The sequence below is a fragment of the Mixophyes fleayi genome, chromosome 1, assembly GCF_038048845.1.
Source record: "Mixophyes fleayi isolate aMixFle1 chromosome 1, aMixFle1.hap1, whole genome shotgun sequence".
NCBI classification, from domain to species: domain Eukaryota; kingdom Metazoa; phylum Chordata; class Amphibia; order Anura; family Limnodynastidae; genus Mixophyes; species Mixophyes fleayi.
The window spans coordinates 87,712,345-88,000,702 of record NC_134402.1 but is presented as its reverse complement, the minus strand read 5'-3'; the positions used below and the strand labels follow the sequence as shown (position 1 = coordinate 88,000,702).

Below are 288,358 nucleotides of genomic sequence, written 5' to 3'. Positions count from 1 at the left end.
CCTCAACCAGCACTTCTGGTTGCTGAGAGGTGTGTTGTGGTGAGTCCTGGAAGAGCATAGGTGATGTGGACAATTCATACGACATCCGCGACTGAGCCACCACCGTTGCCTCCTCTTGTGGCTGTTGGATGCCACTTGGTTGCTCCGGTGGGACGACAGGTTGATTTGCCAGTTGGTTTTGGGAGATGCGTTGGCGTCCTGTTGGAGAGCATGATGTGTTATCTAAGGTGTATTTTTGTAATTTCTTCAACATACACAAGTAATACATACATGCAGCGAATGGTAGCATTGAATGGTAAAATGGTACTCGTGTCAATAACATGATAAGCTTGTGAAAAAATTACAATAAGATTTAGAACATATATATAATAGTAAATAATCAGAATAATAGTAAATAATAAACCTAACAATAATAATATGTTTAGTATGATACTGGTCAGAAAATAGGCCTTTTCTGTCCATATTTAATGTGAGCTGAAAATATTACATTGCCATATTATATAGTGTTTGAGGGCGACTTACTAGTGACAATTTCCGCCCTCAAATCTGCCAAAAGGTCAGGCTGTCTTCTCCTCAGATCACTCCATCGGCGTTGCAGTTGCACGATGGAGCGCCGGGTGCCAGCCTGCATACGCAGACGCCTGCGAACGGCTCTGTATGGCTGCATTATTTGCTCATTTCCCACATACCTCCCTGCGGGCTGAAAGCAACGGTCCATCGTTGCTGTAAGCACCCGCAGCTCGGTACGTGAGAGTGTTGTGGCCCTCATTTTGTATCACAAGAGCCAGTTTAATATCACGCTTACCTATTGGTTCGCAGTGCACGTCGGTGCGTCTGCAAGTGCATCGCAGAACCTTTACTAAGATGGCTGACTGACCTGTCAATCACTGCTCGGCCTAGCGTTCTGGCGCATACGCAACGCACGACCATAAAACCTCGTACTCCATGCGATAGTTCGCCCTGACAATTTCTGCATGGACCAAGTTTTTGCTGTCAGGAAACATATTACATTGTTTGATATTGAGGTAAGTAACATGGGCCTAGGTCTGCTACCTGACATAGCGTCGTAGGAAATGGAATAATTGCACTTTCTTTTTTCCTTTTTTAGTTTGTATTAACATTTGCTGCAAACCAGAACAGGAGAACCTTGCTTCATTTTGAGGTAAGTAACATGGGCCTAGGTCTGCAGGTTTTTGGTATAGTGATGGAATAAACTTATTTTATTTCCATTTGTAGACATGTCTGAACAAGACTCCAATCAGCCATCGGCCTCATCATCTGCTGCTGCTAAAAAAATCCGCCAGCCAAATTTCACCAAAAATGAAACAGACATTTTGGTAGAATTGGCTGTTGATAGGCTCCACTCCATTCCGCGTCCACTCTCTGCACCATCCAAAGCCAGAATATGGGAAGAGATAACAAATGAGGTCAATGCCGTGGCTCCAATCAGATGCAAGGTTAATGAGGTCCAGAAAAGGTAGATATTGAAGCGTACAAAAATTAGTTAAATGTGTCCAGATTTTGGGGATAATTTTATCCTGCTAATGTGTCTATTTTACACACAGGTGGCAAGACTTTAAACGCCGCCTAAAAGATAAAATTACGGAACACAGAAGACATGCCAGAATGACAGGTGGTGGACCTCCAGCAATGCTGGAATTGACTGCATTGGAGACCAGGGCATTGGCCTGTTTGGATGCGGAGATGGTTCAAGGTGTGGGCCGCATTGACACTGGACGTAGCCCACCTGCCAGCGAGCCTATCACAGTTACAGGTATATACACACACATATAATATAAATAAATTGTCTACTAAATTATATATATTACAGTTACCCAATAATTGCCCTATACTTTAACAGATTTGCACTTACATATAGTGAGAAGTAAAGAAGTTATATTTTAACCACCACACACAGTAAAAAAAAATATTGTATTGACAATGTATTTTTTAGAAACATGCCGACAATAAGAATTCACACAAATTTCCTAAGGACGGCATTAATTTATTTTTATTTTTTTTCTTGTAGGGGCCAATACAGCGGAAGAAATTGCAGAGGATGAGCTGGTGGAGGAGCCACGTGATGTGGAAGAGCATCAGATGAGTGAGGAGGCAGAAGTCAGTGAACGGGAATCACTGCACGCCTGCTATCACAGTATTAGAGACACAAATGCCACTATTCAGTCCAATACCACAGATATTGCCACAACCCTCACTCGTATGGAGCACACTTTACACAGTAGCCTCACCCGTATAGAGAACACTATGGACTTAAACCTTACCTCTATCAACACCACCCTTACCCGTCTCACTGACCTTATTGCAATGTATATCACCAATCCCCAATCACGCATATCACAGGGATCTTTTCCTACTTATTTCTCTCCATCTCTCAGTCCCATGTATCAATCATACTACACTTCACCCGATTATCGTTCCACAAGTAGGCTTTATCGCGCGCACCCGTCTTCACATATTGAACAACTGCACTCTCAAGGTTCTATTGGTTCTAGTCTAAGACCCCAAATGCATCACCATCATTTCCAAAGCAACCCATATGTTGACATTGACCCATATTCACATTCTAATCAGCAAAACAACTATTATTTACCTCCACCTGCCCCTTCTGCCATCTCTGCCCCTTCTGCCATCTCTGCCCCTTCTGCCCCTTCTGCGTCTCTGCCCCTTCTGCCATCTCTGCCCCTTCTGGCATCTCTGCCCCTTTTGCCATCTCTGCCCCTTCTGCCATCTCTGCCCCTTCTGCCATCTCTGCCCCTTCTGCTATCTCTGTCCCTTCTGCCATCTCTGCCCCTTCTGCCCCTTCTGCCATCTCTGCCCCTTCTGCCATCTCTGCCATTTCTGCCCCTTCTGCCATCTCTGCCCTTTCTGCCCCTTCTGCCATCTCTGCCCCTTCTGCCCCTTCTGGCCCTTCTGCCACCCGTGCCACCTGTGCCCCCCGTGCACCCCGTGCCCCCTGTGCACCCGTGCCACACAATCGTCGGCTGATGCACAGTCACTTACTGCTGCTCCACTGGCCTCTGCTTCCTCCCCACTGTTGCCTTCTATATCACGGGTTACCAGAAGCCAGACTCATCCTCGTACAGATGCAACCATTATCCCAGCAAAGAGGCCCCGTAAAAACAAATAATTGTATGTTTTATATGTTTTTCATATTGTGTAAATAAATGGTATAATTATATACTTAGTAGCTATGTATGTTGTATTTGGTCAAAACATAACAAAAACACTTACAAGAGCAGTAGGTGTCCAGGACATATTGCTAAAAGACACAGCATCAACTGATTCTGGAGGGCTGGGGTCAGCATCTAACACCTCCTGGACAGCAACATCAGCCTCCTCCACCCAAGGAACCCCACTCCTAATGGCGATGTTATGGAATACCACGCACAGAGCTATGATATCACACACAGTGGTTGGAGCAAACATTAGAGCACCACCAGACCGATCTAGGCACCGGAATCTGGCCTTTAAAAGACCAAATGCCCGCTCCACAACCGATCTAGTGGCTGTATGTGCAGAGTTGTATGCCATCTCCTGCTCCGTACGTGGGTTTAATAGAGGAGTGAGGAGCCAAGGGCGAAAAGGGTATGCGCTATCTCCTACAAGGGGTGACAAGAATTAAAAAGGTACAAATGTTACGGTTCTGATGCCTTAGTCAGTATTTGCACAGGCTTACCTAGGGCGTGGAGTCTAACGACCTTCCGGTCTTCACCAAGAACCACCGCAAGGTAGGGTGGACTTTGCTGCCGAAGAACCGCAGGTCGCGGCCCCCAAGTTAGCCTACTGACATAAGGGAGAAGGCTCTAAGTGATGGGTAGTCAAACAGGCAATATGACAAAGTGATGCAAATACAGGCACTAACCGTGAATTCCAGGGTTTGAAGGTCTGGAGCAGTAACCGGTTAGATGAACGGAGTAGGTTGAGTGCTTAGCAGGAGATGGGTCCAGAGGAGTAGAGACACAGCCGGGTCGGTACACAGGAGGTATCAGGTATACGGTGCCAGAGGGAAATCCAGAGAGTAGTCGATAACACAGCCGGGTCGGTACACGGGATGGTCAGTCCAATTCGTGGTGCCAGGGATTAAGCCAAAGAATAGTCAGGTCACAGCCAGGTTGGTACACAGGAGTAGAAGGAAAATGGGAGTACACAGGGAGCAGGGTCACAGGAGTCAGGTACACAGGAACAGGTAGCCAGGAAAAGGAAACACATTGCTCTGACACAGGCAGCGTGTCAGAGCAGAGTAGATATAGAGATTTGAATTCCCCGCCCAGGAGTCACATGACTAGATGCAGGGAGAACCCGGAAGTGCGGCGGCGCCATCGGGAGAAGCGCTGAACAGCAGAGCGGATACAGCTGCCAGACAACGCTGACAGCACAGCGGAGCAGGGACAAGGTAAGTTCATAACAGTACCCCCCCCTTCAGGGGCGGCCTTCGGACAACCTATAAGGCTTTTGAGGGAATTTGGTAGGGAAACTCTTCAACAAACTTGGAGCATGAAGATCTCGTGCAGGAATCCAAGAACGCTCTTCAGGACCGTAGCCTTTCCAATCAAACAGGAACTGCAAGGAACCTCTGGAAATCCGAGAATCTAGAATCTCTTTAACCCCAAATTCCTGATCTAGCGCAGAAATAGCAGCAGGAGGTTTTTTTGAAGAGAAAAATTTGTTAATAACAAGTGGCTTGAGAAGGGAAATGTGGAACACATTGGGAATCCTCAAGGTAGGAGGTAACTTTAATCTAAAAGCCACCGGATTAACGACCTCTATAATCTTGAAGGGGCCAATAAATCGGGGAGCGAATTTCCTAGAGGGAACCAGCAAGTGAAGATTCTTCGTAGACGACCATACTTTGTCACCAGGAGCAAGTAATGGAGATGGTCTTCTTCTTTTGTCAAATGCTTTTTTACTGATGGCAGAGGTGTGAAGCAATTTGCGTTTAATAAGATCCCACCTAGCCGAGAAGTCCGATAGAAGGGAATCAACTGCAGGAACGCCAGAAGCGGGTAGATCCTTGAAGGGTGGAACTTTAGGATGAAATCCCTGAAGAGCAAAAAAAGGAGAAGTGGAGGTGGAATCATGCGAATTATTATTGTGAGCGAATTCTGCCCAAGGTAATAAATCGACCCAATCATCATGTTTAGCTGAAATGAAACATCTGAGAAATTTCTCCAATTCTTGATTCGTCCTTTCAGTGAGACCATTACTTTGAGGATGATATGCAGAAGAGAAATTCAACTTAATTCCACAGAGACGAGAAAAAGCCCTCCAAAATCTTGCCACGAACTGAGTTCCCCGATCAGAAACGATAACATCTGGACAGCCATGTAGGCGGAAAATCTCTTTGATGAAGAGTTGAGCCAGAACAGGAGCAGAAGGGAGACCTTTTAATGCCACAAAATGAGCCGCCCGGGAAAGGCGATCAGTGACCACCCATACTATTGAAAAACCTCTGGAGGAGGGTAAATCTGTGATAAAATCAATGGAAAAATGACTCCAAGGTCGATCTGGAATTGGTAGAGGTTGCAGCAGACCGTATGGAGCTTGACGAGGGACTTTGTTCTGAGCACAAGTGGAACATGCCGTCACAAACTGTCGAACGTCTGAGTGGATAGACGGCCACCAATAACCACGGGAGATAAATTCCAAGGTTTTCTTTATACGGGCATGACCAGAAAAACGGGAGGCATGAGCCCATTTAAGGAGTTTTGATTGGAGATGTGGAGGAACCAAAGTCTTCCCGTGAGGTATAATAAAGTGAGTGGGAGTAGTAGCCAGAATACATTCTGGATCTAGGATGGGTCTAGAACCCTCTTCTTCTGTATCCATGGAGTCGAAGGAACGAGAGAGAGCGTCAGCCTTCTTGTTCTTGGACCCTGGTCTGAAGGTAATGATCATATCGAAGCGGGAGAAAAATAGGGACCATCTGGCCTGATGAGGATTGAGGCAGGATGCAGTTTGTAAATACAGCAAGTTTTTGTGATCTGTAAAAATAGTAACAGGAAATCTGGCTCCTTCCAAATGGTGCCTCCAAACTTCCAAGGCCAATTTGATAGCGAGGAGTTCTCTATCTCCAATGCCATAGTTTTTTTCGGTAGCCAAAAATTTGCGAGAAAAGAAGCCACAGGGAGAAAATTTTCCAGTAGAATTCTTCTGAGACAAGATAGCTCCCACTCCAGTAGAGGATGCATCTACCTCAAGGAAAAAAGGGAAGGAAGGATCTGGTTGCTGAAGAATAGGAGCCAAGATGAAGGCTTCTTTAAGGTACTTGAAGGTTTCCACGGCCTTCGGTGGCCAAGTTTTAGTGTTGGTGGACTTCTTGGTCAACGAGGTGATGGGTGCAATCACGGAAGAAAACCCTTTGATAAAGTGGCGGTAATAATTAGAAAATCCAACGAAACGCTGGATGGCCTTGAGACCTACTGGTTGGGGCCAATCAGAAATTGCCTTTAACTTCTCGGGGTCCATACGTAATCCGGAGCCAGAAACCACATGACCAAGAAAAGGAAGATGCGTTTTTTCAAAGACTCACTTGTCCAAATTACAATATAGATGATGTGAGCGAAGGCGTTGAAGAACTAAGGAGACGTGATGGCGATGAGTAACCATATCAGGAGAAAAAATTAGAATATCATCCAGATAAATCACAACAAATCGATACAGGAAGTCTTGAAAAATCTCATTAATAAAATTTTAGAAAACAGCAGGGGCGTTGCAAAGTCCAAATGGCATAACTAGGTACTCGAAATGCCCATCGTGCGTATTGAACGCTGTGTTCCATTCATCCCCCTGTTTGATACGGATTAGGTTGTAGGCCCCTTTTAAATCAAGTTTAGAAAATATAGAAGCTCCCTTGACCCTATCAAAGAGTTCAGAGATCAATGGCAAGGGGTACCTGTTCTTCTTAGTCATGGCGTTGAGACCACGATAGTCTATACAAGGACGCAGTCCGCCGTCCTTCTTTTTTACGAAAAAGAAACCGGCTCCTGCTGGTGACGAGGATTTCCGGATAAAACCTCTGTTCAAATTTTCCTTGATATATAGGGACATAGCATCTGATTCGGGTAAAGATAATGGAAATACACGTCCTCTGGGTGGTATCTTGTCCGACAACAATTCAATGACGCAATCCCAAGGTCTGTGTGGGGGTAACTTGGAGGCCTCCTTTTCACAAAAGACGTCAGAAAATGAATGATATTGAGGAGGAATACCGGAGGATGTGGGAGGACCGGCCATAGCGGGCCTATGAATCCTGGGAAGACATCTGGAATGACATCCTGGACCCCATGCAAGAACTTCAGGCTTCTGCCAATCTAGAGTGGGGGAGTGAAGTCTGAGCCAAGGTAGGCCTAAATTCACAGGGTTGATAGCCTCTGGGATGACTAAAAAGGAGATTTCCTCAGTGTGTAAGGCTCCGATGCGTAGAGAAAGGTTGACAGTTCTGTTCTTAATGGATCCTCCAATAATACAGCTGCCGTCTATAGCTGTAATAGTGACAGGTGGATCCAATGGTTGCATGGGTAACGACAACCTCTCTACGATGTCAGCTCATAGAAAATTCCCTGCTGTTCCGGAGTCAATAAGTGCTGGAAAAGACAGTTGTTTATCAATATATCGCAGAAGGACTTGGATAGAAATAACTAGAATCCACAGGAGAGAGAATAGACCTACCTAACTTAGCCTCTCCAACGTCAGTTAGGTCCGGTCGTTTCCCGGACGCCTCCTACACTGGCTCAAAACATGACCGGGTTCCCCGCAATAGAGGCACAAACGATTCTTGAATCGCCTCTCTCTTTCCTCCTGGGATAAACGTGCCCTTCCCAACTGCATAGGCTCTTCCTCAGGAGTAATTGGACTCTGAAATCGAGGTGCCAAGCGGAATGTGGATCGACGGGAACTTTCTCTCTCTTGAGTGCGTTCACGGAACTGGATATCAATCTGGTTACAGAGAGAAATCAATTCGTCCAGAGTAGTGGGTAACTCTCGGGCCGCTAACTCGTCCTTAATACGATCTGACAAGCCTTGCCAAAACGTGGCCACCAAAGCTTCATTGTTCCAATGTAGCTCAGCCGCCATAGTGCGAAATTGGAGAGCGTACTGGCCCAGAGTAAGGGTACCTTGGCGTAGACGGAGGAGTCCTGAAGCAGCACTGGAGACCCGTCCGGGTTCATCAAAGATGCGTCTGGAGGTTTCCAGAAAAGTGGCAGAATTATGAAGGATAGGGTCATCATGTTCCCAAAGAGGAGAAGCCCAGGCAAGCGCTTGACCAGATAATAATGAGATTATATAAGCGACTTTAGTTTTCTCTGTAGGAAAGTTTCCGGGCTGTAGTTCAAATTGAATAGCACACTGGTTCAAGAACCCTCGGCATTCCTTAGGATCCTCATTGAACTTAGGTGGGTTAGGTATGCGGAGTTGAGAGGTGGCTGGAGCAATAACGGCAGGGCTGCTCTGAGAGGGAGCAGGTGGTGGAGCCGGAACAGGCGGAGGAGTAGGAGCTGCCACCTGAGTTGCTTGAGCAGAGACCGTATCTTGGAGCGTGTCCAACCTGTTAGACAGAGTCTGCAGAATCTGTAATAACTGTTCTTGATTCTTCCCCTGGTCTTCAACCCGAACCGCTAAGTGACCCAGTAATTCCCTAGCGGAGGGATTTCCTGACGCTTCCATCAGTTAAATAAGTGGGTCAGAGCAACCTGTTACGGTTCTGATGCCTTAGTCAGTATTTGCACAGGCTTACCTAGGGCGCGGAGTCTAAAGGCCTTCCGGTCTTCACCAAGAACCCCCGCAAGGTAGGGAGACTTTGCTGCCGAAGAACCGCAGGTCGCGGCCTCCAAGTTAGCCTACTGACGTAAGGGAGAAGGCTCTAAGTGATGGGTAGTCAAACAGGCAATATGACAAAGTGATGTAAATACAGGCATTAACCGTGAATTCCAGGGTTTGGAGGTCTGGAGCAGTAACCGGTTAGATGAATGGAGTCGGTTGAGTGCGTAGCAGGAGATGGGTCCAGAGGAGTGGAGACACAGCCGGGTCGGTACACAGGAGGTATCAGGTGTATGGTGCCAGAGGGAAATCCAGAGAGTAGTCGATAACACAGCCGGGTCGGTACACGGGATGGTCAGTCCAATTCGCGGTGCCAGGGATTAAGCCAAAGAATAGTCAGGTCACAGCCAGGTTAGTACACAGGAGTAGAAGGAAAATGGGAGTACACAGGGAGCAGGGTCACAGGAGTCAGGTACACAGGAACAGGTAGCCAGGAACAGGAAACACATTGCTCTGACACAGACAGCGTGTCAGAGCAGAGTAGATATAGAGATTTGAATTCCCCGCCCAGGAGTCACATGACTAGATGCAGGGAGAACCTGGAAGTGCGGCGGCGCCATCGGGAGAAGCGCTGAACAGCAGAGCGGATACAGCTGCCAGACAACGCTGACAGCGCAGCGGAGCGGGGACAAGGTAAGTTCATAACAACAAAATATGAGCGAGTGTCATAATAGTAGACCCAAATAACTATATCTATGGCAACAAGACAGGCAACATGGATGACAAATAATGGCAAAAGAAGCAATTAGACACAAATATGACTTCAGAGAAGTTTACATAACATATTCAATGTATTTGTAACCAAGGTTTAAGTTTTTGAACAACTTTTCATATGGGCAGCTATCCAGGTAGGATTTTAAGGTAAACATCACAATTAAATATACCTTGGAATGATATTGCAATGTGCCTTTGTAATATATCTACTTAGCTACCAAACTTAAGACATTACTATTTCCACTTTAAACTACTACATACATGACATGTTTGTTTGTTAAATAATAAAAATACCTAATAGCCACGTGTCACCATTCGGCCTTGCACCACCTTGCCTCAGTTGCAATCTTTCCCACATCCCTGATTTCCGGAAGGCAAAGGAGTTATGTGTACTCCCTGGCCACATAGCTACCAGGTTACGAATCTGGAGAGAGGCGTCACATATAGCTTGGACATTTATAGAATGGAAATGCTTGCGATTTAAAAAATTAGCAGCATTCCCACCGGAGGGGACCAAGGCTACATGAGTCCCATCGACTGCCCCTATGACATGCGGGAAACCGGCTATGTGGGAAAACTGCCGTTTTATCGGCACCAGGGACTCCTCATCGAGTGGCAGATGTATGAATTGCCTTAGACGCGACACAAACGCCCCCAGAACAACCTTTAGCACACGACTGAAGGACTTCTGGGACATCCCTGAAGCGACTCCCACAGTGGTCTGAAATGACACTGGGGCGCAAAAGTGCAATACCGCCAACAGTTTAGTCAATGGCGGTATTGCTGTTGGGCTGTTGCGCTTGGGCTCTAGGTCAATCTGCACTATGCGCAGGGTGTCCAGGATGACACGAGGCGGGAGCCGATAACGACGCACCACCTCAGCATCAGATATGCCGAAGAGGCTGACACGTGGCCTGAACACACGCTCCCTGGGTCGGCGACGATGGGTTACTTGCTGATTTTGGGGGCGGTGACGCTGGTTGCCCTCCTGTGCTGCCACATGTGCCTCGGCCAATTCTAAGAAACGCTATATTTGAAAAGAGAAGGATGTAAAAAAAATACAATTAACTCATAGTTTGGAAAATGTCACTCCTATTTGCAAAGGAAACATTGACAATATACTTACACCAACAAGTGGGTTGGCCAAACTCATAATGTGGCTAAAAAAACAAAACAAAAATTGTCAGAGGGTGAATAAGAAGTTATGGCATCTGCTTCTATGCTATGTCAGGTTGCAGACCTAGACCCATGTTACTTACCTCAAAATGGAGCAGGATTATCCTGTTCACTTGCAAACAATTGTCAATGAAAAACTAAAAAGGAAAAAATAAAGTAAACAAAAGATAAAAATAATCTAAAAAGTATTACACAGCCCAATACAAGCAAACTATTATCTGTAACTATTATCTGAAACAAAGTAAAACACCCAAAATAACAAAAAAGTCCAAGACAAATAAAACAATAAAGCAATAAAATGTTAAAACAAATCAACCAAAGAAACCATAGTAATATCTTAAAATATATCATGCAAACATACCAGTAAATGAATCAGCAGTGAACAGGGCACATCATCTACGCAAAGCTTTATAGCAGTGGTTAATTAGCACAGAGTATGCAGATGAGGGTCTGCATGCGTCCTGATCACATGGGCGTTCCTTTGCGTAATTTGTGTGTACTCGTGGTTCAGATATGAGAGATAAACTAGACGATTGGCAGGCGCATAGTGTACGCCACCACAAACGCGATCGCCTGCGATCGCACCAGTATGACTTGGACGTAGTTAGACGGGAACGCCCCTATTAGAAATTGACTACGTCACCACACCCCAGAACCTCCCTGTTCACGCCCAGAACTCGTAGCTCGTCGCAAATGGCTTTTGCGATCGCGCCCGTACAGTTTTTGCGTTCGCGAAAGTAAACAGGCCCGGCAACTGAGCATGCGTACTAAACTTTTGCATTCGCTACGCGCTGAAAAGGGACATACGTTCCTTGATGACTCAGGCCCATAGTCTCTTACACAAAAAGAAACATTGAATAAATCTGAACTTATTTAAATGTATACTACTTTCACTGAAAATCCTCAGCTATGTCAAATGCACGGATAAAAAACATTTAATAATATAACATATACAATTAATATGCCAATGATAATTGAGAGCAAAATAATATATCAATTCAGCAATTAATTTATCTCTATATTATTACTTATTATATACGAATTCTGTGGACTCTCCTCCGAAATTAATAACTGTACTGATATCATACAACTCCATACAAATCCAGAGTTCCAACCACATATACACAATATATGAAGATATTTATTTCTCAAAGTTCCTGTTTAAAAAAATTAATACTCTCACCATAGATTGTGTCAAAAGAGTAAGTTAATTCACAGTAGTTTATGATTACAGTGAGATTAAATCATGGTTGCCTACTCTCCCGGAATGTCCGGGAGACTCACGAATTTTTGTGAGTCCTCCTGCACTCCCAGGAGAGCAGGCAAACGTCTCGATTGCTGCCCTTCATCAAGCTAAGTGGCAGGGGTGTGCGCTTATGATGCGATTCGCTCGGCATCGTGGCCCTGCCCCCTGCTGTAATAGGCTATACAGTGGGATGTCAATGATGCAAATCGCTGAGCCCTGCCCCCACATGACCACCTTCCCCACCAATCTCCCGGACAGCAAGTAGCCAAAGTTGGCATGTATGGATTAAATTTACATTTGTAAAACAGGAGTGATATTAAAATTATATAAATAAATGGTGAGTATGATGATGATGATATCTGTAACAAAAGACTTTAATGTATTTATCACGCTTTAGCTATATTGAAAACTTTAAAATCACATATGCATGTTTTATTGACACAAGGCCCATTTAAAAGCATAAAATACGCTGTGTCATATTGCACATGAAAAATGTGTATCTCTGCGTCCATATTGCTTTTATTGCATATCCCATACTTACCTACTTTCTTCAGCTCTCTTCTGGGAGCCAGCCAGTGGAGGTGGGAATGAGGGGGCGGGGCGGCCAAAATCGCGTCATTTTGGCCCCACCCTCTGTGACGTCATGACGCAAAATTGCGTCATTTTACAGCGGGGGGCGGGGCCAAATGCCGCGATTCACCGGGAATCGCAGCGTTTGGGATCTAATTTTGCCCACTTCACTAGGAAATGGGGCACTTCCTAGTGAAGTGGGCAGAATTCGGGAGATTGCCAAACTCACCCGGGAGTCTCCCAGGCATTCCGGGAGAGTTGGCAAGTATGGCATATCCTTGACTTGTATCTCCTTGCATCTGGAAAGGCAGAACCTGGGCGCTCCCCACAATACCCCTGCCAGTGGGTGTTGAGTAATAAATGTTTAATGTCAGAAATCAGCATTTTGTTGTTTGGTACCACTGACCGCATCAAGTCATGGCAGCTATAAACTGCTAGGGTATGCTGATACTTGTAGAACAACAAGTGCCGGCAACCTATGGCTCCCAAAGCATGTAGGCACTTGTAGAACTACAACCATCAGCATGCCCTGACATCCAGGGCCCTCTGGGATCTGTAATGCCACAGAAAAATACTCTTTATCCATTGTATTATTCACCTATATTCATGGAAGGGATCCTCTTCTTCTCCAGCTTTGTAATCCATAAAGAAAAAATGTAGAATTATAATAAAAAAAACTAGATAAAAAATATAAAATAAATAAATAAAGTCACATTAACTGTCTTGGCATTGGCAACCACATTTCTTCTGCTCTGGGCAACTAAATCAATTCTTTATGTGGGGAGCCAGTTGCCCACGTATCTGGCCACTCTCTATAAACTCAATATTGCTAAGGTAATACACAATATACAAAAAGATTTGGTGGGTTGTGAACACCCAAACTTATCATATTTAGGCATACTTAAGATATTTAAGAGACTAGCTACAGTATAAAAGTACCTATTAAACCTGATATTACAATAAATATTTCCTTACAAACTTAAGCCTTAAGGATTTTCTTCATCTTCATGATCAGGAGATCCCAATACACATACTAGAAAATCCCCTTTTAACGTATGCGAGGAAAATATGTCACATTTTGAGAAACAAATACAAATCAAAACTGCATGTCCAAGTCCATTAACTCACCTCTTGTAAGAAATCCATACTTCCATAATGACAGGGCAGTTCATCCTTTTGCTATATGGGAAGCGGAAAGCTTGTGATCGGTGGGACAATTACTGGACAAACCTTCTAGGAAACCTCTTAGATACATCAATGCTAGAAATAAAATTCAACTTATAGGTCCTGTGGACTAGCTTTTCTCCAGTCCCAGCACTACATTAGAATTATAATAGCATTTTTCTCTTGATTAGATTTAGATTGTCCCTTGGATGCTCTTTTGTCATCCAACTACCCTAAAAAAGGGGGATTTTTTTTACATTAAATAGACTTATAGACTATAAACAAACAAAAATACCTTGGTGCTAAAGATATGGCGGTGAACTGTTGATACCAATGTGTGAGGTCTGCAGCCTCAAAAAATATATATAAAAAAAGCACAAAAAGGTTTACAAAGGTATAACAATCACAATGAACTGGTGAAACACTGCGGAATTTCAACAAATATAATTTATTAACATATGAATATAAATATAAAACATAACGAGTGGTAGCGCCACTTGATATCAAACAAACTGACTGCAATAGCTGGTTATTAAAACATCAAATATATAGGTGCACCTATAATGACATGTATATATATTGGCCAAGAGTCAATAATATAACGGCAAAATCTGAGAATAATACTCAATCCATTTGGATGGACAGCAGTGGGACTATTAAGTGTGTAAAAGTGCCAATGACCAAGTGAAACCTTGGATAAAGCTGATGATTCCACGGAATGCAGTGACCAAATGCTTGTAGCAAGGTCAGTGAAATGATAAACAGGCTTCAACAGCTAAAAGAAACAGTCTCTTACCAGATTCTTTGATATTGCGGCTTACTGTTAACAGCAGATGGTGTCCCGCAGTGATGAATAGTTATAGTGGGTCCCGCTTCTGGTTAGATGACGAGTACTGTATTAGCCCAAAAGCTCCGTGTAGAATCAAACGTTGTACTCGTGTTGGATGATTGATGCAGCAACTCTCAGATATACCTTTATGTGGATAGTATGTTAAATCCTCCTTCGGACGGTGAGGCAGTTGCTAAAGATCTTTGGTAGCTTCCATAGGAAAGGCAGCATCTCACCTGCCACAAATTAGTAGAGAAATCCTGCACTCTTTCAGATAAAGATGAGAACTGGTTTGAAATTAAGTCCCAATTGAATAAATGGTAATTCTCTGCCAGTTATCCGTGCCGATCAAAAGGACATAAAATCACTTCATTAGAAGATAGTGGCGGTCACAGGAAAAGATTAGAAACCTTCTTACGCGTTTCATTTAGGGGTGTGCACCGGCCACTTTTAGGGTTTTGGGTTCTGATTAGCTTGAGGTTTTGGGTTCTGATTGGTTTTGCCAAAACACCCTACTCAAGGTTTTGGTTCTGATTTAGGGTTTTGGGTTCTGATTTTTTTTTAAAAAAAAGCATAAAAAGTGCTAAAAAAAACTGTTTTTGGGGTTTTTTACACTCCTACTCTATTATTAACCTCAATAACAATCATTTCCACTAATTTCCAGTCTATTCTGAACTCCTCACACCTAGTCAGGGGAATCAACCCTGGATATATATATATATATATATATATATATATATATATATATATATATATATATACAAGTTAACCCGTGCATGATACTCATGCATTCTAGTCAAATCAAGCTACTTAAGGTGTTAAAAAGGTTCTTGTCATGCATTTGGGCCATAGCCCAGGCCTCAACCACCAACCACTCCCCACTGTCACCCCCGGCAACCACCAACCACTCCCAACTGTCACTTCTCCTTCAAGAAATATATCTATATATTTTTTTAAATCTTTATAAACACTTTTAACAATTAACAAATTAAATTAACAAATTAAAAACATCTTAGTATACCAAATTTTTTTTTCCACACACACTAAGAATTTAGTAGGTCAGTGTATAACTCCGCCCAGCAGGTGGCGCTGCAGCTTGGTTTTATTTTTTCCACACACACACAGACAGACTAACACACGCCACTAGACATTTATATTATAGATATATATATATATACAAGTTAACCCGTGCATGATACTCATGCATTCTAGTCAAATCAAGCTACTTAAGGTGTTAAAAAGGTTCTTGTCATGCATTTGGACCTAGCCCAGGCCTCCTCAGGGGAAGAGCGTTACTTCCCGACGCAAGCGGCCTTTTTAATGTGTGTTCATGAGGTAAAATTACCTCACAAAAATGAGTTTGACCCCTCAACTTGTAAATTTAGCCTTTACTACCCCTCCCACGGGGGGAAGGGGGGATGATGGAAGTTAACTGACTTGACTATTCTAATTTTTTTGTCAAATAATATCAGTATACCAAATTTCAGGTCAATTGAATGAGCCCTTTCTGAGAAAATAGTTTTTTCCACACACACACACACACACTAACGCACGCCTCTACACATGTGGTAAAATTACCTCACGAAAATGAGTTTGAGCCCTACCAAATTTCAGCCCTTTTTGAATTTTTTTTCCCACACACACTAAGAATTTAGTAGGTCAGTGTATAACTCTGCCCAGCAGGTGGCGCTGCAACTTGGTTGTTTTTTTCCACACACACACAGACAGACAGACGCCACTAAGCATTTATATATTAGATATATATGTGTGTGTGTGTACATCACAAGGGAATTCTAGAATTTTCTCTTCTACTGAAATCAACACTATATCTACTACTTAGCTGACTACTGTCATTAAACACCTGCCTCATTAGCCCACTTAGTATAAATTAAAACACTAATGGCAAAACGCAAGAGGATAGAACTAGCTGCTTTACATCAGATTAACCACTCTCATTCAATAGTTTTGAAAACAAACCAAAACATATGATATTCCCTAGCCAAGTAACTTTGCTTTTAGAGGACAGTTGTTACAATTACACAGTGAATACTAGATAACATTTTAAAAGAGTTTTGCATTGCATTAAGCAGGTGTCTGTAGAACATTGTTTTCCCGTACACTCTTTCTACGCCTTTTGCAACCTGTAGTCCTCTTCTATTCTGCCACAGCTTTCTCTAATGCAGACGTACATCCCAGCCCTTACTGGTTTCTCTTTTCCATTTTGCTTGTAATTGTCACTTGTTTGTCATTTGCTAATGCTCGAGTGAAATGTGTTCCCAGCTGATTTGTCCAAGTTACCCTGAGCTCTTCCAGCATTTTGTGGTTAATCCTTGTACATGTGTAACGCCCCCTGCGGGGAAAGACAGGGACAGATGCAACACAAAAGAACTCACCTTGAAAACGATGGTCACCTCCAGTCCGCTTCCGATTTCCCAGCTGCGATCCAATCCCAGCAGATCCGCAGCCGCAGTCACCTCCAATCACGTCCCTCTAAGATAGAGGCAGAGATTACGGCCGTGCCTACCAGGTAAGGGCTGTCCGAGACTACGGCAAAGCACAAGGACACGGTCAGTCCAAGCTCCTTGCCGCCTCCTCACTTTGTTCTTGCCAAGACGCGGGGGACTACAGGCACTGAAGGCCAAGACTAATCCGAGGACTAATCCCGCCTCAAGTACCTCACACACCTGCCGGTGAGGGCCTAACCGAAAGGGGGAATCGAGCGTGATACTCACCGGGACACTCCCACTTCCGATCCGGTTCTCCTGCACCTTCCCGACTCCTGCGGATGACAAGAACACACAGCCTCCCTCTACGCTCTCCGTGAGACTAAGATGGCACCCACAAAACTGGACTGACTACAACGGCGACCCGACCCTAACAACGTTCTAATGGTCGGCAACGCAACTAAGTCAAACACTATGACTAACTAGGTGTGGTGCACTAACGGAACTACTCACTTACACGCTACGGGGAACACCAGCCGGTGTTCACAGCCTAAACCGGAGGGCGGTTCCTAACCCCCTCACCCAGGTCGTACCAAGAAGCTGCCTTCTTGCTATGGAGTCACACACAGGCCCTAAGTACGGGTTCTTTAAGCCCGGCTGAGGCTCAGTAGAACAGCACACTAACCCGCGGGCCGACTGCCGCACGGAACAGCCGATCGAACTGAACCGCCCGACTGCCTGTACTCGGGTATCTCACACGTGTCCCTACGTCCGGAACCACAGGTCCACCTGCACGGAACCGGCCCTGAGGACCCTTGATCAGAACCACGGCCGCCCCTGGAACTGCCTCAAGGTGTGCTGCACTGCCACCAACTCACTCAGCCACCCCCCTTGGGTACCAGTGTGACCCCGGGGACCTAAGGGACAGGAAAACTACGTGTGTTCTCCCCTGACTATGTGTATGCTGTTACTTACACTTGTCCCCACAGCACGGGTTAGCACAGGAAAACCACAGGAACAAGAGCCTACCTTTAATGGGGGCCTGACGTCTTGCCCCTGGACACAGCTATATAGCACACCAAAATACTGTAATGTAAACTACACTCGCCACACAGACAGAATAAATACAGTCTACAGTACTTTGCCCGCTACTTACCCGAGCACACCGCTGCTAGCCAACCAGCAGGTTGCTACAGCACCACAGGAGCCTCCGCTCTACTGTACCTCCTAACCACGTGTGCTCACCTCACACAGGACCGCGCCTACACTCACAAGGCTCTCACGCCTCTACCTCGCACCACCAGGGCCTTATGCCCTACACACCATGGGTCTCTGCCCAGCTACACACAGAGCCTTGTGCTCTGATTAACGGGCCTCAGCCCCCTCTCTACCTCAGGGCTCTGAGCCCACTCACTAGGGCCTTATGCCCTACTACCTAGGGGTCCTAGCCCCTGCCTGAGGCCTGTGGCCTCCCTAACTAACTGAGGGCCTTGTGCCCTTAATAGCCTACAGGCTACCAGCCTCTAGCCAGGCCCTCTGGCCTTCCTATGGCCTCTAGGCCACTAACTACCTAAGGGCCTTGTGCCCTTGTATCTGGGCTCTCACGCCCCTATCTAGCTAATAGGGGCTTGTCCCCTTTATATATATATACTAATGGCCTACTGGCCCACTAACTCGTTGGGGCCTAGTGCCCAGGTCCCTGGGCCTTGTGCCCCTACTTTAGTGTGCCCACGGGCCTTGTGCCCGACTGTGCCACGAGCCTAGTGCCCGAATTAACGCTGAGTATACTTACCTGCTCTGCGCAGGAGTCTCAGCTTGCCACGCCGTCTTCTTCCGCCTTCTCCGGGTCTTCCAGACCCTCCAACCGGCGGCGCCTCTTCTCCGGTTCGGCGCTGTTGAGAGCTGCTTGGCGGGGGCGCTCTCAGCCCTTACAAGGGCTCCCCGCCGACGATCTCCGCTCCGGCGGCTTGCTTGAAGTCTTCTGGCGGCAGGGTAGCTCACGGCCCTTACAAGGGCCCCCTGCCGCCGCTGCTGCTGGCTCTGTTGATGGACGTCTTGAAGAGACGTCCTCTCTCTTCTCCGCCGACGGACTTCTGGCAAAATGGCGCCACCCGGCGACTTATATAGTCGCCGGCGTGACGTCATCAGCCGGCGCGAGCGCTGATTGGCTCGCGTCGGCGCCAATCTTTTGAATGGCCGGGCGCGAGCCGCGATTGGCTCGCGCATCCGGCCGCTGATTGGCCAGCGGGGAAAGATGAGCCCTGATTGGCTCATCCTTCCCCCGCGCACAGGACCTGCAAGAAAGAAGTTATACTCACCGCCGCTGGATCGATGGACGGGTGAGTACTTCTTCTCTTCTTTCTTCCTGCTGGGCACCATCGGGGACCTCTTCAGCCCCTCCAGGGGCACAGCGCTGCCGAATATCTTCGCCCTCTTCACGGGCACCGGCTCCGGCATCTTCTGTCCCTCCACACATGCATTTTGCAACCATGGATTTTTTATGTTAGACCAATTAAACAAAACATATATACAAACAGCAATACATTATATTCAATAACAACAACCAGCAACTATAACGCAATAACTGACAAGCTACCAAAATAATCCAATAACCAAAGAGGAATAACTATGACAAGGGATTTGTAGGATTAAAGCCCAGGTAGAACGTTGCACTACAGGTATAACACATGGAGTATATTTAGAACATCTATGCTACAGATGACTGTAGATGACTGTATTAACTTGCCATACTTGTATATAAACACCTAATAAGAAACCCCTGTGCAGCAATCAGTACCCCAAACACCCGACCAGAATAAACGTGCACTGAGAATGCTTACCTCGACGTGATAACCCACTCCACATTTTTGCAGGGAAGTAGCGTATGATTAGTTAGTAGCCAGAGACTGAGTTCGATGAGTGGAAGTTCCAAAAGGCAAGCGGGGAATATGAAGAATCCGAGTATCGCGAGATCCGACAGCGGGATTATGATGAAATGCCTCGTTTTGACTTTGAAGATCGGCGGGAATACCCGAACAGTGCCTTAGTTTCATTACCATCAGGTAACTTCATCAGAGATAGAATCGATCTATATCTTGTTGTTATAGCATCTATCTTATATCTTTGGGATCATCATTTAAATCTATTTCAACCTGCTATGATATTCAATACATGGTCTGGGAAACGATTACATAGCGATATTAAATAACTATACAACGCTTTATGCAGCAATATAGGGTTTTCCCTTTGTTTTCCCTTTGGAAGGAATGCAAGTGTTAGTCCCTATCTCCAGGAATATATATTTGTATGACATCCTATTCCACCATTATTCAGTGTATACTTTACCAATTCCCACCTAATGTATTATATACCTCTTGTAATGACAGTAGATAATAGGATTGGGTTACATTTGGTTTATTAAAAGAGCCCTGTTTTCACTGCTGGCTCCACAATCCGTGGTCATTTTTAACACACTACCTTATTTTTTCTTTCACATTCATCTTTCTTTTTTTTTTAAATTTCACTTTTTACTAATGAGGGCATTAGTACTATCTGTATAGATATGTTTTTAAAGACAATACATTTAATAAAGGCATTTGCCCTATAAAATATATATCTGTTTATTTAGATTGGCTAGGAATGCTCTGGCAACCCATTGCTTTTCTTTCCTGTTCTCTCTCATGCTACAAATGGAAAGAGCACCCCCTCATTGGAATAGTGGTTTTTTTTACATAGAAATGAGGTATATCCTGGCTCTGTGCGGATGATTCCCCTTTTTCTTTTTTTCTTTTTTTTTCATTTCTTTTGATTGATAATATTCCGACAGTGTTATAAAAGGCAACATAGTACTTTTCCTGCTGTGCAGGACAAGGCCACATTCTATAAATTAAATGACACATTTTCTCATACAGTTAATGAAACTACAAATGGGGAGTGATTTACCAAATGCTGTAGATCTAAATTCCTGCATTCTATTAGTACTTTAGGTAGTATGTTACAGAAAGTTTGTATACATTTAAGACAAGTATTTGGTCTATTGGGAACCATCCATAACAATCGATTAGATGCTAACAGGTTTTTAAGATTTCCAGACTTCTAAAAAACCCCAAGAGGTATTTCTGCCAATGAATCAATATAAAAATGTTGGGAAATAACAAATGTCCCTGCCAAGTCTCATACACAGCTCTCAGATACCTAACATGGTGCTGAAATATAACAAAAAACTCAAATATTAAAGCACTGCATGTAAGTTATATTTGATGTAGCATCACCGATTCTGTCCTCGGGCCTGATTCATTAAGGATCTTAACTTTCCCCCTCTCAGATCATCACCTTATTAGCTACTCGCTCACCCCCAGTTCTTTACTCTCCCTAGTGTCAAACTCTTCCAAGCCTCCTCATACCCGCAGGAATTTCAACTTTATTGATTTTCAACAGTTTTCCACCTCTCTCCAACACCTTCTCTCCCCAATTTCTACATTTTCGTCCCCTGATTGGGCAGTACCCCATTTTCATCAAACCCTATCAACTGCCCTGGATCAAGTGGCTCCAGCGACACTACATACTTCACGTAGAATTCGTTGCCAACCGTGGCACACTACAGTAACACGAACTCTACAAAAACTTTCTCGTAAAGCAGAACGTCACTGGCGTAAATCTTGTGCCTCTAATGATTTCATCACATATACTGATATCTACCACTCCTATAGAAATGCTCTGGACACTGCAAAACAAGCATACTTCTGATCTCTCATCTATGCTCAGGCTTCTAACCCCAAACGCCTCTTTAACACATTTAACTCTCTTCTGAATCCTCCTGCCCCAAATCCTCCAACTAACATCACTGCACAGGCTCTTGCTTCCTATTTCAAGGACAAAATTGATAAGATCAGGCTTTAAATGGTATCATCTCCCTTGACAGGCAATCAATTCAGGCTCAATTCCTTTGTAGCACCCTCTGACACTCTCTCTTCATTTGATCCTACAAATGAAGAGGAAGTTTCTACTCTCTTCTCATATTCCTACTCTACCTCCTGTCCTCTTGATCCCATTCCCTCACAAATTGGTATGTCCCTGTCTCCTGTTCTCATTCCCCCTCTAACTAAAATCTGTAATCTCTCTCTTTCTACTGGTATTTTTACATCACTATTCAAGCATGCAGTGATTACTCCCATTTTAAAGAAACAAAATTCTGACCCAAACTCTCTTGTAAATTACCGCCCCATCTCCCAGCTCCCATGCCCCTCCAAGCTTCTCGAGAGAATTGCCTACACTCGCCTCACACACTTTCTTACAGCAAACAACCTGTTGGATCCTCTTCAGTCAGGTTTTCGCTCTCAACACTCCACAGAGACTGCACTGACCAAGGTTGTCAATGATTTGATCACAGCAAAAAATAATAACCATTACTCTCTTCTAATTCTCCTGGATCTCTCTGCTGCATTTGACACTGTTGACCACTCTCTCCTCATACAAATGCTACAATCCCTAGGTCTTGAAGGCACTGTCCTATCCTGGTTCTCATCCTACCTATCTAATAGCTCCTTAAGTGTTAATTTCTCTGGATCCACCTCTGCTCTGCTTCCTTTATCAGTTGGAGTTCCACAAAGCTCAGTCCTAGGTCCTCTGCTATTCTCTATCTACACCACTTCTCTTGGAAAACTATTAAGCTACTTTGGATTTCAGTATCATCGCTATGCGGATGATACACAAATTTATCTATCCTCTCCTGATCTTTCACCATCTGTGTTGTCTCGCGTTACTGACTGTCTTTCTGCCATTTCATCTTGGATGTCTTCTCGCCAACTCAAACTTAATCTTTCAAAAACTGAATTAATAATATTCCCACCAAAAATTAGAAGCTTCCTGCCTGACATTTCAATTTCTGTTGATAACATGACCATAAATCCCACCCCGCAAGCTCGTTGCCTAGGTGTAATCCTTGATTCACAACTGTCATTTATCCCCCACATTCACCTAAAGAACATTTCCAGAATACGCACATATCTGACACAAGACACCGCAAAAACATAAATTCTTGCACTGATCATCTCCCGCATCGACTTTTGCAATTCCCTCCTTACTGGTCTTCCCAAAGTCAGACTTGAACCCCTACAATCTATTTTGCACGCAGCGGCTAGATTGTTTTTCCTTACTAACCGTTTTCCCTCTGCTGAGCCACTCTGTCAGTCTCTACATTGGCTGCCTGTATTTCAACGAATCCAATATAAAATTCTTCTACTAACATACAAGGCCATCAACAAAATTGCATCGACATACATTTCCTCACTGGTCTCGAAATATCTCCCCACTCGACACCTCCATTCTGCACAAGATCTACGTCTCTCCTCCACTCTCATCACATCCTCCCATTCTCGGTTACAGGATTTTTTCCAGGCTGCACCCACGTTGTGGAATTCCCTCCCTCGCACAGTAAGACTTTCCTCTAGTCTTCAAACCTTCAAGCGTTCACTGAAAACCCACCTCTTCAGACAAGGTTATGATATTCCTCAGCCACCATCTTAATTTCCCTAGATTACCCTATTACCATCCTCTACACAGCTAACGCAAGACAACAACCCTCTGACCAACACTGCAACACACACCCCCCACTCAATACTTTTACCTTTGCGTTCTAGCTGGTCCATTGTGCAATATGATGTAGCACATGCCCTTGTGTTTCTAACTCCCATTGTCCTATAGATTGTAAGCTTGCGAGCAGGGTTCTCTTACCTCTCTGTCTGTATGTATTACCCAGTATTGTTTTATCAATGTTTGTTCCCAATTGTAAAGCACTACGGAATTTGCTGGCACTATATAAATAAATGTTGATGATGATGATGATGAACTTGAGAAACTTCTTATTTCAGTCTTCGGGACAAAACCATGTTACAATGCAAGGGGTGCAAATTAGTATTCTGTTTTTTCATGTAGCACACAAATACTTGATAGCTTATTTGTACACTTAAATTTAAAGTTGATATTTGCGTGCTACATGAAAAAACAGTCAGTATTTTACTTATGTGCAAAACAGAATACTAATTTGCACTCCTTGCATTGTAACATGGTTTTGTCCAGGAGACTGAAATAAGAAGTTTCTCAAGTTAAGATCCTTAATGAATCAGGCCCCTTGTGTATAAATCCATCAATCTGCTTCTAGAATGTTTCTGTGCTATTAGCATACTACAAGCTAATGACATACACTCTGATTTTACATGGCCCAGAGTTATGCAAGAAAAGCAAGCACTGCCCTCCCAAATAGCTACAAATGTATCACTGCACAGACTTTAATATATATTCATAACTTGCTTTTAAATGCCAAGTTTCCATTGTAAGCAAAGTCCCAGCCATTAAAGTCAGCAGAATAAGGCTTCTTTTTCTGCACAAGTAAAGCACTAACCAGAACAATGCAGGTGATCTGAATATTAAAGAAAGAAGAATTATATATTTCTATAATCAGACATTTGGCATGGCTGCCTGATAAGGCTATTATATACACCTCATGTACAAGTGGCATCATGGGATTACTCTCTTTCCCTCCTACACACAACACTACCAAATTAGCAGACTATCCTCAAGCTTATCCTACTAATAGGTTTGGAGACAGTGCGGGATATGGATCACACAATAATTTGTTCTGTTAATGGACTGGCAAGATTCCAAATCACAGTGTGCATGACAGTTGGCTGGAGTATTCATACCAATGAATGCATAACACCACAAAATCAGACGAGTAGGGAATAGTTTTCGTAAAAGCTCATGAAAAGTACTAAATAGTAGTTTAAAGAAAATATTTATAATGGAAAAGTAGTATTGTAAATAATTAAACATTTGTCATGAGTTCAAATCCTAGAGATTTTGTACTATATTCTTATATGAAATACTAATTTGTGATTGTAAGAAATAGCCACCTCTAGCCACTTCCTGATTTAATATCTGATCATATATTCCAACAGTCACACTATATATCACCTCTATTTTGTCAGGTAACCTCTCCTAACTACCTTTACCAGTCACAAACCGCACTCTGTGCACTCATGACTTGGAAGCTTACAGTAAGGGAACACACAGGATTCCAGCCTAAATCTCACACTCACCTCTCTTTTAGACTACAGATTTAGCTGGTCCCTTTCCCAACACAGACACACGCTCCCACACCTCTCTGCAACTGCCACCAGCTACGTATAAGGAAAGGAACATAGCAAACTTATGACTGAATTACCCAATTGCGCATAAACTGTGCTCTGGTAGCTAAACAGTTAACACTTCACACACTGGTATCTAAAGGGATAACCCAGTTAAGCAATCTATCTCTTCCAAACAGGTAGTGAATTCGTTTAGAGCAATAAAGACAGCACTTATTAACGTTTAGATTTAAAATAGAAAAAGTACAATGCTTACAGGTCATGAAAAAACAATTAATAAACAATTGACATAAAAATTGCAGAACAGTTGTAAAAATAAATGGAATGAAAGTACAAAGCATAACTGTCACGAATATCTGGGAAAAGGGTAATGAGTCCTGTATACCTGCAGATGATAATACTCAAACTGGGGGACGGAGTCTAACGGTAGGTGGTTTTCACCCTGACTCTAGAAGAGAGCATGGGCTTTGACACACCTATTACCGTAGGTTGCGGTTCCCAGAGTGAGTGAGGCAGAAATATAGGTGGAGCCAGATATAGATGGAATACAACAAAAAATAGGTAAAGTTCACTGAAGACAATAACAATAGGGAAGTTCGTTGATTTATTAAGATAATAACTCAAAGTACTAGTAAATGGATTACTAATATAGCACAGTTGAATAGAAACAATTATGATGAAGCATTAGCTGATCCTTTTAGATGGTAACTCAGAGCGACAGCAGATGAATTACTAATACAGCAACAGTTCAATAGAAACAAGTATGATGAAGCATTAGCTGATCCATTTAGATGGTAACTCAGAGCAACAGCAGATGAATTACTGATACAGCACAGTTCAATAGCAACAAGTATGATGAAGCATTAGCTGATCCGTTTAGATGGTAACTCAGAGCAACAGCAGATGAATTACTGATACAGCAATAGTTCAATAGGAGCAAATATGTTGAAGAACTAGCTGATCCCTTTAAGCGATAACTCAGGTCAACGGCAGATGAATTACAGCAATAATGAAAACTTGGTTCATCAGTTTAAGTGGTAACACAGGTGATAGCAATTGAGTTACTGATACAACTTCAGTTCAGTGAAAACAGCAGTTACTGAAGACTTAGTTAATCCGTTTAAGTGGTAACTCAAGTACAGCAGTTGAATTACTGATACACCAACAGTTCAGGAGAAACAGTAATAATGAAGACTTAGCTGATCCATTTGGATAGTAGTTCAGCGCAGCAGGTGTAGCGGATTCCTGATGAAGTTGGAGTTACCATCATGAAGCGGTGAAGTCTAATGAAACAAGCCGTAGAGGAGATGCTGAATGCGGCAGTGAAGACCCGATAAAGTGAGAGTTCCAACGAAGGTATCAGGGAGCAAACACAGCAGGTCCTGGAGCAATGATGCACAGCAACCAAGAGTAAGTCACATGAGGAGAGCCCAATCCTGACATGAGTAAGTAACTTGAAGAACAGGATCCAGAGAGCAGGAACTGGGAGGTTTAAATAGCACTCCAAAAGCACCAGGACCAATAGGAGCGAGTGGGAGGTCATAGAGAGAACAATGATTGACACATGCACAGACTGGAACCAGATGAAGACTGAGACTAAAACACTGGATCCAAGATACCATGGTCACCGTTTATGAGACAGAGGTAACAACGCCGGTACTCGTCCACGGGGCCGGTGTGTGACAATAACTTACGTATAATAATCTGTATGCCTGGGGCAGGCAGAAGAGATGGACCGGTCTTCAATTAGATTGATCCCCAAGAGCTGACAATTTGTCCCTTCACAACACAGGCTTTTAAGCCAACTCAAATGGGACAGCATTCAGAGGGGCCGTGTTGATGCTAATGTAGCGGCGGAAATGTCCCCTGGGTGTCAACCATGGTTTGCTCAAAAATATTCAAAAGTTTTGACCTGTCTTAAATTTTCTACGGTATATCCCAGATATATAACTTCCCTGTAAGTAAACCAGTTATTTAAATACCAAACATGATGGAATTATAACAATGTGACTACTGCTGGTACCTATAATTCACAACCCTTGTGCAGTTTTGCCCACTGAGTACAGTGTGGCACCCTGATTTCCCAAAATATGAAATATTAAGGCATTTTCTTTGAATTCATATTTCTATATATCTGCATAGATAGCGTTCATGTTTTCAGGGCCAGTGCAAGGTTGCTCGGCACCCTAGGCAAGCTTAAGCTTGACGCCTCCCCCCCCCCATAAAAAAAAATTCTAATTTCCCAGCCACTAACACACTTAAAAATAATAACTCTTACCTCCTCTTGGCTGGCTACAATGCAGTCCAGATGTCTGACGCAGCACTGATATCTGATGCAGAATACTGTCCTGGCTTCACTGCTGCCCAGGAGCAAACACAGGATATCTAGAGGGGAGGCTCCAAATGCTAGACTTCAGAACAAAACAAACAAAAGAAAACTTGAAAACTTGACATCACTCACCTGTTACACACTGACATGTACCCCGCTGCCCACCAACTTCTCTCACACATGCCCATCTGTCCACTAGCTATTTTCACAATGTCACCCCTTGCCCATCAGCTTGTGTCACATATGCCAGCCACATAACACCAGCTTTACTCACATGCCCCCCTGCCCACTACTTTGCTTTTTTTTAGTATTTGCCCACTACTTGGCTCTCCTCTGCTGCTGTCTATTAATGTATTCTGTAGATATATTAAATATACTAACACATGCATATAAATAGAGAAAGGTAATCTAAATGACAGATAATCTAGACCGTTCTATTTTATTTGCATTTGCTAATGTATTCTGCAGATGTAAAATTAATTATACTAATAAAGGGCAACAAAGGAGAACCAAATACGGGGCAATTACTAAAACACATAAATGGTTCCTTAACTATCCTAGAGTAGCCCCAGCAAGGAGAATTAAAGCTGTGCTTCATTATGCATAGCTGCATTTTGTCACAGCACTATTTTTAGTACAAAGACCCCATAGTCTCTAACTCAATGACATTTCTAAGTGTAATCCCCCATCTCCCTATCTTCTCCAGCCTCCTCCCCCTCCTCAATATTCTGTAGCATCCATTCTCCCCCCCCCCCACACACATTTTCTGAAGCATCCATTCTCCCCCCACACATTTTCTGTAGCCTCCATTCCCCCCCTTTCTGTAGCCTACTTTCTTCTCCCCCTTTGTATAGCCTCCATTCTCCCCCCTTTGTATAGCCTCCATTCTCACCCCTTTCTGTAGCCTCTGTTCTCTCCCCCTTTCTGTAGCCTCTGTTCTCACCCCCTTTCTGTAGCCTCCGTTCTCTCTCCCCTTTATATAACCTCCATTCTCCCCCCTTTCTGTAGCCTCCGTTCTCTCCCCCTTTTTGTAGCCTCTGCTCTCTCCCCCTTTCTGTAGCCTCCGTTCTCTCTCCCCCTTTGTATAGCCTCCATTCTCCCCCTTGTATAGCCTCCATTCTCTCCCTTGTATAGCCTCCGTTCTCCCTCCTTACTGTAGCCTCCATTCCCCCCCTTTCTGTAGCCTTCATTCCCCCCCCTTTCTGTAGCCTCCATTCTCCCCCCCTTTGTATAGCCTCCATTCTCCCCCCTTTGTATAACCCCTGTTCTCCCCCCTTTCTGTAGCCTCCGTTCTCTCTCCCCCTTTGTATAGCCTCCATTCTCCCCCTTGTATAGCCTCCATTCTCCCTCCTTACTGTAGTCTCCATTTCCCCTCTCCACTTGCTGTAGCCTTATTCTGCTCCCCTTTCTGTAGCCTCCATTCTCCCCCCCTTTGTATGGCCTCCATTCTCCCCCCTCTGTATGGCCTCCATTCCCCCCCTTTCTGTAGCCTCTGTTCTCTCCCCCTTTCTGTAGCCTCTGTTCTCTCCCCCTTCCTGTAGCCTCCATTCTCTCTCCCCCTTTGTATAGCCACCATTCTCCCCCCTTTCTGTAGCCTCCATTCTCTCCAACTTTCTGTAGCTTCCGTTCTCTCTCCCCCTTTGTATAGCCTCCATTCTCCCGCTTGTATAACCTCCATTCCCCCCCCTTTCTGTAACCTCCGTTCTCTCCCACTTTCTGTAGCCTCTGTTCTCCCCCCTATGTATAGCATCCGTCCCCCGTCCCCTCCTTTTTTCTGTAGCCTCCTCTTTCCTGTACTCACCTTAGCTTCTTCATTTTCCTTCCTTTTTCTTCTAGCTCGCTTCTTTCTTCTTTCTTCCTTCTCTGCCAGAAGCCGGGAACCAGGCGCCGGGTAAATTTTAAAATGCGATGCTGCTGCAGTGCAGCACCGCATTATTGCAGGCGGGTGGGCGGGCTATCTGCCCTAGGCGATCGCACCGCCCGCATTTATTTGTAAATTAGTACTAGGTCCCCGGCCTTAATGCAACCCCCAGATACCCGCGCCCTAGGCAGCTGCCTAAGGCTGCCTAATGGGAGCGCCGGCCCTGCCTCTTCCACTTGCTTCCCTCTAACCCTATCATCTCTGTTTGATTCCCTGCCCCTTATTGGATATTAACTGTCATGAGCTTGGCACTCTCTACCTCCTGATCCTTTCTGTAAGGTTTCATTTGTTCTAGTTGTGCCTTCTAATATAGGTGCTTCCTCTATTTTCACTTTTTGTATTTAATGTTACTGATTTTATTGTTTCTCTTGCCCCTTATTTATCTGTATATTGTCCTGTTTATATATTGTTGATTGTACAGCCCTGCAGATTATTTGTGTCAGGATCTGCCTGTAGCCCTCTGCATTACATGCTGCTTGCATTGGCAGCTCCTGCCTAATGGACTTTTATGTATTATCTGCAGTGCCTCTGTTCACCAGAGGTGCTGCTATATTGTTCCTTTCCTTTCACTAGGGTTTACTTGTTGCACCAATTATCTATTGCACCTGGATGTCTCTCTACTTATTCCTGTCACTCCCAGTATACCTTGCTGGTCATTGTTGTTGCTGCTGTTGTATGTTGCTGTGCTGTTCCCTGATGTGCTCCTGGTTCACCTGTTCCTTGGGATTTCTTCATATTACCTGTTCACCTGCATCAGCTGTGTTCCTGGTATTTGCTTTCAGCAGCTCCCTGCAATCCACATGCCGGCAACTGATGCAACGGTCGGAAGCCCGGTCTTAAAGGAACCGCTTAAGAATCCACAACATCTGGACATCGATCTTTGGGAACCGCCAAACCGGAATGCCATCCTGGGAGTCACAGCAGGAGTTGCACAAAAGCATCCACCTACGGGGAAACATGGACAGTCCAAACTAGCATTGGTCGGTGATGTCGCAGATGAACCCACCCCGCCTGTCAGTGAGGATACGGACTGGTCCGCAATACAAATTTTGTTTCCTCTGCAGGACTTTGCTCGAGACCAACTTAGTGATGCCACTTTGGAACATGCCTTTAAAAGTGTAACTGAGGTAAATGGGGTAGCGAAAGCCGACCAGCCTCCCGAAGGTATACCATATTTTATTGTTAAAAATAATTTCCTGTATAGAGTTGCTAATGTACAGGGGGAAAAAGTAGAACAATTAATGGTTCCTCAGGTCCATGTACCCCTAGTGTTAAAAGCAGCACACACACATGTCTGTGGGGGGACACCTAGGGGAGGATAAAACACGGGAACGAGTTCTGCTTAGGTTTTACTGGCCCGCTGTACACATGACAGTGAAAAAGTATGCCCGGTCCTGTCCTATTTGTCAGAAAACCTGTCCCAAACCCATGTACAGGGCACCTCTCATTCCAATACCAATAATACAAGTTCCCTTTGAACGGATAGCTATGGACCATGTGGGGCCACTGGAAAAATCTGCACGTGGGCACCAATATATACTAGTGGTGCTTGATTATGCAACCAGGTATGCAGAGGCAATTCCCCTACGAAACATAAAGTCCAGCTCCATAGCTAGAGAACTGGTATTGATGTTTACACGCTTGGGAATACCCAAAGAAATTCTCACAGATCAGGGTACTCCATTCATGTCTAAACTGATGAAGGACATGTGCCAGTTGCTAAGGGTTACGGCACTTCACACCTCTGTATACCATTCACAAACAGATGGCTTGGTGGAACGCTTTAACCGCACATTAAAGCACATGCTCAGGAAAGCAGTGGCTCAAGAGAAAAAAGATTGGGACACTCTTATTCCCATTTTGATGTTTGCCATCCGTGAGGTACCTCAAGTTTCAACAGGGTTTAGTCCCTTTGGGCTATTGTTTGGGAGACAGCCCAGGGGTATCTTGGATATGTTAAAAGAAGGGTGGGAGCAGCAAGGTCCCAGGGAGCCAAATCTGGTACAATTTGTGTCCCAAATGTATGAGAGGCTAGGAAAGATAGGGCCCATTGTGCAGCAACATGTAAAAGAGGCTCAGGAACGACAAAGAAAAAGTTATGATAAAAGTGCTGTTGTTCGATCTTTCAAGCCTGGGGACAAGATCCTAGTCCTGGTTCCCACCCAGGAAAGCAAACTTTTCGCCCATTGGTAGGGTCCATATGAAGTTCTAGAGGCTGCTGGTCCTGTCAATTACAGAGTCCGCCAGTTAGGTAGCAGAAGGGAGGAGCAAATATATCATGTTAACCTCCTTAAACCTTGGCATGATGAGGAAACCTCTCCTCAGGTAGTGAGTACTGCCATTGAAAAGTCTGAAGTGCCCATAGAGCCAGCTTTGTCCATTCAGCAGAGACAACAGACTGAAGAAATGATTCGCCGGAACAGGGATGTCTTCTCTTCCATTCCTGGGCGCACTACCTTAATCGAACACGACATGAGTCATTGTAAATCAGAAGCCGTATCGTATTCCAGAAGCCAGATGGGTGGACGTGAGAAAGGAGAGCGAGAAGATGCTCCAGTTAGATGTGATTGAAGAGTCCACTAGTGAGTGGAATAGTCCCATTGTGCTTGTCCCGAAACCCAATGGGACAATTAGGTTCTGCAATGACTTTAGGCGCCTAAACAGTATGTCGCAGTTTGATGCCTATCCGATGCCACATGTGGATGAACTAGTGGAAAAATCTTGCTGGTAGCAATTATTTGACAACCCTTGATCTAACAAAGGGTTATTGGCAAGTTCCCCTGACTTCCACGGCCAAGCCAAAGACTGCATTTTCCACCCCTGATGGTCTCTATCAATATAAAGTCCTACCCTTTGGGTTGCATGGGGCACCTGCCACCTTCCAAAGGCCATGAATAAATTGCTACGACTTCACAGAGCTTATGCAGCCGCTTACCTGGACGATAGAGAGTGATTTATACCGCAGACTGGGGATCACATTTAGCCAAAGTTGAGGCGGTCTTAGCTTCATTAAGGTCAGCAGGGTTAACAGCTAACCCAGAGAAATGAGAGAAGCCAAATATTTGGGGTACATTGTTGGTCGAGGGCATGTAAAACCCCAGCTGGATAAAGTGAAGGCAGTCAAAAATTGGGCAAGACCAGAAAAAAAGTCGCAGTTAAGAACCTTTTTAGGCTTAGTAGGTTACTACAGGCGGTTTGTAAGCCACTTCGCCACTAGAGCTGCTCCACTAACGGACATGTTGAAAAAAAGTTGTCCAGATAGATTAACCTGGTCTGACTCTGCAGAAACCACCTGGTCTGATCTTTGGTTAGCTCTTTGTTCCTCCCCAGTTCTACAAGCACCAGATTTTACCCGGAGGTTCTTCCTCCAAACTGATGCTTCTGGTGTTGGCTTAGGTGCAGTCTTGTCACAGGAGAAGAATGGAGTAGAAAATCCTGTCCTGTACCTAAGTTGTAAGTTGCTTCCAAGGGAACAAAAATATGCCACTGTGGAGAAAGAATGTCTCGCCATAAAATGGGCTACAGAAGCTCTGCGCTATTATCTCCTAGGCAGAGAGTTCACCTTAATAACAGACCATGCACCATTGAGATGGATGCAGAACAACCAGGAAGTAAATGCCAAGGTAACCCGCTGGTTCTAGGCACTGCAACCTTTCAAGTTCTCAGTAGAACATAGACCTGGGATTCTACACAAAAATGCAGATACGTTGTCACGAAAATATGCGCTCCTCGCGAAGTCTGCGTCCCCCTACTTGGAGACGCTAGGGGGAGGGACATATAACAAAAGGAGGCATTTAGCTGGCAATATGCAGAGAAAGCAGGGAAGTAGAGTAAAATGTTTGTGCAGTAATGCACCTAGATTGACTGTAAAGACTTATGTATGAAAAGCAATAGTTTAAGTTTGGTTAACTTACATGATTTGAAATCCTTCCTCTCAGCAAACAGACAGGGTGTGTCTGTTAGTGCAAACAGAGCCAGTGATGGGTGTTTCCTTTTAAAGAGAAGGTGGGTGTGTCACCTGTCCATCAAGCTAAGGCTGGGGGAGGAGTATCATGTATAAAAGCTTGTTTGTATCATTTGTGCACTGAGACCAACGCTGGGGAAGCTGGCTGGTCTTGAGAGAGCTGAGCTATGTCTAGCTAGCGTTTAGGGTCTCCAAGAATTGCTGTGAAATCTGTATGGTGTCAAAACATTTACCATCCTGACAATAAAACTACATAAAAAGGAAGAAGTTGTTCGCGTGTGCTTCAGCAGTACCACAATATATATGACAAAATCATACTTTTCAACATTAATGAACTTTTAATTATTAGCAGCTTTGCAGCACAATAACACTGTCTAAAACAATAGACATCTAGCCCCCAACCAAGTCACTACCTCACTGCTTAGCCCCTCTAGCCTGTGGGCAGCTAAACCACTTACAACTTCTTTAGTGGCTGCACACAGGAACACAACGTTCTTCATTAGCCAGTCACTGTGGACCGTCTCTCTGGGACAAGCTTCTGGTTGGCTCCTGTTTTGAACAAATCAGTGTCAGATCACCTGTCTGTTTTTAACTTGTCAGGGCTTGTAGTTTCCCTCTCTTGCACCCTCTCTCGACCGCTTCCTGCAGGTCACACCACAGCCCCTCACTTGGCTCTCTCTCTCTCTCTCTCTCTTTCTCTGTCTCAAACCAAACGATATTGACTTCATATAAAACTAATATATTTTTTAATAATTAGAGATTTAATAATTCTTATTATATATTATTATTTATTTATAGAGCGCCTACTTGTTGCTCAGTGCTGTACATTGAGGGGATTATGACATAAGCAATTACATACAAAGACATAAAATTAAAAAATATGGCCTTTAAAATCTAAGGGGCATAGTCAATTAGGTTTGCGGTTCACAATTACTCGTGGCTGCGCGTGTGAAGTGACAATACAGTACCGCAACTGTCACTGTCATCGGTGGGCCCGGACCCCTCCATCACTCCTAGCATAGATGGGCTGCCTTTAGGTGCCCACTATGTACATATGCCTGGCGGCCGAGAGGCGGGCAGAGGTTGCTACCTTGCCACTCTGATTTTATTTAAAACACATATCCTGAGGATATGTAATTTCTGATAACGTAACCAATATTGTTAGAGCAGTACAGCAGGCAGAATTTCATAACAATCCCTGTTTTGCTCACACAATCAACTTGGTGGTACAGAACTTTTTAAAAAATGACAGAGGCATACAGGAGATGCTGTCTGTGTCCCGAAATATTTTGGGTAATTTTTGGCATTCTGAAACAGCATGTAGGAGATAGCAACAGCTGCAAGGAGAATAAAGTTTGATTGTGAATGTATATTAGCCCAACGCAGTGGAGAATACTTTCCATGTTGTGCAAGGTGCTGAAACCACTTGAAGTATTCACCTGTGAAGTCAGTTCAGACATTTGAGTCAAGTGATTCCCCTAATTAGACTTTTGGAAAAGCAGCAAGAGATATTGAAGGAGGAGATGAAACAAAGCAATTCCGCTAACTATGTCTGACTTATAGATCAAGCACTTTATTTGCTTCACCAGGATCCAAGAGTTATCAACATCTTGAAATTAGATCACTGCATTTTGGCAACTGTGCTTGATCCTAAGTTTAAGAGCTGTGCCTTCTCTTTCTTTCTAACTGACACAGACCTCAAGACATGCAATGAGGTCCTGGTCAGCAAGCTGACAGCACAAGTTGTACATGACATGACAACATCTTCTCCTTCAGTTTCTCTAGCAACTGCTGCTAGGAAAAAACTTAGCTATCCCAAGACACCCAGTGGTGATGCAGATGAGTCAGCACAACATTTTGACATCTAGTCTGGTCTAAAAGAAATCGCCCAAAAATTGTGACAGCTCTGCCATAAAACGAACTACAAATTCCATGAGGAAGGCTATTACCGGCAATTACATAAAAGTACAGAGACTTCTGTAATGGTGGATTCCGCAGGGATAAATTAATATTGTGTGAGGATGATGTATGGTATGCTTGTTAATAGTTTGGGTAGAATGGCATGTTGGCAATTTTATGTTTTTCTACAGTAAACTTTCCCTTTATTAGAGTGGTGTTTTTTCTTTACCAATGTAAAAGCTTGTTATTTGGATTTCAGTTTCCCTTAAACCCACTATGCCCTTGAGCATAGGCTTTAGTAGATGACGTAGAAGGACTAGTATCATCATGACTGGTGCCAGCAGTTGGTTGCCATATTGATGGCGCTGAGCTATGGCACTGGAGACTGACAATAACTCTGCTACCCCTTCAGTTTCTGTGTGAGCAATGGTACTGAGCAAAGGCACTGAGACTGGAGAGTGACAAGAACACTGCCACGTCTTCTGTTTCTGTGTGAGCAATGGCACTGAGACAAGACAGTGACAAGAGCACTGCTACCCATTCTGTTTCTGTGTGAGCAATGGCAATGAAGACTGGAGAGTGGCAAGAACACTGCTACCCATTTTGTATCCGTGTGAGCAATGGCACTAAGCAATGACACTGAGATTGGAAAATGACAAGAACACTTCTACCCCTGTTTCTGTGTGAGCAATGGCACTGAGCAATGGCACTGGAGAGTGACAACAGCACTGCCGCCCATTCTGTTTTTGTGTGAGCAATAGCACTGAGACTGTAGAGTGACAAGAATACTGCTACCCATTCTGTGTCTGTATGAGCAATGGCACACAGCAATAGCACTGGAGACTGATAAGAACACTGTCACCCTTGTTTCTGTGTGAGCAGTGGAACTGAGCAATGTGACTGGAAAGACTGGAGACTGACAAGAACACTGTCTGCTACCACTGTTCTTTGTTAGCAATGGCACTCAGCAATGAGACTGGAGAGTGACAAGAACATTGCCAACCCTTCTGTTTCTGTATGAGCAATGGCACAGAGCAATATCACTGGAGACTGATAACAACACTGTCACCCCTTCTGTTTCAGTGTGAGCAGTGGCACTCAGCAATGTCACTGGTGACTGGAGAGTGACAAGAACACTGTCTACTACCCCTGTTTTTATGTTAGCAATGGCAAAAATCAATGTCACTGGAGACTGATAAGAACACTGCCACCCCTCCTGTTTCTGTGTGAGCAGTGATGCTGAGCAACGTCACTGGAGACTAATAAGAACACTGCCATCCCTCCTGTTTCTGTGTAAGCAACGATGCTGAGCAAGGGCACTGGAGACATCCAAAAACGATTCTACCCCTCCTGTGTCTGTCTGAGAAATGGCTCTGGATCTCAGTGGAGGGAGGTTACTTATGGAATCCAAAACTCGCAAGATCCTACAGCGCCGCACTAATGACGTTTTGACACGATTTCAGTTCCGAGGACGCGGGAAGGTCCCAAGCCGGCTCAGCTCAGTACTCGGATTGAAGTTCAGGAAGGGGGGGGCTTGGTTTTCAAAAAACTGAGCCTGAGCATTCCTAATTAATAAGTGTGGCCAAATACTTATGTACATATAGTGTATATTGCTGATCATAGCTACTGAACATTTATTTGCAGACTTTTTTCACCGCTGGCGCACAAATAATGAACATCTGGCTTCTGGCTATTGAGTTATGTGTCTAGATGCTCCAAAATTTTTATGTAGTATTAACATTTTTTCACATAAGATCTGAGAATATGGTACTGTACTTAAATCTCCATCTATAAGCAGAGTAAATGATTTTAGATCAGAGAAACAAGCATTACTAATACATTTTGGTCACATCATGTGTGGAAACACTATGGGCCTGAGTCATTAAGGCAAAAAAGGAGAAAATGTTCTCTGGGACAAACCATGTTACAATGCAAGGGGTGCAAATTAGTTTATTATTTTGCACATAAGTTAAATACTGGCTGTTTTTTCATCTAGCACACAAATACTTGCTAGCTTTATTATTACACTGAAATTTAAAGTTGATCTAGGACATGTCCTACCCCAACTATAAATCTGTCCCCACATTTTAAATTTACCTCCCTCTCCAATGCAACATGGCTTTGCCCAGGTGCAAATGTTGCTCCTTTTTTATGCTTTGCTCTCCTTAATGACTCAGGCCCTATATGTTGGATTACATGAAAATTGAATGGGTCCCTCTTTTGGCAGGATTACTTATACTAAACATATTGTATAAATATATTTAAAATATTAGCTCAGTGCGCTAATTTATATCATTGCAAATGTACTTATTTTTGTTATTAAGGTACTGATTTTTTTACATTGTGTGTATTTTGCTATAGGAAATGTATTTATTTCTGATATGAAGAGAGGAAATTCGTTTTTTCTAATAGGAAATCCCAATTAGGCTAATTAGATCTTTGTCATCTGTCCGTGACCAACACTTGAATACACAGCACAGAGTCATTAACTGTATCATTAACTGTGGATGAAGTGACAGGAAACCTATGATCAATGAGATTTAGGATATCACAGATTAGTGTAAATTTTGTTAATTATAAATTGCATTTAAAATCCAAGTTTAAAGAACATCTCACATCATGATGTTAAGCTTTGAATTAAATATCTCAGTCTTTGTGGAGCCATCTCGGATCAGGGGGCTGGCTTACCTCCTGCCAGGATTTGAATCTGTATAAAAATGAGAGCTGTTTGACCATGTAATGTATTATACCATCTGTACTTCTGAAGACGACTAGACCCTTACACTAGTGTATGAACTGTCCTTATTAGGACACTTGAGCCAATAAAAATCATTTGCTTCAAGATCCTGCTTTGACAACTTCTTCCCTGCAGTAATTCCTATGATTTGGATATTAGATTAGAATCTAATCCGTTGTCTGGTTGTTCTGAGGTTTGGACTCAGCATTCCAGTACCAACACTTTGCCCGCTACCCGCAGCTCTGGCCAGTGTGATAGGCCAGGGGGGAACCATCCACAGCATCCCTGATCTGAAGGCAAGAGGTCAGTGCACCAGCAATGGGGTACACTAGCAGCGACAGTTACCCAGAAGGACGCGGTTGTGGATGCTGCTAAGGAGTCCAGTGGTGACAGCAGCTTAAGCCCTTTCTACTACGGTTAGAGGGCGCACTTGGGAGAAAGAAAGGGGATGGTGGCAAGGCAAGCTCAACTGGTCACCAGTAACACAACAGACAGGGTGGCATAGGCGGTCCATCCTGTCACAACCATCTTTATCCTCCCCTAAGTGGCAGCAACATCTTGCAAGCAGATAGGAAACGCAGATTTCCAATTTTTCTTTAAGACAGTGTTGCCTAGCCTGTGACACTCCAGGTGTTGTGAAACTACAAGTCCCAGCATGCCCTTCCAGCAATAAGCTGCTACATATATATATATTGGCAAAGCATGCTAGGACTTGTAGTTTCACAACACCTGGAGTGTCACAGGTTAGCCAACACTGCTTTTCTTGCTTTAAACTGGCGTGAAATAGTCTTACACATATAAATGGCAAGTGGGCCTAGCCTAGAGGTGTTGAACTTGGAGGGAGCAGGAAAAATCCTCTAAAAATATATATAAATTTTTACATCATTGGTATTATGTCCTGTTGACATTACACAAGTTTTCCCAAGTCTCCAAATATCTCTGACAATATTTAATATTTATGAAAACTTAATTTATTCTCCTAGGTATTAGGAATGTAAAATAACTTTAAAAGCAATTTGTGTATGGTTTATTTGTAGCATAATGAATAGATTTTTATTGCAATCACATAGAATGTTACTAGGATTAAAGTTTATAAATGACAGATAATCCTTTTCCATTATAGTATACCAAAAACCACTTTATTCTGCACCATTGTCTTAAAAGGTCACAGGAAATTCATATAAAAATGTTTACATCATAAAAAATATTGATGGAGAAGTATGACAGCCATGGTGTATCTACCTTACAAAGAAACCACAGTGGAAATTATATGTAGAGAATATACCCTTCTCCTACACACAGTGAATGCAACATTTTGTACAGCATGTTAATATAGATGATAACATGGCCAATCAGGTCACAAGAAAATGGTGACATCACTGAGGCACAGGTCACTGGAAAATGGTGACATCACTGAGCCACAGGTCACAAAGTGATGCCACTAGTGACTAGTGATTAGTGAATATTAGTTAAGCCCACAAAATGACTACATATTATCATATATACTTTACCATTGGATGCCCCTTATTTTTTATTCACAGATCTAGTTTTCACCTGGAGAAGTAAAAGGTGTGTGTATAAAAACAACTGACACCGTGTTTTATGCATAAGTCAGATTTTATTGGCTATAAAGAAGCTCACTTCCTCATATTTCAGCAGGGTCACTTGATCTTATTGAGGTCTAGCTGAAGTACCCAGTGCTGCCTGGGTTTAAATCTTAGCGGTATTAAGTTATCAATGAGTTGGTTGTAACTGTCAACCTTTTAAAAATAATTATCAGCTTAGCAGCTCTTCCAACACACCCATGAGGTGGCTGCCCAGTGTCGTTTTTGTTTTTGGGGTATCGCCACTCACCAGTAGCCCTAATCCCCAGCTGTCCTTAACTGGACAGACAAACAGGCCAGTGATTGTTACAGATAAGATGATGTTTCAAGATCACATATGTCCTCATATCTTGGAGGGGGGTCTGATGGAATTGCCTCCGAAGATGTAATTGGCAGCGGAATCGTATATTCACTCTCATCTCCAGTATTACGCATCCTACAAAATAAAGTCATGCATATAAATTTCATATATCAGTGTAGTTAGACTAAAATAGATCTCTTTTTAATATTTTGCTAAGGGGGTCAGAAATTTGTAGCTGCGCTCCTGAAAGTGGCGTTTGCTCTGTCCTACCTGATATTATCCAAGCTGTCATAGGATGGTGGGTAATACGGGGGTGGAGGATCATCATTCCGTGGCAAATTCCTCACGTCCTGACCCTCTGCTGGTCTCAAGGTGTCAGACATGAGAGATGAATATGAGGGTGGGGCTGGTAGGGAGAAAACCCTATCACCTGCGAAAGAAACAAGATAGACAAATTAGTCTATTATTCCTGGTATTCACATTAAGAAAGTTGTGAAAATTACTGTTATATTTCAATATTACATTTTCGATATTCTCTATAGTGAATTACAAAATAACACTGTTAAATACTCACCCACAGTAATTGAAACTGTCTGAATTGCCGGTCGTCGGGCTTCTACATCTGTAACGTCCCCTTCTTGGTTATTGCGTCTCCGCTTCATGTGAGCTGCTACCAAGAAGGCTGCTGCCATCAGGATTATCACTGGTCCTGTTTTTTGCACAGGATCACAAATATGATCATTGATGCCTTTGCCAGAGGGCTTCAAACTACACCCAGGCACCAAGGCACCAACAGTGCACATTAGCACTCCACAGGTGAGGAGTAGCAATCCAAAGCTTCCAAACAGGAAGAATTTACGGCTATAGTTGCAAAGCACCATTTCCAGATTAAGGGCGTTAATCCAGCTAGTGCTTTACACATACTGAGCAGGTGATGCTGTGGCAGTTACATTTATACTTACCAGAGCTCTGTGAGGTGGCATTGGTATTGTGACATCATGTGAGGTAATATGTAGGTCGTAGGTCATGTGACAACCTAGTAGTGAGCTGAATACATTAAGTTGACAGTTATTAACTGTAAAATATAAACAAATTCAAAATAATTAGTACAGTTTTGAAAACGTTTCTGTGTCTGTAGTAGCAAAATAATATATGTATTATATAATATATAAGAATATATCATGTAGGGATATACAGTATATAAAAATAAACACTTTAAACACTAAATGGCCATGTTATCTGGAAGGAGATGTCTGCAGAACAAGTACACATAAGTTGTGTTAGTAATAATGTCATCAACACAGATACTAGTCAGAGCAGAGGTCAGTTAGAAATGAGAAGTAAAGTACCAAATTCACAATCTGTATGATGGGGTCAGTCCAATGAAGAGGCCAATAATAATCAGGCCAAATAAGTTCAAATTCAGGATCCAAAAGAGTAACCAAAGTCCAAGCCAAAGTTCAGGGCAGGCAGCAAATAATCCGAGTCAGAAGCAAGCAAGGCCAATGACTGAAATCCCAAATCATGGCCCCCAAGGAACCACAAGAGAATGGGCAATCATATAATGCCACGCTTTATACAATGGACAGGTGTAATTGTGCACTATTTAAATGAGCTGATAATATACAATGGGTGTTATATTGCTTTCCCACCATAGGTAGGCAAACACTTTTGTTCATGTACACTACTACCAGGGAATACAATATGTAAGAGAGGAACAGAGAGGCCACTACTTCTCAGAGCTGATAATACATTGTTGTATCATATATCATAATAACTTGTGCAGAAATAACTATTGAGAGGCGTTTTTTCCAATGTTTTCAATTGCTGGTTTTATTCATGGTTTTCTGAAAATTTGATCCTGATCAGGAAATTTTCACGATCCCCGGTAATTCTAAATTATTTTTATAGTATAAGTTTAACCTTTTTTTTTTTTTTTTTTACACATGGCTACTTTTTGGTAGAGATGCTCACTGACCCCCGTGCTTTGGTTTTGGTTTTGGATCTGGATTACCGTCATGTTTTGGTTTTGGTTTTGGTTTTGGCAAACGGCCATTGCGTGTTTTGGTTTTGGTCTTGGTTTTGATTGGTTTTGTTTTGCAATTTTGTTTAAAAATCAATGTTTTTGGGCATAAAATAACCAAATTTAGTGCTCCACCTGTTTCTTGGATATGTAATGTAATTGTAAAGCAATATAATTATGAAAAAAACAGTTTAATTCCTGGTAGGCCGTAATTAATTCTACACACAAACCAGATTGTCTTCCTCTCCATCTATGCATATTGGCAATGCAGCCATCGTCTTTGGGTGTATATTACACCCTACACTTATAGTTAAATATCTAAAGAAATGGACAAAGGCAGTTTGGTTTCTGTCTCTCTAGGCCCCACTCCACTTGTGGAAAATACTAAAAAATTCAGCCGTTATAGACTGTACAATATAAATAGAAATGGACAAAGGCAGTTTGGTTTCTGTCTCTATAGGCCCCCCTCCACTTGTAGAAAATAGTAAAAGATTCAGCATTTATAGACTGTACAATATAAATTGAAATGGACAAAGCCAGTTTGGTTTCTGTCTCTATAGGCCCCCCTCCACTTGTCGAAAATAGTAAAAAATTCAGCCGTTATAGACTGTACAATATAAATTGAAATGGACAAAGGCAGTTTGGTTTCTGTCTCTATAGGCCCCCCTCCACTTCTAGAAAATAGTAAAAAATTCAGCCGTTATAGAATGTATAATATTAATTGAAATGGACAAAGCCAGTTTGGGGTCAGTCTGTGTATGACACCCTACCCTTATTGAGAAATTGCCAAAACAGCAGCCTTTCAAGACGGTACGTGATATGGAAATGCCCCAAGTCCCTTTCCTCTGTGGGGGTAGATTGAACCCTAGACTTAAATAGAAAGTTTTAAAAACATGTTATCGTCATCATCTGGAGCTTCATCCTCACCCTCATCAGTGTGTACATCATCATCACAGACTATCAATTCATGCCACTTGAATCCGCCATTAGAGAACTGTCAGTGCTTGGATGTCTTTGATGGTGAAGGCCTTCCTCGTGGAAGATGCAGTTCATTTTAATAAACATCATTTTCTCCACATTTTTTGGAAGTAACCTTCTACGGCGATCACTGACTAGGTTCCCGGCTGTGCTGAATACTCGTTCAGAGTAGACACTGGAAGGTGGGCAGCTTAGGTATTGCAAGGCAAATTTGTACATGGGTTTCCAAATGGCCTGCTTTTCTTTCCAGTAAGGAAAGGGACTGTCTGACATTTCCATATCAATTACCTCTTGAAAATAATCCTCCACCATCCTTTGCATGTTAATACTCGTATTGGATGGAGTTATGGGCAAGGTCACACATTTTTTTGAAAAATTCTTCAAACCAGCCCAGATGTTAAACTGTTCTGGTCTGCCCCTGCGTCTTCCCTGCTTCTTTTTGGAAAATTTTATTTTTTACGAGCAGCAGCTGCTTGAGAAACTGAAGGAGGACACGTCATCAAGCCAAGGCCCAGTTCAGCGGACAACTCGCTGAGCAATAGCTCCTTACAAAAGTTCACATGTCGCTCATTTTGAAGCAAAGAATCAATGTAGGTCTTAAACCTTGGATCAAGCACAGTGGCCAAAACGTAGTGATCCGGGTTCAAGATTTTAAAAACTCGAGGATCATTGTGAAGCGATCTACAAGGCCTACATACTTTGCGGAATTGCTTGCTTTCATCTCCTCCTTCAGTTTCTCAAGCTGCTTTTCCATTAGTCTAATTAAAGGAATGACTTGGCTCAAGCTAGCAGAGTCTGCACTCACTTCACACGTCACAACTTCAATTGGTTTCAGCACCTTGCACAGCACTGAAAGGATTCCCCACTGTGCAAGAGTGAAATACATCCCCCCTCCTTTCCCAATGTCATGGCTTGTGCAATACACTTGGATGGCTTTGCGCTGTTCCTCCATCCTCTGAAGCATGTACAGGGTGGAATTCCTCCTAGTTACCACCTCTTGCTTAAGTTGGTGGCAGGGCAAGTTAAACTATTCTTGGAGCTGCTGCAATCTCCTACATGCTGTGGCCGAATGCCGGAAATGGCCTGAAATTTTACGGGCCAAAGAAAGCATCTCCTGCACCTCACTGTTATTTCTTAGGAAGCTCTGCACCACCAAGTTCATGGTGTGAGCAAAACAGGGAATGTGATGGAATTCACCCAGCTGTAATGCTCGCATTATGTTGTTGGTGTTATCAGAAATGACATATCCTGGGGAGAGTCCAAGTGGTATAAGCCATGTATCAATCACATGTCTTAGTTTTCGTAACAAATTGTCAGCTGTATGCCTGTTAGTAAGCCGGTGATACAAAGAGTGGCCTGCCTGTGACAAATGTTACGTGGTGTACATGCTGCTGCTGTTCCTGCTGGTGAAGGCAAATGACCAACCCAGTGGGCTGTCACAGTCATATAGTCTTTGGTTTGCCCACTTCCACTTGTCCACATATATGTGGTTAAGTGGACAGTGGGCAGAATGGCATTTTTCAGCGCAATCTCTACATTTGTACACACTTTTTGGTATAGTTGTGGAATAGCTTTACGGGACAAATGGTGTCACGATGGAATTCTGTAATGTGGACACAAAACCTCAATTAACTGTGAAATACCAGCTGGGTTTATTGTGGATATTGGACGCAGATCTAACACTAACATGGTAGCCATGGCGTCTGTGATTCGCTTGGCGACTGGGTGACTGCTGTCATATTTGCTTCCCCTCGCAAATGATTGTTTCACAGTTAATTGTTGAAATGTAGGACTGCTCTTTTTCTTGGCCTTCCTCTGGGCTGACGATTCACCCCCAGCAGCAGCAACAGCAGCAGCAGTGGGACTAATGCTTTCTTCAGAGGAATCAATTATAGTGCAGGAGTCATCCAGCCTTACTAAGTGGGATGCAGGGCTAACTCCGAGCACTACTGAGGATATTGAGGAGGATGGTGTTGTGGGTGTATTTTGTAGCCGTCGGGATGTAGGTGACCGAAGGGTCCTAGCTGATGATGGAGTGCTTGTAATTTTTTTGGAAGAACTTTCAGCTTTTCCCAACACTTTGCCATGAACTCTCGTCAAATGGTGTAACATAGACGAGGTTCCAAGATGGTTAAGGTCCCTCCCTCGACTGATTGTGGCTTGACAAACACTACAAATGGCTATACAACTGTTGTCTGGATTATGGTAGAAATAATTCCACACATAAGAAGTGGAATTTATTTTGTTTTATGCCCAGGCATGACAATGGCCTTTTTCTTGTCACATGCCAGAACTGCTGCCACTGGTGCAGGACTTACATAAACAACCTCATCATCATCAACATCCTCATTAGCGCCCTCGTCGCCTACACAAATCTCCCCCTCATCCTCTTCTAATACCAAAGTGGCATCCTTAATTTGTGTATGACCGGCTACACTCGGGCTGTTCAGGCACACATCAGCAGAACTGCTGAAAGGGCCCTCCTTTATGGGTACACAAACAGAATGCTCACGATTAGGCATACCATTGGTGGATGGGCTCTCCACAGGGATTGGTGTCATTTCTGATTTAGAGCATACATTATCTTCTAATGCCTTACTGTTTTCTTGCAGCTCGGCTTTGACGCGTAACAGTAGTTGTGCACCACTTTTAGACTCCAAATAACTTGGTCTTGTTTGGTCACGAGTGACCTTACAAGAAGGCTTAGTAACATTTTTTTATCTGCCACTAATAGAGAAAGGAGAAGGCCTCATTCTTTCTATGGCACTGTGTGTGTAGAATGGCATGTTGGCAATGTTTTTAATCGGCAGTTAACTGTTCCTCAGTTACACTTCTTTTTCTCTTTAATGCGGTAAAAAAAATTTTGCTGTGTGTTTTTTTCCCTGATTTCAAAAGACTATGTACTTTTACATAGGCTTTACCAGATGACGTACTGGGAACACTACCATCAGGACTGGTACCAGCACCTGCTTGCTGTTTCTGCTCATATGTGGACTGATTTGAAACCATTTTAATGAGCCCAAACCACTTGTAGTGCAAAATATTGTATAGATAGATACTGCTGATAAATATCAGTTTTGACAGCCAGAAAAATTAGTGTTTCAACCTGGGGAATATGGGAAACCCCAAAGCACTTGTAGTGCAAAATATTGTATAGATACTGCTGATAGATATGACTTTGACAGCCAGAAAAATTAGTGTTTCACACTGGGGAATATGGGACACCCCAAAGCACTTGTAGTGCAAAATATTGTATAGCTACTGCTGATAAATATCACTTTTGACAGCCAGAAAAATTAGTGTTTCACATTGGGGAATATGGGACACCACAAAGCATTTGTAGTGCAAAATATTGAAAAAAAAAAAAGCCTCCTCTATCTTCCTGCTCTAATAATTGCTAATAGTATTGGTAATAATAATAGAATTGAATAGATTAGAATTGAAATAATAATACAAAGAATAATGTGTACAATTATTGCTTTGTCCCTGCTCTAATACAGCCTGTGACATAACCCTGCTCTCTCCCTCTGTCAAATGGCGATGGATTGCTGTGTAGGCGGGTATTTATGCTTTTCAAATCTCGCGAGAACCGAGCTCTGAAATACGAATACGTCACGATGACGTTTTGCCTCGATTTCGATTCCGAATGGGCGGGAGAGTACCAAGCCTGCTCGGCTCGGTACTCGGATAGGCGAAGTTCGGGTGGGTTCGGATCTCTGGGAACCGAGCCCGCCCATCTCTACTTTTTGGGTACCGAGACTATTGACTGTGCAAGGACAGGGGATATTTTCCCAAATGTACAGCATGAACATGGCATAGAGAGAAGTGAAACTGTGCAGTGTCCAAATGTACAGCATGAAGATGACATGAGAAGTGGCACTGTGAATTGTCCATATGTACAGCATGAAAATGACACAAAGAGAAGTGGTACTGCGCAGTGTCCATATGTACAGCAGAAGAATTGCATAAAGAGAAGTGGTACTGTGCAGTGTCCATACATTCAGCATAGCAAAATGTGAAGATGCTGGGTTTTCTGGCTCAATTGTACCCACTTCACTCTGGCTGGCCACCCACGGGTGCCTTCCTGGGCCAGGGGAGCCTACCCAGTACCTTCTAAGGTTCTTATTAGTCACTCAGGCAAATGCAGTTAGAAAGTAAATCAATACATTTACTGTAATAAACAATCACTACAATATTATGTACACACAGTAAATAAAAGTCAGGCAGGTTTACCATATTATCTGTCCCTTACCTCAGTAGCTTAAGGAGTTACAGTCACCTGGCTGTCCGGACTTGACAACCCGTGGATCTGCCGATGTATTTCACTGATAGAGAACGGCAACTCTAAAACCAGCCACCCTGCAGCTTCCAGTCCCAGAATGAATATCCCCCCCCCCTCCCCTGGAGTGTCTCCTTAAATCTAGGGTCTAATTTTCACAGTGTTTTACCCTCCCTGGGCAAACCCCTGGGTCTATCTCTCTTAATCATTGGTGGGTGCTGTATCAGGGGGTTGGAGGGGGAGTTGAGATGAGCTGTACTTCTACAGAAGGTCCCTTGCTGGGCTCTAGACAAAATGTCTGACCTAGTTATGCTGAGAACAATGGATACTAATTGGCCTTCCCCCTCACCTGTATCCTGCAATCTGATCCTTACCCATAACCCACCTGGCTTCACTTTAAGGACAATCAATAACAGCTTCCATGCAATATCAACAAGATACAATAAACAATATACATATTTACAAGGAGCTACAATGCCCCCTTATTCACATGTAATTAGACACTGCAGTTGTACTCTGTTAAGGTGGGGAACAAAAGCAAGGACTATAAAAAGTATAATGCTATAATCCACATTTTGTGAGACAGGCTGGTTAAGGTGATATTAATACCTCCTTGAAACAATCCATAGCACTATATTTTTTTAGCATAGCATATTCTCCTATAGTTATGTAGAAGGGTAAGCTATGTGCACATCACGCTGCTCCTCCTGCATCACCATGCCTCATTACTGTCCCTCTCATCACACTGTGTTCTCCTTTATCATCAAACTGTGGTCCCAGCAGTTAAAGAATAATTACCATGGACCCCATATTTTGTCAAAGGATCTAGCAGAATTTTGAATTATACTGGTCATATACTCCATATGATGAATATTAAGCTCAGTGGTCGAAGTGGAAATTTAGAGTTTCAGTATGAAAAATGTAATGGGATTGTAAACAAGTGAATGGAATTTTATTATTTTACAATGAAGACAGTATGAGAAGTAGCGGAATGGCATAGTACAATATACACCCCACTTCCACCACTGCTTACCTTTCAATTCACACAAATTGTACCTTATCTTTAACTAAACTTAGGAATTAATCATAATTAACGCTGAGCTGCATGTCAGGGGTTTATAACATGGAATAATAGGCTGACGATAAACTAACAAATCAATTACAAGATGTGCTATTTCACGTTTTATTCTATAAAGCAGCAATTCTAGGGCTGTCATTATAGCAAGCCACCTAACAGCGCCTATACTGCTACACATATAGATCTAGTTTAAGACTTAGTCATCAGCAGTAATCAGGGTAACAAATGAGATTACACAGGCTAAGACAATAATATTAAACCTGCTGCTGAGACTATACATGACCGTGTCTTTTATCAGCAACCCTTGATAATATTGAGGATTACTGAATGTTAATTAATATTAAGTTATTTAATAACTAACAAAAATAATTATACAAACAAGATAACATTGACCTACAGGAAGACAAATGTTACCCAACATCATATTACTCAAGTATCAAGAAATTAACACAGGAGTCAAACAGACTCATAAGTAGTGACCTATCTGTATATATAAGGATAAACTATTGGAATATTTTATGGTTTACTACATATAGAGCATGACCATTCCTACCTAGGAAATGGGACATAATAATAGGTCCCTACCCACTATTATATAGCCATCTATAAAGTTAGATTACAAGATTGTTCTCTATCAGCCTTCATCAATTCCCCTAAGACAGCAAGCCAGCGTGGTAGTATATCTACCTCTTAACAGCATTACACCTGGTTCACAACACATTATATCACTTTTTAATATTTCGCTTTGACTATTTTAATACATACCAATAAAAATTATTGATTTTATATTATAGATGTACATTAAAATTCAATTATCTGGTCAAAAGAGTGCTCCGTCAGTACCATTTTCTTTTTCTCTTTTCTTGACAGTTACTATATTAACATTTAAACAAGTCAGACCTCCTCATAATATAAATCCCACCAGATTCAGGACAGTTGGCAGACTGTCCTGCTCTCTCCTACCTGTTCTTGTCACTTTTGCCACCTGTGGCTGCTGGTGTCTTTAGATCAGTTGCTGCTTGTCTGGATCCTGGAATGTTGGAAGCTCTATTTGGAAAAAAAATGGGTACAAGAAATTTAATAAACTCCAACCAGCCCCAGTGTTAAATCAATATAGCACCCACATTTTATAAGTAGGCCTCCCTCCAACCAAAACATTAAATTAATAGCATACACAAATTCCTTGCCAACTTTGCTATCTGGGTCATTTATTTCCTATCTTTGGCCTGCCTGCTCTCATACTAGGTGATACTAGGTCAGGGGTCAGGGAACTTTTTTACCTTTTACTCCAAAATATATTTAGATACGCTGACGTTACCCCCTTGATTTGAAAGAAATGAAATCATATATTATTAATTATTGGAATTCAAAATTTTATTGAATCTATTCAAAATTGCTTTGAAAACTTCAACTTCAAAATTTCGTGGTTTTGGAGAAATGATGTTGCTTCATTTTTTATACGAGAATGGGGCATTTTTATGTCAGAGCAATTTGGATACAGTCTTCAGTGTCTAATCGATTTCTCTGCTTTGTTTTTATGTTCGTTAGAGTGGAAAATCCTTGTTCGCAAAGGTAGGTTGTTGCAAAAGGCAGCAACTTTTTGATTGCCTTCTCATGTGCAATTTTGAATGCCTTTGCAGCTGTTGACATCTAAAAATATGACAGATCTGCTTTGTTTTCAAATGCAATACATGCTTCATTATTGCATCAAAGCTCAAGAATTGCCTCTGCCAACCCTTGAGGCTCTTCTGGTACAACAGCAATTTCACATTTAAAGGGGTCTACAATCCAACTGACAGCATGTGAATCGGCAGCATTACCCCCAGGAATTTCATTTTTACCCCATTTGGAGTAATTTACCCCTGTTCCCTGACCACTGTACTAGGTGATTTCAACAATCCCATTGACAAACCCATTGTCTTCACCCAATCATGATGCATCCTCCTTCTAACATTGCCAATATTCACCCTTTCCTCTACTTGGATGCCACCAAGAACATTGTCCACACTCTTATAAACTGCTGTCTTGATTATTGCAATCTCCTCTCTGGCCTGATTGAAAGTGGAATCACATCTAATTTTCCTCACCCTTTGTTCTTATTCCATTGTGCCTCTCTGCAAAGCCTTCCATTGGCTTCTCTTTCACTCCAAAATACAATTCAAGGTGCTTACTCTCACATAGCTATAAAACACTTATAAAGCACTCTTTAATGCCTCCCCCTCCTACATCTCTGACCTTGATATGAAACACTCCCATACTCGCACACTCTACTCTGTCAATGATCTTCTCCTCTGTTATCACTTCTCACATGCTGCTCCCCACCTTTGGAACTACTTGCCCTGCCTTACCAAACTCACCACCAACCTCCAATCGCTCACTCAAAACTCACCTTTTCATGATGGTCTACCTGCTCCATCCTAAGCCATTTGCCCCACACACTCCTTCAGTCCATTCCATTCTCTTCTCTCCAGCCTTGTTGCCTTCATTTGCTACCCCATCCCAAAAACAACCCTCCCTTCTCTCACTCCACTTACCTCTTCCCATGGCCGGTGCAAGGTTGCCCGGCACCCTAGGCAAAGCTTAAGCTTGCCGCCCCCCCATCTAATTTCCCAGCCTCTAACACACTTAAAAATAATAACTCTTACCTCCTCTTGGCTGGCTAGGATGCAGTCCAGATGTCTGACGCAGCACTGATGTCTGATGCAGCATGCTGTCCAGGCTTCACTGCTGCCCAGGAGCAAACACGAGATATCTAGAGGGGAGGCTCCAAATGTTAGATTTCAGAACAAAACAAACAAAAGATAAGGAAACTTGAAAACTTGACATCACTCACCTGTTACACACTGACATGTACCCCGCTGCCCACCAACTTCTCTCACACATGCCCCCCAGCCCACTACTTGGCTTTTTTTTTTAGTATTTGCCCACTACTTGGCTCTCCTCTCTGCTGTCTATTAATGTATTCTGTAGATATATTAAATATACTAACGCATGCAAATAAATACAGAAAGGTAAACTAAATGACAGATAATCTAGACCGTTCTATTTTATTTGCATTTGTTAATGTATTCTGCAGATGTAAAATTAATTATACTAATAGAGGGCAACAAAGGAGAGCCAAATAGAGGGCAAATACTAAAACCCATAAATGGTTCCTCAACTATCATAGAGTAGCCCCAGCAAGGAGAATTAAAGCTGTGCTTCATTATGCATAGCTGCATTTTGTCACAGCACTATTTTAGTACAAAGACCCCATAGTCTCTAATTCAAGGACATTTCTAAGTGTAATCCCCGGTCTCCCTTTTTTCTCCAGCCTCCTCCCCCTCCCCAATGTTCTGTAGCATCCATTCTCCCCCCCCCCACACATATTTTCTGAAGCATCCATTCTCCCCCCACACATTTTCTGTAGCATCCATTCTCCCCCCTTTGTATAGCCTCCTTTCTCCCCCCCCCCTTTGTATAGCCTCCATTCTCACCCCCCCCTTTGTGTAGCCTCCATCCCCCTCCCTTTCTGTAGCCTCCATTCTCCCCCCCCCTTTGTATAGCCTCCATTCTCCCCCCTTTCTGTAGCCTCTGTTCTCTCCCCCTTTCTGTAGCCTTTGTTCTCTCTCCCCCTTTGTATAGCCTCCATTCTCCCCCTTGTATAGCCTCCATTCTCCCTCCTTACGGTAGCTCCATTTCCTCTCCCCCCTTTCTGTAGCCTTCATTCCCCCCCTTTCTGAAGCCTTCATTCTCCCCCCTTTGTATAGCCTCTATTCTCCCCCTTTGTTTAGCTTCTATTCTCCCCCCTTTGTATAGCCTCTATTCTCCCCCCTTTATGTAGCCTCCGTTCTCTCCCCCTTTCTGTAGCCTCCATTCTCTCCCCCTTTGTATAGCCTCCATTCTCCCCCCTTTCTGTAGCCTCCGTTCTCTCCCCCTTTCTGTAGCCTCTGTTCTCTCCCCATTTCTGTAGCCTCTGTTCTCTCCTCCTTTCTGTCGCCTCCGTTCTCTCTCCCCCTTTGTATAGCCTCCAATCTCTCCCTTGTATAGCCTCCATTCCCCCGCCCTTTCTGTAACCTCCGTTCTCTCCCCCCTATGTATAGCATCCGTCCCCTGTCCCCTCCTGTTTTCTGTAGCCTCCTCTTTCCTGTACTCACCTTAGCTTATTAATTTTCCTTCCTTTTCCTTCTAGCTCGCTTCTTTCTTCTTTCTCTGTCGGCTCCTCTACACTGCCAGAAGCCGGGTACCAGGCGCCGGGTAAATTTGCAGTGCAGCACCGCATTATTGCAGGCGGGCGGGCGATCTGCCCTAGGCGATCGCACCGCCCACATTTATTTATAAATCAGTACTGGGTCCCCGGCCCTAGTGCCGCCCCCCAGATGCCGGCACCCTAGGCAGCTGCCTAAGGCTGCCTAATGGGAGCGCCGGTCCTACATGTTTTGCCTTTGTCTACAAGGTTTTCACCTAGGCATATGGCTACACCTAGTGGTTATTTTGTTTTTACAATACCTATTAAAAGGAAGGCTACTCTAATTAGAAAGTGGAATACATGATCAAAGACAATGCATGGCTGTGATCTGCATATCTGAAGTTGGTTTCCTCACAGAGTGTCTGCTGAACATAATTATCTGCCACTGGGCTAATTGACCAAATGTTTTAAAAAGGAAACAAAACTTTTATCTGAGGGAAAATCATGTTCATTTCTATTTATCAAATTAATATTTTATTTGGGGCCCTGACATTTAATATTCTATTTTGGTCCTCATCCTGACAGTGATCAATGATACATTTATTTGATTATTTGTACTAAACGGTAACAAGTTGTGTCTGTAGGCTTAATGCTTGTTGTGTTGCACAGAACAGAAACGGTAAATTATATTAATCAACTGATTTTACATCAGAAGTATTTTTTGCCTTATAATATGTATTTATGTAAATATAAATACTTAAGTGATACATTGAATTTGAAAAGTATTGACTGCTTTTGCATTTTTCACATTTTATTTTCTTACAACCTCTAACCAAAATGGATTTATTTGGGATTTTTTTTCCCACTGATCAATAACTCATTATATAACGCTAAATAGTTTATTAGTGTGTCAACATCTCGCAAATTTATATAATCTAGGACTTTTTTGTTAACTCCTACATTTTACATCTTCTGATGGAAGGAAGGAACTGAGTGAGTCAGGGCCTTGCAGAGTGGAATTAGGAGCATTAGATCACATACTTCTGCACGTACGTGCAGAAAGAAAATTTATTTTCACAAGACGAGCGAAGTATGCTCATTTGTGGGTGCGCTCCCTGTTTTGTGGGAGGGTGCACAGCATATTTCTCCCCACAAAAGAATTAGGTTTTTCCCATCCCCTGAGTTGGGGTTGACGGGGGTAATAAGTCTGTGACTAATACTTCAATAAACTTGTTTAGAAACCATAAAACAGGGGTTTATGCATGTATCTTTACTGTTGAACTGCTGAAAACACATTACACTGAAAGATTAATTCATACATCAATATATATAGCACAAAAACAAGATCTGGTGTATCCTTCCGCCATATAAACACAGCAAAATAAGAATAAAATAAACCACACTTCGCCCAACAGCGATACATGCAAACACAAGAAAATATTAACTTGGGACATGATAGGTATTACTCCAGAAGACTACAATTCAAGCCTTTAGGGTACCTTATGCACTCTATCTTGATAGTGATGTTTAAATCCCAGAGCGGCTGCTCAGAGGGAGTCACACAAGAAGGTTCGGGATGAGATGTTACTGCTACGGGAACCCCAGGTTCAGGTGACTCCGTAATAGACTCAGGAACAGTCTCTGTAGCATACACGGATGGGTGTACAGTCTACATAATTTCTTCATGAGGTTTTTTGGAAACCCCCACATCATTTGCTTGGACAAACCCTGTTGTCGACTTGTCCATTTATATCTTGGTCTGTATTATTTGGTCAATGTGTCTTTGCCACAATTCTCCTCCCACCTTTATTACATACTTCAATGGAATAGTCTTGGAAGAAACTATTCCTGATTGCCATTTATCTCCCCTGTGATCATTTACGAGCACTTCTTGACCAAGTTCCAAATAGATTTCTGATGAACATTTTGAAAATGTTTGTTATGAACTTTTCTTGTCACATCCAGTTTCATCAAGTTCCATTAAGTTCCATAAGTTCCATAAGTTCCTTTGCATAAACTGCCAGTGGCTGACTGATAGTGTAGTGCACCGTACTACAATATATAAATAAGAAGTTGTCAATCTTGTGTTGCAATAGCACATGTATGGACTTGATAGCTCTTTTGAACATTTGCATTAATCTCTCAGCCAAACTGTTGGAGTTGATAATGACATTTTTCTTACAAACTTTTCAAAATCCATGGAGCCATTGTGATAAATCAATAAGTATATTTTATATGAAGGAGCTTTAGAAAAAGAATAAAAAGTTTGTTTAACAAAACAAACTCTTGCGCTGTGATAAAATTATCATCAAGTTTTTCAATTCTGAAAACTCTGGTTTCTGTACACAAAGCAAACTTTTTTTAACAGGGATAGAAAAAGGAAAAATAGGTTGTTTTATAGTTCAAATGCCATATTACAATTGGATAAAATAGTATATGGCTATTTTTTAGTCCTTTGAGTTCTCAAGAATATAAGGAAGAGTAAAGAATGTATTTGTTCACCAGGAGTTAATTGGCAATATCTGTTCTTAGAATTAACTCTTCCACTGCTGCTCACATATCTGTCTTCTCAGTTTACATCAAATAAAACAAAACAATATAAATATAGTTATATATTTCTTGCTAATATATTGGCTTCATACAAAAATAACTTTAAATTGCTGCATAGATGCTCAGGCAGACCATTTCATTCAAGACGGTTGTCAGAGCAGCAATAGTTTTATCTGACATAGTGGATTTCATTTTTATTACCTTTGGCCATTTGGAATAAGCATCTACTAAAATAAAAAAACATACAATCCATAAATGGACCAGCAAGTCGATGTGTCTCCGTTGCCATGGAGATGATGGCCATTCCAATAGGAAAGTGTACTGTGGGTGGCGAATTTTGAACTTCTTGACATCCTTCACATCCTTTTGTCAAGGTTTTCGATTTGTCCATTGATTCTTTTCATTTTCACTGTGCCCAGATGAGCCTTATGCAATTTTTCTAGAACTCTGTTTCACAGCTTGAGTGGTGTCAGGGATACTACCCTCTATCAGCTTCCTGATTTAATATCTTGTCATATATTCAAACAGTCAAACGGTGGCTTAGTGGTTAGCCTTTCTGACTCACAGCACTGGGGTCATAAGTTTGATTCCTGACCATGGCCTTATCTGTGTGGAGTTTGTATGTTCTCTCTGTGTTTGCGTGGTTTTCCTCCGGGTGCTCCGGCTTCTTCCGACACTCCAAAAACATACTAGTAGGTTAATTGGCTGCTATTAAATTGCCCTTAGTCTCTCATGGTGTGTGTGTGTGTGTGTGTGTTAGAGGATTTAGATTGTAAGCTCCAATGGGGCAGGGACTGATGTGAATGAGTTCTCTGTACAGCGCTGCGGAATTAGTGGCGCTATATAAATAAACAGATGATGATTATCACCACTATTTTGTCAGGTCACACCTCCTGACCACTTTTTCCTGCCACAAACCGCACCCTGTGCACTTGTGACTTGGAAGTTTACTGCAAGGGAACACATTCCAATCTCAATATGGATCTCACAGATCTCTTAGGCTACAAATCTAACTGGTCCCTTTCCCAACACAGGAGAATACTTCTACCTATGAAATAATTACCCAATTGCACACACTCTGCGCTGTAATAGCGAAAATTGTTAACACTTTCCACACTGGTATTTAAAGGGTTAACACAGCCAACAACTCAACAGCTTCTAAACAAGCATTGAAGTTGTTTAGAGCAATAAGGACAGTACATATTACATTTTTAGATTTAATATTCAAAAAGTACAATGCTTACAGGTTATATAAATAATTAATAAAAATTTACATAACATAAGACAAAACAGTTTAAAAACTAAAGATAAAGTATAAACTTACATACGTTTATAATCTGCACCAAGAGAAATTGGCTTGGAAAATGGACAGCTTATCAATGTCAATTGATTTCCCAAAAGTCTGACCTTTTACCTCCTCCAGGGGTTATGGTCTCCAGGGAAGGTCTGTGACACATTTTACACCCACAATTACATTCCCTGTTTAATACCCACTGCTAAAATGTAGCATAACTTTTCTGGGGAGTGTCACTCAGACCCAATTTTATTATTAATAAATCCAATACAGATTTACCAACTTATAGATACCAAACAGAAGTAAGTCCAGGGAATTTGAGCTGAGACTCATTTCCTCTCCTTCCCTGCATAACATACAGCTTTATTTGACATATGGGCTGCTCTTCATCATGCTATTTATGAATATGGGGTTGATCACTATTTATATTGATTTTAAGTGGCATTTTGGAAACTGAATTATATTTGCCTCTATAAAGTATAGAAAGCCATCATGTGGTCTACTGCTAGGAGGGGCTCCCTAGCATCTCTCTAGGTGTCAAAAAGCTCTCCTATGCCAGGATGTCGCTCACCCCAAGGGGCCTGTGATGCTGTTATCTTGCAACAAAGGGGTGTGCAGAGGACAGAGGTACTGGCCTCACAATTTATACCTTAGTTTACAGAGAAGCTCAAATTATGAATGGATTCATTTGATATACAATATTTACACTACAGTCACTTAGGATTATGCTTTGTTCACTACAGTTATGTTATGGGTTAATCCTTACAACTGTAATTCCTCCCTGTTCACTACAGGTAGTATTACCAATCTGGACATATTAGAGTCCCTTGACAAACTGAAAATTGATCTCTCCTGGCCGAGAATACATAATATTGGGTGTTGCTATGTTTAGGTCAACCTTTGAGAGTCAAATCCATTACTTTAGACAACACAGCTTTCTTGGTATCACAATTAATCATGTCATTGGTATTAGGCAGCTGTTCCACAAACAAGTTGTGATAAACTTCCAGTGGGTTTCTGTCAGTGTTCTCCTCACATTGGGGCAAGGAGGAAAGTGAGAGACCATCAGCATTGCTGTGCAGTTTCATTACTTTGAACTCTATGTCATATGTGTGGGCACCCAGGAACAATGACCAACATTGAAGATGAGCTGCAGTCATGGCTGCAACTCCTATTTTAGGGTTGAAGACTGAAGATACCAATGGTTGATGTTCAGTTATTATGTGAACTGATGACTTTTCTTTTCTCCCAATATTAGACTCAAGGCCTCTCAATAAATTTGGGCATAATTTCTCTCTGCTACTGTCAAGTACCTTGCTATCAGTTTCTCACTTCCATCTCTCATTTTATGTGGCAACACTGCTCCAATGCCATTAAGTGAGGCATCACATGTCAATCTGATTGGCAGTTTTGGATCAATATAGGGGAGTATCTTATTAAATGGGATCAGTTTGTTTCTGAGAATGCTTTTACAGTCTTTAGTCCACTTCCAATGTGCATTTTTCTGTAGTATGGCATTTAGTGAGTATAGTATTATGGAGATGTCTTTTGGTAATAATTCACTAGGCCCAAGTAAGATCTCAGTTGTGACACAAACTGGGGCCGGGCGTGCTTGCATTACTGCCTTGGTTTTATCAGTCAACTTGTGCAGGTCATCTACTGTACATAGAAAGCATGCCCACAATAACAAATCCTTCCTTTGAAGAATTCACATTTGTCTCTATTTACTCTGAGTCCATATTCATGTAGTCAGGAGAAAACTGTTTTCAAATTAATTAAATGGTCCTCATCATCATTGCCTGTTACTATTATGTTGTCTGTGTGCCTGGTATTTTTTGCAGGACTTGATCTATTGACCTTTGCCATAGAGCTGGGGTGGAATTTATTCCAAACACAGGGTAGTTACATTGAAATAAACCCTTATGTGCATTAATAGTCAGACATTTCTTGGACTCTTTGGAGGACTGTGTGTCCTGGTAGGTTCTTTGAAAATCACCTAGACGAATTGTTGCAACCAAAAGCGTAGTTTATTCAGCAAATGGAAAAACAGGCAATACATGTACAAATACCAGGCAGAAAAATTCCTTACAATCACAGCATATGCACGGGGCGGAAGCACAGTTCCTAGTCACCACAAAGATCACATTTACAGACCTAACACAGATATAACCACAATTATTTTCACTGTGATGGCAGTAAAGGGCGGTAGTTATCTTGTGATAGGCGGTAAGATGATAGGGCTAACCCTGGAGTGTCCTCCCCCTGCTGGCTGGGGACCGTTGGTTCCCTAGAGAGAGGGTGCCTGGAAGTCTGGGCCATGTACTATTATGCAATGTCCTTGTTGCTCAGATGACAAGTGGATGATATGGAGTTTGTTTACCCTAATTGTTTAGCCCATACCTCATGCTCTGTCTGAGTAACTATTCCACCGGGCAACATTATAAATCTGTCTAGCAATAGCCTAAAATAAGCATGGAATATAATAGCGTTTGTTGACGAACGCATATGAACACAAGTACAATAAACTAACACGCAAGATGAGGACAGTTCAGTATGCAGAAAGAGGCAATGGAATGCAAATGTCCTTGTGCCTTATTTGCTCAAGTCCAAACTCACAGTGTGGTTTACCCAATGTTTCTTCTATTTTCATGCTTAAGCTAGGTCGATTTTGGAAAAACGATCTCCCCCTGAGAGAACGGCAATGATATCCTCTATTTTTGGTAATGGATACTGTACAGTGTGTAACATTTATTGTCATTTTAAAATCTCCACAGATGCGGGTACTTCCCACTTTGTCCTTCTTTTTCACGGGGACTATAAGCGTAGTCCATTCACTCCATTCTAGAGGGGTGAGTCTTCCTGTTTCCGTAGTTGTTCCTCCACACCTGGTCAGATAGTATATGGTACCGTATGGGCTTTGAGAAATTTTCCAACTCCTCAAAACTTTGATGGTGAGCCCAGGGATTGTCGAGGATTCTTGAATCAATGCTCAATCCAATTCAAGCTATTCCCTCAGAACTTTCCAACAGACCGCTCTAAAGTCGCTTATATTATATCTCTGTTATCAGGGCAAGCTCTTGCTTGGGCTTTGCTCCTTTGGGAGCAGAATGATTCCCTTCTGCAAGATATTGCTGCCTTCACAGCTTCATTCAGGAAAATATTTGATGAACCAGGTCGTGTCTCTTCGGCCGCATCTAGTCTTCTCAGACTGTGTCAGGGTTCCAAAACCCTCACCCAATATGTTATCCAATTCAGAATATTGTCATCAGAACTTCAATGGAACAATAAGGCCTTAGTAGCCACCTTCTGGCAAGGTCTCACTGCACGAATCAAAGATGTATTGGCACTCCAGGAGTTACCCTTTACACTTGACGCTCTTATCTCGATATGCCACAAAGTGGATATCCGTTATCGGGAAAGGGCATCTAAAAGGAAATGTCCATGACGGGTTGGCAACAAATCTTCTCGTCCCTTGCTTCCAAGTTCCTCTGACAAGCCGATGCAATTGGGTCGAACCAAACTGTCTCCTAAAGAGAGACAGAGAAGAATCTCAAAAAAATGATGTATTTACTGTGGTGAACCTGGACATCTTCTTGCTTCCTGTTCCAAACGGCAGGGAAATGCCAAACCCTAACTTGTGATCGGGGAGTCAGGTTAGGGACATTTAAATCCTCTCCGAATATCAGTCCATCCTCTAGTTGTGCCATGCCAGTTATTCTCCATGGACCGTCTGGTTCCAAACTGTTATCAGCTTTGCTGGACTCTGGGGCAGCTGGGAACTTTATTTCCCCCTCGGTGGTCAAATCCTTGTCCCTACCCACCAGTCCACTAGCTACACCTATGCTCATTACCGCTATTGATGGAAGTCTGATTACCAAAGGGAAAATTCTATGCCGGATGGAACCTTTGTCCATTCAGATTGGAGCATTACATTTCGAGAAAATTTCTTTTTATGTATTGGCATGCACCACCAGTCCCATCATTCCGGGGTTTTCGTGGTTACAATTGCATTCCCCTCAAATTGATTGGACCTCTTCTCAGATATTGCCTTGTGGTCCTTCTTGCCATTCTGGCCTGCTTCAAGTGAAACCTCTACTCAGTATGACATCTCTCTCCGCGACTGCCTAAACTTTGTTTCCATCCCAGTATCAATCATTTTCAGATGTATTGATAAACGAAAACCCGAATTACTACCTCCTCACTGCCTTTGGGACTGTGCTATTGAGATTCTTCCTGACAAAATACCACCCAGAAGTCGGGTCTTTCCTCTATCTGTTCCTGAAATGAAAGCCATTTCAAATTTTGTGAAAGAAAACCTTGTTCGAGGCTTTATTCGACCATCTTCTTCTCCAGCAGGTGCAGGATTTATTTTCTTAAAAAAAAAAAGACGGGACATTACTTTCTTGTATTGACTACAGAGGTCTCAATGCTATCACCTTAAAAAAATCGGTATCCCATTCCACTGGTCACCGAATTATTTGACCGAATAAAGGGGGCACAGATATTTACTAAATTGGACCTGAGGGGTGCCTATAATGTTATCAGGATATGTGACGGAGATGAGTGGAAAACGGCATTTAATACTAGAGACGGCCACTACGAATACCTGGTTATGCCGTTTGGTCTCAGCAATGCCCCAGCAGTGTTCCAAAGTTTCGTGAACTAAATTTTCAGAGACCCTCTGTATTCTTCCGTTGTCGTCTACTTGGATGATATTTTCATTTTCTTGCAGGATTTAAAGTCTCAGCGGGCTCATGTAGCGGAGGTGCTTTCTAGGTTAAGAGCTAACCAGCTATTTTGTAAACTAGAGAAATGAGTTTTCAAAACATCGGAAACTACCTTTTTGGGTTACATTTTCTCGGGACAAGGATTATGCATGGATCCCGAGAAAGTCAAAGGTATTATCAACTGGCCTATTCCCTCCGGCCTGAAAGCCATCCAACGTTTCTGTAACGACCTGCCTCCTGGACTTTTGGACTTTATTATTTGTATTTCTTTTTATGTGTTGCAGCAGTACCTCTATTCACCAGAGGTGCTGATATTGTGCCTTACTTGTTTGTATCAGGGGTTAACCTGCCCTGTAATTATTCCTTGCACCTGGGTGTGTACCTTCTCAAACCTGTCTCTCCCAGCAGTCATTGCTGGTTATTGTTGTCACATCCTGATGTTACACTCTGTGGTCATGTCCTCCTGTTGTGCTCCTGGATTTATGCTGCTTGAGATCTATCTCAACATACATTCTGCTGACCTGTTTCATCTGTGAACCTGGGACTTACCTGTGCATTTCCCTGTACTTGCTGCCTGGAATCTTTCCTCACCTCCAATTTACCTGCAACTGCTGTATATCTGGTAATTTCTGCAAGCTTATTATTACATTTTCTGTTCATACTCTCCAGCAATAAACATTGTATGTTTTTTCACCTTATCCATGGCTCCTTGGCTGTATTCCTACATTGATTCGTGACAGTTTCTTGGGATTTGCCAACTATTGCAGGCAGTTCAACCAAAACTATTCCTTGATTGTGGCACCGATTCTTGCCCTAAGAAAGGGGCAAATACCAAGACATGGCCAACTTCAGCATTATCTGCATTCCATGTCCTCAAAGAGACTTTTTCCACAGCTCCAGTATTAAGACAACCTAATACTTTGTTGCCATTCTTTGTTGAAGTGGATGTTTCAGCGGTTGGAGTCGGCGCAGTATTATCTCAGAGGTTTCCTCCAGAGAAACAACTTCACCCATGTGCCTTCTTTTCTCGTAAATTTCTACCGGCCGAGAAGAATTATTCTATAAGGGGTAAGGAACTTTTAGAAGAAGCATTGTTCCCTGTGACGGTTTTTACTGACTACAAAAATATACTTTACCTTCAGACCGCTCAATGCATGAATCCCAGACAGGCTCGTTGGTATCTCTTCTTTTCACGTTTTAACTTGCATGTTACATTTCGACCAGAATCAAAAAATAAGAAGATGCATTTTCCAGAGCTTTTTCATGTGAACCAGGACTGTGCAATATCACTAATCGTCCCATCTTGGAACCAAAATGTTTACAAGCTTCATCAGTGTCTCCTTCCCCAATGCCTCCGCCGGGGAAAAGCTTTGTACCTCCTAACCAGTACAAAAAACTTCTACACTGGTATCATTTTTTCCGGTTTATGGGTCACGCGGGCCAACCAATGTTTTTTAAATAGTTCATCATTATCATAACTGTCACGAACAGCACTCACCTAAGTCTGCATGACGCTTATGTGACACAGGTTTAACCAAACAACAACCACCTGGTCTGTCTAAAATGATTAAATCCTTCCCTATCTATGCCACACACTAGCTTTGCGATACTAATTACCACCACCAAGGTTTTTCGGACAAGAGCTGACACTCTTATTTAGGAAGCCTTCGGTTCTCCCTAGCAATAATCTAGCACAATTTACTTTAATCAGAGTTCACATAAACCACAAGGTTTGCACAGTTTCAATTAGGTAGTGTCTGGACCAAACTGTCGCGTGAATTCGTAAGAACACAGAGACTAGAACTTATTAAGTGTAATTTAATATGGAAAATACATCCACAATGCTTAAGATAAAAAGATAATAAAAGACAGACAAATATATAGCAATTGTTTCTTATAAAATAAAAAGGATAAAACACAGAATTGATACCGCACTTATAATCAAGGTTCTATTGCTGGGAGAAGCAGGAAAAATGGGACCTCTTCAATATCAAATTGACTCCCTTAGAGTGAACCACGAGTTACATTTTCAATACAGTTTTAAAAACAAGCTACAGGGCCCACAGCCCCCCCTTCCTGTGACCTTATTTAGCTTGAATCTGTCATTACCATACAACCCTGTCTCTGCAGTCGGCATGTCTGGGGGCCTCCCAAACATGTGTTAGATTTCATTGTCTTGCAAGAGATAATTTTATTTCTAAATCCCTTGTGAATCAATGGTTCCTACCAGTGGTTTCTTTAAAGGTACCTATTACCGTTACTGCTATCGATGGATCACGCATTATTAATGGTCTCATTACTCAGAGTACGTCTCCAGTGACTCTTCAAATTGGAGCCTTACATCAGGAAAAAATTTCATTCCTAATTCTTCCTGTTACTACCAGTCCTATTGTCCTAGGCCTTCCATGGCTTCAACTGCATTCTCCTCAGATTGACTGGAACACTCCTCAAGTTACGTCTTGGGGGCCTGAGTGTCATCATCGTTGCCTTTCTCAAGTTGTTCCACTCAAGATACAGCAATCCTCCATTTCACCGTGTCCACCGGGTCTTCAGATGGATCCAGAAAAGGTGAATGCTGTATTACGTTGGCCAACTTTTCTTCGTGCAATTCAGCGTTTTTTAGGTTTTGCTAATTATTACAGACGCTTCATCCAAGATTTTTCCTCGATTGCATCTCCTATTGTGGCCCTAACCCGTAAAGGGGCTAATACTAAACAATGGTCCTCCGAGGCCCTTCAAGCTTTCCAGTTTCTCAAAGAGTCCTTCTCCTACGCTCCTGTTCTTCGACAGCCTGATGTGACGCTTTCCTTCTTCCTAGAGGTAGACGCCTCTAATGTTGGCTTAGGAGCCATTCTATCCCAAAGATCGGAGCAACAAAAATTTCATCCTTGTGCCTTTTATTCTCGGGGCCTTCTACCTGCAGAGAAGAATTATACCATTGGGGACAAGGAGTTGCTGGCTATAAAAGCAGCATTAGAAGAGTGGAGATATTTGCTGGAGGGAGCTCGCCATCCTGTGACAATTTTTACAGATAATAAAAATTTGTCATATTTACAGTCTGCTCAATGTTTGAATCCTCGTCAAGCAAGATGGTTTCTTTTCTTTTCTCGTTTTGAACTTATTATAACCTTCAAAGCAGCTGCTAAAAATAAAAAAGCAGACGCCCTATCTCGGGCATTCGTGACGTCCTCAGACGTTGAAGATGGTGCTAACCACTTAATATTAGATCCCAAATGTGTTTCTCTGGCCGCTTCCTCCACTAAAGTGCTACCATTTGGGAGAACTCTCGTGCCTCCATCCCTTAGGAAGAAAATCCTGTCGTGGTTTCATTCTTCACGTTTTTCTGGACATTCTGGTGAACGCAAGACTTCCGAAATTCTTTCTCGAAGCTACTGGTGGCCCTCCATGAGGAAAGATGTCAAAGATTTTGTGGCTGCCTGCGAATTGTGTTCCCAGTTCAAGACTCCCCGCAGAACACCAGCGGGTCTACTTCAACCACTACCCATTCCTTCCAAGCCTTGGACCCATATTAGTATGGACTTTGTTACTGATCTTCCTCCTAGTAAAAAGTGTAATACCATTTGGGTAGTGGTAGATAGATTTTCGAAGATGGCACATTTTGTTACTTTGACCGGTTTACCTTCTTCATCTACCCTGGCTGATCATTTCATTAAAGAGATTTTCCGTATTCATGGATGTCCTTCAGAGATCGTTTCAGATAGAGGGGTGCAGTTTGTTTCCAGACTCTGGCGAGCCCTTTGTAAGACCTTGGGTATTCGATTATCATTCTCATCTTCCTACCATCCTCAATCAAACGGACAGACCGAGAGGGTCAATCAAGATCTTGAGACTTTCATAAGGATGTTCTCTTCAGCCAACCAAGATAACTGGGTAGATTTGCTTCCATGGGCTGAATTCGCCCATAACAACATGTATCATGAGTCATCTTCAAAAACTCAATTTTTTGTGGTTTACGGTCACCATCCGTCTTTTCCGGAATTTCCTGCCCTCCCGCCCACCCAAGTCCCTGCTGTAGGGACTGTTTGTCAGACCTTCAAAAATATTTGGTCTCAGGTCAAAACCTGTTTAAAGAAGATATTTGCCAGATATAAGTCCTTTGCAGATAAAAAGAGACGGGCTATTCCAGCACTTAAAATTGGAGATCGTGTATGGCTATCAACCAAAAATATTCGTTTGAAGGTCCCATCTATGAAGTTCGCTCCTCGTTTTATTGGTCCATATAGGATCATTCAAGTGATAAACCCAGTTTGTTTCAAACTTCTACTTCCTAAGAACCTTCGTATTTCCAATGCCTTCCATGTGTCATTGCTCAAACCTCTCATCATCAACCGTTTCTCTGCTCCTCCTTCAGCACCTCGGCCAGTTCAAGCTCTTCAAGAGGAGGACTTTGAGATCACACATATATTAGATGCAAAAATTTTGCGAGGTGTTCTTCGTTTCCTCGTTCATTGGAAGGGCTTTGGCCCTGAAGAGCGTTCATGGATTAGGGCTGAGGATCTCAACGCCCCAGCTCTTTTAAAAAAGTTCTATTCCAAATTTCCGGGCAAACCCGGTTCCATGTGTTCTGTGCCCACCTTTAAAAGGGGGGGTACTGTCACTCACCGGACCGCGAGTGCCTCTTCTCCTGTTATTAGGAACCGTGGCCATCCGCCATCCTGATGGTCTGCGCATGTGCAGCCTCTATGAACCCTTCAGACCTGTTGCTTTTAGTTAATTGGCTGATCAGGCAACACTCCCTATTTAAAAGCACCTGTGGTCATTACCTCGTTGCCTGATCTTGGAGTCTCATTCCCTGTGAGTCTCTGAAGGTGTTCCTGTGTTTCTCCTCGTGTCTTCAGTTCCAGCTGATTCCTCTCTATTGCATTGCCGGTTTCCAGACTGCTTCAACGTGCCGGTTTCCAGACCGCTTCAACTCTCCTGTGTTTCATCGTGTCTTCAGTTCCAGCTGATTCCTGACTATTGCATTGCCGGTTTCCAGACCGCTTCAACTCTCCTGTGTTTCATCGTGTCTTCAGTTCCTGCTGATTTCTGCATGAATCATCATTGCTCCACTCGTGTCAAGTTCTCTGCCTGTGTGCTACACAGACACGGATTACCGCTACCACTCTCCTGTGGCCTCTACTCATGTCGGCGTTCAGCCGCTCAGCTATCCCTGTGTTTCTCTCGTGACAGCCTGCTCAACTGAATCGCGGTATGCTTACCTTCTGTTGACTTTACTAGTTTATTGCATATCCGCTTGGACTGTGTCCTGCTCATCTACGGAGTCCTTTATCTTCAGAAGATATTGATGCTATTGACTTTGTCTCATTTGACCTGGATCTCAGTAGTGACTTTGTATCTCTCAAGCAGCGCTTGTCATTTGCTATTGTATCGTGTATACCATTTGGGATCAAGTTCCTTGTGCTCTCCGTTTTACCTTCTATGTTCCACTCATCTACACTAGTGCCTATCCTCACCTATAGCAGTGGTACAACTTGCTGAACGCAGGCCACTGACTCCCAGTTTCCTATTGGCACCAGTTACAAGTTTCCTCACTATAAGCAGTGATACAACTTGCTATACGCAGACCACTGACTTCCCCGTTACCTACTTGCACCTGGAACCAGTCCCATCACTACAAGCAGTGGTACAACTTGCTGTACGCAGATCACTGACTTCACTACCTCCTATCTATTCCTGGACAACTCCTCTCACTATAGCAGTGGTACAACTTGCTGTACGCAGACCACTGACTTTCCTCACATCTTCACGTCCATCAAGATCCTCGTGTTCATATTGTCTAATCCATAACCAGTTGCTGCTAGTCATAGACTTTCCTTTAGCATCCTCTCACCATCTGCTGATTCTCCTGTTCCGCTAGTCACCCTGCTATCAGAGGACCACTGTGTGTATACACGACTCTGGTAAGACTACATCTGGTGATATCCTGGGCAAAGACTCCTAGTGCCCGTGACAGATATTCTCAAAGGCTTTCACCTTTGCGTCCTGCCATAAATGGTATAAGGTGCTACTCTTATCTACCAGCCCCCTCTGGGTGGTTTAACATACACAAAACCCCTTGATCTAACAGCTTCTAAGAGAACCATGTCACACTAACTTATCAATGGATTCATTTGATACAACCTATTTACACTGCAGTTATGAATTATCCCTTATAAATAACTGCAAGCTCTCTATGTTCACGACAATAACCATTTATTTATATAGCGCCACTAATTCCGCAGCGCTGTACAGAGAACTCATTCACATCAGTCCCTGCCCCATTGGAGATTACAGTCTAAATTCCCTAACAAACACACACACAGACTAGGGTCAATTTGATAGCAGCCAATTAACCTACCAGTATGTTTTTGGAATAGTTTTCCGCAACTATTGGTGACCTACTCTTAGAGCAGATGTTAAACAGTTTGTGGCAGCCTGTCAAATCTGTGCGCAACATAAAATTCCTCGTCAGTCTCCAGTTGGTCCCCATGTACCAATTCCAATTTCTTCCAAACCCTGGATACATATCTCCATGGATTTTGTGACAGACCTTCCACCACGCAAGAAATTTAATACTGTATGGGTGGTTGTTGACCGCTTTTCGAAAATGGCACATTTTATTCCGCTGACTGGTCTGCCTTCAGCTCAGCTGCTTGCTCAATTATTTATCAAAGAGATAGTCCGCCTGCATGGATGCCCTCTTGAAATTGTATCCGATCGGGGAGTTCAATTCACTGCGAAATTCTCGAGATCATTGTGTAAACTCTTGGATATTCAGTTAAACTTTTCCTATCATCCTCAGTCCAACGGTCAAACCGAGAGGGTAAATCAGGATATAGAGACTTTTATTCGCTTATACTCATCTGCTTCACAAGACAATTGAGTGGATCTTCTACCATGGGCAGAGATTGCCCATAACAATCTTTATCATAAATCCACGTTATGCAGCCAGTTCCCTTTATAAGGACCCTCCTCTTTTTAATGGGTGTCAGATGATCAGGTCTCTCTACCTGATAGGAAGCATTCCCTCTGAATCCTGTTGTTCCTGACATTGTGGATGGTGCAGCTCATCGCTACTCAGCTTAACTTTGCAGCTCATCGCTACTCAGCATTTCCTGTGCAGTTCATCACTACTCAGCATTACCTGTGCAGCTCATCGCTAATCTGCAATACCTGTGCTGCTCACTGCTTCTGAGCAATTCCCTGTGCAGCTCGTCACTACTCAGCAAATACCTATACAGCTAAGTGCTCCTTAGCATTACCTGTGCAGCTCATCGCTTCACAGCATTTACCTGTGCAGCTCATTGCTTCCAAGCATTATCGCCGCAGAGCATGGCTCATCATTGATCCTATTCCAGCGTTATAATACCTGTGTGGATCTCAGTGCTTTTGCTCTCTGCAGCTCATCGCTTCAACACCTTATCGGCTCAGCTTATCTCACAGTCAAGACCTGTTGCTTCACTGCAGAGCATCGCTCATCATCGGTTCTGTTCCAGAAATATACACCTGTGTGGACCTCAGTGCTATTGCTCTCTGCAGTTCATCACTTCACTACAAACAGCTACTTGGTGGTTGAGCGCATTATCTGCTCTGCGCCCCTAGAGGAGCACGACCTGTGGTTGAGAGCAGCTAAGACCTGGTGAATACCTCTCCTCCGTTAGACTCCGCACCTCTCTGGGGGTAAGCTGTCACTCCAGCAGAGATCAAGACCATTCCCATCATCTGGCTTTCGTGACAGCTGGTGATATGAACTTTGTGACTGCGTTTCTCTGTGCCTGCTAGCTTGCGACATAGGGTGCTGTGATGAGGGAGGTGGAAATGGGTATGGGTTGTAACGATCATGGGTTAAATATCTGCGCGGAACTGTATGCCTAGGGCCTGGGCTGTGGTGAAAAAATTGACGGCCTGCTGGGCTGTGGTCGCCTATAAAAGTGGCAGGGGAAAATGTTAATTGGGATAAGGCGCCAGAGCTAGTATGATGATAATCGACTATAATTTCGGTTGAAGAGTTGGACCGGAATCCAGCTCTGAGAGGGGAAACGCATGATAAATTCGTGTAAAACTGGCTGGGTTCCCAAATGGGTGATCAGCTGGATCACGCCATTCTGCAGCCTGGGAAAATAGTGGCTGAGAGATGCCATGTCTGTCAATGCCCCTGAGCCCTCTTAAATCGTCTGTCCTAAGCGGGGATTAAAAACGTCTCATGTATGCATTCTGACTGAATGGTTGTAACCTCATAAGGGGTACAGGTCTGGTGCGTGGCGGGGTAGTAAGAAAAGAAACCCTTGGGTCAGCTTGCTGTTGTTGGCTTTGCTCCCAACTATTTAAGTGTTGGTCCTGTTCTAATTGCAATTGATTACGATAAAGGGATCTCCTTGCTGGGGGGGGGGGGGATATAATTGGTGCAGGACAGGACGAGGAAGCTCACTACTGCACTACTGTCCTGCATTCTTGCTGGCATAGGTGGGGTTAAAAGCAATGCTAACCAATTCACATTGCAATCTTGTAAAAGTCTTCCCGCTAGTGGTAAAAGCTGGGAATTAATGTTACCTGCTACTGAGGCATTAGGCGGTGTCCTGTGAAGAGAACTTCCCCTGGTTGTACTAGCCGGGCGGAGGTGAGGGCATGACGCGGGTTATGTGGCCGGGGAAATAAAATGGGGGTAGAGGGGTGAAAAGGCAAAAAACGGGGCACGAATCTGTAAAGGAGGAGGGAGGGGGTTTTGGGCACTGTGAAAAGATAGGTGAGAGAAATTAACACAAAGGTGAGGATGAACAGGGAAAAGCTGACAAGTTTGGAGTGGAACAAGCTAAGGGAAGCTGTACGAAAAGAAAGAAAAGGAAACAGGAGTAAAAAAATTCTAAATAAATCAGATAGAAATCCTACTCTACGTTTTCCTCTGCACAGAATCTGGTGAAGCCGACTGGAACAGAATAATTTTCACTGAGAACTTATATAAGATACCACGGCACTCCCACGTTCCCTCTATTGGTCAGCCTGGCACAGGTAATAATTTAACCCTTAATGGTAAGTGTAAAGTTAAACAAATGCACATAAATCCGTGGCTTTTGTCTTTATGGACTCACTTGTCATATCTATTCATTCTGGATGGATTTTCAAGCGATTGGATAGAGATGTTTGTGTGAAAGCTTTGCTAAGCACGATAACACTGAATAGGAAAGTGTGTATACTCTCTTATGTGGAGAATAAGATTCCTCAGGAGAGTTTTTCTTTATGTGCATGCTTCTGGAGTTCTCATTTTCAGACTTAATAAATGTAATAAATAAATTCTAAGGTGCGTGGACTTGTCCTGTATATGCGGACGGCACCGCATATACAGGACATTCACTGGAGACCCTACATATCACTTATATATATATATATATATATATATATATATATATATATGTGTGTATGTATATTTATGAATGTTTGTGGTGTGTATATTCAGGATTTATATGCTATATGATTTGTTTATGATCTATTTTTATTTGATCCTTTACGGAATTTGTGTGCTTCTATGTAGGTATATGAGTATTCACTGTATTATTTAATTTTATTGGATTAAATGAACATACTAGCGTGGGAAAATCACCTAATACTGTAAATAGACGGAGTTCCTAGCTAGCTAGGAGCTGTTTGCGGCGGCTCCTCCCTTTTGTTATTTTTCTGCAATCAAGCCAGAAGAATCGTGGGATGGACCCCCCCTGGGTGAAGAACTGAAGACTTCAATCAACAATGGGCCCCCCCTGGGCGAAAAAATGAACAGATTACAAGCAAGGTATTTGGAAATATACATTTATTTTGGAAAATTACAAGCATGGACTTTTGGAAGTATAAATGACTTTGGGACAGGGGCAAGCCGGACTTTGGATACAAATTTAATTTGGACTTGGTTTACAGCTATTTTTGGATTGAAAGCTGCAGACAAAAGGAGAAAACTTCATTGGTAAGTATCAGGGAATTTATTATTTTTAATAAAAAAATATGGTGTAAATGAGGGTGTTTACTGTGTTTATTGTGGGTTTATTATTTTTAATAAATCCTAGTGGTGTTAATGAGGGTGTGGTGGTTTTGTAAACATTTTCTTTTGTGGAACTACAGGTCCCAGCCAGCCGTGGGTGTCAGGGCATGTTGGCACTTGTGGTTCTCCAAGTGCCAACATGCCCTGGCTGCCATGGGTATGCTGGTGCTTGTAGTTATACTAGTAGCAGCATGGCCACAATATTTTGGGCAACCAGGCTGGCTGGGACTTGTAGTTCCACAAAACAAAATGGCGTCTGTTTTTTTTTTTTTACCATTTATCGCCATTATTACCCTACTACCCACAGCCCACGGGGGTAGGAAGAGCCCTAGTGCTATCAGCACTGGGCTGGGTGTCCCTAGGGTGTCCCTAGGGGACCCCGCTCCCTAGGGAATCCAGCCCAGTGCTGAACAGCCTGGGGTTGGTTAGTTATTATGGCAGGGGGACCCCTGCTGTGTTTCCCCCCTGCTATAGTGCCTCCAACCCCGGTTGGTTTGTCTAGTGCTGGCTAAGTGAAAATTGGGTGGACCCCACACAAATTTTTTCCCCGATTTTCACGGAACCAGCAGTTGTCAGGCAGCACTAGGGTTAAGCATGAATAGAGGGGGGACCCCACCCTTTTTTTTTTTTAATACTTTAATCTATTCTTTACAATTTTTACAGCTGCCGGAGCTCCGGCAGCTGTATGACAGGGCAGTGTGACAGTGATGTGTTTACAACACGCTGCTACAACACAGGAGAGTTTGCCAAATACGGGAGTGTTTGAAATCGCTGCAAATCGCCGGAGATGACCAGCGATTTTGAAGTTCAGGGTAAAAATCGCAGCTTGATACATTTGATGAGTTTTGAACTAAAATCGTGGCTTAACACACGCGATTTGCAGTCTGAAACTGGGTACAAGGGTAAAAATATAGTGGTCCCTGGTTCGTCCATTACACTGTCAGATGGTAAAACAATAATAGTCACTCCAGAGAACATGTTTCTGCTGCTAAAAAGAGTCCAATGGTCATGCGCTTTACACCATCCCAGTCGAAGTTTGCAATTCGAGCATGGCATTGCTTACAGAGACAGTTTGAAACTTGGTAGTGAATGCTGCAACCAAGGACAGGAGATGTTTAGGTGCTACATATTTCAGCACTCGGTGGTCCCGTTCTGTGAGCTGTGTGGACTGCTTTATGACTGAGCTATTGTTACTCCTAGACATTTCCACTTCACACGTTGTTCCTGCTATCCAGCCAATAACTCTAAGACACCATCTAAAACCAGACTTACTAATCACCATATTTTTCTGGAAGCCTACTCCATCTGAGCCACTACATTATTAGAGCTACCTTCACCAGATCTCTTCCATATCCTCGCACCAAGACCTATAAGATCCTTATGTGTGAAACCCTCAGTCCTCCCCAAATTGTCAGCTTGCAAACGCAGTATCCTCTCTCTTCCATCTGTCTCATGTCTGTGCCTTATTTGTGACGCAAGTATTCCTATCACATATACTCTAAATGCGTAACCTGCGTGCGCCCAAGATGGCAGTGTCTCCTACCCAATTGCCATTTTACTCTATGGGCTAGATTTACTAAGCTGCGGTTTGAAAAAGTGGGTATGTTGCCTATAGCAACCAATCAGATTCTAGCTTTCATTTATTTAGTACCTTCTACAAAATGACAGCTAGAATCTGATTGGTTGCTATAGGCAACATCCCCACTTTTTCAAACCCGCAGTTTAGTAAATCTAGCCCTATGTGTTTGTATCACCTGTGCTTTATATGTTACTTTGCAATGTATTCTTTGTGTGTTTCAACTGTAAAGAGCTTTGAGTCCTAATTAGTAGAAAGACTATATGTTATTTGCCTGTGTCATGAATTGTGTGTGTGTTCCATGATCCCAAATGCACATTTTTAAACCACAAACTAAAGTTTGTTCAGTGTTTACCACAAACCTCAAAACTTTCATGTGTCTCTTCCCTCTTACACCCCCCCCCCCCCCCCAAAATAAACATTTTCTTCTTCAAAAGAATACTTATATTTTTAGTTCTGTGCTTTGTCAGGTTTCTTGACATTACTAAGTTTAGTAACTAATAATTATTGGTGCATGAAAACCACAAGAGCCCCATAATCCCTCTATTATTTATTACAACATGTAGAATTTAAACACTGTGCCAAATTAAAAGAGCAACCATTAAGTAACAAATGCAAAAGATATTTTTAATGAGAATATGAATCATTTTCAATAAATTGTAATATGTCTCTCCAGGCTTTGTAATTGCAATAAAATGTTTTCTTCAATTACATATGGGCCTTTGACTAACTTATAGCACAATATTATTTAAAGAAAATTGTAATGTGCTTTATCTATCATCATACTGATGTGTTGTGTGTATACAGGGCTATCGAAAACACTGTGGGCATCCTAGGCAACCCCTTCCCCGCTCAGTGGTGTCCTACCACTCAGAGGTACCACTCTGAGACTTTGCATCCCCCTCCACCCCAGTACTTCTTACCTCGGCAGGTGGGAAGGAAGGGAGCAACATCTACCGTTTCATTCAGTCTAGTAGTGTAGCACTGGACAGTGATATCAAAGCCCTCATCCAGCCCATGACAGACATTGAAGAGCAATGTTAACACATATTCTCATCAAAACACAGTGAATATTTAGCCAGGTATTCAGGTGCGTCTTAAGAAATGAGTGAGCCTGTGTGCAAGATTAGTGATTTGCCCAAACCCCTTCCTACCCAACAACACCCGCCCTATACACACACTGGGATCAAACATAATATTTCAAGGAGAAACCTATTATTTATTTAAGGACCTGCTTTTCTTTCCTCCCTGCTCTTAAATAATCTCGATGCCCCATTGCATGATATTGATACTATGAAGAAGTAGCACACATCTGTTTTAAATTGTTGAAGAAACAGTTTAGTGGATGACAGAAACTTGGGGCTTAATCTTCCTCTGGGAAGCCCATGAGTCCTGCAAATTGCAGTGACCTTGACAACCTGAATTAAAAGTGCAGAAGGGAAAGGAAAGAGGATGCTTGAATAATGGGCATCTATTGATCACTAATAAGTACCTCTCTTCATTGCATTAAAGTGCAATACATTAAAACCCATATAGACTTTTTTAAATTAATAACATTATTTTTTTAACTTCTCTTTATTTTGTGTGTGTGGGTGGGATAAGGAGGTTAATAATAAAGAAAGATGGGTTAATGTGGAGGGCGAGGAGTTGGGTGACAATATATTCTGTGTTGGCTCGTGATTTATGAAGCACCTGGAAGCGGATCATTATAATAGAAGTATCAAGGGTCCCATGATCTTGTGAAAGTTAAGTTAACTTTGTCATTTTGAACGCTGGTTATGAATTCCAATTTAGAGGTGAAACGCATAAGGTTTAGAACTTCTTGCAGCGTGGGGGTACTAAATTTCTTCCATATGCAGGCAATTTGATATTTTGCAATACTAGTTTGTCCAAAGATGTGAGGTATGGTGGCACAGAGGAGCAGATTAATGATTGTTAGGTTGACAGAGAGCCCCGTGACCTTCTCAATTAAGGTTTTTATGTTATTCTAAAAGGAGAGTGATCCTAGGACAAGTCCACCAAATACATGCAAAGCTGCCTACCTGACCACACTCTCTACAGCACTAGTTAGAAGCTGGATAGATTTACAGTTGAAAAAAAAAATTGTATAAGGAAATCCTAATAAGGTATGTAGGGGTGTTAGTAAGGAGAAGCAGAGAAGGAAGAACGGCACAGATACACAAATTTAAGTATCTTAGGTTTGGATTAGAGCCAACAATAAATATATACAAGTGCAATGAAATTTGAAAGTGCAGTCGTGAGAACACTTTGAGATATAAAGAGATATTTTAATCACTACTGCTTATTTATATAGCGCCAATCAGTGGTCGAAGTAGACAGGTGTACAATGGTATGCCATACCGCCACTTCTTTACTGCCTTCATTGTAAAAGGCTCAAATTCCTTTCACCTATCATTTTCCACACCACCACTTCTACCACTGGCGCCAATTATATTATGCAGCTCTGTACAGAAGTAGGTCATTCACATCAGCCCCCATTATAACTTAAATCTAAATTCTCCACCATGCATACAGAGTGAGGACCCATGTCTGGAACATGCTTCATAAGGACACCCCTTTCCTAATGCCCTATCAACAAGACATGTATGTGGAGTTCTGTTTGTAACCACAGTTATCACTCGAGATTTTCAGTTTGACCTGAAGCAAAAGACTGACATGTCACAGTTTCATGTATTCAGGCCATCGCCTCTGTACTTTTCGGCCTGCTTTCCCAAGCTTAAGCCTACATCTTGCTGGTTCCTGCCATCGCTTTCACTCACTGTCCCCCAAATAATTTGATCTGTATTATCATGTTACCTGTATTTTCATTCATTCAGTATGTCTGGTCTTTGTATTTTGTTCTTCATGTATCATGTTATGGATCACTGCTTTCTGTATGTGTCAAACGGCGCTGCGGACCCTTTGTGGTTCCTTATAAATAAAATATAATATTTCCAACACTTAGACATGATTAGTCAAACAGGTGATACCCACTGTTTTAAAGTGAATAGTGAGCAACAGTGTATTGATCAAAAGTTTTATATCTCTTTATAGTTGTTAACAGATTCTTCATGTAGAATTTCCCAGCTAACCAGTTACTATCTTTCAGTGTAAATGGTTCAGCCATGATGCATGCGTAACAATCATGCTCTCCGGGCACCCTACATGTCTGAATAAACTTCATCAGGTCCTTCTCCATAGCTTTAACCTCCTCTATGTCCCACTGTTTTATCTTCCCTTCTTTATGACCTTAAAGAAAGCAGAATTCTCCATTAAAGATGGATCTGAGAAACAGAGAAAACAGAGTGCTGTCTATATATGACCGTTTTAAAATGTATAAATAAATATATTTTATATGATATTTCAAACCTACCATTTGTATCAATGTAAATGTCTTCCAAATTCTTGCTTTTGAACTGCAATCTTCCTCACTTAAGAGCTATCAAAAGTTTGCTGATCATAAAGACTAAAATGTTTGGTGCACAATGTTGTTGTGACCAAAGAACTCAATTGTCAATTGTTTCAGTGTTGTTTGAATTCAGAACTTTTGAGAGCATAGCAACATTCTATCAAAGCTTTGTGTAGGACAGTGTTTAGGGATATCTAGCTTGACATTCTCTTACAAAGCAACTAGTCAGAAAGCGGTAGGGCAACATCTTTGTGAAGATCCAAAACATCACTGGAAGAATAAGTAGCTAACGGTATCTTGGAAACTTCCTTTTCCCTTCTTCAAAGGCATTTTGACTGGTAATGTTTGTAACAGATATTAAATCTTGGTAGGACTTTTTCACTATTATCCCACTAATCCAAGTGATAAAACATTTTTTTTGCCAGTCTTTCAGATTTAACTTTATAGAATCTATCAGAGCTGGAAGTTTACTTCACATAAGTATATGGGATGGTAATTTTAGTGGTTTTCCGTGTTTATTTTGAAATTTGAGAGATCCCCATACATGTGGAGCTCTTTGCAGAGCAGAAGGTAACAATGAAAAAGGGTGTTTGTTAATGTCAGCAGAACTTCATACGCTGATAGGGAAATTTCGTTTATTCCAGGGGACAGCTCCAGCACCATGTTTGGATTGTTTCAAATCTCTGCTGCAAAGAGCTACATCATGAGTGTAGAGTAGAGGAGGCAGGGGGCAGCGTTGTCTGGTACCATTGGTAAAAGAGAGCAGAAGCACTACAATTCACATGGACCATCAAGGAGGGGTTATAATATAAAGCTGCAATACAGCATGGGACATGTAGTGGCATTAAAAGCACTGCAAATCAGACGCCTGTAAATTTGCCAGGGTCTGGGGCTGCTGCATAGCTGGATTTTATAGTGACTTGATCATCTGAGAAATCTTTTCCGCCTTAATCTGTTTCTTGAAAGCAGCTGATAGCCAGGGGAAACATGTATGTAGAAAGTCTACTTTCCTTGTTGTAATAGTCACAAGTTATTTTACTAGATGGTAAACCGTAACGGTATTCTTGGAATCTATGTGATCTTATGTGAATCATTGGGGCATATTTAATTCTTGGCGTTAAAGCCAAAAATCTTGCGGCGCGCTCACTATTACCGTTATTATGGTAATAGTGCGCATAAATACCGTTATTACGGTAGTTCTCTCGCTGGATTTCAGCTCGCAGCTCCCTGAGCTGAAATCCAGCTTACTATTACCGTAATAATGGTAATAGTTTTCGCGCCGTGGGGATTTACAACAATTGAATATGCCCCATAGTGTCTAGATTATGAGCAAAGGTTGGGATAGAAACAGTGGCAGATTGAGGCATTCCTATACATCATAGACATTTGCCACTGGTTGCCTTGACATCACAACTTCCCTAACATTCAGGTGCTTAGTATCACCGATACTGTGAGGACTGGGCTATTTGACTTATTAGGACTGGTTAGAGGTGGCTTTATAAGGCTCTCAGGGGCACCCTCATTATTTAGGGACTACAGAAAAAAAAGTGTCTAAATAGCCATTTGTTTCTAGAACAGGGAGATGTTCTAAATGGGGCTTGTTGATATTAGCCCCTCTGGTTTCTGTAGAGCTTAGGAGTTAATGAAGCTCCAGCTGGAACCTTCTTTCAGCCTCTCATTCTGCAACTTTTTTTCAGCCTGCAGTTGTGCAACCTGCTCTGCTGCAGCTCGTATCTCTTGCAGCACACTCTGCCGGCTGCATGGCAGCTTGATGCTCTGCTTGTCTCTCTGCAGCCTCTCTCCGCTTGGAGTTTTCTCTGATACAATTATAACAGCTGCATTTTGGTTGCCATGTCCCCCAAACATTTTGAAGGATATTGTAAATAAAAGGTCCATAGTTGAACTCTTAGGGCTAGATTTACGAAGCTGTGGGTTTGAAAAAGTGGGGATGTTGCCTATAGCAACCAATTAGATTCTAGCTTTCATTTATTTAGTACTTTCTACAAAATGACAGCTAGATTCTGATTGGTTGCTATAGGCAACATCCCCACTTTTTCAAACCCGCAGCTTAGTAATTCTAGCCCTTAGATTCCTCAGAAAGCAACAGTCCAGTGTCTTGTGCAATTTCCATGGCCAAACCATTCTCTGAAACAGGGCTGTGCCTTCCAGTGTAGCTACATTTCTCATCCAAAAGGGCTTCGATCAGCTATCAGTTGAAATTTGCTTTTCCTATGCTTGGAATTGCTCTCTTCTCACATAGCACAACATGTAAATCATGTGACTGCAGCTGCTGCATATAAGCTCCAAACTTCACACACCTTGTGCCAAAGAAAAAAAAGATAAAGAAAACAACAAGGGAAACTGCTTGCATTGTCTTTTAAATATTTTAAGTATTGAGTTCTGTGAATAAGTCTGTATTCCCTCTCACAAAATTCACACAGGCCATATTCACTAAAGTTTTTAAATAAAAATATTTCCCACAAACTTCCAACAATTGTTACAAAACAGTACACATCTGAGCCTGTGTGACAAATAGGTGACGAGGTGTTAATACAAGACCACCTAGTCTGTCTAAAAATGATTAAAAACTCCCTCAAACGTATACTTCACACTCACTATCTTTGTCTAAACTAACACCACCAAGGGGTATATTTACTAAACTGCAGGTTTGAAAAAGTGGAGATGTTGCCTATAGTAACCAATCAGATTCTAGCTGTAATTTTGTAGAATGTACTAAATAAATGCAAACTGGAATCTGATTGGTTGCTATAGGCAACATCCCCACTTTTTCAAACCCACAGCTTCGTAAATCTAGCCCTAAGAGTTCAACTATGGACCTTTTATTTACAAAATCCTTCAAAATGTTTGGGGGACATGGCAACCAAAATGCAGCTGTTATAATTGTATCAGAGAAAACTCCAAGCGGAGAGAGGCTGCAGAGAGACAAGCAGAGCATCAAGCTGCCATGCAGCCGGCAGAGTGTGCTGCAAGAGATACGAGCTGCAGCAGAGCAGGTTGCACAACTGCAGGCTAAAAAAAAGTTGCAGAATGAGAGGCTGAAAGAAGGTTCCAGCTGGAGCTTCATTAACTCCTAAGCTCTACAGAAACCAGAGGGGCTAATATCAACAAGCCCCATTTAGAACATCTCCCTGTTCTAGAAACAAATGGCTATTTAGACACTTTTTTTTTCTGTAGTCCCTAAATAATGAGGGTGCCCCTGAGAGCCTTATAAAGTCACCTCTAACCAGTCCTAATAAGTCAAATAGCCCAGTCCTCACAGTATTGGTGATACTAAGCACCTGAATGTTAGGGAAGTTGTGATGTCAAGGCAACCAGTGGCAAATGTCTATGATGTATAGGAATGCCTCAATCTGCCACTGTTTCTATCCCAACCTTTGCTCATAATCTAGACACTATGGGGCATATTCAATTGTTGTAAATCCCCACGGCGCTAAAACTATTACCATTATTACGGTAATAGTAAGCTGGATTTCAGCTCAGGGAGCTGCGACCTGAAATCCAGCGAGAGAACTACCGTAATAACGGTATTTATGCGCACTATTACCATAATAACGGTAATAGTGAGCGCGCCGCAAGATTTTTGGCTTTAACGCCAAGAATTAAATATGCCCCAATGATTCACATAAGATCACATAGATTCCAAGAATACCGTTACGGTTTACCATCTAGTAAAATAACTTGTGACTATTACAACAAGTAAAGTAGACTTTCTACATTCATGTTTCCCCTGGCTATCAGCTGCTTTCAAGAAACAGATTAAGGCGGAAAAGATTTCTCAGATGATCAAGTCACTATAAAATCCAGCTATACAGCAGCCCCAGACCCTGGCAAATTTACAGGCGTCTGATTTGCAGTGCTTTTAATGCCACTACATGTCCCATGCTGTATTGCAGCTTTATATTATAACCCCTCCTTGATGGTCCATGTGAATTGTAGTGCTTCTGCTCTCTTTTACCAATGGTACCAGACAACGCTGCCCCCTGCCTCCTCTACTCTGCACTCATGATGTAGCTCTTTGCAGCAGAGATTTGAAACAATCCAAACATGGTGCTGGAGCTGTCCCCTGGAATAAACAAAATTTCCCTATCAGCGTATGAAGTTCTGCTGACATTAACAAACACCCTTTTTCATTGTTACCTTCTGCTCTGCAAAGAGCTCCACATGTATGGGGATCTCTCAAATTTCAAAATAAACACGGAAAACCACTAAAATTACCATCCCATATACTTATGTGAAGTAAACTTCCAGCTCTGATAGATTCTATAAAGTTAAATCTAAAAGACTGGCAAAAAAAAATGTTTTATCACTTGGATTGGTGGGATAATAGTAAAAAAGTCCTACCAAGATTTAATATCTGTTACAAACATTACCAGTCAAAATGCCTTTGAAGAAGGGAAAAGGAAGTTTCCAAGATACCGTTAGCTACTTATTCTTCCAGTGATGTTTTGGATCTTCACAAAGATGTTGCCCTACCGCTTTCTGACTAGTTGCTTTGTAAGAGAATGTCAAGCTAGATATCCCTAAACACTGTCCTACACAAAGCTTTGATAGAATGTTGCTATGCTCTCAAAAGTTCTGAATTCAAACAACACTGAAACAATTGACAATTGAGTTCTTTGGTCACAACAACATTGTGCACCAAACATTTTAGTCTTTATGATCAGCAAACTTTTGATAGCTCTTAAGTGAGGAAGATTGCAGTTCAAAAGCAAGAATTTGGAAGACATTTACATTGATACAAATGGTAGGTTTGAAATATCATATAAAATATATTTATTTATACATTTTAAAACGGTCATATATAGACAGCACTCTGTTTTCTCTGTTTCTCAGATCCATCTTTAATGGAGAATTCTGCTTTCTTTAAGGTCATAAAGAAGGGAAGATAAAACAGTGGGACATAGAGGAGGTTAAAGCTATGGAGAAGGACCTGATGAAGTTTATTCAGACATGTAGGGTGCCCGGAGAGCATGATTGTTACGCATGCATCATGGCTGAACCATTTACACTGAAAGATAGTAACTGGTTAGCTGGGAAATTCTACATGAAGAATCTGTTAACAACTATAAAGAGATATAAAACTTTTGATCAATACACTGTTGCTCACTATTCACTTTAAAACAGTGGGTATCACCTGTTTGACTAATCATGTCTAAGTGTTGGAAATATTATATTTTATTTATAAGGAACCACAAAGGGTCCGCAGCGCCGTTTGACACATACAGAAAGCAGTGATCCATAACATGATACATGAAGAACAAAATACAAAGACCAGACATACTGAATGAATGAAAATACAGGTAACATGATAATACAGATCAAATTATTTGGGGGACAGTGAGTGAAAGCGATGGCAGGAACCAGCAAGATGTAGGCTTAAGCTTGGGAAAGCAGGCCGAAAAGTACAGAGGCGATGGCCTGAATACATGAAAAACTGTGACATGTCAGTCTTTTGCTTCAGGTCAAACTGAAAATCTCGAGTGATAACTGTGGTTACAAACAGAACTCCACATACATGTCTTGTTGATAGGGCATTAGGAAAGGGGTGTCCTTATGAAGCATGTTCCAGACATGGGTCCTCACTCTGTATGCATGGTGGAGAATTTAGATTTAAGTTATAATGGGGGCTGATGTGAATGACCTACTTCTGTACAGAGCTGCATAATATAATTGGCGCCAGTGGTAGAAGTGGTGGTATGGAAAATGATAGGTGAAAGGAATTTGAGCCTTTTACAATGAAGGCAGTAAAGAAGTGGCGGTATGGCATACCATTGTACACCTGTCTACTTCGACCACTGATTGAGATATAAAGAGATATTTTAATCACTACTGCTTATTTATATAGCGCCAAAGTGTTCTCACGACTGCACTTTCAAATTTCATTGCACTTGTATATATTTATTGTTGGCTCTAATCCAAACCTAAGATACTTAAATTTGTGTATCTGTGCCGTTCTTCCTTCTCTGCTTCTCCTTACTAACACCCCTACATACCTTATTAGGATTTCCTTATACAATTTTTTTTTTCAACTGTAAATCTATCCAGCTTCTAACTAGTGCTGTAGAGAGTGTGGTCAGGTAGGCAGCTTTGCATGTATTTGGTGGACTTGTCCTAGGATCACTCTCCTTTTAGAATAACATAAAAACCTTAATTGAGAAGGTCACGGGGCTCTCTGTCAACCTAACAATCATTAATCTGCTCCTCTGTGCCACCATACCTCACATCTTTGGACAAACTAGTATTGCAAAATATCAAATTGCCTGCATATGGAAGAAATTTAGTACCCCCACGCTGCAAGAAGTTCTAAACCTTATGCGTTTCACCTCTAAATTGGAATTCATAACCAGCGTTCAAAATGACAAAGTTAACTTAACTTTCACAAGATCATGGGACCCTTGATACTTCTATTATAATGATCCGCTTCCAGGTGCTTCATAAATCACGAGCCAACACAGAATATATTGTCACCCAACTCCTCGCCCTCCACATTAACCCATCTTTCTTTATTATTAACCTCCTTATCCCACCCACACACACAAAATAAAGAGAAGTTAAAAAAATAATGTTATTAATTTAAAAAAGTCTATATGGGTTTTAATGTATTGCACTTTAATGCAATGAAGAGAGGTACTTATTAGTGATCAATAGATGCCCATTATTCAAGCATCCTCTTTCCTTTCCCTTCTGCACTTTTAATTCAGGTTGTCAAGGTCACTGCAATTTGCAGGACTCATGGGCTTCCCAGAGGAAGATTAAGCCCCAAGTTTCTGTCATCCACTAAACTGTTTCTTCAACAATTTAAAACAGATGTGTGCTACTTCTTCATAGTATCAATATCATGCAATGGGGCATCGAGATTATTTAAGAGCAGGGAGGAAAGAAAAGCAGGTCCTTAAATAAATAATAGGTTTCTCCTTGAAATATTATGTTTGATCCCAGTGTGTGTATAGGGCGGGTGTTGTTGGGTAGGAAGGGGTTTGGGCAAATCACTAATCTTGCACACAGGCTCACTCATTTCTTAAGACGCACCTGAATACCTGGCTAAATATTCACTGTGTTTTGATGAGAATATGTGTTAACATTGCTCTTCAATGTCTGTCATGGGCTGGATGAGGGCTTTGATATCACTGTCCAGTGCTACACTACTAGACTGAATGAAACGGTAGATGTTGCTCCCTTCCTTCCCACCTGCCGAGGTAAGAAGTACTAGGGTGGAGCTTCCTGAGCTGCGAGATGAAATTCAGCGAGTAAACTAACGTATTAACGGTATTTACGCGCATATTACCGTATTAACGCTAATATTTTTAGAGCGCTCGGTTTTTTTTGTTTTAACGCATTAACGGCAACAATTGAATACCCCCCTAAGAGTTAATTTCTAAGCTAGCACTTTGCAGGAGCTCTTAGGTTCTCCATACACTTTTATCTCACAATTAAACTTTAAATCAGTTCTCATTAACAAAATGATACCCTGTAATTCAGTTATGTAGCGTTATAAATAGCCAAGCAAATCTAGCATATGAATTTCTTAACACAGAGACAGATCGTTATTAAATGGAACTTAATATGGCAGAATAACCATGTTTCTTAATCTAACAAAAAATAATAGCTAAAGAATAACAACATGACATATCGTATTATGTTTATTAAAATTATGCAAAATCTTTTTTCTTTTTAAATAAAAAGAACTACAGAAACAGAAAAGAAATGTACACTTTTCCCTATCTGTTTCAGGAATGGGCTCCAGGAACATGACAAAGATGCTCTGCCCTCATTGGTGGTTTTAAGTGATCAGCTTAAGCCCCTCCCCCTCCCCGCTGAAGTCATTTAGAAGGGCACTATATATGATCATATTTGGGAACTTCATAACTGAATGCAAATCATACAGATAGCCAAAATTCTGAAACAGACCATAAATTTCCACTCGAACATCACAGAATCATAATAATATTACATGCAATCAGTAGAATCTAAATTTACCTACATGTAGACATGAAACATCACCATAAAATATTGATTATTTGGGACAAAAATTTAATTCTAATGTTTCTCTGCCAGGTAGACCTTTTTTGCTTGACATGCTAGGTGTAGTTCATTTGCTAAGTATGCATAAGCATAGGGCCTTGCTCAGCTAGGAATGATCAAATAAATTGCTTTTATGCGGAAAATTATTTGAAATTTTAGGTTTAAGCATGTGCTCTGAATTCAGTATGGACAGCCATAAATTTCTCTCACACATGTGGTCTGATAACAGTGCTATGAGATGCTCAGTCCACTAGCTATAGCCCCCTGCTATGACACAGGACATAATTAACAGCCTGGCTATGGTAAATGATTAGTACATGTCAGCAAAGCTAAATTAATCCCTACATTACCTACCCACAGTGAGGTCAGTGATTATGTCATAACTATGACAGAAGCCATGGCTACTTCACCTTTAATTTACCGTCTCAGATATTATTTTTTTTAAACATATCAATTTATCTATCCATTAGGTCTTTTCACTTCCATCAGAATAGAAGGTAAAGCCTAAAAACAGGCTACTGAAGCATCTTTGGCTACAAAGTCCCACTTAGTGGTTTCTGATCCTTGAAAAGGGTACATACTCCCCAGTCTTTTAAAACTGGACTGCCACTTATCCAGTTGATCCCACTCTTTATCTAGGAGTTCTAATCACCCAGTGTATTATGAACAATATGCTTGTCTTTCTCATCTCCAAAGAAACGTATCTTGTAAAAGTAGCTACCACTGGCATAACCTGTATTCCTGTAGTTTTCTTAATATGTTTAATTAGTACATCTACCATTTCGGGGGTTGAATGTTCTGGGTTCCTCTTTAGTTTACCTTTCTTGAGCTAAGTCTTCCCAAAATAATCTATATGAAGAAAACTCTTGTATACTATCCAAGTCTATACACATCTGAGGCTTGGTCCTTTTAACTCCTTGACCTGATTTTTGGGGCTGGTTTCACATTCATGTTGCAGTTTGTGTACCAGGTGTGCGAATACAGATCAGAAAACGATGTCAGGAGCCAAGGTAACATTGCTCGATGACTGCCAGAGTATGCCCTCAGAATAGGGACACGGTAGAAAGCTAACATGCATGAATTCTAGGTATCTCTTAATACACAAGAGAAAAATGGTGATCTTGGTAGCAGCACAGAAAAGTGTCCTGGTTTGACATAGGTACAGGAAATCAAATTCACAGATTGTCTAAGATACATTTGTAGCTGTCACAGACTAGATGGTACAACATTAAAGTACATTTTCTACATGTTGTCAGAGAAAAAGATCTTACCTCAGCTCTGTCTCAAATCCCTAACACATTGGAGATCAAATAAATCACACTGTTGAGCTCCTCTATTAACGACATACTTTTCTAAATACATGTTTTATAGTCAAGCACATAATAGCGCAATAAATAGGGCAAAGTAAATTACAAAATTACAGCATATTTTTATTTGAGCATTAGAAATAATAAACATATCAACTTTTAGTTCTAATATTGTTCAACATTCAGTTTTTGATTCATAATATAAGCAAATGCATAAGGCCTCGTACCCACTGGTGTTCATTACATACATTTTACCAGCATTTGTAACACTAGTAATGTGCATGTAAATGAGTATAACACTAGAAACCATTGTCTCTAGTTTCATCATACTCACTAAGGCTGTTACTAAAGGTTTCAAGTATTATAGTACCGTTATAGTTTTGCCAGTGGGCACCTGGCTTTATATGTCACTTTACAAAATATGAAAAGGAAAACAATGTATGTTTGACCACAAATTTCAAAATGTCATTGAACATCCTTGGTTTTATGCTCTCGTTTGATTAAACACAATTAAAAAACACATTTAAGGCATTGCTATGGTAAATAAATGTCTAATACATCAGACACTGGAAAACAAAATAGCTGTAAATGATGAATGTGAACTATAAGAGCAAAATCCTCTATTTTTAATTTCTATTAGAACAAAATGCTTGAAATACTTATATGTGTTTGTGAATATTTCTAATGAATACTTTAGTCCCTCAGTAACTACTGATATCTAGATAAAAGGAATGTGTCAATGGTTCATAGCAGACTAATAAATTAGTGATGAAAAAAATTGAAAAAACATTTTTTAATTATGTGTTTCTCCCCAAAGACAACAAATATAACAAGCACTACACCAAACTGTAAAACAGAGCATTAAAAAGTATATGAACATGGATTGTCTATGTTTTCTATTGATACTGTGCGACAATCAAAGCTCTTGACATCAATAATAAACCATAAATGCATAGATTGGTGACTTTTCAAAACCCATGTTTAAGCTTTAATGTGACAACTATGAACATCAACAAACATAGAAATATGTAAAAACACAAATGCTAGAAAGCTCTGTTGGTCTGATCTAAAACCATTCATGTTCATTAGAATATGTTCCGTATAAGAAAATGACAGCTTCTTCCCTTACATAACAATTAAGTCATTTACAAAACACATACTGCTGGATATTACACCAACGATAAACACATACACATTCTGATTTTGCATGTTGATAGAAAAGTATAATCTTTGTTAACAATTTTAAGACAGGTTTTATTGAAGAATGGCTTAATGTGATACAAAGAGTTCCATCTTCTTTTCTAGCAGCAAAATGTTGAAAATGAAATTCCTGAGTTATATTTATTCATCATTGTCTAGTGGAAATAAAAATCAGAAAAAATACAGTTAGTAAGCAGACAAAAACGTACCCGTTTGCAGCGTATTTGTCTATACAGAGATAACTCCTCACGAAACACTGCTAGTCGGGTAAATGTGCCGCATTAAGCCACGAAAGCTACGCCAACTCACAAAGAATTATAAGTGCAGTACAGCTATAAGCAGGCAGTGTGATTGGGACATTATGATGAGCAGTTTTTTTTGAGTGACTGCCAAAGACCAGCACCTTATCTCTTATGGTAATATCCATCTAGATGGACATAGGCATATATTGTAGAAAGGCTCCTTTGCAATGCAATACTTTTATTGTAGGACTGACATTTTACCCCTACGTGTGGGTGCTTTCTCCAGACAGGACTGTATTACAAGTGTACATACTTAAAAAAATTCCCTAACATTGAAATTAGGCGGCAAACACAGTGAAAATGTTATCCTGCATACATTAAGTGATGCAGAAGTTAAGGTAACATTCTCAGGGCAATCAAAATTATGAGACATTACATTAACGCATTCAGTGATTCAATCATTTAATAATGTGAAAAATTAGCATCAAAGCTTTGCTCACAGCTATAAAATTTGTGGAGGGCTGCCAGGAGGACAATCTGGTCACATTACACGTCATAGCTTTACATTTTGTATATTATTACGAACATAAACCATACGCTCAATTAGAGATACAGCCTTTCAATTTATTTATGGAGACGGAAGTGGGGAATTAAAATAATGTGAGGCTTTATGGAGACAGTAGGGCTTGAGTGGAGGCCTATGAAGAAGCACAGAAAAAGTAAATTAGGGGGGGGGGCAAAGATGAACTCCCGGTCTGCTTAGAGTTAGTGAGGGTTTCTATTCTGGATTCATCGTTCAGTGTGAGATGGATTAATTTTATTGCTAGAATATTTTCTGTGTACATTTTTAATGTTTTCTTCCAAGTATAAATTATATGCTAACTATAGAGGCCCAACTGTATGAGTATTGGATATATTTTGTTGGGTAATTTGACAGTTTTGATAATTGCTTCATATTGCGGGCTCAAAACTGCCTGTGAATTTCTGTTCAGGTGCAATCAGATTTTTATTGGTAATGGCAGGAATTGAGCTCAGCCAATGCCTGCAACTCGCTGTCTGTGTAAGCTTATTCACGGGCTGCACACACTGGGCTCCATGCAATTATGAAATTCAGTTGGACCACAGATTGACATAGATCTAGCTAGTCTGTGATCAAGTAGAATGACATGATCTGTTCATGTGTAAGCAGCTGTAATTACATATATTATGTACCATATAAACATTTTTAAAAGATACAACTAACCACTGATCATGCTTTGATATTTTATGTTTGAATACAAAGTTGCATTCTGAGAGATTAACTTTTTTGGCTGAAGTCCCACCTGCATTTTCTGCTGCTTATGAATATTTTAATGACCTTTATTTCAGCTTATTTTTTTCTAACAACTGAAAAAGCTACATGCAGAATTTGTGAATATTAGAAACTTTGAAAACAGTTAACATATGCCAAAAAGCAGACCCAATAGACTTAAGTGATGGCAAAAAGCAGCAGATATTTGCTGCTGACTCATCATACAAATGCTGCTTCCAAACTGCAGATGAGACACAAACATTTAAATTATATTATGGTTGTGTGTGCGTTATGTATTTAACCATTTAGAAATACCTGGTTTACTGTTCTCTTCTCAATCAATACAGTGACTTTTCCATTGTTTATTAAGTGAATGTGATGACAATCCTGTATGGTGAGAGAACTTTGAAAAATCTCTTCTATAATCGATTTTGGTCAATGTGTTTTGAAAAATACTATTTACAATTGCTGTTCTACAAAATGCTGCATAGTGAAATACTGAACTAATTTAAATTTATTAATAATTATGCTTACTAAGAAAAGCGATCTAGTTGATATCAGGAATTTGTAGCACAAGACCTCTTTCTGAGAGCACTTACAAGCAGGGGCAATGAACTGGAATCTATTGTCTTCCGCAGCGGGGATATTTCTGGACAGGAGGCTAACAACTATGACTTGATACTGTTGTGCCGTCTACATTTCCTGAAAATTCAATGAAAAGAACTTCATGCCATCAAATACAGATGATGCAGCAGGCCCGAGGTATGACTAAGGTCAAAAGTCTGTAGTATATGTATGTGGGATTTTATAATATAATTCATAGAAATATGTGAATTGTTGTATTGTAGGTCAATCAGTAAGTGAAAAAATGGATATGGATTAATGTTGAAATAGAACAGAACAGAAAATTAGGATTTTTTTGTGGACAAAAGCTATATTCCACAAAATCTATAAATTACCCTGTTCTCACAGTGCAAGTGGCCCCCGTGAGATATTTCTAATCTGTCCAGTTTGACCATTATGTAGTCCTAAACTCACAATCATTTACTAAACCAATATTTTTAGATGCACCTCCAAATTCCTAGGTACAGAAAGAAAAAAAAAAAAAAAAAGCATTTTTTTTTTTTGGGACTATTATGTCACATATCCTAATAATATTGCCTACTAATAAAATGAGCACTAACCTTCTTGGTAGGCTCCATCAGCCATGACTAAGCGAAGGATTCTGGGATATAAATATTGGTGTTGGCTGCCTAGAATATTTTCCACAACTGTGGAACATGTATCAATATTTTCATCCTCGTCCTCATGTATCGCCTAAACAGAGTAGAAGCAAAATGAAAGACAATTTAGAATGAAAGCTCCACTGGTTCAGGGACTGATGTTCTCTATAAAGTGCTGTGTAAAATGTTGGGCACTACATGAATATTACATTTCTGCAGTTTCTCAGGCTTGTTTGCGCTATGCAGAGTTTATCTCAGGCCTTATTATATCTCCACCTCTTTGGGTCCGTTGTGGAACAGACGCCACCTGTATTACCCAGTTACCTTTCTCAACCAACCACCACATATCCCCCTTCTACTCTTGTAGGTATTAAATTCGCTCTATTCTGTATATCTCAGCTTTAGAGATTTGGAGTGACTAATTACATGAGTGCACAGCGAGGTTATACAAAAATACAACAACAAGTAATGTATCAGTTGGCAAATAAAAGGTCTTTGGGGAAATAAGAATAAAATTGCATTCAATGACATGAACAGAAGCTACAGCTGTTTCTGCCCAAATGAGCTTAAAAATCTAAGAAGTGTGGGGAAAACTTGGTACATAAGGTAGCGGAATATCAATTGAAGTTGTTTTCAGAGAAAATGTGTGTAGGATGTAGCACATCTGCACCCTCATGTCTCATAGAACAAAGACTTGTAATAACCTTACACATATAACACTAAGCATCATCTCTTGTCCTGTTATTATTGGCAATAATGAAAAATTACTATAACAACTCTGTATCAATGCTAGCACCAGAATCTTCTATATCAAATAACTGACTGATGATGAATTTAAAATTTGGATATTTGTGTAACAAATAGTACTAATTATATATATATATATATATATATATATATATATATATATATATATATATATATATATATATATATATATATATATATATATATATATATACACACACACACACACACACATATATACACACACACACACATATATACACACACACACACAAACATACTAAATATAAATACACTAAGCCCAGAACGTTACCTTTATTTTGTTGTAAACTTCTATAAACTTATCAAAACCAATCTCTTGTTCTATTTTCAGCCTCAGTTCCTCCAGATGGCCAAACACACTGTCACCGTCACCGTCCTCATACTCATTCTCAAAATCCTCAGTGCTGTCATCTGCAGAGATAGAAAGTTATAACGCAGTGATTTCACTGTCCTGCATCTTCTCAAAGTAAATATGAGTTAGTCAGTAGTCAGGGCTACAGAAACAATATGTCAGTAGTCAGGGCTACAGAAACAATATGTGAGTAGTCAGGGCTACAGAAACAATATGTCAGTAGGCCGGGCTACAGAAACAATATGTCAGTAGTCAGGGCTACAGAAACAATATGTCAGTAGTCAGGGCTACAGAAACAATATGTCAGTAGTCAGGGCTACAGAAACAATATGTCAGTAGTCAGGGCTACAGAAACAATATGCCAGTAGGCCGGGCTACAGAAACAATATGTCAGTAGGCAGGGCTACAGAAACAATATGTAGCTATTAGACAGCGGGTACAAACTACTGTCTCCAGGTAGAGGTTTGATGTACAGAAAAACTGCAATAAGTAATGTGCATTTTTATATATGTAATCTGAATTCAGAATAGGACTAGATAAAGTACCTCACATAATTAGACTTGCCTTTAGTGAATTCAAAATGTGATCAATATGCATTATTGTCTAACGTCATAAAGCGAGTTGGCTTATGCTGGTATAACAAAAACAGATCTAGGAAATGTACCTGAATGCCACTCTTCATTAATTACACTTTCACTGCTTGGCTGATTTTCCTCATCCTCCACTTCAGTCTCCTGCTCTTCTTCATTATTCCCCTCTTCTTCTATCTTATTTGACAGTTCTGCATTTTCATTCACAGCATCTTCAACTCCACAGTAATCTTCATTTGTCTCCTCTCTTAATAACTGCTCCATTGATGCCTGCAGTTCCTGCAGGTCTCTATCCGTCTCCCCAAACATACTAGCAACCAAAAGAATAAAAATTAACTGGACCATTTGCCAGCTGTAAATAAAACAATTTATCGCCTGTTCTCTGGTGCCTAGTTCTAATGAGACTGCTCCTTTATGACTCCAGTGTTACATAAAAACAGCACAAAGGAGAGTTTAGCCACATACCTAAATATTCATTCATTAGCATCAGCGTTGTAGTGGGTTTAACTAAGAACTATATAAAAATTGTCAGAGGCCCACCCAGAGCACATGTCTGTATGTATACTACTGTTGAAATTAGGGTTTTGAAATTGTGGAACAGGTATATGTGAAGGTTTTACATTTACTATTAATGTATCTCTATAATCATACAAACCTTGCTTAGATCATGCTATAGTTTTTAGTTTACTTTATTACTACTTTAAATATTTGATATTACATTAACTTGTGCTGTATTTTTTTTTACAACAACATCATGTGTTACAGTTCATCACCCCAAAGATAAGACAGTAGAATAACTATGGAAGTTGGAAGAGATTGTAATATTGAAGGGTTCTTTTTTATATATAAAAGTTTTCGATAAATGCTAATCTTGATCTACAGAGGGAGGGAAGAGTGGCACAAGCAGTATGATTGCTTTTTATAGTTCGTTATTTATCGTGGTTGCTGTCCGTTATACACATCTGTTTTACCAGAATAAAACTTAATTTGCACTATTTCATTTTATATAGATAAAAAAGGTATAGCAAGAAAATAACAGTCTTGGAACCAATGTATTTGAATATTGCATGGAATACACAAAAAGCAAAAACTGATTTAATGATGTGCGCAATGTTTCTGTCCACGGCAATCTCCGTCACCTACTCTGCACAAGTATAGCACGTGTTGCTTAGTTCAGGTAAATTAATCTGTTAACTAAATCACTTTAGATGGTTCTTGTTTTATTTTGGTCTTACTTTAGATAGGCCTTGATAAGGACCTGCAGAGATCAAAATTCGAACGCCATCTGAGCTGTACCAGTACTAATTGGACCTGTGTGCCAAGAATATGATTTTCTTTTTCTCTCATAGCGGTGGTATATGACTTTTGTAGCCTACTTGATTAATTAAAAAGTCGCACAGGACAGTGTTCTAGTAATAAGGGATTGCAACAGTCACATTTGCAGCATGGACCAAGGAACTTAGAATGAGGCCCCTATATAAGTCACAATGACCCACAACTGTCCGTACTCCAATACAGTCTGAGGTTGGAAAACCAGTGATCGGAACCATTTACCTTTATCAGGTTCATAAGATTCAATAGGAATATGAATTGTGGGAAAATAAGAATTTGGAGTTCGAGGTTACAGATTGGGCAGAAGAGACCTTTACTGGGAAAATCCTCATGCAAGAGACCATACTCTGGAGGCAGCTCATGGGGGGACGAGGTCTGGGGAGTCATGAACCTATGTATATTAGGTTGGTGTGAGGCTCTGCAGTATATTTGGTCTCAGGCTGAAGATGCCAAATGTTATAAAAAAAAAAAAAAAAAAAGAAAGAAAAACACATTACAAGTCCAAAATATCTTATAAAGCACCATAACAACATACCGTATATTGCCCATGACTACTGTGCCAATATATAACATGTTGTTCATTGGACTATATAATATGTAATACACTGGTGTTATTTGGGGTACGTAAAGGTGTTAGCATTGGTTCAGATTTTGCACCTAGGCCATTATATATATAAGTCCTCGCAGCAGGAGATCCCAAGTGTAATTGCCAGCAATGTGCGCAGCGAAATGTCCGTGTGCCACATCGCCGCGAATTTAATCTCCACCATATTGTTACTTTATGAATAAATTAGTTTAGAGTTTATAATTTTAATGCAATTTCCTCTCATCATTACTGAATTTATGTTTAAGGGTTTTTGAGCACCTCTTAATTTTTATTGTGTGTTTATCTTTGTATGGTGTTGTAGAGGCAGCCGTTTCTCTTATACACTTACAATTGTGTTTCATTATCTGACCATTTCCAAACATAGGTATCTGTGATTATTTTTATCACACATATTTTGCTTGTTATATTATTAAATACTGCGTGATCTGTTCTGTGTACTGTGTTCACTAATTATTTTCCATATTTCATGTACCTATACATTTTCCAAACAGGTCCCAACATTCCAGGATTCATACAAGAATCTAGTACCAGACTGTGGAAGCTGCAACTACAGGTAGGTGAGAATAACACCATTTTAATACATAATGGGGGGAATTCAATTGCTGGCGATATGGCGCGCCACACACATTGCCTGCAATTACAGTAGAAATTTCTGACAAAATCTCCACCACAAAGTGTCTCACGGATGTTCCAGATACACTTCGTGGCTAATTGAATTCCCCCCCATAATGTCATGTGTAAAGAAGCGCAGCCACAGCCCATGTTGGCCATGCCCCCATCACTATGTTCCCAATCCCCATTCAACGCCGCTGAATGCTTCTAGGTGTGGAGGGGGAAAGTTGCTGTACCGGGTCCCCAAATTCCTCATCGCGGCCCTGATGATCCCATGGTGTCTGCATTCTCCACATAATAAAAAAAGGGAACCCATCTACTTTATTAGTATGATACAGTGTGGGAGACCAATAACTTTTCCAGGTAAAAAAATAATAATATTGTATTTAGTAGAATGTTGGAGACCTCTCTGTACACAGTAACATGCTTACTATAATCCAATTACTCCAGCTGATCAGTGCCCAGCAGGCATTAAAAAGTCAAAATAGAAGACTTGACTTCACGGGCAAAAGCTTCTGAAACAAGGTGATAAGGTTCCAGAAAGTAAATTACCCTAAAGTGCTATGACACGAAATGATGGAAAGGTACAAACAAAACAAGTTGAATGTATGAATTAACCTTATAGAGAAGCATGGAGAGCAGTTTTTCTGTGACATTTTGATAGGAGCTGTTGGGAAGCCCTACTCCTTGCACTGTCAGTATATGGGTTCCTGATGGCTTCCATTCCCCTTATCTCACCATGGCACACCTCCAATCACATGCAGCTTTGTGCTCACTAACACAATCACACACAGGTCACTGCTCCCCACAAGGGCAGCTTGCACATATCTTTCCGATGTGACCATTTTCATTGGCTACAGCTCATTCTACCCCAGACACTACAAAACTGAAGGCATCCCAGACAAGCAGGAGTCTGACATGGGTTTGAGCAACTTATTTGTATTCAAACACAAAATTACTGTTTTCACTCTACTACTAATAAAAATGTACATTTATATATAAATATTTGGTATGGAGTACAGTATAACTGATTCAGGCATAACACTTTTTTTCTGAAATTTAGGAGGCAGCAGTTTAGTAAACAAAACTTGATCACCGGTGCACATTTACTTTTAGCTATGACGGTGAAACTATTTGTCCAGCTCACAGATAATTGTAACAGTATAACACGCACGTGTCTTCAGAATCTGAATGATCTGCATCCTGTGCAGGCTCATCCTCTATGTCCTCTATCTCCAAGTTCTCATCCTCCTGCAAGTCAGCAACACTGGGTACATCCACCAAGGTCTTGAACATTTTAGAGAGATCAGGTAATGAGCAGGTTCTCAGCATCTAAACAAAAAAAACACAAAAAAAACACTTTTTCTAAACAGCACAACGGTCAAGAAACAAAGCTTACAACAAGAGACAATTGGATATTTTAATGCTTGTAGAAGCGAGAATTAATGTTTTTATTAATTAGACAATAATGGTCCATTTAATCTATATGGCTGATGTACTGGATTAAAATTTGAATACTTGTCATTTACCTAAACAATTACATTATCAGCACAAGTTCAATGTCTACATGGATTTGACTCGAACTTTACAAACATTTGTACTTGCTGCAACGCGCTTAGCTTCCTCTTCACCAAGGAAGAGCAGGGAAAGATGGTGTGCACGTTGTTCTATGCAGAAAGCAATCATTTTATAACATATATTCATCACAGGTGTAGTAAGCAGGCTTTTCCAGAATGTAAAACACAGACATTAAGAAAATATGGAAGTAATTAGAGGATAGTTGTCTAGCAAGGTTGTTATCGTTGAGTTAAAAGAATGCTGTGAAATCTCACAATCAATTTATCACAATTAATATTGTAAAATCAATGCCTATGATATATACATTTTAAAAAAAATCAGCTTGAAAGCTTAATTTCCTTCTCTTGGGCAAAAAAATCCCACAATAAATAGTAGGCATGTAAAAATGTGTTTATCCCATCTACTTTCCTAATACTTTTCTAGTTAACTCTTTATATTCATCTAAATTGTGTGTCAATCTAACTTTCGATTACATACACTTTTTCTCATTATGGATATCCTTTATTTATACAGCGCCAACATACTCTGTAATGCTGTTCAATCGGAGAAAAATATTCACAACAGTAGGTTTTAGCCTTACATCCATAGCATCCAACTCAGAGCTTTTTGACTTAAAATAATAGATCACATACAAATTAAAACATAAAAGAGAAATGAAGAGAACATAAAGAGACAAATAAAATAAATTCCAATAACAATAGTGCAGTAAGTCAATCAAAACGTGAACATTGTTGAAAGTAATAGCGGAATTATGTGAACACAAATTCCATTGCTGCTATGTGCAATGAAGATCACAGCCTCAATAAATGAGAAGGCTCACATGGGAAGGCAGAAGGGTTTCCAGATAATCAAGTCTGCCGGTTAGTGCAATGAAACCGTATAGGATGGAAGAGCTGCAGCATTTCAAAGAGCTCAGAAATGCGAAGCCACAGAACACTGAGGAGGTGATAAGATCATATACATTTATTTATGAGAGACACACAAAGAGACAGAGAGAGGGACAGGACCAGCAGAGCTGATGTGAAAGCTGTGGATCTTGGACAGTTCAGGTGGATGTTCCGGGGTCCCCTGGCATTGCCCAGGAGCGGGCGAGTGGTGGCTGCTGCCAGTAACAATCACTATTGTCCCCTAAGCAAGAGTGGGGGAGACCATAACGGGAAAGACCCCAAAAGAGAAATTGGGAATGCTGCATGCAGTAGTGTGGCTGCCTACAGAGATGGGAGGAGTACCTAATCCCAGTGAGGGGGGAGAACCCCATATCACTAAAGAGAACCCCAAGAGAGAGAGAGGGGGACATTTTGCATGGAAAAGACCCTGGAATGAGGGTGGCTGCAAGAGGCAGTGTAGCTGAAGTGTCAGAGCCAAAGGCTGTACATACACAGAAGAATATGTCAGAGGCCAAAAGAGAAATCATCCCCGCAGAGGAGCGAGCTGCAGTTGAGAGTTACACAGCGTGTGTAAGAAATGCATGCATTGAAGAGAAGCTGTCTGTCTATTAGCATCCATGCGAGTGCCCCTGCAGAGAATGGTAAACTGCAGTGAAGTGGCTTAGTGATTAGCAATTCTGCCTCACAGCACTGGGGTCATGAGTTCCATTCCCAACCATGGCCTTATTTGTATGGAGTTTGTATGTTCTCCCCGTGTTTGCATAGGTTTTCTCAGGGTTTCCTCCCACACTCCAAAAACATACTAGTAGGTTAATTGTCTGCTTTCAAATGGACCATAGTCTCTCTCGCTGTGTGTGTGCGTGTGCGTGTGTGTATGCTAGGAAATTTAGACTGTAAGCTCCAATGGGGTAGGGACTGATATGAGCGAGTTCTCTGTACAGCGCTGCGGAATTAGTGGCACTATATAAATAGTTGATGATGATAAGACAATATACCATTGTACTTTTGAGTAAAATTAAAGATGACAAAGATAAAAATGTAATTACATACAAATTATAAGGGCTTAGTTTCTGAAATTTTTCAATTTAAATATGATGAGCAATAGGCAAAGTTGTTTGTCTATTAATTTCCCTATCTACTTGAGTGCAGGGCCGTCTATTAATCCCGTTTGAATGACTTTGCTGCAGTGTGACCTTTTGCTGTATTCCTAACATAATGATTGTTCTGCTTAGTGCTATTAGTTTGCTCCTATGACAGCTATCTTTGTCCACCTCTAGCACTGAGCCCACCTTTACAGGAGTCATTTTGAATGCCTGAGCAATGGGGCAATGTCTGTTCATTCACATGATGTATTATCATGAAAGTGCAACAGCAATACACAAATGAACTAAATAAAGATAAACATCAAACCAATGCTTATTTAAAATACATTAAAAATGTCTACGTTGATGTTTATGAACTAACATTACTATATTGAACCTTTTCTGAGCCATGATGTTATCTGGTGGATGGAGTGATGATTTCCTAAATAGACAAAGTTATTCTAAAAACAAAATGAGAGACTGTGCCTTCCATTCTGTGTCATAATACTTACATATTAAGTATGAATCTTTACAAAACATCTAAAAGCAGGGATGAATTTAAGGAGAGTCTGCATTCAGATTATATCATTTCCTCTACACCAAAATGGTTAATATATCTTCGCTAATGGAAGACGATATAACTAGTATACATTGATTAAGATCAAAAATTGTAACTCTTGTCATGGTATCAGAACTTTTATACACATACCCACCATAAATATACATAAATTAATACACAAGTGACATGAATATATGTAAAATATTCTGTAAAATCTATCATTATCACACACTTGAAGAGTAGTGATGTCACTTGTGTCATATGACTCACTTGGAAAGCATTCCACAATGGAATGCATTATGGCAAATGAAGCTAAAACAGACTTGTAGATGCCGATCACTTCATATATGCAACTTGCTTTGATTCAAATTGAACCTTAGTCATGCAAGTCTTTGGTGGCCTCCAATGTCCTTATATATACAGTGCTTATTCATCGCAGTCTTCTGTGGCTTGTTGCTTTGAAATATAACTTTTGCATGATTCACTACACATCTGTATTTATTCTTTATCCAAATCTACAAAGTTATGGACCTACAGAGGTTAAGCGTGGTCTCTAGCCAAGTTATGGCTACCACAATCAATTGTTAATTTATTAACCAAACATATTGGTGCAATTCATGGTGGCGTACAAAAAAATATATACACTATCAAACTCAAACTGCCCAAATATTATTATTTTCATTTATTTGTAAGGCACAACAGTGCTCCATAGTGGCAGACAGTGGGGAAAACATAAAAGAACGATACACAAGGTAAACATAATAAATGCAGGTGTGAAAACAAAGGGTTAGGAGGGCCCCGCTCATGAGTAAGTGTACAATCTAGTGGTGAAAGGCAGAGCTGAGACAAGAGGAGAGAGCTACATGAGATGTAGTGGCAGAGGGGGTAAGCCAGGTTCCTGTAATGCCAAGAGGATGAAGGATTTTGAAATGAATAGATCCTGGATGGATCCAAGGAGTTTGTAACAGACGTATTAGCATTATTAGTATTAGCATTCACAAAGCCCTCTGCTATCCACCACACAGGAAGGGCAGGCTGGAGAATGCTTAAAAAGTCACTGTATGTTATCAAAAATTGTCATATTCATGGAAGAAAACTGGAGGGAATAGGGAATAGGTCCATGTTTTAAGAAAACTGTTTTGCATAATATTACAGTATGTTGTTTTGTCATCTTATTTGATGTATCTTATGCATTGTGGCTATTTTGCCATATTCAGTTTGGTAATGTTCTGTCTCTGTGTTAATTAAGTTTGGTCATATATAGCGTCACAACTGAAATACAGGGTATAATTTGTTAATGGCAACTCTGATTGATTTAAAGCTTAATCGTAGTGAGGTATAATTGTAGGGAGAAACCAAGATGTTCTGAAAAGTGACACCACCAAGAGTTATTGTCAAAACTGGCAGTTTGGACAAATAACGTGTGAGATATAATTTTGTTGGAGTTTTAATAATTTTAAGACAGAACCAGTGGTCTAGTAGTAATTGAGGAAAGGGAGAGGAAAGGGAGAGGAAAGGGAGAGGAAAGGGAGAGGAAAGGGAGAGGAAAGGGAGAGGAAAGGGAGAGGAAAGGGAGAGGAAAGGGAGAGGAAAGGGAGAGGGAAGGAAGAGGGAAGGAAGAGCAAAAAGAAAGGAGAAATTTAAGACGGCTAGTTTGCTGGTAGGAGATACGGGCAAATCTTTTTCCAGAAGACAATACAATATTGTACATGCTGCACTAGATATGACAAAGTAATAAGTTGAATGTCATAAAACTGTAATATGTATTAAGTTCCAAAAGGTTCTCACAAACTCCACCAAAAATGTGGCAGCATTCCACACCTTGGACTCTCTCTGTATAAACTGGTACAAGCATAAAAGTAACACATTTTTAATAGGTAGAAGGAGCAATTCTAACTGTCCTAAATGTGGGTCAGATTCTGTTTCCTTCTAGCATCTACTATGAAAATGCCCCGGGATGCAGCTGTTTTGTGTTGCCATGGTAGAAGGTATACAGAAAATGGGTTCAGCTATCCCTCTTCTGTTATTATTTTAGATCAGTAAGGCGCCACAGTGCTCCGCAGTGACCATACAGTAGGGAAAGCAGAACATACATAGGCAGACAAAATAAATGGGGACATAAAAACAAAGGGTATGAAGGATCCTGCTCATTAGAGAGCCTACATTATAAGGGGAAGAGGGCACAGCTGAAACAAGAGGAGCGAGTGTGGCTTAGAGAGGAGATTGTGGCAGCTGTGAGGGTGTATTAGTGTAAATAGTATCATCAGGGATAAGGTAAGCTTTATATAAAAAAAAATAAAAAATAAAAAAAAGATGAGTTATTAGAGAATTTGCTAAAACATGTATATTTGGAATTGCACAAGACCTACTGTTAAATAAAAGTTCAGTGAAATATGTAACTAACATATTGGCTTTGGCCAAAGTCATTATTGGCAGAACCTGTGCAGCTAGAGATTACCCAAGCCTTCACAATTGGATTACCTTGGTAAATAATGCTGTGGGGAATGATATAATAACCATTCTAGGAATGCCACACAGAAGTACTACAAGATATGGCCCAGACGACATTGTCTAAACACTTAACTTCTGCATCCAGCCTAACTATATATGTGTACCTATACATGCTTACATGTGTTTATCTGTGAGCACATACCAGGATTTTACATCTACTGTGCAATTATACATTCTATACTATGTATTGTTTGCTGTTCATCTGTCCATCTGTGCCTATTTTAATTTGTAACAACAATATTACCTGCTAGTAGAATTTCACAAATTTTTTTAGTGTCTTACTTTGATCTGTCCTACAATTGTTTTTGACAACTGGCTATCCCTTAGTACCTGGGAATGTTTTTGTTTGGAAACTGTAGTTATGATAGTATTTTAGGCTAAGTTTTAGATTGTTGTTGTTTGTATTGCAAAATCTCAATAAAAAAAAAGATCAGATTTAAAAAAAAAAAAAAAAAAAAGTGACACGTTTGATATGTCAAGAGAAAAATGGTAATTCACTCTTCATGTTGATGCTGTGCTTTTAGAATAAATAAAAATATTACACATGGACTTTAAGTCACAACGAATTGTAATTTCCAGTTCTACAGCAACAGACAATTGATTTAAACAATTTTCGTAAATAATCACACATCACGTGTACATCAGTGACTTTAAATTCATGCATCAGCACTATTTGGAACAGCTGCATATACATTTATATATAATGGTATTGGCATAAACATATGAATACAGTGCTGCACGACATGTGGGAACACGTTAGGTGGATATTGGCTATTTACCTTTGGGTTATTTGCATCAAACAGACCAGTTGAGAGTCCAATAAACAGTGCTGTCTTGCATTTGGTTTTAGTTGGAGATGCAGACTGAGAATGATGTGGCATGAAGTCATCAAATGAAGACTGGGCAGATATATTGGGGGTGACAACATTATAGGGTAGTGGAACTTTATTAAACAATACTTTGGGTGGTGTTGGGTCTCCTACATAATTTTCTGCAAAGACAGAGAGAACATGGGGGTGATTAAGAAATACACTAAGCTGTAATTCACAGTATGGGTGATAAAGTTAAAAAATAAAATATAAACACCAACCCATTACATCTTCACTCTCTGGACATCCTGTATCAAGCTTAACATCTTGCCTAGGAGATTCGCAATCATTCACCGCATGCTCTTCGGCATGCTCTTCTTCCCCACTGGAAGTTAGAAATGAAACCAAATTAGAGCAGATGCTTGTATGAACAAACCTGCAAGAAACAGCTATGAGGCTGCAACTAAGATTCTGCTGATATAAAAACATATGCTTACGTTACCATAAAGAGCAGGCATCATGAAGTGACTTTGGTTACAAAAATAATTAAAAACATATGGGCCAAAGACCATAGACCCAATATAGGCAGGGCCACACACAGATAGTGATACAATGCTTATAAAACCAGGATTGACAGTGCTTAATAGGAATGATGCTACCTATTTAAAGTTCAGCAAAAGTTAAATCTCACGACTCAGATGTGCAACGTCTGCAGTTATTTATGGTGTATGTTAAGTGACCATTTTTCAGGGTACAGTATCGTGACTGGAAAAATATAAACAGTTTTATGAGTGTGGCATTAACATGATCATGTAATTTTCTCTGGTGTCTGCATACACAAGACAGTGCTTTGAGAAAGATCATCATAGTAAATGCTGTTCGTAAAGCACACTAATAGCACCCTTGGCTGTCAGGTTGGGCACATCAACAGTTTTACACCAAAAACACTTTATCCAATAAAAATCCAATTCACGCCAAACAGATAACGAGTCCTTCACATGATAAAAAAAAAATCAAATAGATTTCTATTGGATATGTTAATAAATTTTATCAGCAGGTGACTGTGTTGGTATCAATGTGCAGCCATCAACTGCAACCACTGTATAGGATTCAACAATACGGTCTTTCAACCCAAATGTCAGGCAATTAGTGTATGGGACAAAGCCTCAATTACTCCAACATGAATCAGGATGTATGACCCAGATGTAAATTTGAAAGGAGATAAAATGCCTTTTATATGGAGTTTTCTTTTTTTGATCTCAGTATCACTACAAGCATTGTGGCAAATTGACTATTATACAAGAAACGATGTAACTGTCATGATTATGCGGTCAATGGTGATGCAATAGCTTGTAGAGCCAAATAATGTGCTGTGTAATTACTGCACCTTTCTTCCTTGGTTGGCTCATTCCAAACAGTCGCAGCTTTGACAGGACACTCATTGCTTACATTTCCTTTGGTATCTTCCAGTATTTCAGTCTCCAAGTCCTCAGGCTCCTCTGTAATAAAAAAAAAAAAAAAAAAGTGTAACTGATAGGAACAACACCGTCAGGTATTGGAGCACACATACTGTAAAATATCATGCACTCATGGACTTAATGAATCACATTTTATTTGCAACTTTTTGGCCACAATTGTACATAGCCAAATTTTAATAACATATTTTCTTATTTCTTTGTTAATTTTTTAGCATCTAAGAGAGGGATTTAAAATACTACTAAGCTTAAAATACAAATGTCTAAAAAGACAATGGCAAGAGTGAATGGAAGTTCATTCTCCAGGATCGTGATATTGTTCATTAATTTGAACTACAAGACAAAACAGGAGAACTGTAGATCAATCGACTGCAAACTTCAACCTGTTGGACAGTAGGCACTTTCTTTAAAAATATAATGGAACTTCACACAGCAGTATATCAGCAGAGTTGCAGTGCATTAACTGTTTGTCACATCTGGCAATGCACATTTGAAAGTGGCAATGTGTCTAAATAGATGCAAGATAGATAAATAGGATTAATATAAATAAATTACCTTAAATCAGATGGTATTCCGGTAGGCCACAGTGTTTTGCGCTGTGACAACCGAAAGACCTGCCTTGCTCCTGCTGGAACTTGCGAGAATGGAAACGAGCAAACTGCAGACCCTTGAATGAGGAAACCATGCGACCCAGTAGCTTCATACACTGACGTACTGAGACGCGATTTAGAGATAAAAGATCTTTCACCTCCCTTTATAGCCATCACCTTTGTGAACACTCGCTGTGCGGTGGCCAAACCAAATGGGAGAGCCCTGAACTGAAAATGCTCCAGACCCACCTCAAACCGCAAGAGACTTTGATGACCTGTCCATATCGGAATGTGTAGGAAAGCATCCATGGGGCAGCATGGTGGCGAAGTGGTTAGCACTTCTGCCTCACAGAGCTGGGGTCATGAGTTCAATTCCCGACCATGGCCTTATCTGTGTGGAGTTTGTATGTTCTCCCTGTGTTTGCGTGGTTTCCTCCCACACTCCAAAAATATTGTGTGTGTGTGTGTGTGTGTGTGTGTTGCTATATAAATAAATGGTCATGATGATGATGATGATGATATCCAAGCATGCCAAGTACTCACCTTTCTTCATGGAATTTATCACAGATCTGATGGACTCTATTCGAAAGCTGGGTACCTGTAAGCAGGTGTTGAGGTCCTTCAGGTTTATAATTGGAATGAAGGACCGATCCGGTTTTGCACCAGAAAAAGGTGAGAGTAAAAGCCTTGACCTCTCTGACCCAATGGAACTGGAACAATCACCCTGGAATCCCAAAGTGACTGTACTGTCCCCTGCAAAGCCTGTCTTTTCTCTGACTGCCTTGGAAAAGGTGTAGTCATGAAACACCATGGAGGTGCCCACACTAGGTCCATGATGTATCCCCTGGACACTATACCTTTAACACAGCCGTCTGTGGTTGACTTGAGCCACCGTTCCTGAAAGAGCAGTCGGCGCGCTCCCACCACCGGAGCACCCGGTGGAGGATGTAGTAAGTTATGCTGCTTGCTTGTCTGCTGGCTTAGGGGGCAGGGCGACATCCTGTCCAGGCCTGTCTGCATCTTTGCTCCCCTCCCCTTGTAACCGGGGCTTGGCTTCTAGAAGAACCACCTCTGGAGACACCGACAAAATGAAAGGAGCGAAAACGCCTCCCTTTTGCTTTTGGCGCAGCTACTGAAAGAACACTCTCCCCTCCCTGTGGCCTGAGGGATGAATTTGTCCAAAGGAGTACCAAACACAGCCGCTCCGTCATATGGAACAGATTGCAAAGCTCTCTTGGAATCAGCATTCGCCTCCCAAGATCTTAACCATAATGTGCGCCTAGCTGCTGCTGCTAAGGAAGAGGTTTTTGACAGCCCCTGACATGCATCCAGAACCACATCCCCTAAAAACTCAGCAGCATTTTTAATATGCTCTCTGCCAGAGGAGCCAACTCAGTTCTTGCCACGCCAGACTGAATTTCTGCATGAAGGGTAGTGGCCCATTTTTCAGCAGCTTTAACAACCCAAGCTGTTTGCCCTTTTAAACATGGAGGTCTGTGATGCAGATTGTTCCCCATCCAATATGTTAAGAACCTGTGACTATGCTAGGATAAGGTCCTCAATGCCCTATCTACTGGACATATCCTTCTCACCTGTGGGCAAGTCCTCATAGTCAGAATCCTCTAGAACTTCACCATCTCCCAATTCAGATGGATCTGTGTCCGAATCTACTAACTACTGGGCAATAGGCAGACCCAAGTGTTTACGCCGTCCACTTGCCATACTCGACTAGAACAATCTTTCAAGGGAACTAGACAATCTGGAACGGTTTGTACAGGGGTTGACCAAACTACTCATCCAAACAGGCTCCTGGGAGACCCCTGGACCACCCTGCAATAACTGCACTCAGGCGCTCTCCCAGAAGTAGCCGCTGTGGTCACCCGGTGATTGCCGCTGAGAAATACTAGCCATCTATAAAAAACACAAAAAACCTCTAAGACTAGACTAAAAGTGCTCTACTCCATAGGCACTAAGAAAAAAATTGCGCTCTTCCTGTGGAGGAGACAGAGGGGAGGGAAGCTGGCTAGACAAATTTTAGTGCCATTACTCCCACAGCACCCTCTATACCCCAAGGTGAGCAGTGTCCCCCAACTGGTGTGAAAGAGAAAAGTATTTACCGTATTTGCCGGCGTATAAGACGACTGGGCGTATAAGACGACCCCCAACATTTCCACTCAAAATATAGAGTTTGTTATATACTCGCCGTATAAGACTACCCCCTCTTCCGCACACCTTCCACACACCAAATAAAACGTAAAAGAACATCAGATTTGATTTCAACATGTTAATTTATATTCGAATGCCTATGACATGCAGGAAAACGGTCACAAGGCTGTATGTTATCAAACATGTACAGTAAACATAAAACAGTGCAAGTTTATTAAACGTAATTCACTAGTCAATGATAGAAGGTAGAGGGAGAGAGCAAGTGCACACCTACCCCTTGGCATAATCTTTAATGCTTTTTCATTTGATTTCCAGTCCCGAACCATCTTTTCTGTTACTCCATATTGTCTTGCAGCAGCACAATTATTATGTTCCATGGCAAAACTTGCATCATATTTCTTTCTTTTTGCTGGTGCCATGATAGGGTTGATAGGGGTTTGACTGCTGGACATTTTCTATACTGTATTGTACTGTACAATGGTGCAGTACTGTGGTTGGCTGTTGGCTGTATACAAAGCCTGATTGGATTGGTCCCTGCTCCCTGTCTGCCCTCCCTGTCAGCAGAACGGGCCGGTCACGCCGAAAAGGCTGGCACCCCTGTATCGCTGCGGATGCTCGCCGCAGCCACGCTGATGACCCTCCGCGGCCGCACTGGATACCGCGCGATACTGGACCCGGTGTATAAGACGACCCCCCCACTTGGAGGCATGTTTTTCAGGGCAAAAAAGTAGTCTTATATGCCAGCAAATAGGGTAACTAACTTGGGATCCAGCAAGACACGAAGTACTGATACTTGTAGCACTAGAATCGAGAAGGCGAGATCTTTGCTAAGGCCAACATAAAAAATAAAATTCAAGAATATCTACAACAATAGTTGAAGCTGGATCCACTATAGGTTCACACCACTTGACGAACTTCTAACAAATTTTAATAGACCACAAAAAAAATGTCTTGCCCGACGAAGTGTGTCAATCGCTTTCTCTGAGATTTCTGCAAAAAGGACCCTACTTGAGCTATCCTGGACCAGAAACAAGTGCTCAGACTTTCCTCTCTAGTGAAGAAATGCAACAGGTATATGGAAGTATCCTGAAGGTTTGTGGATGCAAGAAATTTTCCAGGGAGAATTGAATTTCAAGATTCCATACGGAAATATCTTGCATGGAAAAAGTCTTCTTAAATCTAGAACAGTACAGAATGCCCCCCAAGAATTTTCTGACTTGAAAGAGTCTGGAATAAAAACCTGTACCCATCTGGGCTGGAGGTACAAGAGAGATCACACAAACTTCCTGCAAGATTTGTATATTGATGTGTAAAGCTTATAAATATGCTGTAGCTAAATGGGTTCTAGATCAGACAAAGAAGTTTTCCCTGGGAACATGATGAAACTATCTAGTAACAGATTCTGACAATGTCCAGAAACCATTTATCTTGAATAGTATGTATCTTTCTGCTCACTCTGTGATCCTGCTGTCAACAAATTTTACTGGGGACTGAGCCAGGGAATAGACACTGTGAGAAATTATGACCTGATCTCCACTCTATGAACCTGAAGCCCAAAAGGATTGTTTTGAGGCAGTGGTATCACCTGGTCTGCTGAATTGTCTCTCAGGCTTATAACTTCTTAAATCTTTGAAATGTTGGCAATATGAGGAGGAAGGGAAATACTTCACTTTTACACAGTTAGATTTACCCCCAGAAAACCTGTGATTATGTTGTCGTTCTTCAAAGATCAAAGAGCCTTCAAATTGGAGTATTGCTTGACTATTATTAGCTTATGCACCTGCTCATCGATGTAGCCAGAGAGCTCTTCTAGCTACTGCTATTGAAGCTGTAGCTGACTAAAAAAGGTAAAGGTGATCAACAATGCCTTGCAAAGGAATTCTATGACACTTTGCATAACATCAATGCCTGTCAGCAAATATAGTCTACTAATATCTACCTGGACATCTAACCCCTAAGTACGAGTGCTCTAGCCACTAAAGCCAAAGCTACCCCTGATTTCAAGGTAGTTTCAGACTTTTTAAAATAAACTTTCCATCTTCCTATCCATATTATCTCTTAGAGGACCACAGTCTTTTAAAGAAAGACTGGTCCTAGTTGATAAACTTGCTATTGTTGTATCCACTTATGGAACTGAACTCTATTCCTGTGTCTCTTCATCATGCTGTTTAGACTGAAACTTTTCTGCTTGATCACATTCTTTATGGATTAAACCCTTTATTACCTGTACACGGGAAAAACGCAATTTCTTTTACTACAATCGTCAAAGAGGGAGTTCTGAACTGCAGTGGATGTTGATGCTTCATTCATGGATATATATATGTCCCTGAGCAGAATTTCCCCAGACACTACTAGATGATTCATTCACATCTTCCAAAGCGTTCTATTCTGACTGGGAACTCCCGACTCCATATTTGTCTGGGACCTTGATCTTTTCACGGCCTGCATTGCATATAAATCCTCTTTAGTTAGAAATGATTTTGTTATCCAGGCTATCATCTCCTTACAGTGCTCAGGGGGCTGGAGATTACTTACTTGGGGCTGGGAATTACAAGGTGTACAAAATACCCCATCTTAATCTGTAAATAATTGCTTATCACAGGCTCCACAAACCCTATGCTACTGGGCTTTATTGTCTGTCTCCTCAACAGGCTTTTTGGTTGTCTGGGGTTGTGCTCAGGCTCTATCCTGCTGCCAATGTTCTGTTGCTCCTGTGCTCTGTTTGCAATGGTGCCTTCTATTGAACAGGGAAGACTGCACTATTTTCACATTTTAATTAAAATTCCTATTTCACTGCACTGGGTTTGCTATCAAAAGTGGAAACTAGAGGTCCATGGGTAGCCAGCCCTCCTCTTCAGCTTGCACCACCAGCTGTGCCTCTCTAGGATCGTCAGATAAACCCCTGCTATTAATGCAAAAAATAACATAGCACTACCTGTCCTCTCTAACTTCAGCTACAGATAGGAAAAGATACAAAGGAAGAGGAGGAGCTGCAGTATATACTACCTGGGGGCATTTATAAATTCCTCCCTCTACCTAAGGCATGATAGGAAAAACCCATTGCAATGACTGCCATGAAGGATGGAAGAGGAAATGCAGTATTAGTACCACTATAAATAGTGCCAATTTAAAAATGTTTACATTTTAGCAGCAATTAAAATGTGTGAAGAGTTACAGCACAGGAAAATATTTGTTCAGCCTGATGATTTGCTGAATTCAATCCTTGAATTAAACTGAGTAAATTGGACAACCTCGAAGGAATCCTCCATTTTTCCCCATCCATTTCATGCACTGGAGAACAAATACTTTCTTGGACCTCAAAATCAATTTAACCCGATTCTGGATTGCATGTATCTTCTCTTCTGGTAGAAATACCTTCCAACAGTTGGCGTCAAATAGGAGACCCAAAAAATAATGCATCGTCTCATCACGAGGCTGAATTTTGAATAATTTTTCACCTAACCTAATGTGATTCCAGCATCTCTGCTGCTACTCGTAGATAGGCCAACAGAAAATGAGGTGATCTCACTTTAATCAGAAAGTCATCAGGGTACAGTACTACATTCACCTTTTGACTTTTACAGGACTGCTATGACAGACATAATTCTGGTAAATACCGTTGGAGCGGGTAGGCTACATAATTCCGACAGTATAAATGTCAGCAGACTAAATGCCGGCACTTGCATTGTGTTGACAGGTGGATAATGTCATTAGTGTGATTGGCGACATTCACAATGTCACCAATCACAATGCAGACATTAAAAGACCAATGCCGGTGGGTCCGGGGTATAGCCGGCGGACCCGCCGGCATTGGTATTTTAATGTCAGCAGTGTGAACGTTGCCAGTCATACGGACAATATTGTCACTGTGTATTGACACTGTCAACACAATGCAATGGTCGACATTTAGCCTTTCGTCATTTTCCTGCCTGCAGGTTAAGTGCCGACATTTATACTGTCGGAATAATGTTCGCCACTGGTTGGGGCATGGGCTAGCCCAAAGGGTAGAACTCTGAACTGAAAATGACTGGCTCCAATCGCAAAAGTGAGAAGACTGATGTCTTTCCCAGGTTGGAATGTGTAGATAAGCATCCTTTATTTCTCTGCATGACAGAAAGTGGTCTTGCTCCATGCAATTTTTCTGATGGAAAGTAAAGATTCAATCAGGACCCAGCTGCAACAAAAATGGATCTTGATATCAGCTTGCATTTCCTATCTGTGCTATCTTTTAAAGAAGCAGCATTAGGGATAGAAATTATTATGGATTTAGAAGGTTGTGCAACAGGAGCATCAATTTAACAGTGTCTACCTCAGGTAAAGGGTAATTTATCAGAAAACTGTGAGGGATTTGAAATTTTCTGAAACATTTTTGCAAGGGTTCTTCCAAAATCTCAGTTAATAGGGAATGAGTGGAAAAAGAAAACGTTTGTTTCTTATTTCTTTTGAAAAGGATCTATCTTTGTCTTCACGTTTGCCACAGTCACAGATGATAAAGACTTGAGGAACAGAAAGCACTAATTCACTAATGCCCTGTCCGCTAGTGGTGTCACTCTCACAACGTGTAAGGTCCTCAAAGTCTGACTCCCCCTAAGTCTCTCCTTACTCTTGATAAATCATGGGAAATAATCTCCCGAGAAGAATAATCAATGATAAGTGGCCCTGACAAAGAATTTTAACACCTACCTCTTGTGAATGTGCAGAGATTCTTATCAGTTCAGCAATGGATAAAGCAAGTGACCTTGCCCAGGGCGGCTCTGAAACACGTGCTGCATCCCCCCCCCCCCCCCCCAACCCCCACGATATGCGCGGCCTGTGGTCCTCAGCCTCGCACATCGGGCTTCTGGCTCAGGAAAGCACATCCCCCTAATGGTCCAATGCAAACGTTGTTCTGTCCAGTACGGCAGATTCCCTTGTTCCCCTACTGCAGGGCATGCACTTAATATGTTGCCCCATCTGAGCTTATCCTCCAGCCACCGGAGGTACCAATGACACAGACACGGTGACTGGAGGCAATCACAGCACACCCTATCCCTCTTATGAGGATAGACAGGGGCTTAAGTGCGAACTGCTGCAGCTCCCAGAAAGCAGTTTAGATGACCGCATTTCAATTGACAGCAAACGATCAACTACATCAGATCTCTCGTCACTATTAGAAGCAGCTGACCCAGTAAGCCACCTGGGAACTGTACTTATAGAACGGGGAATGGAAGAAGAGGTGTCAAGTGTCTAATCAGCGCCTTCCCTGCTCTCTTCTTTAAGAGCACCAGTGAAGGGAAATTTTTCCTTTTCAAAAAATAAAGTTGTTAATAATAAAATAAATGAATAAAAAAAATAAAACAAAAACGTATTTTTGCTGCTGTGGCAGCCAACAAAATTATGTCGCTAGTTTCTATAGTACTTAGGGGGGAAAAATTAATGTCTATTAGCACAGAGGGTATAGAATGGGGAAAAAAAACTTCAAGTTGACAGCTTAACATTTTAAACTAAGTGGTCTGATTCTGCATGATCTCTTCTATAGCCCAAGGTAGCAGTGTACCCCAGCAAGGATGAAATAAAAAGAGCCACTAGTTGAAAGTAATTAGGATAACTAGTCATATGAAATTGTATAGTTTAAAAGTAATTTTAAAGAATAAATAAATGCAGGACATTCAAAACTGCTTAATAATACCATAATAAACATGTTAATACTAATCAGGGGAAAATAATAATATTAATGTTCATTTCAACAACCTCTTGAAACAAAGCGCCAAAAAAACAGAAAAATGGGCGTGTAGCACTTATTTGGATTTTTACTGGCGGCTTCAGCCTGCATTGATCTTGTTTATTTAGCAAATAAAAGTTTCTACTAATGTTGTCTCTTACCAAAGGAATGGTCGCCAGCCTCATGAGGAGTGAAAAGGTCAACCTGTCCCTGTTTTGGAGTAAGATGCACTTCTGGCAGAGGTGTGTTCTGTTCATTTGGGGAGATTAAAGAATCCATGTCCATGGGAAAACCATTCCTTTTCTCATGATCCTGCAAGTCATTTTGCCCTGGATGTTCTTCATCATTTTTGGTGTGAAGTCCGCCTATGTAAATGCTTAATTATTAAGTGTGGTGCAATACTCGACAAAAGTGTCGAAAAAGCTTCTTCATAGTATAAGGTAAAACAGAATAAGAAACCCGCTATACAAAATTATTTCACCTTAAGTAAAACAATTAAAAGGGTTATTCATTTTAAAAATCAAATTTTACTAAATAATTTATCTTACAAATGATCGTACTTTGGTGGGGGGGGTCTGTCCCAAGAGATCCTCACCATTCCCTTTATGAACTTAAAATAGTGGAACTTCTGTCTATCACCTTGGGTGCTATTCAGTTCTCTCTATAGCATGGACCCCTCCAAAGTACTGTTATAAAATTGATTTTTAAAGGAAAAAGCCAATTTAAGGATTAAAAAAGGTATTGTGTATACTTAAATCATGCACAGACTAATCCTAATGTCATAAAGCACCAAAACAAAAAAACAGCGGGATGTAATGAATATGAACTTACTGTGAAATTATTTTTTCTCCTTGTACATTGGGTGGCATAGGCACCATATGATGTAGTTGGACATTTAACAGTCTGCTTAGGATTCATACCTCCCCATTATCTGACTCCACAGTCAACAGTGTGATAAACAGGAATTCACCAATTTATAAGCAAGAAATAATACTAGATCTGCAATATAAATGGATCTTCTACCTTACAGCCTACTCATGTCACGGAGTACAATAATTCAGTAAAAGTATGCCTGGAAGACAAAATCCCTGTGACATGCTTAGCGCCCAGCTCGTACGAGCTGGGAACTAAAGTGGCACAGGTCATTTTTCAAAGCACACACATATAATTTGCATAAATAATCCAATAAGCAATAAAAGTGTTTGTTGAGAAATCCTTACTGGTCTGAAAGGGATGTGTACTTTCAGAGATATAAAAATGAATTCTTACTACAATGAATGTATGCAACTTTACCTCTTAGTTGTTTCAAATCAGGACCAAAAGGAGGGAAAAAAATAAATAAATCAAGAAATAACGTAAACATTAAAGTCTGAAAGTAATTTAAGGTAAAAAAGAAAAGGCACCGAGTTAAATATCCTTGTCCTAGCAGGAAGCAGTTAGAGGAGGCTTGGAGACAAAGGCTGCCAATTCAGACTTACATTTCTACAATCAGCTATAAGGCTCCTGGCTGGAGACCAAATGAGAGAAATTTTGGACAGCTCATCTCATATGCCCTTGTGTTCACTGCCCTATTCCAATATGTAGGAAAAAGCTAAATGTTGGCTATAAGGGAATGAATGGCTACTGTCTCAATAAATTGCATACAGACATTGAAAGTAAGTGTACGATTTTAAATACACCTGAAACACCCATCATCATTAATCTCCCTGTAGGGATCAAGAGTCACTTAAAATAGTCAGTAAATTTAAAGGCCTGATGCAAAGCACACATGTACATTGGAAGTAAGCTGCTATACTAATGTACAGTCGTAAGTAGATGATTACATTGTCTAAACAGATCAAATAAGCTGATGAACTGGAAACCATACATGCAAATTAATCGCATATTGGCCAGCTTAAAATCCACATATAAATACTAACTTAGGGTAGTGCCAGGATCATACATGGGATAATCGAATCATACAGGCTTGGCAATATGAAAACATAAAAAAAAAGGAGAAAAACACATAAATAAACAAGCTTATAAATAGGTTACAAAGGCCTCACAGAGTGCCTGAGGGATTGTCCACTTTGGACAACAAACTCTTAATATAATCAGCACCCACTTCACCACTGCAGTAAACATGGGATCATCTCAGAAACCCCCTCACTTTTACCTAGAGACAGGAACTGGATCACAGTGCCCTGCTGAAGTGACTAGTCGGACCGAGTTCAATTCGGCTCCTGGCATTAGGTAAGGGGGACAAGTTATATTAAAATTGACGAAAAGAGGACAAAAAAAAAAGTAAATCTGAGCCTGCTGACAAGATAAGTACCATGTTTAGCCTGGGAGGGGCTTTACTTTAATAAATGTTAAATGTCCACCTACTGATGATGACAAATATTCGACATTGTAATGTCACCCAATTATATGGAGAGGAAAACACTCTAAAAAAACTCTACACTGCACACAAATGAACAACAACTTAGAACACACTACTAATGTGTGTAGAAATGCCATTATAGAGAACACACACAAACAATGCCTAAAGTATAGCCTTTATGTATACATGGCAAAATAATTTAGAACATCTCATCTGTTTACTAAATAAAGTAAGCTTACATTATCAATACAATTAAATAAGGCAATCACTAGACATCAAAACTAAATTGTAATATCTTCAGGCAAAATCTGCAATTTTAGGCATTTTCAAAATGTTAAATGAAGAAAAATCTTACTTGCATGGTTGATCTAATTTTGCTCCTGGCCAACATTGCATCTGTCTCTTAGTACTTAAATTTTGATAAAGGGGTTGCTTACCATATGGTGCATCATCGGCCTTATCAGGTGTGGAGATCATGGAAACCTTTACCGAGCAAGTTGACTCTTCTATTACGGATGTCTTGTGTGCGTCAGTTAAGATTATAGAGTCTATGTTCACAGGTGTATCGTTACATGTTTCTTGATCCTGTGGTTGGGTTTTCTCAATTTCTTCTTCAACTTTTTTGGTATAAAGCAGACCTACAAGTCAAAATGTTTATTGCATGTTAGAACACGTATTTTACATATATATCTACACAATGCGTGTAAAAACAACGTGTAACATCAGATCAAAACACTTATCCTTGGTGGATACAAACCATCCTGAATTTAAGGTTACTGCTTCAACCACAAATTAGCCTAGTGATTTTAATTAAACTTCTACTATTACAAAATGTTCAGCTGACCCCAAATCACTGCCCGAAAATGATTGAAAGCTATAAGGAATCAACAGTCACTGACCAAAGACAGAGCCATGTCTGACCAATCTAGCTTGAGGAGAACCACTGACAACCAGAGCCACATTTTTAAAATGACTGATATGCATAACCACATTCATGTTTCTCTTACATCAGTGTGACAAAACTATTGAAATCGTCATCATACTGAAAAACTAAAGAGCCATTAGGAGAGTGAAGCATAAAAAAAAAAAAAGAAGTAACTTTGCACCTGAGCAAAACCATGTTGCATTGGAGGGGGAGGTCATTTTAAAATGTGGGGACAGATTTATAGTTGGGGTAGGACGTGTCCTAGATCAACTTTAAATTTCAGTGTAAAAATAAAGCTATCAAGTGTTTGTGTGCTAGATGAAAAAAACAGCCAGTATTTTCCTTATGTGCAAAATAATAAACTAATTTGCACCCCTTGCATTGTAACATGGCGTGTCCAAACTTGCTTCTTTTTTTTGCTTTGCGCTCTTTAATTATTCAGGCCGTAAATGTCTTGCATGACTCAATCTTAAGAACCGGAAAAATCCTCAAATTTTATCTACGGAAAAAGTGAAGCTGTATGTAGGGAACATAGATAAAGACATTTATTGTCTGGTGCTGGGGTTGAACAATTCTCTCACCGCTGGTGACTTGCAGTAGTTCAGTCTGGAGTTGGAGCTGTGCTTCACCCAGGATCCTCACAACTGAGTCTGCTGGACTCTTTCCCCACTCACGTCTCTGGTGTTCTCCCAAATCCAGTTTTATTACATCCCCAACTGTCAGATCTGGAAAAAGGTGAATATGACAACTAGCAAGATTCTGTAAATGTAAATGTTGAAATACTTCTAATACCTTTCTGTGTGTCATAAAAACCCATTAACTTGTTTAAACAATATGTATTTTTATTTTAGTTTGTCAGACTGGATTAAGCTTCTTCCTATATAGTATAATAAACTATATGAAATCAGGGGGTGACGGCAGGTAGCGAAATACATGCTAACAAGTTATTCTATTTACAAGCCTCAGTTTCACCATATTTTTAATTATATGTAATGAGGAACACAATGTGAACTAGTGGCTCGTCCAATACAATGTTTAATGCAGATAAATATTTTGAGACTATATTGAAGAATGGACATTGATTTCTACATATTCTCACAACTCTCAGTGAGCAGCAGTACCATAATCTACGTAATGCACAAGGCCTAATGTAGTGTTCTGTTACTTCATAAATTATCCTATCAACACAAATATCAGTATATGTTTCAAACCACTCACACTTCTTACCAACCCAAACTGGAAATAAATGATGCAATGTAAGTGGCCATTATCATCACAACTTAAATAAATAAAATAATATTGGATTGAAGAGCATTGCAGGATGTACTTACTGTCAGCTGCACATAAAGTCATGTCTTCTAGTAGAGTGAGTTGTGAAAGGGGAATTACACTAGGCTCCTCAGCTTGCCACTTCTTTCTCTCCGCAGCTACATTCTCCCTGCTCTGTATCTGCTCTTCAGTCCTGCCTTCATCAGCTTTCTCCTCAACACCCTTGTTCGCAGATGTCACATCTTCCTGAGCTTTAAGGTTCTGGTTTAACCTTCTGAGTATTTGACGCTTTTCATTCTAAAGTGTATAAAACTATGCAATTACTATGTTCATACCCGCCAAGCTATACTGCATATTTTAATAGCTTACAGGACTCTTACATTAAAAAACATGATTATTGTTTATTTAACCTATTACGCAGCACTGTATATTTGAGGCAAGCACAATACAAATTATGTACAGTGACATAAAGCAGAAGTTACGGATGGCCCTGCCCAGGTGAGCTTACAATCTAAGGAGGTGTGTGGAACAATTCATACATAAGGTGCTGGACTGACAATCGTATGACGTTTGTATGTTCTTCCCGTGTTTGCGTGGGTTTCCTCCGGGTGCTCCGGTTTCCTTCCACAATCCAATCACATACTAGTACAGCACTGCGGAGTTAGGGGCAATATATAAATAAATGATGATGAATGACAATCATAGCTGTCAGCAGGGAAAGTCTGTGGGTATCACATGGCAGAAGTATTATCAGCCACAAATATTAAAGCAGCCATTGGTGACATTTCTGTGCAGCTATCGGTGAAGCAGTATGGTTGAAATGAAGGGAGAATGGGAGGTGGAGACATGAAAATTAAATTAATCATTGTAGTAATCTGAGGAGGGTCAGTGGCTGAAAAGAATGACTGTTCATCATTTATATTAACCAAACCTCCTTCCTCTTCTGGTTCTGGAGAAGGCTTTTGTTTTTGTGCTGCTGTGCCCTTGTGGTTATCTTCTGATTTTTCTATGGCACTATGCTCACTGCTGCACACAGAGCCAGAACACCCTTTTCCCCTCATGTTCAGAGAGATTGTGGTGGCATCTGCTACCATCAAGGGGGCTACAGAGATCACCAAAGGAGGAAGAGAGATGACAGTAGAAGTCACTGGGGCATATTCAATTAAGCCTGCGCATCGCGGCTGCACACTTAAAGTGTCAATACAGTACCGCAGCATCACGCCAAAGCACATTTCGCAAGTACAGCTTTTTCAAGGCCTTGAAAAAGCTGCACTAGCGAAACGCGCTTTGGCGTGATGTTTATAATAATTATGTAGGGGCTCCTTCACGCTACCCACTCTCCCCTAAATTACATTAACCTATTATTATAACCTATTATTATATGGAGATCAGACTGAATAACATTGAATACTGGGATAACTGCCACTGATTTAGTCTGTTAAGATCTATAGGAAATCATATAATACTTTTGTAAGTTTTCTCTGAATGTATATAACCCATTATTGTATGGGCATTAGATAGGAAACAACTTTTCAGCTGTTTATCAGGACTAATTGAATTCCATAATAGTATCATAGGACTATCATAGATTGACTCTATAATCAGAAATAACTTGGACACTTACTTGTGTGCTAAAAAATTATGATGGTCAATTATCAGAAAAAGTATTTTCTTCAGTACACAAATAATCTGGGGAAACAGTCTTAAATTCCATTCTAATACGTCTATCTGAGGTGGTGATATATGTCTTTTCCTATCAAACTATGGTCCCTGCATATATGAGGTGATCTAACCCAATTTTTATTGTCAGAATTATAATATTATAATATAAGTTATAGGGGTAAATGTATTAATGTCCGGATTCTTCAACTCCGGCGTGTTCAGCGTCTTCGGCGATTACATTTAAAGCGGCACTGCATTGTAAAGGGAAACTTCCCTTTACAATGCAGTGCCGCTTTAAATTTAATCGCCGAAGATGCTGAACACGCCGGAGTTGAAGAATCCGGACATTAATACATTTACCCCATAATATCTGAATATATACATGACCACAGAGTTTTTTGCAGTTGATCTGCAATTTTTAATTCATTTTGTTTTAACATTTCGCTAGCTCTTTTTCTTAGGATGATACATTAATTTTTAAATAAACCCAATTAAATTCATACGTTTTAAATCTAAGGGGCATATTCAATTCTTTGAATTCCCTGTGGCATTAAAACTATTACCTTTATTACGGTAATCGTAAGCTGGATTTCATCTTGTGGCTCAGGGAGCTGCAAGCTGAAATCCAGCGAGAAAAACTACCATAGTAACGGTATTTACGCTCACTATTACCGTAATAACGGTAATAGTGCGCGCGTCGCAAGATTTTTGGCGTTTTTTCCAACAATTGAATATGCCCCTAAGAATACATGTATCCATCCATATATCTACGAGTGCCCCTTTCAGACACCTTTCTTTTGCTTTGACTATATATTAGGCGTAAGGGTGCACCAATCGGGGAATCCCCTGAGAAATGGGTTACATATTCACATATTTATGAACTTATTTTAGGATTTAAGGTTTTTAGTATACCTAGTGCGGTTAGGTTTTCTTTTTCTCTGCCAGAATTACGCACCCCACTCGATTATACAGGACCGTAACACTTTATTTTTTTTTTATAAAGAATGTACATGGAAATAATGGCTTCTGTTCTTCAAATCTCAACGTATGCATCTGCCATTAATAACATAACACAAATGGTTTGCTGATTTATACACATAAGGTGCAAAACATGACCCACAGAAGCATTATACAGATAGAATCATTAACCATATCTAGCAAAATCAGAATGCATAACAAAGTTCATATATATAATAAAATAAAATACCACCTGACTGCGTATTTCTAAGCACTGTCCCAGCAAGCAACAATCAAGGTTGGGAAGAAAGATAGATATAGATATATATATATATATATATATATATTTCTCCTAATGCTCTATCTATCATAAGGAGTAAATATACTTACTTGGATTAAGGTGTCTGGTTTTTGAGGGTCTTCTGTGGTATTCCTGATTTCTGCTACTTCAACCTTTTAGCAAGAGAAAATAGACAGAATAAACACATGACAGTAGATGAAATATTAATGCATTTATAGCTACTGAGTACCCTACCATGTAATTTATACCACATAAGTCATTAATCATTGCATCCTGTTCCACCTGTGTGCTCAGTATTTTCAGTATTCTGCTGTACTATTGGCCAGCAGTGTAGTATTAGGGGCATTTGTCTGCTTTTCTAGTTTTTAAGTCATATTGACTGTTGTGCTGTATAACTAAGGATCAGTTACACTGAGCAGACAGTTTGTTGAACATTGAAGTGCTACCATTAAGTATTGGCTGTCCAATACTAACTAACCAATCGCAACTTATGGTTTACATGGAAAATAGAAAAGAAAAAAATGGTATGTTCAAAAATAGCGATATCGTAGAGAGACACTATTTTGTCAAACATAACATATATATAGCATATAGGCATATAACAAACTAAGCCGTAAATTCAATTAAGGCACACTTTTCAAAAACTATATATTGCCGTCATTGACAGGTGCATCAGTCAAAAGTAAATTCACCTTCAAGCTTTTTTTAAATGCAGTGCAATATCTGCTTAACCCCTTAAATGTGCGGTACCACCTACATTTCACTAACTTGCTTATTCCCCAGCTGGAGCTCAGGGCACTGCTCCATGAACTGGGATTTCAGCTGATTGAGACGTGGCATGCTTGTGCAAGCCCTCACTGTTTTTCTGGAGCCATGCACTTTACTTGGCTGTGGCAACGTGAATGCAAGAAGTCTCAGCAGTACTCTGAGCACAGCACTCCATATCCCACCCTGTCTATTTGCCCCCTCCCCCCCAAGTGTACTATCTTTGATACTAAACTATATATTTTTATAATATACCCATAAAACATAAAATATATACATGAAAAGCTACAGCTTAAACTAGATATAGATATACATTTATTTAACACTATACCTAACTACCACAAAAAGGCAAAGGAAATGGTGTGCAAAATGGGTTATTTGGATAGAGCATGGTTTGCATTGCTTTCTATAGTACAGCACTGTTGTGTCCTCAACATGTAATGATTGGTTTCCTTCTGCTCCATGACAAGATGAGCAGGGCTAAAGTTACAGCACAACATGCAGTACATTTATCTTGTTTACACCAAGGAGAATTTAAAGCCATGAGAGGTGGGAATATGGGGGCGTTATTGCTGCTTATTGCAACTGTCCATAAAAAATAATGATCACTGTATACTGAAAACAAAGCCTGCTTCAGTCTGTCTAGTTTGATGGCAACCCCTGCCCCAAAATTTAAAAACAAAACAAACATACAGCTCCCACGTTCTTCAGTGCAGAGGTCATAGAGATGGCTGGTGTACTGGGTTTCATATGAGGCTGCCCTCTGACTGGGGATCCTCCGAGATCTGCGTGTACCGCGTGACTGGGGGAGCCAGGAGCGGCCACATTTAAAGGCACATTAGCATTCTTGAACCCACGGGCAGCCAGCTGAAAAACACACACAAAAAGAAAAATATTGTTAAGAATCTGAAGAAGAAAAATGTAAATAATAATTGTACCATATAGAAGAGTGAAATAATTGTTTAAAAAAGGTTGCTTCTGTTTACACCAATTTCAACTATCATTACACAATATGTAAACCAATTATTTTCCATTATCATGAAATTGAAACATTACCAAAGATGCAGCTATGTCACAATGCAGTTATTTTTCTTGCAGAGCTGGAAACTGTCCAATAATTACCTCGCAGGATACAACACATATCTTAGATAATACCAAACTTCATTACAGTATCCAAAGCAACAAATAAAAAAATAAATAAATGGTGCTTATGTGGACGATTTGGTGCCATTGCAGCATCTAACACTCATCTTTATATGATACAGACAAGATATTTGACCAATATCCTAGACAGATAGTAGATTAATGACCACTATAAGAGAATCCGAATGACTACTGTAGAGAGAGAGGATTCTTTGAATAGAGCATATTCGTGACCAGTAGTCAAAACAGACCCCAAATCTTTAGTGACTTAAAATGCAGATCCCCAATCCTCTGGAGCTTATGCAGACCCCAAATAAACTGTGGCGCCTCTAAAGAACTTGCAAACCAATGGCAGCAATACACTGCAATGGTGGAGAAATAATGCAGACCTGACATTGTTACTGCCCTCTCTCAGCTCCCCTGGCATGCTCATTTCATTCAACATTCTGAATGATGATTAGTTTTATACTTTTTTCTAAAATTCAGAGCACTGGGAGAGGTCTAGTGTTTATGACGGCTTCCTGGTCCAGTAATAAAGGCAGTAAAGTGGAAGAACAGAGCGGCCAATGCTTTATTCTTCCCTCTCTCCTCCCAACAGTCACCGAAGCAACGGTGGATGGGAGGGCCTATTTGGTGGACATGAAGGGCCCCTTCACATTCAGGGCTCCAGCTCAAATGTTCTTTTTGCACTAACAATGGTTCTTCCCCTGCATGGTGACAAATGCCGACTATCCCATTTATAGAATTGCTCAAATAAGATGACGGATATGCAATTGTTATGACAAATAATCATACATAATGGTTTCTTTAATTTACAGTATAGCAAAAATTAGCAAAACTGCAGCAAAAATATTGTGCAAATCGAGTTTCCTGATGGAAAGGACAGTTCTCAAAGATGAGAGTTTTGCTTCACCATTCTGTGGATTCATATTTCACTTAATTTATGTCTATGAATACAGCCAGGATGAGAGATACTTTAGGGCATATTCAATTGTTGGCGTTATATAGCCAAAAATCCCATTATTACGGTAATAGTGCGTGTAAATACCGTTATTACAGTACTTTTCTCGCTGGATTTCAGTTCGCGGCTCAGGGAGCTGCAAGCTGAAATCCAGCTTACTATTACCGTAATAACGGTAAGTTTTAACGCCGCAGGTATTCTAAACAATTGAATATGCCCCTTTGAGTGAAACATTATTGTTGAGAGGTACAAAAAAGTGTAATGAGGGAAAATTAAAAAAAAAATAGAAAACTCCGTTCATCTTTATAGTATTACCTGCCATGATTTCTAATCCTAAGATTGTCTTATGAAATGTAATAAGATAATATAGATTTCTGAACAGAACACAAATATCACATCTTCGTTATAGGACAGTTAAGATTTGAATATTCTTAACTAATTTGTTGTACACACACACACACAGAAAAAAAACAAAAAAAAAAAAAAAATATACCAATGGATCAAAACATTTACTGGGATATCAAATTGGTATGCTTTTTCATATTACTTGCATAGGCTACAATAACAATAACATTTATATCTAAATGTGTGCGCTATATTTTGCTCCTCTGCATATTTGAATATGTTTATTTATGTTTTACTGACAATGTAGAAGCAATGTTGTACACATTTAAAATAATAATTCTGTAAAAGAAGACTGTGTCGAGCATTGCAAAGCAGGGAAACATTTCAACTGTTTCTCAGTGTAGGAGGAGTGTAGTGAACAGGGAGGAATTACAGTTGTAAGGATTAACAAATAACATAACTGTGGTGAACAATACATAATCATTAGTGACTCCATGGTAGATACTATATAGCAAATAACCCAATTTTGTAAGCTAAGCTGCAAAACGTGATGACAGATGTACTGGCCTGTGTTACCAGATAACATTGTCACCTATAGGGAAAACTGAACAGCTATGTTCACAAAGAGACATAAGCTTGGTGACCAATATTGTATATAGACAAATATAACTCCATTATCAAAATACCACTTACAATCAATATAAATGAGTAAATCAACCACATATTCATAAATACTATGATGAAGAGCTACCCACATCAAGTGAAGCTGTCTGTCACTCAGGGAATAAGTGGAAATGAGTATCAGATCACCGAATACACTTGTCATATGCATGTTTGTGATCTATAAATTGGTAAATTTGTATTGGATTTATTAATAATAAAATTGGGTCTGTGTGACACTCCCCAGGAAAAGGTATGTTACATTTTAGCATTGGGTATTAAACAAGAAAGTAAAGTAAATAATTTAAATTGTGGTTATAAAATGTGTCACAGACCTCCCTTGGAGACCACATCCCAGTAGGGGTTAAGGTAGGTAAAGGTGTAGGTGTCTTTAAAAAGAAGAGATCACTTACAACATATTGTCAGCCTTTTAGGAAATCAATCAACATTTATAAGCTGTTCATTTTCCAAGTAAATTTTCCTTAACGCAGATTATACAACTTTTATGTAAATTTATACTCTAAATTTTATTATTTTATTTTACCCATTTGCCATTTATTTTGTCATCTTGTATTAATGGTTTTTATTACCTGTAAGCACTGTCCATTTTTTTTGAAAATAGAAATCTAACATTTAATAAGTGCTGTCCTTATTGCTCTAAACTAATTCACTACCTGTTTAGAAGAGGATGATTGCTTGGCTGTGTGAACCCTTTAAATACCAATGTGGGAACTGTATTTTAGCTTTCAGAGAGCAGAGTGTGCACAATTGGGCAATTAAGTTTTAGGTTTTCCACAGGACTTATACATAGCTGGTTGAAGTTGTGTAGAGGTGGGTAAGTGTGTGCCTGTGCTGGGAAAGGGAACAGTTAAATCTGTAACATAAGGGATAGGTGAGAGAGATTGAGAATGGAATCCTGTGTGTTCCCTTACAGTAAACTTCCAAGTCACGAGTGCGGTTTGTGACTGGTAAATGTGGTCAGGAGTGGTTTTCTCACAAAATAGAAGTAATATATTGTTTGACTGTTTGATTATTTGATAAGTTATTAGATCAGGGAGCTGACAAGGAGCATAAACACATTTCAGTGTAGCAGGAACAGGGCCACCTGTATCCAAAATGAGGAGGAATGCAAACTAATGCAGACAATCCTGCTATCATAGAGGTTATGAAATGCAGTCTTGAAGGGGTGTCATGCAGTTTTGAAAATTCCATAATTAATAGTACAGACAAAGCATAATGTCAATATACAATTATAATAACACACACCATTGCCAAGAACATGAGCAGTAAAACTGTCCCGTCCCCCCCCCGTTTCTGCATTAATTTCAGAAACAACCAACGTAAATAATGCCAATCAGGAGTCTTACAGCAGGTATATTTTCTACAGTCTGATGAATTTACAGAATGTTTCTCAGCAGTGCAGTGAGCATGCTCCTGTCAGTACATGGGATGGGCACACTGTCATTACTACTCATAAAATGAATATTCCTGTCTGTCCAGAATTTGGTCAACATCAAAGACAGAAAAATAAATACAGAACTAAGCAACTTGTCTGTCTGCTGTTTAATGTGTAGTTATGTGTACAGATAGAGTATCTCTTTTGCTGTAAACAGTATGATTGGAGGCCTGTAAGCTCACATATTGCTCACGCGATTCACCTTTAGCCAAACTAAACTGTCATTGACATATAATGGAAAATGTGCAGTTAGTACACGGTTATCCAGTGTGTGCAATGGGTAAGACTCTAGATTTTGACAAATATATTAATATAATATGTGTTCTAACTATAAGCAACACTAAAACAATCTGCTTTTGGCAATGGTGAATGATGAAGCATCAGATTATAATTGACTTCACTAAAACTTTTTAGGATTTTAACACTTTGTTACAAACCACCACATTTACTTTGGCATAAATTGTACTATTTAGAAAATGGCTATGACTAGTAACTATTGTTCCACAGTTCAGTCCTGTAAAGCATTCAGTGCAAACTAAAGGTAAATAATTACTCAGGGTTTAATGATATAAATTGCACCCAGATAAACAAACAAAGCGTAACTAGAATACCACAATCTGCAGAAATATTAGTGTTTAAGGCATGACTTACAAACTATAAAACACCAGTTTTTAATATTACACCAATCTACTACATTAAAATGTGTGAAACAGTTGTATTAAGAGCTATTTCAGAGCAAATAAACAGCACTGTAGTATTTCTGTGAGAGGCATATACCTAGTGTGGTCCAGTGACTTGCAGCTAGGAGCTAACACTCTAACTCAGCCCAGCTGTTTGAATCCAGTGTCCCGAGTCAAACACTCGGTCCATTAACCAGCAGTCCTGACCCAAAGGATCCAATCAGAGTAACCAGCAAGTAGGCACTGAAAAAGTTACATTTACTACCCAGAAACAGGAGCTGTGAAGGAGCCTAGTGGTAGCAGCAACTATTTTCCTACAAACAGCTGCACCACGTTGGTGAGCAGATGACATATACAGTTGGCGAGTGTGTCTGCTGGGCAAGCAGCACCAGCATATGGCTCCTGTCACCACCGTTTGGAGAGCAGATTTAATAAATAAAAAAAAAAAAAAAAGTAATTGTAACAATACATTCATTAGAGCACTTACCAGATTATGTCTGTCAGTTGGTATGTTTTATATTAACAGTTAACCAATAACTCATATAATCTTAAAATACAATTAAGGTCTTGCGCAGGTCAAGTCATCTCAGATGGCCAGAAATGAAGCTTTTAAAAACTTGTCACGACTTATGAAATCGATAGCATTACAAACGCATTTGGGATATATACTTGTGGCTTGATTATATTCTAGAGACACCCTAAATACCCACCACCAAGCATAAAACTGCATAATGAATAGGATCGTTTAATCTATTTAAGCACTTAAGATGAAATTGCTAGTTTCCTCAGGGAAAGGTTTTGGAAGCAAGTCATTTTTTCCTTCAGACACTTTGGGGAACAATTCCAGTTCTTATTTGCTGCATTAGAGAACTGATTTACCAAATAAAATAGGGCTCAAGCGGGATAAAGCTTTATGAGCAGGAATGGAAAAGGTTTAAATGAGGTAGAGCTAGTGACATTATCAGCTCTCACATCTGTGTTTCCATCATGATCTGCAGAATGATTAAAATGGTTCTGCAAAGTGCTGGGAAGTTAAATGACATAACTGGTACTTTGCACGTTGTATGGAACTGTGATCATTGAATATTTGTTGTGAGATCATTTGTTGCACTAGGAAATCTCTCTGACGTGGTCCTCACCCTTTAACAAAGCTATGGGGAGGCTGAAACCCAGCAGCTTTTACATGTTAAAAAGTGGGTGTTAAAATTTTGTTTGGCTGCATGAGTAAATGTTGGTTGTACTTGTAAGGATGAGAAATAAACAGAACCTGCACCTGGGAGACCACACAGGAGCAGCTCCTGACATTGCATTTTAACTACAATTAACCTTTCACCAGGGATGAGAATCCTAGCTGCAGGTGATAGAATGTTTTCAAATGGTGACAATTACAAATGTGTCCATCGCCCTGACGACGCACAGTCTCATCGTATTGCACATACTGGGTTATATTCATAGCACACAAGTCCATATCTTTAAAAGTGGGGGGAGGAAATGCAAACATAAAATGATTCTGTACAGCAAAGAAAAGGCGACATTCATGTCCTTTTAAAAGTTTTTGATGAAATACATTGGTGGCTGACATTACCTACATGACCATATTATGAATTATATCAATGAAAATATAAGTAAAGTTTTTTTGGGTAATGTTAGGTATTTGCAACATTTATCACAGATCTTTAAAGGACACATTAACTCAGTCTTATGACTAATTTTAAACATACATTTAAGGATATATATATATATATATATATATTTTAACAATAGATATAATTTTGCACATTAATGCAGTTCTACTATTTAATTACTTTGCCTATATGTGTTGGAGCTGCTGGTGTGCTATGTTCTTTCCTTCCATTTTTTGAGATTTTATGAGACTATGGGGCATACCGAATTAACCGGCACATGGCGGCTAGTTTCAACATGTTACCACAATGCCACAGATTTCCGTTCGCACCCCATAGGGTCGAGAATAGAAATGCACAATGTTGCGGTACCGTATTGACACTTTAAATGGGCAGCCACGATGTGCCAGTTTAGTTGAATGTGCTCCTATCAGTCGATTAAGTTGTGCCTCCCACCCACCCTAACACATATTAAGAAGTCCCCCAAACCTCAGACATACAATCCTAGAATGGGCAGCATTGCACAAACCTTACACAAAACTTCTAACCCATACTTCACCTTGTGGACTGCAACTCAGGGCAACTATCATGATCCACTTTTAATTACTCTCCTCCGAATATATCCTTCCTATAATGTGAGGATATATTCGGAGGAGAGTTTGATAATCCACATATACTGGGACTTTAGATTTTGCCATCATCTTATCGATGACACAATTCACTTATGTAGCTGGGATCTATTGCAATTAAGAGTGGATCACAATTGTGAAGGAGTACGGAGGATACGGTGTAACCACGGTGTAGTGATCATAGAGGAGTTACAATTATAAGGTTTAACCCATCAAATAATTATGGGGAATAAGGCCTAAATCATAAGTGCAGTGCAAATATGGTATAGCAAATGAATCCATTAATAAATTGAGCTACTAAAGTGTTAAATGTGAAGTCAGAGTCTGTTGTGTGTGTATTCGGTGGCTCTGCACGTCCCTGTGTTAGAAGATAGTAGTTTCACCTGTGGCAGCTTCAAAGGCCCCTGTGGTAAGCTATAGGGTCATTCCGCATCAGATCACCCCAAAAAAAAAAAATAATGAAATGTCCACCACCCATCTCAGATTTGTTAGAAAATTTTTTAGTAGAGAGGATGCCAATTATCTCGACTGTCTGACAATTAGTTATTATTATTATTAATTTTTATTTATAGGGCGCCACAAAGTATCCGTAGCGCCGTACAAGGACAAACAATGGCACAGTACAAGGTGAAACAGCACAGTACAAGTAACAGTAAGCACTATAACTCTGGGGGCTCAGGCACAGCATGAAAGAGAGGGAGGGAGGGGAAAAGTGAGTATAGGCAGGTAACTATGGCCCAAGAGGGTGGGCACGGATGACAGGTTGAGAGTCACTGAGGGGAGCGGAGAGAAGCGAGAGGAGACAGAGGGCAGAGGGACCGAGAGGAGGTGAGCAGAGTAGCTGGAGAGCGCAGTTAAAAGGGATAGAAACAGGAGGTAGGAGAGCCCTGCTCAAAGGAGCGAACAATCTAAAGGGAGGGGAAGACAGACAGACACATGGATGAGACGGAGAGACGGGAGAAACGGAGACGAAGTCGAGGAAGGGGAAGAAGGGAAGAAGGGATGAGAAAGAGAGGTAGCCGACCGGTGGGAGTTTAGGCATGAGACTGGAAGGCTTTAAGGAAAAGGTGGGTTTTTAATGTTCATTTGAAAGAGGACAGATTAGGGGAAGTTCTGATGGAGCGGGGGAGCTTGTTCCAATGGAGGGGAGCGGCGCGGGAGAAGTCTTGGATACGTGCGTGAGAGGAGGTAATCAGAGGGGAAGAGAGGAGACGATCATTGGACGATCGCAGTGGGCGGGAGGGAGTGTGAATAGAGATAAGGTTAGAGATGTAGGGAGCAGTGGAGTTGGCGAGGGCCTTGTAAGTCAGAGTGAGGAGCTTGAAAGGGATTCTGTAGGGGAAGGGGAGCCAGTGAAGGGCTTGGTAGAGTGGGGAGACAGAGGTGGAACGGCGAGAGAGGAAAATAAGCCTAGCAGCGGCGTTAAGTACAGATCTAAGGGGAGCGAGATGAGAGAGGGGGAGGCCGATAAGGAGAAGGTTGCAGTAGTCCAAGCGGGAGATGATCAGAGAGTGGACGAGAGATTTGGTGGCATCCTGGGAGAGGAAGGGCCGAATGCGGGCAATGTTGCGAAGCTGGAAACGGCAGGATTTGGCGAGAGAGTGAATGTGAGGGGCAAAGGAGAGAGAGGAGTCGAGGATGACACCTAGGCAGCGGAGTTGGGGAACAGGGGAGATAGAGGAGTTGTCAACATTGATAGAGAGGTCAGAGGGGAAGGAGGTACGAGTGGGAGGAAAGACAATGAGTTCAGTTTTAGCAAGATTGAGTTTAAGAAATCTAGAGGACATCCAGGAGGAGATGGCAGAGAGGCATGCGGATACCCTGGAGAGAAGGGAGGGAGAGAGATCAGGAAAGGAAAGGTAGAGTTGAGTGTCATCAGCATAAAGGTGGTACTTGAGGCCGAAGGAGCTGATGAGTGCACCCAGAGAAGAGGTGTATAGTGAGAATAGTAAGGGTCCAAGGACAGAGCCCTGAGGGACCTCGACTGGAAGGGAGGAAGATGGGGAGAGAGAATCAGAGGTGGAAACAGAGAAGGAACGGTCGGCAAGGTAAGAGGTGAACCAGGAGAGGACGATACCGGAGAGGCCAATGGACTGAAGGGTGTGAAGCAGGAGGGGGTGGTCAACGGTGTCAAAGGCCGCTGAGAGGTCGAGGAGAATCAGGAGGGAGTAGTGGCCCAGGGCTTTAGCCGAGAGGAGATCGTTCGTAACTTGAGCCAGGGCAGTTTCAGTGGAATGGAGGGGGCGGAAGCCTGATTGGAGAGGGTCAAGGAGGGAGTGTTCAGAGAGGTAGGTGGAGAGACGGTTGCAGACAAGTCTCTCGAGTATTTTGGAGGCAAATGGGAGAAGGGAAATGGGGCGGTAATTAGAGAGTGAGGTGGGGTCAAGGTTGTGTTTCTTGAGAATGGGTGAGACGAGAGCATGTTTAAAGGCGATGGGGAATATGCCGGTGGAGAAGGACAGATTAAAGAGGTGAGCGAGGTGGGAGCAGGTGGAGGCGGAAAGGGAGCGAAGAAGGTGAGAAGGGATGGGGTCCTGGGGACAGGTAGAAGGGGGGGGGAAGAAGAAATGAGAGAGTGGACTTTCCTCACCAGAGTTGATTAAATATTGATTTGAGATACTGTTGTACCGCATACATAATTTACACATTGTTAAAAACCATACCAAAAAAGTGAACTAAACTGAGGCAATGGGATACAGCTCCCATACAGGAAATGAAACAAACAGAAACTGATGGGAAGGGGATTGATTCCCTTTAGAGAAACCAAAACTGAAACTTCCCAGAAAGATAGTCAATCATGGCCACTGCGCATGAAAAGTGCACATTTGATAGTCTTTTAAATACGGACTGCCATATTAGGGTCTACGCAAAAACCATTTGATTACATAGCTGGGACCACTTTACAGATGAAGAAAAAGAACTTTTGATTCTGAGAACTGAAGTTTCAATTGCAGTAACCAATGATCCTGGAACCTCAATCTCTACCATCATGAAAATATTCTGCTGCTAAGATATGAAGAATTTCAGAAAACATGATGTAATCCTTTCTTGTCTCACAAAAAAGGAGCCAGAAAAAGCTTACAAGTTATGTCACTGAAGTGGGCCACAGAACATGGGGCCTGAGTCATTAAGGATCTTAACTTGAGAAACTTCTTATTTAAGTCTCCTGGACAAAACCATTTACAATGCAAGGGGTGCAAATTAGTATTCTGTTTTGCACATAAGTTAAATACTGACTGTTTTTTTCATGTAGCACACAAATACTTGATAGCTTATTTGTACACTGAAATGTAAAGTTGATATTTGTGTGCTACATGAAAAAACAGGCAGTATTTAACTTATGTGCAAAACAGAATACTAATTTGCACCCCTTGCATTGTAAATGGTTTTGTCCAGGAGACTTAAATAAGAAGTTTCTCAAGTTAAGATCCTTAATGAATCAGCCCCATGGTGACTATCAGCTTCATGCTGTTATCCAAGACAGAAACTTTGCCCAAAATGCAGAATTCAACTGTTACACTGTAAAGAACAAACAGACATAGATATGCCAACAGAAGAAGTTGAATACCTGGTGGAGGGTGTAACTGAACCAGCAGAAAAAGATGAGCTGAATGAAAGTATTACAAAGCTTGGTTGTTCAGCAGTGATATTGCATGGGGTAAAGAGAGGACAACGGGAGACATAAACTAAAAGAAAGAGCAGGCAAGTACAGCCATTCAAGAGAAGCTTACTGAAATGTTGTCTCTTCCTAGCACATCACTAGAATCACCCCAGAAAGTAACAAATGTTCAGGTTGTGATGATTTACAGAGTGTGATATATGAATTAAAGCAAAGTATGAAGAGGCGCCACAACAAGAAATAATAAAAATATTAACTCTGGCACCAAACAGCTGGACAATTAAGCAAACTGCAGAAGAATGTCATAGCCGTCTAGAAACAGCAAAGACTGTGGCAGGAACACGTTCTCATCACAGATTTTGGCCTATTAGTAATGATGAGCTACACATATATCGATTGGAAAAAACAGAATAATATCAAGAATGGGCGCTGATGTAGTCCCCAAAGCTGCCTGAGATGTACAGGAAAAGCCACCTACTTTTCAATTAGAAACACAGAATAAAAACAAATGTGTACCTCACGGCGCTGGGTGGATCACATACATATGAATTGCCAGCACCATGAGCACATGGATCACTGTAACACACAATAAAATAATCTTGTAAGCATATCCCCTGTGGTGACCCCTTCACGTGGTTATACTTACAATTTGGCCACATAAGACACATTTGGAAGAGGGAACAAGCCCCAAGGGACACTATAGAGATTTTTATTTCACTTTGTTGGGACAATACTGCTCTATGTACTTTTATTGTGTGTTACAGTGATATCCATGTGCTCGTGGTGCTGGCAATTTATATGTATGTGATCCACTCAGCTCTCTGAGCCGCGAGCTGAAATCCAGCTTACTATTATCGTAATAATGTAATAGTTTTAACGCCGCGGGGATATTCAACAATTGAATATGCCCCTTAGTATCACTATGATCACAGTCACAAAAAATGTAGACAAAAGGGATCTGCAACCTGGAACATACATAGCAGCAGTGTATGATAACATCTGGTACATTGGGTATATCATTCAATGTAATGAGGTGGAACAAGATGTGCTGGTACAGTTCATGAAACGAAAGCAGTCAACAAATGTGCTGTCCTGGCCTTCAAGAGATACGTGTTTTGTTCCTTTTATTCACGTCCTCTGTGTAACGGAAGTGCCCACTATCCAAGGAAGTACTGGAAGGCAGTATACACTTTCTGCTGACACTTTAAGGAAATTTACAGACCATTACAACAAGTTCCAAACAAGGGAAAAATAATGAGATTGTTGACTCAGCTTCAGTTATGGACTAAAGTTATGTTAAAAGTTTTAAATTTCATGGTTTCTTGTGTTAATTATGTATGCGGTACAACAGTAATCGAGCATCAACTTCATTATTTTTTTTCTCCACTATGAAACAGTGTACCCTGCTGATTTTTTTTGTGGTAGTAATGTATACCTTTTTTAAACACCCCCCCCCCCCCCCCCCCCAAAAAAAAATGGATTCCCTAATGTTGATTGAACCTAGCATTTTTAAATCTATTCGAAAAATGTGCGTTTTTGCCGTAACGCAAAACATGAGGCAGATAAAGTAATATGGTTTGGATTTTTGGATTCAGGAGGAAGAGTTACCTTAGGGGTCCAAATTTTGTGGCGATTCCTTAATAAACACCCGTGATACTTCAAATAAACTGGATAAAGAAGCTGCGATTAGCAAATTTAATAAAATTGAAAAATCAATATTTAAAATCAACTAATTGTCAGACAGTCGAGATATTTGGAAGAAATAGTTATTTTGACATCCTCTCTTAACTAAGAAATTTTAGAACAAATCTGAGATGGGTGGTGGACACCCCTGGTTGAACGGACATGGAATGACCCTATATCCATACCTAGGATGGAGTTTTGACACCTGAATAGACTTTTAGGAACCACTCAGCAGGGTGTCTAATTCAGTTTTCAAATATGCCACTTAAACTCAATAAAAGTAGTGATCAACCACATATTCCTCAATAGCGTGTTGAAGGGCAGCTCATATGTCAAATTAAGAATTCTGCCACACAGAGAAAATGAATATAAGCTTAACGGATACCCTGTACCTAGGCCTGATTGGTATCAATAGATGGATAAATTCATATGGGACCTATTAATAATAAAATTGGGTCTGTGTGACATCCACAGAAAAGTTAGGTCACATAGCAGAATTGGGTAGTAAATCAGGCAACATGCAAATGGGGATTGTAAAAAGTGTCACAGACCACAACCCCCCTGGAGGTGGGGAAAGGTGTAAATGTGTCTTTAAAAAGCAGAGACCAGTTACAACAAATTGTCAATTTATTGGGGATCAATCCAATTGAAGATCTGTCCATCTTTTCTGCCTACCCCCAGGCATACAAATTATTGTACGTGAGTTATGCTCTGTACTTTCATCCCATTTGTTTTTATAACGGTTTGCAATTTTTTATTTGTATGTCAAATCTTTATCTAATTGTTTTTTTTTATCATCTATAAGCATTGTACCTTTTGTATATTAAATCTAACAATTTAATAGTTCTGTCCTAATTGCTCTAAGCAAATTGAGTGCCTGTTTAGAGAGAGATTCCTTGGCTGGGGTTAACTCTTTAGAAACCAGAGTGTGAAGGGTCAACTGTTTAACTACCAGAACACAGAGTGTGTACAATTGGGTAATGAAGTCATAGGTTTGCTACGGGCCTTATACGCAGCTGGTGGCAGTTGGCGGAGAGGTGTGGAAGCGGGTGTCTGTGTTGGGAAAGGGACCAGTAAATATGTAGCCTTAGAGAAAGAGGTGAGAGTGTGAGATTTGGTCTGGAATCCTATGTGTTCCCTTACAGTAAGTTTCCAAGTCACAAGTGTGCAGAGGGTGGTTTGTGACAGATAAAGGGGTTCAGGAGCAAAATAGAGGCGATATATTGTATGACTGTTGAAATATATGAAAAGTTATTAAATCAGGGAGTAGCCAGAGGGGCCTATCCCTGACACGTGGCAACAGTTTAAAAGTAACAAACAGTCTAAGGATTTCCTGCATGTAAAAACAAGATGCAGGAAATCACAGCAAGTTTTAAGATATCACAGATAAGTGTAAATATTGTTAGCTTTGCATTGCATGTAAATCCATGTTTGGGTAAACAAATTGCGTCTCGATTCTAAATATAGCTCAGACCTCAGGGGGCTGACTTACCCTGTGAGGCGGTGTTCAAATCTGTATAAAAAGCACTGTCTTGTATTGAAAATTGTTCTTCTTGCTTCATCTGACCTGCTCCCCAGTACCTTCAACCAGGGTAAGCAAATAAACATCACTTGCTTCAAAGACCTGCTTGGAAACTTCTCTATCCCTGTGACCTACAGATTAGACCAAAAATGTAATCCGTTCCTGGCTGTTTCTGAGCTTGGATACCACCGCTCTGCCCGCTACCCAGCAGCCCTGACCAGTGTGATAGGCCAGGGGGGATGCATCCACAGCAACCCTGATCCATAGGAAGAGTTAAGGAGTACCAGCCCAGGTACACAAGCAACAGGGTACACAGCGTCAGTTACCCAGAAGAATCCAGGTACTGGATGCCGGTAAGGAGTCCAGTGGTGGCAGCATTTGTAAGCCCCTCCTTACTGTGGTTAGAGGGCACATTTGGAATAAAGAAAGGGATCAGTGGTAAAGCAAGCCCAGCCAGTTCCCAGAATCAACAGGCACGGTGGTATAGGCGGTCCATCCCTTCACAGGTACAATTAGAATAAATCTGTCCAATGGAGGCAAGTCCTACATCTCGCCAGCGGGGAAGAGGTCATATATGAGAGAGCTCAGACAAAACAGTATTAGCCCAAAGCGGAGTGTCGGGGTCTAACCCAGAAACATCCAACTTGTCTCGCATCCCATTCCAAACCAACAGAGCTTGCCAGAGCAATGGTGGGGCAGCCGCAGTGACCCAGGTGCCCAGTACAGCATGTATTGGCAGCCTCTCAAATCCAGTCTACCTAGCAAGAAGGCCCAGCAAATCATTAATAGAAGAATCTCCAAGCCTCCCCCGAAGATGTGCGGCAAAGTAATAGGCTTTAAAATCTGGACGTGCTAGGCCGCCCGAGGCACGCGAGTGACACAGAAGACAATATGTTCCTTGCCCACTTTTCCCTCCAGACTAGGGAGGACATGTACCTATTAATGTGGGAGAAAAGCCATCTCGGGAGATACTCAATTAAGTTATGCAACGCATATAAAAACTTCATTTAAAGAACCATTTTAATAAGATTGACCCTGCCTGTCATAGACAGGGGTAACCTCTTCACAGTGGATATCTTAGCCCGGAGGTTGCTATATAGTTACTTTTTATTTTAAAGATGGATTTAAAATCAATACATTTTTTTTAAATCCCAATAGCTATAATCAGAATAATCCCTCATTACAAGTATATGACATATGACATGCCAGTTAACATTTTGGGTGACAAAGGGGATAGTAAAGCACTGTGGAGCAGCAAATGATGAGACAAGAGTTTATTACAACTTGTTCATGCTAGAGCCAAATGTTGACTTTCATGCCTTTCCAAATTTACAGTAAATTGAAGCTAATAAAAATGTTCTGATTTACTGTAAAACAAGAACAGTAGGAAAGTGTTATTTAGTCTCCGACTTGGACTGAGATATTTCCAGTGTTATGTCATGAACTTAAACCGTCAATGCCTGATCAGTGTTTTTCATCCAGCACAGATTTTATCTTTTACTTACAATTATCAAGGCTTCACCTTTATGCAATTAATGTACAGTGGAGCATAGAAAAGACTTAACCCCAAAACTCCTGTGACCAGAGACACGCAACATCACCTCTTCCTCCACCATTTATGTTTCTAGGTGATATAGACGCTTGTGATAAAGATCTGTGAGCACTGGTGGGGAGGAGCTGGTCCCGGACATTATAAATAATCTAGTATAAAGCTTTCAGGGAGACAACTAAGGGAGGAGAACGGTGACCCAGAGGGGTTATCAAGGACACAAGGAAGAAAGAGTGGGTTAAAATTCTCTTAGGTGGCTTCAAGAGAAGGACTAGAGTTTGCCAGGGCCTCTGTGTAAGCCCGGGATTCCTTGAAATCCATCCACTCATGCCAACAAAGTGGGAGTATTTGCCCACTGCGGAGAGGATTAAATCATTCATTGTCATATAAAAATCTATTTGATGCTACAAATCTCCATTGCAGGTGCGTAATGAGACTGCCAATAACGTAGGATTAGGGCTCTAGCAGTGTTGTTCAATAAAGATTCCTTGTATTTAGAAATGGGGATGTTAGAAAGGGAGAGTAGCCAAAAACCAAAGTCAGTCAGAGCCGGGATCCCCTATATTGCCCCGGAAACTCTGAACCTCAAACCAGAATGGGATAATTTAAAAATCACACCATATTAGGAAAAGGGATGCTCTGGACTGTTGCTGGAGTTGCAGTATGAGCCAAACTGTGGATGGACTCAGGACACCTGTACCATCTGGTGAGGAGTTTGCAATAGGTCTCCACCACAGAGGTGCTCAAGAAGATCATGGGTCACTTGGTAAACTTAGGATAATGGGATTTGACCTACTTTAGGACTAGGAGTACACAGTTTTCTGGAGATTGAAAAATAAACCAGGGGGGTTGAAATGAATCCATCTGCAGACCACAGAAGATCTTTGAGAGAACACTCATTTTAGTAATGTTCACCCTCCCCAACCAGGAGAACCTCTGCGAGGCTAACTTAGTTGGATTCAACAAAAGTTTATTTAGTGTTCTCTCTGATTGCAATTCGGTTTGTGTTTCCAGGGAGAAAGGACATTAGAGTTCTGTTTTTCAGGATCTGAAGTTTGCGTAGGTGGGCCCGCTTACATTTCTCCTTCTGCTTCTCAAGGTCCCTAGTTGAATGCATTTCCCTTTTTGACATATTAATGGGCTGCACATATACTGCTGTGCCTTTTAATACACCTTAACTGCAGTTGTAAAATAATGTGAACTATAAAAAACATCTTTTTAAGCTTCAGGGCTACCATGGCAAAACGTATGACCAAATATATCAAGTCTGCTTATGCTCATAATGCATTATCCAAACCAAGAAAAATGAAGGCTCCCTCAACAAGAGCAACAGTTGCTTTTGGTATTTTCAGCAAGAAGACACCAGAAGAATTAAGTAGTGCAAGAGCACGGTCGTCATTCATGGTTCGTGTGAATTGTCTTCTTTTGGACATTAAAAGGAAGGTGATTTACAGTTGCCCATATGCACAAATATGTGTTTAAACACTTACATTACTCAAAAACTGCACCTATTTTTTGTAGGCACAGCATTTACTCGGTAAGGAATGTGCTTCAAAGATGTGTGACCCAAAAAAAGATGCACCTAAACGGGGGGACTTCACTTGCATGTGATCTGCATATCTCTGCTCAAGGAGCCATAAGTGTTTGATACATGCAGCTAAAAATACTGGTGCAAGCTGTGTACTTGCACAGTGTGATACATTTTATGTGACATGCAAAACTGCAACAGGCAAATGCTCTTGTGTTCAGCTGCAAATTGCCACCAAAGCCCTCATGACTGCCTGCTCAATTTGAATACTTTTCTTTCATTGCGTTGATCTCTCCCATTAGAGACCATTACCATAGGAGTCTAGTAAGAGTATATTCTTTCAGACTAGCCATAATTTTAATTATGGGCATGAACATGGCAGTGGGCACCAATATAACTCCCTGCCGACCCCTCAACTCCAAGAATATATTTTGCATGTCAGAGACTTTAGGTAAGCAGGAAAGGGGAGGTTTTATTTAAGACTGATTAAGAAAAAAGAAAATGACAGCAAGTCTGAAAGATCTTTTTCCATTAAGCGTATAGCAAATGAAGAACAGGATGATGTATTGACCAATGTAGACAACAACAGCTTAAAATACCAAGTCACTTACATGTTCTTCCCACGCTCTCTTTTCCCTCTCATCAGCTTCCCTCCTCTTTCGTTCGAGCTCTTCCTTTATAACAGCGGCTTGTGCATTTGCTTGGGCCTGCAGAAAGCATATAATTCAAAACAGGGATATTATATTTGGTCTAGGCTTAGCATCTGATTAATAACATATGTACATTAATAACATGGGTAGAAAAACCCCCCCACAATTTTAAGTGTTTATAAAAGAATGGATGAAGGAGATTGCTCCGAATCCATTCATAGTCTTGTTGTGCAAACCCTCAACTTGCATTCGTACATATTGAGCTGTTATGTCAGGCATATCCAACAAGACATCAGCTAAAGACCTTAGAAGCAGATGTACTGGATAACCAGAAGATTGAAAGGCGATATACACAGAATTCTATTTCACAAACAATGAATCAACGTGGCTTTAATGAATGACTAAGACTACATTGAGAAGTAGTCTTAAATCAGTCTCCTCTGCTTCATTATCAATTCTAGCATTACTACAGTAAACCCAAGCACTGTACATCTAGAACATTATAAATGCTTCTGAAAATAGTAATGATTGATTAATGGAATTTATGGTTACCTTTAAAGCCTCAATTTTTTTCCTTCTCAGTTCAGCTTCCTCATTATTGTCTTTGTGGCTTGGTACGCCTTCTTCTCCCTGTTTAATCAAAAATACTTAATAGGGGACATTTATCAAGGACTTGCACTTGTGTAACACGGAATGGGTTACTTACAAACATTGTTAAACAGTGAAAATGTGCACTTAACCATAATAACAACCTAGCAGATGTGTGCTTTAATGGTCTAAATTACACTTACTGTTTACATTACAGACCTTTTCAGTTACCAATTGTTGCAATAAGTTTAATTTGTTAGCTACTATAAATAAATAATTTGCATTGTACATGCACATTTTTACCCAAATGTGTGACAATGTCATGAGTTGTGAGCCATTTTCATTTTTGCAAATGGTAACATGTTCAAACCTTTTTTTCCATTGGACAATAAGGAGATATGTCACAGGATAACCCAAAGTCACAGCCAAAAGGGTGGGGAGTATGAGCACTAAGAAATAACTATTTGAAGAAACTTGCAATGTTATTGACTATTAACAGTTACATTTTGAAATGATGTGGACTAAAGTCCATGAAGTTGTTTTACACAATTAGTCCTCTAAGCTCCTAATGCTCAAGGAGAACGCCTTGTGGAATGAGCACTGACAAACACCTGTACAGAGAGTATAGGCCAAGGACACATATACTAAGCTGTGGTTATCCTACAAATGAAAGTGTGAATGGAAGCCGCCTACCCCCTATTCTAGTCATTCGTTAATCACTCAAAAAAGAAATGGAAGGGTTAAACAACAACTACCCTATTTGCTGGCGTATAAGACTACTTTTTTGCCCTGAAAAACATGCCTCCAAGTGGGGGGGTCGTCTTATACACCGGGTCCAGTATCGCGCGGTATCCAGTGCGGCCGCGGCGGGTCATCAGCGTGGCTGCGGCGAGCATCAGCAGCGATACAGGGGTGCCAGCCTTTTCGGCGTGACCGGCCCGTTCTGCTGACAGGGAGCAGGGACCAATCCAATCAGGCTTTGTATACAGCCAACAGCCAACCACAGTACTGCACCATTGTACAGTACAATACAGCATAGAAAATGTCCAGCAGTCAAACCCCTATCAAGCCTATCATGGCACCAGCAAAAAGAAAGAAATATGATGCAAGTTTTAAACTTAAAGTTGTAAACTTTGCCATGGAACATAATAATTGTGCTGCTGCAAGACAATATGGAGTAACAGAAAAGATGGTTCGGGACTGGAAATCAAATGAAAAAGCATTAAAGATTATGCCAAGGGGTAAGTGTGCACTTGCTCTCTCCCTCTATTTGTTATCTTCCTTCTATCATTGACTAGTGAATTACGTTTAATACACTTGCACTGTTTTATGTTTACTGTACATGTTTGATAACATACAGCCTTGTGACCGTTTTCCTGCATGTCATAGGCATTCGAATATAAATTAACATGTTGAAATCAAATCTGATGTTCTTTTACGTTTTATTTGGTGTGTGGAAGGTGTGCGGAAGAGGGGGTAGTCTTATACGGCGAGTATATAACAAACTCTATATTTTGAGTGGAAATGTTGGGGGTCGTCTTATACGCCGGCAAATACGGTAACTTTGAAGTTAATAGAAAAGATAGGAAATGTGTAAATAGTCTGGACCAAAGTCATTATCGGAACACTAGGAGTCTGCTGAATATAAAACATAGAGCACTACTGAATAGAAGATTTGCCATGACAAAATTTTAAAGACACAACTGTGTCAGCACATCTGTAACATGTACACTTTGTTACAAGCATATCCTGCTTAAAATAACATTACTTTATTGAACTTACCTTTTCTCCACGCAGTTTGGCTTTGATTTGCTGCCGTTCATTGAAATTCTGGAGCCTGATTTGTCGAAGCCTTGCCAAATATTCCTAAAATTAAATATATTTAGATTCTTTTGGAAGAAATGTCATTATTCTACAGCTAAAACCTGCCTCCATGCAAGTACTCTGGAGTCCCTAATATGTTCGGACAGCCTTACAAGATTTTTTAAATCATTTTTTCTTTTTTAAATTAAATTCTGGAGGGAGAGTAAATTTAAAAAGTAGGAACAATGCACTTCAAATACATTCATAATATACCATAATAAATACAAGTAGCAATATTCTACCAAAACTCTGCATAAGTCGCAGCTTAATAAGTAAAACACTTTCCTCCAGACTTACCGACAGCACACTGCACTGTTCTACTTGCACATCGTACTTACTAAGCTCATCATTCACATTCTGCTATACTGCATTTTAAATCATTTATCCCTAGGAATAATACAGTTGCAGAACTTTTAATGATTATTACTTATAGCAACACATTCGTTTTTTATATGTTTTTACAAGAACAATTCTCTATTAAATATTGTTATCAAACAGGAGCAGAAGTAGGGATCACAGAGAAAATGTGAGGCCACATCTAGTCCTTAAAATGTAACGCAACAGGTTTAAATTTACATGGCATGCATAGTTTAAGGAACATTAAAAGATTAACTACAGAGTTAATCAATGGTAATAAAGCAAACACATGTTTCCTTTGACACCTAACATTTTGCATGCAGTAAATCTAATACATATTGGGCCTGATTCATCTTGGAATGCAATGTGAACGCAATTTGCGTTTAAAAAAAAAATTGGACATGAAGTTGTTTTACACAATTAGTCCTCTAAGCTCCTAATGCTCAAGGAGAACGCCTTGTGGAATGAGCACTAGCAAACAAGTCCGCTCGCATTCAAGTAGAAATGCATCTCGTTTCCATTCCAGCTTGCTGTATGCAGACAGACAGAACAGACTGCAGGATACGCATATGCATATGTGCAATATAAAGTCCCATCAGAACACATGCCAACAAAAACATTAATTTAAATTAATTAACAACTCTTAATGCTATAATCAGTAATAAAATACATTTGAAACATTTTTATTTACATTAAATACATAAATCAGGATGTTATTAATGCGTACTGTACATAAAATGCATTTTATAGTTTATCTTACTAACACACATGTTCTGGCATGTACACTTATCAGTCATCACTATCGGGCTGCACTTACACCTGTCCTATAGCTGGAGCAAGTGATACGTCTATAAAACGCACGTCCTCAGAGTTGCCCAGAGCATGAATCGGACAAATGTGGGTGTGCTTGACATCGGCATACCCTTATGTACATTGCCTATGCACGACCGCTCCTTTCCTCCCTAATTCCGCCCTTTAAGTCGATGGCAGTCGGATGTGTCATTTGTGTTCAGACATGAATTGCGTCTACTGGCGCAAGGTCTATTTGTGAGCCTGCGCAGAGCAACGTCACGCAAGAAATGGTGCTCAAAAAGGCTTACGTCCGAAGATGAATCAGGCCCAGTATGTGCTTTAGCCAAGCAACTGCCTCTTATATTTCAGGTTAAGTGACTATCAATGGTATTAGCCCACTCTACAGGGACACTAGTTCCTGCCATCTTTAGAATCCTGGACCTAGAAGGGAGTGTACCTGAAAACTCCACCAATGGTTCTTTGCTGTTCATGCTCATAGGACATAATTTAAATTCCTTTCAGGCATACGTTAATCAAAATGTATTTAATAAGATGCAACTTACATCTACTCAATTGGGAACATTAGTGAAATCTGAAGAGTGACCAGTGAAGACAGACATTTAGTACCGAATATACACTACATGGCCAAAATAATGTGGACAACTGTTGAACATCTCATTACAAACCATGGGCATTAAAACGCATCTGGACCCATCGCTTTGCAGCTGAGCTAGACATTTCCACTTCACAAAAACTGCACTTAGGGTTTTTCAGGACAGCACTAGAAGGGCAGAATTTTGCATAACTGACTTATTGGAAAGGTGGCACCCTATGAATAAGCTCTTCAGTACGACCCATACCACTGCTAATGTTTGACTATGGAGATTGCATAGCTGTGTTCTTGATTATATGCACCTGCTAGCAGTGGGTGTTGTTGAAACGGCCACACACACTAATTAGAAGGGAAGTCCACATACTTTTGGCCAATTGGTGTATGTAGGTGTATATATGAAACATACTCCACAGACATGTGCTGTTATACAACTTATCTAAGCCCTACAATACTAAGCCTAAATTAATTTTATAGCAATCCGTAACCACATGGGCTGCAAAATTATATTAATACTATATGGGGAACATAAAACATCATCTAATAGATCATGAATTGAGGTAACCTTAATACACACCCAAATGAAAATTATGGTATTTATCAGCAATCTATTTTTAATAGCATAGTGGAGAAAGTGTAATTTATGCGCAGATATATATATATATATATATATATATATATATATATATATATATAGCAACATTTCAGTGAGATAACCCATTGCTTCATTATTAATATTATAATGTAGGAGAAACAATTTACAGTGCATTATTTTCAGTACAGATGCATGTATCATTCACATGCAAAGGGTTAAGCAAAATTAAACATATCAGTTACCAGTGAGTTGCAGGATTAGGACAGATAGCAGAGTTTAAGCCATAGAGGGATTTTCAATGACAAAATACAGCACAGAAGTGTAGAGTGTGTAGAAGTTTTGTTAGTTGTGTTAGCATGTCCACAGCTAGGAAGTACTGCAGTACATCAAGCAGTAGGTTAAAGCTTTCCTTTAAGTGTTATGTATAATACGCAATAAACATGCACAAAAAGGATACGATTATGGCAAGTGGTACAAGGTTGTTGCAAAGAGGCTTAGGCATGCGGGAAGCCTACCTGTTTTTCTCTGTGTAGGACCTTCCCTCCTCCTGCAGAGATTGGCCTGCCTCCATAGGTAGTTGTCAGGTTGTACAGAGTGTCCTGTTCACCATTTAATGTATGAAGTGTAAGAATGGCTGGGGCTACATCAAAAGGTGTTTAAAAACAAATGGCTTGTTCTGTCTACTGCTGAGGTATTGGTTATTAAATCTGTATGCACAGACTAAAGTGTTGACATGGTTTGGATGGCGAGGATATAAGGTAGACTGACTAAAATGTAATTGTAGCTTTGTCAAAAGTTATGGGAAGATAATGAATGGAAAACAATACAACATAAAGGATTTTATATCCACGGCAACATGGATACAATAAACTATAACAAATAGCAGAAATATTCAGGGCAATGAATGCGTGATTGTATTTAGTTTCCATGGGATATTTATTTATGGTAACAAATCTGAATTGGAACAGCAATGCCAGCACAGAGAGGTATGTTAATGGCCATGAACTATTAGCAGCAGAGGCTCCGTGCACTCACACACCAGCTAACAAATGAAAAGCCCAATAACTATTATAATGATAAATGGGCCAGGGATTCCACTGAAATGGCCTCATGCTGGCTGGACAAGTAAAGCTGAAATGTCAGCAAGAAATTGATCACAAAAACAGTAAAATAAAAAAAGGATTCGAATAGTTTTGTTTAACTTTAATATTTATCTCTATTATGATTCGACTAATTTCCTTAGGAAGTGACTCTTCCTATAATCGTTGATATCGCTTCAAACTGTTGTTTCCACCACCAACTTCGCTCTTACTATCACTAGCTACAATGTTATAACACTACATTGTTATAACACTCACCAGCCTCTCTTTTCTTACCTTCATATCAAGCCTGCAGATTAGTTAGCAGGTGAATGTGACTGAAAGCTTCATTTTACAGTGCAGCTTAAATTCTCACAGACAAATAATGATGTGACCTGCAGACTGCTACAACCATTGGTGAATATAGGCTTCACTGTGATAATAGGAACAAAATATGGGGGCTTAGGAATGTATAAGCTGATTGCTATTGGAACACTAGGCTGACCAACAAGATGACATACTACACTATCCACTTCTATTACAGTTACAATTTGGTCACATACTACATATATTATATAAATATATACACATTTACCTACTACTAATTATCTCATAGAATTACTAGTCATTTTTTTTTTTATCTACATATATCAATTTAAATGAAAACTCTGAAAATGCAAGTAGGGAAAACATAATAATAACTATTACAGAGAACCAGTCAGAATTCAGAAAATGCATTTTGTTTACACAGTGCCTTGTACAATATGTAAGTGTAGAAACAAAAAAAAAAAAAGAGGATTTATGTACTTACATTAAATCCGTTTCTCTGATTCCGTCTGGGGGACACTGCTTTACCATGGGTTGTGGAGGGGAGCTGGGAGTTGGCACCTAACTAGTTAACTTTAGTGCTGCTGATAGACCCCTCCCCTCTACAATCCCCCTGCCTCTTCCTGTACAATCCAGTTAGTTTTAAAAAGCCCCAGGAGAAAAAAGGGCAGTCAAACAAGAGCACACAGAAGAATAACAGAAGGGAGGGATTGCAGTGTCCCCCAGATGGAATCAGAGAAACGGATTTAACGTAAGTACATAAATCCTCTTTTCTCTTTCATCCAGTCTGGGGGACACTGCTTTACCATGGGGACGTTCTAAAGCAGCCCCTAAAGGGTGGGACTACTCTGAAAATCCCGCTCTTAAAGCATTACGACGAAATTTGCATCTGCTGATGCAAACACATTAAATTGATAAAATTTAGTAAACGTATGGACAGAGGACCAAGTGGCTGCCCTGCAAAGCTGGTCCGCAGAAACACCATTCCTTGCTGCCCAAGACGCCCCAACCGATCTGGTGGAATGGGCTGTGATTCTCTCCGGCACAGGACGGCTAGCCTTTATATAAGCCTGTCTGATGGTAGACGTAATCCATCTTGCAATGGACTGTTTTGAGGCTGGCCAGCCTCTCTTATTAGCGTCATAAAAGGACAAATAGAGAGTCTGTACGTCTAATCTGGGAAGTTCTCTTAACATAAATGCGGAGAGCCCTAACCACATCTAACTTTTCCATCGATTGCTGATCCGTATGGGAAGAAGATGAGAAAACCGGAACTACAATTTCCTGGTTGAGATGAAAAGCCGACACTACTTTTGGTACGAAAGAAGGGAGAGTTCTTAACACCGCTCTGTCCTCGTGGAAAACCAAATATGGTTCCCTACAGGACAGAGCTCCTAATTCGGAAACTCTACGAGCCGAAGCGATAGCCAAAAGAAATAGGACCTTCCAGGTCAACCACTTTAGGTCTGCCTTACTCAAAGGTTCAAAGGGGGGGCCCTTGAGCATCTCTAGGACCATGTTGAGATCCCATGGAGCAGTAGGAGGGACATAGGGAGGTTGGATATGTAAAACTCCCTGGAAAAAAGTCCTAATGTCTGGCAATTTGGCTAATTTCTTATGAAAAAATACAGAAAGTGCCGAAACCTGGACCTTTAGGGAACCTAGCCTAAGGCCTGCTTCCAGGCCATTTTGAAGGAAGGCTAATAGACGGGAAAGCTGAAAGGAGGACAAGTGGAACGTCCTATTTTCGCACCATCTAATGTAGGCCTTCCAAATCCGGTGATAGATACGAGAAGAAACAGGCTTCCTGGCTCGCATCAGAGTCTGAATTACACTGGGCGAAAAACCTCTAGCCTTCCAGAGGCTGGCTTCAACAGCCATGCCGTTAAATTGAGCTGAGGTACATTCTGGAAATGGAATGGACCTTGCAGAAGCAGGTCGATTCGATACGGAAGGCGGAACCCCAGCCCTTCCGCCATAGATATGATGTCTGCGTACCACACTCGGCGCGGCCAAGAGGGAGCGACTAGAATTACTGGTAGAAGGCCCTGCCGAACTCGTCTGAGTACTCGAGGAAGCATGGGAATTGGGGGAAACAGGTATCCCAACCTGAATTCCCATGACATCGTCAAAACGTCCACTGCCGCCGCTAAGGGATCCCTTGCCCTTACGCAAAACTTGTGGACCTTCCGGTTGTGTCTGGAGGCCATGAGGTCTATGTCCGGAAGACCCCACCTGAGAACCAGAGACTGGAAGACATCCGGGTGTAGAGACCACTCCCCCGGCATCAGCTGGTTTCAACTTAAATAGTCCGCCTCCCAGTTTTCGATTCCTGGAATGAAAACCGCCGATATTGCTGGGACATATTGCTCTGCCCAAACAAATATTTGGGCTGCAATCTCCATAGCCGCTGCACTCCTGGTTCCTCCTTGTCTGTTGACATATGCCACGGCCATGGCATTGTCGGACTGAATTCTGACCGGTTGGCCCTGAAGAAAAGACTGGGCTCCCCGGAGAGCCAAGAGAATGGCCTTCAATTCCAAAACATTTATCGGTAGAGTTGATTCCTGAGGCGACCAAATTCCCTGGAGTCGGAGGTGAAGGATTACCGCCCCCCAACCCTTCAGGCTGGCGTCTGTCGTGGCTATGATCCATGACCATTGTGCGAAGGATTTTCCCACGCTCATGTTGTGCGGACACATCCACCACTGAAGAGATTCTCTCGCTTTCTGAGATAGAGAGATCTTTTGACTTTTCAGGTGTAGGTGTGACCCTGACCACTTCGATAGCAGATCCCATTGGAAACATCGAGAATGGGCTCACCCGAAGGGAATGGTCTCGAAAGAGGCCACCATCTTTCCGAGTAGCCTCATGCACAAGTGCATTGAGGGGCTGGGGTAAGACAAAACCTGGGAGGTTACCGACTGAATAGAGGAGATATTCTCTGCTGGGAGAAACACTCTTTGCCTCCTGGTGTCCATGATGAGTCCCAGGAATACCATGCGCTGACACGGGATCAACTGGGATTCCTTTGAATTTATTAGCCAACCGTGGCCTTCGAGAACTGCCTGGGTGAGGGACAGGTGATAACGCAGGCAACCTTCTGAGGAAGCCTTGATGAGTAGGTCGTCCAAGTAAGGAACGACCTGAACTCCTTGCAGGTGAAGACATGCTGCCATAACTGACATAATCTTCCTGAAGACCCTTGGCGCAGTTGAGAGGCCAAAGGGGAGGGCCCGAAACTGATAGTGAGCCGATCCTACCGAGAATCTGAGGAGAGACTGGTGGTGGATCCAGATGGGAATGTGGAGATAAGCGTCCTTTATATCTATGGACGCCATGAACTGATTTATCTCTAGGCCGTTTATTACTGACCTCAGAGATTCCATCCGAAATTTGTCCACCCTTAAGTGAACATTGAGGCCCTTTAAGTTTAGGATGGGCCGAAAGGAGCCGTCCGGCTTCTTGACTAGGAACAGGTTTGAATAAAAACCCCTTCCTTTCTGCCCATCTGGCACTCTGCAGATGACCTGCTGGAGTAAAAGAGAAGCAACACAATCCTGTATAGCCCGTCTTTTTAAAAGATCCTGAGGTAGCGGGGTCTGGAAGAAATGCTGTGGAGCCGGGCCCAATAGGTCTATTCTGTACCCCTCTGAAATGATTTTCCAAATCCAAGGATCTTGGGAAGACGCTGTCCACTGTTTCTGAAACAGGGACAGACGTCCTCCCACTGGCGCCCTCTGTAGAACAGGTTGGTCGTCAGGACGCAGGCTTTTCCTGGGTCTTAGCGGCCTGGCGCTTGGAAGTAAACGAGGATCTTCCCCTAGAGGAGGAGCCTCGGGAATTAGATTGCCTTCCTCTGAAGGACTGACCCCTTTGGAAGGAGGTCCCTTGAAAGGGCTGTCGGAAGGAGCTATTCCTCTGAGCGCGGCTTCTGTTAGCGTATACTGGCAAAGAAGTGCTTTTGCCCCCCGTAGCCTGGGAAATGAGGGTATCCAATTCCGGGCCGAATAAGCCCGCTGCAGAAAAGGGGATGGTTTCAACGGACCGCTTTGACTCTGCATCACCTTCCCAGGATTTCAGCCATAGTGTTCTCCTTGCTGAAATGGAGGCCGCCTGAATGGCAGAGGAAACCGCCGCTGAATTCTGGGCCGCCTCATAGAGATACCCCGAAGCTTCCTTTAAATGCAAAGCAAGGGGAAGGAGCTCGGGGTCCTGTAAAGCTTCTGCCAGCTAGTCTGCCCATGCTTCCATGGGTTTTGCTACCCAGGCTGAAGCAAATGTGGGTCTAAAGCCAGAACCCGCAAATATTGATTTGAGCTGAGATTCTACCTTACGGTCATTGGCGTCTGGAAGAGACGCTGAACCCGGGGCTGGGAGTAGAGTATGTTTAGCCAGGCGAGCAATAGGAATGTCTACCTTGGGAATACTCTCCCAGCGAGTCGCCTCTTCCTCCTGAAGAGGATACAAAGAGGAGAACCTTTTGGGAATGAAAAACCTTTTCTCAGGTTGTTTCCAAGCCCCTTCAGCAATCTCTCCGAGTTCTGCAGAAGGAGGGAAACGGTTGGATTTTTGTTTGGCCTTTTTGAACAGACTTCTGTCCCTGGGGGAAACCTCCTCCGGCTCTGGAAAGTCCAGCGCCTGTCTAACCGCTAAAACCAAATCATTAACAAATTGGTTTCTAGGGTACACTTCCTGCTCTGAGGAATGACTATGGTCAGCATCCGAATAGATTTCCCCCTCTTCCTCAGACTCTTCCTCCGAATCTGAAAGGACTACAAGGGGATTTACCGCTCTAAGCCTCCTTCTCTTAGCAGGCGGGGCATTAGAGGAATCTAGCAACTGGTTAAGCTTGTTTAATCCCTTCAAAAAGGCTGTAGACCAAGCCGGGTCTGTATTAGCAGGGGCTGGGTCAGCCTGTGATGTAGAAGTTCCCGGCAAACTCGATCCACTGGCATCTGAGTAAGCCTGGGGGACTGACTGCGTATTAGTATTGCTAGCCACCGAAGTTGCCACAGTTGATAGCAACTGATTTGATTGAAAAACCATTTGGGCTAGGGAGGTAACCGACTGTGTTAGGGAGGTTACCCAGGCCGGTTCCTCAGACGAAGGGGCTGTAACCTGCTGGCTTTGCACAGAGGGGGCCCCTGCTTCGCATGCAGCGCAGAGCGCCAAAGGGTCCTTCTGCCCACAAGGTAATTTAACATGACATTTAGAACATGTGAAATATTTTGCCATAGGGCCCTTTCCCTTATCTGTCATTTTATATAAAGAACCAATCACACAAAATCAATCTAGCTGAATATACAGATAGAGATAAAGGAAGAGAGAGAGAGAGAGAGAGAGAGAGAGTAAAATATTAAAAGAACAGAGTAAATTACAAGTAATCAACTAATGTCTCTGAAAAAGTTGTACTTGAATATTTTAAACACCATAAATATTTTAGGCTAGCAGGAGACTATAATGTAAACCTGCTAAGCCAGTAATAAAACAACAAATATGTGTTTAAATAAGCTTGTACTTAGCCCAAGGGCCACCAAGACAGGGAGAAGTCCAACAGCAGTCTGTGCTCTCCCTCAGCTCTGTTCCTGTTCCCGGGCTTCTGCTTTGGCGCCAGAACCCTGGGACAGTCCATCTCTCTCTTTCTCTGTAAGAAGGGGGGGGAACTCTATGTTTTTTAGCTCCCCCCTCTTCCCTGATGCCGATGTTCCTGCTTGAAAATCCATAGGAAAAAACGGCTTTTGGTGGCAGATTTGTGGAGACCTCTATTAGTTCCTCTTCCCAGGACAGAGGTCTCCGCAGCGGTACTTTCCGACGCCCCCCTCCTATGTCTGAGGGGGGAATCTTGGTTTTGCCGCCTTCTCCTCGGCGCTGCTGCCGAAATCCAAGATGGCCGCCGCCATTTTCATTATCCGATAACCGGCACTCTATGCCTGTAATGGCAGCGCCGTTTAACGGGGAGGCTATGGGAGTGCAGCGGTCCATGAGACCGCTTGTCACTCCCTTCAATCAGGCACTTTGTACTTCAGTCCCTGTCAGTGAGAACCGCTGGCTCTCTGCTGACAGGGGAATGCCTGCGCTGCCAAGCTGTGAGTGTGTTCTCTATATTAGAACACACTCCAGCGCTGCCACCTGAAAAAAAGTAAAAGAAAAAAATTAAATTTCTTAACATTAAACTAAGCACTAAGCAAAAAGGCTGCCCAACTCCAGGGCACCTAAAAAAAACTGGATTGTACAGGAAGAGGCAGGGGGATTGTAGAGGGGAGGGGTCTATCAGCAGCACTAAAGTTACCTAGTTAGGTGCCAACCCCCAGCTCCCCTCCACAACCCATGGTAAAGCAGTGTCCCCCAGACTGGATGAAACAGAAATACAAAAAAGTTTTATATGCTCCCACCACTCACTGAGCTTGTATGCCACTGCAGTGACGTAACGTGAGAGTTTCCCAGCATATCAATCTATCCTGACAAGGCAGGGGAGCAGTGACGCAACAATTCAGCAGCCCATGAGTGAGGATAAAGCAATTTGAGCAACACGCATCACTCAAGCAGTGGCCCCACATTTGCATACAGGGAACTCTGTTTTTATGCTTTACTCAGTTCTTTCACACTTAATTAATGCACTTGGCACTATATATAGAAATGTAACGTTCTTAAAAGCGACAGATTCTCTTTACATAAAATCACTTTAAAACATGCATTAGGCAAATTCCATACCATGTGTCCCTCTGCACGCGCTTTGTTTTGCATAGCTTCTTGCTTCCTCTGCCAGAATTCCTCAACCTGTCTAGCTCTTTCAGCAGCTCCATGTCCCCGGTGTCTGTAACACAGAGTAATGACAATGCTAGATACACCATGTTAGACATGTAGTAATACGTTAACATTAAAAATATGACTTATATTTAACATAATATGTATATATATTTACTTTGTAGAATCGGAAATAAAATTGCCATTCCTATATTCTTTGTTTGGTACTGCCATGCATGAGACATTATTCTTTTGAATTGCCAAGCATGAATGAGTGCATAGAACATTGAGCAAACATAAGTAAGAGTGGATAAACAATTAAATGACAGATCTAAAATGTGTTCAGTAATGTCAGGGTAAAATAATAAAATGACTGCGCAATGTTTCAAAAATGCATTTTCCCTACATGGAATAGTGTCATTTTATTTATAGGCGGTACTTTATGAAGCGTAAGATGGGCACAATGCAGGCCAAACATTGGCTTAGGTGGTGCTGCGTGCCACATATCCTTGCTTTGCCAAAGGATGTACAGCTATGTTCACTACACACACGGGGGTATATTTACTGTGGGTTTGAAAAAGTGGAGATGTTGCCTATAGCAACCAATCAGAATCTAGCTGTCATTTTGTAGAATTTACTAAATAAATGATAACTATAATCTGATTGGCTGCTGTAGGCAACATCTCCACTTTTTCAAACCCGCAGTTTAGTAAATATATCCCACGGAATCTCATCTAATAATTTGATGGGAAAGAATATGCACTTTACCCCCGGTAAAAACGGTTTCAGAAACACAACAGTGCCACATGTAATAAAGGTAGTCCTGATGTCCTCTCATTCTCAGGATTAATTAAAGCTTCAAATGAGGATACACCGAGCAGCATTTTAGGAGAGAAATTAAACACAAGTTGGTTGTACTTTGATATGACATTTACATTTTTGCACACTACACCTTTTTTTAGATTCTTCTGTCTCAAATACAGGCGCACTTCTAGTTTGTGGATGCAAATTAGGCGCTTGGTGCAAAACCAAGGCAAATGGCAGTGGTCATCCACTGCGCTTTGCAAATGGGGTCCATTGTATTCACTTATAATTCTGCTACGCGCAGCTGCTTCCTGGTGTTCCATAATTTGCCTCAATGTCCTGGACAAAACCCGGAGCAGTGTGACGCTGTGTGAGTGAAGGACCAATCAGAAGATCAAATCATGGAGAAAAACACTCCACAGTTATTTTAGAGTGGTGAATTTAAAAGTTATGGTGGACTAGCTGGTAATGCAGCTTTTACCAACTTTAATAGTGAATTAATTCCAGAAATCTTGTGACACAACCAGGGCCGTAACTAGGGCTGTGCGACAGGGGCGACCGCCCAGGGTGCAATGCTGAAGGGGGGTGCAATTTAGGATTATTTAAGGTTAATTTGGTTAAAATTGAGGGCTAGGGGGGCGGCATTTGTCTTTCTCATCCCGGGCGCTGGAATTCTAAGTTACGGCTCTGGACACAACTATCCATGTTGTTACTTACAATAAACAGTTATGTCATGAAATGGTCATATAACACCGGAATCTTATCAAAACTAACCTTTTCATCATCATATGATAATGACCATTTTAAATGAAAACAGTTGTCCAAAGGATATTTTAGAATAAGTTTTTCAATAAGGAGTTCAATTTTATTTCATTAAAATGTGTGGAGTTTGTATGTTCGTCCAGTGAGTGATTTTCCAGATGCTGCAGTTTTCGCTCTTATAGTCTAAAAATAAAGGTAATTCTAATTAAAAAAAAAAAAAACAACTTTATCCCTCGTTTGAGGCGGCATGGCTTCGGGATACTGGTAGAGTTCTGGATCAGGAGGGATGGTCCCGGCTAAGGGTGAGAATCTCCAAAATCTCCATTAACACCTCAATACAAGAAAACACATTTAAAGTATATACAAGATGGTATCTAGTGCCTTCAAAGCTTCATATAATATATCCTGGCACTTCAGACTCATGTTGGAGAGGTTGTGGGGAGGTCGGCTCATTCTACCACATATGGTGGACATGCCCTAGTGTTTCAAATTTGTGGTCCCAGGTGGCTGACCGAATGACAAGAATCTTAGACGTTGAGGTGTTACCTGACCCAATGGTTATGCTGATATGCTCCCGGGTCAAAGGCCTAACTAAACAGGCAGATAGACTTGTTCAACACATTTGTGCTGCTACTCGCCTCCAGATAGAGAAGGAATGGAAGTCCCTCCATTCACCCAGCCTCCAAAGTGTAGTCTCTCGTGTGTGGTACATGGCCTCTATGGAATACATCACCAGCCTTCTCCATGACAAAATTATAAATTTCAATAAGGTGTGGAACTTTTGGTACTCCTTTCATCAAGCAAATATGCCCGCTACTTAAAAGGCTATTTTATTCAGAAGCTCTTACCAGGTCCTGACCCCCATCCCCACCTCCCCCCCCTCCTCTTTCTCTCCTCTATTTCTCTCTCTAAAAAATAAAAACAGCATCGACAGAGTTCCAGGGCAGTTGAGTCTTCCAACATCCTTGGCTGGGTCAGCCTATCTCCTTTCCATGGGTTAACTTACACAAATTCCTAAACCTAAAAAAAGCAGTAACAATATGTCATTTGCCTTTTTTTTTTCATTTCTCAATTGACATGTTTTGGCCCTTATGTTCAAATGTTTTTCTTTTTTTATTATCTGCTATGTGGAACTTCTGTTTTTTGCACAAATAAAGAGTTTAAAAAAAAAAAACTTTATCCCTTCAAGAATGGAAGCTGTCTAAACCTCCATGACAAGGACCATTTTCATATTTCATTTTACATATATTTATTTTTCTACAGAACATGTACGCATTTGCAAGTATTAAAATATATAGCCTAATGGGCATCACGGTGGCTTAGTGGTTAGCACTTCTGTCTCACCACTGGGGTCATGAGTTTGATTCCCGACCTTGGCCTTAGTTGTGTGGAGTTTGAATAATCTCCCCATGTTTGTGTGGGTTTCCTCTCACACTTCAAAAACAGATAACTGGCTGCTATTAAATTGACCTTAGTCTCTCTCGGTGTGTGTTCTGTCGAAGTCGTATAATTGGATGAACGAAAGTATATTGGTTAATATTGTTTTGCCGTGCAATCGCAATGCATACGCCATGTAACACAGATCCATACGTCACCTAACACAGCGCGTGGTGCGATCGCACGGTAAAATACGCACACACTCGCATTACAACATTTAGTTATTTATATAATTCATATTCATATTGGTTCCATTACACTGTAATTTATGAGCAGATAGCATTTAGTTTATTATTAGTTTATATAATAAGATTATATGTGCACTTCAGTGATCTATATGGTTCAGGTTGTGGGAAAGGTGGCATGTCTGGTATCATACTGAAACCCTATTCATCAGCAGCTGTCGGTGCAGTCGGCGAAGAGATCGCACATTGCATACTTTAGTTATTGATATTAGGGAATGAACCTTTGTATGATGCTGGCCATGAAAGGAGCAGACCCCCTAGAGGGACGACCCCCACCTTAGATTGAATCAGCCTATGACCTGTTTGCCCTGGAGACACCCTTTGTCTGGACCTATAGAAGCAAGCTACGTCATTTGCATTGTTCTCTGTAACACTGAATGAATATATATGATCACAGCTGCAGCTGCCAGCCAGTCTACTCTGACCACAGTTATCTAACAGATACACTGTTCCATTGGGACCCATGGAAGCGCATCGATTGCAGCGGTATGTATGTATTTATCTTTTGGTATTGGCTGTACCGTACTGTATCATAATATAATAATGTATTGAATTGTTGACTATTTACATCTGCTAAAATAAATCACTTTGTGCTTTGGAAACACATACAATTGATTGGGCAATGCTTATTTGAAAACTATAAAATTACTTTAATAATTTGGGGGCTCGCGAGTTTAGGAGTTACGTTATCGGCAGGTATGCAACGATCACGGCATTCGGTTCCTCAACAAAGGGTGGATTGACGGACGCGTCGCATAACAGGAAAAAACGCAATGTGTTTAAGACCTGTGGTTCACTTGGTGTTGCGAAACCGAATGTCCGTTGTTGCATAGACTGAAGGAACGCTAATTTGAATCTAGGGACAAGAAAGAAAAATGTTTCTTTTTATTGTCGTTTTGCGTTTTAAAGGGTACTGCATTGCCTAGTGTATGTGTGCTTCCTGTTTAGCGTGTATGAACTTCCGGTATTGTTGCCACGTGTGTAAACAGTCATGATCATAGTCTGTTATCTATGCATAGTGTAATCACTTGGTAAAATCTCTGAAAAGATAGTGCCATTGTTTGGGAAATTTATTTTCTGTACAGAAAACAAAAGGTTATGTGTGTGTATGTGAATGAATACATAAAGGCAAAAATATACTGGTAACTATAGGTTTTTACACGTGTGCCTAATACTAATCACGATGTTCACAGATAACTAGTATCTCTGAGCAGTGCGGTTGGACTGCATGGCAAGGCCGTGATTGAGTATTGGGAGGGCAGTGTGGAACGATTTAAAATTGATAGCGCTTTGGTTCAGGTGTGTCTGACAGGGCATGGTAAAAAAGGTGACCTGACAACAAAGGTTCTGTTCTGGAAACAGAACAGGATATAAAGAAACCTTTGTGTGAGTGGTGTTCTGTTCTAATAAGAGCAGGTGATAAAGAGACACCACAGAGTATGCATGGCATACTCGAAGCGAAAATAACAGGTTTTTGCGGCATTCCCAAATATTAATCGCAAAGCTTACTGATAGTTAGTATCCGTAAGCGGTGCGATCGGACTGCATGGTTGATTTAGTGCAGCCGTGATTGCGACTTGGGAGATGTGGGAGGAAATACGCTGCAACCACTGATATTCTTGATTGATATTGGTTGCTAACAGTGGTAAAGTACTCAAACTAGGAAAGGCATTGATATTTTTAAGGGGACGTGCCTGTTGAAAACGTCCACGAATAAAAAAATCTCTAGTAGGTTCTGTTTGAAAGGAGAACAGGTAAAAGTCTTTTTGTGTAGCGTTGAGAAATAGGTTGTGTTCACAATGGATGCGAAGCAAACGCTAGAGATAGTTCATGTTGTGCTGCCTAATGAATGGCCGGTTGGTTCGGCGAAGTATGTTATGTATAATAAATACGGTGCGTATGCAACGGCATACTGCGACAAATGGGTCAAGATGACCCGGGAGTGTGTGAAACCTTTCCCAAACATAGGTAGTCTTGACTCAGAGGTGTTAAATAATGTTAGAGATAAAGTGCGGTTGATTAAATCAACAAACGAGAATTGAACATGATGACTGTTTAAAATTGTGGCAACAAGAAGGATACACGTGGCACGGGAGCGCGTGGTCAGCGGAAGTAAGCGTACCGGAAACAAGTATTCCGGAAGTGTGCAGTGGCGTGGCGAACTGAGCGCAAACACGCCTCCGTCAAATTCGGTCGGGGCGGATATTACAGCCAATACCAAAAATGTAAAAACTGTAACTAGTAACTTGTATGTTGTTTTAAGTAATGTTAAAAGTAATGTTTCAGGAAAAAGAAAAGGAACGATCCCACCAGCAGAGGCAGCGGCTGAAAATGGTGAGAATAATGTAAAGGTTAACACAGGGGGAGACATCCATTGTACTGCAGCAGCAATTTCAGCAACTAGTTATAGTGATTTGGTAGACTTGCATCCTGTCTGCACAACAGCAGTTCCCAATGGGAAAGTGGACAGAGATGGTGATGTTCCCTTAAAACATGTAGCAAAGCATGATACATGCACTAGGTCTGAAACATTTTCACAATTTTGTCCGATTTCCCTGATCCTAGGAAAGATTTGACCAAATGTCAGAAGTTTATTAGATATTATGGTAATGTGTACGAGCCAACTAATAACGATTGGCGAGTATTATTAAAGACCTGTCTTCCCCTCAATACTGATATACAAAAGTTCATTAAGGACTGTATGTTGGAGGAGGAGGAATCCTTAACCGAGGATGATAATCAGGAATATATTAGACAAATAATCACACGGTTGGCCATATATTTTCCAGTGATAGTGGACTGGAGTAAAATTTTTACTATCAAGCAAATAGATAGTGAAAATGCAACAGACTATTTTTGCAGGGCTCTAATAGCGATGGCCAAATATACTGGGGTATCAGACATAAAAGATAGTGTACCCTACAGGGAGGTTGCTGTTTCAGTTCTAATGGATGGCCTTAGGGAAAACTTGAAAAGAAGGGTGCAAACTTCATTACCAAACGGAAAGGAATTACTGTAAGTGCTCTCAGGGAGTCAGTGTCTTTTTCTGTTTATTTATACCTTTTACCATGTCCTATAACTAAGTGATAGGGTAATGATGGTAAGTATCCCAGCACTAGAGGGACTGCACACACGACCACCAGCATACAACCCACATAACAGGAAACCCAGAATAGTGAGATGTTACAATTGCAGAGAAGAAGGACACATTAGGAGAGATTATAAAAAGCAAAAGAAACAACATGAGTTGAGGAAGTGTTTTCAATGCAATAAAATAGGACACCTAGCAAAACATTGTGCAGACATGACAGGGACGTGCTTCTACTGCCGTAAGAAGGGACACATGAGTAGGAACTGTGTAGAGAGAAGAATGGATACCTGGGTTGGAAATCACATAGACATCCACAAAGGAGGTGTACACTTCTCTCAGAGGTTCCCCTACAATTGATTGCACACTCTGTAACAACTAATATTCTGGGGGAGAAATATAGCCGACTCTAGAGTTAATCTGTGGTAAGTATTAAGGTGCAAAATGTAGAAAGAAACTTATTTAAAAGGTAATCTTTGTTGATTTTGTTTGTTTGCTTTATGTTGTCACTTGTTTGTTTTCCTAAATCGCTGGCTGATGGTAAAGAATGAAAATGTTTGTTTTGTTTGCTGTTTTGAGATAACTATCTTGTTTCCCTCTTACAGATAAAGGGTACACAAAAGATATATAGACTTAGTGTTTAAAAGGGGTGAGATAGAGAAATAGAAGAATTACTCTTGAAAGACTAATTAACAATAGACAATTGGAACACTCTTTGTTTTAAGCTGCAGTGTCTCATGATAATTTGTTTGCCTGGGAATCATTATCCAACAATGAAGTATATACATACTTTGCTCCAAAATATCGTTTTATGTATCTTAGAGGAGTCATCAACAGTTAATTTTTACATTTCTCTATCATAAGTTAGGAAAGTCCGTTGAAAAGGTATGTAGTCAATGAGATACAGAGTTCTTAATGAACAAATGACGGACGACACTGGATTGCACGGTTAAGACCCCCTAGTCAAGTATGGGGAGGGGTCATAGTTAGCAAATAGCTAAGGGGAGCAGTGGAATGAATACAGCCATTTTCCCATAGAGTCCAATCAAGCTGTCATTTGTGTTGTAAAATCTCCCTTTCTACATGTATGTTTGTATTCAAATCTTTGTATTCCCATTATTCATTGCTTTCTTATTTCTCATTCTTTACACAAATGCTAGTGTCTCTCTCTCTCTGATAAAATCAGACACAGTCTCAACAATGGGGCTAAGACATATTTTTTTTTTTACATAAGATAAATTCAGAGATACACACACTAGATTGACATGAGTCACAGAAACAGTCAGGGGTTTTGTTTTCATGTGTATAGAAACTGCTGATTTTAAGCAGAAAGGCTCTGTTGTGGAAATACGATTCATGTGTTATAGATTGCATATCTGTTTTGTTTTTTTGTTTTTTTGAGGTTCGTGCCTCCTGTACAAAAATGTGCCTTTATATGGATGCACAAAGGGTGGATAGGAGATTGCTGGAGGTTAGCATACAGATAAGCATCTCTGTATAGAACATTGGAGTAGAATTTTTACCACAAGATACGACATAATGTGAAACCCTAGAAAATGTAGAATTTTCATGTTTTATATTTTTTCACTGTTAGACAGACATGTACTAGATACTGTTATATTTGAAGAAAGTGTTATAGAAATAGACCCCTGTGTCCTTCTCACTTAGTCAAGTAGCTGAATGTGAGGTACTGAGAATGACATGTGAGTTGGCAGAGGGAAAATCGATTGATATACATTGGTCTTCAGCATTTTTCTAGTCTAGAGGGCGATGTTGAGGTGACTGAGAAATCGTTTTATAGCAATACCAGCACATGATTAGGACACTACATAGAGGACTTTATACAGTGACACAGTTACCAACTGAAGTAGCTGCTAGTCCACACTTACACACACAACCATACATGGCTGTCACACCAGGGCGAACATAGCTGTCAAATAGACAGCAGGGTTTTATGTGACAGCTAACAAATCTATGTTTTGTTTTAGTTTTAAAAGGTGAACACACACACACACACACATTGGTGAATATATGAAGATTTGTGTTACCTGAGGAATAAACTGTCTGGAAGGTGAAGAGATGTGGTGAGGAGTCTGGTGGACTCTGGAAAGATGGACAAGGTAGACCAATAGAGCCATCCCATATCCCTCCTGCTGATGGGTTTTCCTCCAGGTAAAACAAATACACGTCATCCAATTACCACCATGCAGGATCCTCAAGTATACACTGGTGTACTAATGAAATATGTCTGGGTAAAGGTATATTGAAATGTGTCTAATGTATTACTGTGTCATACTCAAAGCTTTTGTTATTAAATGTGATAGTCCTAGAGGTATAATAGATGATAGGGGTATTCATGTTATTAATAACAGATGTATAATGTATGAGTAGTGGTAACAAATCACATACTTTTAATTAGCCATAAACCAGTGTGAACATAAAGTAACGGTACTCGGTAGAACGAATTGAATAGAATAAGAGTTGGAACTTGATTGAAGTGACTGATAGCTTCGGCCACTAGTCCTTTCCCGCTAGCAAAAAAAATCACTCGTGGGCAGACTCCTAACCTGTCAGTTTTTGAAATGTTCTTGACCCCTCGTGAGATGAGATTGTAACTGCGAGGCTAGGTTAGACCTTGAGAGAAGGTAAATAGTGAGACAGTAACCAAGAACGTCCAAAACACTGTTTCCTGAAAAGTCACACTAACTGTCAGGATGTTGGATCGGGAGAGTAAGTTGTGGAGCAATAATTTCTTTGGCACAGGTTCTTTGACAGACAGGTACCAGGTGTAGGCTACCAGCATCACGGCTTCAAGGGTAGCAGAGACACACTGGTGCCCATTCCACCCACTGCAGAAGGGCCAACACTCAAAGAAGGGTCCAAGGGCACTCATGAGTCTATTCTGGAAGGCCTCGAATGCAGTTAGTAGCACCTGAGCCAAAGGCTAAGACTGTTGTCCAGCATGAAGTTGTATTTTTTCCTGTTTTGTGTTCTCTCATTTCATTCTCTTCTCAGGACGGTTAATTCTTTTGATTATTAGCAGGTGACAGGTAATGATAAGGAGGTATTGGGGAGGAAGGAGAAGTTAGTAGCATAATCGGTCCAGCAAATTACTCTATTCAATTCAGAGGTAAAGGAAAATTTGGAAACCCTGGAGCTTGGAGAAAGTGCGAGGGGCTATTGTCTGAGTAGCATTACATCTGTAAGTACGGCGACCCCATGGTTAGAAAAGAGATACACCCAGCGATGCCAGTCCAGTAATATTCGGACTTGAGCAGGCATCCTTGAGAATGATTATCATTCTTGGGAGGGTAAGGTTTTAGACCAAAACAAAGTGCTGGGCGTGCTCACACGTGCCTCAGTGATTATATCAAGTAGGATTAGCTCTCTTCCCACTAAATATTCTTGAGGTACCCGAACTATGGGTGGGAGGTCACTAGGGAAAAAAGTACGACACCTAGGTCCCTTAGTCTGAAGTCTCCCAATGCTTTGCAAGCCGATCACTGTTAAATCTGAGTATCGGGAGACTGGGAAGAATGAACAGACAATAGCCCGCCCACAAGTGTTGATGAGAATAACTGATGACATTATTAGAAGTGTTTATATTAACGCAAGCTGAAGGAGATTGTATATGACATTATTGATAGACATAGGATGATGCTATCGATGAACATGAAGTGTTTAAATGTATTCTCAGCTTAAAGACATGCGTTGGACAGATGAACCTATTAAACTTGAAGAACTATAGTAGAGAATTCTGTATAGCCGATACATGTTCTATTGCACCTTGTACCTTTCCAAATAATGTATTAAGTGTTTTAGTGCACCCTTGAAGGGCACACAAAAGGTTATCTCCAAGCTCCAGAAGTGTACGGTTTATAGTAAAAGAAGAAGTCGTTTAGAGGATTAAGACTCTCTCTTATGATAACTTGTTTAGATCTACAAACAGTGTGGTCATACACCAAGGGGGACTTGTATTACATAACAATGAAACGTGGTACTGAGGTCCTGCATATAACATCTTTAAGGTGATAGTTTATTATACTATCAAAGGGTGGAACTGTCGAAGTCGTATAATTGGATGAACGAAAGTATATTGGTTAATATTGTTTTGCCGTGCGATCGCAATGCGTACGCCACGTAACACAGATCCGTACGTCACCTAACACAGCGTGATGCGATCGCACGGTAAAATACGCACGCACTCGTATTACAATATTTAGTTATTTATATAATTCATATTGGTTCCATTACACTGTAATTTATGAGCAGATAGCATTTAGTTTATTATTAGTTTATATAATAAGATTATATGTGCACTTCAGTGATATATATGGTTCAGGTTGTGGGAAAGGTGGCATGTCTGGTATCATACTGAAACCCTATTCATCAGCAGCTGTCCGGTGCAGTCGGCGAAGAGATCGCACATTGCATACTTTAGTTATTGATATTAGGGAATGAACCTTTGTATGATGCTGGCCATGAAAGGAGCAGACCCCCTAGAGGGACGACCCCCACCTTAGATTGAATCAGCCTATGACCTGTTTGCCCTGGAGACACCCTTTGTCTGGACCTATAGAAGCAAGCTACGTCATTTGCATTGTTCTCTGTAACACTGAATGAGTATATATGATCACAGCTGAAGCTGCCAGCCAGTCTACTCTGACCACAGTTATCTAACAGATATACTGTTCCATTGGGACCCATGGAAGCGCAGCGATTGCAGCGGTATGTATGTATTTATCTTTTGGTATTGGCTGTACCGTACTGTATCATAATATAATAATGTATTGAATTGTTGACTATTTACATCTGCTAAAATAAATCACTTTGTGCTTTGGAAACACATACAATTGATTGGGCAATGCTTATTTGAAAACTATAAAATTACTTTAATAGTTCCAATGGGGCAGGGACTGATGAGTGAATTCTCTGTACAGAGCTGCAGAATTAGGGGCAATATATAAATAGCTGTTAATTAATCTATTAATAGAGAAAACTAGACAAAAGTCACAAATTTAAAACAGTAAACGCTTTTCAATAAATAGTAAATTTTACATATGTAAACTAATTTCAGAGAACTAGAATGTAATCAACTTGCCATTAAAAATTATATGGCTAACAAATAAGTGTACTTTTAATCTAAGTTTTAGGGAGTTATAGGGACAGAAACAAGGAGAAGGTTTTTCCCCCAGAAGACCATTATAATTGACAAGAGACTCCAGTAGGTCTCTTTTTATTACTACTAGATTCAGTGCACATTGGACCTATTAGTAACTACACTACAACAGCAGTTACAATTTGATCCACAGGGATTAAATAGTAACGCCTTGCATTGGAGGGCTTATCCAGCTATCCCAAGCAAAGACACAGGCCTGCCGACCTGAGGGAATCCCTACTGACATCTCAGTGACATAACCGGGATTCCCTGTAACATGGTGATAAAATGCTGCTTGCATTGCAGAAACAACATTCAGTTTTGAATGCTGTTGGTAAAGATTGTGGAACCAAATAAAACGGTTTCCAGCCTCATTGACACATCTCATGGCAATTATTGAGGACCTCAGTCTCCATTAGAACTTCAATCTGCAATATGGTACTAGTAGATGTGATGCTTCTACAAATAATTTTATATTCCACAACAGCACAACACAATGTGAACTTGAACTAACCTGTCTGCAAGTGCTTGTTTAGACACTTCTTCCAGTCGTTTTAATTCCTTTCTTACCGCATCCCCATCAGGGAATGCAGATTGTGCTATTGGGCCATTGGGAGGTTCAAGTCGCACAGCAGCTCTGTAGAAATAGATTTTTTTTTTGTCTTTTATAACTATCATTATCAACATTTATTTATATAGCACCAGGACACCCTGCAGCACTTTACAATTGGGAACAACACAGTAGTAAAACAAGTCTGGGTAATACAGATATACATAGAGGTATGAGGGCACTGTTTGCAAGCTTATATTCTATAGGAAAATAGGAGTTTGATACATATGGTAAAGTGCTACATATTGCATATTGGTCCAGCCAGATTGCAGAGGTTGAAGGTGCTTAATTGGCTACATGATCCATTCACATGGCAATGTTGGTCAGGGTTTGATCGAGTATAGAAACACATGCATGAGTTATGTGAACTGTGTATGGGGGAAATAATAGGGTACCTTAGGGATGTTAAGAGGGTGGTTGGGGAATTTAATAAGCTAGTCTGAAGAGGTGGGTTTTCAGAAAATGCTTGAAGTTTTGAAAACTAGTGGAAAGTCTTGTTGTGAATTCCACAAAGTGGGTGTGTTAAATATTTTTCACAGATGCAGCACAAAAAAAGTCCCTTAACCAGGAATGGGAGTAGTTAATGAAGGTCAATGAGAGCCACAGACCTGGCACAGAACGGAGGATTCGTGTTGGGAGATATTTTGACAAGAGAAGAGAAAAAGTTGGTGCAGTTTTACTGATGGCCATGTATGTTAGTAGCAGTATTTTAAAGTAGATTTGGTGAAAAAACAGGCAACCAACTTAGAGATTGACAGAGCAGATCAGGAGTGGAAGAACGACGTGCAAGGAAAATAAATCTAACCGCAGCATGCAAAATAGATTGTAGGGTGAGAGACTGATTCAGGGAAGACAAGTAAGGATGGTATTGCAATAGTCAATGCGGGAGATAATGAGTGCATGAATTAAACTTTTTGCAGTGTCCTGCATCTGTATAATCTAAAAATGTTTTTTAGATATATGCAACAGAATTTAGATATAGAATGGATGTGGGGAATAAATGTTAGTTCTGAGTAAAGGATCACACTTAAGACAGCGAGCTTGAGGAGTAGCATTTACGGTCATGTTGTCAACAGGAATAGAAATGTCAGATAGGTAACTTCTGGTAGGTCTGTTTTTGAAAGATGGAGTTTGAATGGGGGAGAGGACATCAAATATGAGATGGCAAAAAGACATTAACGCAGGCAAAAAGAGATGGTGAGAGATCAGGAAAAAATAAATAAGAGATGATAATGAAATTGTCGAAGTCAGCAAATTGGATAAAGTCATTTCAATTAAAGTCTAGCAAACTTGGTTGTCTTTGTTTGAAAAGATGCGTACGGTACGCTATGACGTACAAGGGCACGCTACGGCGTGAAAGGGCGTACGCATCCACTACACGTGGCAGCAACAGTAATCGGTCTTTTACCATACATTCGCACAAACACGCATACTTATAAAATAGTACACATTAATGGTAATTGCAACACATAGTCAGTTATGTCGAAATATAGTAGTATTTATATGTTATATCAGAGTTACATGCATATTAGTGAAATACACGGAATGGGTTAAAGGAATAACATCATGAGTGGTATCATAATGAACCTTATTACATATCCTACTGTTTGGTTCACTCTGCGAGGGAATCGCAGAGTGCATACGCAAGTTATGAATGATAGGGAATTATGAACTACTTAAGACTAAGGAATCCGGGCGGGAATAAGGGCAGCACAGTGGCCTAGTGGTTAGCACGTCTGCCTCACAGCACTGGGGTCATGAGTTCGATTCCCGACCATGGCCTTATCTGTGTGGAGTTTGTATGTTCTCCCTGTGTTTGCGTGGGTTTCCTCCGGGTGCTCCGGTTTCCTCCCACACTCCAAAAACATACTGGTAGGTTAATTGGCTGCAATCAAAAATTGACCCTAGTCTCTGTCTGTCTCCCTCTCTGTCTGTCTTTGTGTGAGTGTGTGTATATATTAGGGAATTTAGACTGTAAGCTCCAATGGGGCAGGTGATGATGTGAATGAGTTCTCTGTACAGCGCTGCGGAATTAGTGGCGCTATATAAATAAATGATGATGAAGAGCAGAGCATACCCCCTGCAGAGATGACCCCCTCCTTTGGATTCCTTAGGATGAACCAGCCAATGATTGACGACCCCTTGGACATTCCTGAGACCCGGACCAATAGATGCAAGCTATACCATCTTCATTGTATTACTGTATTTGATTGTGTATATAAGCAGCAGCTTGTGATCCAGAGGGGAGACTTCTTGTCCCCAGACTTCAGGATTGAATGACTGCACTGGATCCAGAGCGCCTGCGATAAGTAACGGCTGTATTTACTATTACTTTGCTTGAGCATATTATTCCACTTATTGCGAATAAATCTTTGTGCTTTGGAAACACAAATCGAGGTTCGACAATCGTTATTGGTTAGCGACAATACGCACATAACAATTTGGGGGCTCGTGAGCTTTGGAGGTTTCGTTGCCGATGATACGCAAGACCAACGGATTTCGGTTCCTCAACAAAGGGTGGAGACGCGTCATAAACGGGTAAGAACGCATTGTGTTCAAAACCTGAATTTTACTCTGTGTTGTGAAACCGAATGTCCGTTTTGCATTATCTAGGGCACGCTAACTAGAACCTAGGGACAAAAGAGAAAACTGTTTCTTTTTTCTGTCATTGTGCGTTTTAACTGTATTGCATTGCTTAGCGTATGTGTATTTCCTGCTGTGCATACGCGAACTTCCGGTAGACTTGCCACGTGGTTAAACAATCGTTTTGATAGTTATTGTACGTGTATAGTATAATTACTTGTGAAAGCCTCTGAGGTATTATTACTGTTGTTGGGAACTTTTGATTTTCTGCGCAGAAAAGGTGTATAGTGTGTGATGTTGTAACGTAGATACACTGTTTTGTTGTGGATTGTGCTCAGTTGCTGTATGACGAGGCGGATTGCCCAACTGAAGGACGGTATACAGGGCAGGTATACCGAATGCGAAAACCGGGTTTTCGCAAAGCGCTACCAATAGATCGCAAGGTTTGCTAATAATTAGTATTGGTAGGCAGTGCGATCCGATCGCACCGTTAGTGCGAATTGGTGAAGCAGCTAGGAGGAATTATACTGGAAAGGCAGGTTGATTGTATTAACTTGCGCTCCCAGCGATAATAAACTCAGCAGATTTTTGTGGTTGAGCCAGGGTATCGAGGAGCTGATAGCCCTTGGGGCCCACAGTGATATTTCTGTATTAGGGATCCTCGCCAGGGGCAAGAAAAGCGAGTGAACGCGGCTAAAGGAAATACGTTCACCGAGTATTATAGATCTCTAGCGGTGAGTATAGCAACAGAGTTGAAATTATTAGGTGGAAAGAACAGAACATTGTGGTGTGTCTGTGTTTCACATTTGGCCGGAAGGAACAGAGCATTGCGGTGTGTCTGTGTTCCGGGTAGAAGGTATATTGTTCAACATGGGTGCTAAGCATACGCTAGAGAAGGTCAGTGTACTGCCTAAGGAAGGCCCTATTGGTTCAGCGAAGTTTCTCATGTGTAAGAAATATGGTGCATACGCAACTGTGTATTGTGACACGTGGGTCAAGATGACCAAAGATTGTGATAGGCCTTTCCCAACAATAGGAAGTTTTAATACAGAGGTACTAAATACTGTAAAAGATATGTATGGTTGATTACCTCAACGAAAGTGAGGAATAAACATAATGATTGTTTAAAATTGTGGCAAATGGAAAGTAACACGTGGCAGAGCAGCGAATGCAAACCGGAAGTAGGCGTGACGAAAAGCGCGCGCAAGGCGGATGTAACCGTTGCGAAGCGTGGCGAACTCAGCGCAAGCGCGCCCCCGCCACCTTATGTGGCGGGAGGGGTAAGTACAGCCGTTGTTAAAACTGAAAATAGAAAAATTGCTAAGTTGTATCCTGTTTTAAACCAGTTTAAATCAAGTGTATCTGAAAGTGAAGATGAACCCACTGTGATTTTGGCCATTGCCCATGCCGTTAGTGTACTAGAGGCTCAGCGCAAGTATGAGAAAATGGCTGAGATAGGTGAGAGTAGCGTGATCACTAGGAGTGAAAGCGTTCTAAATCTAGGACCAGTAAATCCTGTAGTGTCTCCTGAAGTCAGTGTACCAGAGGGTGCGTTCACGGTCCACACAATATCAGTTCCCAATGGGAAACCGGATAAGGATGGTGTAGTTCCTTTAAGAAATGTTACAATGCATTGTTCCTGGACTAGATCAGAATTACGTTCCATTATGACTGAATTCCCAGATCCTAGAAAAGAGTTAGCTAAATGTCAGAAATTTGTTAAAGATTTAGGAAATGCTCACGAACCAACCAGTAAGGATTGGCGGGTAGTGTTGAGGGCGTGTCTTCCTCCCAATACTAACATACAAAAATTTATTGAAGATTGTTTGTTGGAGGAAGATGAAACCTTGACTGATGAGATTAACCAACGGAATATAGAACAAATTGTCAAACACTTAGCCATCTGTTTTCCAGTAGTAGTAAATTGGAGTAAGATTTTCACCATTAAACAAAAGGATAGTGAAACTGCCTCAGATTACTTTGCTAGAGCTATAACAGCGATCGCACGATTTACTGGGATATCCAACATAAGTGAGGACCCACATCACAGAGAGGTAGCTGTAGGAGTACTGATGGATGGCCTTAGAGAAAATTTAAAGACGAGAGTACAAACCACATTACCTAATTGGAGAGGCGTCACGGTAGACTCTCTTAGGGAGTCTGCTGTGGAGCATGACAAAAACCTTTTTAGAAAAAGGGAGGAGAAAAGTGATAGGTTAATGATGGTAAGTATACAGGCTCTAGAAAAGGTGCATACACGACCACCAGCATACAACCCATATAACAGGAAACCTAAAGTGATCAGGTGTTTTAACTGTAACGAGGAAGGACATTACGCTAGAGAGTGTAAAAAGGAAAGACTCAATACACAGAGAGGTGGGTCACATAGATATCCTCCAAGGAGGGATTCACATAGACTAGAAGACTCACATCTACCCGCGCATATAACGGCAGCAAATGCTGCGCGGGAAATCAATAGTCAGCGGTAGGGGTCAGGTCATACCTGTAGTCTACAGCCAGTGAGGTTAACTGAGAGTCAGAGTGAAGAACCAACAATGATAGTTGACATAGCTGGTAGGAAACAAACTTTTCTTGTAGATACAGGGGCGGCCCGATCTGTGATAACCTCTCCTTTCAACCTACAGGTGACCAGCAAAACTATTCCAGCTATGGGGGTGACGGGAAAAGTGTTACATTATCCTCTAACTAAACCTGCCGAAGTTACTATCGGGCCTCTGCATACTAAGCATTTGTTTCTCTTGGCTGCAGCGGCTCCTACTAACTTGCTAGGGAGAGACTTGTTATGTAAAATGGGATGTGTCATATACTGTACTTCAGATGGTGTGTTCCTAGATATACCCGAGAAGGTTGCACATGAGGTACAGGACATATTGGACACCCCTCAAAGGTTAATGTTACACTCTCCTGTTATAGAACAAAGTCCATCTCAAGTAAAGGGGACGTTGCTGGAAATACCAGGTTCCCGATGGACAGGACACTGGACTGATGGCAAACGTAGCCCCTGTCATGGTCAATCTAAAAAGTGGTAGGATAGCTCCAAAAATCCCACAGTATCCATTAAAACCGGAGGTGGAACTAGGGGTATATCCTGTTATTGAGAGGCTGTTACAACAAGGGATTTTAATTCGTACAGCCAGTACAGCAAATAGTCCCATTTTCCCTGTGAAGAAGAGTGGGGGGAGGGGCTATAGACTAGTCCAGGACTTAAGGGGAATTAACAAATTTGTTGAGAGCCAATTCCCCGTAGTGCCGAATCCAGCTGTCATCCTCATGCAGATTCCACCGTCTGCCAGTCATTTTACTGTCATTGATCTATGTTCTGCTTTCTTCTCAGTCCCTCTTCACCCTGACTGCCAATACCTTTTTGCATTCTCATACAGGGGAGTGCAATACACATGGACCAGACTACCCCAGGGGTTCATTGACAGCCCCAGTATTTTCTCCCAAGCCTTACATGACTGTTTGCAATCCTTTCAACCCCACAATGGGTCTGTTCTAATTCAATATGTGGACGATTTGTTGTTGTGCTCTGATTCTTTTATGTCATGTTTGCATGATACTAAATTGTTGTTGCTTCATCTTTCACAAACAGGGCACAAGGTGGCAAAGGATAAATTACAGCCATGTCAGACTAAGGTCAAATACTTAGGACACTGCCTCACTAAGGGGCTAAGACACCTGACAACCGACAGAATTGAGGCCATACAACACATGACCCTGCCGCAGAGCCAGAAGCAGAATCGTACTTTCTTGGGGATGTGTGGATACTGTAGGTCCTGGATCCCAGGTTTTTCTATTCTGGCATTACCATTGCAGGAGCTAGTCTCTTCCTCAAAACCAGAGCGTGTTGTACACACAGAAGAGTCAGAGCAAGCGTTCTTTAACCTTAAAGATAGTCTGACAAGAGCACCTGCATTGGGAATACCTGATTATGAAAAGCCTTTTGAGCTATTTTGTACAGAAGCTGATGGCTGTGCAGCAGGTGTCCTCGCACAGAAACATGGTGACGCTAGCAGACCGGTAGCATACTACAGTGCACAATTAGACAATGTGGCAAGGTCACTCCCAACATGTCTCAGAAGTGTAGCAGCAACGGCCCTTTTAGTAAGTAAGAGCGAAGATGTAGTATTAGGTCATAATTCAACCATCTATACACCCCATGCTGTATCAGCTCTGTTAAATTCAGCCCAAACCAGACATGTTTCTTCAGCTAGATTCACAAAATGGGAACTAGCCCTGATGGCACCCTCAAACATCACCATCAAACGATGCAACACCTTAAATCCCGCTACATACCTTCCGTATGTGTCTCAAGAGACACAAAGGGTGGGAGGTGAGGAGACCCTGGTTGATGAGGAGTTAGGCAACAATACTGACACGCATGACTGTATGGAACACCTGAATCAGACCTTTACTGCAAGGCCCGACATACGTGACACCCCCTTAGAAAATGTAGATTTTACGTTTTATACAGACGGAAGTTGCCATAGACAGACAGAGACAGGAGAGCTATGTACTGGTTACGCTGTTGTAGACGATCAGGATGTGGTAGAAGCTGAACCACTTGGTCCACCTCACTCAGCCCAGGTGGCGGAACTAGTAGCACTAAAGAGAGCGTGTGAACTGGCAGAGGGTAAATCAGCCAATATATATACTGACTCTAGGTACGCCTTCGGGGTAGTGCACGATTTTGGGGCCCTTTGGCGTCTTAGAAACTTTACGACAGCAGCAGGTACACCAGTGGCACACTCACAACACATAAAAGGACTTCTGACAGCGATACAGTTACCCAGAACAGTAGCCGTCATAAAGTGCAAAGCCCATACCTTTGAAGAAGACCCAGTGTCATTGGGCAACAACAGGGCAGACGAAGCTGCTAAATGGGCAGCAGGGCAACCTATGACTGTATCGACCGAGACTATGATGGTTTTTCAGACATTAGACACGCAGAAATTAATTGAAATGCAAGATTTGTGTTCCCTGCAGGAGAAGGCGGTCTGGAAGGCGAAGGGATGTGGTCAAGAGTCCTCAGGACTCTGGAGGGATGGACAAGGTAAGCCTGTAGCTCCCCGAACATACTATCCAAGCCTGGCTGAAGCAGCACACGGCCTGACTCACCTGGGTAAAGAAGGTATGTGCAAACTGGTGAGAGCATACTGGTGTGCTCCCGGATTTTCCTCTCAAGCTGGTAAGAAAGCAATGTCATGTCTTACTTGTTTGAGGAAAAATGTTGGGAAAACTATTCCAACTGAGCCATCCCACATCCCTCCTACAGACGGACCTTTCCAGGTAATACAAATTGACTATATACAATTACCACCGTGCAGGAATCTAAAGTATGTGTTAGTGTGTATTGATGTGTTTTCCGGTTGGGTAGAAGCATATCCGGCAGCCACTAATACTGCTGTGTTCACTGCAAAGAAAATCGTACAAGACTTTGTGTGTAGGTTCGGTATCCCTAGAATCATTGAAAGTGATAGGGGTACCCATTTTACTGGTGATGTCTTCCAAAATATGTGTAAACTCATGGGAATCAGTAGCAGACTTCACACCCCTTACCGACCACAAGCCAGTGGTAAGGTGGAGAGAGTAAACGGTACTATCAAGAACAAACTAGGTAAGATAATGGCTGAAACTGGGTTGGCATGGCCTGAGGCTTTGCCGTTGGTCCTCCACAGCATTCGAACCACTCCTAGACCTCCTCTTAATCTGTCCCCCTTTGAGATACTGTTCGGACGACAACCTCATTTGATCGTGAGTCCACAAGACGACTTAAAGTGTAATAATGAAGTGACTGTACAATATCTTATAAGAATGAGTAGACAGCTGAAACAACAACAACAAAAACTAAAAATGCTGTCACCTGGTATGCCAGAAACGAACTGTCATGATGTTGAACCTGGAGACTATGTTATGATCCGCAATTTCTTACGTTCAGGTTGTTTAACAGACCGTTGGGAAGGCCCGTACCAAGTGCTGCTGACCAGTACTACATCACTGAAGGTTGCAGAGAGAGACACTTGGGTCCATTCCACCCACTGCAGGAGAGTCCATAATCCGGAGAAAGTGCAAGACAAGACTCAGACCGACGACATAGAACTGTCACTTGTGAACCTGTTCCGGGAGATCTAAAGCCTGCAGTTGAGACACCTGAACCAGAGACGTTGCCTCAGAACTATCTTTCCAGCGATGGAGTGGCGGTTTTTGTTTTTCTTTTGTTCCAGGATTTTCCTTGTTTTTACTTTTTCTAGGACATTCTATTTTTGTGAAGGAGGATGGAGGACGGAGGAGAGTTCTGGGAGTGATACGGATGAAATAGAGGCCGAAGAAAAGTTAATAGAATATCCTGAGCAGCCCATTATCAAACTTGGTCCAGGGGTTATGAAAAGGTCTGCTAGCTCAGGAACTCGGAGGCAGTGTGAGGGGCTATTGTCTGATGAGTATTGTATCTGCAAGTTCTGCAACTCCCTAGTTGAAGAGAGATGCATCCAACGATGCCAGTCCCCCAGTACTCTGAATATAGGCGGGCATCCTTTGGAGGATTATCACTCCCTGGTGGGTAAGGTGCTAAACCAAACTGAATGTTGGGTGTGCTCTCACGTGCCTCAAGGGCAGCATAACATAGGACTAGTGCCATTCCCTTTAAACATATCCGAAGTACTCGAATTAAGGGGTGGGAGGCCCATAGAAGGGAGGTACAATAACACTAGGTCCCCTAGTCTGACGCTTCGACAATACTCCATAGGCAGATCTTTGCTGTGCCTAAACATATCCCATGCAAAGCGCCTGGAGAATTGGGAGGCTGACCTATCAGATCAGACAATGGCTCGCCACACTCATTTTAGAGAGAGACTCACAAGGTCACTACTAGGCAGGAATGCTGATGGAAGTCACAAGTTAGGGCGTATAACCAAACATAAGAAGGTATCTATTGGAAAAGTCTCTACAGATAAATGTGAAAATATCATTAATGCCAACACGTGTCTAGAGCAGATGGAGACACTAGGCATGGGTAGTTTTATCAAAACTCTGTGTGATATAATTCATGGGCATACTGTTCCTTATGTTCTCCCTGATGATGAGTATTTTGTTTGTGGAAGGAAAGCTTATTCCTGGGTGACTCCGAGTTCCAAGGGCTTGTGTTTCTTAGCTAAACTGGTTCCTGAAATCATGACTATTACTCATGAAGAAATGGTAGATATTCACAAGACTACATCACCACCATACATACACACACAGTATGAACACCGTGGCAAGAGAAATATGATTCCTGGTGAGGAACCCATAGCTACAAAATTGATTAGTGAAACTGCTGGTTTCCAAGTTATGGTTGCTCTAGATCTCACCAGGACCGCTCGGGGAACATTAAACTTTAAATATATCCAAGACCTAGCTAAATTAATAGATAATATCACCGAGATGTATGATGACACTTTCAGGTATACTGGAAGGGAGCTACAAGCGTACAAGAAGGAGTTGGTGCAACATAGACTGGTACTAAATTATCTCACCTCTATTACTGGTGGGTACTGTGTGACACTGGCCACCCAGTTCGGTGTCAAATGTTGCACGTACATTACTAATAATACGGAAGACCCTAAAGAGGTTATAGACCGGAAGATGGATGAAATTTTGCAGCTGAAATGGGAATTTCGAAAGAGCCATAATTCTTCGTTATATGAGGTCGGGGAAAAGGTGGTGGGTTGGTTCTCATGGTTGAACCCAGCAAAATGGTTCTCCGGTCTGGGGGAGTGGGTACAGGAAATGATTGCGAGTGTAGGTAAGCTCCTTCTCCTTATACTGGGTGTCATCTTAGCAATTGGTTTAGTTGTCAAATGTGTTCCTACTGTGTTGAAGTGTGGAAAACGGTCTCATAAGAGTGACACTGAGAAAGAGACTGAAAGGGTGGTACCAGATACCGAGATCATGGTCTGTGGAGAAGTATTGTACAATCCTGAACTTGAAACGGTGATTGGGTGATAGTTTATTACACTATCAAAGGGTGGAACTGTCGAAGTCAGCAAATTGGATAAAGTCATTTCAATTAAAGTCTAGCAAACTTGGTTGTCTTTGTTTGAAAAGATGCGTACGGTACGCTATGACGTACAAGGGCACGCTACGGCGTGAAAGGGCGTACGCATCCACTACACGTGGCAGCAACAGTAATCGGTCTTTTACCATACATTCGCACAAACACGCATACTTATAAAATAGTACACATTAATGGTAATTGCAACACAGTCAGTTATGTCGAAATATAGTAGTATTTATATGTTATATCAGAGTTACATGCATATTAGTGAAATACACGGAATGGGTTAAAGGAATAACATCATGAGTGGTATCATAATGAACCTTATTACATATCCTACTGTTTGGTTCACTCTGCGAGGGAATCGCAGAGTGCATACGCAAGTTATGAATGATAGGGAATTATGAACTACTTAAGACTAAGGAATCCGGGCGGGAAGAGCAGAGCATACCCCCTGCAGAGATGACCCCCTCCTTTGGATTCCTTAGGATGAACCAGCCAATGATTGACGACCCCTTGGACATTCCTGAGACCCGGACCAATAGATGCAAGCTATACCATCTTCATTGTATTACTGTATTTGATTGTGTATATAAGCAGCAGCTTGTGATCCAGAGGGGAGACTTCTTGTCCCCAGACTTCAGGATTGAATGACTGCACTGGATCCAGAGCGCCTGCGATAAGTAACGGCTGTATTTACTATTACTTTGCTTGAGCATATTATTCCACTTATTGCGAATAAATCTTTGTGCTTTGGAAACACAAATCGGGGTTCGACAATCGTTATTGGTTAGCGACAATACGCACATAACAAAATCAAAAGGAGCTTATTAGCTATCCAAGAGAAGTGGTGTAGACAGAGAAGAACAGAGGACCTAGGACTGTGCCTTGTGGAACTCTATTTGATAAACAAAGCGGAGAGGAAGTGGATTCAGAGAAACTAACACTGAAGGAGCGATCAGATATGTAGGATGAGAACAAGGATAGGACAGTGTCCTGATGACCTAGGGATTGTAGTGTTTGTATAATTAGAGAGTGGTCAACAGTGTCAAATGCAGCAGAGAGATTCAGGTGAATTAGAAACAAGAAGTGGCCTTTAGATTTAGCTGTGATCAAATCATTGACAACCTTAGTCAGTCCAGTTTCTGTGGAGTGTTGAGAAAGAAAGCCTGACTGAAGAGGGTACAATAGGTCGTGGGATGAGAGTGTAGGTAATTCTCCCAAGACGCTTGGAGAGGCATGGGAGCCGAGAGATGAGATGATAATTTGACTGAGTTTTGGATAATTTTGTATTTTCAGAATAGGAGAGATCACTGCGTGTTTGAGTAATGACAGAAGGATATCAGGAGAGGGAGGGAGGGAGAGGGAGAGAGAGATCCAGTATTTAACCCTTGAGCACGTGGTAAGGGCACATATCAGCAAAGCGCACTTTGGTGGCTTGTCAGGGCAGGCCGCAAATAACACAAATCATTGTCGATCATCTACCAAACTAATTTTAGGGCATTCTAATACTTTGGGGCGACACACACAGTGATAATGGGCCCACATGACCAGTATTAAACAGCTCAATCACATACCTATGTGCAGCATCAGGGTTCAGAATTTCTGCTCTGTGTTTGGCCTCTCTGCCCTCTGCTGCCTTTATATGCTCCTTCTGCTTTTGCAGCTGGTCAAGTATGGAATGATAATGTTCATAGGATGCCCTGACTGCAGCCTGTGGTGCTGCTGCCCCTCCACCTCCAGCAAAATATGGTGCCTGAGAAAGAATTATATCATGAGAACCACAGCTACAAGTAATATGTAGAGTACTCGGGCATGCAACCTGTGTGTCTCATTGGTACAAAGAGCAATATATAAATTCACCTTAATTTCTCCACTTCCTCCAGAGCCAATCACATTCCTCCATCCTTGCTCTCTTGCACGATTTATGCGCTCCAGCTAAAACCATTAAAACAAACCTTTTTAGAAAGCAGTCTGATGTTTCAGCATAGAGTACAACAAGCACTGTAATATATTGTTGTGAAAGAGATTCTAGAAAATGTTGTCTTTCTTCTGGCTGTCAGAAGGACACATGAACATTTAAAGTGAGCCTGTAAAAACACTACAAAACGAAATGGGACTTTTCTTTGTATTTTTGTCTTTAAAACGTGCAAGAAAAAAAAAGGGGGCCTATATGCAAGCATTTAAAAACAAACAAATAAAAAAGGATTGTGTTTATACTTCATAAAAACAGTGACCATGGTCAGATGATGCACTAGAAGGTCGGTGGAACCATAATGCACAAACCTTTATTACCATTGTTTAAAAAAAGTGGTGAAAATAAAACTTCTAGGAAGTGCAGAAGTGGAAGCTGCTCAATCAATTTATTACTTCTAGGAAGTGAGCAGAAAGTACTGTCTTGCACTGATGAGTCATGATAAGGTGGAAATTGTCTTATCGCTAATTCTTGCTCTAAAATTCTAGTGGGTAAAACACCGATCGAATAAGATGATAAGCAAATGGCTCAGGGAGCTGCAAGATGAAATTCAGCGAGTAAACTACCGTAATAACGGTAATAGTTTTAACGCGCTCGTTCCGGCGGCGCCCGGAGGAACAATTAAATATCCCCCTATAAATAATAACATACTGCCAAACATGGTAAAAACAGTACAAAGAGGAGGAGTAAAAGGGAGACTTTGTATTTTATAATACATACACTAAAGTAAAGGGAAAAAAAAACATCTTGTTAATAAGTTTAGTTGGTTAAGCAATGTTCAATAAAAGTTGTTATTCCCTGACAGAGAGTTATAAACATGTTAGTTGAATTGTTCTGAGGCTGCTTTGCTGCCATCTTGTGGACTAACATGTAGAATGCTAATACATGTACGAGATGCACATTGCCTTGATTATAGTTTCCTTACAAACTAGAGAATGCTCCAAATAGAGGCATTTATGATTGAAGCTACAATTCAAAAAACACAAATTTCTAAATCATTAGACTTTAATAATAATAATAATAATAATAATAATAATAATAATAATAATTAAATATGACTGAGCATAGCAGCAATAAATTGGAGATCTGAGATCAGACTACGTGTTCAGTGATGTGAGGAAAACTTGGGATAATGAATACACAGAGAGGAATATGTTTGAGAGGAAACACAATGAGCCACTATGTGCAGTAAATCAGATGATCCAGCTCACCCTTTCTTTCTCCAGTCGTCTCATCTGTTCAGCTTTCAGTAGGTTCATCTGTTATGGATATAAAAAAAAATAAAAAAATCTTACATTTCCTAAGAATCAGAAACATTAATGAGTATTTAAGAAAACTGGCAGTGACACCAGCCTTTTCCTTTGCATCTGTTTTATCAACATGTTCTTCTCTAGACAGTTCAACAACAGTTCTACAGTTAAAGTTGTCCAATGAAGTAACAATTTCTGATTGCATAGTAAGGCACAAAATACCTCAATGAAATGCTTGTTTTCCAGAAATTATATCATTGTCATTTACATCTTTTTACTGTAAAGGGGATGGAACAGACTCCCTTTAAAAAGACATTTACTTATCCAATCTAAATGTAAGCTTTTTTTTTTTTCTTTTAACTTGGATGGTTATACCCCAGTGTTTTCTGGACGAATGACAAATAGATCGTGAAATCTAATTGATCAATGTGCTGAACACTAGTGAAAGGGATATAGAAAGCACACACTACTCAGTCCATTCTCCACCTTTCAATTAAGTCCAGGGGGTAAATGTATGAGGCATGGGGTTTCTGCAAGTAGCCAGAAAACTGCGACTTTGCAGGAGAAATTTAAAGAGACTATGGCTTTTAAAGGCAAACTTGCCTTTAGAAGCCATTGCTGCTTAAATTTCCCATTTTACAGCGACTTGCAGAATTCGATGCTTTACCCCCAGACGAATGTTGAATATAAGGATCAGAGACCATAGTTGTACTATATTAACTGTTTTTAATATTAAATAAAAAAAACCCACTAAATTGTGTAACTCAGCATTGGGCATAACAAAAACCAGAAAAAGTAAATAGGGAATGCAGCTCTGGAAGTAGGCTTCATACGCATTGTTGTAAAAAGAAACAAAACACCTCGTTTTAGTAACACTTTCACTGTGGAGTATTACCCTTTAGGACCAGGCACTCCCAGAATATCCTTCCAGATGCAAGGTTATCAGTGTGGTATGTGGAGAAACATCAATTTTCAGAAAAAAAGTCACCACTATAAAATTATAGGAGTAACTATTTAACATAGTTTCATTTTGTAGTGGTATTTCCTGCATGAGGGATTGTCGACTATGACAATATGCAGAAATGAGCCATGCACTGCTCATCGTGGTAACAAAGAAGAGTACGCACCTGATCCAGATGTCTCTTCTCCTTCTCAAGCTGTCTACTGTCCAGTCTTTTTTTCTTACCCACATCCTGCAAGAGAAACAAGCCCAATAACTGCCCACAAGCTATGCCAGTCTGCCCGGTAAGTGAGAAAGTTAACGGAATCTAGACCAGCAAGGAAAACATGGTTAGAAGGCAAAAGTGGGAAGAAACAAGGAGGAAAGGTTTCGAGGCTTTGGTTTGGGTCATTCATATAACCGCCAGCACTGGACCATCCTGCACCATAAACCACACGTTTAATCCCTCCAGCTTAGTAGGAGTTCTATTAAGTCAGTATTTAAAGAAAGCAGGAGGGACAGCTCTATACCTCAAACATTTTCCTCCTTTCTTCTACTGGATTCATTTTCTTCATGGGTACTGCAGGGGCCTGGACAAAAAGTGAAACTTCAAATTAGAAGATGCAAATTGTAAACTCACCAGAGGCCCGGAGTGTGCCACTAAAACCTAAATGATCCTACAACAATAGCCTGTAGAGCTAAGTTCTCATAGATCAGAGATATGGGTCATTACACTTTTAAGAGCAATAAACATAAAGTATGCTGTTTAGAATAAACGTTGTGTTAAAATTCCTAATCTTGACATGGTTATTTATATACATTGAAGGACATTTTAAAAAAATATGTAAAAAAATAAAAAAACATGAAAAGGATCACTAAATGATCAACAGGTTACCAAAAGGGACTGCTAAATTCACAAGATATTTACAATTTCTTTAGGTTTTGATAAACCTTTTAAAATAACTTCTAAGGGGGTAATCAATTCCCTGCAATGTGTCGGGAAGTTGCTCAGGAATGGTTGTGAAGGTTCTCAGCGCGACACAGCGCAGCCGGACATCACTGCAAAGTCCAGCAGCTCATCCTGGGAATTGAATTCCCACCTCAGTTTAAAATGAAAAAAGTGGTATTGTTCTGAAATGCACAGCAGAATAGCTTTTTTTTCTCTTGATTTGGACATTTATACAATATCCAATTTAGAAATATTTCCATTAAAAAAAAAATAGTCTTGGATATATTATTTATCCACATTTCAGCACAACTTTTTAAAATCACTTTCATGTTATTTCCAGCATTAATACGGATATGTGTGTATATTAACATCATATGTGGCCTGGGCATGGATAGAATTTGGCGGATACTTTAGACAATTTCATGCTCACCTGTCGGTGTTTGATCTGTGGCTTTCTGTCATAATACTTCTTAGCAGCATCTGCAGACTTTTTGACAGCTAAAGGCACTCCATACTTAGCAGCTGGTTTTGTAATTTTCTGAGCAGGAGGTGAGGAGGAAGGCATAGCTTGTGCTGGAGCTGGTCTTTTTCCTTATTCAGAAAACATATATACACATTGGTTATTTATTCCAGTTAATATCAGACTTTCTATATAAGTGGCTCAGTTATGTATGTAATTAACACAAATGGCCGGTTGAGAAGCTGGTGTGTATAAAAGCTGTCAGGCATGTCTACAGATACCTCGGATACCTCTTACTCATAACAAAATATACATAAGCTGGCCAATCCTGCATTGCACCTGAACACCGAGCAACAAGATCACTGCCAACTTTGGCAACATATGTGGTTGGACAAGTAGGTTTAGATCTGGTCATTTGTGCACTAGGGGAGAGAAGAAAAACAGAATAACGTAGCGTAACCTGTGTGGTTCAAGGGATAGGACCTATGCCCTGATAAAGATTTGGTAATGGTAAGGAGGAGGTTACGGAAGACACGACTAGGGAGAATTGCTCTTTTGCTCTCACTATCTCTCCGTGACATGCAGGTAAGTAGCCGGATATCCTGGGACTATTTTCAGGAGACTTACTTTATCTACATGCCTGTTATCATCTGATTGAATCCATGAATGGAAGAAATATGCGGTCTGAATTGAGAAGAATCTTGTGGTGATTGGAATACAACGTTTATTATTCACCAGTTACGCGCAAGTGTACATCCAGAAGGGGATAAGGAGTGCATCACGTTGTGATTTTTTTGTTAAGCACCATCTGTAGTGGGATATACATGGAAAATAACTCATTGAACCACACAGCTTACACTATGTTATTCTGTTGATTTTCTTCTCTACCTTTTATGATTATGTCAGGAGGATCCGCTTTATACAAACATCAGGATACCCGTGGAACTATTGGACAGCTTTTTGAATGTATGAATTAGTTATTGAACAATTTTTGAACTGATCTTTTTTCAATATTGTAAAGATACCGAGTTTAATGTAACCTTCTGCGCCGTACAGCTAACCTACCCAAGGTTCAAAATCACCCAGGCAAATATCCAAAATAATACACATAAGTTTATTTAACAAAATGGTAGCACCAAACAGCAATAAACATATTTAAATAATAACTTGCCACAAATAACACTGCATATGGCACAGACAACATACAGGGTATAATGAAAACATCTCACCAGTATCCTAGCCACTCTCAGGGACTGCTGTCTATCAATCCAAGCTTCTCCCCCTCTCTCCTTTAAGGCTACCAGCAAAGCTAGCAGCCTTCAGTCACTGTCACTCCGCTTTCGGCAGACACACAGCTCCCCAAGACCTGGAGAGGTAGATCAGGGCAACGGCAGTACTCCAGGGACAGACTGTCCCTTTCCTGTCAGGGGCAGAGATCTATATCTCAACGCCAGCCTGACTTCAGCTATCAATTGGTAGTGAATGCCAATTTGCTGTCCTCTATAGTTCTTTTAAGCCCAAAAATGACCTCATCAGCAATTTCAGGAGCCGTCTAAATGGTCTTTTTCTGTGTTTACCTTTTCACAGGTAAACATACAGACAAAGGGATAACAGATGAGTCACTCCTGATTTAATTAGGGACAGGTATTGTTCTGTGGCTATACAGCAGAGTTTGTTTAAACAGGAGAGATCACAATCCAGACACATTTACATTTAAATACACAATGCAGTCCTCTGTAATTAAACATAGAGCTCTGTCTGTGGACCTTTTACCCATCTTAATACACGAGAGCTCCTGGTGTGATGTACATTCATACAGAATTGGTGGACAATAATCCTTTTGCCTAAGCTGAGACAATGGACTAGTCTGCAAGATAACATTATATGCTGGCAGACATTTTAACTACTTTCAAAATAGAATATACACAAGCTGAAATGTGACTGTCAAATATGGGGAACCAGAGGGCTAGAAAAGTTATATGTTTTTAAAGTCCGCAGTTTGTGAGAAACTAGGTGCAGACAGACTGAGGGGATATTAATACCTCGTTTCCCCACAAATATTATTCACTGTCTTTATGAGATGGTTTATATATGTATGCTATATGAGAAGTGGGATCCTACACTGAGTATTTTTGTATTTAGATTCTATTTGACACACGATAGGGATTGTGTGGTGATAATTTGAGGGCTGCCTCTTGTTTGATTGTGCAGGTACACCCAGTTCTATTGTTTGTTAAATTTTTAAGACTGTAACCTGTAGGCTACTACCACTAACTGTAAAGTGAAAAATACCCCATCAATTGGGGAATAAACCCAGAAAGTAAAAATAATTAAACTGATAGAAAAATGAAACACAAAATCCCCTACATTAAATAAAGCAACGAAAAAATACTTGGACAGATTGGGGGGAAATTGCCCAAAAAAGTCCAAACTTTTTTTTTTTTTCTTTTTTTTTAAAAAAAAAAAAAAAAAAAAAGGACTGTTTTTATCAATATATTGAATAAGAACTTGATTATTCTGACTTGCTTTGGATTTAGCTTTTTTTTTTCTTTTGTTTTATACTAAAAAACAAAAACAAAAAAAAATATGAAAATGAGTACTGCTAACTTCATGAATATATGTGACACACGATCTAAAACTACCAGATGACATTCTTGCCACATCTTTTTACAGTCATACTTGGCAGTTATTGGATGTGCTGTGAAACTCTTTGCCACTCCTTACAGCTTTAAGTTACCAGATTCCAAACACCTCCCCTCTGCACTTATCAAAGGAAGCAATAAAAATAAACAAAACTAAAAGTAAACTGCAGGTGTAATTTGCAAGGCGGATGTATTGTTACTTACCAGCTACAGCATTGCCTACAGATTTAGGCTGATTCAAAAATGCCCCCACACCAAACTCTTCAGCTATGAGCTAATAAAAAAACACATGTTCTGAGCATGGACTAAAAACAACAATGATACAAAATCAAATGTTAAGCAACCCAATGATAAGGACTGAGCTAATCAAATAATAAAATTTAATAAAAAATAAAAGAATATTGTTTTTCATCCACTTTATGCACTGGTCATTTGTGTTCCATGTAAAGGTCAGCGTTACACATTCACTGGACAAGACTGAAGATATGTGTTAGCTAGAATGCACAGTACGTCACAAAATATGTATATCTAAGTATATAAAAGCTGTTAATTCTAGACACATATTGCGGATTGACAATCCATAAAACCAACAGCTACAGGTTACTACAAACCCATATAAAAAGAATATAGCAAAAAATACTGAAAGTCTAGTAGAAATATTGTGGTTATTCTTAAAGCACATATTTCACTCTGCAAATAGTAGAAATATTGATACTTTTTACCAGTTCTCTGCTTTTCACTTGTTTAAAATAAATCTGAACTGTAAAAACATTATCACAACTGTTTGTTTCAGTTAGGTCTCTTTAACGGCATACATCTCTCACAGCTTTGTCCCTTTATCTCTCTGTAGCCACAATTTTTTCTTCACTACTTTATACATACAAAAATATGCTAAGTTGTTGACATAGAGATTCAATATTTGAAATTAGAATGAGCAAATGTCTGCAATACACTTTTCTTTAATAAGGGTCCACACTGTCTTTTTCCCCATCATCTCTTAGGTATTTACCTGTGGAGGCAAAAACTTTTCAATGCGTTTAAATATAAAAGGCTTCTCCAATATGGAGCTGACGGAAGGTCGATCCCTGGGATTCCTCTTAAAAAGCATAGAAAGGAGGTTGCGGAGGTCATAGGAGTAATGCAGAGACACAGGAGGATACGAGCCCCGAATGATCTTCAAAACCAGGTTTTTCATGTTACCGGCTTCAAACTGAAAAGGAATCAGCACAGCTCCATAAACCAAACAAGTGTAACCAACACAATCCTATCATTTCCTTTATGCAAGACATTTACATCACTTCTTCAAGGGCTGTAATATAAAAGAATCAGTCTTGCTTTGAAAATGTTCCTTGATGAAAGTATCAATTCTAACACATGCTACTGAATGAATATTTAATAAATCATTAACAGGGACTAAAATCCATAATTGTATGACTATTGATCACTCATTATGATTGGAATTAGTTTTTTTAGTCAATGTCGGGCCTCTTTGAAGCGGATGGTGTTGCCAACAAAAGAGAGTACAGTACCCTGTTATGTTCAAATTAGCATAACTAGGTCTTTAATTAACATGTTGGTGAAATAATTATTTTGTATATTGTCAGAGTTTGCTGTGAAAACTGAAGTTTTAGCTCAAGGCTTCTGCCTCAAAAATTTGCCAGATCTTCTTGCCACCAGACGTTCGGCATTGAGTTATACTAGTTCTAAGCTTTTCATCTATTACAACATAATATAATCAAGGCTGGAAACAATAGCTACATATGTAGGCTCACATATATTAAAACTCAATATAACATAGCGTGTTTTGTGGTATTATGAAATGATCTTTTATGCTGCAAAACGACAAATTGTTTTGAAGCTGTTTATATTGTATCAGTATATCATTATATTAAATGTTGAGTTTTATAGCGCAATTCAATAATGGAAGAACTCATTTATTCTACTGTCCTTTAGATATCTATATTATGGACAGCACATTCCACTTTAGATTAAAAAAATATTAGAAGCAGCGGTGTGGAAAATGTAATGAAAATATAAGTGAATTTGATAGGTTTACAATTTAACCAGTGGGAGAAGTGGCAGTATGGCGTACCACTGTATACCAACCCACTTCCACCACTGTATATATCTCCTAAAGTTTAAAAACAAAATGAACACGGTGTATTGCAAAAAACCCTAAAAATAGACACATTTAGAATTAGATATAAAAAGGTGGAGGGCTTTTTAGTGATCTTTATAACCGGTCAGCTAATGTAGATTTGGGCAAACTCTAATAGAAGATAATAATTAATTTGCCAACTTGGATCATGCGATAGAGAACCTCTACAACAATCTAAGTCAAGAGACTGCCAAGATCAGTTAGTATTATACCCCACCTACAATGCACTATGTTGTCACTTACCGCGTGTTTGAGAGTACACATTTCATACAGGACACAACCCAAAGCCCAAATGTCACTGTAAAATAAAACCACAAAAAAGGTAATTAGCAGCGTGGTAACTGATAGTTTATACTGTGCTCCATATTCAAGTAGTAAATATCATAAAAGGTGTTCAGAATGCTAAGAATTTAAATAGTATTGAAAAAGGTAACCTCAGTAAACAATTAGGATACATGAGAGCTAAGAGACAATCATGTCTCTCATCCACAGCTATAACAAACGTCTTGATCACCGTAACTCCTAATATGGGTCGGAGTGTTGACAGAAATAATAAGTGATTTAAGAAACTAAACTAAAAAAATAATAGTGCTCTTCGGTACTCATGTATAATAAGCACATTAACTGACTGTTAATCCATCAGATAATGCCATGTACTACCCACCTCTTATTGTTGTAGGGCCGGTTCTCGCATATCTCGGGGGACAGGTAGTACGGAGTTCCTATACACGTTCGAGCCAGCTCTACTGTGCTGTTTAAGAAGAGATCATATCATCCATGAAATCCAGACATGCACACAACTTCTTGCTTTGTCCTAATATGTACTGTACTTACCTGTTTAATACTCTCGCTATTCCAAAATCACCCAACTGGATGGTTCCACTTTTAGTCAAGAAGATGTTCTACAATGGAATGGGGTCATGCATAAATCATAGAAACAAAATATACTTTAAGCCATATCTTTATCAGAACCATATATATCAATACTACCTGGGACTTGATGTCTCTGTGAAGAATTTTTCTGTCATGAACATGTTTCAGAGCCAAACACAGCTGAATAAACCAGTCCACAATCTAGCAGATAAAAAACATGACATTGATAATGCTAAGTATACATAATTCCATTATTTATTTGCAACAAAACATTTAGCAATATGCAACTCCCCTACTTCCCGAACATATGTTTCACAGTATCTAGATGAATTTAAGAAAAGTAAAAATGGTGGAAGGCCAAAAAAATGGGTAATTAATAATAAGCATGGTAAACAAAATCTACATTTGGACATAAGCAACTTATGACTCACCTTAAAACATGAGTAAGAAATGTAATAAGCAGAGTATAAGTATGTAAAGTAATATAACAAGAATACTCTTCACTTTACTCTATATTATTAGATTTGAGCAACCTACATCAGGATATGCCATAGCTGTGTATGGAAAGACTGTTGAGGAAAAACAGATGACCAACACACACCAAAAATTATGTTTTCATAATAGGTAGGAGTGAAATATTCTCAAGTAAAAAGATTACTTGGAAAAAAAAAAATTGACCAGCTGCTCACAGCCACAAGCCTAGAAAATAACTACATTTACAAATTTAGTTATATATCCATCAATTTGTAACATGCATTTCTGTTACTTAACAAATCACTTGGAGACAGGCTTCTGCACTGCCCTTGCCATCCTGAGTATTTCTAAATAATTCCAGATATAGAATCTCTTCCCCCCAATAGGTGTCCACAATTCTATTTTTGTGACTAACTTAATTTTATGTGTACCTGTTCTATTTCAATATAGTCTAGAGGTTGGGTAATCTCATCCTCAAGAACATGGTCATAATTGTCTGTTGTTCATAGTGTGTTGTTTGCGAGTCACAATGTCTTTTTTTTTTTTTTGGTCCAATCTTTCTCTACCTAGTTTTTCATTGTTTCATTTTTATGGAATCTTTATGTGGGAATTGTATGTTAATAAGAACATTTTCAAGTAATAAAAATAGGGATAGGACACATAAAAAGGGCTGAGGGCACATAGCATGTTGCAAAGAAATGAAAATCTTCACAGATCTGACATTTTATTTAGCCCCATAATTTGCAAGCTGCGATATACACTCGGTGGCCACTTTATTAGGTACACCACACTTGCTCGTTAATGCAAATATCTAATCAGCCAATCATTTGGCAGCAACTCAATACATAAAAGCATGCAGACCTGGTCAAGATATTTAGTTGTTGTTCAGCTGCTGCCCAAGCTAAGAATGGGGAAGAAATGTGATCTGTCACTTTGACTATGGAATGATTGGTGCCATTGTGGTTTGAGTATCTCAGAAACTGCTAATCTCCTGGGATTTTCATGCACAACAGTCTCTAGAGTTACAACAGTGGTATGCAGAAGATCATCTCTGAACATACAGCACGTAGAACCTTGACGTGGATGGGCTACAGTAGTAGTAGACCAAACCAGGTTCTACGCCTGTCAGCTAAGGACAGGAAACTGAGGCAACAGTGGGCACAGGGTCACCAAAAGTGGACAGCTGAAGATTGGAAAAACCTTGCCTAGTCTGCCAAATATGGATTTCTGCTGCTACAGATGGAAGGTTTAGAACTTGGCGTAAACAACATGAATCCATCCTGCCTTGTGACAACGATGCTACAAATTCAGCATTGTTTAATTGTCACAGGCCAACTGATTATTGCTGACCATATGCATCCTTTTAAGGCCATAGTCTACCCATCTTCGAATGACAACTTTGCAGCAGGATAATGTGCCATGTTACAAAGTACATATCTTAAGCTGGTTCTACGAACAGGACAATGAGTTCAGGGTATTCTAATGGCCTCCACAGTCACTAGAGAACTTTTGGGATGTGGTAGAACAGGTGATTTTCAGAATGAATGTGAAATCTGCAGCAACTGCATGATGCCATCATGGACAAGAATCTCTAACAAATGTTTTCAGCACCTTGCTGAATACATGCCACGTAGAATTTAGCTGTTCTGGTGGCAAAGGGGCTCCCATCCAGCACTAGAAAAACATATCCAATAATGTGTGGCCTATGAGTTTACATTAATGTGCAGTTGTGATTTTTGGTTTATTTGTTCTTCGGGTTGTTTCATTAAAAGGTTAGATCGGTCTAATAGCAATTAACAGAAAGTGAGCAGACTGAAAGCAGTTTAGGATAAAAATGTTTAGAGGAATAAAACATTACAACATAGCCAAGTAGTTAGATGCAACGTGTAATTCAACAGTAAATCTGCTTGAGCAAAGGTATGTACGTGAAACATCCTGAACCAACTGATCAATATAAACCATATTATCAAACTGATGTCAAATCTGCTTAATTGTATTACCTGATCTTCTGAGAACAAAACTCCTTTCTGCGTATTTATTCGTTTAAATAGATCCCCTCCTTCACAATAATCCATCACGATGTAAAGGCAACCACATTCTGTAATAGATAAATCATTCTTACTTTCTTGCTCTAACAACTAGTTTTTCATAGGTAAGTCTTGAAAGAGGATACACAATACAATGAACTGTCACAATTCATACTGGCATCTTTAATTAGTCTACAACTTAAATATAAATAACAAATCTACCATATGTGTAAACAAACAAAATTGTTGAGCTATATGTCAGACAAGTATTATTTATTATTTTTTCCAAGTAAGAGGATCATTTGAAATTGCATTTCTTTGCAGCGGACTCATGAAAAAGCGGAGACCAAAGAACAGCCTTTATTGGCTGAGAGACTAGATTTAAAATGCAAACTTCAAGACTACTTTGGTCTCTTGATCAGGCATTATACAATATTGAATCTAAAATATTTATATACACATCAGCAGATCCGTCAATCGACTGTGAGATACAAATGCCTCGTTTCGATTTGTGGACCAAGATTAGTTCTACAATACTATTTAAGTATATTCAAGGAACTGAGGTGAGAGAAAATATACTTTCTCTTACTTTCACCTGGGGGACACTGGGGTTGTACGAGGGAACAAGGCACTCAAATAGTTAGCCTGTCAGCAGCAAATTATCTATAACCCCATGTGAACTTCAGTGTGCGTTTGAGTGCCAGAGGAAAGGTCCTCTGGATAGCTGCTCTCGGTTTTTCAGTGTATACTGTCATGTGTTTGTTTTTTTAAAACAGAATAGTTTGCTTCGGCTTATGTATAAGATGTGTTGTTGTCTGTACCAATATTTTTTCTCATTTTTATTTACTTGTTTGATTGTTTATCTAAGCAGTGTGGATTGTTTAATATAACTGATCTGCTGTATGTACTCTGCAACCACTGCTATGTTTGTAATATGCTTTTCTAAAAGATTCAATAAAAACCTTTTGAGTTAAAAAAAAACCAAAAAAAAAAAAACAGAATAGTTTGTACCTTGAGAAGGTGTTTGTGCTATAGGCAGCACATACACATCTTATGCAGTTGGATCCGGAGCACAGCACTGTACTCCCAGGACTAGAGGCAGAGAGGGATCATTCCAGGGCACAACATAGTTGTTCCTCTACGGTCATCCCCCTTTTGTTCCTTTTTCATAGGGTTGACTCTAATGGAAATCAAGGCTGTCGTTTTGCTTCCTTCAGCAGAAGTCATCTGCCGGAAGGTAGTGGAGAGATTATTCTTTCCTCTCCCTTGGCCCCTCAGGCCTCTCCTCTAGAGAAGGCAGGACAGTTTACACCTTTCTAAACCTGGAGGGGCCCTAGTCCTGCTCATAGTAGGGCCTTTTGAGCAAGCAGAAGGGCTTCCCGTCCCTCTCGCAGTCCCAGTTATTGCTGGTCCTTCAAGGGCAGCTTCTGCTGAATCTGATAGTTCCCATTTAGATCTGTCACATCAGGTCCACAGACAATCTAAGCAACTTTAATTCTGTATTGAGCAGTAAAGAAGAGTGGAAACTAATATATTCCTTATATCTGGTGACATTAGTTGGATTTATCCACCTTGTGAGGGTTGTTAACTATTATCTTGAACTACAGAGATCGCTAATGTGCAATATTTGGTGTTCTGACAATTTGTGATCCATTATTAATGTAATGAGGCAAATAACTCCTAATAATAAAAACACCATATAAACTGTTTGATAATATAAATATAATAGCGTTTATCTGAGATCAGCTCTCTTCTTTTGTTTTCTCTACATTGGGTACTTGGCTCAAGGATTCTGCTCAGCCCTGAGCCAAGTTTTACTTAACTTTTTTTTAACTTAAAATTTAAATAAATAGAGCTAACAAATCAATCTAGTTCGGCCTCCACAGTATGACACATACAGATGCAGACCAATAAACAAGATATACAATGCATTGAACATATGACCTTATAGTATCTGGCCATTTGTTACTTAGTCTTAGCATGGTACAAGTGTGCAAATAAAACTGCCAAGTACTGAAATAACAAACAACTACTTGGTTTTAAGATTTGTTGTGCAACTCCTATCCTATGTATAACTTTGGCTAAAAACGCTGTCTAAACACATTGGGCCCGATTCATTATGGAAAGTAAAGCAAAAATGAGTAACTTTGAACCTTGGCAAAACCATGTTGCAATGCAAGGGGTGCAAATGAGTTTATTATTTTGCACATCAGAAAAATACTGCCTGTTTTTTCATGTAGGATGCAAATACTTGATAGCTTTATTTTTACACAGACATTAAAAGTTGACGTAGGACATGATCTACCCTAACTATAAATCTGTCCTCACATTTTAGATTTACCTCCTCCTCCAATGCAACATGGTTTTGCCATGGTTCAAAGATACACTTTTTTTTTTTTTTGCTTTACTTTCCTTAATGAATCAGATCCAGTATTTCTAGCATGTACTGTTCATGCAAATTTTCAGTAAGAAGGGGACCAGGAAAATACAGGTCTCTATCTACACACAATGCCTCCCACCACATCATCCGACCAACGTCCTCAGTTCAAACCCAATGACTTTGGATTTGTGATGCACCAGTAGGGGCTGAGCATAGGACAATGTCTATTTTCCCCTTGCATAACATGAAGTTGCAGTGAAATGTAAAGGTTAGATACTTTCTCTAGTAGAGTGCATTTAGCCAACGGGGTAAGGGTTATAATTGGCTTTATTTTGCACATTTACCATAAAATAAAATATCCACAAAGTTAGACTATAATTTGTAACAACTTTCCTGTACAGGTTACAGATATGGGCTCTTTTATTCAGAATGCATGGGACTGGATAAGAAAATTTGTTGTATGTTAAATCCATTTTTTTATTTCTTTGGGGGGACACTGCTAACATGGGGCATAGAGGCTGGTGAAGGAGCTGGACACTTAAGGGTTACCAACTACACAAATCCTGAAGCCCCTCCCCTCTATAACACCTCCCCACTTTCACCAGTTTATGACTTACTAAGCCCCAAAGGATGGAGTAAACAGAGAACAATGAGACAAACACACACACTCCATAAAGAGAAACATCCTGAAAAAACAAACCAATGAGCATAAGGGCAAGATCGCACCATTCACCTAAAGGAATAAGGGAAATGGATTTAATGGCAAGTTCCCAAAAACTCTTCTCTTTCTTCTATTGAGGGAATGCTCACACAAATCAGTGCACAAAACCTTATAAAAGTTAACATCTTTGGACGCAAAAATATTCAAATTTGATAAACCAGATGGCTGCCCGACATAGCTGATCGGCCGAGGCCCCATGAAGCACTCAATGATCCAGTAGATTCAGCCGAACTATTTTCAAGAGACAGTTCACTGAGCTTATATCTTAGGTCTTACAAAGTACTGCTCTAATCTACAACACAATGGTTTGTTCTGTTGCTGGCCAACCTCTCTTCTGCATGTAGTAAAGGCCCAGAAGAGTATATGTCCTCTGTTTATCAGAAGTTTTATTCAAATAGCTATTTAGTGATCTGAACACATCTAGCAAGTGAAGCAAGTCTAGATCCATGGGGGATCTAGTCTGCTTCAGAGAAGGGATACAATGTGCAGGTTAAGGTGGAATCCTGACACCACTTTGGGCTGGAAGGATGGTTTGAACAGATGCATAGGACAACCCTGTCATCTTAAAATACTAGAAAGGGTGACTTCCAGGATAAAGCACACATTTCAGAAACCCCACTCGCAGATAATATTGGTAAAAGGAACACGGTCTTCATTGTAAGAAACTTAAAGTCTACCTTGGCCAAAGGGTGTGGACAGAAGACCAGGTGGCTGCCTGACATAGCAGAAGGTACTGGCGGAAGGTTACAGGATTCAGAAAGTTTCCCTCATTTCTAGGGAGCTCTTGGTTCCTCCCTGATTTTTGTACGCCACAGCCAAGAATGGGCTTGACCTGCAGGACCAACTGGTCCCTGACCCATCCTGCAATCAAAGGTGTAACATCACCGTCCCCATCCCTGAAGATTGTCTCCCATTATAACAACTATAGTCAAGGAAGGAAAATGGGTGGCCTTTGATCAAGTTGTCTGATCTCAACCACTACCCGAGACCGGCGTTGAAATACACGAGAGTGGAACCCGGTATACTGCATCACATTGGTTCTGCTGTATATGGTTTCACTTTCAAAGGACATATGAGAGGCAGAACTCTCCTCACCAATACTTGGAAAGTCCGGATCTTGTCTTCTGGAATGGAAGATCCTTTGATACCAGTTGTTGGAGATCAGACTGAGAAACACCATCCTCTGACACAGCACCAGATTTTTGATAATTCAAAATCCACCAGTGTGATTCCAGTACCTGAGCCCTTGTGTGGCGGTAAATTTGAAATAGAATGGCACTAAACCGAAAGTGAGAGTCTTGTACCGCAAAACTGAGAAGGATGTGTTGCCCTTCCCAGATTGGAATATAGAGATAAGCGTCCTTGATGTCTATGAACGCTAAGAATGTGTTGCCCTCTATGCCGTCGATGATGCATCTGATAGATTCCAACTTGAACCTCTCCATTCGAAACTTGGTGTTCAAGGACTTGAGGTTCAAGAAGGGCCTTAATTATTTGTCCAGCTTTTACACAAGGAAGAGAATAGAATAAAACCTTTGAGTCTTCTCCTCTACCGGGAAGGGGTGGATACCACCAGAAGAAACAAGAGAGCTAATAGCCTTCTTAAGAGCCAGCCAACTTACCTTTTCTTTTGAAGGCCTATGTAAAAACAAATCTCTTTGGTGGAGGAACCTGAAGATCTAGGATGTAACCCTTCTCTATGATACTTGTTAACCACAGCTCTCTACATGTCCCAATATAACCCTGGCGTCCACCGCAGCCGGAGCCGAGTGGGGACGTAGCCCATCATGCTGTCTGTTTCCCAGAGGGCTTAGGCCCTGGGCATCTGGCTGCCCATGTCTGTCTTCTCCTCTGTAGAACCCCACACACTAGGAGGGGTTGACCCATGGAAGAAAATTTTGGACGAAAGGAGGCCCAAAAGAAACAGAACCTCTGCCCCTTAGACTTGGATGGGTTAACCAAGAGGAAATGGCTCTTCCCTCCAGTAGCCGGACAAATAATTTTGTCAAGCTCAGGCCCGGCAGTTGTTCCCACATTGCCATCTCCTCAGAAGCAAAGGAAATTTACCTGAAATAGATTTATTTTTTTTTTCATCCGACTTAGCCCAAGTTTCTCCTGAGAAGATGACGAAAAAGAAACAACTGTTTTTATTTCTTTTAAATAAGGTCACCTTAGTAGACTGAGAATCCTCCAACTCGAAGATGTTCAAAACCATATGTACTGTCATAACCAGCTCATTAAGGCGCTGGCCTCCAAAAGATTCACCCTCAAATCCAATCTGGGTCCGAGTTACCTAGAAGCTTCCGTTATTCCTTCGAAGAGAATTCCAATTCTGATTTGTCACCCAACATAATCTGAGAATACGGCTGTGGTCTCTGTTTTAGGAGTCTCAAGGGGCTTTTCTAATGAAAAGCCTTTTGCCAGCGTCTTGGCTGAAGCTGGTACTTCCTGAGCCATAGCTGTGGAACCCATCACTGCCTGAGAAACCATCTCCAGTGGAAGAGTGTGTTACAGGCGCAGCTGCCGAAAGAGGAAAAGAAGGATTTACAATGACCTCTCAAGAAGGCACAGCCAATTTAGTCCACTCAGAAATGGACTGAGTCATTGATCTCATCTAAGCAGGTTCTGCTATGTCAGATGTGACCCTCCAAGGAATGCGTTAGTCTAAGTCCTTCAGTTTAAAGCACTTACAGTAGCAAACGGATAAAAACAGTCTGCAACAATCTCCCACGCAAAAAAAGGAATTTACAGAGCAAGTATCGATTTTTTTTGTATTAATAAAGAGGTTAGCAGACACAGTCAATGCAGCTTGCACCAACAGCAGCTCTTCCTGCAGTCTTCTAGCAGGCTTTCTTCAGTAGGGAAGGCAAACAAGGGGAGAAACCATTTGCAGAGTAAAGTAAAGGTCTGATAAAAAAAAAAGTAAAGGACTTCTACCAACAGTTAGAAAGCAGAGTGGAGCAGATAGATTAAGAGCAGGCATTTTTACCACACACAAATAGTAGAAGGCCTTATCTGGAAATACAACATGAGAAAAATACTGGGGCTTCAAATTGACTCTAACACCTGTTTGTTGAAGGCATTGTCAAAGACTTAACACTTTCCTGTACACATTTTTACATGAATTTATTGTTAAGAAACAGTGTTCTCCCCAGCACATATTTCCTGGGTGCTCCACCTGGCTGTTTTTACTTGCCACCCGGCTCTTGGAGCCCAACAAAATCCTATTATAATAGAACAAGCCATTGTTTCTCCTATTACAACAGGCACTATGTGAGCACTACAGCCAGCAGTGTGTGCTAGACCACTGACCACCTGTCTGACCAGTCCTGGCAGGTGTGGGAAATAACATCCAAAATGTTTCAATATTATTGTAACAGGGGCGAACCAAAAAAAAAACACAAAAAAAAAAACCACCCCCCACAAGAGCTGCTGCGCATGCGCAGCAGCTCCGTTTCTTCAGCGCTGTCCTATACAGCAGCCGCGGCGCTGTCTAAGAAGCGTCCGCGGCGGTGCTGTATACACTACAGCATCGCCGCGGACGCTTCTTTGACAGCTCCGCGGCTGCTGTATAGGACAGTGCAGCTATAGCGGCCACTTAGTTAGCGCAGGGGGGGTTTCTGGAGACTCAGAAACCCCCCCCCCCCCTGCGTGCGCCACTGTTTAAAGTATTACAAATGCCCCCACCCAGCTACATCTTAATGCCACTCGGCTGGCAAAATTTTCTGTAGAGAACACTGAGAAACATGGTTAATACATTTAACATTTGAAATCGAGACACTTCATTGAATAGCAGGAGTGAAAACTAAACAGATGTTACCATATTACATGCAGTGAGAAAACAAATATAAATAAAGACATACTTTCTGTAGTTCTAGTAAGCTATTCTGCACATTTCCTTATATATTGCAGTGACAGTGTACATAATAGCTGACCTTCAAATGATTCTCTGTACTGGACAATATTTGGATGTTTCATGTTTGCCAACACAGCAACTTCTCTTCTGGATTCCTCTCGCTCTTTGTTGGACATCTTAAAGAAATACACAGTGTATTGGTCAATAGAGCATGAGGGTGGATGAAACCAGCACACACACTCTTCAACATGACTGAGATACAAGTACTACACAGTTTCTCACAATGTTCATAGAGCATATTATTGTTAGAGTAACAGGAATCCAGCATTTACACTGCCTGTTATGTGAAGGCATAAGGACTGGATAAAAGCAGAGTCACCGGAGCCGATATATGCCTGTGCATAAAGCGATTCTTTACAACGCCATCTATACTCTCGATCCCATCCACTTCACTTAAACAATTACCTTCTCCTATGATAGCCCTGTCCTGCCCTGATCACGCTGCCGCCTTCTGCAACAAAACACTAACATCAGCCCTTGACAATTCAGCTCCAGCCACCATATATAGTCTCTGATGATCCGACCTGCTAAACAATGTCCTCTCATTGCCAAGCAACCAAACTTCACTTATCTAATATACAGCAAAGCCTCATTGCTTCTGTGCCATCAACTTGCTTCTCTGCCCACCTGCACCTCCACCCCTTCCTCCCTCCTTAGTGACCAATGATCTACTTACTTACAGTAAAGTCTAAGGGTCAATTCTCCATTGCATGCTCCTGGACCGCTCTGCTGTTTTCAACGCTACTAATCACCCTCTTTTCCTGCATAACCCTTCACTCCATTTGCCTTTGTGACATAGTCCTTTCATTGTTCACTTACTACCTAACCAAACAGCTCCTTTAGCGTCTCTACCTATAGCACACCTCAGGGCTCAGTTCTTGGCCCACAGCTTTTCTCACTATACACCTCTTCTCTTCGGGAACTAATTTGTTCATGCAGCCTCCAGTACCACCTCTACGCTGACAATACCCAAATCTACATGTCTTCCTCTGAACTCTCCCCTTCTGTACCAGCAATCTGCAAATTGATACCCTAATATCATCTAAGGTTCTACATGTCCAAAACAGAACTTATCATTTTTCCTCATCCCAGAGTCACCACTTCCCCTCAAATCTCCCTCACCTTCAATAACACCATTTCTTCCGGCTCTGAAGCACACTGCCTTGGTGTCACACTTGACTTCGACCCTGCTTTATTCCTCATATCCAATCTCTCTCCCAATCCTATCACCCCCATCTTACAAATATTGCCATATGACGTTCTTTCCTTACCAAAGATGCTACCAAAATGTCTATCCACTCTCTCATCATCTCCTGCCTTGACTACTGCATCTCTTCATACAACTGAAACCTCATATCAATATACTCTCCTGCTAAGATTTACCTCTGGATTACGCCTAACCGGGTCTCTGGCAACCACCTCTTCATTCCTGACTACAAGACTACCCACATGCCGCTACCCACTTATGGAATTCCCTACCATGCCCGATCAGACTCTCCCACAGCCTTCAAATCTTTACTACTACCACCTATACTATCCACACTAATACACCCAAACAACTATCACAATGTCCACTCTGCGCCACACTTGCTCCTGTTTCAGCTGTGTCCACTTCCAAGTAGAGTGTAAGCTCTCTCATGAGCAGGGCACTCCCTACCCTATGTCTACCTTGTATGTCCATGTTTTACATATGTTCTGTCACCCCCCCCCCCCTTCAGTGCACTGTTGTGCATTACAAATTAACAATACTAATATCAATCCCACTACCCTAATGGTGACATCCAAAAGTCAAAGGAAATGATGACCCTTACGATACCCCTGTACTATATTTCTTTCAAACTGTCTCTACAACGAACAAACAAAATTGAGAACTAATTGAGGGTGAAAAATTGGAATGCAGAAGTCATCTAATAATGTGTTTTGTGCATTTATGATTGCTTCAAATATAATATTGAAGTCCTCTGATAATGTGTGTTAAGAGTGCTTCACATTTTAATTATAGTTTAAATCAAAAAAATACTGTATGTGTTGAAAAACAATAGGCTTTAGTTTTATTAGCAAGTTTCAAGGACATGCAAGAACTGCAACTATGACTTGTCACAGTTATGTTCAGTTTCCCAGGACATGTATATCTTTCTTTGTTTTCTCTAATATCTGTTGATGCTTCATTTTGTAATTCACACTTGCGTAGTGCTGAAATGTCTACATGACTGAAATACTATACGTAGAGGATGATTTGTCTTGATAAACTCAGAGCATATACCACACCCCACCTGTGTGTGTACTTATGATCTCTTCGTCCATGAATGAAGTGAATAAACTGAAGAAAGTTTCCTCTGTTAGTGTTCCACTGGTAATATATTTTGAATTTAAAAAGGGCAAGTAAGAATCTGCACAAATTGTTATAAAATTCCTATTTTTAACCGATTATGGGTACACTGAAATGAATGGTAAAAGATTTGGCAATTAATAAATATAGGAAGATTGCAGTTGTTTAATTTTTATTTTTTGACCACAAGGATTCAAGAACAAATATTTTATTTTATATTTAATAAAGTGTTGAGCAAGAATTTGGGGGTGGCTTTTATTCAAATAAATTTACTTATTTTTACTACCACCAAGGGGGCATAGATTTCAATATGTCAGCAGGGCTAACTTTACTAGTAGAAGCCAGCCAGCAATCAGGAAGATTGCGGATTATAGGGGGGCAGGACTACCCTTTTTTATTATTATACCATGCCTGTGAAATGAAGAGAGGTTTTCCATTTCAATAAGTCTATTCATTTCAAAGGAGTTTCTATATGTAGCGCCTACTATGGAAATACCAGTGCCATAAAAATAAAAATTAATGAGAAAGGCTCATATTTTTGTTTTAAATGCTGGTGAAATCATTTTTGTAAAGAGATCACAATAACTACAAATCACATGAATTTGAAAGATAATCTGTTTTACAGATTAGAGTGTTAATTCATGTGTTTCTTAATTTGTTTTTTTGGTGGGTAATTTCTAGCTATTTTGATCAATTTACCAAAGGAGGACCTTTGAAAGAAAGAAAAAAAAAAAAAAAAAAACACACAACTGTAACTGTTATGGTAATCCTGATATACTAAATTGTATGTGGCTTAAATATGATTATTTCCCCAGAAGGGGCGAATATTGACTGTTTCCATGTTTAGACGCAAGATACAACGTCATATTAGAACCTGCAAGACTTCATATAGAGAAGCCTAAAAAATAGTCTGCTGTATTTTTTGTAAACAAATGGGGAAATCACACAAAACTATTTTTCTGAAAAATTAGCAGCTAGTTGTTACTGAACAAAAAAACTAAACTATACAAATAGATTTATGTTTATAGCAAACATTCTTAATATCCATATAAATTTCAATATAAGTACATGTAGAATGGTCCTAACCAAACAAAATTCTAAACTTCTGTTATCTTTCATTTTGACAAAGCAGCTTGACGGCTGCAAAATAGCAATCAGCGCGTTTCCAATGTTATGTCTGCTCAACTCCCTGTGTGATAATGCTTAACAGTGGCTACTTATTTAATAAAATGCAATAATAACAAAAAGTAATGACAGAAGCAAAGACTAGATAGATAATTTTGCACAGAACATGCAGTAATAAATAGATTTCAATAGTGTCATGTTTTCGTGTCCATGCATCTGCTATGGTGATGCTACAGACATCAAGAGGCCGGGAAAACACACCCATGTCAGTTATAGCCATGCCCAATGTCCTCATGACAGTGTAATAAATCCAGTGAATATTGCACATTATAAACAAACAAAAAAATAACACCTTGTTTACATAAATAGTACAAGTATTTACAATACATTGTATTTCTGCACCGCCACTATTATCCATCTGATACTTCGTGAGATGGGCGTAGTCTACGCTAAATATTAATTTGCATTACATAGAAAAGTCAATAACACAATGCCAGTCCTGCACACTGTATGCCACAAAGTGTCCCTGCCAGGAAAGTTTTATTTATTCACAATAAGCACATAACCGGCCCTTACCCGAGAGATGTTGATCTCCTTAATGACATACTGCTTGCCATCATCTTTGGATTTCACCAGGATGGCCTTACCGAACGACCCCTCGCCGATCTTACTCAATCTGACGTACTTGTCCATGCTGACCCCTCGCTACCGCATGACTGTCAGTAAGAGCGGAAAGAAGTGTACACGGCTGCAGATTCGCCGGCCCGCTGTGTGATGTTAGTGGTTGCTGGGCAGCGAGCCGCCATCGTGCGGCGCACACATGACGTCACTGTCAAATACTCTTCTAATGGCAAAATGTGGAGGTTCTGACGTGAGGCACAGGTGGCCATATTTGTATCTGGAGCAAATATGATTTGCGGTGTTGGATATGCCAGTCAGGTGTGTGCTTAATGTTGGAGGCGAAATGGTCAATATCCATAAACCTTCACATCTATGTAGATTGTGACTGATGCTTCTCATTTAAGAGCGGCATGATGCCTGTATATCACCTGCCTCTGATCTGCATCATTTAGAAAATGTGGCCCAGTTTTCATGTTGACCGAATTTCCCAGTACTACTTTTATTGATTGGTTAAGGGTGTTTTTATTCTGTATGCGATATAATCTACTAATGTTTTTTTTTCCAATAATTATACTAAAATAGTATTATTACCATGTCCAGTGTTCAGGTCATGTTGGATAGGGCACTAGAATCTTCTGCAAACATGTCAGATTTACCTATTTCAGTTATTTGGTGAAGTATTTCCCACTTTTTACTGGTTTAATTTGGGCTCAGTAAGTGAATTTAGGTACAGTATAACAATCTTTTCACATAATTTAATTAAGCCCAGGTTAATTAAGTGGAGAACTGTGAAATATGTTCCTGATGTTGTTATGTATGCAATGTTAGGGTTAGCAACTCATCCATGTAGGCCAGTGGTTGCCAAACTTTTTCAGTTTGCGGCACCCTTAAAGTCTCCATATTTTTTTCAAGGCACCCCTCCAAAATAATTACCAAGCAGTCTCATTTTATAAGTAGTTGGGTCAAAATAACATAATAAGTATTTAGGTCAGGACAGAAATACTTAGTAAGTTGTTTACAAAAATAATAAACATAAATCTAAGGGAAAGTAATATTTTTATATATTTTTTTTTAGTTATATTTCTGTCAAAGAATAATTTACAGCTAATATTAAGAGGAATAAGATGAAACAAAATACAACAACATGTACAAAAATCATCACACTGTGCACCTTCACCTTTACACTGTGCCCCTTCATCCACACATCCTGTGCCCTCCTTCATCCTCATTCGGTGCCACTTCATCCACGCACTCTTTGCCCCCTGCATCCACACACTCTGGGCCCTCCTTCATCCACACACTCTGTTCCCTCCTTCATTCAAACACTCCGGGCCCTCCTTCATCCACACACTCTGGGCCCTCCATCCACACACTCTGGGCCCTCCATCCACACACTCTGGGCCCTCCTTCATCCACACACTCTGGGCCCTCCTTCATCCACACACTCTGGGCCCTCCTTCATCCACACACTCTGAGTCCGCCTTCATCCACACACTCTGTGCCCTCCTTCATCCACACACTCTGTGCCCTCCTTCATCCACACACTCTGGGCCCTCCTTCATCCACACACTCTGGGCCCTCCTTCATCCACACACTCTGTGTCCGCCTTCATCCACACACTCTGTGCCCTCCTTCATCCACACTCTGGCCCTTCTTCATTATTTTGCCCCTCCATTGCTGTTTCCTATCACCATTTCCCCTCCGTTTCTTTACCTACCATATTTGGCCTTCTTTCTTCTATTTCTTCTGTCTTCTTACCAATTCGTCGGCACACGTAACCCAGACATCCTCCTCTCTCCAGCAGCTTCACAATGAATATGCCCCTTCATCCACACATCCTGTGCCCTCCTTTATCCTCATTCGGTGCCACTTCATCCACGCACTCTTTGCCCCCTGCATCCACACACTCTGGGCCCTCCTTCATCCACACACTCTGTTCCCTCCTTCATTCAAACACTCCGGGCCCGCCTTCATCCACACACTCCGGGCCCTCCTTCATCCACACACTCTGTTCCCTCCTTCATTCAAACACTCCGGGCCCGCCTTCATCCACACACTCTGGGCCCTCCTTCATCCACACACTCTGGGCCCTCCTTCATCCACACACTCTGTTCTCTCCTTCATTCAAACACTCCGGGCCCTCCTTCATCCACACACTCTGAGTCCGCCTTCATCCACACACTCTGGGCCCTCCTTCATCCACACACTCTGGGCCCTCCTTCATCCACACACTCTGGGCCCTCCTTCATCCACACACTCTGGGCCCTCCTTCATCCACACACTCTGGGCCCTCCTTCATATACACACTCTGGGCCCTCCTTCATCCACACACTCTGTGTCTGCCTTCATCCACACACTCTGTGCCCTCCTTCATCCACACACTCTGAGTCCGCCTTCATCCACACACTCTGGGCCCTCCTTCATCCACACACTCTGAGTCCGCCTTCATCCACACACTCTGAGTCCGCCTTCATCCACACACTCTGGGCCCTCCTTCATCCACACACTCTGTGTCCGCCTTCATCCACACACTCTGTGTCCGCCTTCATCCACACACTCTGTGCCCTTCTTCATTATTTTGCCCCTCCATTGCTGTTTCTTATCACCATTTCCCCTCCGTTTCTTTACCTACCATATTTGGCCTTCTTTCTTCTATTTCTTCTGTCTTCTTACCAATTCGTCGGCACACGTAACCCAGACATCCTCCTCTCTCCAGCAGCTTCACAATGAATATGTTGGGCGTGATGACGTCATGCCTGACATTTAGTGAGAAGGGAGGAGGATGCTGGGTCCCAGGCGCCGCACACGTCTGCTTATACAACTATAGCGTAAACAGTTCAGTGTCTCTGAGTGGTATTTCTTGTACCTCATACACTTATGACGAGAGGCGTGTATGGGTCAGGAAAGTGATGATAGGGCCTGGGTGATGGTTAATATTACAGTAAACAATAGGAAGAAGCCTGCATTATTAAGAAGTTACTTTGCCAGATGCATCCTTCTGATTACTTTGCTTAGTGTACAATATATAAATTTCACTCATACGAACGAAAAAAAAAAGTGTATGCCTTTATCCATATGCAGATCTGACATTTGCAGCTTCTTACACTTGGAGAGACCAAATGGGGGAGGCAATGGGTGTACTCATGCATATATTATATGATTTTGTAGACATATTTTAATTAATTTTTTATAGAAGTTTTTTTTTTGGGGGGGGGTTCAAATCAAACCCTAATAGCAAATAATATTTTGCTATCAAAACAATCAATCTCTTATCTTTCATCTTTTAATATAGAATTTGACGGCAGACAAGGAAAATGTGGCCCATCTAGTCTGCCCATTTTTTAACCTATGGTAACCTCAAACCCTATAAGATCCTTTGTTCTTTGTAAGGATATCCTTATGTCTATCCCAGGTATATTTAAATTAATCTACTGTATTAGTCTCTACCACATCTGATGGGAGGCTTTCCACTTATCAATTACCCTTTTTGTGAAGTAATTTTTACTCATATTTTCCCTGAACCTACTTCCCTCCAGTTTCAGTGCATGTCCTTGTGTTCTAATACTTCTCCTTTCAAAAATGTTTCCCTCCTGTACCTTGTGAAAACCCTTGATATATTGAACGTTTCTATCTTGTCCCCCCTTTCTGTTCTCTTTCCGAATAAGTTTTGTGCTGTAAGCCATGCACCATTTTAGTTTCCATTATTTGCACAGTCTCTAACAGTACCAATGACCTATACAGTGGCATTATTACTTCCTTTTTTCTACTACTGATTTATCTCCCTATTTAAATAAGCATAAATAAATGATGATGATGATGATGAAGCATCTGACTTGCCTTTCTCTTTGCCTTGTTACAAAAAGACACAGCGCTGAGTGTTGATACACCGTAATACTAAAATTAATCTGTGGATTACATTGCTTACCTGTCAAAGTCACCTGAAATAGTGATTCCTAGATCCCGTTCCTTTTCAGTAGTTTCTGTTATAGTGCCATTAATACTATATTTAGCCTTTGGATGGATTTTTGAGACAAGTGCAAGATTTTGCATTTTTTGGCATAAAACTGTAGTTGCCACACTCTTGTCCATTCCTCTAGTGTACCTAGATCATCAATCATTTGTTTTACCCCTCCTGGTGTATGTCCCTGTTGAATATCAATGTGTCATTTGCAAAAAGACATACTTTACCTTCAATACCACTTGCAATGTCTCCAATACAGATATTAAAAAGCACTGGTCCAAGTACAGGTCTCTTGGGTACTCCACTGGTAACCTCTCCCTCCTGTGAATGTGCTCCTTTTACTACAACTCTGTTTTCTATCCTGCAACCAAGATCGTATTCATTCAACCATCTTAGAATCCAGTCACAAGCTTTCAAGTTTATTTAACAGTCTGCGATGTGAGACAGTGTTACTAAAGTCTAGATAGGCTATATCTACCCCTTTACCTACTGACTGGGCAATTTTCTCTTCAGTTTGTGCCTTTGCACATCTGATTACCTTCTTAGCCTCCTTCTGTCTAACACGATACTCCTCTTTGTCTTCATTATTCTGAGTCTGCTTATATTTCCTAAAGGCCATATTTTTTGTTTTCACAGTACTTGCTACTTCTTTTGTAAAACACACTGGCATCCTTTTTCTTGTGCTTTTCCTAACCCTTTTGATACAGAGGTATGTTTCTTTCAGTTTTACACTTTTAAATTTTTCCCACTGTTCCTGTACTTCTTTCAAGTTCCTCCACTCTGCCAAAGAGTCACTTACACATTTTTCCATCTCTACAAAGTCAGCCTTCCTAAAATCTAACCTTTGTTTTTGTGTGGTATGAGTCAGTATCTGTCTTCTGTCTCTCTACTAAACCATACTGCTTGATGGTCACTATCCTAGGTTCTCACCTACATTTATATTCTGTCACCATTTGTAAGTATTAAACATAATATTGCGTCTTTGCGAGTGGGCTCCATCACTATTTGCTTGAGGGATGCTCCCTGCAAGTAATTCAGAATGTCCTTACTTCTAGTGGAACTTGAAAAAGACTCCTCCCAGTTCACATCAGGTAGATAGAACTTTTCTTGTGCTTATGACCTGGTTGGGTGTAAGTATGAGTGGTGTAATCTTGGCGAATATGCTACTGGTGAGAAGTTGTATGCATCTTGAGATGCCTCTGACTCAGCATATTGACTATGTTGTATTTGCAGCTCTTTAGAGGTTGTTAAGTAGTATCCCAAAGCCTGGGGCAATAAGCAGTCCAGTCCTTCACCATTCAAACTCACTGGTGTAAGTATAACTTCTACAAGAGATAAAGGGAATTTGGATGATCATCTTTCAGTATATTCAATTTTTTATTTGTCAATATGTTATTGCTTCTTCTGCAATTACTTGTAATATGAGCTTATGTATATTAGTAAATGAAACAGAAAAAATATTACATTATTGGGAGTATTACAGTGGGTGGTCAGGCACAAAAATGTGTGATCATCCTGTGCTCATGACTTGTTCAAATAGTTCTTAGTGCCAGAACCTTTATAGAGCTCTCACTCCTAATAAGCTTTGCATGAGCAAAGTTTGGATTTGCATTTTCTTGTTGGTGCTTCAAACAGTTTGTTTGCCTGTACATCGACTTCAGTTTCGTCCCTTACGAATATGCCTCCAACAACCTTTGTCCCTCGTGACCCATCCTCTCAGGACTAAGAGGCTTGGTCAGAAGTGGTGTGTCTCTGATAGCAGCCAAGTGGTTCTGTTTCTTTAATAGCCCTTGTATTTATTTCTATCATGACCTTCATACAAGTTATCTTTCTATTTCACTTTTTTCCCTAATCCACGTAGATGAAACTCAAACCTACTTTTTTGGATTTCGCACCACCAATCTTTAGAAGATAGAGCTACTAGTGTGCCCTCCCTCTAATGCCTGTTCTTTACTTGACATCTTAGTATTTGCTGACTGATAGCACCAGCACTGACTAAGCTGTATTCAGCATTATTGGAGAGGCCTGCATATTAATTCCTAGTGTCCCCCCAGCTTCAGGTGACTTTCGGAGTCCTGAGGAGGAGGCTATATTGGTAGACAGGTCAAAATAAAGATGGCTTGTTCAAAAATATGCATCCCCTATACTTTTTCATTGTACTACGCTATAATAAAAGGTATATCATAATAGTAAAATGTTAAAATGGCTGTAGCTTTATTCATTTAATTTACATTTTTACAGTTAGTTACAAACTTTAAAAATGTGGAGACCATGGGACACATCATTAATCTGATAGGCTTACAGATGGATCCAACGAAGGTGAAAGCCACTTGTCTGACAATTTTAATTCTTAAGGAAGCCCTGCTCCACTGGACCCCTGCATCCCAACAGGCTTATGGGTCTCTAAAGTCTAGCTTTACCAATACTACAAGTCCATTCACTTTGGAGGTGGATGCCTTAGACACGGTGGAAGGTACAATTAAGGATCAATGGTGGAAAAATGATGACAATGCACCTGTGCACATTTTTCACAAGAAATCTCCAGTCAGCAGAGAAGTACATCAGTAGAGACAGATAGCTGTAATCTTTGAAGTTGGATTCCAAAGAATGGTGACACTTATTGGAGGGTGAAGAACACCAGGTCACCATATTTACTGATCATGATTTACATATCAGGTGGTCCTTATTTTTGCCAGGTTTAAGCTGAAGAGTTTGAAGAACTTGTAGATTCATCTCAAGCATGGAAACCATCTTGCCAGCAGGGACTGCGTCCGTAGCACTAACAGAAAAGACCCCCCTCAGAGAGTGAGAGCCACTAATAATCAGGATTCTGCACTTTCAATATTGCCTATTGGTATCTAGATGTCAGAATCTTGTCAGATGGTTGTTTTCAATTTAATCAGAAACTATTTTTGCCTTAGAAGGTCTACAAAAAGAAAGCTCTGACTCAGTATCATGATACAAGGATTGAGGGGCACCTGGAAATCTGCAAAACATTTTACCGCATAGATCATCAATATCGGTGGTCAAACATGAAAGACTCCACATTATGTTTCAAGATGTCTCCTTCAGCCACTGCCTGCACCCCATAGACCCAATAGATCTGTTTCGCTGGATTTTATTACAGAGCTCCTGTGATTTGAAGTTTCAACCCAATTTACATGTCAGTTGATTGATTTACCACCATGTAGTGGACATAGAGGAATTACAGTTATAGGGATTAACATAATTGTTGGGAATAAGGCCTAATCATAACTGCAGTGTAAATATGGTATATCAAATGAATCTATTCATAAATTGAGCTACTAAAGTGTAAAATGTAAAGTCAGAGGGTCTGGTGTGTGTTTATTTGTTGGTTCTTACCACCTCTATGTTTAAAGATAATTGCGCCACTTTCCAGGGGAAGCTGAGCGGCTTCAAAAGCCCCTGTGGTGAGCTACATCTTGACATAGGAGAGTTTTTTTATTGACACCTAGAGAGATTCTAAGGAGCCGTTCATAACTTGTGGTCTTACACAGGGATGATGACTTGTTGTTTCTTATATAGACAAATATAATTAATTTGCAATCTAAAATTCAATAAAAGTAGTGATCAACCACATATTCCTCAATAGCATGATGAGGAATAAGTGAATGTGTCCATATGTCACATAAAATATTCTGTCACACAGAGAAGTTGAGGAAATGACTATAAGCTCAACTAATACGCTGGACCTAGAACTGTTTGGTATGAATAAATCGGTAAATTCATAGTGGATCTATTAATAATAAAATTGGGTCTGCGTGACACTCCACGGGAAAGTTAGGTCACATAGTAGAATTAGGTAGTAAATTAGACAACATGCAAATGGTGATTGTAAACAGTGTCACAGACCACAACCCCTGGACATGGGGACAGGTGTGAAAGTGTTTCCAAAAGCAGAGACCAGTTACAAGAAATTGTCAGTCTTTTGGGAAATCAATTATCATTGCTAAACTGTCCATCTTCCAAGCAAAATTCCCTTGGTGCAGAATATACCACTTGTCTGTAAGTTATACTATGAATTTAATCCCTTTATTTTAAATCTGTATTGTGTATGTATGTAAATTGTTTTTTAATTGTTTTTGTAACCTGTAAGCACTGTACTTTTTGTATATTAAATCTAAAAATTAATAAGTGATGTCCTTATTGCTCTAAAGGAATTCACTGCCTGTTTAGAATAGAGATTGCTTGGCTGGGTTAACTCTTTAGATACCAGTGTGTGAAGTGTTAGCTGTTTAGCTACCAGAACACAGAGTGTGTGCAATTGGGTAATTAAGTCATAGGTTTGCTACGGGCATTATGCATAGCTGGTGGCAGTTGCGGAGAAGTGTGGAAGCGTGTGTTTGTGTTGAGAAAGGGACCACCTAAATCTGCAGCCTGAGAGAGAGGTGAGTGTGAGGTTTATGCTGGAATCCTGTGTGTTCCCTTATACTAAGTCATGAGTGCGGTTTGTGACTGGTAAACATTGGAGAGTTTTCCTAACAAAATAGAGGTGATATATTGCTTGACTGTGTGAATATATGATAAGATATTAAATCAGGGAGTGGCTAGGGGTGGCTCTTCCCGACACATTGTTTCAATGAGGCCTCAAAACATCACTTTAGATAGGCCATATATTCCTGAAGGAAGTGTTTCAGTCACAAGGTTGTCTGAAAAAGTGGTGTCAAATAGAGAGGTTCAGTTTACAGCCCAATTCTAGAGGGCATTTTGTAAGCTTTTTAATATTGAAGTAACTCTCTCCATTGCATAACATGCTCAATCCAATAGGCATAATGAATGAGTTAATGCAGTGCCTCCAGTCCTTTGTGAACATCCAGCAATGTAATTGGGCTCAGCTCCGGTGCACAGGTGAATTCAAGTACAAAAACTCAGTTCATTAGTCAACAAACTTTGTGCACCCTCCATGGCTATCAGCCTCAGGCATGTTCTGCTGTAAGTTTTGGATGTCCACTTCCTGCTTTTATGACTCTGTTACAGCCTATACATTCAATTCTAGGAACACTATGTTTTACTTTAATTCAGTCACAGAAAAGGTACAATGCAGAACTAAATAGATATCTAGTCATCCAGCTGTACTACAGGTTGGTCAAAAAGTATGGCTTTCTACCAAAAACCTAAGCTTGAACAGATATCAGAAATCATCTGATAGGTTCTTTGGACCATTTACCATATCTTAGTTTACCATCTTACCCCACAATTATTTTCTAATTCATCAGTTACCCCTGCCTTATTCCATGAAGCAAATCCATCCCAACTTACCTTACTGAAACTTTCTCTCAAACCCATGACGAAGAGTCCATCTCCTGCTCCCACTCAAATCCAGAGTCAATTGGGGTATGTTGTTGAAGACATTCTGGACTCTTGACATACCAATGGTGTACTTTATTATTTAATCAAATAGAAAGGATGCAGTCTTGAGGAGCATAGTAGTGTCAGGTTCTTCAAAATATCTATGTTCAGAAAATTAACTAAAACCTTGGTCATGCTTCTTTTAAAAGTTATTTCAGCACCTACCCATAGCTGACAAGGAGTTCCTGAAATCACCATGGTATATTAAGCAGCTTCTAGCATTCATTCTGTGCCAGATAATTTTACTTTGGTATCTTACCTGTGTCTTTTCTATGTTTCAACTCCTACAGCTGACCAGGGTTTGTTCACAGACAACACTGAACTCTGGAATTCTCACCTCTACTTGTTGATTGACCACGTTCTGCTGCTGCTATTCTCTACATGGCATCCAGCCTTCAGAGTTTGCATATCATGCTTGGAGGGATTAATAATCCATATTTATTGAGGCATAATATTGTGAAACAACACTTTGGGGCAGTACTACAACTTAATAACTATGACTTTGTCAAGGTAACAGCAATGAGAGGAATTACTTGGGCCCAGCAGAGGACCTAAAATGATCTTAAAGGGTTTTTACTTCATGCTTAGTTTTCTTTAGTATAAGATGTGTGGGTTATTGATGCCAAAAATATGTGTACTCTTATGGTTAGCAGAAAGGTCCTTGCAGCCATGTTCTTTTCAGCATGTTTGCAGCTAATAAACACACACTTCTGCAGTTCTCCAGACTCCTGTGCTGATTTACCCACAGGCCACTTTACAACATCCATGAAATGTTCAAAAATATATTTATAATTAGGCTAATTTGCATATAAATTGGGCAAATGAGTTTTTATTTAGGTGGAGCAAGTACTCAGTAATACCACTTTCATACTGCCGCCCCGGCAATATCCCGGGTCGTTAACCCGGGATATTGCCGGGGCACAGGGCAGTATAGATAAGAAGATTCCCGGGTCGGGCGGGTTCATACTGCACCTGCCCGACCCGGGTTTTAGAAAAAAAAAAAGTGTAAAAAAATGTTTTAATTAAAAAAAAATACATAGCAAATGTTTACTTAACTTATTTTCAGCCAGCGGTGTCTCCGGTGCGTTGCCGGCTGTCAGGGGGACCTCTGGGTACTAAAATGACGTCATTTCTAATGGACTAGAAATTACGTCATTTTAGTACCCAGAGGTATGAATGGGGTATAATTGAATTCCTTATCATGCTTTTCTAAAGTAAAATTTGAAAGCAGAGCATTTCTGTTATGTATAATTATATTCCCAACTGGTTCATAATGCATAGAACCTCCTATTTTACCAACGTTAAGCATAAACACTCAGAGGTAGATTTATTAAACCCTCTTAAAAGGAAAAGTGGAGGTGTTGCCCATAGCAACCAGATTCTAGCTATCATTTTCTAGAATGTACTAGATGATAGCCCAAATCTGATTGGTTGCTATGGACAGGGGCGGATCTAGAAAAATGCTGTACCCGGGGCGATTTAGGGGGGGGGCAATTTAGGCCCCGCCCCTTTCTAACATCTTAGGCTGCCGACGGCTGCACACTATGTGCAGGTCCGCCCAGCCGTGACAGGCAGGGACAGTGTGCTGCCCGGCTGCTCTGATTGAGTTAACCCCCCCCCCCCCCTGGATCCGCCACTGGCTATGGACAACAACTCCACATTTCCTTTGTAGGTTTGATAAACTTCTCCCCCCAGTCAGCAAAACATGAGACAGAACTCATGTAATTCAATATATATTATACATAACATGTATCTGTCTCACATTATTTGCCCTACAGAAACTTTTACATTTAGTGGTTTTTAATTGTTTAATTTTACTTTAAATTAAAGAAGAAATAATAACATATAAGCAGGAGCTAATAAGGTTTTTTTTATTGACAGTACCAACAACAACCAGTGTATGTGTATTAATGAGTGTATTAAACATTAGCCAGGTCACACGTGATGGAAAGAACATTGCTTGCTCAGTAGTATCTGACACCCGGGTTATCAGCTGATGCTCAGAACACTCACACCCTATTTGGGCCTTTCCATAGCAACGCCCACCCCTCCCTAGCAACAGCTTCAGCAGCTGCCCGGAAGCGGGACTCGGATGTGCGGTTCCTCCCCCAGCAGGTAGAGGCGACCACCGGCACTCTGATCTCCACCTGACACAGCCGTCCAGGCCGCAGTGTAGCTCAGATCCCGCCACCCTGCACTGACCCGAACTGCCCCAAAAGGGGAGGATGCGGCAGTACCTCTCCGGGGGAGCAGACAGTGCCCCCGGACACCCGGGACAGGTAGGAGACCAGGGCAGCTGTGCGGCCTGTAGTCTGTGGTTATGTCTGTGTTCTCCATCCCTCACTGCTGTGCACACATGTCATACAGATCGGTGTATCCCTACTCAGCAGAGAAGGCAGGTCTGCAGGGTGTCTTACTACAGCTCATGGCTGACTGTCATTGGTGTAAACTGAATTTGCTGCTATTCCATGGAGTAGTTGTGGGTGCAGTATCACAGCTGCATTTGTCTCCATTTCAAGGAAGTCCGTAGACAGGTGACATACTCTGCTTAACACAGATAATGGCTATATGCTATATTAACTTTGTATCTTGCAACACTCACCTTTCATGTGCTGACAACCCTGATACATGTGTTGATCATATGGTGCCTGTTGGGCTAGAGGTTAGGACTAGAACTAGTGGTTTATAGGTGTACCAAATACAATTCATCATTTCAGTTACATATCATTGGGGAAATTGGTGTTAACAAAAAAAAAAAGTTTTAAGCTTGTGGTATTTTCTCTTCAGTTGTTTGGTTGTCCTCCATTTATTTGTATACTTTTCAAAGTTCCAGAACCTGTATCACATTCTTGTCTTTCACATCAACTTTCCTCCATCAATCTCCCGGAATTTACCACTGATAGCGATTCAGCCCACTGGATAAAACGCGGCTGGAAAACGCAGTTCTATTGAAATTTTTGGTATCTGACCATTAACAGAGAGCATATTTGTTGCTGATAATGCTCTGCCTTCTGTGTTTATTTTGTAATGCAATATCCCTACAGAAGTCTGATGAACCATATATGGTTGATAACAGAAACATTTGGGGACCATCGAGCATTTTTTTTTTGAGCAATACACTATTAACTCTTGTGTACCACCAATTCTGATTCAGTTAATATCAATCTTCCATATTTCAAAAGTATACTTATATATTTAAAAAAAAAATAAAAAAAAAAAAAATTACACATTAAAAGCAAAACTAGGGAGGGCTATCCCACAACCTGAAGTCCTATGGGCATAGGAAGACCTTTTTCAGAAAAGTAGTAGTATCCCTTGAATACATAAATAAATATTTTTCTATTCATTAAAAAAAAACAATGTCTGTATTTGTTTTTTTATTATTAATTTAAGTGGTATTATGAGCATTTTATATTTATAATTTTGTTCTGTGATTCCTGTAACAAGTCGCATTATGTTTTACGACTGTTTGACAAAAATATAAACTTCTGTTTATTTAGGTTTAATTCAATAAATCTTCAGATGTGTTTTCTCCTTAGTGTATAAGTGCAGTGTTTTATTATTTCCAGTGCAAAACCAATTTTTTTTTGCCTCCTGTTCCCTCTATTCATTTAGCAGAATGGATGCATATCTGTTTATAATATTAAATAATGTTGATTTTTTTACAGAAGAGAACCAGAGGGAATAATTAGTGATCAGAAACAGCAATTTTTCTTTCTAAGAAACAGACTAATTTGCAGACTAAGTTTGCTTCTGGGAAAATTTTGTTCAGTAGATGATAAACCATAATTAAAAAATAAAATAAAAAAAAATTGCCTTTAAGAATTGTATTTTTTTATATTACTCATATGTACATATCTACACTGAAACAATAAGTAAATTAAGCACTTGTGGTAAATAATCTTTACCAGAGAAGTTCATAATTTTAAGGTTGTGGTAAATCTCTAATTTGTCATTGTTTGCTGATGCTTGTTTTACAAATGGATATTTTTCATCTCCGTAAAGCATTGTACATTCATGTGATCTGAGGCATGTGTTCAGCATGGGATCATAAGACCAGATTACTGCTTCCAATCATTACCCCTCATTCACATGGAAGCTGGTTATCTCCTGTCTCACTGAGAGAACTTTGAAGAAAAGATCAACTTTATTAAGAAACTTGGTTAACTGCATGGTATGTATTGTGTTATGGAAGGTTGTTTGTTGTTTTTAATATTTTCAATTATGTTTCAATGTAATTCTTCATGTGGTATAGCTGTTCTCTTGAGAACAAAATATTGTCACTGCAAACTTTTTAAGAACAGAAAATGGAGCACTGGATAGGAGCAATAGTTGCAAAGGCCCCATGACAAGTAACTTTTGTGTGGTTCTCTATCACCAAAGCTTCATTAGGGAAAGAACGCTTGTATAGGTCAGACAAGACTGCACTGACTTCCTGCAGTTAATGCTATTCTGCCTTGACAGAGCAGTGGACACGAAACAGCTCCCTGTGATCAGCACATGCCATACCACTGCACCGTGAGGTGGTCAGCGGGTGCCAGGGAGACCAGTAGAATTGTGTGGACAAGTGCTTGAGTCCTAATTTTAGAATAAAATGCAGTATCCCTGTGCATGAAGCTGTGGGCTGGACATGATGATACACAGCTCACCATTATGTCCTACCACCAACTCCACATCTGTTGATTACAAGTATCAAAAAAGCACACTACCTACATGCTGAAAAAGTATTTTCATAGTATAAATAATTGACTAAAATGAAAATGCGAAAGTTCTAAACACTTGAAAAATGATAAAAAAAATGCCATTGTTGTATTACATCTTATACCCATAGACTTCATTTATTATTTCTGCACAATTACATAATCCATATTATTATTATTAATAATAATAATATTATCCTTTATTTAGTGGGTGCCACATAACGTCTTCAGAGTGAAAACAACAAGACAGTACATACAAAACCTCAAAAAATGTGCACAATATGTACAAATTATTTAGCCATATAGCATAACAAAACATATACTAACACTATAAAATATATATAATTTTTTATTTTATTTTTTATTAATAAAAATTCATATACATGCCACAACACAACATGTATAATGACAAAAGTTGGAGCTCAAGAATACAGTATCTTAGTAATACACCTAGTGAGAATATACAAACATACAAAATGTATAGTATATATGTCCAGATTCTTTGTTGTTAATCTGTGGAATCACACAATAAATGGCTTCAGATTTAGCACTTATCCACATGTATTAGCTGTAAATGTAGACATAGTTGGATATAGCTGAATGATAGCACAGTCATTATTATTCAGCTGGTATAAATGTGCTCTGGAAAAAAACAGCGTGTGGTGACTAAAAACTGTCTCTGATGTTTGCTCTTTATTTGTATATGTTGATCATTATGACCAGATAGATTTTCTACTTGAACTGCAGGTTACTCTCCAGGTTATAACACATCATGGACCTGAGTCATTAAGGCAAAAAAAGGAGTAAATGTTCTCTGGGACAAACAATGTTACAATGCAAGGGGTGCAAATTAGTTTATTTGCATATAAGTTAAATACTGGCTGTTTTTTCATCTAGCACACAATACTTGATAGCTTTATTAGTACATTGCAATTTAAAGTTAATCTAGGACATGCCCTATCCCAACTATAAATCTGTCCCCACATTTTAAATTTATGAACCCCTCCAATGTAATATGGTTTTGCCCAAGTGCAAAGTTCCTCCTTTTTTATGCTTTGCTCTCCTTAATGACTCAGGCCCCATATGTCCATTATACATTTGAGTGCACTCTGTACTGTAGCAGGTAGATTTACTACTCAGACACCAGAATAATATGGCAGCCTCCTCACTCTGGGTTTGAGCCACATGAGCTCTAATGTTCTGCTGTATTGGTGAGATCCTCTGGCGGCTCACATCCGCTCACGAAAATGCCGGGCACGGCTCTCCACTATTTCTATTTCTAAGTGCACAGACTTCTGATTCATAGCTTTAGATGAGTGAGTGAATTGCCTGGTGCAATTGGTGCCTGTCATTGTGGACAGTCATATGAAAGTAACTTGTCCTGAAACCTGGAGATGATAGTCACAGCTCTGTCCTCCAAACTTCAAGAGATTATCAGTTGAATATAAGGTTGCATTAGTGAATCCTCTATACAATCAGAATGAAATCCTTACGTGTATCGTTATAGAATAACGTCGTCAGAGGAGAAAATTACCATATACCACGGAAAATACCATATCATGGTAATTCTCTCCTCTGATAAAGAGGCAACTGGATACCCGAGAGAGGAGGGAAGGGGAAAGATCAGGATATGAGAGGTAGAGTGTTGTTGGCATAGAGGCAATACTGAAGTCCGAACTAACTGATTAGTTCACCCTGGGAGGAGGTGTCCAGAGAAAAAAAAGCAGAAGACCAAGGACAGAACCCTTGGGACTCTGACAGGAAGGATGGATGGGCGGTTAGGAGGAAGCAGAGGTAGAAACAGAGATGGAGCGGTTGGTGAGGTAGGAGGTGAACCATGAAGGGATGGTGTCAGAAGGGCCAATGGTGAGTAGGAGATGGTGATCCCTGGTGTCAGAGGCTGTAGAGAGGTCCAGGAGGATAAGTAGAATTAAATGGCCCCTGAATATGACTGAGAAGATCATTGGTGACTTTGGTTAAGAAAGTTTCTGTGGAATGGAGGAGGCAAAATCCAGATTGGAGAGGATCAAGAAGGGATTTGTCACAGAGGTAGCTGCTGAGACTGTTGTAGACAAGCAACTTGAGTATTTTTGAGGCAAAAGGGAGAAGATAAATTAAGCGGTATTTGGGGATTTAGGTGGGGTCAACATTGTTTGTTTTGGGTTTTTTTTGTTTTTTTTAGAATGGGTGAAACAAGAGCATGTTTAAAGGGAAGGTTCCAGTGGAAATGGGGCAAATGGAAGAGGTGAGCAAGACTGGAGAAGGTCATGGGGAAGGGGGAGCAAAGGAAGTGAAAGGCAATGGGATCCAGGGGGAAGGTTGAGGGTGGAGAGGAGAATGGACTTTGTCACCCATAGTGGGGTGGAAGCAGCACAAGAGGTGGTGGCTAGAGGGAGAGGAGGGTGGAGTAGTAGGGGGCAGAAGAGGGAAGGGAGGAGGACATTTTGTGTCCGCTTCAATTTTGGAAGCGAAAAGGAGGCAAAGTCAGTGACGGCAAGGGTGTATGGAAGGAGAGGGGGCAGAAAAGGAATGTGTTGAAAGTGGCATAAGGGCGGCGAGGATTGGAGTACTGTGAAGAGATGGGACTTGAATGATTGTATATCGAGGGAGAGGGTAGAACAGTTGGATGAGCATGATCTTGAAATGAAGGAAGTCTCCAGTGATGTTTGGCGGCATGCGTGCATTTTTGAAGGAACCGGGTAAATTTGGAGTTGCAAGGTTAGGGTTTAGAGTTGCGAAGGTGAGCATAAGAGGCTGGGGGTAGCAGAGTCCAAAGCGGTGGTGAAGGTGTGGTTGTAAATGGAGGCTGCTTGGTTGGGTCAGGCCACGGTGAATAGAGGGGAGGGGAGAGGAGAGTTTCAAGCGAAGAGGCGAAAATTGCGTCTAGATAGGGTAGATTTTGGTAGATTTGAGTGAATGAGAGGAGAGGTGGTCAGAAGGAGCAAATTGATGGGAGATGAAGATGAAAATGTCAAGGATGTGACCGAGACAGTGGGTGGGGGAAGAGGTTCATTGTGAGAGGCCAAAGGAGGGAGGGAGAGCAAGAAGTTTGATGGACGTCTGACAGAGTGGGTGAAAGAGAGGCCCCCTTAAGAGAGAGCCAGTTTTCTGAGATGACAAGAAGGTTGATATTTGGAAATAAGGAGGTATATATTGCCTAGTCTGTGCTTCACATGCTCTTATCTGCCATCTTTGTATCATGTGACTTGAGTAGACATGATGATGTCAATAACATCAGAACGCTCTTAATGCAAAGCGGAATTAACTGTTACTATATCGGTGGTTGATAGCAGGGCTGTGATGCCACCGAATACCATTTCATTTTCTGAAATTAGTGGAACAGTGCAAATATATATATATATAATGATCCTGATGTCCTCATGTAATCAGTTGATCTTGACTTGTACAGCTCATGAAAAAAGAGAAAAAAAACAATTGTAATAAGCCTTTGGGGTTAGAGTCTAGTAACATTGAAGTCATTTGCAACCAAATGATTTGCATTGGACATTATATTCCTGTATACACCAACTGTCTGGCATTTTTTTTTATTTTTATTTAACTTTTTCTTTCATTTAATGCTAGGAAAAACACACATCAAACTCGTTTTCATATGATGTGTATTTTTACTAGTTTTAAAAAGATCATTAAAGCAAATCCTGATGCGTTAACCCTTTGCAAACAGAAAAATAGAACAAATACATTACAAAATAAAACACAATAGAATACTGGTATTAATGCCAGTTGGTATAGTGACCCCAGAAACAGTGTCTTACTAGTGTTATATAAACCTTTTATAGGGGAACATGTCATACTTGCAGTAACTAGCACTGTACAACAGCTCATTTGTGCTGACTGTTGAGGAGTATGATATGGTATATGAGAACCGGGACTAGAAAAAAAGGCCACAATATTTTGTATTTTTAAAGTTCACTAAGTCTGGATATGAATGCAAACTGTTTTGGAAAAAAAAAAGACTGATTTTTTTTTTTTTTTCCTTTCATTTAATTGGGGTGGTGGGAGATTAAAACTGTATTATACCTACATGCTACATTTTACTTTTCCAATTGCTCCCTTAGCCAGCGCACCATGCAGCCGTTTGCTCACTGCTTCTCTGGTTCTTCCACAGCCCCAACCAAAAACTGGGGGGAGAGGGTCTGAGCAGAAAACTATTAAATCACATCCACAAGCTGTAGTTGAGAGGTTGCACCCCACATCATCATCCATCGCCATTTTACAGGATAGTACTGATGGCGTGGAGCAGCCCCCTGGGCTATATTTACTATGCGCTTCCCAGCGCTTTCAAGTAATTTTCTTCAAAAGGCAACTTTCTAAAAGACAGAACCTGATGGGCTTTTTCTTTAATTCAAGTGCTGTTTTAAAAAATGATTCCAAGCACTGGAAACCGGCGGTTCTACGGAACAGCCGCATACTAAATATACTTCCTGTTCTCCAGTTAGTTGAGGACGGACATGAGTAAATTACACCATATCAGTGCAGGTTTAAGCATTTCATGGCACATTATAATATTACTCCAGAAATAAAAAACCTGCATTTTATTTCACGTATATTAAATCCTTTTTCTCACAACAAATGTCTGTAAGCTACTTGCCATGACTGCAAAACTATTTGACAGTACCTAATTCCAATTCAGACACAATTTGTCATTAACAGTGTAAGGGAAGGTATTGGTTTGGTTTTACCAGATACAAATGACATGTCTAGCTATAGTGGATTATGTTTTAGAATTGAATCTCCTTTTCAGACGAATTTTCACAATTTTTCATGCTTCATATAAAACTGAACTAAGAAATAAATCATTCTTACAAGCTGAATTCAGCTTATGTGCAAACGTTCTCTAAATTTACAGTGAATCCATTAGTATTATGTAGATTATGTGACATGATTATTTTGTCAAAGGAAGTTAGAGGGGGACAGGATTCTCTTATTTACTATTTAATGTTTTATAAATAGTTGATGTGTGTGTATATGTATATAATACAGCGTTAGAGAATTACATGTGTATTTAAGTACGCATGTGTGTGTATATAATTATATATACCGACCAGACCAATGACAAGTGAGGTGAATAACAGTGATTATCTTGTTATAATGGCACCTGTCAAGGGATTAAATATATTGGGCAGCAAGTGAACAGTCAATTCTTGAAGTTGATGTATTGGGAGCAGGAAAAATGGGGAAGCGTAAGGATCTAAGGGATTTTGCCAAATTGTGATGACTGAGTCAGAGCATATCCAAAATGGCAAGTCTTGTACATCAGTATGCAGTGATTAGTACCTACCAAAAGTGGACAACCGGTGAACCGGCGACAGGGTCATAGGTGTCCAAGGCTCATTGATGCGCGTGAGGGGGCGAAGGCTAGCCTGTCTGATCCAATCCCACAGAAGAGCTTACTGTAGCACAAGTTACTGAAAAAGTTAATGCTGGCTGTGATAGAAAGGTGTCAGGTGTAGCCTATAATGGGCAGGTGAGCGCCAGAACTGCATCATGGACCAATGGAAGAAGTTGGCCAGGTCTGATGAATCCCATTTTCTTTAACATCTTGTGGACTGCCGAGTGCGTGTGCGTCGTTTATCTGAAGCAGAAATGACACCAGGATGCACTATTGGAAGAAGGCAAGCCGGCGGAGCCAGTGTGATGCTCTAGGCAATGTTGTGCTGGGAAACCTTGGATCCTGGCTTTCATGTGGATGTTACCGCCTACCTAAACATTGTTGCAGACTAAGTACACCCCTTCATGGCAACAGTATTCCTTGATGGCAGTGGCCTCTTTCAGCAGCATAATACGCCCTGCCACACTGCAAAAATGTTCCTGAATGGTTTGAGGAACATGACACAGAGTTCAAGGTGTTAACTTGACCTGCAAATTCCCCAGATCCATGGAGGGCCCACCTCGCAATTTACAGGAGCCAGATACCACAGGAGGCCTTTAGAGGTCTTGTGGAGTCCATGCCTTGACGGGTCAGATCTGTTTTGGCAGCACAAGGGGGACATACACAATATTAGGCAGCTGGTTTTAATGTTGTGGTTGATCAGTGTTTATATTGATTATATAGGGACCTGGAGAATAAAGTGTAGTAGCATCTTCTTTCTTGTTTACATTTTGAACAAATGAACAGTAGTTTTAGTTGCTAAAATGAATAGAATATAATTAAAATATTTGCACAGCTTGAAGTGTGAAAAGCAGAAAGGTATATTGTCTAGTCGGTCTTGATGTGACCATATAGTGGTTGTGGGTTATGTATTTACATAGAATGAAAGGCAGCAATTTTTGATTGTAAAAGTGTATTTTAATGTCCTAAAAAATACATTAAGTTGTGTTTTGTTTTTATAGTCAATAATTAATAATGGTAGCTGTTGCACTATACCTTTTCTTACTAGTAAAATGTTTTACCTTTTTAAAGACAGAATTGCTGTATACTATATGTAAGCCTTTACACTTCCACCTTAGACAGCAGAGCATGATTATACCGCTACTGGCAATATGTATTCAGCTTGGTAATGGCTGAGATGTGTTCTTTATAGGAACTATACTCTATAGGGCATATTCAACCAGCAATTGCGCTGCGCGGCTCCATGGGTCCCGGTACTGCAACAGAAATCCGTGATATTGCGGTACCATAACGGTACTTTACACGCGCAGCCACGAATCCTAATTGAATACCCCCCTAGAAGTGATTTGGAAACATTTTCAGTGTTTTCTATGTATGCTTAGAAATGAGTACCTCCATTAGAACAGCTCCTTTTGTATTGAAATCATTACTGTAAATCACTGAATTTTTTTATGGCAACTTTATGCATCCAAACAGGTTATCAAGCAGCTAAATGGAGTCTGAGCAGCTCTTTCAGAGAAGTTACTACCGCAACAGTTACAACAGTATTACCAGTGCAAGCAGTGACGAAGAACTCCTGGATGGAGCTGGAGGTATGATGGACTTCCATACTCTGGAAGATGATCACTTGCTGGATGGTGATGCCTCCATCGGTGAGTGTTTTGTTGATATTTTGGGGAGATTGCAATATCTCTATATTTTACAAGAAAATTGGGGATTCAATGTAGTTATAGTGGCTTACCAATTTCCTTAAAAGTTCTGATACACTTGCATAGATGCTACTGATTGCAGTGTCTCTGTGCTGTGGTGGCATATGACAGCATCTCTAAATGGGTTTAGACTTTGCAGACCACTTAGATTTTAGGAGATTAAATCAGGTCTTTGCGGTGCATGCAAAGTTACTGGATACAATACCAATGTATTGATGGTTAACTTTTAAATGTGTTTTTTCTTGTAAATATGCTGTGTTATGTTACTTTCCAAGTGCAATGGCACGTGGGCCATATCCATTGTCACAACCTTCTTTATAAAGAGAAGGGTTAAATTCTAGACAGGCTAGAAACACTTTTTGTACTTTGGGGAGAAGGCATCTTGGCAGTGATCTTACAAATCTATTCAGGGTCACTACAAATATTTGTCTAACAAACTTTTTTTTAATTTCCAAGGACCACAGAGAGGAGAAGGGGTCATGAATTACACCGCGAGCATAGCAAGGAGTTCTTTACTGTAAGGCTAGTTAAGATGCGGCAAATTACCAGACAATATAAAAGTGGATGGGATGTCTTTCTTGCTAGAAATGGTCAATGTAGATTTAATTAGTAGAGGAGGACGTTATGGGGCTGTTTGATTCAGGGATCTTATCAGGATGATATGTATCTGTAGTGTCACATGACAATGGTGCTTAATACCTGGATAGTGTGTACTGTATTATATAATAGACATGTTAAGCTTTTTAGCTAGTTAATTTATGGTTAATGAAGCACTGCTTTCCCTCATTTGGGTAGACTTGACTGACCTGCATTTGGGCTCATATTGGATAAGGTTTTTTTCATCACGTTAATACATTCTGTTAGTCAGAACTTATAACGCCGGATCCATTAAGGAACGTTAATGGAGATATATGTGCCGTATTTTACATATTTAACTGTGCATAAACAGATACATAATGCAAAAGAACGTAATTCATGTTCGCATGTAAATGACACGTCTGACAGCCTACAAAATCATACGCGGAATGGGGAAGGGAATGGGCTTATGCACGTAGTCAATGCAGAGTAAGGGCGTGCCAAGCTCACCACATACAGCAGCGTCCTATTCAAGCTTCTCAAAGGCACGTGATTATCAGTCATATCCCTTGCACCAGCTACAGGTCTGGTGTAAGTGCTGAGTGATTGTGATGGTGGTCGCACGCAAGAGCAACTGTAAAAAATGCATTCTTTGTACAGTAGACATTAATATGATTCTGATATATGTACTTTATGAGGGGTGGGGAGATTTTTAAAGTAATGACTATATTATTAACCAGTGACAATAATTGACACTTTCCCCCCTGTGTGCGTTCTCATTATATTGAACATAGTATTATACGTATTCAGCAGCATTTTGTGTGTATGTGTGTGTGTGTGTGTGTTTCAATACGGCAAGTACCATATATGCAGAGCGTACCTAGACCCATATTCAATAAGAGATGCTTTTTCAGATCCGATTCTAATTAAATACGGACGTGTATATGCCTGATTTACGAGAATTTTTTAGAAAATGCACCGTAAGTTCTTTTTGCGTTCCTTGATGAATCAGGCCCATAGTGTCCGTACCTATGTAAAATGGAGTTTGCATTTCTTATTTGCCTATAGAATAATTTGTATACAAATGCCTGTTTGTTACCATCTTTCTTAGTCTGTGATTTCTCTAATGGTCTCTGATAGAATGGTTGTAAATGGAAACCTGTTTCAATTATTTATACAATTATCATATATATGAATGGATTATATATTTTCATATGTTCATCTGCTTCCAACTATTGAAATCCTCTAGTATCATGGAAATTTCCTGGTTTGATTATGTGATTGTTGAATATACTTTTTAGAGTTTCTCGTCTGTATATGGGAAACTGACTGTTTCAGATTATAATGAAATTTGGTATAATAAATGCTGCCATGGGTTTTCTTTACACCCATGGCAGCATTTATTATACCAAATTTCACCCCCAAATCTTAGGCTATGTTCACTGGTTTTGAAGTTATACTCCTTTCAAAGCTGCAATTTTTAAATGAAAAATTTGCTTTTAACATTTTTTTTAAATAGCATTTGTAGCTCACCTAACTGAGCTAGAGAGTTGGGCAAAGTCTCATTTTAAACCTCTTTTATTTTCATATGATATATAATACAGCAGTCTGTTTCAATAGAAATGTAAACTGTAAGATTTTCAGAATCAAAATTCAAATTTTCTCCAATAACCCATGTTTTTTAATTTTTGAAAAACATCTCAAATTGTTCATACTTTTGTTAATAAATTCCCAAAGTTTTATTTTGGGATCATGAGGGGATCATCTGCTACAAGAGTTTTCATTTTGGACTGTTTGTTAAAATAATGAAAATGAGAACTATCTATTCCTGTTCATTACATTTAATCTATCTCCTTAAACAATCCCGTTGATGTATATTATGTACAATGACAATATATGTTAATACTGAAAAAAAAAAATTTAATCGTGTTTTTTATTGGAAGATTTTTACATCACAAACAAAAATTAAAACAAAAAAAAAAACCTGTCATTTTGGGCTAACAAGCATTTGCTAACCTAATCAATGAATTGACATACTAGTTATCCAGGTTAAAAATATAGTAACAAGTTAGGTAAATGGTTAACTATAGGATATAAACATTTATTAATGACATAATACATAATAAAAATTGTTTCAATACAGAGATTTGAAACATATATAGTTGTTTGAGTGGATAAGCTAACAAAGCATTTCTGTACATGTAATAATATAGCTCAGGATAACACATAAGTAGGTGGATGCACAGGACAATGCTAACCAGGGACCCAGAAGGAGAAGCCTGTGAATATACTAGTGCGGAGGTACATAAACTTCCCCGTCTCCAGAATGTATTCTATATTTGGAGTTGTACCAGTGAAACCATATCTGCTAATACTTATCACTGGCATTTCTAACCTTGTACATATAGCGGTCATGGCCCATAACAGCATTTACTAGAGCTCACCATTTTGGAAGTCAGTGTAAATACTGAAATATTTAAAAGATCTGTGATAATTTTATGTCTTTCATATATTTTAGGAAAGCTTATTACAGATCATTACCATTTGGTGCTGCTGCTTTGAGTGATTGGTCCTACTTAATGGGTTGGAACTAGCTGAAGGCTTCATTTGTTTTTTAGTATTTCCATTTCATTAAGGGTGTACATTCGTCCTGTTGGTGTTAACGGATTCACACAACATCTACCATAGTAATCCATAAAACATCCGGCTTCCTTGGGTATAAAGAGATGGTGATGGACCAGCTGGATGGAGGAATGTCACTTTCACTTCATCAATGATTTAATCTTTTCCCAGAGCAGCTACAGACTCTCTGATGTCAGCAAACAGGAGTTTTTCTTGGGATGTTGTCACTATCTGTTCCAATGAATTTTGTGAAAAGGAAAACATCTTCACAAAGATTTTTGTTGATGCTGCGTGTATGAAAGCATGGAATTCAGGGTCCCAGGAATTGTTATTGTGTTTTTGAAGTAATCATCTAGAAATATTGCTGTCTCAATATGTTCTTCTGTGTTGAAAACGTAAACAGCATTACTGTAATGTTTTCTTCCGCCCAGTCAAAAAGTTGTGGTGTAAGAATCTGATTATCATATGGACGTTGCAGGCTTGCTTGGGATAGTAACCTCTTCCATGTGCCACCTACACCATCGTAAGAACCTTTGCCATGTGCAGTCGTTGAAAAATGCCACTCTGCTCGCTTATGCTCTCATAAAGATGACTCTGGAATAGAAGCAAAGTTTTTCTTGTTTTAAAATTGTGCGGCTGACGCATCAGAGAAGTAGAAAATCTTTTTGGGTGGTTTCTCAAATTTTGCCTTCAAGTTTATAAGTTTATTGTGGAAACAGTAGACTGCCACTGTGTTGTGTACCCCTTCTGCAGGTTGCTGCTTCCAGCACACATTCTCCCAGTCTGATACTTCACTGTAATTAAACACTCTGCTTTTTCAAATGTTACACAAATGGTCCTGGGTTGTGTGTGCTTAAAATAGTGACCTAGGGACTTCACTAATTAAAGCCCACCCAAACCTAACGTGTCCCCGCAAAAGGCGGGCCTATTCAACACAATTGAAGTGTCTTTCCACGTGGAATATCTTTCCACTTAAGTTTGAGAGCCTGTGAAGAAGTGGGAGCAGGCTCTGTCTATAGAATCACTTCCCCAAACACACTTGAAGAGGAACGTACATTCCTCTAATTATTATTATTATTATTATTATTATTATTATTATTATTATTATTATTTGAAGTGAACTGTAAAAAATATTTTTTGGGTGTTTTTCTCAGATGTGTAGTGCCTCCTCAAGAAATAAAATTTTCATGAATCACTTAAAAATTAAAGCTCTTGTAGCAAAACAAAACTTTGGGGATTTTTTTTTTTCAAAAATAAACTAATATTGCATTTTGAGAAAATCCAAACTTAAATTTTGCAAATTGTAGTATTTTCATTTTGATTGAAGCATTGTGCTGTTATATCCTTTCAAAGCCATTAAACAGAGGTTTAACATGAGACCTTGCCCAACACTCTAGCTTAATTAGGTGAGCTACAAATGCAATTTAAAAAATGTTAAAAGCAAGTTTTTTTGTAAACCAATTGCAGATTTAAAGGCATATAACTTTTAAACCAGTGCACATATCGGCCTAAGATTTTGGGGGTTTCTTTACACCCATGGCAGATTTTATTATACTAAATTTTATTGACATGACAATATAAGGTAGAAGTAAGGTTTACGTGTTACAAACACTCTACTAGTGTGTCTATCTAACAATGAGTTTGGGAATTTTCATGTTAAAATAGTCCATAATCGTCTATATCTATTTTAACAAAAAAAAACCAGTTCACGAGGATGAACCAGTGTTACAAATAAAACGGCACAAATACTGGCTGCTATTAGGGGAAAAAATAAAGCGAAAAAAGCAACAAAAAAATGCACGTGTACTGCATCATACAATAACACGTTGGTATATTGCATTTTTTATTCTGGCTTTTTGTGTCTCAACACGGCATAGAAAATGAGGAAAAGGTCTCATATGTACGTTCTTTTACAAGTTCATTTTATGTGGATAGTTTCATGTATCAGTTTCAAGATGTTAATGGTTTACTATTCTTTAACCACTAGGGGTCCTCCTTGTCTCTGTGACATATGATGCTTTGCATTTTGTGTTCTTGATCCAGTATCCTCTAACCTGCACTTTTCTGTGTTTGACTGCTATTTATTTCTATAGCACCAGCATACTCATCATCATCTATATCTCTCTATATATATATATATAGTGCCACTAATTCCGCAGCGCTGTACAGAGAACTCATTCACATCAGTCCCTGACCCATTGGAGCTTACAATCTAAATCCCCTAACACACACATAGACAGACAGAGACTAGGGTCAATTTTCATAGCAGCCAATTAACCTACCAGTATGTTTTTTGATCGTGGGAGGAAACCGGAGCACCCGGAGGAAACCCAGGCAAACACGGGGAGAACATACAAACTCCACACAGATAAGGCCATGGTCGGGAATTGAACTCATGACCCTAGTGCTGTGAGGCAGAAGTGCTAAGCACTATGCCACGGTGCTGCCTACTACTTCACAGCACTTTACAACACAGAAAAAACCCAAAACTGGGTATTAAGTTACAGAGGTAAAGGGGCCCTAGTAACAAGCATACAAGCGTTAATGGAGGTTTGATATGAGCTGCCAAAAATTGTATAATGCTCCAGTCAGACTGAAATTGGAAAAAGGGATTTTAGTTGGACTATATTCCTCAGTCACACAGCTCAGCTGCCACTGTCGTCTTATTGTTACATGATAGCTTTGTTTGCTCAGCTTTTTTTTTATGAGATGTAGCTGCTGTGTGTCTTCAGTTTATTTAATGCAGATTATACACTGATCGGCCACAAAATTAAAACAAACTACTTATATTGTGTAGGTCCCCCTCGTGCTGTCAAAACGGCTCTGACCCGTCAAGACATGGCCTCCACAAGACCTCTGAAGGTGGCACCAAGGTGTAAACAGCAGCCCCTTTAACTCCTGTAATTTGTTAGCTGTGGGCTCCATAGCTCTGACCTGTGTTTTCAGCACTTCCCACAGATGCTCAATTGGATTGAGATCTGGGGAATTTGAAAGCCAAGTCTATACCTTGCACTCTTTTGTCATGTTCCTCAAACCATTCCTGAACAATTTTTGCAGTGTGGCAGGACGTATTATCCTGCTGAAAGAAGCCACTGCCATCAGGGAATAGCGATGAAGAGGTATACTTTGTCTGCAACAATGTTTAGGTAGGTGGTACGTGTCAAAGTAACACCACATGAATGCGAGGACCCAAGGTTTCCCAGCACAACATTGCCCAGAACATCACACTGCCTCAGACAGCTTGCCTTCTTCCAATAGTGCATAATGGTGCCATCCCTTTCTCAGGTAAATGACGTACACGCATCCATCTGTCCACATGATGTAAAAAAAATCGTTATTCGTCAGTCAAGGCCACCTTTTTTCAATGCTCCATGGTCCAGTTCTGGTGCTTAAATGCTCATTTGTAGGCGTTTTCGGTGGTGGACAGGGGTCCGTATGGGCGCTCTGGCCGATCTGTGGCTAAGTAGCACCATACGCAGCAAACTGCAATGCACTGTTTGTTCTTACAACTTTCTGTCATAGCCAGCATTAACTTTTTCAGCAATTTATGCTACAGTAGCGCCTCTATGGGATATGACCAGATGGACTAGCCTTTGCTACCGAAGGTGCTTCAATGAGCCTTGGGCATCCATAACCCCATCGCTGGTTCACCGGTTGTCCTTCCTTGGATCACTTTGGGTAAGTACCAACCACTGCATACTGGGAACACCCACAAGACCTGTTGTTTTGGAAATGCTCTGACACAGTTGTCTAGCCATCACAATTTGGCTCTTGTCAAAGTCGCTCAGATCTTACGATTGCTAATTTTTCCTGTTTCCAACACACTGTATTCAAGAATTGAATGTTTTCTTGCCTAATATATGCCACCCCTTGACAGGTGCCATTTGTAACGAGATAATCAGTGTTATCCTCTTCACTTATTTTTCCATAGTAAACTGCCGTGGTGTGGTTTTGGGACTTGTCCATGTGGTGTGGTAGTTGTGATGTGGTCGAGGTCCACGGATCTGGAAAGTACTATGGCATCAAGGTAGAGGTAGAATAGGTAAAAATGTGAGTACGGAGAAGGATGTTTGCAGTAAGGGAAGGTAATGGGGTTATGTGGGAGAGGAGGAGTTAGGGGGCTTGTGTTGTAGGAAGTAGCGGGTGAGTGTGTGACATGTATGGACAGATCTGATGGGTTTGTTATGCGTGTGTGTTCAGGAGAGAGAGTGTAGTGGGTGTGATAGTTAATGGTGTGGTAGGAGAAGAACGTAGAAAAATAGGTGAGGTAGGTGGGACAAAGTGGGAGTTATAACGAAATGGGTGCAGTGAATATGTATACGGGAACTAATAGAGACCGAGAACATAGGAATCAGCAGATAGCGGAAGGTATACACAGCTGACAACACGTATATGAAGATGAGATGCAGAATTGATAGCAGGGCCAAGAGTCCATATCCGATTGACTACATTGTGTAGATCTAAGGCTGATGGAGGGCTAGCTCTCCCAAATTTGTGTATATACTACTACGTGGCACAGCCCACTCATTTGGTTAGCTGGGTGGAAAACCAAATTCCTGTAGATTGGTTGGGTTTTCCGGGGAGCAGGCAGAGGCATATGCCTCTGGGGGTGCGCTATTGTTACCCATGGGGTTAATACTTATAGGGAAATGTCTGCGCAAGGTGGCTCCAATAATTAAAGACTGTGTAAATCTGGCATATTTCACAAAATATACTAGAAAGCCAAGGATATGATCCTTCTATCCCTCTATGGCATAATCCCTCCTTACCGGAACTCAAACTACGAGAATACAATATTTGGCAGAGATATGGTATTGTTAATATTGGACAGTTGTTTCAGTTTGGTACGTTGAAAACCTTTGCACAATTATCGCAGGAAAGGGGGATACCTAATTCTGTGTTTCACTGTTATCTCCAGCTAAGACATTCTCTAAACACGCAGTTTTCCACCTCCCCTCCTCCCCTCCATTAATTCAGTCATCTCCTCTCAAGTCTCTCCTGCAAAGTGTGGGCTTGAGTAAAAGTATATCCCAGCTTTATTCAAACATTAACTGATTGCTTGCTCCTAATGACTTACTCATTGAAAGCCAAATGGCAGGTGAATCTAGGTCCTCTATTGGATGAGGAGTGGACTCACATGCTTAAGGGTCTCTGTAATGCTACTTCTTGCCTGCGGTACCAGCAAATACATTTATATGTGCTGCATCGGGTATACCTTACACCAATGGGTTTGCATCGTATGGGCCGGAGAGGTGATTCATCGTGTTCAAAATGGGACTCCTCTTCTGCTGATTTCTGGCTTATGTTATGGGATTGCCTGGTTGTAAATATTTTCTGGACAAAAGTCTGGAAATGTGTTCTTACAACTGTTCCCATGGCGCCCCCCATGAATCCTAAATGTTGTCTATATGGAATGTCGTTAGAAGAATAAATTAATATGCAGCTGCTTATTTTCAACATAATGACACTTGCTAAGGTTGTTATTTCTAGGAGATGATTGGCACCTGACCCACCTGATTTCCATAAGTGGATAGCGCTGGTTAATACCTCTGTACAACACGAAAGATATGTGTATACTAGTAGAAATGCTAAATCTAAACATAATAATATGGTCCAGGTGGTATACGTCTAGATACCAAGTTTGTTCTAACGACTTAGGGTCCTTTGATTAATATATGTGCTGGAGGTTGGGGAGAGGGGATCCCTTTGAGAGACTCGTTCCGTGTAAAAGTGTGTAAGACTGCTGACATCTTATAGTGTTCAGTTGGTAGAGCACTTTATGCTACATCTGTTTCTACTAATAAAAAGTTGCGTGTGGTGAAATATATAATATTATTTGTCCAAATTGTTGTTTCGTATATTTGGAGGAAAGTAAAAAAGAATTTACTAATATTACTGTATTCGTTGCTCCATAAGCTGCTATTTGTGAATAGACCAATTGTATTTGAGAAACACTCCATATCCATCTGTTGTATATGTATAATTGTTTTGTATGATCTTTTCTTTGTTTTGTATGTGTTTGGAAAACCAAATAAAAAATTATCTGATCTAAAAAAAAAAAAAAAAAACAAATAGAAGGAGGTGAAAGTAAAGATGGGAGAAGGTAGAAAGGGAAGCTGAGAAACAATATAGACATGAAAGATAGAAGTACAGTAAAGAGTGAAAGTAGAAATTAGGATAAAGTTAAAGATAAAAGCAAAGATGAGGATAAAAATGCTAAAAATAGTGGTATAAATAAAATAGAAAATAAAGATTATAGAATCAAAAGTAAAAGTAGAAATAAAAAATAGAACTAGTAATAACAGACAGGTATGAGTAGGATTGTAAAGGAAAGGGGGAGTTGGAAATGTGTTGAGATATAGGGTGTGTCACGTCTTGTGTGTTTGACGGTTGGGCTGTTAGGGTATTGGTGTTGTGTGGGGGAACGATTGTATTTTGGGGTTTGGTCACATGGATATAGCTGTAGTCTTATGTGTAGGGTGAGGTTATAGTCTGGTATTCTATTTATTGGGTTGTATTCATAGTTTAGATTTTAGTTTTGTGGTTCTCTTGTTTTATTTCAGTTTGAGTGTAGGGGAAAAGGATAGAAGGTGTTAGAGGGGTGAGTGTATGCGGGTGTGATGCTAGTAGTGTTGTTGAAGAAGGGGTTAGTTTGGAGTGGATTCTGAGTTTCTATTGAAAGCTCCAAAGGTCTATCTCAGTGTTTAGACCATTTGGGGTGAGTGTTTTAAGTTTATATATACATATGTTCTCTAGTCTTGACAGAATTTTCTGTAAGTTACCTTTTTGTTTGGGCATTTCAGTTGTCTTCTCCAAGAAACTGGAAGTTGTGGAAGTTGTCAGTTTTGTTGTTGTGTTTTGTTTTTTTTGTATGTTGCTCATGTGTTCAAGTATTCTAACGTTAAGGGGTCTCTCTGTGTGTCAAACATATTGTATTCTCTTCACCTGTCAGTGGTTTTAATGTTGTGTCTGTTCAGTGTAGATGTAGGTTGACGGTTGTACAACATAAATATTGAAGTTGGCAGATATTTTGCTTAATGACCAGAAAATCGAATTACCAAAATCAGAAACCAATAAAAATAGAAGTGACTTTTAAGTTCACCTGTAAGCGTCGGATTACCAATTTATGAGCTCATCAGTCGGAGAAAATAGACACTGCAATTTCTGTGCGTTTAATTAGCTCTCCTTTATTAGCACTCTGGTTACAGAGAATCACGTACTTCAGCAAACTACGCCCCTAACTGTCTTATCTTTGTCTTAACCACTCATTGTGCATGATTTTGTTACACGATTTTGTTACACAGACCTTGCTACATTCTCATAGGAATGCTTCCAAGGGGACTGGTGGTTTATCTCCTGTCTGCAAGAGCTGTGCCCATGACCTTGAATATGGCAAACAACAAAATAATAATGAATAACTTCTACAAACTAGCTGCATTTAAGCTGTAAAAGGACAAAATGACTGACAAGTAACAAGATGGCTAGAAGTTTTAACACTACACCAAGAAAAGTCATGTATCCCTTCTATTGTTTAGACTGACTACTGTACACAGTTTATTTTTATGAAGGGAGGTGCACCCACACATATATTAGAGTTCAAAATAGGCAAAAAGAACGGAAAATGTGTATACATTAGGAACTCAATGACTTATATATTTTCTATAATAGTTAAAAAATGCATTACACTTTATTAATATACATTAAAAGTGGAGAGTAATCATACCTCCTATCATAGTTCTGAACTAGCAAAATATTTAAAAAGGGAATTGGAATTACTGTTGAATAACTGGAATTATTTGCTGTTAAAAAGGTAGCATTGCTACCCAGCCACCACGCTGCTCACTTAGTTATAGATATTAGTAATATTTATTCGTATTTCCACCTTTAAAATAAAGTTGTTTGTTAATTGGAAATGTTCTCATTATGTATAATCATCTCTACATTACTATTGGCGTGAATCTGGTTCTTCCAGACCTGGCTTTCCTTTCTAGACTAGTACACATCTACAGCCTACAGCAAAAGAAAATAACGTGCAATCAACATTCCTCCTGCTAATATCATTGAAACACCACTCTCTGGTGTCCCTTGGACCTTTAAGTAACTTGTAAAATACATTTTACTCAGACTCTTCTTGTCTGAAAATCTTACAGTGGGATGCGTGTATCCAGGTGTCATTTCCCTGTACTTCCACTACCATGGGAGTCGTCGATAATACCTGGAAAGGACTCTCGTATCTGGGTTCAAGACTCTTACTTGAAGTGCTTTTTTACAACCACTCAGTCCCCTGGTTGCAGTTTATGGGTACCTGCATCAAAATTGGGGTCTGGAATGGAAGAGAACACTTGACCATGTATCTCAGTTAGTTGTTTCTGTAATAAGGCAACATAGTTCAACAAATCTCCATGTACATGTTGTAGTTGCTGTGGAAAATAATAGCCTGTTCTGATTGCTGTGCCAAACAGGATATCATATGGTGTTAAACCTGTGTCTTTCCTAAGAGTGTTTCTTACTGAGTGCAGGGCCATAGGTAACCATGAGATCCATGGCGGGCCTGTTTCAGCTATTCTTTTCTGCTTTTTCAATTTACCATTAAGGTGCTCCACACATCTCGAATTTTGGGGTGTGAAGGGCAGATATTATTCCCATGTCTTTTAACAGTTCCTGGAATCCTTGCCCTGTAAAGTGTGACCCTCTGTCATTTTCAATGCCCTCTGGTACCCCATATCTGCAGATTACCTCACTCGTAATTTTCTTGGCTATAGTTTTAGTATTTGCTTTCCTATACAGCCATGCCTTTAGCCAGTAACAAAAGAGGTCAACACAGGCAAGCACATTCTCAAAGCCCGAGCATTTAGGAAGCTGTAAAAAGTCCATCTGTATCCTCTTATAGGGATACGGTGTCTGTGGTGAGCTTTTCCGTGGACAAACTTACCCAGGTTATTATGTGCACAGATTAGGCATCCTGCCACTAACGCCTGTACTGCTTGGGCAAACCCTGGCGCTATCCATAACCAACTAGTGAGTGCAACCATAGCATCTTTCCCCAGCTGCACGTTCCCGTGTGCTATATTGGCCATAATGGGATAAAGCGCTTTTGCCAGACACAAACACTGACCTTTACACCACTCCCCTTGCACTTCAAGTGCTCCATGTTTTGCCCAAGGATTTTCCTCATTCCCTGTTGCTTGTTTTTGCATAAGTTGGAGTTTGATACGGTCAAATTTGGGATCAGGGGGTCACCATGTAAATAGACTCCCCGTGGGGTACTGGGGCTATGGTGGCTTCTCTATTTCCCTTAGCTTCGGGGGTAGTGTCTCTGAGTGTGCCTTCACCTTCATCACTGACAGTTTGGAGGCAGCTCAAATGCGGTGAACAGTGCCCTGGTATGTTCAGCATGTTGACTGGTATAAAGTCCCTACTTTTCTATATAGGGCCATAATCATGCACAATTCCAAACACATACCTTGAATCAGTGTAAATGTGTACACTTTGTCCTTCTGCATATATGCATTCAGGTGGCAGGGCCTTCAGTTCAGCTTCTTGTGCTGACATGTGACTTGGTAGAGTCAGATAAAACTAGAGATTCTTTCCTCATTAGTTCTACACCATCATATTCTGAAAAATTTTGTGTATATTTTTTTCCTTTTTCAAACTGGGATTCCCCTACTAGGGGAACCCTGACGTGTCCTCCCATCTTTTGAAACATGCAAAAATAATACTACTTCATATTTAGTAAGTCTGGCCGGTAACAAATGTTTTGTTTGTGCTAGGTTTAAAATTTCTGTTACTGCATGTGGTACCATTAAGGTAACTGGGTGTCTTTGCACAATATCTCTACTCTTTTCAAGCACTACAGCAGCTGCAGCTACTGATTTTAACACGAGTAGGTGCTGCTCGTATGATTGAGTCTAATTGTACAGAGTAGTATGCAAGTGGCCTTTGTTTGTGACCATGTACCTGTGTTAGTACCCCTTGTGCATGTCCACTGACTTCATCACAAAATAATGTGAAAGGCTTGTCATAATCTGGCAAAGCCAGTGCTGGCGCTGAAGTTACTTCAGCTTAAAATTGGTTAAACATTTGGTTCTGCTCAGAGGAGAGTGTAAATGGCTTACTATCATTCAGAAGTGCTAATGCAGGAGCACGGATAATAGCTCACAAAGTCTTAAAGCTTTTTTAATTTATGTACAAACATTGAATTCCCATCAATGCATTACCATACCCACGATACAAATAAATATTTACAGTATATGACTATAGTACACTAAATAAGGGCAGTAAATGTCTTTACAACACTGATTGACTCAAAACTATTGTGAGGTTATTGACATTACATTGCATTACTTTCTTTCAAACCATCTAATATAAAATTTGGTTTAAAAAAAACCCCAAAAACAAATCCAAACACTATTTCATATTCAAATATGTTAGTCCATTTCTCCTTTTCGCTTTAAAAACATAACTTTTTGATCTTCTACGACATACAGAAAAACCACCTAGTTCATGCATTTGCTATGCAAATAGCCCATAAAGTCTAACTATCTCTTTCCAAAACACAGTAATCATTACTCAGCAGAGCCTACGTTATTTAAATCCTTCTTAGTTTCTACTTATGATGTCATGGAGAGATAGGGAAAGGGAAAAACCGCTCCGCACAAGATGGTACCCTACCTCACTAGTAAATATACTATATTGTGTGAGGGGGTGCTAAGGTCATATGGTCCATAAGAGAAAAAAGATTGATGACCTAGGTAAGCACTCCAGGTACATATAGGTAATTAATTAATACATAATGTTTTTATTGGTATGCGCTAAAATTGATACATATAAGTATACCACACAAATAAAAAAGCAAAATATAAAAAGAATGTAGTGTTGAAAAGTATAGAGTTTAAAAATGATTAAGCAATAGTGAAACGTATGTCGGGGCGACGTCACGCTTGAGTGACGTCAGACCCGGAAGTGGGCGGGGCTAGCCGCTGCGTTTTGCCGCTTATGTAAACTTAAACTGGTAATGAGAGTCTTTCTAACAGCATATACTAGCGCTACTATACCTCTTATCCCATTATAACAACTTATTGGAAGACTATATGGGGATATAATACTAGCGATCTGGTGCTGCTGTAGTGAGACCGGTACCATAGAGATCAATTGCTGTATACGAGTCTTTCAGCAGTTTCTGATACCTAGTATGCCATATTAACCATTAGTGCACATAACTACTAAGCAAAGACTATTCGTAAGTCTTAGGAACTTTTAGGCAGAATACTTTGAGTTACAACTCATTAGCCTAAGTAGGATATATATATATATATATATATATATATATATATATATATATATATATATATATATATATATACATACATACATAAGCAACTATATACTTGGTAATCTCCTGATATATCATACAGGACTCGTGGCTCATGAATCTCTATTATGTATTAAACATACGGTACTCCTAAGGAAGACTCTCAATTGGATTAATACTGTGGGAGAATATATTAGGCAATACTGCCATCTACAGTTCACACTAAACACAACATATATATATTTAGTACTATATAAGTGATACATTGTCACGATACAGATTGTGTAAGATTCTTACTACCCTATCTGATATATATAGACGTATCTGTGTTGTATATATTCCCACAAGAGATCCTTTATCAGTCACTTTCTCTATGGAAGTGTCATATACATTTTGACTGGCTCCACCCCAGGGTCAATTCATTTTTAAACTCTATACTTTTCAACACTACATTCTTTTTATATTTCGCTTTTTTATTTGTGTGGTATACTTATATGTATCAATTTTAGCGCATACCAATAAAAACATTATGTATTAATTACCTATATGTACCAACATTCTGAGTTTTTCATTTACACTAATTTATGGCAGAGATTTGCCATTGTTTTTGGGTTAATATTTGGCCTTGTAGTGAAGAAGTCTGTAACACTGCTCATGGTAAAATGCTCTCTATTTTTTGCATTCACTTACAATGGTGGTTGGTGAAAAAAAGAAATAGATTAATAGATTGTTTTTTTGAGGTTCATTATCGGTGTAGTCCAGTGGTTCCCAAACTTTTGCAATTCGCGGCACCCTTTAGAGTCTCCAAATTTTTTCAAGGCACCCCTCCAAAATAATTACTGAGCAGTCCTGTTTTAGAAGTAGTTGGGTCAAAAAACTGTAATAAGTATTTAGGTCAGGACAGGAATACTTATTTAGTTGTATGCAAAAATGTCCCCTCTGCATCCAGACCTTCTGCCCCCAGGCACTCTGCCCTCTCTCACGCTGTCCCCCTCCTCTGCCCCCTGTCACGCTGTCCCCCTCCTCTGCCCCCTGTCACGCTGTCCCCCTCCTCTGCCCCCTGTCACGCTGTCCCCCTCCTCTGCCCCCTGTCACGCTGTCCCCCTCCTCTGCCCCCTGTCACGCTGTCCCCCTCCTCTGCCCCCTGTCACGCTGTCCCCCTCCTCTGCCCCCTGTCACGCTGTCCCCCTCCTCTGCCCCCTGTCACGCTGTCCCCCTCCTCTGCCCCCTGTCACGCTGTCCCCCTCCTTGACATTACCCACCTTGGTCAGGCATATCAACTGTTTTATATTGATTGTTGCAACATAGGGTAATGCCCCGCAATGGATAAGCAGTAACTTCTTAAGCTGACCTTAACTTCAGGGCATGCTGTCAAACAATGACAGGTAGACCGACCTGCTTTATTTTTAACTTTCTTCCTAATAGGCTGCTGAGTCAAGTCTTGCCCCCCAGGCTAAAATGTGCCAGCTCACCCCTGGTGGTGCAGTTATGACCGAAGCATCGTCGTATGTGAGGGATATAATATGCGTGCCCGGCTTGCAAAAAATGTTTTTATGTGCCTGGCAAGCAAGCACCATAGCTCTCCCCTTTTGCTCCTGTTAAATCAAACTGTCCAGGTCAGCCTGATTTATTACAGATGATTATGTTCAGTTTCCTGCCTGTGGGATCCCTTAAGTTTAGTTCATCCATGTTTTTAATCAGAGCAGCATGTGATTAGGCCCTACTATTACTATCTATAGTTTGTAGGCACACAACCAAGAACAGATTTGTCTTACTTTCTTGGAATGTCTATAAGACTCTTGAAATTGGAGGAGACCCCCTGAATGTTTGAGAGAGCAAGGTGGGGCAATGACATGAACTACATTATCAAGTAAATGCCTAAACTTGATGTGTACTGAAGTGAATGGGGCTTGATAACACCCATTTGTTCCATCCACTTTTCACTGCAGGTCTATACCTACCATGTCTTTAGGTCTCCCAGAATCAAGATAGGACAGTATGGGGGGAATACAGTTGGCCTTGTTATTGCTGAAAGTAACGCGGCGTGCGCACTATTGCACGTAATTACCGTTAATATGGTCATTTCAACGCCGCTTTTTTGATCGCAGCTCGCTGAAAGCAGGGTTAAAATTACCGTATTAATGGTAGTACATTTATCGCAGAGGTATTCTGGGGGAATTGAATTCCCCCCTATGGGTAAGTACCCTGCTACAGAAATGTATTCGTGTAGGGACTCATCTGAAAGAGGTCACCTTGTCATGGTAGATGAGCATTCGTAATTTGATCAAAATGTGCACTAAAAACTCATAGCTCCCAACGTTCTCAGGTAAAACCGGGACACCATAACACCGCCCTAATCTATACACACACCCATCCCACACAAGCCATGCCCTAATCCGCATAACCACGCCCATTCCCCCAAAAATCAGTAGTTGGAAGGGATGAGGTCTGTGACACCCACAGAATTTCCCTTCAGCCCCCATAAACAGATACTTCTGGTACCGCCGGACCTCATCTCCTCCCCGCTTCCAGTGACTGAGCGCAGCTTCCGGTCAGCACCATAGAATTTCATGACATAATGCCGCCTATGCCCCTGGATGACTGGATAGAGCAGCAGTCTCTGCTGTCATAGTCTGTACCATAGAGCGTAAGGCGGCCGGAGGACTGCACAACACATTCACTGGAATCGGGACAGTTGGGAGGTATGAAAACCTCATGCTTAAAGCAGTATTGCAGAGTTTACTATACAAATGTTAACTATTGTGATTTAATATGTTTTAGTTTTAGTGCTTAAAGGGAGTCACGGCAATAAAGCAACTTTCAATATATTTGATGAATATAGGTGTGTGATAAAAGTATCCCAGTAGTGTGTATTAAAGTTACTCGAAATTTGGAACATATTTAAAATAACTTTGTTGCTGGGCAGATGAAACTGGTTTTCCTGCTAATCTGATGTGCTCTGCAGTAACCTGTCTTGTTGTTCAAGTTTGTCAGCTGTCCACATAAGATATAATACTTGTGGCCAAGAATAATAAAATGCAGAAAAGGGTTCCTAGTTGTTACAATTTCTGCTATTTAGCTGTTTTGTGTTTGTCTTGGTTACTGCAAATATAAGCAATTTGCCTCATGCCATAATGACACTGGTTCTAAGTGAACTGGCAGACAGCAATCTCATGTATATGGTTCAGTTAAATTGAAGGGAAAGACATTGTGTGCATATTAAGATTGTTTTCTGTTGTAGCACTTTGTTTCAAATATCTTAAATTGGATTTTCACTTAAACTATAGGACATCCTAAGACTTGTAGTTCCAAACAGTGCCGTAACTTAGAATTTTAGCGCCTGGGGCGAGAAAGACAAATGCCGCCCCCTAGCACTCAATTTTAACCAAATGAACTGAAAATATTCCTAAATTGCGCTCCCCTTCAGCGTTGCACCCTGGGCGATCGCCCCTGTCGCACAGCCCTAGTTAGGGCCCTGGTTCCAAAACAGCTGTTGTGCCGTGGATTGATTACCTCTGCTATACTGTGTGTATGTTCCATAGATCCACATTCTGGTTCTGAGCTATAAAATCTGCGCATATAAATGATAGACACTTAAAATGTCAGTTACGTATGGTATATTAGTTGTGATGAATGACATTGAATTTCACTCCTTAAAGGAAACAAAACACATAAGGTTGCACAAAATGATATTTGTTTTTGTCACTGAACAAGTGAAGTTGCCCAGAATCCTATTGTGTAGGTGGCTTTTCTAACTGCATATGTAATGTGTGTGTGTGTGTGGGAGAGGCTTTCTGTCTGTGCAGATTATTTATGCAATCGCCCTTAACACTGTGCATTCCATGCAGATTAAGGCCTCAGTCACAGGTAGTCTGTAGCCGAGAGTAAGCAGGCTTTAATAATTGGATGACATCACCAAGTGTGGCTAAAGCCAGTCACTGCAGGGAGGCAGCTCTCCGTGCTGGATGGAACATGGCAGCTTTCCAGTCTCTTACCACTGCATAAGCCATAGTCGCCTGATTCTACCATTGTAACGGTGTTTATTTGCTGAGGGTTCCTCCATGGATTTATCGTCAGATCCCTACCTCCCTTATGATGGTGGTGGAGACAACATTCCTCTACGGGAATTACACAAAAGAGGTATGTCCCGGTATTTTAATTCTATGTTCTTTCTTTGTGATCACTTCTAGCATTGTGATAGTGACTCTATTTCTGTGCGTACTGGTTGTACTTTAAAGAAATGATTTCAGAACGATAATGCGTTGTTTTCATTCTGTGTGATTGTGTAAAGCGCCGAGTGTGTGTGTGCTAACCTCAGCTGTCGGAAACCATTTTCATGTGAATCAGCGAGGCAGTGGCCCGGCCCTTCCCTGCTTGTTGTGCAGCGTGTTCAATGTATCACAGCTTGTGTGGGAGAGCCTGTGACAGCTTCTCCCCCTGCATAGATCTCCGTGCTTCTTATTTATTACTGAAATAAACGGATATGAGACCTCGATAATATGTAAATAACAAAAATCAGTTTCCTGTTTTTTTTGTTTTAGTTTTTTGTTATTGCTCCCTCCTCCCCCCCCCCCCCCCAACACACACAAGGGGACACTTTTATTGAGGTGATTTTAAGAGGGTAAAAATACCTATTTTTCTTTTCTGTTTTGGTTTTCTATTGGACATATTTGTGCACTAGTTCAGTAGTGACATACTGCTTTACTATAATGTGCCACAGGGTACTGTTGTAATTGATGAATTTCTGTATTGAATTACATTTTTTGAATCCTAAAAACGGTTTTATTCTTCCTGGAGGATCATACAGATTTTGAGGGTCATCTGGAGTGGTTTCTGGTTCCCCCATATGGCTGGCATGCTAAGACTCCATTGCATTTGATTTTGCATTATGAAAAAAAAAAATTCCAGTGAAAACTCAAACACAGGTGTTTGACATGCAGGTAATATAGTTTTTAGTCACTTTCCCGCAGGTTGCTAAAAGAAGATGGCTTCCCCAATGTGTTCACTTTTGGTCAATGGAGTAGGAAGCATTCTTAAAACCGTTGCCACCAATCTCACCTGTGCAAGTAATATAGCAAGTGGTTATGGTACAGTGAAATATACTGCTCTGTGCTAGCCACCTTAACACTAGTACAAGGCCTGTTTCCATGTGTTGTGTTAAGTTAGAACAAAGCACAAAATTGATGCTTGTGGGTATAAGGCCTAACAGTCATTAGTGATGGGTACTGTATAATAACACTTGTGCAGTAGGTTAATGTTTGTATAATACAGACTCCTCCCCAGGTGACCAGCATGACTAGCAAATATGATGCTTCTCTGGGGGCCAGGGGAACATACGTGCATACGCCACAGTTTTCTATGTAGATTACACACCTTGTATATGTATATTTTCTATATAATAAAGTTCTAATATCTCCCTTTCCAGAGTGCAAAATAAACTAATCAAATGTCTTTAATTATTCTCCTTTGTTTTAAAGACTAATATCAAGCACAATCCTAGCGATTGATGTGGTGCCCTTCTTATCTCTTTATATAACTAGTTTTTGTGTTATGTAAATTAGTTGTCTGTGGAGGTAATCTACTTAATACTGTAACCTTTAGTTACCAATCAGACATAGGGGGTAATTCAGTAGCTGCAATATTCCTAAGAACATTGTGGCTGCGCATTTTTACTTAGAAAAATTGAAAATAACTCCCTAGGCGCAAGGAAGTACATGTATAGTGCTAATATACAGATGACACAGTAGGCTAATATAGAATATATATATATACACACATCAATACTATGAAATCAGGTGATATCAGAGGATATGGTAATACATTTAATTGGCAGTAGAAAAAATACAAAGTAAAACAGGGTTGCAGTCCTAATGACACAGGTGCAGTATCAGATGAAGAGAACAGGTGAATAGTATCACAAAATTAATAAAGGTTATCTGTAACTCTTCTGCATATGTAACCTATAATACCGGTATATAGCTTTAGGATAAAAAAAATCATAGTTTATAAATCAAAACAGACTTGAGTCCATAGAATTACACTATCAGAATAAAGGTAGGTCATCAAAAGTCCAAATAATCAGAGTCTCTTGTGTTGGGACTGATAGTCCAGTCCACTATGTCATAGAGAGAACATGGAGTTGGCAAATCTGGTAAAAGTCATTGAGAACTCCACAAGGGGAACGTCAATAAGCCAGAGACTAGAGACGACGGGATCCACTTAGGTCTAGCGGTAGCGGGACAAACGTAGATGGGAACTTACCCTTTTGGCAGGGCTGGAAATGTTCTCTGTATTCTTCGATCCCTTCCGTCAGCGTCCGGTTGCTGTGGAGACGCCGAGGTGGTAGCCACGGCTTCCAGCGTTGCAAGACAAAGTATGTAGTGTGCGCATGTGTCTTCAGATAGAAAGAAGTCCATTCAGTGTTTTCCAGTAGAAGTTTGCAAATCGAGTAAATGGATGCAATGGTGTTTGATTATGCTTATATATTGCTTCTCAAACGCGTTTCGCCCTGGGGCTTCTTCAGGGGTTATAGATGCCATAAAGTCCATACATGGGAGTTTAAATAGGCGTCACATCTGTTCGTGATTCCCAATTGGTTACTTCTAGCAGGTCTGTTACAGGACTGCTGAGTGATTGATGGCTGCTTGGTGATAGTTTATAACTGTTACTATGGTAAAATCTCAGCTCTTTTTTCCTGGTACCCAAAATCAACAGAGATTTCTGTAGAACTCCTGCGCCCGTGATGTTCTGAAGAATTCCCCCATGGACTTTCATTAGTCTTGCTGTGTTACTGTACCGTGAAATTTGTACTTCTATTAGTGAACAACCCTTTTGTGACCCAATCTAACCAATGTTAGTATATATGGAAAGTCATATATATAAAAAAAAATAAAATCCTTGTTTGTACTTAATACTGCAGTCCCATGTGTCAATGGGAATGTTTTCTGCTCACCACTTTTTATATGGATGCAGATGGTGGTTGGGGGCTGTGAACGGAAGAACAGAAATTACAGCTTCTGATTGGTCCTTTCACTTACCCGCACGTCCGCATCATCCAGGGCTGTGAAATACACCTTGGAGCCTGAAAATAACAAGTACATAGAACAGGCCCCAGGTTTCTGCTGATTGTACATCCTACCTGGGAGTGCTTTTTTTAGACTGTGTATGAAGGGGGGGGAAAAGGACTTGTCCATCATATAGGCACCATCCTGAACCACGCTGCTAGCATGTTCTAATCAGATCACACGTTGGCGCAGGCAGGTGTTCAGTGTGATAGACAAGCAGTGGGATTGTGTTTAGTGGGTCAGAGCTCTGCAGTGGGATATTTAAAATTGACTCTCCCTGAGTTAATGTGATTTGATTACCGGTAGATTGTATGGGCAGTGCTGACCAGAGTGGCGCCCTGTTGTTTAACCCAAAGAATAGTGATACCAGTGATTTATTTGCAGAATTAAGTTAAATGGCACACTGACATGTTTTCTGTTGCTGTCAAAATAGCCAAATTTACATTTGCACTTTAGCATAAACTTATGTTATGCTATTTGTTACATAGCATAACCTTTAAAAGATGTAGAACAGAATACATGTTAAAGCTTAAGGATAAAGTTCATTCTTGAGCCACAGACAATGGTGGGGGAGGAGCTCATTCTGTACAGTGCATCTTGTGACCCAGTTACAGAAAACTTCTCTGTGAGAGCATTCCTTCTAAGCTATATTGCACAACAGACTTGTAATCCTACTGTCAGCCTTGAAATAAGTTTCACGTGGAAGCAAACCCAATAAAATATTTTATATTGAGGAGGGTGAACAGAACAATTTAAACTAACCTTTCAGAAGTTGCAGACTGTTATGTGAATTATGGACAACTCACAAATATATTGTCCTGTTATCAGTGATATGTGCTACGGCTGATTTTTATTTTTCACGCATGCCACACTTATTCCAAAAGCTAGGTGTTTAACTTTATCATGCAATTTACCTTGACTCCTAAAATGGCTGATAAAAACCAATTACATGTGTATGAAGTTCTGGCACGTCTGTTGTTCTCCATTCACATTTTCACTTTAATTTTGTATTCAGAGCACTGGAGTTCTCTATACCTGGAGCTAACTAATTTGACAGATTGAATAGCCAGCCAATAAGAGGCCTCTTTCACTGCATACCACCATACTGCATCAGTTTGGATGTTTAGTAGTGTCTACAGTCCTTACTTAGTGGGTACTGCTAATGAGATGATGGTAAGAATGGAGTATCACAGGCCCTGTTACACATGGTTATGGGGCACTACCTATAAATGGAGCATTATGGGTTAAACCAAAGGCTTCAAACTATATACATAGAAAAGTAATACATCTCGGCAGACTTTCCAACACAAATTAACATAAATGTATTATAAACAGTAACCATCATTTTCCAAAATATCAACATAGTAGATAAACAATAAACAATAAAAATCAAGTGAATATTTGAGTAGTGTCAAGAACTGTATACCTCTCTGAAAGATATTTCTGCATCAAAAAATTATTTCATTTTTTTCCCCCCATTTCTTTTTGCGTTAGTTATTTGAGACCTGACTGGCCTGAAATACTGATTTGGGTGGTTTAACTACACTATAGGGATAATATGTAAAATCTGTAAACATCTTGATTTGAAAGTTGGAAAATTTAGAAAGGCAAAAATTGCTGCATTGACTTTTATGGAATGCAGATCCAACCTTTATTCACTTGCAACCACATGTGGCAGTTGTATCTATAGCATGCATGGTGGCTTAATGGTTACAACATCTGTCTCACAGCACTGGGGTCATGAGTTCGATTCCTAACCATGGAGTTTAATATTTTCCCTGTGTTTGCGTGAGTTTCCTATGGATGCTTCGTTTTGGCTGCGATTAAATTGCCCTTAGTCTCTCTCAAACTGTGTGTGTGTATGTTAGGTAATTTAGACTGTAAGCTCCAATGGGGCAGGAACTGAAGTGAGTTCCCTGTACAACGCTGCGGAATTAGTGGCGCTATTTAAATAGCTGATGATTTATATAAAAAAAAAACATAAGTATAATATGGCAGTTTAAAAAATTAAATCCTGTGTAGTTTTTTTCTAGTCACCTAGTGAATGTGACTAAATGGAGTCCTAGATGGAACCATGCTGACTGCACCTGTGTAAACTGTTATCTGGAGGAGACTGACCTTTTATCTCTATTGCTAAATATGTACTGTGACAAGTAACAATATAATCAATAAATCTTAGTGCTAGTATGACTGTCCATTACTAATGCATCTAATGTTATCACTGGAAAAAATGACACGTTTGCAGGAAAGAATATGCCTATGGCTGGTTACCCACTGGGTTGTATTTGGTTCAAAAAAGCAACTGCAAACAGCATGTGAAAGCACTTATACATACAATACATTTTCGCATGCACTAAATTGTAATGGGGGCACTTTTGTTACTCCCACAATATTTCAGGCCTAATTCTAACAATTATTTATAAGGTGCTAATGGTTATTCAATATCATAACTGTGTTTAGCTTAGAGAGGAGAGGTTCAAGAATTGCGTGCCAATATCTAAATTTAAGGATTTTCCACCAAAAACTGAAAATTCAGCTTTCGATGGAACATAAGTAAGTCTTGTTCCAAAAGATTTCTTACCTGGGGTTTCGTGTTCATGTGATCTGGCAGCTACCACAACATAATCCAAGTTCCCGTCACACCTTCAGCTCGCAGAGTGTTTTCTGTAGTCAAAATGCTGCTTGTCTGAAAAAGACTGGTTTAGGAGAAGCAATAATAGTGCGGCAGACATTGTGAGACTCTCCTAACTCCTGCCGCCCAGGTCTGTTTTCAGACTGGTAATGTGTTGACCACTGACACCATGAGGCCATAGGAAGCATGCATAGAAGCTGCAGGTGCACACAAGATTTTGGTGCAAGCTGTTTACTTATGATATTACATGTACAATGTAGGTTTAAATTTTATTTGGAATTATCCTTTTACATTCATTCTTCAGTAGAATATATATGATATTTGGATTTTGTTTCTGTGTAAAATCAGCATGCTAGTAAGATAGGTAAGGGTATTGAGGAATATATTTCTGTTGCATTTAATCAAATTCTGCAGCTCCCATTAATATTTTCCCATGAACAAGACTAGTCTTATTAAAATGCACACAACGGAGTCATGAGAATACGGCATATCCGTTCACTAGAAATTAGTAACTTCATTAGAGCTCTTTGGCCACTGTAAGCACTATTCATGCTGGTATATAGCAAAATATGCAAAAGTTTTGAGAATTACACAAATATTATTTTTCACAAAGTCTGCAGCCTCACTTTTTATGATGGCAGGTTGCATATACTCCAGAATGTCAGGAAGAGTGATCAGATGAATTGCAATTTATTGATTGAGCTAGAATAACAGACTGGAAGCTTTAAAAGGAGGGTGGTACTTGAAACCATTGTCCTTCCTCTGTTATCCATGGTTACCTGTTGGGAAACATGCTAGTAAGATTGCACCTAATTCAACCATTTTTCGCATGATCAAGAACTTCAAGGAGAGAGCTTCATTAGTTGTGAAGAAGGCTTAAGGGTGCCCAAGAACATCCAGCAAGCGCTAGGACCGTCTCCTAAAGTTCATTCAGCTGCGGGATTGGGGCACCATCAGTGCAGAGCTTGCTCAAGAATGGCAGAAGGCAGGTGTGAGTGGATCTGCACGCAGAGTGATGCGAATACTTTTGGAGGATGGCCTGGTGTCAAGAAGGCCAGCAAAGAAGCCACTTCTCTCCAGGAAAAACATCAGGGACAGACTGATATTCTGCAAAAGGTACATGGATTGGACTGCTGAGGACTGGGGTAGTCATTTTCTCTAATGAATTGCCTTTCATATTGTTTAGGGCATCTGGAAAAACGTTTGTCAAGAGAAGGAAAGATGAGCGCTACCATCAGTCCTGTGTCATGCCAACTGTAAAGCATCCTGAGATCATTCATGTGTGGGGTTGCTTCTCAGCCAAGGGAGTGGGCTCACTCACAATTTTCTCTAAGAACACAGCCATGAATAAAGAATGGTACCAACACATCCTCCAAGAACAACTCCTCCGAACCATCCAAGAACAGTTTGGTGACAAACAATGTCTTTTCCTGCATGATGGAGCACCTTGCAATAAGGCAAAAGTGATAATTAAGTGGGTTGGGGTTTAAAACATTGAAATTTTAGGTCCATGGCCAGGAAACTCCCCAGACCTTAATCCCATTGAGAATTTGTGGTCAATCCTCAAGAGGCAGGTAGACAAACAAAAACCCACAAATTCTGATAATCTCCAAGCATTGATAAGGAATGAATGGGCGGCCATCAGTCAGCATGTGGCCCAGAAGTTGATTGACAGCATGCCAGGGCAACTATTGACTCTTTCCATGAACTTAATTTAATTGTCAATAAAAGCTTATGAAATGCTTGTAATTTTACTTCAGTGTACCATAGCAACATGTGACAAAAAGGTCTAAAAAAAACTGAAACATCAAACTTTGTGAAAACCAATACTTGTGTCATTCTCAAAACTTTTGGCCATGACTGTATAGTGGAAAGTATAGTGATTGCTGTGTGTGAGGAACACATTGTGTAATACAATGATGTGAAGAAAGCAAAAAAGACTCAATCTGTTTTTTTTTACATCCTTATTCTTTTAAAATTGCTTTGTGTGTGAGATTATTGAGGTTATAAGTTAAATGAGCAAATTGCTGGACGTCTCCCCTATTATTTCAAACAAAAGGAAAGAGAAAAGCTTGTGAAATCATGCCACTCTACTGTATGCACTGAGAATACCTGTTTTTACAGACTTTCATTTTGAGCAGTTTGTAAATGACCGTTTAGTTACAGTACTCCATGTGTAATTTCAGTGTATGGAAGCGTATGTGGAGAACCACAAGTGTGGACAATTTAAAACCATAAGCAGATAAAGCTAACAATAATAGTCTTTGAATGAAAATCAAAACAGACAAACAAAGGCTATTTTCATATGAGAAACAATTTATTTTTATGGTAGAATAAGATCGTAAAATGAAACTGCTGACAGACGTCCAATATGATGTTAGGGAAGTGTTCGGTTCCTTCACGGCTGTGTGCACATCTGATGAAATAGTGAGCAGCTTTTCTGTGACTGCAGTGAGTTTAACTTTTATGTTTCCCAATAAGAGCGTTATCTGCAAACACTATGCGTGCACATGACGTACAAGCTATATTTAGCAGCAAAGATACAATCTTAGTGTAGAAATGTGAACACCAGGAACTGGACCGTTTGGTTACAAGTAGCAGTTCAGCAACACACTGGAAAGGAGATGACAATTGTGTTACCACTATACTGTGGACAGAGCCAGGCTGAAGCAATATTATATAAGTAATATTATATATTCATCATCAAAACTCTGTAGCCCCGGACAGTCAGTATAGCAAATCATACAAAAAACAAATCCAGGACATAAAAGATGCTGGTGACTGTGCAGGCTTGAGACGGAGGATAGAGGGTACCCTGCTCATTAGAGCGCAGTCTAGAACTTATCTAAGCTTGAGTATTTTCCTGCTACATTGCTTAATGTAATTACTAATATAACAAACCTTAAGTCTTTAAAAAATATATATCTATATCTTGTACCTTGACCCCATTCACCCTCACCTCCTCTCCTTCTCTCTAAAGGCCTGCCTCCACCTTGCCCACCTCATCAACTTATCCATCATCATCAACATTTTATTTATATAGTGGCAGCAAATTCCGCAGCGCTTTACAAAACAGTACTGTCTACTATAGAAGATCTTACTTGCAAGCTTACAATCTTCTCCTTTTAAACATGTTTTCGTCTCCCTTAGGCTAGTACACACTGGAGGTTTTTTAGGCAATTATCGGGCCAATCACCAGATAAAAGTCCACTCAGCCACATATCACGTTAGTGTGTACTCTTACACAATGAACGACCGTCGTTCCAAAGTGCTGATTGTCTTTTCATTTACTTAGTCGTACTGTTTAATAATCTCGTTCCAATCATGTAGTGTGTATGCACTCATGATCTCCATAGAGTTTACAGATTCATGTTCTTTTCAGTCGATGCTGGCATTAAACATATCCTGGTGACTAAATGTAGAGTGCTGTAGATGGAATTATTCTTTCATTCTGAGACTGAATATTTTGTTTGAGTCACAGAAGCTAACAAAATTCGCTACAACAGGGCAGTTAATCAGTGTGACAGGAATGAATGAATACATGTTGTGCTGTCATTCTCTAAATGACTATAGGACCAGATGAAGAGCACAGATCTGAAGATAAATCATGTGTAGTATGTATGCGTTAATCGCCTGACCGGTCGGGCTTTCAGTTGTAGGTATAATCATTGTAGATAACAGATTGGTTGGAAAATTCTCCACTGTGTGCCTAGCCTCATACTCAAAAAGAAATATCCCTTGACCATTCCTCTCTAATTACTGCCCATTGTCCTCCTTCCCTCTCCCTCCAAACTTTCTCTTCTCTCCGCTCTCAGTCCTTCGACTCACAATCTGGATCTTGCTCTTTGCACTTCACCGAAAATTGCCCTCACTAAAGTCACATCCTTTGTCTCCACTAAATGTAAGGGACACCTCTCCCTTCTCGACGCTCTGCTGCCTTTCATTATGTTGACCAACCCTCCTTTTGCAAACTCTACAATCTAAAGACCTCTCCTGTCTTCAGTTCTTGGGCTTCCTGTTCTTCTCACCCCACACCGCCTTCTTTGGTGACATCATCAGCTCCTTTGGCCTCCAGGTTTGGTGTGGTTGAACTTTGCTGGCCTGCACAGTACCCTGACCTCAACCCCATGAATTATCTTTGGGATGAATTGGAACATCGCGCCAGGTCTTACACCCAACATCAGTGCTTGACCAAGGGGGGGCCAACTTCATATTAATGGTCTTGAAATGAAGTTTTCAACAAGCATATATAGATGTTCTGTTGTCAACATACTTTTGACCGTGTAGTATGTGTATAAATTTAGAATATCTGCAGCGATCAGACACAACATTAAAACTACAAGTGAAGTGAATAACATTGATTATCTTCTTACAATGGTACCTGTCAAGGGTTGGGGTATATTAAGCAGCAAGTAAAAGTTTGTTCTTGAAGTTGATGTTTTGCCAGGAAAAGTGGACAAGGACCTGAGCAACTTTGACAAGGGCCAAATTGTGATGGCTAGAAGACTGAGTCAGAGTATCTCCAAAACGGCAGTTCTTGTGGAGTGTTCCCAGTATGCAGTGGTTAATACTACCAAATGCTGTCCAAAGAAGGACAACTGAGGAACTGGCAACAGGGTCATGGGTGCCCAAGGCTCATTGTTGTGCCTGGGGGGCAAAGACTAGCCCGTCTGGTCCAATTCCACAGTAGAGATACTGTAGCACAAATTGTTGAAAAGTTAATGCTGGCTACGATAGAACGTTGTCAGAATACACAATTGGTGCATAGCCGAAGACCGGTCAGAGTGCCCTTGCTGACTCCTGTCCACCACCAAAAGTGTCTACAATGGGCATGTAAGCACCAGAACTAGTCCATGGAGCAATGGAAGAAAGGGACTTGGTCTTATGAATCGCGTTTTCTTTTACATCACGTGGTTTGCCGAGTGTGTGTGTGTGTGTGCGTCGTTTACTTGGGGAAGAGATGTCACCAGGGTGCACTATGGGGTTGCGTAGGCGAAGACCGGTCATGCTGACCCCTGTCTACTACAATATTAGGCAGGTAGTTTTAAAGTTGTGGCTGATTGGAGTGTGTGTATTTGTATATATGATTGAACTTTTAAATGTAGCTTTTGCACTACATCCTTAGCGAAGGTAATGATTAACAGCAAATGTTTACTGCTGTTCACTGGGTACAGTGCAGAGATACCTACAATGCTGTCTGAAGATAATCTTGTCATCCTGTGCTCACAACTGGGGTCAACGTTTGCCCAGTCTTGATAAAGTCACAAGACACCTTAGCCTAGTGAGCATTACAGTATCCTGTTAACCCAACCCAACAAGTTTTCTGTACTATTGTTTAAAGATTCATGATATGAAATGTTTATTGAATAAGCATCTTACTGCATTGTTTTCCCAGTGCAAATACAAAGAACATCTGTATTCTTTACCTGAAAATGTTGTTTGTGCTATCTTGTTTGTTTTTTTTACCAGAGTTGACTGCAAACTGGATACATTCCTGTTTTTTTTTTTTTATTTTATAACCCCAGTTTAGAAATGGACTTTTGAGGAAAATTATCTTAAATTAATTAATAAAAGTCGTATTGTAAAACATATTTTCAGAAGAGATTGAAAAAGTAGGAACTGATATAGGCTGATAAAAATATATTATGAAGTATATCAGTCTTTCATGTCGGTGTATGGTCTGATAAAATAGATGTAAAGGGCCAGTAACACAACATATGTGTGTAGAGGGAGCCATTCCACATTGCCTTCACCCTCTGACTTCTATACCAGTCCAGCTGCGTACCAATATAAGTGTAACAGCAGCCTTATAAAATGGGTATTGCTATTAGAAATTCAGAAGCACTAAAGTACTAAAAAAACTATTCCTCTGTGCAAGGGATTAATAAATGGTTCTAAATATATACGTCATATAAATCATAGTACTACAGTCCATCAAAGCTCTTAGATGTAAAAAAATGCAAATGCTCATAGTTTGATACTATAACAAAACTATGTAATAATAAATGGGTCAATAGTTTAAACACAATTTCACTCATATAATACTTCAAAGTTCATAAAAGTATACACACCTCCAAGGATATAAAGAGCTAGCTAAATCCCCTCCCTTTATAATAACATGACTTTGTAAAATACTGAGTGAATGGGGACACATGCTCTGGCCTGAATGCTCATACTGCCATCTAGGCAGCAGTGTATCCTTTAAACATCCAGTCCTTGTTTTGGGTGGCCACTCACCTGGCTTTCTGCTGTCAGCCCTGCCTGATGTATGTCACTGCCAGGATGGCGGCAGATCTCAATGGCTATTCTGTCTCCTATACGAAATGACAAGTATTTTTTATTATATTTGCCGACTCCTGAATTAGTATAATCTCTTGAAGCATATAATGTGTTATACAGCTGCATGTTAAGAGGTTTTGGTAAAGGCAAGCTATTCCTGCTATATGCCTCATGAGTTGTTAATACAGCAGGTAAATATTTGTTGAAGGATTGGGAGAGAATTCACAATCCAAACATACGTTGACAGCGTAACCGATCATATATAATTAACAGTGTTCAACGTGGAATATGGATTTGTAATATTTTCTCTGCAGAAGGTGATTCTGTTATTGTTAACATTTGATATAGTCTTCTGAAGTGTTGGGCACTAGTGAGAAGTCTTGAAAACAGACCTGTCCTCGTACAAGTGCTATATGTGCCTTTTGAGTCAGCCTTGTTGCTCGCAGGCCTTCCTCATACAGCCTTGATGGATCAGTTTACATTTCACACTCTGCAGCATCCACAGCCATGGTTGGAATATTAAATGATTGTACATGTATTACAGCTAATTTTGTATCTATGCACAGATATTTGGATGTGGACCTGAACAATGATGGCTCAGGGTTATTGTATTACTAAAGTAATTAAATAAAGTAATTAAATAAACAAAAGTATGCCACCAAGGAGTTTTTTTTTTTAACTAAACATAACTTTCATAAATTTAGACTTGCATGCAAATTGCTGTATTTAAAGCTAAATTACATTCCATTTCAGTTTTTGTCTTATTTTCATTCTAAACCAGATTATATTGACCATGACAAGTTTTAATGGTGCCATAAACAAAGACTCTCTCCTCTTTGTATTCCTTCCCAGGAACACATTACACTATGACAAACGGAGGAGCCATTAACAGCACTACCCACTTGCTGGACTTGTTGGATGAGCCTATTCCAGGAGTTGGCACTTATGATGATTTCCATACCATTGACTGGGTGCGGGAGAAGTGCAAAGACCGGGAGCGCCACAGGCGGGTATATAGAAGCTTATATCTTATAGTTTGCTATTAATTTATTTTTAGCATTTCTTATCTTTCAGCATCCAAATTGCCGAATTGCCCAATATTTGTACTCCGAAGCCTCTGCAAATAGAATCTCAGGACCATGTCAACCATGACAGGCTCACTGTGAAGTAGAGGAGCGCTGGATACATATTTTTAAAACCCTGCAACTTTCTAACCCCAAACTCCTCTTTAATACATCGCGGCGCAAGATCTTTCTACTTCAAGGACAATTACTTTCATGCACCCTCTGAAAACTTCCCTTCATTAGATCCCACAAATGAAGTATTCTCTCTACTACCTTTCCCTTTTACCATATTCCCTCAAAAATCCGTCGATTGTTGTCTCCTGTGTTAATCCCAGTCTTAACTAACATCTGTAATTGTCTCCACTGGTAATTTTCCATCTTTATTCAAGCATGCAGTAATTACTCCTGACCCAAACTCTCTCACAAATTTCTGACCTATCTCTCGACTCCCACGTCCCTCCAAGCTTCTTGAGAGACTTGCCTACACTCGCCTCACACTCTTCCTTTCCTCACACAACCTATGGGACCCTCTTCAGTCAGGTTTTCATTCGCTACACTCCGCAGAGACTAAACTGACTAAGGTAGTCAACGATTTGATCACTGTTACATCTAAAGAGCATTGCTGTGCTCTAATTCTGCTGGACCTCTCTGCTGCGTTTCACACTGTTGGTTCACACTCTTTTCATACAAACACTACATTTCCTTTATATATTGGAGACACTGTCCTATTCTCATCCTACTCCTTTAGTGTTCCTTTCTCTGGATCCACTTATTCTGCTTCCTTTCTCAGTTGGCGTACCACAAGGCTCTGTGCTTGTCCCTCTACTATTCTCTATACCACTTCTCTTGGAAAACTAAGAGTTTCTTTGGATTTTAGTAGCCTTTCTATATGAATAATACCCAAATCTATCTATATCTGGATCTCTCACCGTCTGTGTTGGCCCACGTTATGAAATGTCTTTCTGCCATTTCATCTTGCATGTCCACTTGCCACCTCAAACGCAATAAAAAAAAGAGTTCATATTCTCATCAGTAAATAAAAGCTGTGTACCTGATATCTCTATATCTATGGACAACACTGAAATAAACACTACACCCTCAAGCTTGCTGCCTAGATGTGATCCTTGACTCAGAGCTGTCCTTTATTTCCCACACCCAGTCTGTATATATCGAAGGATCCTCTCTAGAAATGCACATCACACACAAGATACTGCAAAAACGTTAATACATGCACTCATTATATCCCACATTGTCTATTGCAATTTACTCCTTACTTTCACCCCTACAATCTTTATCGTCCAATTTTACTTGCAAAATATTCTTCTGCTGCTACTGCTCCACTCTTCAGTGCCTACATTTGTTAACTGTACTTTACGGAATCACTTATAAAATAGTTTTACTAATATAGAAATCCATTAACAAAACTGTCGCAACATATATCTCCCCTCTCTTCCCAAGATTTTTATCTCTCATACATACTCCTTACTACTTGTTCTTACTCCCGATTACAAACCCTTTTTCGGGCTGCACCCATTCTCTGGAATGCCCTCCCTTGTACAACAAGTCTTTCCCCTTACCTCAGGCAAGCTCGCCAAATTCCTAAGCCACGTTCTTACCTCCCTAGTCTTCTACCTGATTACCACTGCACTACACAGTTCACACAAGCTTACATTTCTTCACCTTCTGTAGTCAAAAACCATCTGACTGGATCATATAGCCCCAATAAGCACTTTTCCCATTATGATCTGGTGGTACCAGTATGCAATAAGTGAAACTTAACCTTGCGTATCAAGCTCCTATTTCCTTTTAGATTGTAAGCTTGTGATCAGGGCACTCTGTCTGTTAATGCCTAGTCTTGTTTTATTACTGTTTGTTCCCAATTGTAAAGCTCTACGGAGTATACTGGCATTATATAAATAAATGTTCATAAATTAATACATAAAAAAGTGTCCCCAACTAATAACTTGTGTGTATGTGTATATCTATCATATAGACCAAGCTATATCTGTTTTTTTCCCCCCAGATTAACAGCAAGAAGAAAGAATCTGCATGGGAGTTATCAAAAAGTCTCTATGATGCTTGGTCAGGTTGGCTGGTTGTAACACTAACAGGTTTAGCATCAGGTAAATGAAAGCTTGACATACAAATGTTGTCTAAATGACAGTTATTTCTGCAAAATGAATATAAACTATTTTACACACTTATTTGTGAAAGAGAGTTGAGTGACTTTAATTAAATATGGCAAATACGTGAATATTTCATATCTTGTTTGTACTGCACTTGTTTTAAAAACAATTAAGGATTTGTCTAATTTAGGAGCTCCTAGCTTTTTTTTTTTGACCAGAACCCAAGTTATGTTTTCAAGTTCTGCAACATACAGTCAAGTCCATAAATATTGGGACATCGACACAATTCTCATATTTTGGGCTCTATACAACACTACAATGAATTTGAATGAAACTAACACAATGTGCTTTAACTGCAGACTTTCAGCTTTAATTTGAGCGTATTTATCTCCAAATCAGGTGAACGGTGTAGGAATTACAACGGTTTCTATATGTGCCTCCCACTTTTTAAGGGACCAAAAGTAATGGGACAATCGACTCAAAAGCTATTTCATGGACATGTGTGGGCTATTCCCTCCTTATTTCATCATCAATTAAGCAGGTAAAAAGGTCTGGAGTTGATTCTAGGTGTGACATTTGCATTTGGAATCTGTTGCTGTCGACTCTCAATATGAGATCCAAAGAGCTGTCACTATCGGTGAAGCAAGCCATCATTAGGCTGAAAAATCAAAACAAACCCATCAGAGAGATAGTAAAAACATTAGCTGTGGCCAAATCAACTGTTTGGAACAGTCTTAAAAAGAGAGAACACACCGGAGAACTCAGAAACACCAAAAGACCCGGAAGACCACGGAAAACAACTGTGGGGGATGACAGAAGAATTTTTTCCCTGCCGAAGAAAAACCCCTTCACAACAGTTGGCCAAATCAAGAACACTCTCCACGAGGTAGGTGTATATGTGTCAAAGTCAACAATCAAGAGAAGACTTCACAAGAGTGAATATAGAGGGTTCACCACAAGATGTAAACCATTGGTGAGCCACATCAACAGGAAGACCAGATTAGAGTTTGGCAAACAACATCTAAAAAAGCCATTACAGTTCTGGAACAACATCCTATGGACAGATGAGACAAAGATCAACTTGTACCAGAGTGATGGGAAGAGAAGAGTATGGAGAAGAAAAGGAACTGCTCATGATCCAAAACACACCACCTCATCAGTGAAGCATGGTGGTGGTAGTGTCATGGCGTGGGCATGTATGGCTGCCAATGGAACTGGTTCCCTTGTATTTATTGATGATGTGACTGCTGACAAAAGCAGCAGGATGAATTCTGAAGTGTTTCGGGCAATATTATCTGCTCATATTCAGTCAAATGCTTCAGAACTCATTGGACGGCGCTTCACAGTGCAGATGGACAATCACCCGAAGCATACTGCATAAGCAACCAAAGCGTTTTTTTGGGCTAACAAGTGGAATGTTATGCAATGGCCAAGTCAATCACCTGACCTGAATCCGATTGAGCATGCATTTCACTTGATGAAGACAAAACTGAAGGGAAAATGCCCTCAAAACAAGCAGGAACTGAAGACATTTGCAGTAGAGGCCTGGCAGAGCATCACCAGGAATGAAACCCAGCGTCTGGTGATGTCTATGCCTTCCAGACTTCAGGCTGTAATTGACTGCAAAGTATTTGCAGCAAAGTATTAAAAAGTGAAAGTTTGATGTAGGATTGTTTAGTTTGTCCCATTACTTTTGGTCCCTTTAAAAAGTGGGAGGCACATATAGAAACCGTTGTAATTCCTACACTGTTCACCTGATTTGGATGTAAATTCCCTCAAATTAAAGCTGAAAGTCTGCAGTTAAAGCTCATCGTGTTTATTCCATTTCAAATCCATTGTGGTGGTGTATAAAGCCCAAAATATGAGAATTTTGTCGATGTCCCAATATTTATGGACTTGTCTATGTCTTTTAATTACTTTGCTATTGTTTAGAATAAAGTACTGTATAATGTATTGTTGTAAAATTATAATTGGTAAGAAATTGAGAACTATAAATACTGCAACATGATTTGGTATATTAGCTGAATTATATCAAAATAACCATAATATTCCATAAGCTTTTTCCAAGTTGATTTTTTGAGAATAGCAGAAATGAGCTTGTATAAATTTACCTGGTCTATCCTCCTTCTAATGCTTGGTGGCAAAAGCCATTTGTCATTTTAGCCTTATACAGTGCCCCTTTAATGTGTCCCTCTTTGCAGAGAATGGGCATTAGCATCTAAAGGGGGAAAACCCAACTGATTCTAGAAAAGGGGAGGAAAATTCTGCTTAAAATAGAGGTGAAATATTTTTATAAAAATACCACCACTTTTATCTCCTGTTTATAACCATGTCATGGCTATATTTTATAATATAATGTGAAAGCTCATTTACCTCTACTTTCCACTGTTATAGATTTCCCCTTAGATGTTACAAGTGGTGTGCAGATGATAATTAAGTATAATCGATGGTTACGTACCTAAACATAGGCTGTTGTAAAAGTGAAAGAAAATATATATTCCTTCTAAAGTTGTACTGTGGTATAACTGTATTCTGAACATACAATGATCTGTGTGCACAGGGGCCCTTGCTGGCCTGATAGACATTGCTGCAGACTGGATGACTGATTTGAAGGAAGGGATTTGTATGCCTGCGTTTTGGTTTAACCATGAACAGTGTTGTTGGAGATCAAATGAGGCTACATTTGAAGAACGAGACAAGTGTCCTCAGTGGAAGACATGGGCAGATCTGATAATTGGCCAGGCAGAAGTAAGTCTGTTTTGGAATATTCATATTCTGATGGAATCTTAAAACAATACTTGCCAGGTTATCCAGTTTATTCATTATTTTTTGTTTTTGTATTTTTTCAATTCCTCTACTTTATAAATTAATTTACTGTGTTCTGGCCCAATTGGCACTTACAGTCTAAATTCCCTAACGTACACACACACGTACACACGTCAATTTGGTTGCAGCCAATTAACCTACCAGTATGTTTTTTGGAGTGTGGGAAGAAACTGGAGCACCCAAAGGTAACCCACCAAACTACATAGGGAAGAAGGGCCTAACTGGAACATCTTTACAACTTGTCCAAAATCACTGCCCTTGATTTAACTATGGGTGCAAGTTCATTTTAACGTGAAATTGTTTTCAATTTTGACCTTCCTAAATAATGGTTTGTTCTAATCCTTGCATGTGTCATTTTAGCATTATGTTATCATGATACTTTTTGTAAAGGGTAAAATAGCTGCCTGTAGTGAATATCTTTGACTCTACTAGGAAAAATCAGGAGAGCATAGTCATGTTTTACAAATGGCATTCATTGTAAAGTAGCTTGTGTGCTGAAGAACTGTTCAAAAATGATAATGTAATGTCTGGTTTCAATTTGCAGGGTCCTGGATCATATATAATGAACTACATAATGTACATTTTCTGGGCACTAAGCTTTGCCTTTTTGGCTGTTTGCCTAGTGAAAGTGTTTGCTCCCTATGCTTGTGGCTCAGGAATTCCAGAGGTGAGTTATATTGTTTATTTTTTTAATTTTTTTCAACCAGACATCTCTCTGCTGCTCATATTTAGCAGAATAGAGGTTAAACTGTTTGAAATGCGTGTATCCCTGAGAACATAGACTGTTGTATTTCATCATTAGATATGAGTGAACTAGTCACTGTTTGGTTTACAGAACATTTTCAGACAGTGCATTTAAAATGTTACTATGGTTTTGCTGTAGGAAAGTGAGCATAATGCATAATCCTGCATTAAGGATGTTTCCAGCAAGGAGGGATGCCAGTGTTATATCTCACTAATATAGGCATACTCATTTCTCACTGTGGTCTCTTCTGTATACTACAGCTACTGACTCCAATTACCTCACCACTGTCCAAATCGTTGGAGTTCTCCAGATATATTATTATAGCTACTTACTGCATTTTACTTCTCATGTTACTATAATGGTAATAAAGAGAACAGTGCAGTAGAGTGGCTCTTCATTAAATTACCTCTGTATAATGATGATATCATGATATGGTTGAAATCATTTTAAAAGGGATTAGTATCAATTGAAGTCTTTGTAATAGTAGAGGCTGCAGTCACCTTGTGCCTGTACTTCTCAAGTTTATAAAATCTAAATTAAAATACAGAAAACAGGTGGCACCCATAGCCACATACTCTGCCGAAGTTGTGACTACACATTGGACACTTTCTCCAGTTTGCTCTGACAAGTCTAAAGGTTACTGGTTCCATTCTTCTGTGGAGCAGCGGGAGAAGTGGTTTGGGGCAGCCTGGACATGAAGTGGATAGCATCTCGGGACAGATAGAAATTTATTATAAGTTTGTATGTGTTTTTAATGTGAATAAATAAGATTATAAGGAAATTGCACTAGTAGAGTGTTTAATTTGGAATTGTCTCTTCCAGAGAAATAATTGCCTTGTGATTTAGGACAACTACTGTATCCTATCTTATTTATATGTGTATAGATTTCACTGTTTTGAGGGCATCCATATAAGCCTAAATGTTTATATTTACCTACATACTACACTATATGGGTGTTATCTGTTTTTGTATTAGATTGCTACAATAGGTTTGATTTAAAAATGAATTAAAACTGCATACCAGCAATAAAGGACTTTGCTGTCACAAGTAAATGTACATGTGGAGAACACAGGATGTGTGTAGGGGAAATAGTGAAAGGGAAAAAGAAAACTGGGTATAGAACAGTGTTGGCTAACCTGTGACACTCCAGGTGTTTGTGAAACTACAAGTCCCAGCATGCTTTGCCAATATATAGCAGCTTATTGCTAGAAGGGTATGCTGGGACTTGTAGTTTCACAAGACCTGGAGTGTCGCAGGTTAGCCAACACTGGTATAGAATCTGAGCTGTGTGACAAGAAGGACTAGATATTTACCTCAAATAAAAAAGAGAAACTGCAGAACCAGAAATGCTCTGTAATATCCATTATTAAATACATTGTTCTATTTCTGTTTTGCAGATTAAAACCATTTTAAGTGGCTTCATCATTAGAGGTTATTTGGGCAAATGGACATTACTAATCAAAACGGTCACATTGGTACTTGCTGTGGCTTCAGGCCTAAGCTTAGGGAAGGAAGGACCCTTAGTACATGTTGCTTGTTGCTGTGGAAATATATTCTCTTACCTCTTTCCTAAGTACAGCACAAATGAAGCGAAGAAAAGGGAGGTAAGTCACCCTCGAGCACTTATACTACCGCAGTAATGTTTCTGCATGAGATATAAAACAATGACATGGGAAGGATAATCCAGCTCAATGACTTGACAAAAAACACCCTAAATTACCGCATGTTGACCAGCGTGTGACAACCCCTGCTGCTATAACATCAGTCACTTTGTCACTCTCTCTCTCAGTGGCTTGAATAATCATCACAAGCTTTCAGCCATCAAATGCATGTTTACAATTTCTGTTTTGCAGGTTCTTTCGGCAGCTTCAGCAGCTGGTGTCTCCGTAGCATTTGGCGCTCCTATTGGTGGAGTCCTTTTTAGTTTGGAAGAGGTGAGAATTTTTTTTATAAGTAATAATTCTCACAAGGTTCAGTAAACAAGGATAACGTTCCAAGAAAGCTTTTATGTATATATAAAGAAATACATGATATAAATATTTGTGAAATATCCTGTAAAATATATATTTATGGTTGAAGGTACAACACACATAGATATGAGATGCGCTACATGCAATCAACTTCCTTTCTTTCAAATTGAAACTTTTCTGTACTGTAAGGGATAACGTGTAGAACACAAAATGTGGGTTCCTCCTAGGGCCTTGTATTCTTCTATGTTCACAGAAGTTCTCAGTGGCTTCTGATACCCTACTGTGCAACACTAACATAAAAAGGCTTTGTTATTCCTTACAAATACACACGTTTTCCCAATGAATACTGCAGTGAGGACATCACAACTACAAATACAAATGTTATTTACAGGAGTAATACATATATTAACATCTCTTGTGTAACACAGTTATTTTTACCCTTATCCAGAGGGTCTTAAATCCCAGACACTTCATAGATATACACACAAATAGAGGAGTCCCTTGAATATCTCCTTTAATTGCATTGTTGATAGTTAAATAAATGTTTTTCATTAGTCTGTCATTGTTTCTGCAGGTCAGTTACTACTTTCCGTTGAAGACATTATGGAGATCTTTCTTTGCAGCTTTGGTTGCTGCTTTCATTTTAAGGTCAATCAACCCTTTTGGAAACAGTCGTCTCGTGCTCTTTTATGTGGAATATCACACTCCTTGGTACCTATTTGAACTCATTCCCTTCATTCTTTTGGGTGTGTTTGGGGGTCTGTGGGGAGCATTTTTTATCCGTGCAAACATCGCCTGGTGCAGACGCCGTAAGACAACAAAGTTTGGGAAGTATCCAGTGCTAGAGGTTATTGTGGTGGCTGCCATCACAGCTATCATTGCTTTCCCGAATCCATACACTCGCTTCAACACCAGCCAGCTGATTAAGGAATTGTTCACAGACTGTGGCCCCCTCGAATCCTCCTCCCTGTGTGACTATAAAAATGACACTAGTGCTGGCAAGATCGTGGATGATATCCCTGACCGGCCTGCTGGCAATGGGGTGTACTCGGCCATGTGGCAGCTGTGCTTGGCGCTTGTGTTCAAGATCGTAATGACAGTATTCACGTTCGGCATCAAGGTAAATTATTTATGAAAGCAGTTGTTCTCTGGACTGTTACACTTATTAACTCCCAGTGAATCTAGCCAGTTAACACCATGAATGAATATGTGTATACAACCAAGAATAATGTAAAAGAATGCTACCGTAAAAACTAAGCTTTATTTATTTTTAGCTTTTCATGACAAGGGCAGTGTATCCAGTGACTGGATTGCTGTCTGACATAGCCATACATGTACCAAATGGGCACAATCAATGTGTTAGATGATGATCGCTGCCCTGATATGAATTATTGATGACATCTAAAACTGCCTAATTGGACATCAGCATTGCAGCGTGTATGTACTTTGGTCTGTTAGAAGAAAAAATGCTGTGGTTCGTTCCTTGATTGGATTACCTGTGACCAGACTTTTATTAACTTAATTACTGCTTGAATAATCTGAACATGTTGTCCTTCTGCTAGATGTTGTAATGTTGGGAGATATTGCACACATTACACAATTGTGCATTTGCTTCCTTACAGATGTAATGTGCTCAGGTACTGATTTATGTAAAGGCCAAATAGGCCTTTCCATCCAGAGTCACCAGTTCTTGCAGAAAGCAGTCTCTAGTCCCTGTGTATCTCTAATTAAATATCTTTTTCAAAAGTGTTTTAGTAGTTAGGAGCAACATTAACATGTAACACAATTGACCAAAATAATTTACTGTAAGTGTGTGTTCCACATGATTAGGCATTAGTAGCTGCTGTCATAGTAACTATAACAAGCCACTTCCTCCAGCAGCAGTAATATTTCCAGTATTTGTAGTGAACCCAGAGTAATATGCCAACAGTAACTATAATACCTAGGGATATGTAAAGTTGCCATCGTATTACCCATTAATAAGTCTGTGGAAAGAGGTGTTAATAAAGTAACTAGTAGTAGTATTGTTGGATAATGTAATCTGTTGTAGTAGTGCCAGGGCCAAAACTAGATATTTTACTGCCCTGGGCGAGAGAGACCACTAGCGCATTCATCACCTATTGGTCTCTGCCCATTTACCACTTCCCATGAATTACTGGGGTGGGGATGAATTAAAAAAAACTATTCAAAACCCATGCATGTTTACAGAAACTGATACTGGGCCACAATATTAAATATTTAAGGATAAGTAGAGAATTAGCTCATGTTATGCACAGGACTCCCAGATGCCCATTTTTTTATTTTTCTTCAGCTTTTTGGGTTTTTTTTGGGGGGAGGGGGGGTACTAAAAGTTAAGACTACTATGTCACACCTAAGGGAAATGTGTGGACTTTGAAAAACACCACTGGTATAATAGAAGCACTGAATAGGTTTACGAATCTTGTCAACTGTTTGAAACTCAAATCTCGGTCAATTTATTTGCTTACAGTGAGAACATTTTATATCGATTTGAAATATCTGTGTGTGCAGTTAGTGCCTAAAAGACCTTTGTACAGCAGTCCAGGGCATCTGCCACGAACTCACATAGTCACAATGATGAAGCTTTGTAGATAACTACAGCTCCTGCATTTATGGAGGTTTAGTCCAACAGTAAAATGTAATTGTGTTTGTAAAATTCTACCTTAAAATAGGTGACGATTACACTCTTCAACGATCTGTTTAAATATGAACAAACCCAAGCTTTTTTGTGCTATAAATATTCAATTTTGAAGAAGCTCTGCAGGCACTGAAGGGTACCAAATAGCATTCTAAATCTTGCCGTACACAAGCACATTCTGTCCACACTGGCCATATATGTAGGGGGCAAAATTGGAGAATCTACAGGGATTTGCTGCTAGTCTCTGCTGTGATCTCTGGCCAGATGTCTCGTATTGCAGCATGTGTGGATTTTTTAAAATGTGCGATCTGCAGAAAAAGCAGGTCACACTGTCACTTTTCCATTTAACCATGTATAATCAAAATGTCTGGTATCTTGTGACATTGATATATCTGTTGCCCTTTACCACGTTGGAGCCACAGTTTTAAAGTGGTGCATGGCTTACCACATAGCGGTTACACTGTTTTTAGAAAAACCTCAGATAGTTGCTTAAACATTTTTTTTATCACCCAAAATATTATATTGAACTGCCCAGTGCTTGATTGTCTTTGTTTCTTGTTCTTCACTTACCTTGTAGTACTCTGTACCAAGTGGCCGTATTTACTTACTGTTGTCCTCTAATTGCAGGTTCCTTCAGGCTTGTTCATCCCAAGCATGGCAATTGGCGCTATAGCAGGAAGGATTGTAGGCATTGCTGTGGAACAGCTGGCTTATTACCATCATGACTGGTTTATATTCAAGGAGTGGTGTGAGGTTGGAGCTGACTGCATCACTCCAGGACTGTATGCCATGGTTGGTGCAGCTGCTTGTTTAGGTAAGTGTGCAGTGCTTAACTATTATTACTGCACAATGCTAATACAAGCCAGTCACAGGCACCTTTCTAAGGACAGAAATGTTTCTATATTTTAAAGATGTCTGTTCTGTATGTGACATGATTTAAGTAGTAGTAATAATAATTACACTCATAAGAATGTCAATAACACATGCACAGACAATATATGCTATTTGTATTTATTATTATTTATTATTCTGTGACTGTAGAGGCCGCTCACAATACAGCTTTAGTTCTATTTTCTATTGGACTACTTACATAAAAACTACCCCTCTGTGTATGTGCTTTGAATAAAACAGTCCAAGGCACATTCTGAAGGGAAACAATGTTAAATCCAAGTTCAAACTGAGCAGGGAGACACTGTACTGTAAGACCACTTCCAAGAGCCATAAACTGGCACCAGCCTTTCAGAGAATTGCAGGATGGTGGGTAGGCATATCTACCTACTGAATCTGTATGTCACCACTCATCAGTTTTATTAGTGAATGAGACCACAAAGCCCTGCTGTGGCGTGGGCATTGATAAATTACACCACAAGTTAACATTGAGCCCTAAATTAGATATTGTGAGTAACTTGATTTATTTTTTTGGGATGCATTAACTTTATTGATGTTCAATAATACAGCGCTCTGCCTCTCAGGCCCTGTAGTGGTCACAAGGGGTTACAGAAATAATTCTATTTTTAAATGTTGCATTCAGCTACTTCACGTCAGATGTACGGTAAAGCTAAAGAGCAGCAGTCTTCATTCAATGATTTTATTTAAAAAATATGGGAAGATTGCAAAAGAGTGCAAAATAAATGGGTTTTATGTGGATTATAAATGACAGCCCAAGTTTCTGGATATAGATTTCATTTTAAACTATTGGTAGTATTATATTATCAGCTTTTCTGTGTTTTTGGTTTCTTCAGTCTGTTATGGGAGGAGGGTATTTATTGTATACAGGCCAATTGTGTAAACTGTATGACTGCTGGAGTCAGATCAAAGGAGTGATCTGTAAAGGTTAAATATTCTGTTCTTCGGATATGTTCCAATTTAATTACACATTCTTTTGAAATCGGTGGCTTAGGTACTTGTGAATGAACAAGGGTTGAACACAATAACCAAAGCTTTCAGTTTTAAACAATTCAATAATCCTCTCATCTGAATAGAAATTTTTCATCATTGTGACTAAAAGGGCCTGTGTGTTTCACAGCAGGGAAAGTTCAGCCTCAGATTGTATTTAACTTCTGTCACTGGGGCCTATTTGTTAAAGAATATTGTCCTTCTTTGTCTTATTAATAAGTGTATGCATTTTTTTTACAGGAAAAACAAATACTCCACATTGTAAAGACATTAATAAGTTGTATGCAGAATTATTGGCTATTTAATTGCATAGTGGAACTAATTTTCTGTACAATCTTGCTGTGTATTCCAAGCAGGGAGGTGGGAATGCTACTTCCTCCGTTGACTCGTGCTGCTCTATGCATATTGAACTCCAGCACAATCTGAAAACATTTACATATATTTGTCAGAACTACAAATTGCTCTCCACATTTGGATTTTTTAGTTCGGTAGACTATTGGCTTAAGGGAAAGTAGCGTATGCTGTGTCTACCTTGACATAGAGATTGCCAGATATGGAGCCCTACAAATCATAGTGACTCCTTCAGTTTTTATATTTATAGTTTATGGTGTATAAACGAACATGTGAAAAGTGCACTTTTATGGCAAAATCCGTTTCTGAAAGCACTATAGCCATTCAATCGTCAAACACACATCGCTTAATTGTTTACCGTGTATGTAACTCATGTTTTAGATGGAAATAACGAACTTCAGTAAAATCTCAATTTTTTAGATATGTTTAGGATCTTTAAACCACAAAATTTATATTTACATATAAACTATGCAGATGAAATACATTATTCTGAGCAGCTGCAGGGGAAACTCAGGTTACAACTGAATAAAGTATTAAGCCCCTCCCACAACGTTAACCTGGTATCCTAATAGGATCTGATACAGGGCATGCACCTTTGTGACTGATTTGCTTTAAAACCAGTTTACCAATCTGTCTGTGACTCTGCCCATTTCCCCTGTTTATGTTTAACGATGCTCTCCGCGTTTCATGTGTATTATTCAAGCCAGTAATACATAGCCTTTTATATAAATAAATTATGATTTTTCTTGGGTTTTTTCTAAACTCTGTATTTGAAGAGGAAACAACAGGAAAAAAAAAGTCAACATAGTGAACATAAAAGTATTAAAATACGAGGTGTCTCCTCTGTGTTATATACATTATATCAGTTGGGGAGGGGGGAAAGAGGAGGAGGGATGGGAGGTAGAAAGGCACAAATACTATTAACAATATTGCTAATAAGTAGACATGGAACATTGCTAGGAAAAGCTAAACCACACGCTTAAATTGGTGAAAAAAATAATAGACATACGTTACTCACCAGCAGTGCACCACATCCAACCTAGGGGATCTGGAGGTGGCCCAGGAGCTATATTCCAACTGCAGGAGGGGGAGCTGTACTGGATAGAGCTTCGGCTTTCTAATAAGTACCACGGAGCCCATATTTTATTGAAGTTATATGATTTCTCATGAAGGTGGCACGTTATACTTTCCATGCTTGCGACATGCCATATGTAGGACCGTAGTTCCTGCATAGAGGGAGCCCTAGGGTCTTTCCACTGATTTGCTATTAGGGATTTAGCAGCTGCCAAGATGTGGGAGATAAGCTTGTTAGAAGGCGCGCTCTCATCAGGTATAGGGCGAGAGAGAAGGATTGACCAGGGGTCCTTATTTATCTGTTGTTCTGACACAGATGACTTTTCTTGTTTTGAATATACTTCCTTAAAGAGGAGCATATGTAAATCTGTGACTCATTTGTAATATATAAGCGCTTTGTGGCCCCTTTGTAAATGTGGTGTAAAGAAGAACCAAAGTAAAAACTTAACCAAGAATTACTTCATCAAGATTCTAGAATTCTCACATAAGTTTTTTTATTTAATCCGCATTTATAAATGTCCTTTGTGTGGTCCTGCTCTTGGATGCATTTTAGTTTGAGCAATTAATGCGATAGTCTTATCAAGGCTTTTCAGAACACACCGGACTGGAATATTTTGTGGCTTTGTCCTTCGATCTTGTCTGGGACTTAATCTTTGTCTTTTCAATGTTCCTTTAGAGTTGCAGAAATCATTTTATGTAATCTAGCACAACCAAGGTTGCCCAGAAATGATCAAATAAGTATTGCAATTTCAAGATATACTGTCCAAATATCTGATCAGGAACCTAAGTGAGATATATAAGTTATTTACGATTGCTATCCTGTTACTTTTTATATCGTCTCAACACTAAAACCGGTTTCTTTTTTGTATTTGGAATAGGTGGTGTAACCAGAATGACTGTGTCACTCGTAGTTATTGTATTTGAGCTCACAGGAGGTCTAGAATACATTGTTCCACTGATGGCTGCAGTAATGACCAGTAAGTGGGTAGGAGATGCTTTTGGACGGGAAGGAATCTATGAATCGCACATACGACTGAATGGTTATCCTTTCTTGGACGCTAAAGAGGAGTTCACTCACACAACTCTGGCTCGTGATGTGATGAGGCCACGAAGGAATGATCCTCCACTTGCAGTTCTCACACAGGATAACATGACTGTAGATGATATTGAAAGCTTGATCAATGAAACCAGCTTCAATGGTTTCCCTGTCATAATGTCTAAGGAGTCACAGCGTCTGGTTGGGTTTGCTTTAAGAAGAGATTTAACACTAGCAATAGGTGAGTAACATTTCTAATTCTTATAATTTCATTAACAAAAGACTACTTTGTAAATATCCTAGGTGTATGTATTGTCCTATTGGTGTCCTATAGTCTCTGTACTGTACCTATGAGAGGGGCAGATTCAATCCAGCATGAAGTACAGCCGGAGATCACCGCCATGTCCGGCTGGGCACATTACTGCCTGTTACAGTAAGGAAGCGCCACTCATTTTCCTGTGCACATGTCATTCCACATCAAATCAACACAATTTTAGAAAAAATTCTACCTTACATTCTCTAACTTCAATTAAATTTGGTATAATAGATGCTGCCATGGGTGTAAAAAAACAAAAACAAATCTTAGGCTGATATGTACACTGGTTTTGAAGTTATATGCTTTTTAAAGCTGCAATTTTTTAACTTCAAAACCAGTGTACATATCAGCCTAAAATTTGGGGGTTTCCTTTACACCCATGGCAACATTTATTTTACCAAATTTCAATACAATCTGAAACTATCAGTTTGAAATCCTGTGTTGATGTGATGTGGAATTACCCGCACCTCTATGGGAAGAGAAGAAAAATAAAGCGAGGATTTCTTTGTCGAACATCGCCTCGATGTGCGTCCACGGAGTGTTACAGAGACTCATTGCACTCAAGTGAATCTCCCCCAGAGTGTCAGTTTAGAAATTCACATTTGCAATTAGGTCTTCGTTTCTCTCCTGAAGTCACTTTGCTGTGGGGCAAAGTTCTGCACTATAACTGTCATCTGACTCCTCCCTCCTCATCTCCTTACACCGTCAGTGGCAACATGGAGGGGATGATAGAAAATTGAGGGAGGAGACTAGTAGAAAGTTTATAATGTCAAACCAGGTATTCTAGAAACACAGCTATCAGAATACATGGCTATATGTGTGTACATTTTATATAATCCATGTCTTATGCTAGCTTTGTGTCTAAAATGCCTGAGTTGTTTGTCATTGAAACCTTTTTATTAGTCCCCGCTCTGGCACCCACACCCTGTTGCCACTTACAAACCTAATGAAATTTTATCATTTGTATATAAACTTTAGTCCCATCACTACCAAATTAGGAACTGTGCACCTATTCCCTAACATGCTAAATACCATTTTTATTGTGACTTACCTGCCTGGAGGTTCGAAAAGTGCAGACACTGTAGGATGCTCAGCTCTCTGGTCCCCTGCCAACATGGAAAGGATTAGAAGGGTCCGTACGGGTCTCCTGCCCCTTCCCACTACACTGGGTACCACAGATAGCGGATCTTAATACTATAGTGTGCTGCATGCTTCCCTACACTCCCGGAATGTCCTGGCAACTCCCAAATTTCGGGGAGTCCTCCCAGAAGAGTCGGCCATGCTCCCAGATTGCGGCCATTGTAACTGGATTCCCTGTGAATCATGTCATAATGACCCCACAGTGCAAACACACAAATCTTATCTATTTTGAACATATTTTATAGTGTTGAGCAATACTACTGTTCATTTCTTAAGATGGCTGCTTATTAATTTATGGGTAATATTGAATATTTTACAAACACAGTGTCTGTATAGCAGCCCCTTACATCAATTTTTACTGAATAACTTCTTATAGTTATATTATACAAAAATATAGTGGGAAAATAAAATGTTAATTTTAATTCAGAATTCTAATCCTTTTGCAAAGCACTGTTACTAACCCGTTGGTTTGTTTAGATATGTATCATAAGTGGTGAATTCCTTTTTTGATTTATTTATTTATTTATTTATTTATTTATTTATTTTTTAGAAAATGCAAGAAAAAAACAGGAAGGCATTGTTGGAAGTTCCCGGGTCTGCTTTGCCCAACACACACCATCACTTCCTGCAGAAAGCCCTCGCCCTCTTAAGCTCCGCAGCATCCTGGACATGAGCCCGTTTACCGTGACTGACCACACACCAATGGAGATAGTGGTGGATATATTCCGCAAGCTGGGGCTCAGGCAGTGCCTTGTCACACACAATGGGTAAGTTCCAGACCTTCCTCTCTTCTAGCTTTTCCTTCTGATAGTTATAGTTCAGGGGCATTAACAGCGATGATTAGCTGCCCTGCAGATGTACATTGTTTTTGTTATATACTTTACATAAATATTTCAGAAGAAGTACATAAAAGGACATGTATCAGATAATTGTTAGTACGGTAATCCCTAAATGCCTGACCTGTGGTATAATGAAGGTCTCTAGCGTGACCCTGAGAAGTGGACCGGTCCTCTGCACACATGGGCAGCAACCTTGTTGTGATTTTGAACAGCAACATCACCAAAAACATGGCTGCCTCCACTGTCTATAGGTGACGGGAACGCAGAGATGAGGCCAGTATATGTCTTGTATAATAAATAGAGGCTAATGTAAAATTAAAAGTATTTCATAGTCATAAATAATCTGTGAACTATATTTTCATTTTTTCATAAAATTCTTTTTTTTTTATTTTATTTTTTTATTTTTTTTTTGCGTTGGGGATAGGAAAATCTATTGCACTGTGTAATCTTTTTATTGTGGGGTAGAATTTTCAAGGCATTGCATAAAATAACAGCGTTGTCTTCTCTATGACATAAATGTGACGTTTGCTGCAATGTAAGACAAACAAATCTTGAGCAGATGCCTACTTGCTTTATCACTCACTGAGCTGCATTGCTGTCATATTGTGGGCCCATTACTAATAGTGTGCTGCCTTTGCATCCCTGCTTGCACTACTCTGTGTGATTTAGTATGCATAATAAAGTACATATAAATAATACATGTTTATTGCAAATTTTAGGAGCATTTAAAAAAACATAAATTTTTAATAATATTCCCAGTATTGCCAAGTGAATTACTGACCCTGCCATCACCTTTTTATGACCCCTGATAGTAATTTATTTTATATTATATGTCTAGCCGGTGATTTAAGTGCTGATCTAGTGATTTACCGACACTGCACAACACTCAGAAGCCTGCAAGGAAACCATGAGCTATATCTTAGTGCTATTCTGCTATATTGTGCTACATGACCGTGTAGTACAGAGGAAGTCGCGCCCACAAATCTACAGATCTATCAAAGCATATATATATATATATATATACACACACACACATATACATTATAAATTATTATTGAGGTGGAAAGTGCAAATTGGGATTTCCCTTAAAGGGAATACTAAAAACTGTTACGGACGTTTATTGTTTAATTTAATTGGCAAACTGCATGATACTTTTATTATTTTTATTGGTATTTAACACATACCTTCCTGGAGGGGTTTTATGAGCATTTACCTATCCAGCCTCTTGTTGACCTTTCTTTTGTAAAACAAAAAACAAATCAGTTGCATCTATACATTCTTAGGTGACCGTGTCTGTAATAGCATTGGAGTGACAGGACATGTCACCCAACACATTACTGTGCTGCTCGGTCACTGCATACGTTGGTAGTGAAATACATAGCACGCCCATATGTTCTTTGAGCATTGCCATTAATTATTTTTCTAGCTACATCAGAAAATGCATCTATTCTTTTATCACTACTAGGAAGTATTGTTTCGTATGAGACGGCTACAGTGCAGCTTCTGATGAAGAATTAATTGCCCCTTTTTCCTGAATGCGATAAGAGTGTGGTTCACCCACCATAAGTGTCTTCGCAATAACTGGGACACTTTCTCTCTGCTATTGTAACATGTTATGAATTCTGCCTCCAGCCACAAATGTCGTTACGTGCCAGTGCCACACAGAGCCAGATAAACTCACAATGCATTTTTATAGCACAGCCACAACATTTATATTAGTCTGCCTTTTGTTTTGTTTCAGTCTCGGCAAATGGAAATTGTGCATTTAAAATATGTAGAAATCAATCCAATTTTAATTATGTACCTGGCAGAATTTCGGGGAAACCAGGGTCTCCAACATACAACTGTATATGCCAGTCCCACCATTACAGGGCATATGTCACTTGTAACAACTCTATACAATTTTGCTAGTGCTACACCCATATATTTCCACACAGGTTGCCCCTCAACACTTTCACTTCCTGCACCAGGACATCTTTCAGTCATAAACGCAGAATGTTGATCTTAAAGGACAGATGTGAATGAATTAGACCCATGTCACATGGGCTACTTTGTAGCTGAAAAAGAAGTATCATTGTTTATGGAAAATGTCATGTGACCTGTCTGAGCACTACATTTATTATTTTTATTTTTTTTAGCTATTCAAAAAGTAGCCCATGTAGCAAAGGCCTTGGTGTCTGTGTCGGCCATTTCACTCATTACCCCATAGCACTGTCATTATTTTATGTTGCTTCATTCTTCTTTTTGTTTTATCCATTTGTAGTTCAACCTCAGTTATTAGCATAACATGATCTGTTTCAGGACTGTCTTGGGGATCATCACAAAGAAGAACATATTAGAACATCTCGAGCATCTAAAGCAGCAAGTGGAACCCTTGGTGATTAGACAAAGCACCTTTTAACCTGTAGTCACCTCTTAGAAGGCAGGAAGCATGAAATTTGTGAATTGTTTACACACACACCAGTCAACAGGCCAACTGAACTACAACTTGCTTTGCAGCAATTGGTAGTATGTCATACACATAGCCAAGACTGCTGACCTCTTAACCCTCCTGGTACTGTAGAAGTTAGACATCTTTAAATGTTCACCACATTTGGCAGGACAGTAACTTAATTATGCCCTGCATCTGATGCTGTTTGATATTATGTTGCTTTGTCAAAGCAACATAACAGACAAGCTGCTTCTAAAGCACTACCTTTCATCACCACCCGTATGCTGTCAACCACTTGTGCCAAATAAATATACATATGAAGGAAGACTTTCCTAATTTATTATAAAACATGCATGTGCGTATAACTGAGCCTGATGTTCTTCACAAGTAATGTCATCAGATGATCCCAGCTGCTGATATTGCATGAAATGCACTAAAGTCTTGAATAGGGCTTATCACCTGACTGAACCATAACGTCTTGTGTTTTTGTACTGTTAAATTTCTGTGTTATGCTTCCGAGCAAGTCCTGGCTGTGCCTTTCAAAGGTGAGCCAAACCCGTTCCCTTTTAGTATAGTGCCATGTATATTACATACATGTGCTCTTGGCTGGTCTGTGATGTTTATGTAAGGGATCATGACTTGTATAGCGATCATCCTAAAGCACTGCGAAGGTCTTTGTCCATATAACACATTATAGACTTTACATATAATGTTATAGTATCTAGAACTGCTTATACACATATATGGCAATATGTGCAGTAAGCTTGGATGAAGCCACCACTCTGTAGCTTTGTTGGTAATTGGCTCGTTAAAGGGAAACTAATTTGCGTACTTTGTATGATGACCTGTTAGGTCTGCTGGACTGCAGTTTGCTTACTCCCTATATGTAATATACTAGATCGATATATGCTGCCACTCTGCCTGTTTACATAAAATAGAGGAATTTTTGATAGTATTGCATTTAGGGGCAAATTTGCACCAAACTATAGCAAACAGTCTGACACTTGCATTTTAGTATCTATCTTGTACGACCTAATGTCTGGCTGGGTGCTATGATTTAATACAAATTGGCACCTAAATGCAATATTAGTAAACAACCATCGCTGTCACTTTAAATGCCAGTTTCTAGTGTTCCCTGGAATTTCATGGATGAACACCCCTTCTAATTAGGTGCATACAAGTAAACATACAGCCATGCAATCTCCATAGTCAAACATTAGAAGTTTGACTTTCAACATGAAGCTGTCCTAGTAGATTGCCACCTTTCCAACAAGCCAGTTTTTCAAATTTGTTCCCTGCTAGTGCTGCCCCGGTCAACTGTAATTGCTGTTATTTTGTGGAAACCTCTAATAGGTATAACAGCTTAGGCGCGAAGGCGGCAGGTAATCTTGCAGAACAAAGCTGTTGTGCGTAGTGTGCAATAATCATCTGTACATGGTTGCAACACCCACTACTGTGTTCTAAGCTGCCTCTGGAAGTAACATAAGCACACAAAATGTTCCCAGCTTCATGGATTGCGTTTCCATGGCCAAGCAACAGCTGACAAGCCTCAGATCAACATGTGCATTATCGACTGGAGTGGTATAAAGCACCACCACCACTCTGGACTCTTGAGCAGTGGAAATAGGTTCTCTGGAGTGACAAATCATGCTTCACCACTTGGCTGTAAGACAGATGGAGCTCGACTTGGCAGATGCAAGAAAAAAGCTTTCTATTCAAATGCATACTGCCAAATGTAAAGTTTGGAGGAATAATGGGCTGGGCTGTTTTTCATGGTTTGGCCTGGGTCCCTTAGTTCCAGAGAAGAGAAATCTTAATGCTACAGCATAAAATTACTTTCTAAAGAATTGTGTTTTCTCAACTTTTTGGCATCCATTTGGGGAAGGCCTTTCAGCAGAACATTTGAGCAACAACAACAGGGCCTAATCTCACCAATGCTCTTGTGGATGGATGTGAATGCCCACAGCCATGTTCCAAAATGTAGCAGAAATCCTTCCCAGAAGAGTGCAGGCTCTTACAGCAGCAAAAGAGGGACCACATCCTTATTAATGCCCATAGTTTTGGAATAAGGTGTTCAACAAGCACATATGTTATGTTGTATATGAATACTTAGGATTACAAAAGTTTGAGCTTTTTTTTTTTTTTTAGACTGGTGCTTTTTCCAGCTGTGTGTGAACTATCTTGGCTGTCCCAGTGATTGGCTAGTAAGATGTTTGGCAACAGCTGGAGAATATAGACTATAAAGTAAGCCACGCATAGGCATTGCTCAATGGCCATTTTGTTGGGCCACAAACCAATTAAAATAGCACTAACTGAATTTTCCACCCATCCCAATCAGCTGCTGATCAAAAAGTATTTTTTTTGCCCAATAACTGATTTGCACCCATTTACATTCAAAACTGCATCGATAGGGTTACATTGTCATGTAATAAGATTATGATGTTCTTTTAGATACATTGCATTGTTACACTTGTAGGCAGTAGAATGTGTAAGCAAACAGTAGTCCTGAAGTATCCACACGATCATAGTTAATGAAAGTTTTATACATGCACCAAAGAAAGATGTTGCACAGATGGATGGAAGCACAGGAAATTTAAAGGTATATGATCCATTTTCTATTATTGTTAGTTTCCCTTTAACTCTAGTTCAATACCTCAAAGCATTGCATAGTTAAGCTGATTACATTAGAGTTGGCATTAGCACCATCATTCCTTTCCACCTATAAATTATATACTATTTCCTTGATCAATAAATGCTAGTAGCACTGCTTCTTGAAATATATCCCTATCTAACTATTTAATTAGACTCTAGCCTAGAGCCTCTATGTGCCTAACCTTTGATGTAGCTTTTAACAAACACACCATACAATCATAATGTGCTTTATGCATCTGATACCATTGCATATTTTATAATGTTTTAATCTGCTGCTGCATTAAAACATTCATTCTACATTTACCTGCTTTAGTATCCATTCTTCTTTTGTTTTATTCTAATATTTCACAAGAATTTCATGCGTCCTCTCACCAACAAAAGTACTAACAAAGTAACAAGGGCATCTGCTCGATATGTTCCACTTTGTGATGTTATCCTGGTTGCAGTACGAGAATGCAGAATATTCACTAGAAACTAGTGACCTCATTGAGGCATGATCAGCGGTCTTCCTAGTGAATTGATGGGCTACATTCTGTGGATATTTATTTAGTCTATAAAAATGGCAGCCACCACTATGTATGTGATGGTAGAACATAAGATCCTATGGCCAATTTGGGTTATTATTCAACCAAAAAAAAACAAACTTCACAACCAAAGGTGTGATTTGCATATACCAGGATAAAGATCACATTTACTCACACATTGTAATGTCTTTTCTCTGTAGATTCCCATACTTCTTTTCTTTATTGTCATGTCTGCACACATTCGGCTTGTCTGGGAATCTGACACAAGGAGAAACTGTGGATTATTGTATATGGCTACTGAGCTGTTTGTCACCTGTAAAAATTTCATTGGGCAGCAAAACTTATTTCAACTCATACAGCACTGTTCCATGTCTGACAACAGTCAGAATGTGTTCTATTTTGATTTCTCAAGTATGTCTGCACAATAAGATATTACAGGCAATAAAGAGCTCAGTTCTTCAGGATAAGATATGATATTTTTTATTAAATTTAATGGATCGATAAATTGTAACACGTGAAAACACCGAATATCTCTTTAAATCACGTTTTAATTGAGCTGTTGAGAGAGCCTGCTGCAATTTATCAGTATAGCTATTAAAAATTACAAAATTGGGTTGTTGGTGGTGGGGTCTACTCTTATGTGAACACAGATGTTCCTGAATTGTAGAGTCTCTTTCCTGTTACACAATGATCCATCTAGCATTTGAAGCTTCCCATCTCAAATGTAACAAGGTTTTCATCCTTTGTTAATCAAACTTTTTTCTTTTTTTGTGTTTTAGCCGCCTCCTTGGCATTATCACAAAAAAAGATATCCTCCGTCATATGGCCCAAATGGCAAATCACGACCCCGAGTTAATACTGTTCAACTGAATGCCATCTATGAAGACGAGCGAGAGGAGACTGAAGAGGAGGTCTTCTTGCTGAAGGAAACACTACCCTGATTGGAGGGTAATTTGTCAGACTGCAAAAAAATGTGATAAAGATTCTCTATTTCACAGCATTTTTGCCTCCCTTCTTGTACCACTTCAAGAAAATAGAGGAACCTGCATGAGCAGAGTGTGTGCTGTGAATATGTTGCCATTAGAGGGCAGTGTAAGAGAAGTGAAGTAAATGGCAAGTCTGCTACAGGAGTGTATACGATTCAATTATTGTATCCCTGTTGAGAACAACAAATACCCAGAATTGAGCCATCAAAGACTTGCTAACCTTTATATCATTGGAGAAGATGGTGTTTATGCTGTCACATTATTATAACTAGATTTTTTTGTACATTCCAGGACAGATTTAATTTCTCTTTTATCCCTATCCTTACGTCACACTACCCAGTTATACTTCACGAGGAGACACTTAAAGCAGCAATGTCTCATATTGAGATATACTGCCATTTTCATGAGCAACATCAAACACAAGAATGTGCCATACAGTGGTTGGCTGGGTACAGCGGTGCTGCCACATCATCTGTTACATGCAGGTGACAGACAACATCTCTGCAGCTAAACTGCTTGTAAATGTGGATTACTTTCAAATAATTAATTTGTGCTCTGTACCATGGTGTATAGTGGTTTATGCAATTTGATTTTTGTATGATGGCAGCCTTTAATATACTAATGTTTTGCAGTGTTAAGACTATTGTTAGAGAGACGTACATAATCATGGACCTCGCCATGGGATAGAGCCAATTTAATGAGCTGAAATGACGATATATTTCATGTTACGGAACATTTGATGACGGCGTTAGCAGTGCACTATATCATGCTTTAGGAAAGTCGTGGAATACATACTCAAATCTATATTTTCTTTCTGTAATTATACAGCAAGCAGTGATAACTGTTTAAACTGTTCTATGTAAAGTACATGATATTAGAAATATAATGACTTGACAGTGGAAATGTTGATTTGTATTTATATTCTTAATGTTCAGTCATGATGGTTTCAGGGAAATGGATTAACCTACTGCAGGAGAAACTTGATTTATAATTGCACTAATTGCATATCTTTAACAATTGTTGTTATTCATCTATAACTGGAGGAAATTTTAAATCTATTTGACACTGGGAGTTAATTGTATTTGATCTGTTGACTGTGAAACTGAATCTAAATAATTAGTGAAACAAATATGAATAGGCTGCATCCAACGCAATATACCCAATACTGTATCCGCCATCCTTTTGTATTGTTTACTAGATCTCAAAGCTTATTGGCCTTGAAATAACAGGTAACCTGAACAGAAATCCTCTCCGTTCTCTCTGATTGTTCAGAAGGCATGAACCATATTTAAAGCACAGTTACACCAATCTCATCCTTGTAATGTGGAAGCCTAAAATCAATTGAAAAAGTAAAATACCTCTAAGAAAGCAATAACACATGGTCAACATTGTATTGAAAATATTCCTACATACATGGGAAAACCACTCTAAGAGTGAGAAATGAATTGTATAGTTCATTTCTCTTAGTCTTTACAATTGTTCCATGCACTTTGGAGCTTATTGTGCTCCGTATAGTCACTTGAAACCGATTTACTGCAGGGCTACATTGATTTTATGCTATTTCAATTTATTCTCCTAATAGACCACACGCCTGGATATTTCACATTTAAAAACTGTTGTGCAAGTGCATTGGTTTTCAGCTGGTCTTCAAGGACTTCCAAGCTCTACAGAGAATAATGTATTTTCTAAATAATGTGATTCTCCTGAACTTGTTCCCAGGGATTGTTTCAAGGACAACAGCAGTAGCATGTATGCCGTTTTGGAGGACGTTTTCGATTATTGGGGCATTTTCTTATGATTCTGATAATACAAAATCAACTGAGGAAAAACTAGTGAAGTGGAGACATTCTGTATTGTGGAAAATTCCTAAAAATAAACGTATTAAAAATAACCCTATATCTCTTATTGTTTTGTGGTGTTTTTCCTAGTAACAATATAGTGACACATTAATTTACTTTAGATGTCATAGACAGTGATATGTATTATTGTCATCTTTATTTATAAGGCGCCACAAAGTGTCCACAACATCACACAAAGAATATAGATAGGACATTCATGAGAACAACAAGCACAACCATGGGTACTCTTAAGAACAATAAGCAGAAGACTGGGTACAGATAAGCAGAATAAAAGATGTACATCGATCGGACACTACATTAAAACCACCTGCCTAATATTTTGTATGTCTCTCTTGTGCGCCAAAACAGCTCTGTCCCTTCAAGGCATGGCTGAGGACGGGTGATTTATGTACCCTGAAACAAGGTCAGAGATGTAAGGGGCTTGAACTGAATTCTGAAACGGATAGTGAGCCAATTAAGAGATTTACGCAGAGGAGTAGGGGAAGATGAGAACTAGCTGCAGCATTCTGTATGGATTGCAGGTCAGAAAAGTGAGAGGAAGGCCAGTGAGAATAGTTGAGACGTGAAATGATGAGTGAATGGACTAGGATTTTTGTTGCTTCCTGAAAAAGGAAGGGACAGATTTTTGTGATGCTACAGAGGAGGAAGTGGTAGGATATTGTGAGGGACTGGATATGAAGGGTAAGGCTGAGGGCAGAGTCAAGGGTGACTTCCAGGCAGTGGGCTTGTGTGACAGGAGAGTTATGTTGTCAACCAAGAGGGAGATATTGGAGGGACAGCAACATTGGTGGGAGGAAAGATTATGAGCTTGGATTTGGAAATGTTGAGTTTGAGGAAGCACTGTGATATCCAGATAGTTACAACCAAGAGACGGCTAGATACTTGGGTTAGGAAGTCGGGAGAGAGGTCAGGGGAGGAAAGATAGTTATGTGTGTCATCAGCATAAAGGTGGTATTGGAGGCCAAATGATTGAATAAGTTCACAGATGTGGTGTAGAAAGGCAAGGACAGAGCCTTGGCGGGCTCCAATAGAAAGGGGGAGGAAGAGTCGGAAGCAGACCGGCCAGAGAGGTTGGAGGGAAACTAGGAGGGAGCTGTTTCACAAAGACCTAGGGAGTGGAAGGTGGTGAGACAAACAGAGATAAATCTCCCTCTGCCTTTCTACTCCCTCTTCCCCAGCCCTTCCTAGTGGAGTCTTAGGGGTATATTTACTAAACTGCAGGTTTCAAAAAGCTTTCATTTATTTAGTGTGACATACAACTGTTCGGTTGGAAGTTGGGTTAGTGTGTATAGTGACACGATGTTCTAAAGTCGCTCCAAAGTGTCGATTGTAAAGCCCAGCAGTTTTATCGCTTTTCTGATTTTCTTCTAGAGTCTGTAGAAGGCTAAAGAAAATCTGCATACAAAGAGCAGGTTGTGGTTAACAAGCTTGTGATACCATGGTAACTACAGACTCTGATTTTGTGCAGTGGAAGCCACCTAATTAGAAAAGCACAAAAAGTAATAATCTGTTTAGTTGGCAGCATAGTGGGTTAAGCACCTTTCACCTAGTTTACGGTACTCAGGTTTATTCAAGTTGTCTACATGAAATCATAGTCCTGTTTTTGATAAATGTTAATTGTGATCTAGTAAATGCTTTCATCTGAGCAAAAGATTAATACCAAACCACTTATTTTGTTATTTAGCTATTTAATCTCCATTCACTGGAAAAAAAAAAAAGGTTTATATAGCCCAAAATGCACAGAGGATATATCTTAAATCAGATTGTAAATACAGTAATCCCTATACAATATTCATTCTGGACAGAGTGTGATAGAAGAGTAATATAGCAGCTTGAACAGCCAGTGTAAGGTTAAAAAAAAAACAAAAAACCTGTCAGCCTTGTATTTAATAGGACCTTTGGATATCCTTTACTATTTTGCCCCTCCCTGCATAAAATGTACGCCTTCATTGGAAGTCCCATCCACCATGAACGGAATGTAGCCACAGGTTCTGCAGTGGTGACAGCAGGATAGAACCATTGTAGCTCTTTACAAGGGAAATACTGTGGTAAGAATGGCTTCTGATTCAATTGCCAATGGTTCCAGGCTAAATACATCAACTTGGGGGAAAAATTCTAGCTAGGGTATATTTACTAAACTGGGTTTGAAAAAGTGGAGATGTTGCCTATAGCAACCAATCAGATTCCAGCTGTCATTTTGTAGAATGTACTAAATAATGTCTCGGGTAGAAATAGTGCAGACAGGGACATAACAGCTGCAGGGAGATGACAGTGGACACATATTGAAATGAAATGAGATCCACTATTGGACGACAGTTATTATTGTTTATTTGTTAGGCTCCACAAGGTTTCCGCAGCGCCATACATGGTACAAACAGTAGACTATACAGGGTAAAACAGTACAGAACAATAAGCACAAAGTACCAATACTTCAGAAACTCCGGGCAGGCAAATACAGTAGAGACGGAGCGTATGGAGGCAGGAGGGAAGAGGGGCCTTGCTCATACAAGCTTACATCCTGAAGGGAGGGTAAACAAAAGGCGGCCAGTTAAGCAAAGGGGAGAGAAAAGGGGCCAGGGGAGAACGAGCAGAAGAGTTGAGGTTAACTGGATGGTTGGTAGGCCTTAAGGAACAGATGAGTTTTAAGTGCCCGTTTGAAGGAGCACAGATTGGGTGAGAGATGGATGGAGCGAGGGAGGTCGTTCCAGTGAAGGGGGGCAGCATGGGAGAAGTCTTGGATTCTAGAGTGGGAAGAGGCGATCAGAGTGGAGGAGAGGCGGCGATCATTGGCCGAGCGCAGGGAGCGGGCAGGAGTGTGAATGGAGAGGAGGTTAGAGATATAAGGGGCAGTAGACTGGGCAAGAGCCTTGTAACTGGTGGTAAGGAGTTTGAAAAGGATTCTGTAGGGGTAGGGGAGCAAGTGTAAGGCAAGACAGAGGGGAGTGGAGTGAGAGGAAGATGAGTCTTGCAGCCGTATTGAGTATAGAGCGGAGTGGGGGAGGACAGTAAGGAGGAGGTTGCAGTAATCGAGGCGGGAGATGATGAGAGCATGGATGATAGATTTGGTGGCATCTTGAGAGAGGAAGGGATGGATGCGGGCAATGTTACGGAGTTGGAAGCGACAGGCTTGGGCAAGGGATTGAATGTGGGGGGCAAGAGAGAGGAGTCAAGAGTGACACCCAGGCAGCGGAGTTGGGTGACAAAGGAGATAGTGGAGTTGTTAACAACGATAGAGGGTTCGTGGTGGGATGGGAGTCTGGGCAGGGGAAAGACAATAAATTATGTTTTAGAGATGCTAATTTTAAGAAAGCGTGAGGACATCCAGGAGGAGATGGTTGAGAGGCAGTCCGTTACACGAGAGAGGAGGAAAGATCAGGAGAAGAGATGTTGAGTTGAATATCAGCATAAAGGTGATACTGAAGACCGAACAAGGAGATGAGAGCACCAAGGGAGGAAGTATAGAGCGAGAAGAGTAGAGGGCCAAGAACAGAGCCCTGAGGGACTCCTACAGGAAGGGGGTGGAGGAAGACCCAGACATGGATACAGAGAAGGAGCAGTTAGCAGGGTATGAGGTGAACCAGGCATGGACAGAACCAGAGACAGTTGTGTAAGTGCATACATACTGCAGGATTGGAAGGTGATTGGTTGGAATATATTAAACAGTATGACCAAATGAAACAATGATCGACACTTTGGGACAACTTAAGATCATTGGTAGTTCTATTTGCTTTATTTACTTCTAATCGTGAAGGAGAAGCTGGTCAAGCTTTTGCTATGGCCGTGTAGTCTGTAGCACAGACCGCTGTGTGCTGGTTGGAGCAGAGGGACAGAGGTACTCTGGTGTTTCCTCCACTGGTACCCCCCGCTCCTGCCGTGGGATTCCTCTGGGGAGCTGGCCTACCAATCAGTGGTTTAACTGGCAGCCACTGTTTTCTCTGTGCACACAGAGGATGGGTCCCTTCACAGCACAGAGGAGGTGGTGGGGGGGGGTTGTCATATTGGACCCCCTGGCGGGCTGGCTCTTACTAGGCGCTCGATTGGTGGAAGGGGTTGTCCTACTGGATGGCTGCCTATCCAGTGCTGGGGCATGGGGGGAGATGCTCCTTCCCTCTCTCTTCACTTTCTTCCTGATGGTCTCTCACTCCTCATGTGCAGACACCAGAATAGGAAGCCATTTTAGAGCTCCAGTTTCACCCCTGTAACTGTCCTTTTCCTAATCAGGTTACTGATTGTGGGGTGCATTTTTCTTTTTCTCTGAATTTAGTTTGAGTCTGCTGGGGTATGACAGGCTCATTTTCTGTGTTGTGTGCTGCTTGTTTTATTCACTGTGATTTCACTGTTTTGTCCCATCTGAGTGTAACACGACCAATACGGGCAGACCGTTCAGAGGTACAGCTGTAGTGACTTCTATAACGAAGTTATCTTGTTCCATTTGTAACTCAAGTTGCTTGCAGAACAGTTAGGTGCGAATGTATTGTGCACAAACTGCCAGTCAGGAGATCTTTTACCATGTGCTCTGGGGGTTCTGATCCTGACTGTGGAAGACGCTTGGGCTCGGTCATTGTCTAATATTGTAGCTGAGCTTGCCCAATTAGTGCGGTCTGTTGGTGGGTGTTGCTATCCCAGACCCACCTGTTTCTGTAGTGAGTGCTGTGGGTTCTGATACTGGTTCGTTGAGAGGGGCCGCTTGGCTCTGTGAGTGCGTATTCTGTGTAACCACCCTAGGTCCGTGGTCTTCCATCTTTGGGAGAGGGATTGGTTTCGGTTTCTTCCTCCTTGGAGAGGAGGTGGCACTCCGCTAAAACATTGTCATTTTGCAAGCGCAAGCAGGTGGTGACACCGCTGCAGGTATGCACGTCAGATTCAGACTCTGAAGTGGCAGTGGATTCTGAAGGGAATTATTCCATTGCGGAACAGGTTCCTTCCGACTGTCCGGGGGTAGAAGATTTGATTAGGGCTATGCACCAGGCGTTAAAGATTCCCAAAGCGGTTGTCCTTGAGACAGCAAAGTCATCGCTCTCTGCAAGGCAGAAAAAAACTTTATCTTTTCTATCTTCTTTCCAAGTCGATTTGGTTTGTGAGCCTTGGTCTTCACCAGATCGTAAGTACCAGGTGTTGCATCCGCTGCGGTTTTGTTATCCTTTTCCCTCCATGAAGTTCTTGAAAAATGAGGTGCCTCCACCTGTGGACACTCCAGTGGCAAGGCTGGCTAAGGTGTCTACTTTCCCTCTTCCCAATGCCGCCGCTCTTAACGATGGCGCAGATCTTAAGGTTGAGGGCGTTCTTAAGTCTATTTTTTGTGGTGGCGGTGGCCTCCTTGCTGCCTGCTTGGTGCCAACTTTCTGAAATGCTACCTTTGGTGAAACAGATTGAGAGGATGAGAGATTTCTTGGGAGAGGAGGCCCTGAATGCGGGACTCATTGAGATGCGATTTTCTGCTCCTGCGGTTTCAGCTCCTTGGACTCTCTGGTTTAAGTCATGGGAGGCTGATGTGGAATATACAAAAGCTCTAAAAACACGTCTTTTCTGGGGTGTTTTGTTTGGCCCTTACCTTGACACCATTATCAATCAGGCAACAGGTGGAAAAAGTACTTTTTTTCCTGTCAATACTCCTAAGCCTAAGATGTCCAGGCTCCATTCCTTTCGATTTTTAGGTTGGTCTTGGGGTCAGTTTTCCCCAGAGCAATCCACCAAAGGTAGTTTATCTGTCCATATGGGAGGTATGCTGCGTGGATGTCAAGCTTGGTCGGCTCGCCGGCCGGCGCCCAATTCAGCAGTCAAGCAGTCAATGTGAGGGGCATTCTGCGCCTCTATGGTCAGCCATGGTGGGAGCATGCCTTCGCCTGTTCAGGGATCAGTGGTTTTGTTCTACAACTGATGCCTAGGATCGAGGAGTTATGGACCTGGGGTACATGATCGATCTCCTAGGTTATCCACACAGGTGGTTCTTTTCCAGGGGGTTTCCCGTTTGTCCGCAAAAACGTCCGGCCTTGCGAGAGGCCATTGACTCCCTAATTTCTTCCAGAGTAGTTATTCCTGTTCTGGAGTCACAAAAAGGTTGAAGATTTTATTCCAACCTTTTTTTCTTGTTCTGAAATCTTTGAACTCTCAGGTCAGCGTGTCCAGCTTTAAGAAGGAGTCCTTGCGGTCAGTGATTCACAATATGAAGCAAGGGGAGTTCATGGTGAGCTTAGACATCAAGGATGCCTATCTGCATGTTCGCATCTGGAAGGGTCATGAATCTCTCCTGTGGTTCAATTTCAGGCACTTCCTTTTGGTCTAGCCATGACTGCCATGATCTTTAAGTCCAAGGGGATTACGATCATCCCTTACCTGGACGATCAGCTACTGAAGGCAGAGTCTCTGGCATTTACTCCTGTCTCATATTCAAACAGTAATCAGCACTCTGGAGTCCCACGGTTGGATTCTCAACGTGAAGTCCAAGTTGACTCCAACCCAGTGAATTATTTTTTTGGACTCCTATTCGATACTCCACAACAGAAGGTGTTCTTACCTCCGGTCAAGATTCTGGCCCTGCAGAAGATGGTCAAATCTGTTAGCTGTCAAACAGACTTCTGTGCATTTCGGCATGAGGGCTCTGGGAAAGCTAGTATAAACTTTCGCGGCAGTCCAGTTTGTCTCAGTTTTATGCAGGGGAGTTCCAGTTGGAATGCCTATCCAAACGCAAAAAAAAAATCCCATCTGAATCAGTCTGGTCAGGTGTTCTGTCTGTCTCAGCCTGTGCATCAGTCACTCCTGTGGGAGTTGCAAACAAACTCTGCAGGGGTCACCGATTCTTGATCTTGCTCACAATATATGCCAGTCTGCGAGGTTAGGTGGGCTGTCTGGATTCTTTCAGAATCTAAAGACCCTGAAACTGAGCATGAACACAAACTACTAATCAATGTATTGGAACTGCAGACAGTGTTCCATGCTCTCATCAGTGCACAACATTTGCTGCAGGGAAGGTTGGTAAAGATTCAGTCGAACAATGCCAAGAGTCCCCTGGCCATGCAAGAGACGCACAGGCTCTTTTGGTGGGCTGAAGCTTACGTTCAAGCAGTCATGGCCATCTTTATTCCAGGCGTTGAACATTGAGAAGCAGATTTTCTCAGCAGGCACACTTAAGGCGAATGGTTCCTCTATCCGAAGGTGTGCCACCAGGTGGGGTCAATCGGACGTCAACATAATGGTTTCTCAGTTGAACCAAGTTCAGTTCTTATGCACTCCGGGCGAGGAATTCATTCGCCGTTCCGTGGTGTTTCTGCAATTTATTTATTCCCTCGGGTGGCTATGCTTCAGAGGATCATAAAAGGTGGAGAGGGTGCTCCAGTCATCCTGGTGGCCCCAGATTGGGCTCGGAGGGTTCAGACGTACTCTCCATGGGGTGTGGGGAATCTGCCGTTATGACCAGACCTGTTAAGTCAAGGACCATTTTATCATCATGGTTTGGACTGTCTGGCTTTAATGGCATGGTGCAGACCATGCTTTGAGCTTGCAAACTGGGTTCAGTTAAGTTATATCATTGTGTCTGGAGGACATATATTGCCTGCTGTGGAAGGGGGGGGGGGTGGAAAACCTGGTTTGAAGGCTTTACAGCATTCTCATTTTGATCCCTTGGACACGGTCAAATTAAAATTTTTAGACTTTGAAAACGGTTTAACTCTTAGTCATCTCATCCGCTAGAAGGGTGGGACCGCTCTGAAAGCCCCGCTCGTAGGGCACTATGAGTAAAATTTGCATCCGTGGATGCGAATATATTAAATTGATAGAATTTGGTAAATGTGTGGACAAAAGACCAGGTGGCTGCTCTGCAAAGCTGGTCAGCAGAAGCCCTATTTCTTGCTGCCCATGACGCCCCTACCGATCTGGTGGAATGGGCCGTAAGTCTCTCTGGCACAGAAAGGTTAGCTCTTATGTAAGCCTTCTTAATATTTGCCGTAATCCATCTTGCAATGGCCAGCCCCTTTTGTTAGAATCATATAGGACAAACAGGGAATCTGTTCGTCTAATTTGAGATGTTCTTTTGACATAAATACGTAGAGCCCTAACCACATCTAACTTTTCCATAGACTGCAGATCAGACTCAGAAGTAGATGAAAAAACCGGATCTACAATTTCCTGGTTCAAATGGAAGGAGGACACCACTTTTGGAACAAAAGATGGGAGTGTTCTCAAAACCGCTGTCCTCGTAAAAAACCAAATATGGTTCCCGGAAAGACAGAGTTCCCAATTCCGACACCCTACGTGCCGATGCATCCATGGCTCTCGAGGACTGCCAAGGTGAGGGATAAGTGCTGACGTAAGCAAATCTCTGAGGATTTGATGAGCAGGTCGTCCAAATAAGGCACGGCCTGAACTCCCTTTAAGTGAAGACCCTCGGAGCTGTGGAGAGGCCGAAGGGAAGGGCCCGAAACTGATAGTGGGAGGACCCCATTGTGAATCTTGAGAGACTGATGGTCGCGCCAAATGGGAACGTGGAGGTATGCGTCCTTTATGTCTATGGAGGCCATAAACTGATTCTTCACTAAGCCGTTTATTACCGACCTCAGGTATTCCATCCGAAATCTGTCCACCCGTAAGTGCACATTGCGGTTCTTTAGGTTTAAAATGGGCCAAAAGGACCCGTCCGGCTTCTTGACCAGAAACAGATTTGAATAAAACCCCTGTCCCTTCTGGTTGTCTGGGACCCTGCAGATGACTCTTTGCGAAAGAAGAGAGGCGACACAAGCCTGTTATGCCTGTCTTCTTGTTGGATCTCAGGGTAGAGGGGTTGCAAAGAAACGATGTGGTACAGGACCCAGCAGGTCTATCATGTACCCCCTTGATATAATGCCCCGAATCCAAGGGTCTTGGGAAGACGCTGCCCATTGTTCCCGAAACAGAGACAGACGTCCCTCCACACTGGCGCTACCTCCGGCAGAGTAAAGTGGTCGTCAGGACGCAGGCTTCTCCTGTGTCTTGGAGGGCTGGCGCCTAGCTGCAAACGAAGATCTGCCCCTGACAGAGGAGCCTCGAGCATTTGGTTGTCTACCTCTAAAGGACTGTCCTCTAGGCAAGGAGGTCCCCCTAAAGGGCTGACGAAAGGAGCTGACCCGAGGAGTCCGGCCCCTACTTGAGAATACCGGCAAAGAAGTGCTTTTGCCCCGTTGCCTGGGAAATCAGTATCCAGTTCCGGGCCGAACAAACCTGCTGCTGAAAAAGGAATGGCTTCAACTGACTTTTTTGATTCCGCATCTCCTTCCCAGGATTTCAGCCATAACGTTCTTCTTGCTGAAATAGACGCAGCCTGAATAGCAGACACAGACACTGTGTTCTGGGGCGCCTCATAAAAGGTACCCCAATGCTTCTTTCAAATGCAAAGCCAGGAGAAGTAAATCGGAGTCCTGTAAGGCCTCTGCCAGTTGGTCTGCCCATGCTTCCATGGCTCTAGCAACCCAAGTTGAAGCAAATGTGGGTCTAAAAGAACCCGCAGCCACAAATATAGATTTCAGCTGGGATTCCACTCTGTGATCATTGGCATCCTGCAGTTGCTGAACCTGGGACTGGTAGCAAAGTGTGTCTGGCCAAACGGGCTACTGGAATATCCACCTGAAGAATACTCTCCCAGCGAGCCACATCTTCCTCCTGCAATGGATACAGGGAAGAGAACCTTCTATCAGGTTGTTTCCAGGCTCCCTCTGCAATAGCTCCGAGTTCTACTGAAGGGGGAAAACGGAAAGCTTGTCTCACTGCTAAAACCAAATCAATATATTGGCTTTTAGTGTTTTCTTCCTGTCCCAAAGGTTGAACCTGGTCAGGATCAGAATTAATTCCCCCCTCCTCCTCTGAAAACCCCCGAGTCTGAAAGGACCATAAAGGTATTATCGGATCTAGGCCGCTTTCTTTTAGTTCTATGGGAACAGGGGCCTGGTCCGTAATTAATGAGGAAGGTCCTGGTATAGACGTTCCAATAGAACCTGAGGTAGCAGGGAGGGCCAAAGATGTACTAGCATTATTAGCCACCGAGGCTGCCACACTAGATAGCAATTGATTGGATTGTAAAACCATCTGTGCTAAAGAGGAAACCGACTGTCAGGGTGGCCACCCAGGCCAGTACCTCCATCAGTGGGGCTGAAATAAGCTGTGTTTGCACAGGGGGGACCCCTGCTTCGCAGACAGAGCAGAGCGCCAACGGGTCTTTCTGCCCACAAGGTAATTTTACATTACATCTTGAACATGTGAAATATTTTGCCATAGGGCCCTTTCCCTTATCTGTCATTTTTATAAAGGAAGGCACACCAAACACACAGGGTTAGGTTGTAAATAACAGCTGAGTAGAGAGAGAAAGAGAGTGTAGAGAGAATAGTGGGAAACAAACAAGTAAACCACTAATCTGATATAAAAGTTGTACTTGTAATTTTAAAACACAATATACTATTTTTGGCAAGTAGATCTACAATTTAACCCCTACTAGCCTACTTTGTACACAGCAAATACAGTAATATCAGAAGAAAGTACCACTGCACTAGGTATCGCTACCAGTTTGATAATATCTATAAATTCTAAGATTGAAAATTATATCTTTACTGGTGGGTGCACTCCTACACCATCATTAATGTAGAAGCAAAAAGGAGAGGGATAGGGAAGAATTGTGTAATTGGAGGCACTCAGCGATCATAATTGTTAAAATATCTATGTCTTCATTGATATACATTAAAATAATCCCTCCTAGTTCAAATAGCGAAATATTAAAATAATTGTGACTATAATTGAGTTAATAGCAAAATTTGCTATGCCCTGCTACTTTATACAAACATATATAAATTGTCAATGTATGATATTATTAGTCACTCTCTTATTGAAAATGTTTTAATATCTTGAGGTAACATTCATTAAGATAGATATATGTGGTGTGAATTAATTGATGCGGTGACGGTTGTTCAGTAAGGACCTCTACGTTGCTTCAATTCAATCTGAAACAATTAATTTATAGGTGACAGTGTATTGTCACATTGGTCTTATAAAGTGGTTACTTAATCACTGTTCATACCACTGATGTAATAAGGACTATATAGATTTGAAACATGCCCGTTATTATTGACCTCTCAAGTACATATACATACTATCTTGTAAAGCCCAGTAAGGGTTAAACGTTAGTATGTTCAGACCCAGCTGTTAATCCACAAGCTTAGACACATTCTGTTCATATATGGTAATGTACCAGAGACTAAGCAGACTACAGAGTTAGCATTTGCACTCTAATCTAGCAATATATGCTGGTAATGCTGATAATGTATTGTTCCATTTTTCATTTAGTGGATTAATTTTGTTGTTATAGGTCAGGCATCTATATGTTGTTAAGTGAATGTCCTTCTAAATTCCAGTCAAATCGTTTAGCCGTCACACGCATACACACACACATCTACTGATATCTATCACCCATATAGGGTTGATGTATCCTGAAGATTACCAAGTTTGAACAAATATAACAGAGTGAATGGGAGCAGTAGCAGGGTAAACGCCAACGCGCGTTTCGCTACATGCTTTTTCAAGGCTCTTGAAAAAGTATGTAGCGAAACGCGCGTTTGACCTATAACAAAATTAATCCACTAAATGAAAAATGGAACAATACATTATCAGCATATATTGCTAGATTAGAGAGCAAATGCTAACTCTAGTCTGCTTAGTCTCTGGTACATTACCATATATGAATAGAACGTGTCTAAGCTTGTGGATTAACAGCTTGGTCTGAACATACTAACGTTTAACCCTTACTGGGCTTTACAAGATAGTATGTATATGTACTTGAGAGGTCAATAATAACGGACATGTTTCAAATCTATATGTAGTCCTTATTACATCAGTGGTATGAACAGTGATTAAGTAACCACTTTATAAGACCAATGTGACAATACACTGTGTCACCTATAAATTAATTGTTTCAGATTGAATTGAAGCAACGTAGAGGTCCTTACTGAACAACCGTCACCGCATCAATTAATTCACACCACATATATCTTTATTAATGAATGTTACCCCAAGATATTAAAACGTTTTCAATAAGATAGTGACTAATAATATCATACATTGACAATTTATATATGTTGGTATAAAGTAGCAGGGCATAGCAAATTTTGCTATTTTAACTCACAATTATAGTCACAATTATTTTAATATTTCGCTATTTGAACTAGGAGGGATTATTTTAATGTATATCAATAAAGACAGATATTTTAACAATTATGATCGCTGAGTGCCTCCAATTACACAATTCTTCCCTATCCCTCTCCTTTTTGCTTCTAAATACAGTAATATGTTTAAATAAGATCAGATACTTAGCCCATAGGCCAAACAGGGGAGAAGTCCAACAGCAGTGTCCTGATGCCTGCCAGGCTGGGCTAGTCCACTTCTCTCTGGAGGGCAGGGGAGCTCTATGTCTTAGCTCCATTTGTTAAAGTGCTACTCATCTTTTGTAAAACACACCTACTCTTAGGACTTATTTTAAATTCCCACTCCCCAAAATCAAATCCTTCGCAAACATTTCTGAATT

The 288,358-nt window shown here is 40.5% G+C and overlaps 2 protein-coding genes and 1 long non-coding RNA gene across 9 annotated transcripts; 2 read left to right on the top strand and 1 right to left on the bottom strand.

Annotated features, from left to right (window-relative positions):
• The first annotated feature begins 69,764 nt into the window (after window positions 1-69,764).
• On the top strand, window positions 69,765-94,758 carry LOC142139918 (uncharacterized). The gene is made up of 3 exons (XR_012688263.1): window positions 69,765-70,007; window positions 93,457-93,518; window positions 94,641-94,758. It is a non-coding gene; the product is annotated as an uncharacterized LOC142139918 (long non-coding RNA).
• Window positions 85,438-197,967, bottom strand: NEK1 (NIMA related kinase 1). Of its 3 annotated transcripts, none has more exons than XM_075197774.1 (35): window positions 197,717-197,967; window positions 193,706-193,802; window positions 186,643-186,740; window positions 184,286-184,369; window positions 184,130-184,197; window positions 183,960-184,046; window positions 183,539-183,593; window positions 182,147-182,347; window positions 181,342-181,411; window positions 178,466-178,626; window positions 177,617-177,676; window positions 177,274-177,339; window positions 176,108-176,155; window positions 174,785-174,859; window positions 174,499-174,677; window positions 162,190-162,312; window positions 150,149-150,251; window positions 142,544-142,627; window positions 139,594-139,677; window positions 137,776-137,853; window positions 137,185-137,280; window positions 119,870-120,043; window positions 118,501-118,563; window positions 115,554-115,788; window positions 114,804-114,947; window positions 113,735-113,935; window positions 111,097-111,300; window positions 102,391-102,502; window positions 101,285-101,388; window positions 100,974-101,185; window positions 94,752-94,909; window positions 91,101-91,336; window positions 90,356-90,495; window positions 89,257-89,389; window positions 85,438-86,694 (listed from the first exon to the last, which is right to left on the bottom strand). In XM_075197774.1, exons 1-35 carry the CDS (start codon window positions 197,831-197,833, stop codon window positions 86,681-86,683), a joined length of 4,164 nt encoding a protein of 1,387 aa, XP_075053875.1. In that variant the 5' UTR covers window positions 197,834-197,967; the 3' UTR covers window positions 85,438-86,680. The 3 variants fall into 3 exon arrangements, with proteins under 3 accessions (XP_075053875.1, XP_075053870.1, XP_075053879.1); XM_075197769.1 differs by lacking the exon at window positions 85,438-86,694 and adding an exon at window positions 88,333-88,774; XM_075197778.1 differs by lacking the exons at window positions 85,438-86,694; window positions 142,544-142,627 and adding an exon at window positions 88,335-88,774.
• Window positions 197,968-209,172: 11,205 nt separating this feature from the next.
• CLCN3 (chloride voltage-gated channel 3) lies at window positions 209,173-275,865 on the top strand. Of its 5 annotated transcripts, none has more exons than XM_075197757.1 (14): window positions 209,173-209,371; window positions 218,619-218,794; window positions 250,188-250,345; window positions 252,423-252,522; window positions 255,086-255,273; window positions 255,896-256,018; window positions 257,494-257,700; window positions 257,950-258,030; window positions 258,641-259,186; window positions 261,350-261,536; window positions 264,922-265,320; window positions 267,086-267,302; window positions 269,676-269,796; window positions 273,761-273,840. In XM_075197757.1, the coding sequence occupies exons 2-13, from the start codon at window positions 218,635-218,637 to the stop codon at window positions 269,773-269,775; spliced, it is 2,466 nt and encodes an 821-aa protein (XP_075053858.1). In that variant the 5' UTR covers window positions 209,173-209,371; window positions 218,619-218,634; the 3' UTR covers window positions 269,776-269,796; window positions 273,761-273,840. The 5 variants fall into 5 exon arrangements, with proteins under 5 accessions (XP_075053858.1, XP_075053849.1, XP_075053864.1 ...); XM_075197748.1 differs by having other exon boundaries at window positions 209,174-209,371; window positions 269,676-269,751; window positions 273,761-275,865; XM_075197763.1 differs by lacking the exon at window positions 269,676-269,796 and having other exon boundaries at window positions 209,175-209,371; window positions 273,761-275,865.
• Window positions 275,866-288,358: the final 12,493 nt, after the last annotated feature.

Coding starts and splice junctions, on each gene's coding strand:
- NEK1 (XM_075197769.1), bottom strand. CDS start 197,833: ATGGACAAGTACGTCAGATTGAGTAAGATCGGCGAGGGGTCGTTCGGT. Junction 115,789..118,500: donor AACCAGACACCTTAATCCAA/GTAAGTATATTT, acceptor TATACACTTTAG/AATGAAAAGCGTCAAATACT. Junction 101,186..101,284: donor AGAGAGTGAAGATGTAATGG/GTTGGTGTTTAT, acceptor CTGTCTTTGCAG/AAAATTATGTAGGAGACCCA.
- CLCN3 (XM_075197748.1), top strand. CDS start 218,635: ATGGAGTCTGAGCAGCTCTTTCAGAGAAGTTACTACCGCAACAGTTAC. Junction 259,187..261,349: donor TATTCACGTTCGGCATCAAG/GTAAATTATTTA, acceptor CTCTAATTGCAG/GTTCCTTCAGGCTTGTTCAT. Junction 267,303..269,675: donor TGCCTTGTCACACACAATGG/GTAAGTTCCAGA, acceptor GATCTGTTTCAG/GACTGTCTTGGGGATCATCA.